This window comes from Miniopterus schreibersii (assembly GCF_964146895.1).
Source record: "Miniopterus schreibersii genome assembly, chromosome: 6".
Taxonomy (NCBI): Eukaryota; Metazoa; Chordata; class Mammalia; order Chiroptera; family Miniopteridae; genus Miniopterus; species Miniopterus schreibersii.
The window spans coordinates 34,015,461-34,303,818 of NC_138107.1; the positions used below are offsets into that span (position 1 = coordinate 34,015,461).

The window sequence follows — 288,358 nt, forward strand, 5'->3', positions numbered from 1 at the left end:
GTCTGTGCCCATGGATTATGCAAACATGAATATAAATTGTTTGGTTAATCTCTCCCCACCCGCCCTTCCTCCCCTGCCTTTCCTCTGAGATTTGTCAGTCTGTCCCATGGCAAGTTCCAGCCAAGAATATATTTTAATATATAAATATATATGATCAAGAGTTGGTGGAGTAAAGCTACTAGAATATGATAGAAGGAACAACTTAGCAGAAACAGAACCCTTAAAAGATAAAGTAGTGTAGTGCTGTATATTTAGAAGAGATACAGATAACAAGGTTGGCTCTAGAGATTCCTTTGAGGACAAAAAGAGGGAGAGGAGATTATTTTGGAGGCATACTACAGGCTGCCTAGCCAAGTGAATGTAAATGTGTAGTTTATCAGTAAGACAACACACAGGCAACACCTGACTGCATTGGGAAATGTAATCTACTAAGAATGTGCTGAAAGACTCCAGTAGGACTTTCTGGTACCTTTGTTATTTTTGTCAGGAAAAAGAAAAAGGGTTATAAAAACTGCTCTTCCGAACTTAAATTTAATCACAGAAAGAATTGGTTGATCAAGTCAAAGAAATGTGTACCTTGGAGGGAATTAGTCCTACCATCTTAATTCTGATAAGCCAGATCAAGGGAATGGTAGGATACCCTAAACTACTATTAAGGAAATCAGAGTGCAACACACTCAGGAAAATACCGTAGACCTATGGCCTGAAACAGAAAGAAAAAAGGTTAAAAACATACAGGTCTTCACTATCTTTATTGGAAGTAACAGTTAAGTTGCCCTTATTGCAAATGCTTACAATGAAAAGCATATTATGCAAAGCAATGATTTTTATCTAGAAATATGCATCAACATCACCTGGGATGCTCTTCAGGAAACACATACCTCATGTCTTAACCCCAGTGGTGCCATGTATTTTCAAATATTTCCTCAAGTAATTCTGGTTTGCATCTTCTTTGTCAAGCCACTTATCTGAAAGGATCAATATATGTCCCTGACAGCTTTTAAGTTGCCAGTCCCAGAGGTCATAAAGCTTGTCTGCATTTTTTTCTTTCAAGTGCTTTAGACACCACTTTACTCTCATCCCCCCAAATTCTCATTAAGAACTTGATAGAAGGGATTATTATGTTGCTGTTACTAAGCCTTGATAAATTATGAAGAAAATTATTAAGGTACTCAAAGGTTAGAGACTAGCAGATAAATCTTGTTTTTCAAAAGGAATAAAGATTCTGCAAATCATAAAACACATCAACTCTTGATAAGATTCTAAAGTGAATTATTAAATGGTGTGTGAACTCTTAATGGTCACTAGGAGTTACGGAACCACTACAGTCAAGGTTGTTTTATGTTTTTAATAGAATTCTGGTCTAGTCAATCTAGAATGCAGCCGGACTAGCAATTCTCTAAGTGCTTGATAACTCTAGTTTTGAGGGATATTTATAAGTTCTTTGGTCAAATAAGTTGGTAAAATATTTAAACCAAGTTAAGCAGGTTTTTTGGAGCTTTTAGTATGCTGATGTGCAGAATGATTTAACAAGAGGAAATTACAGAACACAGCATGATAGATAATAGAATTTGGCCGTATCTTCCTCTTCTGGACTGATTCTCTAAACTGCTATATAAATGCTCCACGTCAGAAGACAGAAATAACTTTTTGGGGTGTGTTTGTGAACTGAACTTAAAAGATGCTTTTGAAACCTTTCTGAGGTTGGTTATTTATTTACATTTTATTTCACTAATAGTTGGGTATGTGATTTGGAAACCTGAAAGTAAATGACTAGTGTCCTGGGAAAATGAAGTTTTATAGAGGCATTTTTCTATAACCATTGTAATGAAAATATTACCAGTCTAGTTCTTGTATATAAGTGGATTCTTCTAGAAAAAAGTCAAGATTTGAAGATACCGATCTTTTGTCGCTAAATCACCTAAACAAACAAATAGAAATTGTGCAAAAATATGAATATGAATTGAAGGATTATCTAGAGGCTTTTTTCCCATTTTAACTGCTAGCTTACACCTCTCCATACTTCCATGCCCTCACCCTTTAGAATTAAACTGCAGCAGACGAACTTTATACCTAGAAGCTTTTTTCTTCTTAAGAAATTTGCAAAACAGCACTTTATTAATTGAATATACTTTCAAACTATATATATTTTTAATCCTCACCCAAGGATATGTTTTTATTGATTTTTAGAGAAAGGGGGGGGAGAGAGAGAGATGTCAATTGGTTGTCTCCTGTACTCGCTCCGACCAGGGATCGAACTTACAACCTAGGTATGTGCCACCACAGAGTCAAACCCACAACCTTTTGGTGACAGGAAGATACTCCAAACCACCGAGTACCCTGGCCAGGGATACTTTCAATATTTTTATTCCCTCAAATAACTGAAAGCAAGTGAAACTAAATTTATCATAATTAGCTACATACATGTTGACAGGAAAGATTTTGATCCAAAGCACATTAGCTGAAAAGAAATTGATCCTTAAATATTGAATAAATGTTTTGAGTACCCACTTTGTACTAGGTGCTGGAAATTTAAAACAGTGAAGCAGAACTTCTTATTAACCGATGTCATCCCAATAAATTTAATAAATAAAATAGTCAAACATACCATTTTCTCTCCTCATGGTGCTTCCTTATAGTGTAATGGGAAAGATATCCATTAATCAGCCTCACAAATTAATAATTTAAAATAACTGCCATGTAGGAAAAGCATAACATGTATTCAGAAAATGTAGCCTAATCTGGGAAGGCTGGGGAAGTCTTCCCTGAAAATGTGACACTTAAACTGTTGGTATTGAGAAACTCAGCAAAGTCTGAAAGGGCAAGAGAAGAATTGTGTTTGTAGTGTGTGCAAGGGCTCTGCGGGAGGGAGATGTGTGACTTTTCCTAAATGATAATGGTTTCACTTATTAAGTATGTACTGTATGCCATACACTGTTGTAAGCTTTTTCTTAACTTTTTATTTTTTATATATTTATTTTTAAATATATCTTTATTGATTTCAGAGAGAGGAAAGGAGAGAGAGAGAGAAACATCAATGATGAGAGAGTCATTGATCGGCTGCCTCCTGCACGCCCCTGACTGGGGATCGAGCCTGCAACCAGGAATTGAACCCCAATTGCCTGGATCCTATGTTGGTGCTCAACCGCTGAGCCATGCCAGCCAGGCTGTTGTAAGCTTTTTGAATATATGAATTCATTTCTTATATGACAATATGAGATATCTGTTATTACAGAATTTACAGAGGGACAAACTGAAGTCCAAAGAAATAGTTTCTCCAGCAAGGCTGGGCGCTGAACACACCACCTTACCGTAGAAGCTAGGTTAACCTGGCTAGATAAAAGAAGATGGAAATAAGATGTACATATTTTTTTAGAGATGCAGTGTGGGTGAATCTTGATGACTATGGGAAATGGTTGTATGGGTTCTTATAGTATGTTTAAACATTTTCATAATTAAAAATTAAGGCCTGTGTAACTGGAGCTCAGAGTAAGATGGGAAGGTAAGCTGGGCCTCATCATGCAGGGCCTGGAAGCCATGTTCAAGATTTTGGTCATTACCCTAAAAGTCAAGTGACCTGACGCATTTCAAACAGGAATAACATGACCGACTGAATGCTATAAAGACTGCAACTGCAGTAATGGAAGCACTACAGGGGGGCAAGAATGAGTGCAGGCCTTTGCTATGGTAATTTAATTAGGAATTACCATAGGGTAAAAGATACAATTATGCCTGTCATTATAGGATGTTAAAAAAAATGACAATTTGGATATTTCATATGAGATGTTCCTTTTAAAAACATGCAGCAGCAGAAAAGAATGTTCCTTTGCCTCAGAACTTCCTTTTTTTATTTAATGAACAAGTTATTGTCAAAGATACTTAAAGTAAGTAATATATAGCTGAAAATTGGACAAGAAATGATTAACTGAAGATATTGACAGTTGATTTTTAAAACAATTATGAAGCATGTGCGTTTACCAAAGGAAAAGCATTACATTTTTTAAAAAACATAATAAAGTATAAAATAGGCTGAAATATCAACATTCCATCACAGAAAAAGTGTTTTATCAATGTAAAGTTAAACCAGTTATACTAGATCATTTGTTGCCTGAGATTCCCAAACACGTCTTAGGGAAACTGCCCAAAACAGCTGTAGCATAGCTAGTGCTCTCCATCCCAGTCTCCTCTGTCACAGCTAATTGGGTTTAGGATTGACAACTGACCTCACAGAAAGTTAGTTTGTAGTGATAGGACCTAGAAGTTTTTAAAAAAAGAAAGCTAGTCAGATCTGATCATTGGGAATTTATATTGAAAGTAAGAAATACTTGAAAATTGGATGTAGGCGAGAAAGGAGAGGACAGTCTTAAAATGACAGTCTACTAAGTTACCTTATTTCTAAGATAAACTTTATAAATATATTTTAACCTCTGAATTAAGGCTATACCTTACCCAGTAAATTTGCATCAGATCACCTGAGAGGCTTGATAAAACACTACTGGGCCCCATCCCCAATTTCTAATTCAAGATTGTCTTCAGTGGGCCCCGCAAATGGGCATTTCTAAACAAGTTCCCAGGCAGATCACACTTTTGAGAACCACCAATGTATTTCACCTTAGGAGCATTTTTGGCCAGGTGTGTGAGAACCTTTTGATGCAGATAAGAGAAAGCACCAAGCATTAAAGAATCGTGGATCCGGTGAAGTACTGCATTAAATTCTTTTAGCGTATCCAATATTTGTAATTATAATTAAGCATGTAAATAACTCAGGCATGTAAACACACCACACAACTTTGCTTTTTTTTTTTTTTTTAACTTATAGTCTGGCTTTATCTTTATAACCTATTTTAACAACTTTGTATGTATTCTTTGATATCTCCCCTCATACTCATATGATCTTTATAGTAATATATGTTTAAGATGTATTGTTTTTCTTATAAAAACTGGGATAATATAAACATTTTTCAGATTCTTTTGTCTCAGCAATACCTTGTGAAAAATCAATTCAAGCCATCAGGTATGATGGACCACAATTTATTTAGCCATTCCCTCACTCTGTCCTGATTTGCTTGGTTATGCTATAGTAACAATTCCAAAATCTCAGTGGTTTACCCTCCCAAAAAAGTTTTGGTTTTTTTGTGTGGTCATGCTACGTGTCCAAAAGAGGAAAGCAGGGAAGCCCTGCTGCAGTTACTCCGCTATCCAGACTGATCCAGCTCTAGGTTGATACAAGAAGTTCATGGCCACTAGACAGAGGGAAGGGCACCTGGTGAGCAGCACATTGACTCAACTTCAACCCAGAAGGGGCTCATCACTTCCGTTCACACTGCGCTGGCCTGACCTAGGCACACAGCACTCCTGATTGCAAAAGGAACAAAGGAAAGTTCACTCATTGTGCTTTCGGGGGAGAAATATTTTTCAGCAACATAAGTGACTACCACGCTACTAATAGGCGTTCACTTTGTTTCCAGTTTTTTGTAAACACGAGCACGTAATATATTTCTCTGTTTTGATTTCTTTATATGGTGGTAGTTTTATTGCTTTGGAATAGATTCCCAGGTGGTGCTGGATCAAAGATCCTATATATTTTAAATTATTACAGATGTTATCACCTTGTTTTCCAAAAGGATATATTTCTTCCACCATTTTTTTTAATACAAAATTTTCTACATCCCCAGCAGCAATAGGTATTATAGCTCTTTTAAATTTTGTAAGTCTTGTGCATGTCAGGTTCTTTTCATTATTACTTTGATTTGCATTTCCCTTATCTCTGATTTAAATTTATCTTTGGTTTAAATTTCATGACAGATGTACCTACCATTTGTCCATTTTTTCATTGAATTGGTAGTTGTCTTTTTCCCCCTTCTATTAATATTCAAGCCTTCTGCATGTTACATTATCATCTAACTATCTTTTCATAATCCAGTATTTGTAGGCATTGTTTATAGTATATTTTCCGTACCAAAATTCTTATTTTTATGTATTTTCTGAGTTTTCAATCAGTTAAGAGTCTTCTTCTTGACTCATGATAGTAGTCACATACTTGCAAGATTTTTTTAAATTTTATTTTTTAATTACAGTTTACATTCAGTATTATTTTGTATTAATTTCATGTGTACAGCATAGTGGTTAGACAATCGTACTTTACAAAGTGCAGTATTTTTTTAAGTTTATTCAAACTGGAACTTACTTCTGTGTATGACAAAAGATATGGATGTTATATACTTAATTTTCTTCAAGAGAGTCATTTGTGTCAGCATCATTTATTAAAAATACTTTTTGGCCCTCGCTGGTTTGGCTCAGTGGTTGGAGCGTCAGCCTGCGGACTGAAGGGTCCTGGGTTCGATTGTGGCCAAGGGCACGGACCTCGGTTGCAGGCTCCATCCCCAGCCCCGGTCGGGGCACGTGCTGGAGGCAGCCAGTTGGTGTGTTTCTTCCACATGGATGGTTCTCTCCCTTCCACTCTCTCTGAAAAGCCATGGAAAAGATATCCTTGGATGAGGATTTTAAAAAAATACTTTTTGGCATTAAAATAATTTCATCTTTTTCATAAATTATGTTACTAATAGTTATTTCTGAAATTTCAATTTTTTTCTTTAATTGGTTCATTTTGCCTGATAGCTATAAGACATAGTGAAAGCTGTACCCAAAGGAAGTTTATAGATGTAGACACTTTCATTATTAAACCCAAAGATAAAAAATAAAGCAACTAAAACCTTGTGTTAAGAAATTAGGAACAGCACAATAAAATACATTTTTAAAAACTAGGAAGAAGTTAAGGATGACGGAAATTAATGAACTAGAGCTTACTCCTCACACTGCCATACCCTGTCCAAAAACAAAACAACCCACAAGATTGTTTGTTTTTTAAGATAAATTAGATAAACACTTGTGCCTGATCAAGGAGAAAAGACAATGAGAAAAAATAAAAAGGAGAAAGGAGACACATCTGATACAGAAAGGCTTTAAAAATTGACTAACAGTCAACTATTCCACACCATAAAAATGGGTGAAAACCTCTCCCAGTTCTTTTAGGAGGCCAGCATACTTTTAATAAATTCTAGTAAAGATGGTGTCAAAAAGGAAAACTAACGGATTATGTAACATGTTTCTGGACTGACAAAAATCTAAAAATATTGGCAGTTACAATCCAGTAATAGCAAATAAGTTATACCCTATGACCAAGTTCAAGGTTATTCAGTATCAAAAAATATAGTAGTTATGACATCAAAGATTAAAGGCAATTTATATAACAAAAAAATTCAGTTCTTCATAACAATTTTCAAATGAGAATAGAGGAAGCTGTTAAAAAATAATATTGACTATAACTTCCTAGTAACATACTAAACGGTGAAACACTTAAAACCAATTAAATTAATATCAAGCACTAAACAGTCTCTCATATTATTCAACATTCAGATGTAATAATACAAGAAAATCACTGGTAAAATTTGGAAAATAAGAGGTAAATGATATGGTTTTTGTTGAGTAGGTGATGAAATAACTAGAGAAGTTAGGAAGCCTGTTTTAAAGGAAGAAAAAAAATTGGTACATTGCCTGGATAAATACACAGTGAGCGTCTAGAAAAGAAATTGGTGGTGGGGTGTGGTGGGGGGGGGATTATTCCAAGAATGACCAGGAACTATAAAGTACTTAGGAATAAATTTAATAACAAAAGCACATGACCTGAAAAAGAAAACGACACTATTTCATTGATTAGACCTGCTGGAATGGAGAGACAATCCCATTCTTGATGGGAAGGTTTAATACAGTAAAAACCTCAATTCCTTCCTAATATATCACTGTAATTGAATTTTATATAATTCCAGTAGTGTTACTGTTTTAGATTTTAAAATCTCAAAGCTTATATAAAAGAAAAATGCCTGAGTTGAGTCGGAAAAAGAGATAATCAGAATGTCTGACAAAGCCACTGTAAATAATACAGAATCTGGAGAGGAAGACAGAATGAGGTATGTTAAAAAAAACACAAAAACAGACTGAGGCAGAGGAGACAGGTAAGACCACGTGCCAGAGACCCCAGCAACACAAAGGGTGAGAAGGATTTAGCAAATACTGAAGGAGGCCAGAAATCCAGTTGTCACCACCCCTCTGCCTGCTGTTCATTTAGGTTGTGACTTTGGAGTAAATTAATTGCTGCTTGTCATTTCAGCAGTATTTGAAGTACTAATGAGCATGTTATAATAACCGTCCATTTGTTTTTAATCCTTAAACCGTTAGACACTTGGCTGTAAATAGGATAACCACAAGACTCCTGGGGAGAAACTGTTCATGATTTCCTCAAGTTGCCAAGGAACCTAAAAGCCCTGGGCAAGTCAAGGTTCATGGGCTGGAGACTCCGTCCTTTCTGGGAGAGAGCATGGATGTCAGGCTTTTCCTGTCTGTCAGGGTTTTTGACAATGACGTCACTGATACATATATTTTAGGCTTGCCCCCATGTAAAAACCCACTTGTCTGTACAGCCCCTCCCTCGCTACCTTTCCCTCTCTGCCTCCCCCTACTTCGCACCCCCGCTATGTCTCTCACACACAGAACTGAACGTTTCAGGAATATGTCACACTTATTTGAAAATCATAAATTTTGGAAATTTGGGGGGATATATATTGAGGCAGATTATTTTCTAATTCTGTTTATTATAATCGTTATGGGCATGATGAAAATAGTATGATCAATACATTTCTCTAAAAAAATTGGTTTTAAATATCCAAAAGCAAAATTAAAACTTTTGATTTTACCCAAAACTGACTTTAGACACTTTTATGAATTTGTATGACCTAATTAACATAGACTGGTTATCTTCACATTATTAATCGATATGCAAATATAGTACTTATTTCACTTCAGAAATACATATTATTTCTTTGGAAAGACACAGGTTTTCTCACAGCAATTTTTAAAAACGGACTTTCCTATTCAAGAATCATGACATTCATTTTAATCTGACTCCTCTAAGAGAAAGTAAAAATTCAGAAAACTAAAAAAATACTGAAAGTCTCAACTAGAGCATTTTTTAACATAAGCTTCTTTTTGAAGTATAATTTACTTAAATAAAAAGTACACAGAACATGAATTGAATGTATATAACTCAATGAATTATTGCCAAGTGAACCCACCTGTGTGACACTGCTCAGGTTAAAAAATAGAACATTAATTATCAGCATCTCAGAAGCTTTTCACATGCCTCTTCTTTACCTTCCAACCCTTTTTAATATATCGTTTTGAACAAGTACAGTAGAATAGATTATTTAGATTATTAGATTACTGTTCAGCAAACATTCACTACCTACACATCCATAAAAGACTATTCATCCTGCCCCCTTGAGGCTAGGCTTGGTCACCTGACTTTTTTTGATTAATGGAATGTGGGCAGAACTAGCAATGTGCTAATTCTGAGCCTAGGCTTGAAGGGCTATAGCATGTTTCTGATCTCTGGCACCAAAAGAACATACCCCAGGTAGTAACTGGGCCTTTATCTTGAACCCCAGAATGAGACATACAGACCAGACCTGAATTTACCAGTAGCCTGAATTTACCAGTAGAGTTACCCCCAGAGACCTATAGTTGCCAGGGAGAAAAATAAATGCTTTATGTTTATGTCATTGAGATTTTATTGGCTACACAGCAAAGGCTAGCTAACATAATAATCATTTGGTAAATCTCAATAAAGCCTAAGGGAATGAACTCAGGATATTACTCTGTGAATACATTCAGACTTACGGTTATTAACTGTAGGATAATATTTAACTCTGCCACACATTTAGACACTTCCTGGTCAGTGGTTACTTGATACCCCTTTGACCTGTTTAACATACTACTATTTTTAAGGGAGGAAAATCAACCACTACCGATCTTTACATTTATTTAACAACCATTTTTCTGGAGAATATTGTGTATCACTGATTTGTTTAAATAGTGCCCCCAACATCCAGTCTTTTCCTGTTTTAAAATATTATATTTTTGTATTATATAGTATCAACTTTGAATATTTCATTCATAATCTTGAGATGAAACTGAAGGATAACTGGTGAAAATAAAAATATTGTGAAAATTCATATTAGAAAATGAGGTAGATCTTTATAAATATTGAATTACCTGTGGAATACTGATTTAAATTTAAACTTATATTCCATGGAGAATTGGGCAAATCCCCTTCTCTCCTATAACAACGCTCTAAAATGTTCAAAAGATATTCAGTTCTAAAGGACCTCCACTGTCAGGAACATGGACCTGGCAAAGCTCAAATGCATTCAGCTCAGTTCCATTCCACAAATGTTTCCTGAGTGCATGTGTTTTATGTGCCAGCTGACTCTGGGTGTCCAGAGATAGTTAAGAGCTCAGCGAGCTCCCAGACATGTAAATAAAATGTTCAACAAAAGAGGGAATGTGCTAACATATAGATCTGCACAGGATATTTCAGTAGACGTTAAATCCAATCTGAGGGTTGAATTATATTTGTGATATTAATATCTAAATATGGGTAAACTAATCACTAAAAATAATTAACTTTAATTTGTTATTAATTTGGGATTTATTTGTAAAAATATAATTTTGCAGATTTCAAACACCATTAATTTTTTTCTTGTATTTTCGGGACTATTTATGCAGGCTGTGACCTTTCTGAATTGTTACAGAATTTTTTATGCAAATTATCTATTTATAACAGATATATTTATATGTTATAAATATGTTATGGTTTTCTTTCTTGAAGTTAATCCAAGTTTGTTTTTCCATTTTCTCAAAGCTTCTTTAAATTTTATTTTATATTTGATTTTAAAAATTAAGTGATATCTATAAATTCAACTGATCATTTATTCATAATATGTAACAAAAATAGTCAACAACTTTCCTTATATTTCTAGAAGTAGTAGAGCTATAGCAGAAAGGCTTCTAGACTAGGAAACATTTTTAGAAGTTATGTTTTATATAAGTTACTATGAGTTTTTTAATATTAAAATTTCATCAAAACTGCATATAAAAAGAAATTCTATAATTGACTTCTTGTATTAATCTCTGTTTAAAACAAAGCTAATTTCAAATGTTTTATCGTTGGTTTTATTTTTAAAGATTTATTTTTTTCTTGCTCAAATATATTTACAAACTCTTCCAGCATGGGACAAGTTCAAGATTGTATGTGAATGTATTCTTTCTAAAGCATTTGTTTACATTATTTGTACATGGGGTTGATAATATGCTGTTTATAAACCTTGTTTTAGTTTGCAAAATGCTTTCATTTTTGCATTATCTTAGTCCTTTCTCTAAGGAGGAGGTATTATTATCATTGCTATTTTATTGATGAGTAAATTGAGTCTCAGCAAGATTAAGTGACTTATACAGGTCACAGGCCTGGACGGTCAGGCCTGGAACCTGGTTTCTCCTCACACTATTCACTTCATACTACATAAGTTTTAATACAATTCTGCACCTTCAGAATGGCCTTCACTCATTTGCTTTCTTTTAATATCTACAATTTGACCCATTTATGTCTGAGAAAAGTAGTCAGCTTTCTCTGCCTTTCTTCAAATTACTTCACTCAGGCTGAAGATCACAAGATATGGCAAATTACACACAAGATTATTTTAAAGACATTTGACAGTTTAAAGTATTTAAAGTGATCTTTGGTTACACTTTTGCTGTTGTTTCAATTTTAATTATAATGACAATTCAGGAAAAATTAGCTGGGAGTTTAAACAAGAGAAACTATAGGTACAGAAATTTCTGGAAGCTAGAATGATGAGATGTGTAGTGATCTGGTTAAGAATTGTTTTTAAAAAATATCATTGATAAATGATATTTCAGTTTTAATTTGAGTCCTTTATATTGAAAATATTTTAAATAGATATTAGCTTACTTTCTAGAGTAAATTCAGGAATGATGTTTAAAACATCACTCAATCATTTTACAGAAATAATTTATGATTTTACAGTGATTACATGACACAGTTGTTTTTTTTTTTTAAATAAAGTATGGGAGATGCAGACGGTGGTGGTGGTGTATGAGGATGAACTAATATAATACACTAAGGAAAAAATCATGACTCTCTCTTTAGGGACCTGCTTATTTTCCTGTCACTTATTTCCCTATAAATTCCAGATGGTTACCATTAGTGTAAACTTGTGAATAACTGAGGCAATGATCAAAACTTCTTTTAGAAGATGTAAACGTAAGTATTCACTTATTTATTCACTAAATAAACACTTGAGCACCTACTCATTCCTCTTTTGTAAGATGAGAATAATGATAGAACTTTTCTGTGTCAGCTGGTGTTCTTGGTTGAAGATAACAGGAACAAACTCTGGCTAAATTATCCAGAAAAAGAATGAATGGGCAGAATATCCATGTAGCTCACAGAATCACTGAGGATGGTGGTGAACTAGGTGTGTAAGACGTGCAGGGCCATCGTTTAGAATATCGCTGCTGGCATTGGCACAAGCAGACCCTGGTAGCTACAATTATCCACACCACTGTAAATTATCTGTATCTGTATCACTATCTCTATCTCTGCATCTTTGTATCAATTTGTCCAGATTCCAAGTTTCAGGTGAGAGCATCCAATTGACTTAATTAACCCCTAGTTGCCAGATAGCGGGGAGAAGGACTTTGCCCAAACTCACTTACCAAAGTGTAAGGTGGGCCCTGCTCCCACCAAGATTCAAAATTAAGAATTCTCCACAAATGGGATGGGAGTTCAGAAGCTAGAGAAGCAAAAAGCAAATGCTCAGCACCTTACCTCAAAGGGCTGTGAAGATTTAATGGGATGATATATGGAAAGTGCTTAGCACAGTGCTGGCACATAGTAAGCATTCAATAAATTTCAGCCTCATTAATTCAATGAGACAATGTGCTAATCTCTAGGGATAAAAAATAACAGGGCAGAACTTTAAAAGCTCAGTATTTTAGAGAGTTGTTACTGAGCAAACAAATATAAATACATAATTATAAAATCACTTAAGTGCTGCAATATAGGTATGAAGTGGGTGCTCTAGAAAGTAGGGAAAAGAAAAACCAATTCTGCCAGAGTCAGGACAGAGAAAATAGACTGAGTTTTGAAGACTGACAGGAGTACCGTGAAGGGCTTGTTATGTTTGAATTCCTATGACACCAGTAGGTTCAGAATTGTGAAGGATTCTGTACATCATATAAATGAGTTTTTTCTTTTTCTTTAAATATATCTTTATTGATTTCAGAGAGAGGAAGGGAGAGGGAGAGAGAGAGTTGAAACATCAATGATGGGAGAGTCATTGATCCTCTTGCACGGTTGGCCTGAGGATCGAGCCCGAAACCTGGGCCTGAGGCCTGACAGGGAATCGAACCATGATCTCCTGGATCCTAGGTCGACGTTCAACGGCTGAGCCATGCCCGGCCGGGCATAAGTGAGTTTTAATGGATCTGAAAGTCACCAGGATTTGGTATAGGGGATGACGTACTTAGATTTGGAGGGAGGAGTAGCACTCTAGGAGTGGTGAAAGAATGGACTAGAATGAGCAGAGGCAACGTCAGGAGCTGGAGCTCAGACAGCCCTGGCCGGTTTGGCTCGGTTGTTGGGGCCTCAGCCCTCAGACTGAAGGGTCCCGGGTTCTATTCCAGCCAAGGGCATGGACCTCAGTTGCGGCTCGATCTCTGGTCCAGGTAGGGCGCATGTGGGAGGCAACCAATAGATGTATCTCTCTCACATCAATGTTTCTCTCTGTCTGTCTTTGTCTCTCTCTCCCTTCCACTCTCTCTGAAAAGCAATGGGAAAAATATCCTTGGGTGATGATTAAAAAAAAAAAAGAGGGAGTTCAGATAAAAAGATGGCCTAAGGGAAGACAGAACCATCAGTTCAGAAATAATTTATGACATAGAATAAACTGAATTTAGTGACTCCAGAATTAGGAGTGAAGAAGGGAAGGAGTGCTGGGTGACTTAAAAGCCACAACTTCTTGAGACTAGTGACTGGCAATACCATAATCATAATAGGGCCTATTGGCAAGGGGATCATTTGAGGCAGTTGGAAGGGAAAAGCGAATGAGTTTCTTTGGGTTGTTCAGCCCACCTTACTTTAGGAGCTGGTAACACAGATGCAGTTGAAGCTGTTAAAGTGGGTCTCAGCCTGAGAGAGTGTAGAGACTCTTTAAAATGCCTATGGCCCTGCCAGGCGTGGCTCAGCGGTTGAACGCTGACCTAGGATCCAGACCGATCAGGGTTCAATTCCTGGTCAGGGCACATGCGGGCTCGATCCCCAGTCGGGGGCATGCAGGAGACAGCCGATCAATGACTCTCACCATTGATGTTTCTATCTCTCTCTCCCCCTCTCCTTTCCTCTCTCTGAAATCAATAAAGATATATTTTTAAAAATAAATAAATTTTAAAAAATAAAATGCCTATGATACAGATTTCTATAAAAATGAAGGAACAAAATCACAAAATTTTGCATATGGTTTCAGAGGGGGTATAGCACATGGATACTCCGAGAAGAGTCTTACAAATATTTAAGGGTGACAATAAATTAGAAAAACCTACAAATGTAAATGTGGAATAAATTGTTAAGATGCGATTTGGCAGCAAATACGACACAGTTCTATCCACCATGCTTAACAACAGCATCTACAATTTCCCCAAATTGTCGATTCCCTTGCTGTTTGTTCACCCATCTGTCCCATTTATTCAATAATAATAGTAATAGGCTGTTTAATGAGTACCTACCATGTGAACACCATCATGCTTAGCACCGGGGACACGAAGACGGACAAGCCCCCTACCCTGCCCTCCAGGACCTCACAGTCTAGCTGGAGGATACGAGGAAGCTAGAGCAGCAATAATGAAACGCGTGTTGGAACAGACGTGCAGTGGGTGCTGAGAGAGAGATGGGGAAGGGCGCCAGGCCGCACCTAAGTTTTGGAATAAGGGAGTCAGGGAAAACTTCTTGGAGGAGCAAAAAAGGCTTTGTTCTGAAGGACTAATTAGATTTACCCTGGCAGCACTCCGATGTAATAATAGTAATGCGGCCTGTTCTGGACACGTCAGCACTTCAGAATGGCTTGAACGTAAAGCACAAGAAATGGAGAAGGGCAGTGGGTAGAAATGAGAGAGGAGTCAAAATAAGCAAGGCTAAGGAAGTGGTTCACAATGCAAGTAATTTCAAAGGCAGGCAGGTCACACTGCGTGAAGAGGCCTGGTTAGGACAGCTGTGTGGGGCTTCGGACAGTGACGGAGCGGGAACCGTCACAGGACATTCACATTTAATTGTATTTTAAGAGATCCCTGCTCTGCCAGCTAAACAGAAGCAGCGGGAGGGGCGTGTAAGACATCTTAAGGAGTCTGAACTTTATACTAAGGTCGTGGAGTGCTACTGTAGGAGTTTAAAAGGAGGAATGCACAGTCAGGCTTTTATTTTATAAAACAAACCTGGTGGTGTTGTAGAGACTGGATTAGAAGTGGACCAGATTGCAGCCTGGAAAACTCAGATTTGGTTAGACAGCGAGAACAGGATGCGAAGCCTGAAATATGGTGGCCTGAAGCTAGACAATGGTAGTGGCTATAAAGAGGAACTGGATACACTAGAGAAGTAAGGACCCAGAAGCAAAGGGACTCAGCAGTGGCTCAGAAGCGTGGGACAAAGGCGAGAAAGAAGAAAAAATCTCAGTCATTACAATAAAATGTACAGGCTTCTATTGGCTTGTCAGAGCGTTTACTCTTACATTCAGAATGAAGCCGAAGAGCTGAGACTGTCCTCTCTTTATTCTTTGCGCTCCCCCCAAATTGTTTTAAAAATCTAATTTTATACACTTGAGATTTACCTCCTGGCAATCTGAAATTAGATTTCCGAGATTGCTGTAAATCATTTCCCTTCTTCGCTTCTCTTTTTCTTACTTCCCTATTTGGTTAATGTTTTATGGTTTTGGCTGTATGCTATCATAACTTCACTTTTTCATCAAAAGAACTGGAACATCTGAATACCTGAAACTTGTCACTTATCAGAGTCTTGTAGACTTCCTGAAGTTTTCTAGCTGCTACTCGGAAATGTTGCAGGAAAAAGTGGAATTCTCCACGTAGGTAACGCTAGCTTTTTCCAGCGGAGACCTTTAGCATTACAGTAAATTACCGCTTTATTTTCTTAAAAGAAGCTTCTTTCCGTCGTAAGGGCAATGCACCTTTTCATCATAGCCTTCGATTCTGCACAGCTACTTCATATTTAATTTTATAATATGACTCACAGGTATGTCATTTACAGAAACAATAAAATGCAAACGACAGAGGAGATCGGGGCTTTAATAAGCAAACGGGGGGGCGGGAGACATTTTCATCTCAGACCCCCTGCTCCCCAAAGCAGGAGCCCAAGTCTGTGGCGCAGGAAGGGTACTCCCCTCGCGGGGCAGCCCACCCCCGCCCCGGGCTGCAGCCGCGTCTGTGCGGTTCTCGCCTCCGGGACGGTACCGCGTCGCCTCGCGCGCCCCCCGGAGCCAGTCGGGGTCCCCGCCCCCTCGGGGGACAGCGTTCGCCCTCCGCGAACCGACAGCGCCCGTGGCCGGACCGCACAGCCACCGCCCCAGCCCGGAGAGGGCCCGCTCTGCAGCGCTGGACACAGCCGCGGCCGCGAAGGGCCGCGCGCGGGAGGACCGGGCTCCGGCTAGGCCAGCGGCGCCCTCCCCGCGCGGCGCCCACCCCGCGCGCAGAGCTCTGCGCCCCGGAGCCGGGCCAGCGCAGGGGCGGGGCGGGCGGGCGGGGCGGCCCCGGCGCCGAGCGCCCCCTCCCGGATCGCCGCCCCGCGCCCCGCCAGCCCGGCCGGCCCGCCCCGGCCCGCGGCGCCCCCGCCCCCTCGGGCGCTCCGTAGCCGTGACGTGCGCGCGGCGGGGCCGGGGACTCGGTGGGGCGCCGGCCGGCGGGCGGAGACGGACCCGGGATCTGTCCGAGCAGGAAGCGAGCCGCAGCCCGGTCGCCGCCTCCGCCCCGAGCCCGCGCCCGTCCGCGTCGTCGGCCGCGTCCGTCGCCGCAGCGCCTCGCACCCGCCCTGCAGCCTGCGCGGCCACAGGTAGCCCGGCCGGCGCGCACCTGCCTTCGTGCCCGCACAGGTGAGTGTCCCGGGGCCCCTCCGCGGGCTCCAGCCCCGGGCCCCGCTTTCCCCGGTGCCGGCTCGAGGCCTCCCTCGGGTCGCCCGGGACGCCCAGGCTGGTTTCCCCGCCCGCGGACCCGCATAGGTGGAGCAGGTGGCGGGGGGGCCGGGCAGCGGCGGGCGCCGGGGCGCGGGGCCGCCTCGTTCCCACGGGACGGTGCGTGTCCTCTCCCGGGTTTGTCATCGCCCAGATGCCGGTGTGTCCGCTGGGCCCCCGGGTGGCAGCGGGTCGCTCAGGTGGCCCACCCCGGCTTCGACACTCCGTGGCAGCTTTCTCTTTCGTAAACAAGCCTGAAATTCAGGGCAGGAATAGGGTCGTTTGTTCGTCCTGGGATGTGAGCATCTACTAATAGTTGAATCACGTAGGAGCCCCGGCTGGGACGGTCTGAATCTGTATTTTAGGTGGAGCAGGACTTCGAGTATGATAATTTGTATATGTTACTTAACACTAGCTTTTCGTTTTTGTTAATTGACAAAAACTCCTTAACGCAATTAAAATGCTCAGTTCTGGGATTTTTGAAGTAGGAAATCATTTGATAGAGTTACTTCCAGGACATCTGGGTCAGGAATATTTCCATTTAGTTTCAGAAACGTTACATTTTACCTGGCACAAAGTTTGTTTCAATTAGAATCTACAGGTATTAGTGAGGAACTGGAAACACTGCCCCAGCTTGAAAGACTGCTGTACATGCTAAATTAAAGTTTCATTTGCTGTTACGCTCTGGTGGTGTAGATGCAGTATATCTAAATACAGTCAGGGTTTGAGAGTTTTAAAAATTAATACTCTTAAGATTTAGCTGACACTATGCACACCATAAAATGTGAATCTTGAACTTGTGCTAGCAGTGGTCATGGTACAAAGGTTGGCAGCAAAATGGCATTTCTGTACAAATTAACTAAACTTCATAGATGTCTTGGGTTGTGGTTTCCCAATTGGAAATTGTTTAGTGAAAAAATTACCTTGGTGTCTTTTATCATTCACTTTAGAAACACCGCAAATTGAGCTATAGCCAGAGCTCGAAACAATGCAACTGTTCAAAATAACTCATTGACTTTTAAATATCCAGTTCATTTTGAGTATTTCAGTGGCACAGGAATTACATGCACAGTGGTAAACAGAAGTCATTTTAGTCCTATGCAAATTTGCCCGTTGCATTTGTATGTTGTGTGTGACATGCCATTTTTTGTTCTTCCAGCTTTTTGTGCTACATTTTTGTTTGCAAAAACTAATTTTAAAAGGGCGTTACAAAAGTGAATGACTTTAAGAAAAGATGGTCATGATTAAAAACTCTAAATATATAATATATACAACTGTATATAACAAATATATTTTTCATTATTGTGTACAAATATGAGTAAGTAAAATGTAATAAACTATTGCAGTATTTAATGTAAATTAATACAAGGTATTAAAAACAGAGATCATAAATCATAACCCATGGGGCTTATCTGAAATGGATTTTTTCCCTCTGTTTATGTTTATGTGATCAAGTTTTAAAATAACAGTGGCCAGGAAATCTGAGAGAGGCGAAGGCTCTTTTCTCATCCTGTTGTGACTTTGCCTGGAGACTGTGGTGGATCATGTAGCCCATTGTTTAGATAACTGGGCTGTCGCTGGGTTCTAAAATACAACTTTCTTCAGAAAGTTTTAAAACTTTTGACCATGGAAGCACCCGAAACATTTTTTAAAAAATTAACCAATTTTTATTATCTGTTGATAATTGAAGCTCCATCTTTGATATGTAAAATGTTAGTTTAAAAAGGATTTTCAACCTTTGTGAATTTTTCATTTCTATATATTAAAACGTTTTAAGTAAGTGATTCAAAAAAGTATTACAACTTTAATAAATTTCATACAATTTAATTGTGATCCAAGCCTTAATGAAACACTTCATAATTTGTGAACTGGCCCTTTAGTGGTGTAAGACTGTCGCTCATTTTATTGGGCATCTGCCATAGTCAGAACACTAACTGAGGGACTTGACCTACAAAATAATCCAAGGTTGGTGGTCTTGTACTTTTACACAAGGAAATTTCGGTTTACTTCTAAATATTAAATATTTGCCCAAGGTCATGAAACACCAGAAGGACAAAGGCTGGATTCACACCCAAGCCTTCTGACCTTGAAACCCCCGTCCTTTCCAACAGACCAGGTTGCTTTGATCTCAGTGCATTTGGTAGACTGTTCAAATAAATCTGCAGAACTGATACTGTGTAAAAGAATGTAGCTTGAGGTTTGAAGAAGGCACACAGGAGTGAGGATGAGATAGGCCAGGAATGTGGTTCTGGAACTAATTTTGAATTATGCATTTGCTTAATTCTTAAGATGACAGCCCTGAACAGTGATATGATGTTGCTTTATCATTTCTGGTGTAAATTCCAGAATATTATACATAGAGTGCACTATTAATTTTGATGGCTTTATAGGAACTAGAATTAGGCTGTAATGTAACGCTGGTTTTCATTGTAGCTAAAATGAATAGTATAATGTTACTGGTTAGGAGAGAACTTAAAATTTTTCCTTAAATTAGACAGATTGCTGCCTGTAAATGCAGTAGCTGTCTTTTAAATGTTACATAACTCTCTAATCCTAGGGGGGAAAAAGACTTGTTTTCAGATTATGATTAAATTGTCACCTGTACTATTTGGACAGTTTTTTTTTGTATGGCCCATGTTTATTTCAGGAATGTCCCTTCAGCTATCATAGACATAAAGACCAGAAATGAGCACACGCAGCCCATCTTTTGGACTCCTCACAAAGTAGGAGTCACTTCAGCAGCAGAATGTAGTTGTATAAATGATAGGAAGAAAAATGATAGGAAGGCTGAGTTGGGTGGCTACTTTTACAGGTGTTTCATTATTTGGTTTGAACTAGTAAGAATTTTGCATCTTAAGGATATTCAGTTGTATCTCAATGTTGCAGGGATATTCAACTGTAAATAGAAAACCACCATCCAAGGGCTTAATATAAATTATTAAAGGGGGATCTGTAGGACACCTGTGTGCGCGCAAGTATGTGCCCGTGTGTAGATAGTCAAGAACTAACTAAAGTTAAATAAGCTTAAATTTTATTTTTGAGGCATTGTAGAGTGTTCCGAGGAACCAGAATGTTTTGCATTTAAAAGCGGTTATGCTTTTATTTGACAAATATAGTGGACTGTTAATAATCTTAACATATAAGTACTAGACTATCTATGGTTTTCAAAACTAAACTTTTTCTTATTGAGTATTATAAGAATGACATAATGGTTTGAAAAGTTACCACAAGTCCACCAAAAGTCCTCCCTCTGAGCACTGTAGCATAGAAGTAAACCCGGAAGAACAAATGTGGCGTCTTTAGAAATCTTATGCTCGTGTTAAAGAGAGGGGTGTCCTTTCCTATGCAGTGAAACCAAAATACTGAAGCACATTCCTTGGGTGATATTTGCATAGGTTCATATTCACATTCACACTGAATAAAGTACGCAAAGGAAGGCGATGTTCCTGACAAAACCACAGGCATCTTTTAGGTGTGTGATGTCATTTAGTATTTTATTTGAAAGTAACCTGTTGCTTAAACTTTACAAGGTGAGGGTAAAGTATTGCATATAGCAGAATCTAAAATTTCTATTAGAGGTGGATGAGCATCTTTTTCAATCACTATTTATTGAGGGCCTACAGTGTTTGCAGTATGACTAGAGGTGGGAACTGGATCTTCCCTGTACCGGCAGATCTTTGGATCTAGGAAATAGAGTGGCAGAGACATAAAAAGAAAGATAGTAGAAACATTCATTTAAAATCTGAAGATGTTTATGTCAAAGGTTAACATACCTTTGTATGGTGCTTTATTGTTTTGGAATTTATTTTGTGTATATTTGGAACTTAAATCAGCTTGATGAAGTAGATGTGGTAAACTTATTCCTGTAGTGCAGATGAGTAAATGGAGACCAAAGTTAAGTACCTGTTCAGGGACACATATGTGGCTGCTTAAAAGCATATCTGGGAATGGAACTTCTATCTGTATATTCCCATAGTAAATCCCTCCTCCCGCAGTTCTCCATCTCCAAGATGTTAGTTAGGGTTAGTCTCTTAGCAGTGCTTATTTCATTTTATGGCTTGAATTCGTATGGTTCAGGAAATTCTGATAAGTTAGGGTCACTAAAATACTCATTGTTAAATAGTTGGGGTTTTTTTAAATGTCAGGTAGAAGATGAGTGTGCTGTATTATAGAACCACTTCAATGTTTTTAATAGAGTAATGGAACCAAGGTTGGTCATTAACTTTTCTAGTTGAAAAGTTTTTAAAGAAAAGTCAACAGTTAAAAAGAAAGAAGAAGAATATTCTGGGGGAATTTTGAAAATAACATACAAGTTATTGGCACATTGGTATTCATCTGATGATTATATTTGTTTTTATAAAGACTCACTAATGAACTAAGGTGTGTCTGTGTTGGTACTTTTATACCTTCATTCATTTAACAAATATTTGAGTATCTACCGTGAGCCAGGCATTGTTCAAAGTGCTGATGATACAGTGATAAATTAAGACCAATTCCCTGTACTGAGTGACATTTTATTGTTGTTTTGAATTGAGTTAATTATAGACTCTATACTAGTATGTAATCAACAGTGCTGACTCTGAAGATGGGAAATAGATAGTTGTCAAAGTGGTACAGTTTCAGGGCTACTAAAAGACTCATTTGCTCCAAAATATTCTACTTCTGGTCTTCAGTTCACTGTGTTACTACACCCTGTTACCAGTCTACTCCTGAAAATAAGAGTATGTTCTATCTTTTCTCATAGCTGCAGGACACAGAGCCGAGAGAAAATAAATGAGACCTTGTACTGATACGTTGAATTTTATGAGAGGTGGTTGGCAAAGTATAATTTTAATAGCAGCTCTTGTTTGTTGAGCTCTTGCTCAGGTCCTATGTCAGACAAGCACTTTAACTCATTAGCTCAGTTAATCACTATGTCATTTCAGTGCATTTAGCATGATGACCCTCATTTTACAGATTAGTAGACTGAAGCCCAGAGATGTTAAATTTGCTCAAGCGCAATACTTGGAGCTGGAATTTGGATCCCTTATAGTACTTAGCACGTAGTAGGTACTCATGTGGAAAGAGTGCTGGTATCTATACAGACTTTCGCCGCTCTACCACTATGTGGTGGCACACCATGTAGGTGGAACACCTTGGTGAGTGAGGGATGGGTGGGGAGAGTCTGGAGAGCTTGTTGGGTGAGTGGTTGGAGTTGAGAGGAGGGAGGGGACAGGGAGGGTTATTGTTTGCCTAGCTGCTTGGCCCTCAGGCTTAATCCTTAAATGCATGAGTGCTTGGTTGTCCAGCTCCTGGGTGAGAGGACAGTCGGACTTAGGTGATCCTGGTTTTGCCACTCATTACCTTTGGTCAGATTATAGTTTCTCTGGGCTTCAGTTTTCTTATTTGTAAAATGGAGGCAACAAGATTACCTACCCGGTGTTCTTGTGAGGACTGAATTAGATAATATTACATGTGGAGCACATATCACGCTGGCATTTAGTTAGTGTGCATTATTATTGTTACTGTGGTTTGTTTTTGCCATGTTTAATGTGGAATGTTAATTCAAAAGAAAAAAAGCAATATATTGCAAATTTGGGTGGAATCTTGAAGTAGTTCTAAAATTTAGGTGTGCATCAGAAATACCTGGGGAGCTAGTAAAAACACATATCAGGGAGGTGTGGGCGGGGCTTGGGTATTAGCATTTTAATAAGCTTTTCGGTCTGTTTACTTGCACACCAAGATTTGAGAACTACTGGTTTAAACCTGTGCTGAGAGAGGGCTTCAACAATAACAACCACAACAACAAAATTGCTGGGATTAACCAGGTAGATAGGAGTGAAATATCAGTTACCAGAATCCCTTCATTGATTTTTTTCTTTCTTTTGAGCTTGTTTGAGGCTTATTGCATTTATCTTGAGAGGACAATGGAGTGTTAAATTACACACCTGAATTTAATTGTAATGAATATTTCAGCTTATTAACCAGCTTCCCGTGGAAGTAAGCTAGTTATATTTAATTTTTAAATGATTATACAGATAGCAATAATATATAAATAATGTTCATATAGGTCTTAATACCTTTTTAAACTTTTAAATTGGATTTCTTTAGACAATGAACTGTTTTTGAATAACCAGACTTGGGGTTGTTAGCTGCATCACACAAAGTCCCCGCAAGAAAAGAAATTTCATCCTTGGTGGTGCAAATGAAGAGATTGTAGAGGTTAGGGAACAAACAAGGGATGGGGGAAGCACCCAGGGAATAGCAGCAGCAAGAAGCCCTTAATTCTCCAGAGATTACCAGGGCAGAGAACTGGCATTGTGGAGGAGGGCCCAGGGGAGCCATGGCTTTCAGGCAGCAGGCAGGCAGCAGGCAGGCGGGGAGGGAGGGGAAGCTCTCTGACCTCTCTTCCCTCTTTAGGTCTCTGCCAGGGTCTTCCATGTCTAGGACCCCGTTGGGGAGCCTGGGTCATGATCTGTGCAGGCTCAACCTCCCCTGGGCAGGAGCAGGGCAGAGAAGGGATTTTGGGGTGCTGTGGAGCAAGTGGAAAATAACTAGGACGTTGATTAGAACCTTTGGGAATTTGTAGTATTTCCTTGGTGCTTTTAAAAGAGCTTTTAGCATTGTGATACAGCAGAAAAACTCTTGAGATAGTTTATTCATTTTCTCATTTAATTGAAGAATTATTTTAGGAACTTTTGGTGATCTGTATTCCCCAATGAGAAACATACTTTAGGTTTGTTAACACAATTTGTTTTTCTTAATATATTGTTAGGCCTTAATGAGGTTTTCTGAACTTTTCTTCACTGGGTAGTCTTGGTTTGATAGAATAACTGATTTTCATTAAAAAATCTTTTAATGACTGTGTTTCAAAAATTCTGGCTAGAATAATCCTTTGCCTTCTGGAATTTATGCTTCTATTCACTTGGACTCTTGATAGCAAAAAAAAAAAACAAACCCCAGAACACAGGCATGGTGTACTAAATAAGACTTTTATGAAACAGTTGTTCCCAGTCCCACATCTTTTCAAAGACATGTTAAATTTTTGTATAGATCTGTTGCAATTTGCTGTTATTCAGCTGTCTTTTGCTAATGCTAATTTTACCTAGTTAACCTGAATTTTGGTTCAAAGTCTAAATCCATAAATCCATGCCCTTTATTTTAGACAGATTCCTGAGGATTACTAAAGGAAAGAGAAGGTATGAAGGTTCCTAGTATATGAGTGGTTAGGTTATGGTTTGTCTTTTCTTCTCTCGAGGGTTCCAGGCAAGAAGTACAACGTTTTGCTCAGATTAAGCAGCAGCTAGACAGGGCCTTGTTCACAGCTTCCAGAAAAGGAAGAACCATATTGTTTGGGGCTGAGCAAATTAATCACATAACAAACACCAAGCTATGAGACTTTAACAGACAAATAAAGGATGCTTCTAGATGTAAATGTAATTGGGTCATTTTTTTTTTTTTTTGAACAAATACGTTTTTCATCTTGTCTTTAGAAGAGTATGGTGGGGGAAAAAAACCAGGTTTGGAGTGAGCCAATGCTTTGTATTGTTTTGGGTAGCAAAATTATGCTCAGAGACTGATTTTGTCCTTGCAGCAATTTGTTTAACGCAGGTTCACTGAATTTCATAAGCTAACAGCATACAGGATAATGTCACTTAAAAAAATTATAGTTAACATAGAATAATATGTTAATAAAGTAAATGATAGGTTAGTACATGGTTGTTCCAGGCAAGGGGAGATGAAAGGAATAAAGTCCAACTTTAGGTGAGGTGTCCCTTTTTACGTGAGGCGGCACTCAGGAGAGAGGGCTTGGCCAGTGGAGCTGACACCCAGCTGCCCTGGTTGCTGGGGCGCGTTGCTAGGGAACCGTGCTCCCCTGTGGATGAGCAGCTCGGTCTTCCCTGGGCTGCTTCTCGGCTTTCACCGCCGTCTAGGAGGAACTGCCTCCCCCAGACAGGAGCTAATGCCCCAGTGGTCTTCAGAGGGCTCTTAATGTCAGCAACGGGTTGCCTTGCCCAGACTCAGACCATCCCAATAGTCCTCACAAATTCTCACCATGGTCTAAGTGTCCCCTTGCCATGGCTGCTTCCCCAGTGGGGCCCCTCGACGGCAACAGATGAGATAGATGATGGCAACTCTATCAAAACAACTTCTAGAAACAGCTTTTTTTGGTCTCGTCATAAACAAGTGCATTAAAACAACGATTGAAGTCATGAGCAAGTGAATTTGAATTCATGTCCAACTAATACATAACAACCAAATAGCACCTGTGCTTGGAATTCAGACATTTAGATATGTGCTATGTAAGTGGGGGGTTTTGTTTTTTTTTAAAGGAGAGATTTCAAACTTTTGTGGTATCTTCTAAAAACATATTGTTCATTCTGATTCGACGCTGATAGAACTCGTATCCCGCAGGAGAGAGTGGAGGCTGTTGGTTTTTCCATGTTATGCTCTTTGAATTCCCTGATTGGAGGATTGAGTTACTCCAGAGAGAACTTTTCTCTGGTTTCTTGTTGTTCTTTTTCTAAAATTAGATGAAATAGCTGTGTTTTGGTTTGTGGGCATGATTTGCTGTCTGCTGTCCTTTCGGCGTCTTGGGGAAGAACAAAGTGTATGCGTATGTGTGTGCTTTGAAGGGGAGCGGACTCGCCTCTGCCTTTCCCGCCTGCCTCGTGGACCTCACGGCGAGAAGAGCGAGGTGACTGAAGTAGCCGTTGTGCTCGTGCGTGAGCTTTCAGACAACACTGTGGCTGTGCCTGCCGTGGAGATAGTGGAGACAGCGGATGAGTGTGAGGTGTAAAACTAGTCATCATGTGCTCAGTGGCTAACTGGGGACTTGTATATTAGTTTGAGAAGGATTTTTCTAACGGGTGTGGTGGGGAGGGGGGAGGAGGAGGGGTGTTGAATGCGTTTGAATATATGACCAGATATCACTACAGATGTTGTAGAAACCAGAAAATTTTTTTTATTTCACTTAGAATTTTGTATTTCATAGAAATATATTTTGCTGATAAGTTTGCCTTTTGGAAGGGGAGGTACAGCACAGATTAGGAATATATAAACCACTTGTTTAATTTGGTGACTCAGTGTGTTACTAGCAAAAATGGAGAGAGCCTGATGGCTACGTGCAGAATGTTTGTGTCGGGAAACGGCCTATTATTTATTAAAGGTGTGCTTCTGGAACTAAAATGAGATGAAACCCTGGAGTCTTTCAGTGCCTAATCAAGCATGATGACGTCATGACACTCATGCAGCTATTGCCCGTTTTCAAGTCTAAGGTAGATCCCTCCTCTGGGGCACCCCCTTTTCTCCTCACACTCCGATTTCTGCTCTCCGCAGTTCCCCAGCTTCCCCTGCCAGTTGATGAGAGAAGGGAGACCTCTGGCATGCAGAGCCTAAACCATTCCTTATGGTTTTCAAACCCCGTAACAACTACCCACTTTAATTCATACTTCATAGATTTGCTTTAAACAAATGTATTTTTGTAAAGGTTTGTGTAAATTAAATAAAGAATTAAATTGTAACTTTGTATTTTCCTGGGAAAACTTCACATTTTTTTAAAGAATCCCAATAGTGATTCCTTTTGCAAAGGGAAGACTCTTTTTGTAAAACAAATGATTGTTTTCTAAATTACACTAATAATATGGCTATCGTACATATTACCTTTACATAAACATAGGTCTGGCTGTGTACACATTTCATATAATATTCCTAAATTAAGTTTGAGTTTATATTTTGATTGATATTATTAATAAAAAGGGATTGGATAATAGGTATTTTTCTTAAAGAAATGCTTTTTTGTTGGATTTGCACTAAAATGTACTTTAGTAACCTTATCTATACTAAGAATAATTTTTTAAGTGATAGATTGGGGTCTGATATATAGCACAACAGTAAATTGTTTTTGTCACAAAATTTATTAGGTAAATTAATGCCAGTGTTCCATTTAAATGCTTAAATCAGTGTTTTACACTATTCTGAAATAAATCCTCTGAAAATAACACAAATTTTAGAGATATAGTTTTATTAAAAATTGTTATAGTTGGAAGCAGACAAACTATTGTTTGGAAAACATACTTTCATGTAGCCCTGGGTAAAATATTTATTTCTTCTACCTAATATCATGCTAATGAGGCCATGAATGCAGCTTCATTGTAATCTGTGTTCTGTCCCTAAACATTAAACGGAGACTACTCTGTAACCTCTTAATTAATAGATCCAGGAGCCTCCTTTAGATCATTATTATTTTCCAACCTCTTCAGCTACTGACCAACTAATTCTCCTTGATCTCTCTCCTCTTAGCTTCTGTGGTCATGCACTCTCTCAGGTGTCTGACTTTTCCTTCCTTATTTTTATTGCTTCATTTTCTCTGCCTATGCCTTTGCTGTTCATGTCTCATAAAATCCTGTACTTTGCACTTTGCTCTTTGCTCTACTCACTGTCCATATTTTTGATAATTATTACCAACCCTGTGGTTCCAGCTCTTATTTGTATGCATATTTTCTACAAAATTTCTTTCTATATCATCTTGACCGGCATTTCTAAACTGATACTCTACAGCAATGATTTTCAACCTATATGCCGCAAAAAATTTTAAAACATGCAATACCTATTTGGTTAGGGGCACTGACTTCTTTTCCCTTAGATTGTCATAAAAAAATGACAACAGCCACTACAATAGCTGTTCAATGTGAAGGAATCAAGATGATATCTATTTTCTGTTGTGAGATTGGCAAAGATATATTTTTTGTTATGCTGCAGAATTTTAGTAATTAGTTTATGTGTGCCACGAGATGAAAAAGGTTGAAAATCTGCTCTACATATGAGTGGATAAAAAGGCTGTGGTACATTTACACCGTGGAATAGTATGCAGCTGTAAAAAAGAAGGATCTTTTACCCTTTGGGACAGCATGGATGGAACTGGAGAGTATTATGCTAAGCGAAATAAGCCAGTCAGAGAAAGATAAGCACCACATGATCTCACTCATATGTGGAATATAATAAACAGAATAAACTGATGAACAAAACAGACCCAGAGACATAGAAGCATGGAACAGAATCAGGGATCTCAGAGGGAAGGTGGGGGTGGGGGAGTGGGTGGGGAGAGCTTAATCAAAGAACTTATATGCTTATATGCATAACCCGTGGACACAGACATTGGTATGGGGAAGGCCTGGGGGTGGGGTGGATGCGAGGTGGAGGGGATCAGTGCGGGGAAAGAGGGACATCTGTAATACTTTCAACAATAAAGATAAATAAAAAATACAAAAGAAAATCTGCTCTACAAATATCTTAAAATTGCATATATTCCCATCACATCCACCTCCATTTAGAAACTTTTCTTCTGTTTCCCTTATGATACTCTCATTACTGTCGTTTTTCATGCTCAGAACTTTCACTCATTGTTTTCCCTCTTCACTTGGCATGTTTGTCAGTTGTCAAACCTTCTTTTGCTTCTGGGAGGTCATCCTTCACTTTCTACCCTCTCTGACCAAAGCAGGCCTTGTTACTTTTCCTTCCATACACATTTCCCTGTAGTTGACCCCTTTCCTCAGTGTACAGTCTGTCCTGTGCATTGCCATTAGGGTTATATTTCAAAGTAGAAATCTGATTGTAATATTCTCTAGCTCAGTAAGAATCCACATTGGCCCTTCATTAATACATTCAGGAGCCCAGACATTTATTGTTGGATTTGAAACCCTTTGTGTCCTAATCTCTCTGCCCACTTTTCCACCTCAGCCCTTGCTCTCTTTTGCATTGTACTATATATTCCAGCTCTGCTGACCGACCTATTCCTCAAACGTGTCCCCATTCTCTCATCTCTGTGGTTTTACTCAGACAGACCTTTGTCTGAAATACACTTTCTTTTAGTCAGTCTTACCCATCTTTCAGTACCTGCTTGAATAAATCTTTGAAAGAAGCTTTTCCAAATTTACTGTTTGGAGTTACACTTCTATTATAATATTTATCACAGGTTATGTGATGTGTATCTTCTTTCATTTTCCCCTACTCTCACTAGATTGTGAATAGGACTAGAGAGTGTGAACTGCCTAGCAAAAGATTTCATAAGGTTTTATGTAGATCAGCAGATCTCAGGTCTTAGGACTCCTTTGCACTCTTAATTATTGTGGACACCATAAAAATTTTATGTATTTGGTTTTATTTATCAGTATTTACTGTGTTAAAATTTAAAAATTATTTAATTCATTTTAAAACAACAATAATTAGCCCTAGCTGGTTTTGCTCAGTGGTTAGAGTGTCAGCCCTCAGACTGAAGGGTCCTGGGTTTGACTCCAGCCAAGGGCGCGTACCTCGGTTGCAGGCTTGATCCCAGGCTCTGGCTGGGGCATGTGCGGGAGGCAACCAATTAATGTGTCTTTCTCACATTGATCTCTCTCTCTCTCTCTCCCCCCACTTTCTGCTCTCTGAAAAGCAATGGAAAAAAATCCTTGTGTGAGGATTAAAAAATAAGTAAAATAAAACAACAATAATTAATAAATGCATGTTAACAGAAATGACATATTTTATGAAAAATAACTATTTTCAAAAACAAAAGTTAGTGAAAAGAGTGGAACTGTCTGACATCTTTATAAAGCTCTTTACTGTCTCAATAGAAGATAGTTGGATTGTCATATCTGCTTATGTGTTCAATTTGTTGCATTTGAAGAAAATTTGGCCTCATACAAGTAGATCGTTGGGAAAGGAAGTATTAATTTAACCTTTTCAGATAATTCAGTATATTCTTCTTTGATCCTTTACCAAAACTCAGCAGGTGGTAATTTCTTAATGTTCCAAAGCAGAATCTTTAAACCTATCGGTGAACTTTTTGTACTCTGTTACATTACAGTCCATTGGTCTACTTAGCACTTTGGATCTTTTACCCATGAATTATTTTATAACATGATGTATTGGTCATTTGGAACATAATATTTCACTGAGTTATGCAGATTTTCTAAATTTATTTAATATCAAAATCATATTTTGCCCTGCCCAGTGTGACTCAGTTGGTTGAGCAACATCCCATGCACTGAGAGGTAACTGGTTTGATTCCTGGGGCTGGGGCACATGCTCCGGTGCGGGCTCAGTCCCTAGTGGGGGACGTGCAGGAGGCAGCCCATAGATATTTCTCTCATCTATGTTTCTCTCTCCCTCTTCCTTCCTTCCTCTCTAAAAAAAAAAAAAAATCAATAAAAACATATTCTGAAAGAACACCATATTTTGATCTCCTCAGAAAGTCTTTTAAGTATTTAAGCTCAAGCAGCCTGAGCTATTATACTCAGATCAGATACAAGTTTTCCCAGATTCTGCTTTTCACTTGAATTTTATCATTGTCAACAAATACTTGTTAGTTGCTTTCCTTGAAGTGACATGCTTCACTCAAAAACAAAACAAATCAACAAATAAAACCTGTCTGCCAGAAACCAGAGTTTAAATAATTAAGGTTAGTCATTCTTTCCAGTGAAAATGGTGTTTCATGTAAAAAAAAGGTCAGTCAGTTCCTCAAGGTTAGAACTCAAACATTCACACAAATATTTTCCCTGAGTCAACCATCATACTTTGTACTTTATGCACAATTTCTGTTTTGTCATATACTATATTAAAAAGATGCATATTTGCCTGGCCTGTGTGGCTCAGTGGATGAGTGTCAGCCCATGAACCTGAAGGTCACGGTTCGATTCCCTGTCAGGGTTGCAGGCTTAATTCCCAGTAGGGGGCGTGCAGGAGGCAGCCAGTTGATTCTGTCTCATCATTGATGTTTCTATCTCTCTCTCTCTCCTTCTCTTTGAAATCAATAAAAGCATTAAAAAAAAAAAGATGTATATTTCAGGGTGAAGATCTAATAAAATCAGTACATTTTACTCCTTTAACAAAGGTATTCTTAAGTGAGACTGCATTCTTTTTACTGTTGCTACAGCGACCACTGGTATGTATGGCTTGGTGCCACTGCCTTGATTCTAGGTAAACTGGTAGTAGATTCACCCGTTATTGGTTCTGCATTATTAGAGCAAATGCAACCACAGTGAGAAAGGCAAATGTGTGAGTATTATTATGAAAATAGTTTTGACCTTGTCTACTCTCTGAAAAGGTCTCAGGGATCTCCAGGGGGTCCATTGACCATATTTGGAAAACTGCTGGTCTAGATGACTTGAGTTGACTTGAGTTGTGAATGTGTTCATGTTTCCTGTAGACCAGATATGTAGAAGCCTAGAAAGTCTGAGTTAGACATTACCCCAGAGTTAATGTTGTTCCAATTCTTTATTAAGAAGTTGAGGAAACAGGTTTAGAGAGGTTAAGAGACTTGGTAAAGGTCATTCAGCTAAATTAGTGGCAGAACTGAAAAGATAATTCATGTGGCTTGATTAATTCAGAGTTCATTTTTTCTATCAGTATTGTGCAGTTAAAAAATTTAGAGGTCATTTCAGACACATTTTATATAACGCTGTGACTAGAAAAATAAGCATTTCTTTTTAAGGAATAACATAGATACTGTCAAGTAGAATTCCTTAGGGGATAGATTTTTTAACTCTATGACCCAGAACTCTAGGACCAGCTTTTTCATCTGTTTTTTTTTTAAAGGTCACACATATTTATTACTAAACCTACCTACTAGTGCAGAAAACTTTTAATAAAGAGAAAAATCATTCTTCCAATAATTCCCCAATTAAACATTCCCTACTATTTAGATAGTAGTGATCTTTTCAGTGATGTGGTAAGTTGTAAGCAATCTGGACACAGCATAAATACCTGTGCCATCTCATGTGCAATTCCTTATAGACCCAGCCTGGTTCTTCTCCCATGTCTCCTCTACTTGATTTTATTACCAGTTTTCATCTGAATCCACTGGGGAATGGGTAGATTCTGCTTTTGTTTCTTGGCCAGGAACCTCTTGATCATGAAAGTCTAGTGAGAAGAAATGGCAAAGAGGAGTGAACTGCGAGCTTTCCTGTATTTTTCTCACCTCCTTTCTTCATCTGGTTGAATATGGAATTGCTGAGAGCAGTTGGCAGGTTAAGTGAGAAATTGAGATAATTCAGCAATTCATGGGTGATCATTGCTAAAAAAAAAAAACAACCCCTCAAAATATACCTGATAAAATCAGTATCATCAGTTTGACATTTAAGAGAACAGCATGGTATATATAAAAGTGAATAATAATTGAGCATCTTTTAGAGAGTATTTTGTTTAAAAATCATTTTATTATGGAAAGTTTTCAGCATATTCAGAAAAGAAGAGAAGAATGTATGAACCACTATGTACACATCACCCAAGATTCAATAGTTAGCAACTTCGGGCAAATCTTATTTGACCTTTTTTTTTTTTTTTTTAAACATATCTTTATTGATTTCAGAGAGAGGAAAGGAGGGGGAGAGAGAGAGATAGAAATGTCAATGATGAGTCATTGATCGGCTGCCTAACCCCCAACCCAGGCATGTGCCTTGACCGGGAATCGAACCCCCATCTCCTGGATCCTAGGTCGATGCTCAACTGCTGAGCCACGCCCGGCCGGGTTGACCTTTTTCTTTATCAATAATTATCCCCCCCGGATTATTTTGAATGAAATCCTAGATACCATATAATTTTGTCACCTATAAACATTTCAGTTTGTAGGAGAGAGAGTTTCTTAAAAGCTGTAATTAGGCATATATGGTAAAGTCAGGACTTGATATCTAAAATAAACTTGGAATAACCTCTCAGTCGTCTTTTCTAGCCTAACCAAAACAAACACACCAATGGAAGCCTTCTGGCCCTGCCAGACGCCTTGTCCTTTCGCCTTGTTTCTTTCCCTTACTCTAAACTTCTTGAAAAAGAAGCCCCTGTTTGCTGTTTCTGCTTTATCTCCCTTCAAACTTTTCACTGCAGTATCGTTTCTGCCTCAACTACTCTTCTGAAACTGTTGCCAGTTGACCAGTGCCCTTCCCATTTTCAAATCTGTTGGCCTCTATTCAGTTGTCAGCAGCCTCTCCTGAGCCATTTGATGATGTCGACAACCCCTTCTTGCTGAGACTTCTTTCTCCTTTGGCACAGTGCCCTTCCCCAGGGTACTCTCTCTATAGTTTCCCCCAGTGTTTTTCATTCTTCCTTTCACATGCTTTAATAAATGAAACTTTCAGATACTGAGGAAACTAACATGTGACCAAAATGTTTTGAAATTTTAGTTTTTGTATAGTAATTATGAAAGCCTTCAGTGTCTCCTGGAGGGGTTAAATAGAGCATAGTCTATGGCGGAGACGTAAGAATTACTGAAAATCATTAAAATAGTCTACTCGTTACTCATTACAGAATTTTGAAGTAGAAGTTAATTCTGTTGAATCTAGGTTTTTGTTTCCTGGCAGACCATATTTAAACCACTCAAAACAGGTCATTCACTGTTTTATCTTTATCATAAAGTGCTCCTGAGATGAAGTTTCTGCATAGTATTATAAAATACAGTAAAACCTCATTATAACGGACTAATTAGGGTGAGGAGGTGTCCATGAAAGCTGAAAGTCTGTTACATAATAAAGTAGGTTTTCCGAATGCGCATGTTAAGAAATTGACAAATTAGTTAGAGTACCTGTTTTTATTGGGGGCAGTGAGATCACCACCAGGTGTTAGATCAGTGGGGTCAGACTGGACCTGGATTGAGCAACCTCCATACTTGAGTCTAACTAGGAAAGAATTCAGAGCCAAGATTCATACTATAAGAGAACATTTATTTGGAGCATCACAGAGGTAGAAGAAAGTAATTCTTAGAAGAAATGGGCTTAGGAAACAACTTCTAGAGGTAAAGGAGGGGCCCTTGGAGCTTAGAAGTGAGGAAGGTAAAGGTGACTGGGGGCTGGGGAGTGGGGGGAAGGGAAAGCCCTTCCCTTCTGGGAGGGAGAGTGGGCTGGGTCCTCAGACAGGATTTTAAGATTTTAGAGGAGGTTCCAGGGATAGAATCTCAATAGAATATTCAGCAGTTTTCTGGGTGTGTCTTTTCAGGGTTGTGGTCTACACTGATTGATTGGTCGGTGGCAGGGCGAGGATCATTATCAGCTGGTCCTGAGGTCAGCGGTGGCTGAGGCTTTTCTTCTAGTTTTGCTTCTTTTCTGGGCCTGGAGCTGAAATTCAACTGAGGTCTAGATGTTATCTCTAGGGAGGAAAGGTCAGGGGGCCCAAACAGAGAGGAAAGGCTAACCTGGGGACAAGGTCCCATGCTACAGTTGTCCTTTGCTGGTCCCTCAGGGCTTTCCTCCCTGGAGACCTTCTGTACCTGGCCCATTGTCCTTGCTCTTCTCATGTCTGTCTAACTGCCTACCACATTGTTACTTATGTAGACAGTTTTGTGTAATTAAAATTAAGTATGTATGAGAAGTTTAATTTCAAAGAAAAGTTTCCTATATGTATTACTGTAATTTTAAATTTATACTGAATAGATCTAGTAAATGCGTGCCAGTCACCTTGAGGAAACAAATACACAGAGCTGGAGAGAGGCTTAGTGCAGGTTGGAACATCTGCTGGCACATGTTAAAACTGCTGCAGAAAGTCACTCGAGACAACCAGTTAACTGCATGTGATGTGGTTGATCACATGCTAATCATTTGCAGACATTGTTTATGAGCAGTGACTCTTGGATATAAATATGTAGATTATAGATGTATATATTTATGTCCGTGAAATTACTACAGTGTTTGTTTCCAGCATATGGCCTATTCGCTAAAATTTGTTAAAAATTGCAGTGAATTAATAACCAAAAAAACAGTTAATTTAATTATAAGCAAATCTTGGTTAAAAGCATTTTAAAATTAGCAGAGTGTTGATTTTCACATATGACATACGAACCGGAAATTTTGTGTTAAATCCCAAGTGGGTTCAGTTGAGGTCGGCAAAATCGAGGGTTTGCTGTAACCTCTTTTTGTCTCTTGTTCTTCATGAAGAGCCTTCCTGTCTAACCTAAAATGCTCTATCTTTACATTTTGACAGATGGTTTATCTCCTCTGGAGATGTAGCCCATTCGATCATTGGTGCATACCCCTACATAAACACATTTTTAATCCTTACCATTCACGTAATTGAAGACTGAAATTATGTCTTTTAATCTAAATAGCCTAAATTAGGTAAATTTTTTTCATTATCCAATCAGAAAATTCTCTGTTGTATCTGCTATTTTAGGTTTTAGTATAAAGGAAACATTTTACATTAGGAACCATTGTTTTACTAATGTTGCTGATAAAGAGAAGGTAGTGGTAAGGAAATTACTAAAACCAGTACAGAGACATCAGGGTGGAAACTGGAGGTGGTAAAGGAGGTTAGATTTTGGATATATTTTTTCCCCTTAACTTTACTGAGATGTAATTTGTGTATAATAAAATATACCCAATAAAAGTTCAGGTTTGGATGAAATTACAGAAGTGTTTACAGTTGAAGAGAGAGAGTATTGAGGGACTTTATACCTTATTACCCCCCACCAATCATGTACACATTAGGCCATCACACTTTTTTTTTACCAGATGAAGGTGATATTGGGGCCTTTATTGCAGTGCTAATGTTTGGAGACAGTATTACGAACAGTGGTAGTGATCTTGTTATTTTAGTAAATATACTAATTATTAAAGCAAATTGTTCAACTACCCTGCTCAAAGATTTGGATTTTAAATATGTTTAAGTGACTTTCAGAACACTTAAATTTATTCTGTAAATTAGGAAGGTGACTATAAGTTTATCTGTGTGTTTTTTAAATTAAATTTTTTGGTTAATAACATATAAGTTTCAAGTTTAGCTGTGTATTTTTGATAGTCACTTAAAAACAGACTAATTGTTATAATTATGACATAGAATCTGTAAGCCATGAATTAATACAATTGGTGCAAACACTATGCTAGTGGTAGTGGTGAATAGTAAGAATGAAACAGTCTCTATAACAACTTGGAGTTTCATATTCTGGGAGGGAAGGATGTTTACATATGAAGGATATTGGAAACGTGATTGAATTTGCCCAAGTTTTATACAAAATTATGCTTATTCCTTTAATTATAATAAGTAGTAAAAGGAATTGGAATGTTTGGCTTAATACTACACTTCACAGTAGAACCACTGTGGAGAAACTAGGGTTCAGAATAAAGAGCCTCATTTTTGGAGAAAATTTTAGGGAACTGGAATTGATTATATTGAAAAGAAGAAAACTAATGAGATGATTCAGACATGTTTTCAAATACAGAAAAGAGAGTGATAATATATCAACCAGAATTCTTTAGGGGGAAGAGAGGGAAGCTTCATCATCAGCTACATTCTGAGGAATTTAGAGCAGTTTGTTCATTCATTCATTCGTTTAAAGCATTTGCCTGCCTACTATGTGGAAGCACTGTGCCACGTTCCAGAGACGCACCTGTGATAGTGTAGGCACAGCCCTGTCATCATTAAGCTTATGTTCTAGTAGGAAGACAGACATCAAGCAGCTGTTCATCATTGGGCGGCACGTCAAAGGAGATGTTCTTGGAGCACGTTATAGGGGAAAGATGTCAGAAAGAACAGTGTAAAGTGGTGGTAAGACATTAGGATGGTTATAGAATACCTTGTGACCAGTCAGTCTTTTAAAAATGCCCCCACCCTCAAAATTAACACATTTGTTCATTTTGGAAATTCCACATAATCAAAATAAAGTGACTAAGAATCTTTATTTATTTATTTACTTATTTATTTTTTAAATCCTCACCCAAGGATATGTTTATCGATTATTTTAGAGAGAAGGGGGGAGAGAGAGAGAGAGAGACAGAGACAGAGACAGACAAACATCAGTGTGAGAGAGAAATGTTGATTGGTTGCCCCTCAAACACGCCCTGACCGGGGATCAAACCCACAACCTAGGTATGTGCCCTGACCAGGGATAGAACCTGCAGCCTTTTGGTGCACTGGACAACACATCACCTGAGTCATAGCGGTCAGGCCAGTAATCTTTGATATTTCTATCATGTGAAGATAATCACTAATGTTGGTATTTTGGTGAATATTTTAGTATTTTTTGTCTGTGTATATTCTTTTTTTTGCCAATACTTTACAAAAGTGAAATTATAGTAAAATAACTCCTCTCTCTCTTTTTGGAAGGCCTTAAAAATTAAATGCATTTTTATTTCTAGAAGGTGCTTTGGGAAATTTCATTTATACATCTGTAGTTTATGATTGTTGGGTTCTCTGTTGCTGTGTATAAAGAAAAGTAATTATCTTTAGACAGTACCATAACACGTTTGTTATAGTCCCCACTTAATAACTGCTTAATGACTTATGTAGAGGAATGTCCATTTATAATCCAAAACAAATATGTGCTGTATATAACAGTCAATATAAATGTTTTTGTTTTTTAATTTTTATATAATTAAATGGGTATGAATTATGTATTTGTTTTTCCAAGAATATTATTTAAAAGCATGGTAGTTCAATATTTTTACACCCAGTAGTATTAATGAATTATACCCCTATACAAATGTAAATAATTGATAGACTTCCCTCCCATAATCCGATAGTTTGAATAAACTTATCTTTTATTTTTGACATAGTCTTTTTGTATATTCATGTCTTTCTGCTACATGTTGATATCCTTCTACATTCCATTGGATCTTTTTATTTTGTCACTTCTTGAGAATAAATGTAATTTAGGGTGTTATATGACTGTTGATTCTTTAAATATTGAAATATACTGAAGCAATGTAGGTGTTTTGACTTCTATGTTTAAAAAATGACTTTAAAAAATATATATATATCTTTGTTGATTTCAGAGAGAGAGAGAAACATCATTGATGAGAGAGTCATCATTGATCGGCTGCCTCCTGCACGCCCCCAACTGGGGATCGAGCCCACAACCCGGGCATGTGCCCTGACCGGGAATCGAACCGTGATCTCCTGGGTCCTAGGTTGATGCTTAACCGCCGAGCCACTCCCGGCCAGGCAAAAATGACTTCTTAAGTGACTTAGAATTTCATGGTATGTTTCTTAGAGATTTTGTGCAGTGATTAAAATTAAAAAAACCCTGAGTTTCTCCTTACCTTTTAATCCCATCACTTCCCAAATTTGTAAGGTCATTTTTTAAAATATGGGTGGTTTAGATGGGGGATTATTTTATGGTAATGTGTGCAAGATTATACTTTGATATTATCATTTGTGCATTGTAAATAGGTGCTTTTTTATAGTATTGAATTATGTCCCAGTAGGACCAATGTGCTTTCTCTAGTACATATGATCCTCCTAGGACTTGGAATTTGCCGTTGCTGGGTTGCCAGTGGTAAGGTTAGAGTCTCTACAGTAACTGGGCTGAGCAAATTCTTGTATGACTATTAGCAGACGTGGAAGAACGTGCAGGTCACCTCTGGGTCGGGAACAGGTACAGAAAGTAATGCTGCCTTGGATCCTGGCATGGGGGGCCCCCTCGCCCTTGTCCTTGGACTTTGAATAAGACACGTTGGCAACTGTCCAGATTGGAAATAAACCTTCTCAAGTTCCAGGCCTACCTTGGCGCGTCTGAGGGCAGTGTATGGGGATAGCAGCAGTCCGGGTGGACGCCTGGCTTTGCCAAAGATCAGTCTCCTGTCTTGAGAGCCCTGCTGCTTATCGTGGACAGACTGGGAGCAGATTGCCAAATACAGGTCAGGAAGTGTATATGACCTGTAAAGGAATCCTCTCCTTTTTTAATTAGGCTCTTCAGGGCCTGAGCCTTATTCCGATGCTGTTTGTTTAATGTTATTTTGTTACTGGTTAACAATTTTTATGTCTAGTCAGTTTAGTAATACATTTGTTTGAGGGAATATGGTCTGTATAGAGTTGACTCATGCACTCTTAGTAACAGTAATTAGTAACATTTACAAGGTAGACTGAATACAAGGTAGTTTGGGATGTAGAACACATTGGTGTTTTGTGTACCTGGAATGTGTAGCATATTACTGCTTTAAGGTTTCATTCTACTCATCTTTTCATACTCCTTTCAAAGTGCACCTCCTTTGTCCTGTTCCTTGTACTTCACTGACCCCCCACCTCCACAGTCCCTATGCCTGTGAATACATTGTGTTAGCATTTTAAGTGTTGCTCTGCAGCAGTTTACTGGTCTTTCTCCTTCTGTAGGTTGTAAACACTCTGGTTTTATTCTTGCGTACGTAGTTCAGGGCCAGGTACTTTGCCCTGTTATAATAGATGATCAGTAAATGTTCAGTGAGTAATTTCATTGCAAATTCACATCACAAATATGAATATATTGTCTACTTCTTTTAAAAATTTTCTCGAATTTTAAGTTCTAGGTCATCTCATCCACCTAAAATTTCTTTGAGGTGATTAGATTGGTATTTGTCAAGGGCTTAATGAGCCCGAGCACCAAGAATAGTGCTAAAAAATATCCCCAAACTAGTGATGATGGTAAGAGTTTTTTTACAGAAGAGGAAACTATAGCTGAAAGGATGTCTCTTAAGAACCCCTTCTTTAATGATTTGGGAGGGGGTAGTACAGGACGCTTGACTGAGACAAGATCATTTCCACATATGAAAAAAATTTAACCTTGGCTTCTTGTAACTATTAGAGTTAGAGCAATCACTTTGAGAATTCACAAAGCTAAATTTAGTAATTTGGGCACATTCCCATTTTTTGACTTACATCCTGAGGTTTTGTTTACTATTTTTTTTCTGGCCTTAGGGTAGAATAAGTCTGACTGAGTATAAAGATGGTTACACTTGAAAACACATATACACTTGTAGGACCAATTTGAATCTTCATAGAATTTATTTTACTTTTAGATGAAAGTTACTTTAAAGATAACACTTTTTTTAAAAAAATAAAAGCAGTAGCTATCCTTCAGAAAGTTTAAAAAATATGAAATGTGGAAAGGAGAAAAGTTATTTATAATGCCACCACTTAAAAAATAATAAGTATTACTATTTTAGTACCATTTATATAATATAGAAGCTTTATTATGTATAAAATTTTTATAAAAATGTTTATATAAAATTTAAAAACTTAATTTATTAGTTAATTCTTATTATCAAATCAGATAAATAGTATGCTCTTCTTCAAAGTTTTTTTTAATTAACTGTAATTTATCTGGAATTTATTTTGGATTATGGTTGGAAAGTTGTTTTAAAATTGTAATATTTAGTCATTTTTCCTTTGCTGCTACTGAGAAAGAAATGCGATATTTTGAATTGTTATCAGCGAAATTTTAAAAAATTCCTCATATTCTTTATTAAAGCCCCATAAATTTTTTTGAACAATATCTTTTATGTTGTATTCATTTTAAATAATCAACTAATAAGTGAATGCATTCTTTTGCCAACAACAAATCAAAACAATACAGATATAGTTTGTATTCCCCTAGACCACAACCTGGTTGTTGATCACCTAGAAACTAAGCACTGTTTTCATTTTGGTATGTATACTTCTGCATCTTTTACTTTTATTTAAAGTTTTAGGCTTTTAGAAATATGTAGTTTTATATGTGCTTTTTGACATAAAAGAGAACTGTACAAGATGTTTGCAACTTTATTTTTCATGTAACAACAGGCCTTAGGTGTCCATGCTGAAAGGTAAAGTTCCATCTCACTGTTTTTAATTGCATGACTGTTTGCAGTCCAGATATTGCATAATTTATTAAACTATTTTCTTTATTGGTAGGCATTCAGATTGTTTGCAGTTTTTCTAATGGTGGTACAATAGATATCCTGGGTGTATACCAAGAAGTGCTGGTTCAGAGAGTTGACTAGTTTATAGTCTCACTAACAGAACCACTTGATGTTACTATTTTATCACTGTGATGGGTGAAAAACGCATCTCATTGTTTAATTACATAATATATATATTATATTATCTTTCCTAAGGAGAAATAATAGAATTTAATGATGAAATTGGATAAAATATGGTGTTCTGGCATAATTTTATACAGAGACATGGCTGGCTGCTTGAAACATAGAGTTCGTGTTTAAAAGGTAAAAAGTTTTTACCTTTTATGTAAAGAAACACTTAATTTTTTCCTCCAGTTCATTGTAGTTAGTTTTTATTTGACTTGAGCTATAGTGCAGGGAAAAAGTATTCATTACTTTTCAGTTTCTAGAATCAAATGTTTTAAAGTCTAAGACCTTGGCAAACATTTCCAAACTCGACAAAACACAGTTTGTTTAATAAACTGTGGAACTAAGGCACCATATTATGTTCTGATTTAGAGGAATGGAGAAATAAGAATACATTTTAAAATGGTCTGGAAAATAGGCTAGTAATGGATTAATTAGAATTTAAATATATAATTAATGGTGTTGTTTTTGCACTGTTATATTTGTATATTCACCTGTGACTTTTGGTTAATAGCGACATGATCTACATGATAAACAGACAGAAACAAATAGGACTATGGTGTTAAAAGGAAAATGCCCGTAGAGACTTCTGGTCAAGATAGTGGAGTCAGGGGAACACTGTGCTCATCGTCTCCCACAACCACATCAGAATTACAGCTGAATTACAGAATAACCAGCCTTGAGAACCCCCTGAAGACTAGGTGAACAGAACTAAGAATATGAAGAAGGAGCCAGGTCGGGACTGATACCGTCCACGTGGAAGGGGAGGAGGGAGAGGGAATGACTCTCCCCCAGCTCTCGGGAGGATCGGATGGGTGTCTCGCCCTCTGCTCTGCGGGGCTTTGCGGCTTTGCTCCTTCCGCAGAGCAGCCTTCTCTCTGCAGTTCTGTTTGTGACTGGTCTCGCTCTCACTATGTTTATATGAATCTGTGGTTTTGAATGATGACCAAAAAAAAAGAAATGACCATAAAACACCCAGCTAAGTTTTAATTCATAAAGTTTCCTTTTATGAGTGATCCTTGTTGTAATGTATCAGTTTTCCTTTAGGAACTACATGTGTTCATGAACACTTTTGAGTAATGGCAAAAACCATTTTTGTTAAAATAGGACACTTTAAATATGTGTATTAAAATTCTACTTAAGCATATTCTGAACTTTTTTGTCCTTTACAGAGACAAGGTAAGGTATGTGCTGGATTTGACAATCTGTAGAGACGAACTACTAAGGTGCACACCTGCTTCCTCGGCAACTTGAGTCTTCGCGCCGGGCACCGCGTTCTTTGTGCAGGCTCAGCCTAACGTACAGCCTCGGTTAGCCGTTTCGCTTGAAGAGGGCATTTACTCTGCCTCTGTTTAATCAACAAGATTTAATAATTCCCATCACTGCATTAAGTGATGGCAGTGTATGGATAAGCAGGATATGATTCTTACCCTTAAACTCGAAGGAAAGATTAAAATTTAACAGCAAAAATATAAAACAAAGCCGAGAGTTACTAATGCTATAGAAAGTTAAAAGCAGGTGCCGAGGAAAGAGCATCTAATTCTGAAAAGGGTTATGGTGGAAGGCTTCAGGGAGGTTAGACTTGCTTAATTTTTGAAGTAGTGAGTAGAAATGCAGTATGTGAAGAACGGGAGAGACCTGGCCGGAGGAGTGCAGGTGGCGGGTGTGGAATGGCGACTGTTCAGTGGCTTGGGGCGCGTGCTCCGGGCAGACGGTACCCTGGGAGGAATCAGCCTGTTCGTCTAGTGAGAGGGATACCGAGCGCCTTCATCTCCAAAATGGAGTGGACGTGTTGATCTGTGCTGGGTGATAACTCAGCTTTCCAGGTTTTCAAGATTGCATGTGTTTCCTCTAGTGTCACTTGGAGAAACTGTTTCTATTCAAGATAAGATAAGACAAAGGGATGGGGGGAGTGGGGTGTCACCTAAACCGCGCAAGGACAGATGAGGAGCTGTGCTGGAGTTCAGAGCGAAACTAATTATTCTGAGTAACCTTACTCCAAATATTAAAGCGAGGTGAGTCCTGTAAAGTTAGGCAGGATGATAGAGGTAACTTTGGAATGGGTGTCACAGTTCTTTGACTTAGCGAATTTTCATAAATACATTTCCTTTGCATTTTGAGTCTGAATTTGCCCTGGGCATTGTCTTGGAAGTTAGTGATAGGTTGAAATGCAGTTAATATCCATTAATTACCTTAATTCATATCAGTTTCAAATAGCCTTATATTGTTGTGGATTTATCTTGGTGCCTGTCCCTTCTTTTACCCTTATATTTAAGACTGTGATGGTATCTTCTTATTGCTGCTGCTTACACAGAATCTTATGTTTTATCTTTTCTCTATAGCTGGTTAAAAAAAAAGAGAAAGAGACTTATGATTAGTCATTGAGTAGGGTGATTTTTACAAATCTCCTCTTATTTTCTCTTTGCCTGCATTTATTTAGTTAACCGTGCTATGTGGGTTATTGTTTTCTTAATCAGCTGTGGCTCTGGTTGTTACACTTTGCATCCTTGCTCTGATATCCCATCCCTGGATTCATGTTTCCTCTCTCTTATTTCCCTTTTCCCTTTTAAGGCTGTTTTCCATCTGTCCTTGTTTTCTTGCCCCGTATCTATTAGTTTTGTGCTTACTATCTCTTAGGCTGAAAACAGATTCCCTGTTTGTCTGACCAAGTATTCTCGCTTTCTTCACGAATCTCTCTGAAATCTACTTGCTGCAAATATAGCTTTTGACAAAAGAGCAAGCGATAGTCTTTGATATCCCCAGATAGTTTTTTAGTCTCTCTTTCTGCAAAGTGCCTATAGTTTTCTCCCCAGAGTTTTATTTTTCTTTGTCTTTTGGGAAAGAGCTTACTGGTATATGGTCTTTGTTTTGATTTCAAGTGAGAATTATTGCACGGATTACATGATTGAGTTCACTGAACTGGTAACCCAACTTGTGAAATTAGGACTCTGAAATGGCCTTGTTAAATGAGGCTTTCAGCGTTCCTCCCTTTGTCTCTTCCTGTGTGTTGGTGACAGCTCACAGGGTGGAGCTCTTTATTTTAATACTGAATATTTTACTGAGGAGGTAGTTTCTGTCTCTAAGAGGGCATTTGATATCTCTTGTTATTGTTTTAAACATCCTACTTTCCTCAGTAATACACATACCATAGTATGTGACACAATTAGACAAGGCCTTGGGCTGTGTCAAGAAGTCAGTAAAATTGATCATTTTGACAATAGATGGCATTTTTATGACCATTTTTATTGTGTTTTAGTGTTTGCCAGAAGTTTTGAAAGAGTTGGAAATTACCTTCTATATTGAAACACAGTTATTTGCACTTAACATATATTTGTGAATCTTCTAAGTGGGGGAGAGCAAAAAGGCGGGCTTAGTTTTAGGGAGACTTGGGAAGAGGTTTGAATCTAGTGTTTGTTATCAGTTTACCTTCAGTGGGATCATGGTGGGAAGAACATTTTGCATGAGTGGATTGAGAGATCCTGAATGGGGGTGACTTTATTTGAGGGGCTGCGGGGTTAGGAGACTAGTTTGAAATAAATAGGTTTGGGCATAAAGAATGGAGGTGAAATTAGAAGCCAGAATTAGGAGTGCAGTAGTAGAATCAGGCTGGGGAAAACCAACAGACCGTAGGACTTGGCAGTGAGGAACAGAGCAGAGTGGAAGGGAGAGGGTGGTGCAGAGGAATGAGTACTGGCCTGCTTGAGGTGGAAAACAATTGTAGTTTGAACAGGTTATAGACAAACTGAAAGCTATTTGTTGATTAACTTGTTGATCCTTGGAACTGTGAGAGGAGGCACAAGTGTAATCCCGGAAGGAGTCATTTTGTAATTCATTGCTTGTTAGTATTCAACACATGCTTTTTTTCTCCAACTATGGATTTGTCATATGTATAACATTTTTCATTAAGTAAATGTAAATTTTCATTTATTCACCTAGTCATTTAGTCAATGACTATTTTATTGCCAGGCTCCTACAGCTCAGGAAAAGGGAGAGAGAAACGTAAAAGACCAGTCTCTTCTATTGTGGGGTAAACAGAGGAATTGGTTCATATATGGTTTTCCCCAACAAGTTAATCTTTTGAAGCACAGGGTAGTAGCCTTCCTCATATTAAGGGAGACAGTCCCAGCAACATATACGCCATAAGAAAAGCTGAAAATTCTGCTAAAAATGCCTTCTTTGAGGGAAAGTAGTGTAGTGTAGTAATTAAGAATACAAATTCTTAATTTGTCACATTTATGCATCTTTTTCTTTGTGGTTAATTTTGCCCCCTGTTTTAAGTTCTTCCCTATTCTGAGGTTATGAAGATCTACTGGATAAGCTTCTAGAAGCTTTATTGTTTGCCTTTCGAATTGATCCCAGGGGATCAATGAGGAAAATGGAGGGGGGACGTATAATACTTTCAACAATAAAGATAAAAAATTTAACCCCTCGCCCCATTGTGTAATTTTTGGCCACGATGTGAGCTGTAGGTCTCATATTTAATTTTCTTCCCAATGTATACCTAGTTTCCTGGTAGCATGTATTGAAAAAATAGTCTTTCCTTTGCATCTCTTTCATTCTAGTTGCTACTTTGGTTGTAAAACAAGTGTATTAATATATGTATGACTCATTGTTCTGTTTCATTGGTCTGTTTGTCTATTCAGGTGCCATTGCCACACTTGTTTTATTATTGTAGCTTTATAGTAAGTTTTATTTTCCCATCTTCTTCGAGATTGTCTTGGCTGTTCTTGGCTTTTTAGAGTCAGTTTGTCAAGTTCTGGGAAAAAACATCTTTTGTAATTTTAATTGAGATTGCACTGAGCCTAGAGATTGCTTTGGGGAGAATTGTCTTCTCATCTAAGATCATAGTGTATTTCCTTAGGTCTTTATTAATTTCCCTTAATGATGTTTTATAATTTCATAGTTTTCTCTGTAGTAGTCTTACATTACATATTTTTTTTCTTAACAGCTTTATTTCCTTAAGTGGAAGCAAATTTGTATTTTTCTATTCACAATGGTTACACACAGTCTCATGCATGATGTCATTCAAGTCCACTCAGCAGTAAAAAGGGTCTATTGAAATATGTAACAACCTGGCTGGACCTCAAGGGCTGAGTGAAAAGCTGGAACAGCGAGCGCTAACCTTAAACCAAAGGCTCTTTACAGAGTCAACCATCTTTTCTGGGAAATACGTCTCTGTACTTGCTCTTGTTACTACACTGAGACGTCTGTGCACCAGAATGTGGAAAATATAAACGTTCTCACCTTGTCACCCTCCATCTCCCATCCACTGAAAGTGGTATTACAGATTAATTGGTGACTCTGAAAAGAGCTTTTGTAGTCTCAGGTAGTCTTAATCCTTACATCTTTTGAGGGACAGCCTTTTTGGGCTTGGCAGATTTTGGCTTGGCTGCCTTGGGCTTAGGTGCTTTGGCCTTGGCCTTTTTTTTTTCTCTTGGGTTTGGCTGCTTTCACCTTTCTCGGGCTCTTGGTCTCTTTTTTGGTCCCTGTAGCCACCACTGGCTTCTTTGCTTTCTTCTTGGCACTCTTCTTGGGAGTAGCTTACCCCATGGCCTTGGATTTCTTGGCTACTCTTAGCACCTTCTTGGCTTTGGCCGCGCCCGCCTTCTTGGGCTTTGGCTTGGCTTCCCCAGAGGCTGCCTTCTTGCTGAGCTTGAAGGAGCTTGAGGCACCATTGCCCTAGGTCTGTACCAGGGTGCCCTTGCCCATCAGGCTCTTGAGGCCCAACCTGATGCGGCTGTTGCTCTTGTCCATGTCATAGACCTCAGCTGCCAGCACCTTGAGCGCAACCAGCTCCACACTGCTGTGCTCCTTGGAGGCGGCCACGGCCTTGCGCCCTGGTAATGAGCTTAGACGCTGGAGGCCCAGACACCTTGCGCTCGGCAGCACCCATGGACTTGAGGGCCTCCTTCACAGGTGTTTTCTTTGCAGCAGGTGAAATTTCTGACATGATTGTTGGTTGTGATACCTGGCAGTAAAACAATAAGTCCAAATATTTTAAAAAGCTTATACTTTGCTCTAATGTCAGATTTTCAGAAGCGTTACAGGAACAATACTATATAAAAATTCCTGCCTACTCTCACCCAGATTCCTTAAATGAATACCTTCACCACATCTTCATCTCCCTTCTTCTCTTTCTAAATATAAACACACCTGCTGCTTAGAATTTGAGTGTTTAAGTTGCATACTTACACCTCCCCCTTTATTCCTAAACACTTCCCATGTGTGTATCCTAATAACAAAATCATCATCCCACATGACCACGGGTAACACTTGCCAATAGTATAATTTAAAATCTGTAGACCTTGTTCAGAAATCACGAATTTTCCCAAATACATCATAGGAAAAGTAAACCCACATCATGTGTTGCATTCAGTTGTCATGTCGCTTTTGGTGCCTGTCACCTGGAACAGCTCCTCGTCTTCCTTTGTGCTTCATGACCTTGAAGTTTTTGATTAATTCAAGCTAGTTATGTTGTTTGTATAAACCTCTCTATTTGGGTTTGTTTGCTATTTCCTCATGCTGAGATTTAGATTATACATTTTGGTAGGAGTACCACAGGAGTGGTATGATGTGTTACGAAGAGTTTTGATTGTTTGGTTAAGGTGATGTCTACCTCCTTATATATAAAGTTACCATTTTCTGCTTTGTAATTAGTATCTTTGTTGAATTTTATCAAACTTTTGCGCTGTTCATGTTGAGTTCTAATGATTAATTTTTTAAGAGTCAAATTTATGAAGGTATAATTTACATAAAATAAACTTCACTTTTTTAGGAGAATAGTTCCATTTTCCCCCAGAAGTTCCCTCATTCCCTTTAGTAGTCAATTTCATTATTTCCTCTTCAGCTTTTGACCACCCCTTATCTGATTTCTGTCATTTCTGTCATTTTTAGGTTAGTTTTGCATATTCTAGCATTTCATATCAATGGAATCTTACACTGTATATTACTGTTATTTTATGTCTTCCACTTAGCATAATGCTTTTGAGATTTATCCATGTTGTTGTGGCTCTTAGTTCAGTCCTACTTATTGCTGAGTAGTTTTTTCATTGTACAGATATTTTTCTGTTCATCTGTTGATGGATATTGGAATTGTTTCCACTGTGGGGCAATTACAAAAAAAGCTGCTATAAACATTCAGATATGTCTTTGTGTGAATGTTCCTTTTGGGTAAATAAGTAGGAGTAGGATTTTAGGTAGTATGGTAAGCAATAAATGAGAGTTTCAGTTCTGTATCCTTGCTTACATTTGGTATTGCCAGTTTTAAAAATTTTAGCCTCGCCCTGGCCAGTGTGACTCATTTGGTTGGAGTATTGTCCTGGACACCGAAAGGTTGCAGGTTTGATTCCTGGTCAGGGCTTATACCCAGGTTTCAGGTTTGATCCCTGGTTGGGTGTGTGTGGGAGGCAACTGATCGATGTTTCCCTCTCACATGGATGCTTTTCTCTCTTTACCTTTCTCTCTCTCTAAAAAATGAAAATAAAGAATATATCCTTGGGCAAGGGTTAACAAAAAATTAGCCTTTCTAGTGGATGTGTTGTAGCATTTCACTGTGGTTTGTTCCCCCCCCCCCCCCCGAAATACAGAATTTTTTTTTAGAAGCTCTTTAAAGTAGGAAAAAACCTTGTCAAAAAAGACCAGGAAAATGGATTCCCAATGAAATGGAATTTTAGGGCAACAAAAGTCTAAAAGGCCACAAAAGAGAAATAGCACCACTGTTATTTGAACAATGTCTAGTTACTTGCGTTTTTGGCATTGATAAACTGAATCTGGGTTTTCCTCTGAATTCCACACAGAGCATTCACTACATAACAATTTATAAAATACATGCTTTCTACACTCATTTGAGGACAAACTACCACCAGAAACAAATCAATACAAATACATCAGGGGCCAAACGAAGGATCTGAATAGGCTGTGGGCAAAGCAAATGAGAGAGTGTTAAGGAATGAAATATTTTAAATATTATTAATTAATTCAGACATGCTACTGTCTTTTCTGCAAAAGAAAATTAACATTTAGTAACACACTAACAAATTTTATCTCCAGTGAGATTAGTGAACTGGCAAAGTATTCCGATAACAGTGGAGGGCTGTGGACAGCAGGTACCCAGAACACTCAGCCTTGCAGATCCCAAGGTAGCGATGGCCTTCACTGATCACTCCCTTTGTCAGAGGTCCAAAAAGAACTTGTGGCATGATCATCTGCCTGCTGAACTTCCACTCTAAGCAGCAAGCTTTAAGGAGCCAAAGAGGAGTCCTCAGTGGGCAACAGAAGCAGAGAAACATGTTAAATGTAAACTAAAAGACAGTAAAGTAGCACACAACCCCCAGTCAAATCCCAGAGATGTGGGCATGTTAGATTTAAAAATTGAACACACCTCGTTTCCCTCAAAAGTAGTTGTTAGATTTAAAAACCGAACACCTCGTTTCCCACAGAAAACACAATACGTAGAAATTTCAGGGTATTGGAAAAATCATCAGAGAAGTGCTCCGTGAAAATCAAGCTATTCAACAGAAACATCTCAGGGCTGAAACACACCCTCTGTTCATTCAGGCAACCATGCCTCTTGCTTCTTAGCCGAAATGCCGTTGGTCAAGGGCACCAAAAGGCTTTATAGAGCAACTTGTTAAATTTTCCATCTGTGAAGATTCAAGCAGCCCCTTAAGGCCTGAAAACAGCAGGTCCAAAGATTCCAAGGTCTGGTCCTTCCATCCCAGACACAAGGGCAACACACAAACTCTCCTCTCGTGTTATATTTTATATTTTGAAATATGAAATTGTATTTTAAATACTCTTAAGGCATTTATTAAGATTTCACATTAGCATATCACATTAAAACAGCTTTTTCAGCAGTTTTACCAGCGTCCGTATGGTGAGCCTGAGGTCAGCCTCTTTGTTCATTGGGTGAACCAACTGGATCCTAATACTGCTCTGCTACAAGGTAAAAGCTCCTAACTCAAAAGTACTTGAAAAGGAGCGAACCTTCTGCAAAGTGCACATTAAAGAAGAGGTACTTTTTGCTTATAAAAAGAAAACAGTGAGTCCTCTAAGAATGATAAAAGGGAGTGTTTTACAGTTAAGCACATGATTTGCGGTGAAGAACTCGGGTGTTGCTCTGCTGGTCCAGGCTGTTACTCTTCTTGTTCCCCCTGTTGGCCCCTTCATCAGGTATCACAAAGCCTTCATCTGTGGCATAGAGAATGTCTGCAGTCCTCGGCAGCTCAGGGTTGTTTTCTCCCTTGTTCTCCTGACAAACCAATTCAATGTTCCTTAGCCTTCCAAAGTAGGAATCTCTTCCTTTCTCCAAGTCCTCGATGGTGAGTTGCAGTACCTTGGCCTGCTGTAGCAGTTCAGCTGCTTTGTCATCCTGATGCCCACACCAGGATTCTTTTGCACCCCACCCAGACAGCCTCAGGGGTTGCAGTAGTTCTGTGTGTTGCAATGGGCCTGCACTGCTCGAGATAGAAGGTTTCTTCAGTTTGTTCAGAGCTGGAACAACAAGGGAGGGAGCTGCTGCAGTTTCTTGACCTTGTCTGGCAGCTACAGGGTGACAGTCTTTTCCAACATATTTTGCATCAAAAAATCTTGAACCACTGAACAAGTTCAAAATTGTCCTGAAACTTTCCTTTTGCTAATTTGTCCACAGGAATTATTCTGTCAACGCCCATCCTCTTAAAATAACCTGCTTGTAGTATTTTGAAGTTACGGATGTATTCATTTTCTAGCTTAGCCTGGAATTTCACTTTCTTCAAGGCAATGGAGCCAGGCAGGGAATAGCATGTCCATAAACTGACAATAGTTAGCCCCTGAGTACAACTGTTCCATCTTAGTTGGATTCAAGTGCAGTGACTCATTGATTCAGGCCAGCATGTCATGTCAACTTAGGTTATCGCTGATGGCTGATGTTGAATATACATTAACTGCCATCTTCAGCTCTTGGCTGAATCATGTCCACCGGCTGTGCTTGGCTCCGTGTCTTCATTTCGTTCAAACTGCCCCCCACCCCCCAGTGCCATGAACTCACCCCTCTCCTTACACACTGACATAAAAAAATAGTCATTGTGGTTTTAATGGGCATTTCTCTAATGGTTATACTGTTCAACACCTTTCCCTGTGCATTTTTGTCATCCATAATAATTTTGAGTATCTTTTTAATTTATTGATTTTTTTTGAATATTAAAACAAAGTTGCCTCTCTGGAATAAACCGGATATGGTTGTGATAGAGTATACTTTTAATTTATTACTGGATTTGGTTTGCTAATATTTTGTTCAAGGTTTTTGTATCTATATTCATTAATTTTATTATCAAGGTTATGCTGCCTTCAGGACGAGTTGTGGAATTCTTTGCACGAGGGCTGTGTAAGATGTATTATACTAGCCCTACCTGGTTTGGCTCAGTGGTCAGAGCGTCAGCCAGCCGACCGAAGGGTCCCGGGTTTGATTCCAGCCAAGGGCACCTACCTCCGTTGCAGGCTCGGCCCCAGTCGGGGTACGAGCAGGAGGCAACCACTTGATGTGTCTCTCACATTGATGTTTCCCTCTCTCTCACTCTCCCTTCTACTCTATGAAAAGCAATGGAAAAAATATCCTCGGGTTAGGATTGAAAAAAAAAAAAGGTGATATAACTGATGAACTGAGGGAAGATGCTGAGAGATTTGTAGACTCACTTTGCTGTGTAGATGATTAGTTTTACGTCACAAATCTCAAAGTATGTTACACTTTTCAAATTTGTGCCAGGCTCTTCAATCCATTACCAGGTTTCATTGACTCTAAATTTTACTCTGGTAATCATCAATTCTAAGACAATTATTTTATCCCAGTCTTAAAGAAAGGGGATGCCAGTTTGTGCAGTAACTGTTAGGAGCATTGCTCTAATTTTATACTCAAGTAAGGTGATGCTCAAGGTGAAGCAACAAAGGCTTCTACCTTATATGGAGCAAGGAATGTTGGATGTTCATGCTGGATGCAGAAAAAGAAGCACTTGGTCCTAATTGTGAACATTTGTTGGATACTGGAGTGCTCCAGAGAATTTCAGAAGGTTAGTTTGTGTCTTACAGACAGTAGTAAAGCCTTTGACTGGGTCATGATAAGCTTTGGGTTGCTCTGCGAGAAGTGGAAGTGCTTCAGCACTTGCTTGTCCTGATGCATAACCTGTATTGTGAACAGGAAGTCACTGTCAGGACAGAATATAGAGGGAGGGAATGGTTCCCTGTAGGCCAGGGTGTCAGACAAGGGTGCATTTTATCTATGTGTTTAATTTGTATGCTGAACATATTATATGAAAAGCTGAGCTAGACTCAGAGGAAGGAGGAGTGGAAATTGGTGGAAGAAATATCAATAATTTAAGATAGGCAGATGATACCATTTTACTGGCAGAAAGTAGCAACGATTTGAAATGACTTCTGATGAAAGTGAAAGGAGAAAGTGCCAAAGCAGGACTGCATCTGAACGTCAAGAAGACAAAAATCATAACTATGGAAGAAATACTTAAATCTAGAGAATGGAAACATTGAAATTGTTAAAGATTTTGCTTACCGGAGTTCAGACATCAATTCAGATGGAAACTGTAGCCAGGAAATCAAGAGAAAATTGGCTTGGAAGGGCAGCAGTGGAAGAATTAGGAAGGGTCATTGAGGGCAAAGATGTGTCATTAGAGACCAAGGCTAAGATCATCCACACCTTAGTATTCCCAACTACTATGTATGGATGTGAAAGTTGGACAGTGAAGTAGGCCGACAGGAAAACAATGGATTCATTTGAAATATGGTGCTGGAGGAGAGCTCTGTGGATACTCTGGACCACTAGAAAGATGAACAAGTGGGTCCTTGAGAAAATAAAGCCTGAAATAATGCAAAACATTGCTGGAGGCAAAAATGACAAAACTGAAGTCGTCCTACTGAAGGCATATTATGAGAAAGCAGGTTTTTTTTTTTTTTTTGGAAAAGATGATAATTTTGGTAAAAATAGAAGGCAACAGGAAAAGAGGAAGACCAAATATGAGATGGATTGATTCCATAAAAGAAGCCACAGGCATGAGTCACAGGAACTGAGCAGGGCTGTTGAAGACAGGACCTTGTGGACCTCACTCGTTCATAGAGTTGCCAGGAATTAGAGCTGGCTCAGTGGCACATAACACACACATTTCTGAAAAACTCAAAAAACAAAAAACACCCCACATCCAATTAAGTAATGACACACTATTGATTTACATGTTAGCATATGAAAAAAAGTGCATATTAGAATTGTTGAGATATATGGTAGTATTTCATTTAATCCCCACAACAACAGTTTTAAGTGGGCGTTGCCTCCTTATACATCACTAGTATATGTCCTGGTTTTTTGGAGTAGCTCTTATTGAATAATCACACCTGTGGTTGTTGACTTCTCAAATGCTGAATTACACAATACTATCTATCATTTAGTTAATTACTCTTTATTATTAAACATTTCGCTTCTTTTTCTGTTTGTATTTTCCTGTTTTTCCTCTCTTTCTTTACCTTCTTTCTCCTTTTTTGTAAGTACCGCTTCAGAGAATATCTTTATAGGTAAAATTCTGATTATTTTCTTAAGTATAGATGCCTAGAAATAAGGATACTAGATGAAAAACTCTAAACATTTTTAAGACTCTTGTTATATGCATATAGCTAGTTGCTTTTCAAAACTGTAGTTACCAGTTTACATTTTTCATAACAGTGCTTAGAGAGAGATGTTCCACTGTAACTTCTTTAGTGTTTGTTATTACAATAAATTTTTTTCCAATTCTGTAGGCAAAAATGGCATCTCATTTTAATTTGCATTTTTCTGGACTACAAAATTGAAGACTTGGTCACATTAATTTTATAGGAGCTTATCATTGCTGTATAAATTTCAGGCATTATTTTTGTGGTTATGAGTAAATTATAAATTAAATACAGATATAATTATACAGCTGTCAGGACATTTTTAATTACTAGGTTTATTTTTCTCCTGCAGTAGCATAGTAGCTGTATTTTTTATTATAAAAAATAATTGATGCAATTGGAAAATTTTGGAGTGTTAAATTGCTTATTTTGATCTGTGGCTCAGTTGTAGAGGTTTCCTAGGTGAGATTTCACGTTTTTTAAAGAATGAATGAATTCAATATGTAACATGTTTATGATCCTGTTAAAGCTGGGATAAAATTATAGTTGCTCTGAAGCCTGATTAAGTATCCGAAAACTATTAAAATTATAATAGTATGTGCTATACTAAGTGGTAAAAAAAAAATTGGGGACTTAGTGATAAAACAAAGATTCTGCTAAAATCCTTTCCTCTTGAGTTTATTCCATTAGTAAAGGGTACTTCATCAAGGAGGCTGATTTTTCAGCTGATTTAAGAATGAAAAATATTATTTCCACTCTGATCTTTTATAAGGGTCTCTTTGAATACTTGTAAAGCAGAAGCATATGGGTCGAATATTTTTAAAAAGCCACACTAACTTCTAAATGGCTTTCAGCAATACATATTGCAGTGCATACTTGAATCTCTTTTGGGGAACAAAAAATTGGATGATATGTAATATATATTAAAGTAGAGTTGTCCTGTGGCTTGATATTTCTACTAGTAGGCTCTGGTAGAAGAGTTGGCAAGTTTAAATGAGAGCAAATGGATAGACAAAGGAGAGCCTTGTCCTAGTGGTCTGTATTATGTGACTAAGGATGAGTCACTTAACTTTTTCTAGCCTTTGTTTTGTATTTGGAAATGAGCACAACAACCTGGGTTCCTGATTGTTTACGTTGTAAAAACAGTCAAATTCTGATATTCTTTGGAAGAGTTGGCACACCTATCACTGTTGTTATTTGGTTCTAAATTTTGGCTTAAGATTTATTTCAGGGCTTGATCCAATCCAGCACATTTTAAATGATTTTACTCTTTTGATATTAATGGGGTATCCTGGATGATGATGTAGGTTATCAATATTTTGTTAACAAAATAAGATATTAGATTAGTCTCTAGAAGACAAGTTGGACGGTATAATTATTTTTCACAAAGTTAAAGGAGGAGAATTTGTGCTACAGAGATTAAGATCTCTGACATGCATTTTTGTCATTATTCCAAAAAATAACAACAATGTTTTTCTGTCAAGCTTGTTTAGAGTGGTAGAGCTATGAAGTTTCCTGGCTATTTCTGCATCTGTTTTTATTCAGCTTTAGACTCTTCAGTTAGAATGTGTTTGAGAATATTGAAATAAAGTAAAAATACTACTGTTGTAGGCCTTTTGTGGGATTGCTGTGATGTGGCGTATACAGTAAGCGAAGCATGATGAACCGTAGCCCTGGTTCTGCAAGCTTTGGGGACTTATTTCCCTTTATTATGCCTTTTTTATTTATTATATACATTTGAGTATTTCTGTTAACATTTCTGTGAAACACATTTTCTTTTCATAATGATTTTAAAATTTCAAAGATTTTAAGTGATTTTACTAAAAACTCTTAAGTAGTCCTGGCGGGGTGGCTCCGTGGGTTGGACGGTCATCCTGTACACGGGAAGGGGGCAGCTTTGCCCCCGGTGGGGGCACATATGGAGATTGTGCGTCCAATTCCCGGTTGGGGCGCAAACGGGAGGCAACAGATTGATGTTTCTCTCTCTCTCCCCCTTCCTCTCTCTCTAAAATAAATAAAAACATATCTTCAGGTGAAAATTAAAAAAAAAACTTAATAACTGTGTTAATAAAGTATTGGGGCTTTTCAAAAAGCAATGACTAAAATTTCAAATGTGAAATTGTCAGATGAATAAACTTTGTCAAACATTCCCAATGCAGTGATGAAAAACACAGAGTCAGTTATTCTATAAAAATGTTTTCCCCTGTTAAACATGGGTTTCTTGTTTGCATACATTTATCTGTTCTTTCTCTCCTGGTACTTCATTAAAATGGTAGCACAAGAATTAAAAAAAAAAAGGTATAAATTTATAAGAGCGAAGAGATTAGGAGGAGGCAATAGGAGATGAGGGATTTCAGCAAATTTGGATAGAGGAATATTGTCTGACTTGGGTAAGCGGAGGAAGGACTCTAAGTTCTTGCAAAAAGGAGATCAGAGGCTAAGGGTTTGGAGGTTTCAGTTACTACAGAAGGTGAGGGTAAGACTCAGGGAGAAAGAGAGTGGGGTTGGTTGAAGGCTGTGTGTGAAGAGGTTAGGTCTCTAGTCCCTAACTGTCTTGCCAGAGACACAGAAGCCTTGTTCTCTGGAAAACGGAACTACTAGAGAAAGATGAACAAACAGTAACGGTGGGAACATTTGTACCAACGAGTTGAGTTCCGCCCAGAGACCGTAGGATGGAGTTTAGCACTGCCCAGGTACTGTGGGATGGAGTTTAGCACTGCCCAGGTACCGTGGGATGGAGTTTAGCACTGCCCAGTGACCGTGGGATGGAGTTGAGTTCTGCCCAGTGACCGTGGGATGGAGTTGAGTTCTGCCCAGTGCCCGTGGGATGGAGTTGAGTTCTGCCCAGTGACCGTGGGATGGAGTTGAGTTCTGCCCAGTGCCCGTGGGATGGAGTTGAGTTCTGCCCAGTGACCATGGGATGGAGTTGAGTTCTGCCCAGTGACCGTGGGATGGAGTTGAGTTCTGCCCAGTGACCATGGGATGGAGTTGAGTTCTGCCCAGTGACCGTGGGATGGAGTTGAGTTCTGCCCAGTGACCGTGGGATGGAGTTGAGTTCTGCCCAGTGACCGTGGGATGGAGTTGAGTTCTGCCCAGTGACCGTGGGATGGAGTTGAGTTCTGCCCAGTGACTGTAGGATAACATTTACCAGGTGATGGTCTTGATCTACTTAAACAGAGATTCTAGTCAGCTTTTTAGTGCCTTCTAAATGTGAATAGAAAACTAGATGTGTTGAGGAAAGCCCTTCCGTGAAAGACAGGAACAGAAGCAAAGTAGGAAAAAAGCAACAAGAAAGAAGCAAAGACAGTAGAGGGAAATTAAAAATGTGATTATAGAAATAAAAAATGTCAATAGAAGGGTAAGAAAGTCAAGTGGGACATTTCCAAGAAGGTAGAATAAAGACATATTTGGGCATGAAAAGACTCCAATGTATGCCCAGGGAGCAGTGAAGGGAAGTCCGGGAAGGACAGCTGGGCAGCAGGCCTGGAGAGCAACCACGCGAGGGTGGCGAGGGTGGGGGAGGCAGTTTGGAGAAGGGTAGAGGGGCCCTGTGGTTGGTTATATAAGCCTTTTTTAATGGTATAGTTGGCTTAAAAAACCCTGTTCTTTTATCACTTTAATAAAAAATTTAACATAAAGTGTGTTTTCATGAAACACTATCAGTATTGAATGGAATTTGTGAGAAGATTTATGTACTTGATACTACTTTAATATTAAAACCTAAACTGAAAGAAAAAGGCAGGCTCAAACCGGGAGTGTGAAGTAATTCTTTCCTCATGAAGACTGCCCAGTAGTTCTAACGGATTCTATTCTAGGATGGTAGTTCTTGTGAATTGAGACTAAAATGTAGCTGAGTTGAATTTTAATTGTTGAATAATCGCAGTGTAGTTAAGTCCAGAAGATGTGTGAGATTATAAAAAAAGTAACTGAGTTCTTGAACTACTCTGACAAAGTTTTTGAATTCAATTGATCTTAATAACTAGGGACTTTATAAATAAAGTTGATACTATAAAAACTCAAGATTGGATTTTGGTGTAGGTTGAAAGCAGCAGCTTTAAAGGAAACCATTCATAGCTATGTTGGTGGTTAGGAATAAAGGCAAAGTGCCCATAGTGCATAGAAGAGAGGGTTTTCATTGTGAGATCTACTTAAAAAAACAAAAGCCTGCTTACTTTGAACTCTGTTTAGGAAAGCTGAAGCCTTTTAATCCTATAAATAGCATTCCTTTTCGATGTCCTGCTTTCAGAGCTGGGAAGGTATATGAAGCTTTGGATCATATAATCACTATTTTATATTTAGAGTGATTATTTTTGTTTGTGAAAAGTTAATTATTTGGTTAACTTTTTAAGTGCCTTGACAAAATTATTGTGGTCATAAAATGCTTTTCATGAGAGATCATAGTAACACATAAATTGTGTTTGTCTCAAGTCTTACTGTGAAAAATCAAAAGTCCAGGCAGGTTTTCTACTCAAGAGAACTCTTCATATAGTGTTTGATTTATTTGATTGCTTATAAATCTACTTTTTACTGAAATCTAAAAAAAAAAAAAAATCTAACTCACCTAAGCTTTGGTGAGTTTTACCAAACAGTTGTGTTTGGTAAAACTATGTTTTCATCCATGTTTCGAGAATTTATGTAACTGTTTCCTTTATTTTATTTATTCAGCATATTTGTGTGAAACACTAAGTTGGATGGCAAGCAGTGAATACCTGTATCTGATTTGATCCAGACAACAGTCTTTTTTGTTAGCCTAACAGATTGTAACAATCAGAAAAACACAGTTGCTGAACAGTAACCTTAAAATACAATTGCCATACTGAATTTACTAGTTACTAGACTTATGAGACAAAGTTTCATGAAACTATTGGCCAATTAACAATATTTATACATAAAGGATTTCATTTCTCAGTATTAATTGTTCTTTTAATTATGTTTGCAACATCCAGTAAGTTATTAAACCTGTTCAGTTTGTTTGTTGGTTCATGCATTCACTCATTATTTGCTGCTATCCCATTCTGTCATTCTCTCTGATGCTGCCCTGATTTTGATGTTTCCCCCTCCCCCGCCTCAATTGGATTCCTGCGTACAGTCTCTTCTACCAGAACACAGTGATCTTTCTAATACGCATATCTAATCAGATGACTCTCCATTGCTTGTAGAATAAAGAATTAGTGTTAAAGCCCTTTATACTTTGGTATGGATCTGCCATTCCAGCTTCCCCTTCATGATGCTTCTTTTTTCTTCTCCTCCTCAATACACCCTTCAATTTCAGCTTCATATTTCTGAATTTCTGCTTTTGGTATTTCATTTGTCTAGAGTAACCCTCCCTAATTCTCTACTTGTTGAAATCCTTGGAACTTCAGGTTCCAGCTTATATTGCTGTCTCTCTAAAGTGTCAGTGTCCCTGGATTGACTTCAGTTAGGCAGACAGAGTAATCCTGTCTTTTTAAAAAAAATTTAAATGATTTTTTATTTTTCAATTATGGTTGGTATACAATATTATATTAGTTTCAGGTGTACACCCCAGTGATTAGACATTATATAACTTACTGAGTGATCATCCTGATAAACCTAGTATCGATCTTCCCTGACCGCATGCACCAAAAGGTCACCGGTTTGATTCTTGGTCAGGGCACATACCCAGTTTATGGGTTTGATCCCCAGTTGGGGTGCATATGGGAGGCATCCAGTCTGTTTCTCACATTGATCTTTTTCTCTCTCCTTTCCCCCCTCTCTCAAAATCAACAAAAACATATTTAAAAAAAGAAGTATAGTACCCATTTAACACTATACGTACTTATTAGAATATTACTGACTATGTTCCCTAGGCTGTTCTTTATGTCCCCGTGACTATTCTGTAACAACCAATTTGTACTTCTTAATTCCTTCACCTTTTTTACCTATTCCCCCAACTCCCTCCCATCTGGCAACCATCAAAATGTTCTCTGTATCTATGAGTCTTTTTCTGTTCTGCTTCTTCATTTATTTTGTTTGGTTTTTAGATTCATTTGTTGATAGATATATATTTATTGCCATTTTATTGTTCATATTTTTGATCTTTTTTTTCTTCTTGTTCTTCTTAAAGAAAACCCTTTAACATTTCATGTAATACTGGTGTGGTGGTGGTGATCTACTTTAGCTTTTCCTTGTCTGGGAAGCTCCTTATTTGTCCTTGGATTTTAAATGATAGCTTTTCTGGGTAGAGTAATCTTGGTTGTAGGGCCTTGCTTTTCATCACTTTGAATATTTCTTGCCAGTCCCTTTTGGTCTGCAGAGTTACTGTTGAGAAATCAGCTGACAGTCTTATGGGAGCTCCCTTGTAGGTAACTAATGGCTTTTCTTTTGCTACTTTTAAGGTTCTCTCTTTGTCTTTAACCTTTGACATTTTAATTATGATGTGTCTTGGTTTGGGCCTCTTTGGGTTCATCTCTTTTTGAGACTTTGCGCTTCCTGGACTTGTGTGTCTATCTCCGTCACCAGGTTAGGGAAGTTTTCTCTAATTATTTTTTCAAATAGGTTTTCAATTTCTTGGTCTCTCTCTTCTTCTCCTGGCACCCCCAACTAACAGGTAAGGTTTGTGTAGCTTGGGGTTTGAATCTTCTCAAGGAGTTAATATAGTTCTTATGTCTTGATATTTGCCTGGTTTTTGGGATTTATGTTAGTGTTCTCAGATTGGGGAAAAGATGAGGAAAGAGAAGGTAGTGTAGACTAGCTTTACCCACTTTTCAGTGTTTAGGAGCAGCAGCACAGCACTGGTTTTCTGACCACCTCCCCCCCCAGGCATTAGGGTACCTGGGATATTATCCCTTTAGTTATTCTATCCCCACCTCTAAGTAATTAGTTTGTATTCTTTTTAAAAAAAATTTTTTTATAGCTTTATTTTAGACAGACCTTTATGAACAAATGACATACTTCTTTGTAATGAAAAAGGAAAGAAAACAGGTTTTCCTTTTAGGAAACTGAAGAGCACAAAATAAGACTGTTCCATTGTATATAATCACTATAAAGTCAGGCACTCTGACAGGGTTAGGCAAGATTCCTGGTGAGAGGTGAAGCACTTTCATGTGTAGATTGCTGCTCATTGAAATTTTGAAGGTAGGTATTATAAAAGTCTTTAAATAACTTACTCATCACTTTATATTCCTGGCTCCAGCACAGCAGCCTATATTTTCTATTTCTCCCTGGTCTTTGTTCATATACACATTGAAAGTAACTTAAAAACAAGAACCCAAGGAGCCATACTCCATATATTATCTGAACGTTAAAAGGAAAACTCAAAAGTAGACAGAATATATAAAAATGTATTATTACTTCTGCTACAAATAAAAACACAAAAAAAACCTTAATAGATATTTTTATAAAACTACAGCTATTGAACTACAGGCTTTCTTTCTTTTACCACTTCTGAAATTTATTTAAATTAGTTGCATAAATAGACACCAATATCTTAATCTTTATTACTTGTGATCATTTTTTCAAGTATTTAGACTATTCTGGAAGGCTTCACTAGTTGACATAGAGTGGTGGTAGAAAGTTTAAAAATGCAACACACAGAGCCTGAAACTTGACATTGGTCACTAAAACAAAAATTGAATTCCTAAGTCCAAGCAATCAAAAGATGTTTATTTTTTATAGAGAGATCTGTAAAAAAATTTTTTTTGAAAGAGTTTTACTTTAATAGAGAAAACTTTCAGTGAGGAGTACCTAATCAGGCATCTAACATTTTTCATTCTTTCTGGAAACAGATCCAGGTTCTTTTGGATAAAGTACAAAAGAACACATAGCTGTAACATAGTTGTAGTTGACTAGAACGCTCTGTATACTTTATATTTAAAAACATTTTGTGGTGGAACGGGTCATTGGGGAGAAAAAGGGACATCTAATATTTTAAACAAAAATAAAATTAAAAAATAAATAAATAAATAAAAACATTTTGCATTTTTTCCAGTGAAATGAAATTCATATGGTGTCCCAAATTATTTAATGATGGTACAATTTAAAATATTAGTCAACCTCTAATTCATTAGAATTCTTTTAATGGCAATGGGAGATAACTTTGGGGAATTTTTAGGATCTTATTTCTATATGTGCTTTTATTTTAATTAAAAATATGCTTTTGTTTTTTGTGTAAGATGAGAAATAAGTGGGTTTTTTTTTCTGGTACCATGCCTAACACATGATAGGAATTCAGTAAATGTTTGTAGAATGCATTTGTAATCATGCTACTTGATGAATCACAGCCCCCAAGACTCCACGTTCCCCAAGCATGCTTCCCATATATATGGGACATTATGTACTGAAGAGATTACATTTTGTAGGAAGACATATATTTAAAAAAAATTTTTTATTGAATTTATTGGCGTGACATTGGTTAATAAAATTATATAGATTTCAAGTGTACAATTCTATAATATGTCATCTGTATATAGTATTGTGTGTTCACTACCCAAAGTCAAGTCTCCTTCCATCACCATTTACCCGCCCTTTACCCTCTTCAACTTTCACCTACCCCCTTTCTCTATGGTAGTCACTATACTGTAGTCTGTGTCTATGAGTTTTATTTTGCTTAATCCCTTCACCTATTTTACCCAGACCTCCAACCTCCCTCTCCTCTGACAGCTGTCAGCCTGTTCTCTGTGTCTATGAGTCTATTTCTATTTTGTTAGTTTATTTTCATTAAATTCTACATATAAGTGAATCATATAGTATTTTTCTTTCTCTTACTGGCTTATTTCACTAACATAATACTCTCTAGATCCATCTATGCTGTCACAAAAGGTAAAAGTTCCTTCTTTTTTACTGCCAAGTAGTATTCCATTGTGTAAATGTACCACAGTGCTTTTATCTACTCATCTACTGACGGGCACTTTGATTGCTTCCAAATCTTGGCTGTTGTAAATAATGCTGCAGTGAACATAGGGGTGCACATATTCTTTCGAATTAGAGTTTTGGGTTTCTTCGCTGGGACATGAGGCAGTTCCATTTTTAATTTTTTGAGGTAATGCCGTACTGCTTTCCACCAAAGCTGCACCATCTGCATTCCCACCAACAGTGCACTAGGATTCCCTTTTCCCCACATCCTCACCAACACTTGTTGTTTGCTGATTTTGTTGATAATAGCCCTTCTGACATGTGTGAGGTGATATTTCATTGTGGTTTTAATTTGCATTTCTCTGATGATTAGTAATATTGAGCATCTTTTTACATGTCCTTTGGCCGTCTGTATGTCCTTTTTGGAGAAGTGTCTGTTCAGGTCCTTTGCCCATTTTTTAAATGTATTGTTTGTTTTTTTGGTGTTGGGTTGTATTCTTCATAAATTTTGGATATTAACCCCTTATCAGATGTATCATTGGCGAATATGTTCTCCCATTCAGTGGGTTGTCTTTTCATTTTGTTGATGGTTTGGAAGACATATTTTTAGAGTACTTACAGAGTTTCCTCATACTATTGCTACATCAAGTAGTTCTTAATATTTATAATCGCAAGGTAGATTTAGTTCTTCCAGTTATAAAAGTGAGAAGAAATTAAATTAAATCACTCAGTGTTTTCTGTAGGAGCTATTTCAGAATGGATTTGTCAGAGACTTAACATTTTATTTTATTTTTTCCACTGCCATTTATCCCCTCTATGCCCTCTTCCACTTCCAGAAACTTAACATTTTAGTGTTCTAATGTTTGCCTGTCTTACTGATGGTTGGTAAAGAAAAATTGTTCCTGAAGTCCATAAGTGTGTTTTAGTTTGTTTTTCTAAACCTTGTGAAATTACTGTTACCATAGGGGTTGGAAAATGTTATTAAATAATATATGGTTGACTCTGAGGTTTACACACATCAATCCTAGGTTACCTGGTTCAGAATTAATTTTGTGAAAAAGATTTGTTGATTCTATTACACTTGCTTTACAAAAAATACTCAAGTGGCTAGAGGAGTCAAGAACAATATTTACTCTATGACCTTCATTAAAACTTAAAAACAAAATTATGCCCTGTTGAAAAATTGCTTCCTGAAAGCTTTTCTAGTTATTAAAAACATTCTGTTTTTACATCTCAGTAAGTAATGAGCTTATCTTTGTCAAATAATGCTTCATATTCCCACTTCCCATGAAGTGGATTCCGTTTGCCTTATATTGAGTCACATGAGACACGTCATCAGCCCTTACTTTAACCCAAGAAAATTCAGAGCTATGTTCCGTAACAAAATCAAGAGGAGCCAGGACCTGGGTGCTGCTGAAAAGTATCCTTGTACTAAGGTTCCCATCTGAAGGGCTTTCAGGTGAAAGTGGATCTCCATTTATTTTCATTAAAAAAATCTGATGGATAGTGTTTACTTGCTGTGATAGAGCTGGAGTATGCTAACTAAAGTGTCAGGTTTCTCTGCTTTTTGTTGCAATAACACTAGCTCTTTTATAGTTGGCAGGACTATAAAATTAATTTGTCAATTTAATAAATACCTGTTTTGTGCCAGCCTCTGTTCTGGACTTCTAGATCCATAGCAGTAAATAAAACAAAGTCCCTGGATTGAAGACACTTATATTCTAAATAAGTAAAATATATAAGGATGTCAGTGTGAAGTACTGTAGGAAAAACAAATTAGGGAAGGGTGTTAGGGTGTGCTTGTTTTGGGTGGATGGATGGGGGATAATTTGTGAAGGGTCTTGTGGGCCACTGTAGGAGTTAGGCTTTTATGTGAATGAGATGGGAAGCATTTGGAGAGTGTTGAACAGAGATGTGATATGACTTAAGTTATAAGAAATCAAATAGACTCCTGTACTGAGAACTGACTGTGTAGGTGAGGGAGGAAGAGGGAGAACCAGTCAAAAACTACTGTATTGATTCTGGAGAGAGATGATGTGGAATTGGTTGCACTGGTGAGATCTAGTAAGATTCTGGATATAACTGAAGATAGAGCAACAGAATTTGCTGAAGGATTTCATATAGCATGTGAGAGAAAGAGGAAGGTTGAGGATTACTTCAGAGTTATTGATGTGCAGTATTAAGGATGAAGTTCTAGTTTATGCTTACTTGTAATTGAGCCATTAACGAATTTAAATCCAAATTAAGACGTTATAAGCAAGAAATAAACATTTTTATGTTTATAAAAGAAGTAGTAAGAGAGTTTTCATGAAGCGTTTACTTTGAAACTAACTTTATTTCTAATGCCATTAAAAAAATAGGTTAGGACAACATAGTATTATACAAGCAGGCCTTTTCATGCAAGGGCTCACCCCACGGAGCAGGATTCACTTTAGCAGGGCTCTGGTGCCTGCCAACTTCACCCTTTGGGTGTGTTTGATGAGCTGAATTGAACTTCATACCACCAGCTGTGAGAAGAAAATTCAGTTCATCTTCTGTTCCTGTTTTGAAAAGTGATACTGTCAGCAAATTACTCCAAATATATACAATCTGAATTATGAGAAATGATTATATGATTTTGTTACATTTTCAGAGAAGAAATCATAAACTGTATTTCTTTGATATGTTTTTGTATGATACATGTGTGCACATATATGCACACACAATCCAAGTTAGTAGAGTTTAAAAAACTTAGTGTTACAAATTACATGAGAACTTAATTGAATATTCTAGATTTTATTGGCTCATTAGTGAAAGAATGATAGAGATTAGAATGGAACAATACCTTCTACCCTTTCTTTTTAATTCATATGTCTCATATATGCTTCCTAATCATAGCATTTAAGATTTTTTCCCCCCTCACTTTAATGAGTTGAGCTCTTACCTCAGGAGAACTCTGTGGCCTGATTCGCCTTTGAGGTCATCTCTTTAAAATGACCTTGCTGATTGTAGATGAAAATCTTCAGCATCTATTTTGGGACATATTAGGAGAGTTAAAATGCCAGAGATGCCAGAGATGCCACAGATGTATTTAAAAGATTAAGGATTGTTCAGACTGCCTATCACCTTGATTAATTATAGTGTACCATCTAGATTGTGGTTCTGCTCACATGCATATATTTTAATCTCTGAAAAGTCTGAGTAACAGTGGCCCAAGGCCTCAATTTATGCTGCAGAGTGTTGCAACTTAAGCAGAGTGAGGCCATTTTACAAAAGCAGGATCCTTCTGGAGAAAAGGCCTTTTGGTTTGAAGACCAGCTTGGTTTCTTGAAATTTGAGTTATTTTCATTAACAACTTATTGGGAGACCAGCATTGATTGTTGGTGGAGAAGATGAATTAAAGTCTACAGTCTTTTACAAACTTCTTTTTTGAAAGACCAACTAACTTAATGAGTAACTTTTAAATCTAGCACTAATTACAAAGCTAGGTAAGTTCTGGAGTTAGTCATTGGACAATAAATAAGATTAGTCACAGTATATGGAAAATTTAAATTACCTGGAATAATACCTTGCTATTCTGTTTTTTTAGCATCTGTAAAAGAAATTATTTTTATTTTTTAAAAAATATATCTTTGTTAATTTCAGGCAGAGGAAGGGAGAGGAGAGAAAGAGAAATATCAATGATGAGAGCCATTGATCGGCTGCCTCCTGCACGCCCCCTACTGGGGATTGAGCCTGCGTCCCAGTGTATGCCCTGACTGGGAGTCGAACCTCAATCTCCTGGATCATAGATCAGTGCTCGACTGCTGAGCCACATTGGCTGGGCTGTAAAAGAAATTTTGAGCTTCTGAAGTACACTAGTATCTTTAGACTCTAAAGAATAGAGAGCTTTCTCTAGAATGGTCTACATTTTGGCCAGGTTATCTTAGTATAGATTGTCTACATATATTATTTGAATTATGTCTAAATTCATATCTGCCTTTTTTTAAAAATTTTTAAAAAATTTTTTTAAAATTTATTTTTCATATCTGCTTTTGTGGTAATAGTTTGTGGAGGAGTTTATATCTGAAATACAGTTTATTATTTCTTCTCTGAAAATGCAACAAAATCATATGACCAATTCTCACAATTCAGATTGTATATATTTGGAGTAATTTGCTGATAGATAGTATCACTTTTCAAATAATCTTATAAAATATTTTTAATATTTAATAACTGTATAATAAACTTAATAAAATATAGGCTTTTAGTTTTACCCTCCTTTTTGTTAGCAAATTAATCTTAACTATACCAGTTAAGTTGAAGATATCCTATTTCTAAGGCTATTTCTAAGAGTTAAGTAGTAATGACCTAGCTTTAAACATCAGTCAATACATTGAGCTTTCTAAGGTTATATTTGAAACTATAATACTATAACCTTTGTAAAAAATGGTCAGTCATCAGGACCATGGCTGTGATCAACTGGACCTATAACTATTGAAATCAGAAAGAGTGTCATAGCTGGCCTAGACATTTTTCTTTTTTGATGTCTTGTACTGAAAAACATTAGAACTCTTTATTTTCTCATCAGTATCTAAACCTAAAGCAGTGGCTGGCATATAGTAGGTGCTTAGTAAATATTCATTGAAAAATGAGTGAATATCAAAATTATTTCTTAATTAAATTGAGATAGTCAGTTTTTAGATCTTATTATCTTGAGATGTTTTCTTATTTTCTTTCTTTGTCGTGAGTTTGAACTTAGTGATAGGTATTGTCTCCCTATTGTTTTTTGGTTCTTTTAAAATATATCTTTATTGATTTCAGAGAGAAGAAGGGAGAGGGAGAGAGAGATAGAAACATCAATGATGAGAGAGTGGTCACTGATTAGCTGCCTCCTGCACCCTCCCACTAGGGATTGAACCCGCAACCCAGGCATGTGCCCTGACTGGGAATCGAACAGTGATCTCCTGGATCCTAGGTCGACGCGCAACTGCTGAGCCATGCCCAGCTGGGCTCCCTATTGTTAATGAATGTTTATTGTTGATATAACCAAGATATTCACAATAAAGTTTAATACTAATTTTTTTAAAAAATTGATTTGAGAGAGAGAGAGAGAGGAACATCGGTTTGTTATTCCACTTATTTATCATTCTTTGGTTGATTCTTGTATGTGCCCTGACTGGGGATTAAACCCCCAACCTTGGCATATTGGGACGATGTTTAAGTAACCGAGCTATCTGGCTAGGGCCAATACTAATGTTTGATGAATGCATAGTACAATAATATAGCAATTCAATAATTCTTAATTATATCATACTTTGTACAACTGTAGCTGAACTAGGTTAACTTGGAAATATTTTCTAGAAAGGCATTTTATAAAGGTAACTTAGTGATTAACGGAAATCCTGCTGGAATGTTTTAGAGAATGTTGGTGCACAAATAAGTTTTTTTGGAACTGAAATGCCGAGTGAAAGATTGTACTAGGTACACACAAAACAGACCAGCAATGGCCAACTGTCACCTGGTGCCCAGTTTTCTTACAGTGTCTGGACACCAGAGAAGTAATAGCCTTCAGGACACACTGATACAGATGAGAGAAAGTTGCCAGTTTAAAGCTTGTGTGCCAATGGTGCACATAACATTCTTTTGATCAGCAAGGCTAGGGCCTGGCCAGATGAAAGAGTAGTCCTTTTAGAAGGCAAATTTGATACACTTGCACCACTCCCTTACCCCCAACTAGAATTTAAGATCCTGGAGGGCAGGGATTTTTGCCAATTTTGTTTACTGCTCTATTCCAAGTGAGTGTTTTCCTATTCTAAAGATCCATGAGGCCAGACCGTGTCTCTTTTTGCCCACTATTATTTCCCTAGCACCTAGCAGTATGTGGTCCATAGTAGGTGGCTAATTAAATAAGCTAACAGAATGAATGACTGTGAAAGGCAGTCTTAAGGGTTCTTCTTTGTTGCTTTTTCATATCCTTGTTGGTACCTTATTCTAGCTCTTTCAGACCAGCTGTAAATTACTTTTAGCTAGTGCTCAATTTCTAATGCCCTAGCTAATAAAATATAAGGCATTATAATGATCATAGCTACAATTTTTAAAGGGTAATCTTTGAAGGTAATAGTAATATAACAGGTGATAGCTCTTATTTTGTGGTGTGGGTCTACTCATGGCACATGGTCATTACTGGGATCATCCTCGGAGTTGCAGAGAAAAAAGAATATGGTGTGTATGTATCTGTCACTCTAGCTTCCTGAAGAGCCTCTTGGTGATATGCCTCTTACCTTTCAACAAGAATAAATGAAAGGTTAGCAGAGTACCTCTGAAAGGCTACAGATTGCCTTTTATAGATTACTTAATGCTTCTGTAGATTACTTTAGGGCTTACTGTAAAAATGCCAGTTGTCAAATAAGTACTAAAAATGATAATTTTCAGTTGATCATAGGGTATTGTAGAGCATTCACTCTCTTTTCCAGAATAACTTTTAAGGAATTTCAAATTTGCTTAACTGATTCCAGTGCCTCTTACAGTTTGTGTGGTTTTTTTTTACTTTGTATTTCTGCAGTGCATAGGTAGTCAGCCTTTAATGTGTGTAAGTACAGTAGCGCTGGGAATTGAGACTGTCTTAAAAATTCCCTTTACAATATCTTTTTCAGTACTCTTTATATGGAAACATGATTATAGTAAGTGTGAATCTTAGGGTAAGATAAGTTCAGATAAGAATCTAGGCCAGGTTCACCTGGTCCCAGGGCAGTAGATGTCTTTGGTGACAGCACTCAATGTGGCTGTCTCTGGGGTCAGACTGTTCCAGTTTGGACTGGTAGTTTGCCTAAATATAGAATTCTAAGCTGGAAATCATTTTCCTCCAGAATTTAAAAGGCGTTATGTTGATTTCCTGCTTTTAGGGTTGCTGAAGACATTTTGCTTCATGACCCTTTGGATATGACCTGTGTTTCTGTCCTGTGTTTGCTTTTTTTTTTCCCTCTCTCATTTCTTCTCTTTATTTCTGGTGTTCTGAAATGGTGTCTCTTTATGTTTCTTTTTTTCAGTTATTGTGTTGAGTTAATGGGTATTTTTGGCTAGATTCTAGAAAATCATGCCATTCAGTGCAGGTGAATTTTCTTCGGGCATTTCAAAGCTTTCTCTTCTTTTTAAAGGGTAGAAGATGGGATGTCTGCTCTTTCTGGTATTTTGATGCTGAAACTTTTTACTTGTCTCATTTTCATATCTTTTTTCTTCTACTTTTTCTAGCCCCCCTCCCTAGTTTTTACCTCTTTTTTCTTGACTTTCTGAAAAATTACCTCAACTTTATTTTCTATACTTTCTAGTGAGTATTTCATTTCTGCTATTATGTTGTTAAAGGAAATTTAGTCGGACATTTGTTAAAATGACCAGGAAGGCTTTATTCAGGACTACTGCAGTAGGAGTGTATGGGTGTTTTAGTCTGCTTGGCCTGCCATAACCAAATAGCAAACACTGGGTGGCTTAAACAGCAGAAATGTATTTACTCACAGACCTAAGGGCTGGAAGTAGAGATCAGGGTGCCAGCATGGTTGGGTGCTGGTGAGGACTCTCTGGTTTTCAGATGGCCACCACCTTGCTGTAAGCTCACATGGCCTTTCTTTAGTGTGCGTATGTGTGTCAGTGTGGGGCGGGGGGGGGGGGGAGAAAAGGGTGAAGGGGGAGAGAGAGAGATCTGCTTTTTGTACGGCCACCAGTCCTATTGGATTAGGATTTCACCTTTATTACATCATTTAACCTCAGTTACCTCCTAAAAGCCCTGTCTCCCTATAACATCACATTGGGGGTTAGGGCTTCAACATGTGAATTTCGGGGGGGAGGTGTGTTACAATTCAACCCATAGCAAACACATATATTCAATCTGTAACAGGGTTATTACAGTGGTGAAAGACCATGTTCAAATTCAAATACAGCAAAGACAGCTGGGGGATTTATGGCCAGTGAGAGAGTTAGGTGGGTCAGTGGATACAAAATAATGAAGAGGAAACAGCAAGGGTAGAGCATTCTTGCCGAATGCAGATCAGAGGTAGGGGGTGAAGAACTTGATCAGATAGCAAGGCTAGGGGGGTTTCTCTACACTGGCTAGTCCAGCCCAGCAAGGAGAGGGCAGGCATGGAAGGCCCAGCAGAGGCCTAATCAGGAACGTTCAGAGGAGCCTAACTAAAGTCGGTCAAGGAAAGAGTTTTTGTTAGCCTGTGGCAATTTTTGGATGCGTGCCCTTAGTTGTTTCTGGTGTTTCTCACTCCAGAGACCCTCTGTTTTCTCCATAGAATAACCTCTAGGCATCTCTTGGGGTGGTGTGGGACTGGGAGTCATTTGCCCAGCAATGTGGAGTGTGTGTGTGGTTGGTGTTAGGAAATCTCTTAAACTGCTTTCACTTAGTCTTTCTTATGTTAGATTCCCTCTTTTCACCTGTGGTTCTATAAGTATCTTTGTACTGTAGTTCTTGTGTCTTTTGAGATTCAGTGGTATAATTTGGGTGGTTTTTTATCTTTCCCCATTCCTGGGGATTCCACTCTCTTGGGTTTGTTGTCATTTGCCATTCAACCATTTGCTTTCCAACTTTCAAAATGTTGTTTTCTCTTTGGCTCTCCCCATCCCTGTGGACTGATGTCTTTTAAAGGAATTTCTTTACTGTAGACTTAGGGTTTGAAGAAGAATATTAGATGTGTGCCTTTAAATCAGTTATCTTAACTGGGAAGCTGCAAGCAAATGGTTCATAACAGGAAAGCAATTTGAATAGTTTAAGGGAATTTGCCTTTTTTCTTTTGGACTTTGGGGGCTTTGCTTGCTGTGATCCCCCCCTGCAGATACTTAATTATTCCTAAATGATCCTTCATGACTATTCTGTAATTTCCCTTTATATTTAGAACTATCACAAGACCATGTTTTTGAACTTTACTGGTGGCTTCAAACAAGAGATGGGAGAATATAAGGGGAAGAGGTGTGACTAGCATCTATTGGGTGTCATTAAAACGGTGATCTCAATTTTATGTCACTTAATCCTCATAGCAATTCTGTAAGGTAAGTGATATTATCACACATGGGTAAGGATAAAGATAATGATCAGAGAGATTAAGTAACTTGCTTAAGAGCTTGTCAGACAGTGGTGGAGCTTAGTTTCAAGCCTAAGTTTTAAGACCTTTCAACTCTTTCTAGTCTACCGTCTCCTTTTACTCTTCCCCAACTGTGAACAGTTTATTCATGCACTCAGTGCATATTGAGTTGCCTGCTGTGTTCTGGGCCTTGGGACATTGAGAGGACTGGCCTGATGGTACGGGACTGACATGATGAGATTTACCTTTCAATAGGATTTCTGGTCCTCTGTGCAGATTGGTAAGAGTAGCAGTAGGCAGTGAAGTTAATTACAGAAGTCCTGGTAAAGGACTTGGTTTTGACTAGGATCTCTGAGAGGCTACGGAGAAGTGGGTGGATTTAAGATACGTATTGGAGACAAAGCCAACAATATTTGGTGGTGGTGGTGGGGGGTGCATTTGGAAGGAGCTAGAAGAATTGAGGATGATTCCAGGTTTGATTTGAACTGAGTGTTGTTGATGCCTTTACTGATATGAGAAAGAGCAGGGTGGGGTGGTGAACAGAGTAATAATATAATAATAACAATGTTATATCTATTAGTTATATCCACTAGGAGGTGACCAGTAGGCAAGTAAAAATCTGGGAACTTGGTGGTGTTCTGGGTTGGAGAAAAAAAATTGGGCATTAGTCACATATATATGATATTTAAAGCCACAGAACTAGATATGATTTCCAGGGAAAGTGTGTAGTGTTGTAATGTAAGTCTGAAGCAGTGTTACTGATTCACTTCTATAGAGAATCCTCATTTAATTTTTTCACTCAGAATTACACTTAAACCTAATAGCATTTGCTGCATGGGGAAAGCAAATCCCAATGTGTAACCATGGCATGGAAGACACTAACCAACAAGCTAATTGAAAAAGTAGATCAGAATTCACAATATGCAAAAACTGGAAACAATCCAAATGTCCATCAACAGGACAACAAGTAACCAGTTGTGGTATAGTCATTCAGTAGGCTGGTATACACACCAACGTGGTTGAATATTAGAAACATTCTTTTGAATGAAGAAAGCAAAACACAAAAGCATATATCCTATATGACTTAATTTATATAATGTTTAAAAAAAGGCAAAAACTAATTTATGATGGTAGAAACCAAACCAGTAGATATATGAATTTCCTAGAGAACTAATAAAGAACACAGAATCCAAGGCTCGTGGAAGTAGGAGATGTCTGGGGAATAGGGATTGACCAGAAGAAGCACGAGGGAACTTTCTGGGGTGGTGGAAATGTTCTGTATGTTGATTGGGTGTTTGTTAAATGGGTATATCCATTTGTCAAGACTCATCAACTTTTGTATACACAGGATTTGTATATTTTACGTATATAAGATCAACGTCAGTGAAAAAATAAGTGACCAACAGAAACAGTATGCTGAGTGGTTTGTGAAGATGTGTATAGGGGCACTTGGGTGAGGCATCTCTGTAGTCTCAGATTGTCACAGAAAGCTTCCAGAGGAAGTAATCTCTCTCATTTCTCGTATTTATCCCTTCAGGTCTAAAAATGACTTGTTCAATTCTTAGCTGACTCCACACAATAACATTTCTTCCTAGGATGACGGTTTAATTTTTTGTGCAATGCAGAATCCTTTAGGTAGTAGACGGGAGTGCCGTTACAAATCACACTGGCACGAGAGGTAGGGCCCAGGCCGCTGCTCTGAGTGCGGCCCGGTGGCGCCGTGGCAGCTGGAGGAAGGCAGTGGCGAGGCAGGTGCCGCCTGCGGGCAGGGCGGCCTCCGCTTGCTGCTCCCTGAAGGTGGGCAGAGGGGAGGCGGGCGCGGCAACACGGGGTGGACATCGCCTGCGGGAGGGGGAGACGTGTGTCTATAAATTGCAGCTTGCGTGCTCATTTTAAAAGAAGATATGTTGTTTGATTTTCATTTGCAGACTTACTCCTGTCGCTTTCCTTGTTCCCTCGCAACAGGACCAGCGGGAGCGCCCTCAGACATGGAGGATGGCAAGCCCGTGTGGGCGCCGCACCCCACCGACGGGTTTCAGATGGGCAGCATCGTGGATATCGGCCCCGACAGCCTAACAATTGAGCCCGTGGGCCAGAAAGGCAAGGTGAGTGTCCAGGCCCATTGCAGGGTTTGATCTCGCTTTATTGAGGTGTGTTCCTTAGCAATGAAGAGGATATTCCTAGCGCAGTATATAAGGTAAAACAGTTTTCTGGTAAGTGACTCTCAGTTTTCTGTTGAGTTATGTGATTAAAGCAGAAGTACATACCCTAGGGAAAAAATGGTGCTCTACGATCAAATCAGACAAATTGAGTGAGCCCTTTGGGTATCACATTTTAAAGGAAAAAAGCATGATAAAATATAACATTCTTCTTCTTTATACATATTACTAAGGTCACTATATGATGTATGCAACATGCTACAAAGCAAAGATATGAAAAGTGAATGGAATTATGTTACCAAATTTTGCTTTTTGTTTTAGTTCCCAGATAATTCTTTTAAGCTTTTTATTAAATTTAGTAACGTGGGATTGGAGTAAATTTATTTCTAATAAGTAAAGATACTTAAACCTTAAACATACCAGTCTATTACTATTTTTGCTATAATGATAGATTTTAAAACATGAAAACATACTTTAATTTTGTTTACATGCTATCTGTTTCCTTTTATGTTTAGACATAGACCAGACAGTATTACAGAATGGGGGTTTGGGGAAAAAGTGACCTGGGGTCTCTTTCAGTCTTTTAGGGTCTCTGTGGAAGATCTTCATAATTTTCAGTTTAATTAATATTCCTGTTAAATAGGTCTTCTGACTGAATTAAATTTGTCTATGTCATTTCTGTTTACTTTGGACTCTGTGAATGTTCATGATAATTTATATTCTGCTGATACAGGGTTAAACTAGTGCCTTATGACTGCCATCCTTCTGGGAACCTTAGAAAAACAAGGTGGATCCCTCATGAGTCTTTTCACAGAGAAAACGATTCTGTTACTGTAAACAACCCGAGAACCTAAACGCATAATATATAATTTGGCCAGTTAGAGGAGGCCAGTTCAAGATACCCTCAGGGAAGCAAAGACAAAGCATTTCTAAGTTTTCTCTCTTATTAACAAGCACCTATTTGTACTTACAGTGCAGTACATATTAAAAAAGTGAGAGTTAAAAATTAGCTCATTTATTTTTATTTATTTGAACTTGTAGGGGAGGAAAAATTTCCTCCATTAATTTGGGTCTCTGACTGGGCCTAAAAATTAAACTAACATAACACAGATTTACCGTAGAAAAGCAGACAATTTTTATTAAATTTTCACTTTCACATTGGAGCCTTCAAAGAGAATGAAGAACTAAAGAAGTGCCCACAGTGGAAAGATTTTATACCTTTTAGACAATGAAACAATTTGTGAAGACTTGATGAGGTAGAGGGGCTTGGGATAGGGACAGTAAATCGGGGAGAAGTGCTTAGGAAGGTAACAGTATGACAAGGTTGGTTTGTACATATTTCTCTTGACCTCAGTTCCTTTCTCTGGTGATAAGAATGTCTGCCTTCCTTCTGGTGTAGGGAGGGCGCCTTTCACATGGGAGTTACATGTCCTGCTTTCAGGAATAAAAAGGAGGGTCAGAGTGCCCTTCTTGCGCCTGCTATTTCTCACGTGCCTTTAACTCAAAAGAATCAATATGCCAAAGTAGCATATTTTGGGGTGACAGAAATTTAGTGAGCCTTTTATTATCCTTCAGTCTTTTTCCCTTCATTTTTGTTTAATGTATTTTAAAAGGACAGTAGATCAGAAGGCCAAAATGAAATGAAAAGTATACATGCTAGGTATATTCTGTCAATCCATAGGTGACAACAGTTTAGTTCAAGCATAGAAGAAATTTGATTTATGGGTATATGCTTTTTCACATTTTCAATATTTTAGGTGCTTCCAACTGTGCCTTATGAAAATTAATCGGGTACACACAGAGAACCAGTAAAAATACTTAAAATGTAAATTGTAAAGCCATAAAAACTGTGGATCTGTAGATATTCTATAAACCAAAGTTGAAGCTTCTTTTCACAAGCATTTTTTGAAGGTTAACAAATTCCTGTAATTACTTTTAATCTTAATTTTCCCCCTACTTTCTGATTGGGTTCTTAATAAATTGTAAAGTATATAATTATAACCATATGGTTAAAAAGACCCGTAAGAGGAACAGTCTTTCACCTAGATAATTCCTGTTCTGGAGATCATAAACTTTTAAATAGTAAGGAATTAAGTCCATAAAGTGATGGACAAGTCAAGTAGATCTGTTTGCTGATACAATGCAAGCATAGAAGAGGGAATGATTTAATTTTAGTGGGAAACATGTCTTTGATGATAGCTATGGCTTTTAAAGATTTTCGATTGTGACCCATAGTAAGAGATTTTACATTGCATTAGGTATGTGTAGTGTGTGTGCATATTTATAAGAAATAGATTTTACATGTCGACAAGTATGTGTTATTGTGTGTGCCTGTGTGTATTCATGTATGAAATTGATTTGGTCAAATGAAACATCCTTACTGCATGTGGTACGTTCTCATATTTTCTAATGCCTTTTATTCTGTTAAAAACGCTGTCTTGCACCGCTAAATTGATTTTATGTTCCATATTTGCAGCAGACTGGCCTTCACGCTAGAACCCTAGATATGTGGCATTTAGGAGTTGCTATTTTCTTTTCCCTGTCTACTTCGCTAGCCTTACCTTTTGTCAACCAACAGTTGCCCCCTCATGCTCTTGCCATATCCTTAGCCTTGTGTCTTTTTTCTCTTGCCACGCGTTTATCAAGCCCCACATGAAGCAGGCGATGGTGGGTATTTTTTGTTGTTGGTCACAGGGCTCTTTTTGCCTGGAATGACACTCTCCATAGCCCTTTGCTTAGCAACTACTTATTTCTCAAGGCTCTGATTGAGGTCGCCTCCTTTATGGAAGTCTTCCACAGATACCGAATGCCCTCTCCTCCTCCGTGCAGTGAATTTGCCGTTGGTCACCCCTTCCCTCGGGGAGTGCCGTAAATGCGTAGCCTCCTGTGATACTTTATTGGAGATGCTTGTTTACATTTATCTGTCCCTCCCCGCTAGACTGTAATCTTCTCAAGTGCAGGGGCGATTTTATTTGTTCCTTTTGTCACTGGAGCTTGATGTTCTCTGATGTGTGGTAGATGTTTATTGCTGGTGATCATTGTGTGCTTTGTTACATGATCTGCTCTTGGTTGGAGAGGAAGCCTTCTCCCTCTGAGAGAAAACAATTGCCTTGTGCAGACTTTCTTTCACATTGAGTAGGTGGGAAAGGGGAGAAGGTGGGTCTGGTGCGGGTTTAGAGATAAGGAAGGGGGGCTAGAAACTATCCTCTGGGGCTCATTGCTGGCCTTGCAGCCCGTCTCTTAACTTCCCGATTCTGAGAACTCTGTGTCCTTCACTTCTCCCCCATTTTCTGAACTCCTGGAGCTGCTTTTATTTCACATGGCTCCTGACAGGGTAGAACCAGCCCCTGGAGTCTGGGGAGGCCTTGCCCCCATTGCCACAGCTGTGTAGTTTCAATATTGTCATCTATTGTCTAAACCTTTCCACATTTGTAACATTAAGAACATGTGTACTGGGATCCAAATTATTAACTTCCAGAGTATTTGGGGCATAACATTTTTCTAATTAGGATATGACTGAGTTGAGCTGGTACCAGCAGCCTGGATTTACTTTGTAAGCTACAGCAGTAGCCTTGTCTTATCCTCGTGTGTGTGTACACATATATGTATACATATATAAACCTACAAATATAAAATAAAATAATTGAACAATTTTTTCCTTAGTTTTATTTGATATCAATGGAAACTTCACCTACAAGAGTAATTGTAATTGCTTGAGAAGTATAAATTTATAGATTACTGTTAGAATGGCATGGATAAAATGTAATTCTCTTTATGTGTCATTTGACATCATTTCTTTTCTCTTACAAGATAATATCTTAATTCTTGAATTTCTACCATAACATTTAAGTGATATAACAAATACAAACTATTCATGCACACCTATAATTTTATGGACCAAATAGTTCTGGATATTCTTTATATTTGTAGCACATACTACAAGAATTTGTGTCTAATATGTTTTACTCACATAATGGCATTAATTAAATAATAGTCTGTTCTGTTGGTATATCTGATTGATTGGGTGTTACTTTTTCCTTTTTAAAATCAAAATTGCTATAGTATATACAAACATTAAAGTTTTTATTTTTTAAGAAGTTGTTAATAGCATACCTATTTTTTAAGAAGTTGTTAATAGCATACCCATATAAGTTTAATATTGATATGCTTTATGTTTTGTTCTACTCTAGATATTAGAGCATAGGACTTTTTATTGATTTCCATTATTGATTTCATGGCCATGGTAATAGTAGATAAAGTTTGTGAGTAAAGTTGTTATTGTGTTTTTGGGTTAGTGACTTGTTGAATAGCAGGATCTTGTATTATATTTTAATGAAGAGCATATTGTTGCCATTGTTACGATGTATGCAACCAATTAGCTTCTTTATTTTTCTTACTATTTATAAACGTCTAGTTTAATGAACTCTTGTTTTGTTTGTTAGACATTTTTGGCTCTCATAAACCAAGTGTTTCCTGCAGAAGAGGACAGTAAAAAAGATGTGGAAGATAACTGTAAGTATCAAGTTAAAAATAGTTCTCAGCACAGAAAAGGAAACGGTTCCTCTGAAATAATAAATTAGTGTTTATATTACTAGGTACATGATACTGGTTCAGAAGAAATGTAGCCTTTTGGCATGAAGATTCGTGTGACTGGAGGAGTTTAAAAGCCCTAAATTTATTATTGTCTCACATTTGCACTTTGGTGAAAGAGCCTCTCAAATGTCTTTCTACTGTTATGTCAGTTGTGTAAATGTAGGGAATGGTAATAACTTACCTTGAAGTCTGAACTAAAGATCTCTTGTTAATGGTCTTGAAAGTTATTTTGAACCTCATCTAGAATCAGATGGTATTTATAGTAGTATATGTGGTTCATTAATTTGGAGGTTGAGTTAAGAGGACCCATTTAATGTTATTGTTTGAAGGAAACAAACATTTAAAAAAATTCTGTGTAATAAGTACTAATTGAAAACTTGATTCCAGAACATTATATTAAAATGAAACATTTTTTGACTTACAGCTATCTTAGTATGTGTGCTGGAAAACACTTTATTCAGTGAACAAGCCATGCTAATTCTTGCATTTTCAAGATTAAGTAGTAATCGTATTTCATTTTTCATTTGACAATATTTAAGAGTCATGTCCATTTGTTACGGATTTCACTAAAGGTATATGGCATTAAACATTCTCCATTTAAAGAATAAAGATAAGAGAAAGGAATCTATTTTGTCCATGTTGGTTTTCTTTGGAGTTCACAAATGGGCATTGTGGAGTAGAGGAATGGGAGAGCTGAGGACTCAAGGGGGAGCCTGAGCTCAGATTCTGACTATGCTAGTAGGAAACTCTGTGCCTGTGGGCAATTTATCTCTCCTCTTTCAGCTTCTCATCTGTAAAATGGGAGTAATGTGTATATTGCATGTCAGGAGATGATATGTTTAAAATTTTTGGCACAGTTCTTAGCCTGTAATAGTCTCTCACTAAGTGGTAGCTGTTACTATTAGGTGTAAGAGATTGAGAAAAAAATGTGAACCTCCCTCCTGTTCATATTTTTATTGTCACTGGCAGGTATTTCACCCATTAGATATTTATTTAATTAACAGATAACCTGAGAAGGCTGGTGGTGAGTGTGGAAGGAGGTAAAGAAATGAGAGCGAGCAGTCACATGTCAGTAGGTTCTGTGATTATCTCTTCCAGCGGAGCTGTGTTGTGGGATTAGGATTTCTTACTTAAGGAAGCAGAGCGAATATCCCACAAGCAGGTAGTTCAGAGGAAGGTGAGAGATCTGGGAGTGGTTCAGCGCTGTGTTTTTGAATAAGAAAAGGCAATATGTAGGCCAGGCTCCTGGGGGACAGGGTGAAAAAGGAGCAGGGATATGGAAAGGCAGATGACCAAAAAACCATCCTACATACACCTCTGTTGCCTACCTTCTCCAAATCTTTTTTTCAAGTATTTTTATTTTTTAATTGTTGACACTATTATGGATGTCCCCCATTTTCCCCTCCTGTGCGACCTCCACCCTGTGCTCCCCACCCCGCTTCACCACACTGTTGTTTGTGTCCACGGGCTACGCATGTATGTTCTTTGGCTAATCTCTTCACCTTCTTTTATCCAGTCACCCCCACCCCCTCCTCTCTGACATTTGTCAGCCTATTCCATGTATCCACACCTATGGTTTTATTTTGTTTGTCAGTTTATTTTTTTCATTAGATTCCACATATTAATGAGATCATGTGGTATATTTCTTTCTCTGACTGGCTTATTTTGCTTGGCATAATAATCTCCCGGTCCATCCATGCTGTTGCAAAGGGTAAGAATACCTTCTTTTTTATAGCTGCATAGTATTCTGTTGTATAAATGTACCAAGCTTTTTAATCTACTCTTCTGCTGATGGGCACTTGGGCTGTTTCCAGATTTTTGGCTATTGTAAATAACGCTGCTATGAACATAAGGGTGCATATATTCTTTCTGATTGGCGTTTTGGGATTCTTAGGATATATTCCCAGAAGTGGGATCCCTGGGTCCATATCTTTTCTCAGTTCAAAGGAAAGCTATCAGTAAAAGTGATAGGAGGCTCCACCCACTTCTTACTCTGTTTTATTCTGCCTTAAGTGGCATTGGAAAACAGTGAGCCCTGTGCCTTTGGCAAGTGAATTGGCTGCACTGTATGAGTGTAGAGACATGGACAGTCTTTGCGATAGGTGTAGCAAGAGGCTCCTGTTTGACAGAATTGGTTAGGTGTTGAATTGTACATTAGGCATAATTCAGTGTAGGCGTGTATACAACTTCAATGAGGAGTCAAGCAAACAAGCAAGTGAATCAGGCAGGGTTCTGTTCTCAAAGATCTGGTTTAGTGGCCAAAACCAGATACACAAAATTATAACCACAATTAATTTTGGTACTCTGTGGTCAACACCATAAAGTAAGTACAAAGAAGAAAGTAATTTTAGTGGTCGTGGTAGTGGTAAGAATGGGTAAATACTTGTGAGATAATCTTTGAACTGACCTTAATGGATTGGTAGATTTTTGACGCATAGAGATGTAGAGGTGGAGTCGAATGTGTGAATGATATTTGGGTTTAATAAGTAGTTTAGTCTGCCTGTAAGTTAGACCATATTGAAGCAGGTTGTGGAAAATTATTTGAAAAGGTCAGCTGAATGCAGCTTTAATACAGGCCTTGAATATCAGACTTGAATATGGACTTTGGTAGATGATGGAGAGCCACTGGTGTTTTTTGAGGAGGAGAAAGATTTAATTAGGATACTAGTTTAATTAGATTAATGTGGTGAGCAGTCTGGATTAGGCGGGAGAGAGGCTGAGACAGTAGATAATTAAGAGCTTGCTATGGTTACAAAAGAGGTAATGTGACCTAGACTGGGATTGGGGTGGTGGAAATGGAAAGAAAGGGGAGATATTTCAGAGATTTAGGTTATGCTAATTTTGAGTGCCTATCATGAATCTGGTACTGTGCTACCTACGCACTTTATTACATGGTATAAAGAATAGGAGACTGGTTTAGGGCAAGGAGGGAGAGGAAAGATGATTCTAAGTATTGACTGAGGTTTGTAGTCTGGTGGTGCTAATCATAGAGACACAGTGGTTGGGAAGAAGAGTGGTTTTGTCTGCTCTGCATGTGGTAGAAATTTAGAAATGCAGTTCAGAGGATCGGAGGGCTGGGAGAGTAGATTAGACTGGGAGGATATGTCAGAGCATGTGCGTGTGTGTGTGCATGTGTGTGTGTACATATGTATGTATAATCTGACATATTAGTAGAACAAACATCAGAAAAACAATATTTCTACCCTGATTCTGCTATTAACTAGCTGCATATCCCAGGATAAGACATATACATACTTTCAATCTGTGGTTGGGAATTCAAGTATACAGAGTGCTGACTTAAGTTATATCTGGATTTTCAATCGCAAGAACCCCTAATCCCAAGTTGTTCAAGGGTCAAGTGTACAATTTCTCCAGGGCTCTTACTTCATCATATTGGTTGTGAGGCATGGGCTGAATGATCTAATGGTCCCTTCCCATTCTAAAATTTTATCTTCTCTGTTTTTTTTTCTGTAAAATTCTAAGTGTCAGATTAAATTAGCGCCATCACTGTTGAGTCACAAGTGTATTAAAATCAGTGCTATCTACAGTTATACCTTCTTTCCACTTGAATTGTACTCAGCTTTTTAACCAGCCTTCATTAATGTGTACTCGCCGGGTACTCACTAGATGTACTCACCTGTTTGGAAATTTATTGTTTATAAATATCCCTATAACACATATGTAAACTGGATATATTTTTTTATTTTTTATTGATTTTAGAGAGAGGAAGTGGGGGAGAGAGAGAGACATCAATGTGAGAGAGAAACATTGATTGGTTGCCTCCCATACTCGCCCCAACTGGGATTGAACCCACAACCTGGGTATGTGCCCTGACTGGGAATGGAACCTGCCATCCTTTTGGTGTATGGGATGACACTCCAACCCACTTAGCCACACTGGCCTGGGCTAAACTGGATGTATTTTAAATTGGCCTTTTGGGTTTACATGTATCAGGATTTGGAAAGGATGGAATTAAATCTAACAGGTGAATTTTAACGTGGATCAAAGTGATTTAGATTAAGATAGTGTTTTTCTTATTTTTCACCTATCTAATGATTTGCACATTTTATGTCTCAGGTTCATTGATGTATTTAAATGAAGCCACACTTCTCCATAATATCAAAGTTCGATACAGTAAAGACAGAATTTATGTAAGTATTTTATCTATGATTTAAATTTTTGTTGGGATAATTATTTTACATCCTATAATGTAAAATAATTTTGTCAAGCTTGGAATTTTCTACAGGAAATCATATTTGATGTGAACTTGTTGAATAGAATATGAGCTCCTTGAGGAGTAGGGTTTTTTTTCTAACTTACTGCTGTAACTCCAGGATTTAGAATATGCATGATACATAGTAGGCACTTGGCAGATATTGTGGAATAAAATAATGAATTCAGAGCAGCATCTTATATCTTTCAGACTTAAAAATGTTCAATTTTTATTTTAACAAACACGAATTATTTTGGGTTTTGATTTCTTATTTTTGATTTATGTCTGTAGATCTGTTTAATTAATTCACTTTCCACATTGTTCTACAAAGAATTTAAGGCATCCGATAAGAAATATATTGAAATTAAAAACTTGGCTGCCAAAAAATGTAAATTACAATAAAGGCAGTGCCTGAGGAAATAATCAAGAACACTGAAATGCCAACTATACAGCTTAAATAGTTGTAATATTTAATTAAATCCCAAAGAGAGACCTTACCTTAAAAATCCATAATATTAAAAAATGAAAAAAAACAAACAAAAAAAACCCAACAAAATTAAAAATGAAAGAAAGCTTTTAATATAAATAGATTTGCACCAAATCATTCAGTTGAATGTTTTAATTATAAAAACTAGTATGTTTTAATTATAATTACTCATTAGGCACATTAGAGGTTTTATTCTACTATGACCTAGTTGTAGATTCCTTTGTGGGCTGGGGATAAATTACCCACTGTAGTTCTCCTGTTATAAAGATGGGACTCTTCATTATTTTTGAACGAAGAAAACACATGGCTTCTTTGACACCTCCTAGATCAAATGACAGTCTTAATCTTTTATAACACTATCAATTTGCTTAATTGTACTTACTTAATTCTGACTAAATTACCTTTAGTCTTTGCCATCTGTCCAAGTAGTGACAGCTGGGAAATAGAAATAATCTAGTCTTTTCCAAAAGAGTTTACTTGTACTTGCCATCTCTTGGTTCTACACAGCACAGTTTTGAATCTTCACTTTATTTTTTTCAACAGCAGCTAAATAATGAGTATACTTAGGTTGATACATGTCAATTCTTGATTAGAAATATATTTAGAAGCAAATTTCAGTCAATCAGCAGACTACTGTTGAGCATCTGATGTGTGCTAAATGCTGTTTTAGGTATGAAAATAATACAGATTTTAACATTTGTTAAAGCAGTTTAACTTGTAATAAGTCAATAAAAGTTGACTTGATATAACCAGGAAACATCATCTTTCAAGTAGAATTGGCCAGTTTTTTCTTGTCTTGTATTACGTGGTGGTGGTGGACCAGTCTTACTTATTTGAGCAAATTTTGATTGAAATCTTTTTTTGAAGTTAGATTTTTTTATACCTTTACAGAATCATCATACTTCTTAAAAATTGAGGTACTTTATTTTTATTTGGGATGTTTATACAAAAACTTAATACCCAGGGGATTCTACTTGTTATTTTAATGTTTCCTGTGTTGCAGTGGTACTATTTGTGCTGACTGTGACCATTAATAATTGAAGGTTCACATTCAGTTTTAATTGTATTTAAAATTTGGTTGTCTTTTTTTCACATTGAGTCTAGTTGACTTATAAGCCTTTGCTAAATTGCATGGTTGATAAAAAAAATTATCTGTATGTGAAATCTAAGTTTTTGTTTCTCATGTATAATATCCATATCACTTTGGAGAATTTTAGGGCTATTCCTAGCGTTTTTGACCCTCTGTTCCTAAGATATGTATGCAGTTGTGCAAATGACCTCTGTTAGATAGTGGCTGTTTGGCCTTATCAGCTCCTGTTTGAAGAACCAGTATTTCTAAAGTTAACCAAAGCCAAGATTGGTATCTTTTCCCCCTAGCCAATTATGCCTTTTAGTTATAAAGCCATTAAAAATTAGCAATATATAAATATAGTTTTTATTACTATAATATATGTAAGAGAAGGAAGCAATTTGGAATAAGAGTTTAAATTTGATATTTTTATATTTCTCATCAACCAGAGTTATCATCATTCTCTCTTACGCTTGAGTGTAATAATAGCTAACTCACTTTAACATTTTTGTTGGTTACTAAAATCTCTGTTACTTTCCTTTTGTCTACCATAGAATGAAAATTATTTGGAATTTCTTATTTGTTACCCCTCTCCAGGAAACATCTTTGGGAGCATTCACTGAATCTGAAATTAGTAGTCTGAGAGTTCAGGGTTTCCGCATCATTTCCCTTCCACATCTAGAAGGAGAAAAGAGAAAAATATGGTCCTGTGTGTCCTAGTTTGACCAGTAAACCACAACTAATTGCTAAACCACAACTCTCTCTCTACCCGCAAGGAATTTTATAAATCCTGTTGGTGCATTCTTTTGGTCTTTTAAAGCCACAGTTAAATTCCAAATTCAAAAGCAAGTTTAAGTTGTTCATTAAATATTTAGCCTAGAAGTATTCTTGATAATGGTTAGCATATGTTGTTTTGCAAATTCTGGGACCAAGCAGTCACCACAGAGCTAAATAAATTCTTGCCATTCGGTGATGGGAATAGGCCTAGAGGATCCTATGAGCTAAATTAAACTCTTCAGTAATAGGGCAAATAAAATAGTCTACAAAAAAAACTGACCACACTCAGGCTGTAGGAATAGAACTGGGAGAGTAGATTTCATAAATAGAGTTAACAGAAGAAGGTTGATTGAGCTAGAGGCTTAGAGACTCAGCTCTCTGTCTGTGATGACTTGTTGGTCATACCAAGAACCTGGAGAGCACATGGGAGGAGAATGTTTCCTATGAGGCAAAAGGAAGTTAAGAGAAATAATCCTGATTTTGGATGTGCTGAGTTTGAGATGAGTATGGGATGAGAAGATGTATTTATTAAGCATTAGAGAAATAGAGGTCCAGTAGAGATCAGGGAGTATTTAGGGGTAGAAATGCAGATTTGGGAGTCCTTGTTATATAGAGAATTGAAGGTATTTATTTGATGTATTTTCTTTCCTCTATTAGCCTTGTTTAGTTTTAAATGAAAATAGTAATTGGAAAATTTTGCTTTTATGCTTTTCCTATTTAGACGTATGTCGCCAACATTCTGATTGCAGTGAACCCATACTTTGACATACCTAAAATATATTCTTCAGAAACAATAAAGTCGTATCAGGGAAAATCTCTTGGGACAAAGCCACCTCATGTATTTGCAATTGGTAAGTCATTTAATTGCATCTTAATTTTTATATTTTCTTACATTGTATAAATTTACTCTGTTTTTAATGGATTAATAGAAGATATCATGAATTGAATATGTATTTTGGCGAGGCTGTATGCATTTTGAATGTATCACCATTGTTGGGAGCATATATTTTACACAGGGTGGGGATGAATACTTTTACAGCCAAATCATGGGGCAGTTGTATATCATTATCTTTGTTAAATGCCAGTGTCCTCTTAAGTGTGTCCACCCAGTTAAAAATAGGATATAATAAAAGCTGACCTCATGGTTCTTTTTGACTTCTCAGCATGATCAGTTTTAGTTTAAAAGTGTCCTCCTTTATAGTTTTGAGGCCTAAGCCTTCTGCTGTTCCCCAGGTCACTTGTGAGCATGTTACTTGGGCTGGATATGAGCTGTAAGAGCCGATGTCTTCCAGGCCTTATTTTGCATCAGGGCTTTTAAAGGCCTGAAAATGGCGTATGTTCCATATCTCGGGGGAATCTGTGGGAAGACAGCAGTATCTGTCCTTGCCATTCTCAGGTTCTTTCTCGTCTTAAAGCACTCTAGCTCTGAGGAACAGAGAGATGAAGTTATTTGACCCATAGCTGGTAACTGCAAGTACAGAGATGTTAGCTAACCGCTTGGATCCAGACGTAATGAGCAGTTAGTTAACTGATGACATGTTTTGGTTCTGATTCTTAGTGCAGCTGTTTCTCTTTGAGCTTTCACTTCATGCCTGTGTTTTGGCCTAACCATGAACTTCCAGATCTGCCTGATTTGTGTTTACTGTGTACTGGTAGGTAGATTGAATATGTCAGCCAAGTCCATCCAGTGCAACGGCAAATTGACTTTTGATTTTAAGATACTCTAATGGGCATTGGTATGTTCTCTATCAGCTATCAGAATGGTATAAAATCCTTAGAACCTGAATGTGAGCGAGTTCCTCACTGGAGAGAAGTTACATGTTTAAAATGTAAATAAACTGGCTTTTATTTTTAGTTGTTTACTGCTAAAAAAGAATTTACAATGACTCCACAAAAGTAGATGAAACAGATTGCTGAAAAATTGGTCAGAAGGATGAGTATACTCTTGCGTGTAAAAGCCATTTGTAAAAGCTTCCTTGGTAAAGGTAACACATTGTCTGAGGCGAGAAATATTTGTCTTATAGGGCTGAATTGGTTAGGACCTAATTTTTAATTAAAATTGTTTTAATTTGAGAACACTTTAACAGAATTAAATCATGCTCAACTTATCTGAGTAGTCTTAAAATTTAAGACATTTTATAGCATAAATTGTTGGAGTATAATGAAGATAGTTAAAAATTATATATATGTGTGTATATATGAACAGTTGCAAATCTGAACAAATTAGTTAATTTTGCCTGTTTTTGAAATGCTGATAAATTCTACAAGATATTTAAATTTAGTAGTATTACAGAAAAAACATTTATTTTGCAATTATTTTGCAATTATATATTTTTTCTCCAGAAGAAATTTTTTTGCCAGAATTTTTTTTCAGAGTTCTTAATTGATAGCTCATTACTTCTTGCTTTTCTCTGAGGACTTCATTAGTTGTTCATATTGAACATTTTTTATCTCTGTAGATCTTCTCTAGTACTGGGAAGAAGTGAGCCACAGCTCATAATATGGAGACATTCTATTACAAACATAAGTTGTTTATTTGACTTTCACGTTACTTAGCTGTCATGATCATAGTCACTAGATCATTCAAAGTAAATACTTTAGAGATGTTTTGAATACTTTTGAATGATTTTACTTAAAAATTTTAATTGTAAACACATAATTTCTTTAGGAACAAGTTCTCTTTGATAGTAAATGAATTTTCTGTCATCTAGTAAATTTGTGTTTAATACATTGTTCATCATTAATGTGTTATTTTGACCCCAGCTGATAAGGCTTTTCGAGACATGAAGGTGCTCAAGATGAGTCAGTCTATCATAGTATCTGGAGAATCAGGAGCTGGCAAAACGGAAAATACAAAATTTGTTCTAAGGTGAGGAATATTTATGCTAACCTGGAATAATTTGAACAGGTTGATATTTTTTATTGTGTTAAAAATATGTAACAAAATTTACCATCTTAATCATTTTTAAGTGTGAAGTTCAGTAGGTTCAATATATTCACCTATTTTTCAGCCAATCTCAGAACTTTTCATCTTGCATCACTGAAACTCCATACCCATTCAACAATTCCCCATTTCCTCTACCTTAGCCCTTGGCAACCACCCTTCTATTTTCTGCTTCTATGATTGTGACTACCCTAGATACCTCTCATATAAGTGAATCATACAGTGTTTGTCTTTCTGGGACTGGCCCATTTCACTTGGCATAATGTCCTCAGGGTTCATTTATGTCGTAGCATATGTCAGAACTTCCTTCCTTAGTAAAGCTGAATAATACTCCATTGTATGTATATATCACATTTTGTTTACCCAGTCATTTGTCAGTGGGCACTTGGATTGCTTCCACCTCTTGCCTATTGTGAATAGTGCTATGATGAGTTTGTTTTACATATCTTTTAGAGATTGATTTGAATGGGTTGATTTTGAATACTTTTGCATGTTTTATGACATAATTTAAAATGGACTGTGTCCCTTTTAAAAAATAGACGCCTTATGTGGAAGCTACGCTTTAGACTGAAAACTATTTCTGACCTTATTGTCTTGAGGATACTGGAGGAGGTCAGTGCTGGTTAGGCAAAGGGAAATCTGTGAATATTTCTTTAAAATCCAGCCTTTACATTCTGTTCTTAATAGTCCCCTGCTAGTACGGTTGAAACCCTTTTCTACATTAAGCTTATGACAATTGACCTTACTTCTACCTCCCTACAACCCCTCTCCCAGTGTATCCCCTGTGCTGCCATCAAATAAAACCCAACACTTTGTTTAAAATCATAACATTTTAAATACAGAAGGAACATTAGTACTTATCATAGTTTAACTCTTTCAGTTTACATACTCAGGGATGTTAAATCTAGTGTTGAAGCTACTGCTAGGACCAGCAAGTCCATTCTAAATTCTCACCAGTGTTGTTCTCACTGTATTATAGTTCTTAGTCGATTGCTGCATGGTGCATCCCTTTTGCAAATTTTGCTATTTTTTTAAAGCAAATGTATATGCTATTTAGAGTTATTTGTATGAAACCACATGGAGTTTGTTATTGCCTGTTATGCATATGCAATTCTGGTTAAATGAATCCTTCCTAATACTCTCAGAATTCTAAGTGGTTCAGTTTCTTTCTCTCTTGTATGTAGTAGTCATATAGTAAGTCTGTGGTTAATATACACCTTTGAAAGTGAACAAGTAATTAAGAAACTGTAAACTTACATTGTAAATCAGAGGTTCTTCTGAAATGTGCCAGGCAAGTAGTTGTTCCATCAGGTTTTATCTTGCACTGTAACAACATGAAGAGTGGTAACTTCCTACTTGTTCAGCAGCAGGTTACTGTATTTTATCTAGCCATAAAGATTGAATTAATAGGGTATCACAAAAGCCTTTGGAATCTGATGCAGAAATGAATATTCCTGTGGGAAATGTATGGCATATTTAAAAACAAATAGTTGGTTAAAGTCAGAATGTTCCCCAAAAAAGTTTTTAAAAAATAATGCTGATTTAGATGTTAAAGGCAATCCAGATAGAATTTTAAATGTTTAAAGAGTTATAACAGAAGAGTTGCATTTAAATATAAATTTGTAATTTTTAGATAACCAGTTGCAACGATGATCCAGGTTTAAATTTTACATGTATTAAACAATGTTAAAATTACAATGTGTGCAATATTATTGTCATCTTAATTTTTATATCCTGTATTTTAAACAGATATCTGACTGAATCCTATGGAACAGGCCAAGATATTGATGATAGAATTGTTGAAGGTATTGTTAATTTTAAAACTTCTTACTTTATGTTGTTAAGATATATACGAGAATCCTCTCTAAGTGGTTTGGAATGCTCTCCCCAGAGAGGCCTAAAAGACTCTCCTTTCTACAGATCTTTGCTCAGATTTCATGTTCTCATTTACTTACTATCTGTTGTCCCCTCCACCAATGTAAGTGCTAAGATGGCAGGAATTTTATATATTCCAAACCTCTGGAATGTGCCTGATGCATAGCCTATCAGTGATCCATAAATATCAGTGGGTGAATGAAAGAAATACAGGAAGCATCTGCTGGATTGAATGAAAGAAATACAGGAAGCTCTTTGGCCTCCTGGTTTTACTTTGTTTTATGTAAAAAAGGAGAGAGCAAGAGGGTTATTTGGAATTGAGGTGCTTTTTTTTTGAAAATCAGTTTAACAGAAGAGTACAACTGGAGGGCAAGAATCTGTAAATTGATTAATGTTTCTGGATATAAATAATGTTTTAATTTTACTTATAATTCTCGCTGTGGTATTGTACACACCAACTATGAGGACCTCATAAATAATGCTATATTCACTATAAAGTGCCTACTTAAGTGAGAGAATCACCCTTTAAAATTAAATAAATAAATTATTGGTTAATTCAATAAAATACTAGTTAGTATTCTGATTTGTTTACTTGAGGTGTAAACTTGCTTGAGAATTGAATGTAAGACTGGACTGGTTCTTCCGTGATGTATTGTACAACATGTAATGTTCTAGAGTTGAGAAAAGTTGGAGAGTATTATTCCAAATGTTTCTACAGCCCTTTACTAGAGGATAGTAGATATTAACTGGCAGAACACAGAAATCTTTTGATGCCATCTTAATTGAAGTTTGGAATGAGTGTATCATTAATAGCATTAACAATTTTCTGATGGAGAGGCCCTTATCCTATTTTTGGATGTTTTATTAATATAGCAAGTCTTTCAGTAAAAACTGGTAATGGAGTCTGTAAAGGAATCGGTGAGACCTATATTTAAGTCTCTCTTTTGCCAAGTGGCCAGTCATATGGCTTTCCACAAGTCAGTTCACCTTGTTGAGCATCAGTATTTTTGCCCATCCGAAAGGTGAGGTATACATGCTAACATTTCTTTTAGTCTTGCATACTTTCTTATTTTGGCAAGTGAAAAAACTGGGGAGTGATCTTTAAGAGGGTTTAGAGACTAGTTAAGCTTTCTCCTATGGATAGAATAAGAGAAATGGACTTCAAAGGATTTCATAAAAAATATTCTAGCAGTAGACATTGTGAAGCAATTTATGAGGTGGTTGATGGAAAATATGTGACTAAGATTGATACTTGTCTGGTATGTTTATAGTTGAGACTCTGGTGAGTACAGTAATAGATTCTAGGAACCTTTTTGCAGTCATGTGATGTGTCTGGTTATAAAATAAAAACAAATTTTACCTTTGTTCATTGGGATTTGAAAACTGTTGTTCTGAGAACCTTTTGTAGGTAATTCTATAAACTAGTTTTGTTAATTTTGTTGGATGTGAATGTAAAAATGTTAAATCTGGAGGTTTTATTAATAAATATTTTAGACAAGTAAGTCAACTAATAATTTGTTGCCTGTATTTTGTCACAAGAGGTTTGTTGTTTTCTATATTATAATCACTACTCTAGTAGGGTTAGATGTACTTGTGAAAATCTTAACATTTTTAGGGAATAATTTTAAAAGTTGAGTTAAAAATTTTGTAACCTAGTGAATTTTAAAAATTTAGTCTTTCCTTTAACATTACATTTTAAAGTATATTTTGAGTAATTTTCCCATCTCTTACATGTTAGTAAGGCCTGAACATACATGCATAACTCATGGACACAGACAATAGTTCTGTGAAGGCCTTGGGGGGTTGAGTGCTGGAGTGATGTGGAGGGAGTCAATGGGGGGGAAAAGGGGGACATCTCTAATACTTTCAACAAGAAAGATAAAGTTTTAAAAAAGGCCTGAACATAGTATAGTCAGTAAATATTTGTGGGATTTGGCATTGCATGTGAATTTTCATGTTAATATTTCTGAGAACATTTTTGGTTATATTTTTTTATAAATTTCCTTCATGCTAATTTTTGATGGAATATTTTCATTTCTATTTTAATAGCTAACCCTCTCTTAGAAGCCTTTGGAAATGCAAAGACTGTTCGAAACAATAATAGCAGTCGATTTGGGAAATTTGTGGAAATACATTTCAATGAAAAGGTGAGAATAAGTTTGGGGATGATATGTTTGGAGAGTGTTTTTGAAAAAATACAAGGATCTTGATAGAATTGGTGCTGTACTTGAACTTGTGGTAAATTTGTTTAAGTTTCTCTCTGTTACTTTAGAGAGCTGGGAGAATATATATGTTCACTATGACCTCTATAAACACTTTAAGCTTACATTTAGTTATCTGTGTTTCCCCTTTATTTGATAAATATTATAACCTTTTTGATAGACAAATGTTTATTAGAAAAAAAAAATACTTTAACATTTGTTGGTCATACTTTAAGACTTGAAATGAAAAAACGTATTTTCTCTCTTTTGTTTTTTAGAGCTCAGTGGTTGGAGGATTTGTTTCACATTATCTTCTAGAGAAATCTAGGATCTGTGTTCAAGGCAAAGAGGAAAGGAATTATCATATCTTTTATAGGTTGTGTGCTGGTGCTTCTGAAGATATTAGGGAAAAACTTCACTTGAGCTCCCCAGATAATTTTCGGGTAGGTTGGATGAAAAAATTTCATACGAGATTTGCAAATTGAATTGCCTTTGACTATAAACCTTGCTTTAGTAGATTTTGATAGTTTTATGTGACTTACTTTAAATTTCGTGTAATGTGACAGAATGACTTCTGTACTAAGTAGATCTCTGTTGAGTCTTACTGCTGCCTTTATCACCATATGAGGAATTATGTAATGGATAAGTAAAAGGGTAGATGTTAAATCCCTATCAATTTAAGCTCATTAAGAAATTTATACTAGTTCTGTAATGCTGGCTTTACAGTTACCTATGACTTTTTTAAAAAAAGAAAAGTTTGACCACTGAATTAATAAAGGATCCATGATTATCTGCCTCAGTTCAGTTCAACAACAAATATTTATTGCTTGCCTAGTGGGTGCCAGACATTGTGCCAGGGTTATAAAGATAAATGAGACACAGTTCCTGCTTCTGAGCAACTTAGGATCTGGAGAGAGAGACACACACACACACACACACACACACACACACACACACACTCACACTCACACACTCTCTCTCTCTCTCTCTCTCTCTCTCTCTCTCTCTCTCTCTCTCTCTGACTGATGTATTGAATGCATAGGATACTGTGGCTTGGAATGCTGGGGATTTTGGAAAAGCTTACTGGAGCAACTGATGCTTGATCGGAATCCTGCAGGATTTTCAAGCGTTAACTAGAGAAGGAAAGATGCAAAGGGTATTCCTGGTAGATACAAAAAGATGAACAGAGAAAAGTAAGAAACAGTAGGGCAGGAAATGATAGGAGGTGAGGCTTGAGAGTTTGGACTGACTTCTCTTGTTAATAAGAAGCTATTGAAGGGCTGTAAGTAGAAAATTGGGTATCAGATCTATACTTACCTTTGGCTTTAATATGGAGATGGCTTTAATGGGGTAGAGGATGGGATGGATTGAAATTGCAGCCATGGGTAAATTAGTTGGGAACCTGTGGCTATATATTGAAGTAACTAAAGAGTTGCTCAGTGCCTGAATTTGGTTTATTGATGGCAGGGTTACAGAGTAGGGGATTTGCAAAATATTAGGAGGTAATATTGATAGGACCTGGAGACTGAGTATGGTAGGGAGATGGAAGAGTCTGGAATAATTTTTAAAAATTTGACTAGGAAAATTGGGTGGATGTAAATACCATATTGGGGCCAGGCGGAAGATTTAGCATATAGGATGAGTTCGGTTTTGGAACCTGTGGATCATCTGAGCAGAGATGTTCAGAAGACAGTTATGTATAACAATCTGAAGATCAGTGTCAGTGCTGGAGTGACAAGTTTGGGAGGTGTCGGTACTCTGGGGGTAGTTAAAACTATGACAGTGAGGAGATGAGATTGTCCAGAGAGAGCGTGTGATGTAGAAAAGCAGAGGGTGAGAGGGTTAAGAGTTGCTGAAGAAGGGAAGCACAAGTGGGGCTGTGAGGGAAGTACAGGGAAAATCGTGACTGTCAAGAACTGAAGCCCGTTGAGTTTCAAGAAGTGGTGGCCAGGGCTAGTTAGCATAATTTACAAATTCTGAGCTAGAAAGTAGTGTCCCTGTGAGGGCTATAATGGGAGTCATGGGATGGGGCTTAGGAAGGTGGCTTGTATACATTTTTCCAGGTAATTTTGATAGTCCCCTTTGGGCAGGAGTCCTTCATTTGAGAATCATGACACATATATGCAATTATTGTTCTCTCTGTGTGTTTGTTTTTGCAACCCAGCTTCTCTTAATTACTTCAATTAGTTTCTTTTAATGTGTACTTGGAAATTTAAAAACTTTATTGTTTTAAAATGCTTTTTATAACTGCATCTATTTATATACTTCTGAAATGTCCAACCTTTTCTAGAACTCACCAGATTAAATGGAATTTGCAGTTAGTTGCAAATTAATCATCATAAAAGTAGAAGAGGCATATCTGCACAATGATTTTTAGAAAAGGGCTATAAATAACTGTGGATTATATGAAATGTAATGATGATGTGGGTTTGTCCTCAGTGAGTTAATGAGAAAGTGATGTGACTACTCTTGTCTTAATCCTGTGTTTCTGCGTGGAGCTAGGAACATAGTTTTCGCGTGTCTCAGAACGCACTGCCTTTCCTGGCTCAGTGGTAGGCATCCTAAGAGGGCAGCTGCTGACATTCTTTATCAGGTCAGAGAGTTTGCTGCGTCTGTAGTGTGACCTGGGAGCCATGGCTTCCTCTTTGACAAGGGAGTCTTTTTGGCTAAGGAGACTGGAGGAACAGCATTGCCTTTCTCCCAGATACATCTGCGATCTTGGATATTCCACTCATGCGTGCACACACGCCTCTGTACTCCTCCCCCCAGTGATTATACCTTAAAGTGATTTGAAAGTGTGTTGGTAATTTCATGAGGTTTTTCTGTAGTTTACAGAAATGATAGATAAGGTTATAAAGACAAAGGAGAACCCTAGAGTAGGGTGAGCACTTCCAATAAACACATGTATTTTGGAAAATTAAAGGTTTAAGATTCTTACGTTATTCAAAAATTTCAAATATTTTTGCGTGTTTTGTGGAATAATTTTTTTTTAAATATATCTTTATTGACTTCAGAGAGAGGAAAGGAGAGGGAGAGAGAGAGAGAAACATCAATGATGAGAGAGTCATTGATCGAGCCCGCAACCCAGGCATGTGCCCTGACCGGGAATCGAACCCCTATTGCCTGGATCCCAGGTCGACGCTCAACCGCCGAGCCACGCCCGGCCGGGCAGGAAGAATATTTTATAGCCCTGCAAAGATCTTTGAACATAAATAAAGCTTGTGTAGAATGAGAATAGATGGCAAGAATAGTTACAACTTCCTATTTACAGAAAAGTTGGAAGAAACAAGTATTTTTCCTAGGTTGTAATAAGTCCATCTGTCCAAAAGCCAAGTAATTGATAAAACAGTTGGGGTAGGAGATAAAACTCTTGCTAGCAGAGAAACATTTGTTGGGCTCTATATGTTTAAGCTAAATAGTAGAGCTCTTTTTTTGAAATAGTTAATTGAAAAAGCTTACCAGTATTGTTCCGCCTCCCTTCTTTTATTTTTCTCCCAAAGATTCTAGAATAGAAAGAAAAACTCATTACAAACCATTTTCTGGTTTTAAACAATTTTAATTTCATTATAACAAAAGGGGAAAAATAGGTGCATTGATCATCTAAAATATTAATTTATTCCAAAATTATTCAAAATTTACCGTAATATTTTTCTTGGTAGCTATATAGTGTGGTGTGTTTAATCTCGGGATCCATGCCATGATGCGTGGAATCACAGTGACCTGATTTAAGAGAAGCAGAGTTTTTAATTTGCTGTCCTGTTCCCTGTGTACTTCCTTCCGGCCTCCTCCCCACCACTCCCCTAAAAGTGGGTAATAGATTCTCTTTAAGGCCAATATATTATTTCCTTCTCCACTGCTTCCCTTGTTCTATGTTGTGAAAGCACTTAGCTTTTAAAAGGCTTCTAGGCAACAAAATAAATCCTTGGAATAAAAGCTGAAATTGTTATTTGAATATGAAGGTTCACATGACAAGTATTGTAATTTATGTATAGTCAGTGTTAACCGTCAGTAAATATAAAAGGCATGCTTTAAAGAACTGATTCTAAAAATCAAAACTTAAGAAGTTCAAGGGTAACATTTGTTAATTATTTATAATTTAAAATATTGAAATATTAAACCACACTGTGTGGGTCCTTATTTGACACTCTTTACATTTTTAGTAAGAAGGTGATTTTCCTATTATCTGTACTAGGTATAAAGATGTTTGACACTGAGAATATTTAAAATTGCTGTCCTGTAAATCAATATGGTATTGATTTTTTTCGTTAATTGTATAGTTTAATCTACTTTGAAGAATTGGGATTTTCAACATCCCTGGTTTGATTAGTAGGAGTAAAATGCTTATATAGAACTGATTTTAATTGAGAGATTAAATGATACTCAGGTTATGTTTAGAAATTCTTTATGGTTAGCACTACTTGATAAGTTGTGTTGTCTTCTGTAGTATTTTCCTGAGGATCATATTTGTTAATTATACTTTACATTTCTTTGTCCTAGTATTTAAACCGAGGCTGTACTAGATACTTTGCTAACAAAGAAACTGACAAACAGATTTTGCAGAACCGAAAAAGTCCTGAGGTATAGTAGACTACTTTTTAAAATTAAAATCTTTAATACAAAAAAAATGTGCTGGAAGTTATGTTTTTTATTTTGCAGCCCAAATAAAATTTCTTACTTTTAGACTTGTACTTTTAAAAACTAAATACTCATCCAAGCCTCTGTAGAGTGTACATAGTACTTTATGCCTGTGTTGGTATCTACAGAAGCTATAGGTTTTGGTTCTTCTTGGTTAGGCCTCAGTACACTGCTCTCTTCTTGTTCTTTTTTCCATCATGAGGGTGTTGAATTGCCTAAGAATTATCCTTTGCTAATATTTCTGAAACTTATTCTCATATTACCCACTTGGGATTAAGTATAAAATATGTCCTCTATAATTGCCTACTCCAAGGCATAAATAGGCTTTGTAGTAGACACTAAGTAGAATAAGCATTATTGTAAATTGATGCTTATATATTATTGTCTTTAAAACATATATTTATAATATATTATGAAAAGTTTTGTATATAGGTCTTACTAAATTATTACATTTCTAAGAGTAATTATTTATAACTATACTATTAAGTATTATTTTAAAAACATTATCCTTAATCTAAAAATCTACAACTGTTATAAATTTTAATATGCATTAAGTAATAAGTGGTATTAAGTTGTATATACTCAAGGAGCTTAAATTGTAAAATATACAAAGTCAGTATTAATTATTGGGACTAGTCATATTGTCTTTATCAATTTTATTAAGATTTTATATTGAGCACTTAATTGAACAAGTTTGAGAGTCAGAGGCTTTTGATTCCTTTCAAAATGAGTGAGCTGAATTATGTCTTTATTATATTCACAGAAAAGAACAGAAAGTAAATGAAAATTCCCATTATTTTGAATTTTAAGCAGTTAATCTTTGACATTCAATTTATCATTTTAGATCCAGATGTCTGAATGATAAATTGAAAACTTTAGTTTGTTACATGCATGGTTGAAACTTTAAGAAGTAACAGTAATGTTTATTATGATATCTTTGTCACCATAATCTATATTTTCATAAGACATCATCAAAATATAGAAATTGTATTCTTTCCATTAAGATAATGGGGACATTTCCTTTGGCATGGAATAATCTGAGTAGAGAGGAAAGAAAACTGGATTTTACTCTTTAAAGAGTAACATGTACTCTTGGTACTCACCTATGAGGAAATGTACTCTTTCTGATGTTAGTGTCAGCAAACTTTGTTAGGAACCTTATTTATGCTATTGAGTTTATATATGAAGATATATAAGTGAACAATGGATTAATATGTTTAAATCACTTTTTATGTCTTCTTTATCAGGAGGATGAGGTGACCATTTTGACTAATTAGAATCCTTTACCTAGTTCTATTTGAGTGCCTCTAAGCTGTGTGTAATTTTTAGGAGAATGCAGTATTTTTAGTCTTCCATAACAGAAATATATTCATTAACATTTGATAAAAGCAGTTTTTAAGTGAAGTAACCATTCAATTGCAAGACTAAAAATTCGGCATGATGTATGTTTTCTGTTTACTTTGGCTGCACGTGATTGTTTCCTTTGCTGCTTTTAAGAATAAAATTAAATTTCTTTATCTAGACATTTTCCAGAAATGTCACACAAATGTAATTAAACATTTTAAAGAAATTTGTGGAAAGACAATCACAACTTTAGCTGGGAAGCAGTTGGCAACTGGGAGGAAAAGAAACATCTCCTGGAGGCGCCTTTAATGGCCAGTTAATTCTCATGCTGTGTTACCTAGCATATAATTTTATTTATTCATTCTCAAGTTCTGGAAAATTCCTAGTCCTACCTTTCTCTGTCCAGTAACTTTTATTTTTCTCCTTTTAGTTTTTGCAGGCCTGACCTTTTCCTTCCTTTTTCTGAGTTTGCTATAGGTTCTAACAAATGAGTACTTTAGATGTATGCTCTTTTAGGAGAGAAATCAAATTTTCTCTTCATTTTTTCTGAAATGTTTTCAGTCATTGCATAAATCCTTAGAGTAAGCATAATATTTACTAATACATTTTACCTCATATATACTTATACGAAAAGGTTTAAAAAGTAATTCTCAGGCCATGAAAACTGTTATTAGCCTGTTCACTATTTACTGCTGTCAAATAGTGCAGTTCATGGCAGAGTTAACCTAAAGGGATATAATATAAGTGTCAGATTTAAAATTTGTTTACAATTTTTTTTGCCTCTGTTCATGTTGATTGATTTCAACCACTGGTATTCAATTATTTTTTAGTCAATTTTTATTTTTATCTAATGCCCTAGCATTATGTTTTTGAGTTAATATTGTAATTTAATTGGAAAACATTCCATTTTTGACTGAAATTTTTATTGAAATAATTATAGATTAACATGCAGTTGAAAGAAATTACACAGAGAGATTCTGTGTACACTTTGCCTAGCCATTCAGTTTTTGAATGTGTTAGAATATTAAAGTGTTTCCATCGACACATTTTATTTTTGCATGTTATATAGTGCATCAGTAGACCTTGTGTAGTTTTTTATTTTTAGTATACTTAAATGATATAAAGTGCAGTTAATTGATGTTTTCTTATTTTATAGTATCTTAAGGCAGGCTCCTTGAAAGATCCTCTGTTAGATGACCACGGAGATTTTATTAGAATGTGCACAGCCATGAAAAAGATTGGTTTGGATGATGAAGAAAAGCTAGATCTGTTCCGGGTAGTAGCTGGTGTCCTGCACCTTGGAAATATTGATTTTGAGGAAGCTGGAAGCTCTTCAGGTATCTTTGTGTTGTTTTGTTTTGTTTTGTTTTAAGGAGGAGTAAATTAGAGCTTTTGCCATTTCTTTGTCATGTGTAAATTGAACCCGTGTGCTTCAGGTTGGTTGATCTCGTGAAATTTCTAGAATATACTATTACATGGTGGGTCATGCAAAGGATGCTGCATTATTAGTCACTATGAGCTCTGTTTTGAAGAAACTAGTGATACTGATGAGGAATAAACTCATTTTATGAAGGACAAGTAACTGACTGCCAGGGTCATATTTAGTTAAATTTTTCAACTGATGTTATACTTTCCCAGTAAATGAACAGAATAATTCTCTACCATCTGTTAAGGTATTTTGACATTTTTTAGGTTCATTGATTTAAACTTGGATCAGTTAATTAGGGCAATTGAATACACAAAAGCCCATATACTTTATTACTGGAAAATTAAAATAGGTTGAGCTTCATGCAGATTGAAAAGAGCATTTACATGCATGCTTGATAGTAACTTTTCAACTCTAGTGGTATAGTGTTACATGAAGAGTAAGAATTTTTACATACTCTTAAGCTTGTTCCGTGAATACAGGGGTTGGAAAACTATGGCCCATGACTAAATCTGACCAGCTGCTTGTTTTTGTAAATACAATGTTGGAGCACAGCCACACCCATTCACTATGTCTTGTCTATTTCAGCTTTTGTGCTATAGTGACAGAGTTGAGTAGTTGTGACAGAGAGACTGTATGGCCAGCAAAGCCTAAAATCCGACACTTTAGAGAAAAAGATTGTTGACTCCTACATAAATACATTATTTAAAAATATTACACTGAGTTAAAAAAAAATTGAAAGCACCATTTCATATAGTACTCAATAACATGGGCTTTGGTGTCAGATCCCAGAAGCTCTCTGAGCCTTGCTTTTTTCATTTGTAAAATAATGAAAAAATAATCCAGGTGAAGTGATTTTAAAGTGTAGTATATAGCAATAATGTGCATATAGGGAAGGCGCACAAGAGTAAGGAAAAAGAACATTTAAAAATGTGTCTGTTGTGTGCCAGATCCTTATATACTGTATTTCATCATAATCATAATCTAAACTTGATAAAAATAATGATGTGGGAGATATTATCTCTGTTTTACACAAGTGCAACTTCCGCATAAGTTAAATAAAATGGTTATTAATGAAATTGTAGATGTGAGAGCCAAGTTCTACCCATGTTTAAAGAACTCAGGTAATTGTCCCTCAGTGCCCCTAGTCACTGACCTTCCCAGGTGTGGTGATCTGTGAGTGACCAGATTGAAACAGACGGTCTTAATGACTTTTAGATTTAATGTCCTGTGATGCTGTGAAGTCAGTAACATCAGATGCAACGCAGCGCAGCGTTGAATAGACGCGCTCCTGAGCCAGGCGGCCACCGGGTGCCAGCTGCCCGGGTGACCTTGGGCCAGCAGCTTAACTTCTCCCTGGCTCAGTTCCTTACTGTGTACCGGACAACAACCCCACCTCATGCTGTAAAGACGAATGAAGGAGTTAAATATTTGTAAAATGATGTGAAGACTTATGTCTGGCACATAGTAATCACACTCCAAGTATTTTTAATGAAAAGGAAAATAAAAAGACAGATTACTGCCAGTTTGAAATGAAAAAAAAAAAGAAAACTAAAACCAGGTATGTCCTTAGTGTGCATTAAAATTTTTTATTAGTTTTTTGGAGGGATTTAACAATTTATTTTGAAAATGTAATTAACGTTAAAACACATTTCATTTCCTCTGTGTCATTGTTATACCAAGGGAGCATGTGGGAGTTCTGAGTGACAGGAAAGTTTAGAGTATTTCATGTACGCTTAGGAAGAGTTTAGGCGTGGCGAGGAGCGTTTTGCCGCCTCCTGTCGCCGTCCTGAGGCAGAGCCTGCAGGAGGTGCAGGGGACCCTAAGCAACCTATCGAGCTGGCGGGCCGCACCCGACCTCCCGGCCGGTGGTACACGCTCCCACTATCCTTTAGTTTCCTCCTCAGACTTATTTTCTGTGAAGGGAAAATGAGCAGAAAGCAGAGGAGATTGGAACGAGGCAGTAAATCAGTAGAATTAATAAAAAAGATTACTTATGTTTTAATAGCTGAGATTCGATTGTACGACCTGTCCTTCCCATGACCCTTCCTGTAGACCCAAATGGTTTCTTTTAATTAGAATTGATTTTTCCCCCACTAGAGAGCTCAGTTTTGGCATTTCCCCACAATCTGAAAAAGCTCTGAATATTTTTGTAATTATTTTATTAGAAAATTTATTCTCCAACAGATTTTAAGAAGACACTATTACTGAAAAGTTTTTGCATGATGGAAATGCAAAAAAAAAACCTGTTGGGACTTTCTATGCTTTTTAAATTCATGTAACAAAATTATATGTTATTATAACAAAATTTTTTAAATGTTCAGAGAAGTTCTTCTTTGGAAGGGGAGTAACATGAAAACCTTACATTATTTTACAGTATTTTGCCCTTTAAAACTTTAAAAATAAATGTTTTCTTATGTTAGCGTTACATAATTCCTGGAAATAAGTAAGAAACTTCGCAAAATAGTAAAAGAAAAGTATTTAAATAAATTAATGAATTACTGGTGGTCATTTTTTCAGGGTTATATAATTTTAGATAATGCTGATGTGTGTAGAAACTAAAAATTAGTAGTAAGCTTATTTTTAGAGTTAGAGATTTGATAAATTTAAGTATTATTTTTCCCCTTTTATAACATCTTTATTGAAATATAATTCATACCAAACAATTTACCCATGTAAAGTATACAGTTCAATGGTTTTTAGTATAGTCAGTGTTGTGCAACCATAAGCACAATCAGTTTTAGAATATTTTAACCACAGAAAGAAACAAAGAAACCCCATACCCTTTAGCAACGACACCCTTGCCCTCCACATTTCTCTCAAATCCCACAGCCTTAGGCAACCATTATTTTTTCTGTATCTCTAAATTTGCCTATTACCACATTTCATTTCAATTGAGTCATACAATGTGGTCTTTTATGACTATTTTTGTGTCTGCATTTCTTTCTATTGCTGAGTAATATTCCATTGTATGGATAGACCAGATTTTGTTTATCCATTCATCATTTGATGAACATTTGGGTTGTTTCCACCTTAGGCTATCATGAATAATGCTGCTATAAACATCTGTGTACAAGTTTTTGTGTGGACATGTTTCTATTTCTTTTGGGTATATGCCTAGGACTAGAATTGTTGTGTCATATGGAAACTCTGTGATTAACTTTTTGAGGAGCTGTCAGACTGTTTTTCACAGTAGTTGTACCATTTACATTTTCATCAACAGCGTATGACGGTTCCTGTTTCTCCACATACTCACCAACACTGCCTGTCTGTCAGAGGATAGCCAGCCTAGTGTGTGTGAAGTGTTTACCTCATAGTGGCCTTTGCTTGCATTGTCCTGATGGCTCATGATGTTGAGCAACTTTTCATGCCTTTATTGGACATTTTAATATTTTTTGGAGAAATGTCTATTCATATCTTTAGCCCATTTATTAATTGAGTTGTCCTTTTATTAAGTTGTGTTTTCTTAATATATTCTAGATATAAATTTCTTAACAGATATATAATTTGCAAGTATTTTCTCATTCTGTGGGTTGTCTTTTCAATTCTTGTGTAGTGTTTTTTGAAACACAAGTTTTTTTAGATGAAGTTCAATTTATCTTTTTTTAAAAAAATATATCTTTATTGATTTCAGAGAGAGGAAGGGGGAGAGAGAGCTAGAAATATCAATGATGAGAGAGTTGTCATTGATTGGCTGCCTCCTGCACACTCCCAACTGGGGATCAAGGCCGCAACCCTGCATGTGCCTTGACCGGGAATTGAACAGAGATCTCCTGGATCCTAGGTCAGTGCTCAACCACTGAGCCACGCCTGGCCGGGCTATTTTTTTTTCTTTTGTTGCTTGTGCTTTGTTTCTGTATCTAAAAAACCCTTACCTACCTACTGCAAGATCATGAAGGTTTTTATTTGTGTATTCTTCTAAGGATTTAATAGTTTTAGGTTACATTTAGGTCTTTGACTCATTTCGAGTTAATTTTTGCAAGTGGATATCCAGTTTTTCCAGTGCCATTTGTTGAAAAAACAATTCTTTCCCCAGTGAATTGTCTGGACAGCCCTTTATTCATATAAGATCCCATGGTCTGTTTCTCCTTGAGACCTGTCTATTTAATAGCTAATGAACATGTTATGATAAAATTCTCATGATTCTCATATGTAGTTTTCAGATTAGTCTTGAAATAAGTAATTTAGAAACATATTAAACCTTAAAAATATTGGTAAATATTTATCATTTTTAATATTAGTAGTAATAATAAAGATAATAGTTAACCTTTTTATAGTGATTTCTGTGTACCAGGCACTATTCTTTATAAAATCTTATTAGAGAAGTACAGTTATTATCCTTATTATATGGATGAAGAAACTGAGCACAGAGAGAATACGTAACTTGTTCAGGGTCACACGGCTGGTAAGTTTTAGAGCCATATCAACCCAGAATCTAAATCACTCTAATATACTGTCTTCCTATATAATACTTTTTAAAACAGCCTCCATAAATAGAAGACTTAGTTATAATATACAGGTGATAGCAGTTGCCTCTCCACCGTCTTCCTCTGTCCCCAAGCAACATGAGCTCCTGGATGCCCTCCGCGTGTGTACCTGCACACACTGACTTACTAAAGGGCTTTACAACATTTGCCACTAAAATTATTCCTTGAAGTTTTCTGGAGTCATATGAATTTGAATGATAAGGCACTGCATTTCTGCAGAGATTTAATATATTAACAAGGATTATAATTCACCATTAGTATTTTGTGCTTGCAGGGTCATAAATGAGCCTTGTCTATTCCGTAGATTTATATAAGTGAAGTATACTTCAGAGAAGTGGATCTTGAAAATCTGGTTTATGTACTGCTTATTAATTTCAAAATAAAATATATTTTCATTAGGTGGTTGTAATCTGAAAAATAAATCTACTCAGTCTTTGGAATATTGTGCTGAATTACTGGGTTTGGATCAAGATGACCTTCGTGTAAGTCTAACTACGAGAGTCATGCTAACAACAGCAGGGGGCACCAAAGGAACAGTTATAAAGTAAGTTCCTTAACTCATTGCTCTGTAAAAATCCTGCCTTGGGGTTTGTCAAGGAAAAAAAAATTTTTGAGAACACTTGAGATTTAAAGTTCATCTTTATGTATGATTCATTCGTTTCATTATAATGTTCTAAAACATGTGCTTGATAGATAAAAATTCTGTGCCTCTCACCTCAGTAATCCATCATAAAAATTAACCCTGACTTTCATAGCTCTTAAAGTTGTTCCTTACAGATATACTGAATGGCCCACATTGGGAATTTATAAGGTGAGAGAGGTTTACTTTTGTACAACTATGAAAACACAGGGTGGGGCTAAAGTAGGTTTACAGTTGTAAGTATGGGAAACAGAGTTTATTCTTGTATTATTAGTTATTGTATTATTTTCCATACAAACAAATGTAAACCTATTCTGGCCCCACCCTGTATGAACTGATTATGTTAATATTTGTTTTAGGTCACAGGCCATTTTTTCCCCAATTTTTCAAAACTATATATTTTGAGATATAATTTACTCTTTTGAAGTGTGCAATGTAGTGATTTTTAGTATATTTACAAGGTTGTACAATCATCACCATTATCTGGTTTCAGAAGGCAACTGATCATTTTACTTTAAAAGTGATTTTTCTTGCAAATGGGTATACTAAAATTTCTATTAAGTAGAACTTGCTTCAATAAAACACTCAGCAAATGGAGTTCCCCCTTACCTAGGATCCTTCATCTAGAGGAAATTACAAATGACAGGAAAATAGAGGCTAGTCAAGATTTTAAAAATCAGTAACCAGTAACTTCTAGGTTGTATTTGGGCCTGTGTACACTTTTAGCTCCATATCCTATGCCTCAGGTATTTTTGTTTTCAGTACTGTAAAATAAAATGGATATTCAGTAATTATTCTGAAGCATGTAAGATCTTCATTTGTGGAGAAATAGTCAGATTCTCTATCCCTTGTTATATAAGGGAAGCAGTGAGTTCTAGCAACATATTTCAGAAAAATTTTCAAGAAATTAAAATAAAGATTAAAAATAAAACTTTTTGCCACTCAGAAAGTTATACTTTTGGAAATACTAGCAGGTGTGCTTATTAAGCCTGTTTCATTGCCAAGCTAATTACAAATTATTCTTACTCTAAAGAAAACCTCAGCGAGGAGGTTGCATAGTAGCGCCCTGTAGTTACCTTGGTTCCTTAGAGATATTTCTGAGGCCCAAGGGAAGGCTGGTGAAAGCACACGTAGGTGGTCCTCAGATGTTATTTCCTCCATTTCCCCTTTGTTCTGAAGCAGTTCTTTTATGTGTTTTATGCATGGAGTGTTCACGTAATATTCACTTTACAAAAAGGTTTCAGTGTAGGAAACATTAAGTTGGAAAACCACTGTTTAGGAGGGACTCAAGTGTCACTCATACCTGAATGACTCTTCAGGCTACTTCCAAATTTGACATTTTTTTGTGGTGCTTCGTGGTTCCCATACTTACTTTTATGATAACATTCAGCACAGTGTTTGGAAATTCTTTTTTATGGCAGTCTCTCTTCATCAGACTATAATTTTCTTGATGATGAGGGCTGTGTGTCTGTACCTGCAACATCTGATACTGTTATACCATGTAGTTATATTAAATCATAGATTTGGACATTTGAGATTTTAAGATGTAAACATTTTTTCCTAAGCAACGTTAAACAGGTTACTGAACTTTTAAAGTTATCCCAAATTAAACACAATTTCTTTTACATTTAAAGGAAGTCAAAAGGAAGATTATTCCTCTGAATAATTTTTACATAGTCAGCATGGACAGTGAAGTGTAAATTAAGATTAAAAAGAATTTTGAGCCTGAAGTTCCTTTACTCAATGATAGACTTTTAAAAGTCTGGTTGTAGGTAGTAACTCCTTTAGTTCCTCTCTGTACTTAGCCCCATTTGTCTGTGTCCGCAGATGACCTTTTGTAGCTTCTCTGTTTTGTTCTTCACACTGAATACATTTAGATATACTCTAACCTTGGGTATCTGGCATTATTTTCATAGTACATGAAGAATTTTCATTGATGCAGTCTTCTTTTATAGGGTACCCCTGAAAGTGGAGCAAGCAAACAATGCCCGCGATGCCTTGGCAAAGACCGTCTATAGCCATCTATTTGATCACGTGGTGAACAGAGTAAATCAGTGTTTTCCTTTTGAAACGTCCTCGTATTTTATTGGAGTCCTAGACATCGCTGGGTTTGGTAAGTATGGTTTCATCTGTGAGTCTGTAGTTAGTTGTTTGATTTTTTTTCTTTCAGTTTTTTCACTCATTAAAAAAAACACACCCAAAAATCTCTCCCCCTTATAATACCTTTCACTTGGTGTATTTTCAGTTATATGGCCTTAGCTACATTTCATTTCACAATATGATTCAAATAGGAAGCAGATGCTTAAAAAAAAAAGAAAAGCTCATGGGTTTTGGTCACACTAATGCTAAAATTAAAACCTGCTGATTGAAACCACTATACAGTAAGTCCTAATTTAATGTCATCAGTAGGTCCTTGGAAACTGGGACTTTAAGCAAAAAGATGTATAATGAAACCAAATTTACCATAGACTAATCGATATGAACAACAGTTAAGTTCCTAGGCATGTTTCTGGTCACAAAAACATCACCAAACTTCTAAATAAAGACCAAAACACTTCTAATATTAAACTTTGAAATAAATGTGAGCTATGCATACATTTAAAAGATGAGTAGAGATTAATCAAAGAACTTATATGTTTATAAGCATAACCCATGGACGTAGACATTGGTCTGGGGAAGGCCTGGGGGTGGGGTGGATGTGGGGTGGAGGGGATCAATGGGGGTAAAGGGGACATCTGTAATATTGTCAACAATAAAGATTAAAAAAAAAAAAGATGAATAGAAACAAGTAATTCTCTAAGTCATTTATTCTACTTCAGGAACTCGAGTGGCCAGAGCCTATCCTGGCAGCTCAGGGCACAAGGAGGGAACCCCCCTCCCCGGACAGGACACGCTTCCATCACGGCACACTCACACCTACACCCACACTCATACTGGGACAATTTAGACAGGCCAGTTAGCCTAAAGTGCACAGCATTGGGATGTAAGAGGAAACCAGAGTACCCAGAGAAAACCCATGCAGACATGGGGAAGATGTCTGCATCTCTTCACAGATATTAGCCCTGGCTGGGAATTAATTTTTCGCATCAGTGTTATAACAAAATAATGTTATTCGAGGAACTGCTATAGTTAGGAGATATCTCTATATTCTTACAAGAATGCAACTGAGTAAAGGTAAAGTTTTGAGTGCTACTAATAAAGAGAATTAAGTCATTAAAACCATTAACTGCAAAGTAGAGCTGGATACAGGTTGACCTAGCATATAGGCTAAACTCATTACTATGCGTAAAAATTCATCATTAATGTTAATTGACAACAGATAGCTACTTCCAGTTAGTTTCCACTAATTGAATAATATATCAGGATAAATATTTGAGAACAACTGTGGAGCTGTGCAACCAGAAATGAGTCAGCAGCTTCCGAATGCTACTTTGTTCTGAATGACTGTGTTGTAAACATCTGAGTAAATCTGACCATTTTTATATTGAGCTTTATCAGTGTGGACGTTCCTTCTGGCTGTGTGTGAGTGATATTTTCCTCCTTTGTAGTTTGTTTACCTGTGCCAAGGGAAGGTCTGAATGTTTACATATTGAGAGGGGCAGAGTTTTGTTTTAATGTGATACTTATTTTAAAATGTATAAGAAATCATTACCTTTTGTTCAAAGGTAGAGAAACACTTATCACTGACTTAAGATTTCACAGTCTTCTGACATTTGTTTCCTGTTCTGTTACCAGTTTTAGTGTAGCACACATAATATACAGAATCATAACATTTTAGAGCTGCAGGGATCTTAGAGGTAATATAATACAATCCCTTAATTTTAGAAATGAGTTAGTACCCATAACTTTTTATAACTGTAATTTTACAGGTTACACAGAAAAAATCTGAAACACTTGTATTTTAAGTCATTTTCTTTAATTAATTCATTAATTAAATTTAATTAATGAATTAATTACTTTAACACCTGTGCTTAAATTATGTTAAAAGTTATGTTACATTTTATATCTTACTATATGACATTTATCTCATCTGACAGATAAACACCTTTTTGTCATGTAAAGTATTTTTAATACTTAATTTTAATGACTAATAAAATTTAAGTCTTGAAACAGCATTTGGAGAGTATAGAACAATTATATGTATTTCTAACCTAATTGTAAATTAAGCATTGATAGAATAAAATTGTATCCTAAGATATATTTACTAATATGAAGTTGATATGATGGTGACTCTTGATTCTGGTTTTATGTTTCAGAGTACTTTGAACATAACAGTTTTGAACAATTTTGCATCAACTATTGCAATGAAAAACTTCAACAATTTTTCAATGAAAGGATTCTGAAGGAGGTAATTACCTTTACAGTTTAAATTTATCAACTACATTAAGCTGTTTTAGATGTCAAGGAACAGAGACATGCTGAAGTTTACCCTGATTGATGGGGTATAATGTTAGTAGGCCCAGGGAATCAGAGATGCCCAGCATCGGGCCCAGTGGCTTAGCATTGCTCAGGCACATCAGAGGTATTATTGGTACAGTTCAAGCTTAGGGACCCAATAAAAACTCTAATAGGCACCTCTTCAGAAGGGAACATCTGTTGCTTCTTGCTAGTGACTTTTACTAGACTTGAAATTCTGCTTGTTTCTTTTTCTGTTTCTGTTGTCTTTTCTCTTGCCACTGCCACTCAACTTTCTACTCTTGTCCCTGACCGTGGCGTCTCCCACCCTTCCTCTGTGTCACCTTTTCTGCCCATCTTGCTACCTGCTTGCCCTCTGTGTGTGGAGAATCAGGAGAGTCAGTGGGCCGCTGGCTGAAGTGCCCCTGCACAGGGCTTTCCTTGCCATGCCCTGTGCCCTGCCAGTCACCGTGAGCGGTGTGCTTTCAGCCCGGCGCCATCTCTGGGCCCGTAAGGAGCTTCCTTGTAGTAACTAACTGTGGGCGTAGCTGACACAGTCCCAAGTCTAGGAAAGTTCCTTTGTAATTGTTCAGTGTACAGAGCAAGGATAGGTGGCTTTGGGTCAGTTGATTTGTGGTAAGGCTCAACACTTTCCCCTTGTATTTGAGCTCTCCATTGTTTTCCTACCAGCCCCCTTGACTTTCCTTCCTCTGAGCCATTTGAGGTATGTTTTACTCAATAGAGGTAGTAGAGGTAAAGACAACTTAGAAACAATCTAGTCCAGCCCCTTATTTTACAGGTGAAGTGAATTCACAGAGCAGTCCAGTGTTTTCTGCAGGTTGAGCCTGCCTTCCCGCTGCTGGCCCACAGCACTGTATTCTGTCTTATCAGCACTGCTGTTTTCTAAGTTCTGTTCTCTGCTGTATCTGGACTGGAAATGTGAAATATTTTCTTTTCTATTCCCATTCCACTCCTCTTTTCCACATTTTTATTACGTTTTTGTCTTTATGGGTTTCCTAGCACATTCCAGCTTTTATACCTTGACTCATATACTATAGTTAAACCAATTCAGGCATAAATACACCAGTTAAACAAGTACTTATCAGTTAAGATAGTTTCTCTGAAAATATTTTATGTTCTTTTATTACTATGTGAAGTCTTACCTGTATGCTTCTCACTTAACAGATCCTAGTTCTTTCTTTTCACGCTTCTTCATTTACTGGTATGTATGGTGCTTTGTGCTGTGATGGCAGAACTGAGTGCTTGTTACAGAGACAATGTGGCCCTCAGCTGAATATATATACTATCTGGCCCTTAACGGAAAGAATGTGTGCCACCCTCTGGTTTTTTCTTCTGATAGATTTGACTTTAAAATCCCTAAAAGTGTTTCAAAGCGCTGGTCTTCCCTTGGCTTTGAATACCTATACACAGACCTCTGTATTTGCGCATAGCTGCTCTCCATTTTTCAAGAAAAAGTGTGTTTATCTGCAGGAGGGAGCATTTGCACATATGTATGTAAATCATATGTTTTGTTGGCCATGTAATTTTTTATTTCACATTGCTTTAGGGGCAAGGATTTTGCTTCCCTGATGTTTTGTAAAACTCCCCGGCCCCCAAACTAGTCTGTATGAACATTTGTACTCTGGCTAATCAAGTAAATGTTATAATCAGAAATGGTACAAAACAGTGAATCCACATGGTATTTTCATATCCATGATCATGATTGTTTCATTTTAGGAACAAGAACTCTATCAAAAGGAAGGTTTAGGTGTTAATGAAGTGCATTATGTGGATAATCAGGACTGTATTGGTATGTATTTTCTTCACTCCACTTTTGGGAAATCTGGGAAGATATAGTGAATGCTTTTACTAGTAATTTTTCTGTGCTCTGTGAGTGATATTACTGGTTATGAGAACTTATTGAAACTGGCATTTGAGAGAGGTTTTACTTCTCTAGCATTGCTAGGAAGTTATTTTTCCTACCAAGCATCAAATTCAGATATGCTGAAAGTTTTCCTAAAATTCTTTTATTTACTGTGATGATATTTTACATTCTTTTTCATTGTTGAAAAATTTCAGTTACAGTTGACATTCAGTGTTATATTAGTTTCAGGTGGATTATTTTCTTTCTCAGACATCTAATTGCTTAAGCAGTAAGTGGATTTGTTATCTCACACAAGGAGGTTTGCAGTGTGACTAGGCTCCAGGTAGGGTTTGCCAGGGTTTGGCTCTGCGGTTATGCAGATCTCGTTTCTGTTTTCTGTGCATTGGCAGTGTCCTCTGACTGGCTGCAAGTGGGCTTCACGAGTTCCATGAGTCACAGATAACACTGTGCAGCATGCGAATAGGGTCTTTGTTGTTCATGTCTGTATTTATTTCTGTGTCACTGTCCAGCTGGTGTTCAGTCTTTTCTCTCCCACCCCATCTCTAAAATGAACTGTTGGGTAAACCTCGTTTATGACTTTAATTTAGAGTTTATAACGTGGTTTCGGTTGACCTGTAAACCCACTTAGAGCACCCTGGCTGCTGTAAGGTTTGTGTAACCATGTTTTTTAATTTGCTAAGTTTAACAGAAGGGCAGAGACTTATTAGTTGAGCTTTCTTCCACGCCTATGCCGTCTCTGACGTTGACAATGGCCAGAGCCGCTTTTCCAGGGATAAGCCCAGGGTGATAGGCAGAACCAGGGCGCTAATCCAGCTCCAGCTGCCTGAAGCTGGCCGAAGCGGCCTGGAGGACTCTATGCTGACCTCTTCATGGATGTTCTCTTTATATCCTCATGATAATACTAAAATCTCCTCCCAGGGGCGGAGCTTTTCTGTCCATTTTTGAACATGGGGTGTATGCCCCCAAAAGCTTACTTTTCTGACCAATGCAGTTAGAATCGTGATTTTTCTTCATCTGTCCTATAGCTTTAAGGTCTGTCCCATTGAACAGTTCTTATAAACTGTATTTAAGCAGCTTACATTTTACAGTTATTTGGGACAAGCAGGAAATTCAAACAACATGAATGAAAGGAGCATAAAAATGTGCAGTTACTGACGTTTTGCTGGAAACTATTTGGATAAGTATCTGTTAGCAGTTTTAAAAAGCTATGCATGCAAAAGCTTCTATAGTTTTTACTTTATTTTGAACATGTAGATGTCCCTGGAAGAGGAAGTCTTTCTGGCTCCTTAGCATCTTCTCACTTGCAAACGGAGTGGTTGTATTAGTCACGTTCTTTAAGGAGTTGTTTTTCTAAAAACTATATTAAATATATGATGTTACTTTCTAACAAATTGACAGATTTGAAGTAAAATTTACCTGCTCTCTATAGTTTCTGAGAGAATACTTCTAGAATCATCTGTTACATGGTTCCAGACCAGTCCTTGTAATTTGTGATTAGTAAATTGTTCATTCACATCTTTAAAATGTTCTTAACCTCACCATCTTTTAATTTTAAAAAATAGATTTAATTGAAGCAAAATTAGTGGGAATATTGGATATTTTGGATGAAGAAAATCGCCTTCCACAGCCAAGTGATCAACACTTTACATCCGCAGTTCACCAGAAGCACAAGGATCATTTCCGACTCACTGTGAGTTGGCCATTCGGGAATTTAGACTCTGATGAAGAGGAGCCTGTAGAAAGATATGCTAGAGATTAGATTAGATTAGAATCATAGGTTATGTAGGGATTAGAGAAACAACTATAATTTATCCAGCACGGCACCTTCTACAGATGGACATTTAATTTATTTATACATATACAATATATGTGTGTGTGTGTGTATTTGAAGATATTGATCTATCTCATCAACGCCCTTTTAGCTGGACAGAAAATGCATTTCACCCGTCTAAAATGTACAGTAAGATTTACCTGCTGTTTTTATGTTCTCCCTTTTGAGCTAAGTGGCCATCAGTTGCTTTGTTTCGTATCATGTGACCTGCTCATGTTCCAGGGGTCAGCACCTGAGACCCAAGCAACTACTTGTCTGCACATTTGTGAGATCAGCAGTAAAGTGCGTGGCTCACAGTCGGACTGGCGGAAGCAATTCGTATTAGTGATTAGCCAATTCATTCCAATGCTCTTTCCTAGGGAGTTTAAATTGGAAAATATACTCAGAGAGGGACATAAAAGCTGAAGCAATAGAAGAATTAGCTGAAGGGAAAAAGAGACACAGAGAGCAAGAGAAATAGATGAGAAATACAGTTCTAAAAGGGCCGGAAAACCTGGTTCCCTGAACTGCTGTTGGGTCATAGACCTGTGTGTGAATCCTTGAGGCAAAAAACAGTAGGGCCGTTCTCCACAAGGGTGGACTGTGTGGCTGTTGGTGTTTCCTGTGTTCACCTAATTCTGCATTCATCTTTACACTCAACTATAGTCACCTGAGATAATGCAAGCACAATTCTTTGTGCCCAGAAAGAGCTGACTGGCTCTTTTTTCTTTCCTTAGAGATTATAAACAAATATTTGCTAGATTTCACTGGTACTTTAAGGTTTACTAGGTATTTAAAAAGCAGCATAATTGTGTTAAGTGTGAAAATTTCTTTTAGAAATTTAAGTATTTTACATCCCACATGTTTTCTAAAGAGAATTGCATAATATATTTTTGATCATTTAATGAACTGATATATGTATAATTTTTTTAGATTCCCAGAAAATCTAAGCTGGCAGTTCACAGAAACATCAGAGATGACGAAGGCTTCATCATCAGGCATTTCGCAGGGGCAGTATGCTATGAAACAGTGAGTATACCTTCTACCAGGAGAAAACCATTTGATGTTGCAGCTGCTTTGTACAGTATGGTGACCTGTAGCCACATCTTGCTATTTGACTTTAAATTAAAAAATAAAATTTATTTCCTCAGTATATTGGCTCTACTTGGTGTGTTCAGTGTGCACATTGGCTGGTGGTGACTGAATTGTATAATACAGATACAGAACATTTCTATCATTCCAGAGAGTGCTGTTGGATGGTGCTGTGTTAGTTAAGGGATATTATCACAAGATGGATTGAATCATTTCTATTTGCTTTGTTTTTCAGACCCAGTTTGTGGAAAAAAATAACGATGCTTTACATATGTCTCTTGAATCCTTAATATGTGAATCCAGAGATAAGTTTATACGGGAATTATTTGAATCATCCACAAATAACAACAAAGACACTAAACAAAAAGCAGGAAAACTTAGCTTCATCAGTGTGGGAAACAAGTTTAAGGTATTTATATTAAATATGTTACTTGAAAAATTTTTTTACTGCATTTGAAATAAAATATATTGTTTTATGCTCTTCAGTGGATAATGTCGGCACTGTCAGAAATCCCATGAAGTTCAAGAGCAGACCCTGCATTGTTGATATTTTTGGCAAAAAAACCCATAAAATAAGTGTAGTAATTGAACATACTGAAATTCTTGTAATTTTATGAATGTCTTCTTTCTTGGTGCTTAACATATCTGATTGCTTCTCCTAATGTTCTTGCTTCTGCTTACTGTCTGGTTGACCATCCAACCTTCTCTCTCCCATGTGTTTTCTGTTTCCTTCCTCGTTCAGCAGTGTGGTTTTAGCTGGAGTAGTCCAGCTCGGGATGGCTAGAGAGCGCTAGTTGAGTTGGGAGGAAAGCAGGCACAGCCAGGGGCTTCAGGTAAATGATCACCTTCATGGACTCTTATTTATAGAGTGGCTGCCGTGTTAAAAAGAGGCTGTCTCAAGTTAACGGTTCAGTTTGTAATTCATTTTCAGTGTGTTTTCTCTCACAGTGCATTGTGGGTGTGCATATTATGCTAAAATTTGACTAAAGCTTTTAAAAGCTGTAAAAGATAAGCGCTCTGTGTGGCAAACCTTTCAAATTGCTTAACATTGGAGAACATTTCATTTGCTTTATTAGTTTTGGATCAGGAATTTATTCTTTTGAGGTCCGACAAGGAATTATCACATGACGTGTCTTAGAAATGGAACACTACTATGCTAATTGGTTCTAATTGTTGAATGTTTAGTGTAGAAAAAGATAATTTAAAAGTTTAATGACTAAAAGATTATAACACATAGAACAAAGAAATAGAATTAAGTTCTCACATAAATTTCCATAAAGTATTGTTATGTTTGCAAGAAAACTACATATGCTTTTCATTATGTGTACCTTAAATATTAAAAAATGATGTAATTAGAAATAATATTTAAGTATCAGAATACTGTGATACTAACAGTATCCTCCTGAAATCCCTGGTGGATTAAATGGGCTGTAGATAACTAACTTGATAAAGTCATGTTTATAAAGCTAGATTTTTTTTTTTTAAGCTGAAACATAACTGTAGGAGAAAGCTTATAATACATTTTCAGGTAACTGAATAAAAATTTTTAAACTTTGTTATAAGTTCTATTCATTAATTATGAGTTTCTAAATTATCTTGAGCAATATTTTTTCTCTTATTTGGGTATTCTTAAATTCCTGAATAGATATATAACATTAATTTAATAAAGTGAATATCATTCATTAAGTGTTTTCCTACTGTAGTAGTAGGAATATAGTAGTATTGCTGGTAAGAACATACCTGAAATTTTATACAATATAAATAAAAACAAAAACATTCTTAAAGTTCTTTAGATTAAAGTATTCTTTTATGTTGAGACTTGAAATGCCTTAAAATTGCTTATATGCAGTAAGATATTTTGTGCATTAAATTGCTGAAAGCTGTAACTGAGTGACATTATTAATAAAATTTAAAATGTTTTTATGAGATGCTTTGAAATGAAATATTAATAGTACTCTTAATTTTAAATATAATAGAATAGTTCTTTAATTAAATTCAAGGTATGTGAGGCAATGAAAAACAAAACAGGCTAGCATTTGCAGTAACATTACAGTTCTCCAATGTTGCTGAGAACCAGACGTTTTCTACTGAAAAGTGACATTTTCAGGTTATTTAAACATAACCCTTTAACAGTTAGTGTTTTAGTAAAAGTAATCATTTTGATGGAAATCTTATTCTGTCATTATATACATGGATATTTGTATGCTTTAAAATAAAAAATAAAAATAAAGCATGAGTTATATAAGACTGTTTACCCTTGTGCCCTATGGTCCTTGACTGCTGTTCTTTGATATTTGACATTTTCCCCCCTTTTCTCAGATGCAGTTAGTTAATTTTTGCTGTTTCTACTCTTCTCACTTACTCTATTTCCATTGTTTTTGAGAAGACTGTGCTTAGTCTATGGATTAAGAAGAATGGACTTTGTGACAATTGTTTTCGTTCCCAATTAGTGGCTCTTATACTTACTTGCCTTTCAGTCGTGTGATGGTCCAGAATGATTCTGTCTTAAGCCTATGCTGTCTGAAGTATACTGTAGTGTTACTGGTAAGAGAATGAACTTTGGTGTTAGGCCCCACGTTGGAATCTTGGCTTTGCCATGACTAGCTAATGTTTTCACCTGTAGAGTGAGGCTTAATGCTGTATTCTTAATTAGAATTGCTGTGCAGATTAAACATGATAATGCCCATGAAAAGCTTTGAGCAGTGCTTGACTCATAGAAAGCATTCAGTGAAGTATACTTGTTGTTATTATTAAATATAGCTGTGATTGATCCAGTATGTTAAGAAATATTATCTTAATTTATCTTTCATGAGCAGTATAGTAAACATCTTAGTATAAAATCAATATAAGAATTGATATAATCAGTTTACTTTGCAGAGTAGTAAAGCAAATATACGAATTAAATTAGTACTGAATGAGAGTAAATTGTAACACTTAATATTATTAAAGACAGGAAAGCATAGTAACTTGTAGTGCTCATTGTTGATTAGTTTTGGAGAAAACTATCCAAGCTTTTAAAAATAATTGAGATGTGAAATGCTTTAAAATAGTAAGGAGGGTTTCTATAGCTAGGCAGGATCATTTAGAAGTGTTACATAAAACAATCTAAATACATACCATTAGCATATATTTTAAACACGCCTTCATTCTTAATGGAGTGTGACATAAACTACACCACCTTGCCTCATACTGACACTGCTCTGCTGATCCCTGAGTGCGTCCCTAGCATTTTCATTCACTTTCTTTATTGCCTGTACACTTTCCTCGCCCACCCCACCTGCACGTGCACATGTATGATTTTTAGTATTGCTAATTTTCAGTCTTCTAATTATACAAGTTCTGTATAAGTAAAATAAGTTATTGTCCTTGGCATTATACTAGCCATGCATTTTGCATGTTACTGTCAAAGAGCTTGTGTACCAGCAGCTGTTAAATTATGATGTGCTATATATCTGTGTTATTGCATGTTACTTTATTCTTATGTCGAAGAGCTAATATTAACTTGTGACAATGTGTGTTATTGCTTTTTGGGGAAAAAAAGTGTTTTGTTTCTTTTACAGACACAGTTAAATTTGCTTCTGGATAAACTTCGAAGTACTGTGAGTACACTTAAAAAAACGGTTTTTAAATGGTCGTCTTAAACTATTATTAATATTTACTCAAATCAGCACAGTAAATCTGGAATAATTAGAAATTCATTTTAAACCAAATTCCCTCATTAAAAAGAATGTTTTTTAAAATAGTTGTCATTTTGGTTAAGTGTATTCTGAATAAAGGTTAAATATGTATGTAAAGTCAAATTATTTTATAAATATATAGAATTCTCTGGATGTTGTTAAGATCATCCTGTAGTTTGAGAAAAGTGAAAATAATTCGTTACTATGGAGAAGGAAAGTGTATTTTTTTAGGGTTACAGATAATATATTGTTTAAATATATTAAAATATTTCACAGTGAAGACTTTTTTGCAATAACAATTTTTTGGCACTCAAAAATGTTGTATTTTTCTAATATTATTAGTGCATAATGCAGAAATTTATTCTAAGCTTTAAGTTATAAAAGTATGCTAAGTTTTCAGTTCCTTACTGATTACTTTTATTTAAAAAATTTAGTTATTTTTTTAAATTAAAAATTTTTAAATTGATTTTATTGGGGTGACATTGGTTAATAAGATCATATAGGTCTCAAGTGTACATTTCTATGATACATGGTGTATCAAATTTCGTCTCAACTTTAGTGGTCAGGTATTTTCATATTTTTATAATCTGTATCAGTATCAGGAGCCTAAGCTGAAATACAATTTAATATGTCCAGTGTTTTCAAATATTTTACAATTATCTTGATTTTTAAGTATAGTAAGATTTTTATCTGATATTTACTTTAATAAAACAATTTGATGTCATTGTGTGCCCACCACCCAAAGTCAAATCATCTTCTGTCACCATATATTTGGCCTCCTTTACCCTTCACTACCCTCTCTCCCCCCTTCCCTCTGGTGACCAGTGCACTGTCGTCTGTGTCCATGAGTTTCAGTTTTATATCCTGCATATTAATGAAATCATATGATTCTTAGCGTTTGCTTAGCATAGTATTCCCAAGATCCATCCATGTTTTCCCAAATGCCAATATTTCTTCTTTTCTTATGGCTGAGTAGTATTCCGTTGTATATGTATCACATCTTCTTTACCCAAATATTTATTTTTATGAAAGTAGAGTTGGCATACAATATTATATTAGTTTTAGGAGTAAAACGTAGTGATTTAACGTATATATACCTTAGTGAATATTTTAAAAGAAGTTCATATATTAATGATAACAGACCCTGAAAGTTGCTGGTATTCATAGAAATAGAAAAATGAGAATGCTGTATGTATTGTCTTACAAAGTACCTTTATTCTCCTAGGGAGCAAGCTTTATTCGTTGTATAAAACCTAATTTAAAGATGACAAGCCATGACTTTGAAGGTGCTCAAATTTTGTCTCAACTTCAATGTTCAGGTATTTTTATATTTTTATACTCTATATCAGTGTGTGTCAGGAGTCTAAGGTCAAAAACAATTTAATATTTCCAGTGTTTTCAAATATCTTATAATTATATTGATTTTTAAATGTAGTAAGATTTTTATCTTATATTTCCTTTAATTATAAGAAAAGTATGGCTGCCCAGTTATTTGAGCAATATTGGGATATAGTTTATTACGAAATAAAACAATTTGACATCATTAAAGTAAAATTTATAAAAATTCTACAAACCTATAGCTCTCCCTCAAGTGGGTTGCTTTTCTATGGCCTTTTCAGCCCAGCAGTTCATTTCTCGTTCCCCGCCTAAAGGGGTCAGGAGTGTTTTTGTTTCCCACGCCACCGCTTGTAAAACAACAACAGCAGCAACAAAAAGCAACACATTGTCCTTGGCTTCTGTGCAATTTTTATGCATTTGGTTAAACTATGACTTCCTCTCACCTGCCACATTCTAACTTTGCTCGATCACAGAAGCCTTAGGTACCAGGCTCACTGCTTTTCCTTTACTCCGTGCCCATCCTCTATCCCCACGTGAACTCCTCATTCCCGAGGCATCAGCCCTCGTCTTTTAATCCATCCCAGGATTGTGACACTTCCTTAAACTCTTTTGCCTCTCTGACTCCTTAGTTTCTCCCCTCAGAGGTGGCTAAGGTCATTTAAGCTTCCGCGCCCCTCGTTTAAACGGCTCTTTCCACAGGCCTGCACCTGATTTTGTATTCTTTTGTAATTTGTAATTATGTATGTACCTTTTTCTTAAACTGCCTTCTCCAGTAGTAAAAACTTCAGGCCCCCAGTCTGGATCTACCTTTGACCCCTCTCACAAAACTTTAGCTGTTGATGAATCTAATTCTGCCCTTTCTCCTCATGTGCATAGATAAGGTAGGCATGACAGATGGGCACCATTATAAATTCATGATCACTAACCTTTAAAGGGCTCTCAGACCCACTCTGCCAGGTGTCCCCGGTCAGCATATTTTGTTTCTCCATGGAAACTAGTCAGACCCATCCTGCTTTCCTCAAATCTCTGATCCTCTGCTAACGGACAGCCTTACCCCTTAACAAAAAAGCCCCTCAAAGCTTTACCTGTCTGCTACCAGACACTTCTACCTCCTGCATTGCCCTCCCTCCCGCTAAGAAGGTGAGAAGTGCCCCTCTTCCTAGTTGGACTGTAGCTCTTTGGAATCCATCCCTTCCTACCTTTTCCTGAATCTTCAATATTGATTATATATAGTGAACCATTTCCTTTGGGCTGGATCTCTCCATTACCATTTAAATGTGCTAAAACTTTGTCTTAATTCGCTCCTACCCACATTCCCTTCCAATGTAAAGTTGATCATTCACAAGTTATTTTTTGACTTCTGTACAGTGATTAGCAATAACACGTGTCTGTTTATGAATTTAGGTATGGTGTCTGTTTTGGACTTGATGCAGGGCGGTTTCCCATCACGGGCCTCTTTTCACGAACTCTACAACATGTATAAAAAGTACATGCCAGACAAACTTGCGAGATTAGATCCAAGACTATTTTGTAAGGTACGGATACCACCTGAGTTGAAATTTCTTAGCTATAGACGACGTCTTTCTTACTAATTACCAGTTGTCATTCAACTTTTTAACTTTTCTTTTCCAGGCTCTTTTTAAAGCTTTGGGCTTAAATGAAGTCGACTACAAGTTTGGGTTAACAAAAGTATTTTTTAGGCCTGGCAAGGTAAATACCTTTTTATTTTAAATTTGAACATGATGACTATGAATAGTTGGGGGCCAGGGAATGTTGCTGAGTGTTTAGGATTTGAGTTATCCTTGACTGATGTGACCACAGACAGCATGCGCATAGTAGGATGTTTACAGCGTAATACTCCGCACAGGTTTTACAGTTCTTTTCAGCTTTGGAAACATTGGAATCTCGGAGCATTGTTCCATTGGAATTTTTGTTTAAGTAAGAGTTAGCAAGAAAACACTTTGATTTTAAACAAGTTGAAAGCTTTTCAAAACATATTGATTCAGTCTTAATTAAAAATTACACAGTACTTTTGAATCTTCTTTGTGTGGAGAAAAAGTTCTATTAGAGTCTCATAGATGTGCAAGGTATAAGAGATTGGACTGGAGTTCCTGCTGACTTCCCTCAAACACGAGAATCAGGGAGCGTATAAATACTTTTGTATGTAACACAATTTTCTTAGGCTAGCCCATAGTTTTAGTATTTATAGGTTCTTGTACTAGGTTACAAGACTAAGTTAAGAATATTTCATAAGTAAATATAATTCCTAAGTGCTGTTCACAATGTGTTTAAATTTCAACATTTCTAACTTTAATATTATTTGAATTGCATCCTCATGATTTTAAACACGCTTGTTATTATATAATATTCAACCATACTTATTTGACTTAGCAAAATCATTAATTAATATCCCTAGTGACTTGAAGGCTAAACTGATCATACTAAATCAGATTTCATATTTTTGGGCATAAGATAAAATCTGTGTAATACATTAGCAATGCATGTACTTTTCTGTGACTATTTTTACCACAGAACGCATACCATTTTCTGTAAAAGAAAAAAAAATGAAAAGAAAACGGATGTATAACTATTTATAGTTGGCTTAGCTGTAATCATACATTTCTCATAAATTCAACATTTACCTTACTCCAGGGCTATAGTAATACTTTAGAATTAATAGCCTGATAGAGAAAGCACTTGGTCTTGTTTGTGTCCCAAAAAATTAGTCAGAGACAATGTTAAAAGCACAAGGCATATGTTCACACATCTTTAGTCTCATCATGTTACCTTTAATCTTGATTATGAGAAGCCATTAAATTAATAGGTGTGACATCCTCAGTGCATTATAGTGGGATACAGTGATTTTCATCCAGTGTGCTGCAATAATTTTTAAAACATGCAATACTAATCCAAGTTAGATTTTGGATTTGAGTTCTAGTTATTTTGTGTCTCTGTGTGTTTTAGCCCATTTACCTTTTGATACTGATACTAAATTATTTTGTTTCCTAGTTTGCAGAATTTGATCAGATTATGAAGTCTGACCCTGACCATTTAGCAGAGTTGGTTAAGAGAGTCAATCACTGGCTTATCTGCAGTCGCTGGAAGAAAGTTCAGTGGTGCTCACTCTCAGTCATCAAATGTAGGTGTTTTCTTTCCCACCAAGATTTGTCAATATTTTGGAAGTGAGTTGGTTTGTGGGGCGTTATAAAGTTGTCTCAGCAGTGAGTGCCAGACATCAGGGATCGCATCGCTCACTCGCCTTGTTTCCCTGGTTCCTCAAGTGATACCTCGTGTGTGGTGTGTGATAAATTAGTGTTTGTGGACTTTCTTGTTTTGAGTGTATGTGGTACTTCTTTATTTGAGTGTCTTATAGGAGAATGAATTTCATCGTGTCCTGAACAAAACAGAACTCACTTCTTGAATCTTTTCTCCCTCCCGCCCCCTCCTCACCTTTCCCACACCATCCCCCAATCTCTCAGACTTAAGCCAGAACTCTTTCCACCTGGGTGGCATCAGCAGTACAGCACACCAAACATTTCCAGATTTTAATGGCTCCTCCTCTCTTGTCCCTGAAGACTTGCCAGTCAACAGAGCCTGTTGATTCCTCCTCCAAATACTGTATGTTCTTCCCCCTTTACTGCCAGTGCCTTAGTGGAGCCCCAGCTCCATTCGCATAGTAGCCTCCAAGTTGGTTTTCCTGGGTCCCCAGAGTTCTCTCTCTAAACTAAAGCCTTCTATTGCGACTCTCTTTAACGAGAGCCAAGTCTGCAGTTTTAGGATGTCTTTCAAGATCACATAAAGTGGGGCTCCAGCTTTCCTTTCAGCCTCTTCTGCCTCTGCCCCCTCAGTCTCTGTTCTCTGACACACTGTACTGTTTCTGGCCAGCACATACAGACTACGTACCTCTGGCCCAAAACAAGGGTGAAAGGCAGGAGATTTGGGGGTTACCTCAGGGCCTATGGAAACCTCAAATTGTAGGGAACTATTGTTGGTAACTTGATTAAATTTATAATTTCCCTTCCCTGCATACTCACCAGAGTACCTGGAACAGTGCTAGATATGTGAAAAAGATGCAGTAAGTTGATCAGTATTAATAGGAAAATAAAATTCCTTTGACCTAATGAAAAGGAACCATGCAAACAAAGATGATTATTGAGGTCGTTTGTTAGACAGTTATGAATATAGATAAAAAGAAAGCTATAATAAAAAAAGATGACAGAAGCTCTTTTTCTCATCATTTTCCAAGTAAAATATAAACGTATTTGTCACTGTAGTTCAGTGCATTCAGCTTTGTGCGTTGCATCTTGATGGACAACACGTTGTATTAAAATTACTTGTACCGCACCATTTGCTCATGGACTGTGCTGTGCCTTGGGGAAGTCAGCAACCAGTCAGGATCTTTGCAGGATGTTAGAGACGCTCTAAAAAAATGTTCCAAGGTCAGAACAGTCTAGGACTTTCTGGGTAGCTGAAGTTAAATATTAAATAAGCTTCTTTACGGTAGGATTCTCAAAGGCTTCACTCAGTACATTCGTTATAAATCTCCAGAAGTAGCATATAGCTTTTCCTAAATGCATTTAACAGGTGAATTCTTATTTTCAGGACACACCTGTTAAGATTTCATAGAGCAGTATTGCCTAGGACAGTTTGGGAAGCAGTAGTGTAGCATAATAAGGAAATAATACATTTAAAATGTAAATCTAGTTGTATACATGGTGGACTTTTAAGAAGTATATGGAATTAAAGAAATGTTAAACTTTTCTGATTTTGATGTCTGGTATAATACGCTCGTTAAGAGATCATGTGTCCTGAGAACTGCTTTGTGAAAGTGAGCGGTTTTTAAAACTATCGTATGTCTGATTTAAACTGAATAATTTTATATCATTATATTTTTCTCTTACACATAGTGAAAAACAAAATAAAATATCGCGCTGAAGCCTGCATTAAAATGCAAAAGACTATTCGCATGTGGCTTTGCAAAAGGAGACACAAACCTCGGTAAGATGAGTAGTGTCCAAAGAATCCCACAAACCCCAGTTACCCAAATATAAAATGGCTATGATGTCATACTGAAGGGCAGTTTGGAAACTCAGAGTTTTCTCTTTTCTCATGTTCTTTGTAAAAAGATATATTATTCTGTTATCTGTTATTTATTTGAAATTAGATATTTAATGACTTCATTGCTAGCCTCATTTTACAAAAGGATTTGGAGGAGCTCACAAAAATGTAGACACTATTAAAAGGTTGAAATAAATGGTTGAAAGAGGCTCTTTTATTCTGATTATTTTAGTGACTTGAATTTCTTGACAAATGCCACTGACATTGTTTTTAAAAAATCTCATTAATGTTTTGACTGTAATTTCTGGATTATCTGTAGGAATTGTCTCATTGTACATTTAATCTTTATTATATGCTTCTTTTATTATTAATTAATACTCTTTAAACTTGGAGGTCTGAATAACTGTTAATCTTTAACACCTTTTAAGGATAACTCTTTTTAAGTTCTTCTTTAATTTGAATTCTCACATTTTTCAGTGTAACTATAGAAGGCTAAAATCCTGTTGACAGGCTTCGGTGTCATACATACCCGTATATGGCTATTTCTTTTTTCACCCTCAACAAGTTATCTAAAAAAGAGAATACTGAATCCTATGAAAACAGGAGAAAATATCCTGTTTAACAATATGTTTAGCATGTTATTAAAATGAGAAATCAACCTGTAGCATTAAATGGTGACATTAAACTGATGAAGCATTATCTTTACAGCATTGATGGCCTGGTTAAGGTCGGCACTCTGAAGAAACGGCTTGATAAGTTTAATGAAGTAGTAAATGCCCTGAAGGATGGAAAGCCGGAGGTCAATAAACAGGTCAAGGACCTTGAGATTTCTATTGATGCTTTAATGGCCAAAATCAAGGTATGTAATGTTAATCCGAACGACTTCGACTTTTAGAAATAATTTAATATATTTTGATATTGGTGTTGAAATTGTATAGGAAAATGCCCTTATTTTGTAAGGATACAAAGAGTTACAAATGTTGAGCCCCAGTGATGACAAGGGATGCTCTTTATATTACTCCCCCTAACGGTTCGAAAATTTTCATAGCAAAAATTTAAAAAGAACACAGTTAGGTGCTTCCCTTTGTTGCTAGGAAAGATCCGCCCCCCCCCCCCCCCCCGCGCCTCCCAAATAGTAACTAAAATACTATGTATTGTTTATTGTTACTAAAATTCTATTGTATTTAGTTACTATTTACTATTTTAAATAGTAGCTAAATGCTCTTTTGGTAAACTTTTGCACAATCATTACTGAGAGGATTAATGCAAGTTATTTTGTTCTGTGTTTTTCTACTTTCAGAAACTAATTTTTAAATTATAAAAGTAATGTAATGTTAAAAATTTGGAGGACATCACCAAGAAACCCTTACCAAACTAACACATTTAACTGTTTTACTGTTGTGTATTTCCCTTCCTGTCTTACTTTATATGCACATAGTTTTGCATAGTTTTTATCCTAATGTACATTTAGTTTGCTGTCCCCCTCATTATGCCACATGCCATGTTCCTATAATTGTGTTACCTTCATACAGGCTCTATCATAAATTGCTTAACTGTTATGAAAATAGCATTTAATTCCCCCCAAAATTTGTTGGGAAAAAAAGGGTACATTTTTTTTTATTGATTTTTATTTATTTGATTACCAGTGGGATTGGAATTTTTTTCTATATGCTTGTAGTTATATTCCATCTGTTTCTTCATATCTTTTCATATTTTAGGGTCTTACTGTTTTCTCATTGACTTCAATGAGTCTGCAATGGTGTGGGATAGAATACCTTAAAGCGAGGCTTTTGTATTTCCTGCAGATATTTCATGTAGACAGTGGTCAGTCTCAGAGGCAGAATGGGGAAAGAAGATCAGGAGAAGAATGAAAACGCTTTGGATGAGCTTAACCTAATTTTCACAAATCTGTGAAGAGCCGTCCCTGCTCATGTGGTGCTCATCAATCAAAATCAGCCAAGCCACATTTTCTGGAGGCTCACTTAGGAAAATCATCCAACAATTGTGGATGTATTTAATAATTTCTTAAATATTCCTTAGGTACTATTTGAACCTAAACTCTGGCAAAATTAGTCATTCCTTAAAAAACAATTTTTAACTACAGTATATTATTTTGTCCATCATACCCCTTTAGATACTTGATTAATAGGAAGTAGATTTAGATATTTGTGTGCAAAGATAACTTTTAAATGCGCAAATAGTATACTAAAGGTAATGGGCTCATTGCTTGCCAACTTTTCCAGTCTTTGCTCTGCATGTACACGTTGGTTTTTGTTTTTTATTGTAAGGGCACCTAGCATTAAATTTACCATCTTCACCATTTTAAAATGTGCCGTTCGGTAGCATTCAGTGTATTCGCGTTGTTGCGCAACAGGAGAGAGAGCCTTTCAAGAATGTGTTTGTTACTCTTTTGAAGTCCACTCTGATGACCAGGGAGCAGATCCAGAGGGAGTACGATGCGCTGGTCAGAAGCTCGGAGGAGCTGCTCAGTGCTCTACAGAAGAAGAAGCAGCAGGAGGAGGAAGCCGAACGGCTGAGGCGTATTCAAGAAGAAATGGAAAAGGAGAGGAAAAGGCGCGAGGAAGACGAGCAGCGTCGGAGGAAGGAGGAGGAGGAAAGGCGGATGTAAGGCCCCGTGCTGTTGGTTTGAATGAGATGCTAGCAGAAGAGGGACTTCTCGGTGCTGGTTGATACATAGTCTTATTTTGAAAAGTCCGTGTTTATTTTAAAATACTGCAGTCACGTGCTGCTTTACGATGGGGTCCGTTCTGAGAAGTGTGTCGTTAGGTGATTCCATGTTGTGTGAACGTCGTGGAGTGAGCTGACGCAGACCTGGACGCATGAGCCCCACCGCCCGGCCTGGGTGGCCGAACGCTGTTGTGTGTGCCGTTCGTTGCTGACCAGGATGTTGTTATGCAGCTCGCATGACTGTGATTTTAGAATAAGTTTGGAAATGGACAAAAACCCATTTTTTAATAATTACATAAAGTGATTTTGACCATAACCTGAATTTGGTTAGATTCTTACACCTGAGGATTTCTTAACTTCTTTTTAAAGGAGTAACTTGTGTGTATTGTTTTTTTTGTTTTTTTAAAAAAATATATCTTTATTGATTTCAGAGAGAGGAAAGGAGAGGGAGGGAGAGATAGAAACATCAATGATGAGAAAGTCATTGATCAAGCCCACAACTGGGGCATGTGCCCTGACCGGGAATCGAACCCAATCGCCTGGATCCCAGGTCCATGTTCAACTGCTGAGCCATGCCCGGCCGGACACTTGTGTATTGTTTAATAAGCTAGAAAAAAGGCACTTCTGCTCTTCTGCAGTTTTAAAAATGGTAGCATTTTGAAAGATTTGTATAGTTGGGTAGACAGAAGCAATACAAGAGCTGTTGAGTTGGAGGAGTCGAGGGAAGCACCTGTAATCGGGACCTTGCAGCTAGGCTGTATAACCAAGTTAATCTAGAGATGTTCAAGGTTATGCAACGTAGTAATTATATTTGTTTTGTTTCAGAAGAACTATTGTCAGTAGAGTTAGATTAAAAAAAAAAAAGTTGATAATGTATATGGTCAGGAGGTTAATGTGAGTCCCCATTCTGTAATCTTCTTTGGTTAATAGTTTAAAGTACCTTCTGAAGGATTCCATATTTTCTATTAAATTTTTGATGCGTTTTCCATTTTTTGTTAGGAAACTTGAGATGGAAGCAAAGAGAAAACAAGAGGAAGAAGAGAGAAAAAAAAGGGAGGATGATGAAAAGCGTATTCAGGTGTGTACCAATTAGACAATTGAACCTGAATGTCTATCAAAATAGAATCTACAAAATTATCACACGAAAGAAGTGGGAGCAAGCTCTTGACTTGCTGGATAAGCTGTCATTGGTTTATCCCTGAGATGCAAAGCAGTTTCTGAAATGGTTATGGGAAGGGACTTCGGAGTTAGGGAAGTGAGTTCCAGTCCAGCCTCTGCCACTGACAGAAATTATGACATCGCACAAGTCACAGCGAGTGACTGTGGGCCACAGTTTTCTCTGTGTGGAGTGTGGGTAAATAATAGTTGTGAGCATCAAACTAGTTAGCACATGTTAAAGCATTTTGAACATCTCTCAGTTCAATAAGTACTAGTTTTTTATTATCATTATACCTAGGGGAAAGCCAGATGAACATTTACTTAAAACATAATTTTAGAATATACTCCTCCAATTAAACTATAAAACATTATTTTATAACTTTGTAGATACTAGTAGTAATAGGTTAGGATCAGATTCTCTCCTCACCTCCATTTTTAAAAAGTCCATGTCTGAGAATAATTGATCATGTATTTGAGTTTCTTGGCTTTATTAATTTATTTTTAGTACAACCAACACTTTAAATTCCTCACATCTGCTCGTCTGGTGTTGGTGTTAACGTGATACCTGGGATACTCGTGATGTTTGGGACACTCATAATTATAGAATGGTGGAACTATGGGTTCTCTACCTTTCTTGGATTTGGAAAGAGCAAGTATAAATCATAATATAGAAGAGAATAGAGACTGAAGAGATTCTGGTTAAACAAGATATATTCCTTAGTAAAGAACTTGTCTGGAACAATTTTAAGTAGTAACAGGAATGATTGAGGGAACATGTGGGGACACCATGGTGAAATGGTTTTCCGTCTGTGGCAGGCCGAAGTGGAGGAGCAGTTGGCCCGACAGAGGGAGGAAGAGTCCCAGCAGCAGGCGGTTCTGGAGCAGGAGCGCCGGGACCGGGAGCTGGCCCTGAGGATCGCCCAGAGTGAAGCGGAGCTCATCAGTGACGAGGCCCAGGCGGACCTGGCGCTCCGGAGGTACAGGGCCGCTGGGTGGGGTGTAGCGCGCTCTCCACTGTCTTTACCTCTGTGCCTTCATTTCAGCCTGAAGGGAGTAGGAGAAAACCATATTCCTTAGGTCCTGATACATTTTAAGTAAATAATTTAAAACTTATTTGTGTCCATTCTTATACTCAAGGGAATGACACAAATTCATTTTAATAATAATTAAACTGTTGAAACAAAGCTGATATTTCAGTTCATGAGTATTTTAAGAAAGCATCTCAACTTTTTACTCTGAAATTGCCGAAGAGTATTGTATCTTTATACATCTAATTTATCATAGACGTTTAATTTCTAAATATCTGTCATTAAATACTGGAATAGAAATCAGTCAATATATCATAATCCAGTTGAATATATATTAGGTTGGGATTTATTATTTTCCTAATTCAAATTAAAAAAACAATAACATATCCTAACATTTGAAAAGAGGAGAAATTTTACGCGCACACACCCTATGTTGCAGAATAAATAGATTTCCAAGAAGGAATGTTAATCACATTGAAATATTTTGGCTCCTCAGGTTTCCGAATTATCTCTAAATACTATATTTTATTGGCATGTGGAAGAATATGGAAGTCCTTATTGAAAGTTTCAGGAAGGTTTTAATATAATAGGTTTATTTTAAATTTAGAGTGTGGAAACATTAGTTATTTTGATAATTTGTAAAAACAGAGCAAAACTAGTTTGAGGAGTTCCTTTATATGTAGGTATATATTGTGAGGCACATTCATATATGTAAATATGCTTTTCAGAATGTTAGAGCACTGTTTATAACAAAATATAATTAAAATACAACCAGTAGATGTTGCTATTCCTTGTGAAAGGAAAAACTTGGTTTATATTATCAGGTAGTGCTTAGATTTTATTTAGCTGAAAACAAGATAGGGAAGGAATAGGGTATGTTAAGTTGCCTTCACACTTTTTCTAGTAAGTGATTATATTAGGGAGTTCTGGGGCCTGAATTGTATATGAAAGTATATTATATTTAAATAAACTGAATAGACCTATCAAACATAGGTATTATAATAATTTTTAAGCTGTTGGGTTTAAGGCCAATACTTGGGCTCTTTATTAACATTTCACTGTAATTAAAATATTGCCACCCATTTATGGCTTTTGTACCTGCAGACTTAGCTTAGCTGCTGTTTGTTCCTCCCACCTGTGTTATGTTTGCATGGCCAGGAGTCTGTGTATAACTGACTAGTGGGCTGGCCAGGCTCCTAAACAAAACAAGCCCTTACAGCTGCCATCCCTGATGTGTGAGGACATACTGTAGTGGTCAGAGCTGGCTTTAGTGTGGTCAAAAATCATTTCTAAAGGACTCATTAATGAAGTCGTTATTGGTATTCATGGTCAAGCTTTATCTGTGAGCTTTTGAAACATTCAGCCGTATCCACTGTCCTTCCATGTTCTTTGTGTAAGATACTGGTTCATATGTGGACTGCTTCCCATCTTCAGAAAGATGCACTTCTTCCAAAGCCAGTGGTCTCAGAGAAAGAGTGGACCATTTAGGACCTTTGATATAAATGACAAGTTACCTGTGATTTAAGTTAAGCAGAATTAGCTAGGTAATGGGACCACTACTAAGTAATTAGGAGCTCTTCAACCAGTTATAACTGATTGGAAGGAGGAAGAGTTCGTGTTAGTTCTCCAGTGGGACAGGCCTAGAGATGCTGTCCCCTCCTCTGGAATGCCCACTGAAGTCCTGTCTGTAAGCCCCTCTTCCAGGAAGTTTTCACTGACCACTGACCCCTAGGTCCTGTGAGTACCTCCTCCTCTGAACTTCCTGGTTATTGTATACTCTGTACTAGAAGCATTAGCAACTTGTTATGGATGATATTCCATACAGATTTCTCATGTTTGGTAATTTTATCTTACTCCAGGGGCTAAAGGAATGTTTTTGAATGCTTATTTTACCTTTGTTAGTATTGAATTCTTTCTAACAATTTATGAGTAAGAACTCTCTAACCCTGTTCTTAATATATATCATGAAAATGTTGTTCTTGGGTTTTATGATGTATTAAAAAATACATGTGGAGGGATTCTGCTGTAATAAACAATTTCAAGTTACTTTTCCAGCTCGGGTACCCATCCAGTACCTTCTAAGTAAGAATTGTTTTTCACATATGTAGTATGTTTTAAAATTTGATCTCAATCAGTTACACATATGATTCTTGAGGCAAAGTTATGATTTCACATGACAGGCATACTTTGAAGATATTGAGGGTTTGCTTCCAAATCACTGCAATAAAGCGAATCATAATATTTGTACTGGTGGAGGATCTTGCCTTCAATTTGTAGAAAACAGAGATTAAAGATGGTGGTGGAAACTGAGTGGAAACTACACTGACACTCTCTTAGAACCAAACTGGAATTACAACTAAAATATAGAAAAACATCCTGAATAATCAACTGCAACAGAAGATGAGCTGGAGATCACCCTCATAACCAAAGAGGAAAAGTGGATACCACATAGAGACTGGTAGGAAGTGTGGAGGTGCGAGAGGGCTGGCTGGACCCCCACAGGCAGCAGCTAAAGGTCTGGAGGGATATCTAAGCTTGGGGGGTTCCTATAGAGGACTCTGGGGGCATAAATCCCTGGCTGGGCTTCCCAGCCAAGAACATCAGAACTGAGAAAAGGGACCGTATAACATCTGGCTGTGAAAAACAGCTGGGTTTCTGTATGCCAGGGAGAAAAGGCTGGAAATGCAGGTACCCTCTTAAAGAGCCAACACACAAAGTTTCGTGTGTAGCCACTCACCTGGGGCTCCAGCAGAGGGAGAGCAGTGTGGACTGGAACTGTATGAGGAGAATCTAGGGTTGTGGGCTCTGTAGGTAGAGCTCAGAGGGCACCTCTCTGGATTCCTGTGCTGAGTCATTCTCCCATACAGCAGAGGACATCTTCCTCAGCAGACATTTACCTTCTAAACAGCTTTTGTTGAAGGGGAAGCAATTGCCCCACCCTGCTAGAAAACCTCTCACCCTACCCCAAGGAGTTTCTACAGCCTGAGGCTCCTTAAGAGATTGATAACAATCAGCCACCCCACACCATAGAGTTTCTACAGCTTAAGGCTCATTAAGAGACTAAGATCAACCAGCCTACAGGCAGAGGCAGACCTTAGAGTGCTTTGAGTCTTTGCCTGATTTGCTTCTAGATCCGAGCCTTGGAAAAGCAGACTTTGGTATGCATCTTGGTCCTGTCCAAACTCACCCAGCCCCAACAGAGGGGACTTCAACGGAGGGTTGTTGATAGCTCCAAACAGAGTACTCAAGCCCAGTTACAAACAGTATCTGACATTGGCCTGCACCAGAGACCTTCCAAAAAAGACAGTCCTACCTAATACATAGAAACAAACCCAAGTAGGCAGCCAAATTGGGGACACCAAAAAAACCAAACAAGCCCCAAATGAAAGAACAAGAGAAGTCTCCAGAAAAAGCTAAATGAAATGAAGATAAGCAATCTATCAGATATAGAGTTCAGAATACTGATTGTAAGGATGCTCAACAGCATGAAAAAAAGATATGGAAACTATGAAGGAAATTAAGAATGACATAGCAGAAATAAAGATACATTAGAAGGAATAAACAGCAGATTAGAGGAAGCTGAGGATTGCATCAGCAAATTAGAAGACAGGGTAGAAAAAACACTCAATTAGAGATCCAAAAAGAAAAAAACAATTAAAAAACAGGAGGACAGTCTAAGGGAGCTGTGGGACAACCAGAAACAATATTTTCATCATAGGAGTGCCAGAACACGTAGAAAGTAAGCGAGGGTTAGAGAGCCTGTTTGAAGAAATAGTGGCAGAAAATTTTCCTAACCTGGTGAAGGAAAAAGTCACACAAGTTCAAGAGGCACAGAGAGTCCCAAGCAAGAAGAGCCCAAAGAGGCCCACCCCCAGACACATCATCATTAAAATGCCAGAAATTCAAGACAAAGAGAATCTTAAAGGCAGCAAGAGAAAAGCAATCTGTTACCTACAAAGGCACTCCCATAAGGTTGTCAGCTGACTTCTCGTCGGAAACTCTACGGGCCAGGAGGGAATGGCATGAAGTATTCAAGGTAATGCAAAACAAGGATCTGAAACCAAGTCTACTCTATCCAGCAAAGCTATCATTCAAAATAGATGGTGAAATGAAGAGCTTCCCAGACAAAAAAGGCTAAAGGAGTTTATCACCACCAAACCAGCATTGCAGGAAATGTTAAAGGGACTGCTGTAATAATAAGAAGAAATAGAGAAACATAGGCAAAAAGAATAAAAATAGCAGTAAATAAGGACCTATCAATAATAACCTTAAGGACTTTAAGGGAGAGATCAACAGCAATACAGTAATAGTTGTGGACTTTAACACCCCACTGACTTCACTGGCTAGATCTTCTAGACAAAAAGTCAACAAAACAGTGACTCTAAATGGCACACTAGATCACATGGATTTAATTGATATTTATAGAACATTTCATCCCCAAACTGCAGAATATACATTCTTCTCAAGTGTACCTGAGCCATTCTCAAAGATAGACCACATGTTAGGACACAAAACCAGTCTCTACAAGTTCAAAATGATTGAAAGCCTCTCACGTCACAGTGGCATGAAATTAGAAATCAACTACCATAAAAACACTCAAAAACATTCAAACACATGGAGACTAAATAGCATGTTATGAAACAATGAATGGGTTACCAATAAGATCAAGAAAGAAATAAAAGACTTCCTGGAAACAAATGAAAATGAACACACAACAACCCAAAACCTATGGGGCACAGCTAAAGCAGTCCTGAGAGGGAAGTTCATAGCACTACAGGCCTACCTCAAAAAGCAAGAAAAATTTTTAGTAAACTATCTAACCTTACAACTGAAAGAATTAGGAAGCTCCCCTGTGAAGCCGCCCTGACCAGGGCTTTTGTTTGCTGGGAGTTTTTTTTTATTGCTGCTTTGATTTCATCAGTTATTCACCTCTTCAGGTTTTCTGATTCTTCCTGATTCAGTTTTATGTAATTTCTAATAAACAAAATAGATCCAGAGACATAGAAGCATTGAACAGACTGACGAATCTCAGTGGGAAGGCGGAGGTAGGGGAGTGGATGAGGAGAGATTAATCAGAGAATTTATATGCCTAGATGCATAACGCATGGACATAAACAATAGTGTGGTGAAGGCCTGGCGGGGGCAGATGTGGAGTGGAGGGGATCAATGGGGAAAAAAGAAGGACATCTGTAATATTTTCAACAATAAAGATAAATGTAAAAAAACAAAATAAAACAAAAAACCAATTTGTAAAAAACACATTTGTGAAGCTCAATACAACAAGGTATGCCTGTACCTGAAATTATAAATCTATGTCCAGATTTAGTTAAAAACAAACAAGCAAACATCACCATGTATGAGTTTTGTAATATATTTGCATCCTAATTTTCATTGAATGCCTTTAATTTATTCTCTTATAATCATTTCTAATGAAGATTTTAAAACACTAAAATTCTGAATGATCTCACACGTAGATGAAGTAAAGATTATGCAGTTTTTTAAATCAGTAAGGTCACTGAAACATTAATTTGGCACAATCCAGATTTTCACACTTCAGAATTGGTTATGATATTAACTAAAATGTATTCTTTCCACAGAATTGATGGAGCAAGACCCAAAATGACACCGTATGTCATTTCACTTTTTAAAACTTGACTTAGTCATATAACCTCCTTTTTATTAGGTTGTGGATACTTTTAGGAGAAATAGTTTCCTCGTTGAAGTGAATTTTACATTATTTTCTTTTATTAAAAAGAATGAGATAGCTCTGGCCAGTGTGGCTCAGTGGTTAGAGTGTCGGGCCTTGCACTGCAAGGTCTTGGGTTCAATTCCTGGTCAAGAGCATGTGGCTGGGTTGCAGGTTCTATCCTGGCCCCATCAGGGTGCGTGTGGGAGGGAACCAATCAATGTGCCTCTCTCACATCGATGTTTTTCTCTCCCTCTCTCTCTTCCTCACCCCCCCTCCTTTCTTTCCTCTCTCTTTACAAATCAATGGAAAAAATATCCTCAGGTGAGGATTAACAACAACAGCAACAACAACAAAAAACCAAGAAAAAAAAGAATGAGATTACTTTTTTTTTGCCAGGGGAAAATGTTTAATGCTCTTGTTTGGTGCTCAGTCACAGAAATTTATGATACGGTTTTCCTCTTTGTATTTTCTAATTGTTTAAACACCCATTTTGTTTTATATGTTTTTAATTATTCATTACTTAATGTCTTCATAGAAACAGATGTGGAGATATAGGTCAGAATAAATAAAATATTTAAAGTATTTGAGTCCTAGCGGATAGCTTAGTTTTCAGTATATATGATAGTTTATTTTGCTAATATCTAAAATATCTCATAATCTGAAGTTACATATATAATGCCAATTTTGGTGCTAATGTATCTTTTTGTTATGAAAATCTCTTCAAAGAGAGAGAATATAAGTAACATTTGGGATATACATATAAAATACATTTTGCCTATATTTTATATATACTATGTATATATAAAATTTTGGAATATATATAAAATCTGAACTTTAACAGCTTTATACCCCAACTCTGACATTTATAGTGATGGTTCTCAGACACCAATACCAATAACAAATGTTTTATAAATGATGCAACGTACATAAATAGTTCTCCAGATGATACATGTAAAGGAGAAGTAAAAGCACAGTAATTTTTAATAAAACAATATTTGTTTTAATAGGAAAGTACTTGGTTACAACTATAGAAAAACATAATCAGATACTCAGATGCTTGTATTTATACAAAGAATCACCATGAATGCAACTGTTTGAAGTGCAAATTTATATAAGGACGTTCCATCAGTCAGTAAATGCCATGCAATTGTGAACAATCCTTTGTAAGTTCTGAACAGAGTTAAGTATAGTCTCCTCTCAATTATACAATAGATGCATTCTTACAAAAATTATCTGAATACTATAACCAGGCAAAAAGGGCTTCTTTTACATGTAAAACTTTGTTTACATGTAAAACTATTTACGTCTATGTGCGTTTCACCTCAGTACATCTGGTGGATGTGTTCAAGTCACATGAGGCATAGGGCAGCTCTTCCTGGTAGAGGACATTTGGCATCCCTGACCCCTTACCCCATCAAATGCCAACATTTTTGTTAACCACAATGCACCAAAATTTTTGAAAATGTTAGAGTGGATGCTCTCATCCCCCATTAAAAAAACTTCTTTATAGTTAGCATTTGAGCTTGAATTAAGCCCTGCAACCTATGTCTAAGGTGAATTTGTGAGTATTTGCATACAGTTTGGGAAAATCAGAAGGGAAAGAGTCTATTTGGTGTGGCTCCTAGAGCAGTAGCATAGCGTCAGGTGAGATATTAAACAGTACTGATTGCGAGGTGTTGGGGCAGACAGAGAAATTGCTAGATGATCGACGACCAAGTAGTGAACCAGCTCCAACTCCCTTGAAACCTGCTGTGGGAAAAGAAATGGAGGGAGGTTTAGGAGAAAGAGATGGTAAAAACAGAGATACTCTCGGATAGTGATAGGAACCTTGAGGTAGGCAATAATATAATTAAAAATAGTTACCAGCTCATGCTGAGTTTGAAAGTCAGAAAATTCTGACTGGCCTAAAGATTGATACATTGCTCAATAGGTAATTTATTTAGATTATATTTGTGTTTTTTACTTTGTGTTTGTTGTCCTTGATCATCAGTGTTGAAAGCTTACTTTTTCTCTGGCTGCTCGCTTGGCTAGATGCCTGTGAGTACCTGAGCTTAGCCAGTGTTCATTACAAGGAGAGAGAGTCATGCAGGAGTCCCCAGGTTCCATATAATCGGAGCAGGCTGGGCGGGCATCCAGGAAACTGTGCCGTGAGGCAACCTACCCATCTTCTTTTGTTTTGATTTTTAGGGGTTTGTAGGATTTTGAGGTTTACCACAATGTGATGAATAGAATGAGGGAGAAGCTTACTAATTATAAAGGAAGACAGCAGAGGAGAGGAAAATAAAATAATGAAGTTAACAAAGATTTAAACAAATATTGAGAAAGTTACACTCTTTGGGGTAATAAAAGATATATAAGTTTTGCCTTTGGGAAATGTTTGTCCCTGAAAAGCCAGAATACTTCTGATCTTTATATTTAACAAGTACTTGATGCATTTGATTTTTTTTTAAGAAAATATACTTTGATTAAGAATTTTTGAACCTTGAATATATCAGAATTATTTAAACTCTGGCAATGTAAAATAGACCAGCTTGGTTTGCCACCATTATGTCTTTTCTAATTAATGTCTTCTAAGGAATCCAGTGCAAAATTTTTTGTATAGAATCTATATCCTGCCAAATTTCCTGTATGCATTTAGACCATGCTGATTTTATTCTGTACATAAAAAAGAAAATATCACAGTAGCATGGCTCCCATGAGATTTTATCTGAAATTTCTTACTGCAAAAATAGAAAAGTCCAAATAACTTTAACTGAATTGAAACAAAAATTTTGCTGTATTTTATGTATGTTAAAAAGTATATTGCAGCCCGGCCGGGCGTGGCTCAGCGGTTGAGCGTTGACCTAGCATCCAGGCGATCAGGGTTCGATTCCTGGTCAGGGCACATGCTGGGGTAGTGGGCTCAATCCCCAGTTGGGGGCGTGCAGGAGACGGCCGATCAGTGACTCTCTCATCATTGATGTTTCTATCTATCTCTCTCCCTCTCCTTTCCTCTCTCTGAAATCAATAAAGATATATTAAAAAAAAAAAAGTATATTGCAGACTTTTCCAAAGTAAAATAATGGTGAATCGTTCATAATTCAATAATCCTATTTAAAAGTATATTTAAATATAAAATTTTAATTATACTTCTAGATATTTTAAGTAATTTATATATAATTGTCTTTTATATAACTATGTTGTATTATTTTTTTTATAGGGAACAAATGGTGAAAGAAATGTCAGAAATCTTGAGTAGGTTAGTGCAGTTCAATTTGGGGGAATAAGTGTCACCTCAAAATCATATTTTTAAATCACTCATCAATATTTGGACCAGAACTTGTTATATGAATAACGTACTCTTTCCATGTAAATTTCCTGTACAAGAAGTGTCACTTCACTCTCACATAGAAAGAAATAAAAGTGAGTGTTCCTGTCGATCAGTGTGTCTCAATGGTGATACTACTGACATGTTGGATGGGACTTTTTATTGTTGGTGGTTTTTTTTTGCTTATCAGCTTATCACTGGCCCCCACCAGCTGAGTCTCTTAGGGGAACCCTTCCTGTCATTGTGATGAAATGAGTATTTTGAAACTCCCCCTAGGGGTGGTGCTGCCCCCTGGCTGGGAACCACTGTGCCTAGTTAAAGGGGGAGAAGTAAAGGAAGAGTTTGGCTCCTGAGGGCTTCTGTACTGTAGTACCCGGTTTAAAAACCACAGATGTAAAAATTGAGCCACCAAAGGCTATAAACTTCTCAGCAGGATCTGGTCCATTACCTTTATAAGTGGATATGAATCAATAACATTTTAACTGTTAATTTTGAACTTACAGAATTAATTGAAAGTGTAAAGTTAATATATTTTTTAAAATCAGAAGTCAATTTTACTACTACCTTACTGTATCGTTTACATGATTGTCTTTATAAGTCTAAAATAATCAGTAAAGCACAGCTTTATTTGACTGTTTTAATAACTCCAGAGGTGAGGTGGGGGTACTTAAATGCATTTTATTCATCTACTTCTTAGGATGCCAAATATGATTTTAAACAGGTGTGTTTTTGTTTGAGGTAATATGACTGAAAAGTTAGTAATACCAAAACCACATTTTAAGAAATAATAACTTGAATTCATTGTTATTTTTTAAAGTATCAAAACACACCTTATGTATATATATTTCATATATTTTCTGACAGTCTATAAAACTGTATATTATGTAAATTCACTTTTTCTTTCAAAAGAAAATAAAGCAACAATGAAAAACCTATAATCATTTTCAGCTGCTCTCTTGGAAAAAACTCTTAGAAGAGCTAGTAAGAAAAGAAAATTTTTTGTTAGTTTATTGAATGGTGGTTTAACACCATAAAAACGGGGAAAAAAAGAATACATATTTGAATAAATGTTAAGGCATAATTTATGGTTAAGGGTAATAGACCTTGCTGACACACAGTTGGCTCTCTTTGAGCAAAGCGATTAAGAAGAAAAAGCTACAGGAAAAATGCCAGTTGCACAGCTTATGAAAAGTATGGATTCGTCAATAAACCTAAAACAGATTTTTAACCACAAAGCAGGAAGGACTCAATGGCCACACAGTGTTCTTCAGCAAGGCTTATATGCATTCAACAGTTTTTAAGTACGTGGTCTGAAGTATGTTGTTTTTCATTCTCTAAAATGAAAGCATAAATAGGCCTTTTAAGGAGCCAAAAGAACCTTATTTATTTCAGGGTTAAGGTTACTACAGAAGAAATAATGTCCTTTATTTCAGGAAGAAGGATACATATTCTCCAACATCGCTTGTCAGTGTCAGTCTCATTAAGTGTCTGTGCCTTGACTGTCGAGGTGGCTGTTACCTTTCAGAATGTGAGATGATGGGGAAAATAGCTAATTTTGCTATTGAACCTCGATGGTTCCTCTTTAAGGGGACGTTTTTGCAGGAGTGGGTAATAAGACGAAATTCCTTGTTTGATACCTGCCAAGCAATATTTTAGTTCTCTAATATTTTGTTCTTTAATAGTTGTGTCATCTTCTTTTCACCTCTTAAAATAGGATGTGTTTAAATTCTTCCTTTGTGCTTAAAAGTCCACTTGCAGCTAATTCTGAGTGTCTCTCCCCTGTGGCTAGTGTAAGTTGCTGAAAAATAATGTTCATTATTACAGAAAGCAAATGGTTCCCATATTTTCTGAATAATTATTTAAAATGATGTATATAGAAACAAGTCTTAAGCCCTGAGTAGCACTACTATGGAAAAGTTGAATTTATCCCATTTTATTTTAAATTTATTATTTATTATTTTTATATTTTACACGTATTTAAAAATTTTTAAATGTGTGTCCTCTCTTCCCACTCAACTGTTCCTATTACACAGAGCAAGCTGTAACACTTGTGCCCTTTGAAATCTCTGTTATCAGCTTCATGACCTAAAACCCCTTTCTTTAATTTACTAGTAGTCATATTATTGCTCACTAAATATGAGGGTGTGGTTTTATCTGCTTATAGAACTTTTCTAAGTGTTCTTTAACAGTGAAGCTAAGAAGTCATAGGGGTTTCCAGAACCCAGCAGCTTCTGAGCCTGCCTTTAATGACTGATGCAGTGGGTTGCAGTTCAGACAGTTACCTGTGGACTCTCAACACCCAGGTGCCCGGGGAGATTCTGAGCCAGTAAGTGGCTGGGGCTTGGCCACACGGAGCTTCCAGTAGTCTGCAGGTGATGGGACTGTGTGGCCTGATGGCTCATAAACAAATCTTTAATGTGCCTCCGATGACGTTGTTCAAGTATGTTGAGGATTTCATTTCTGATTTTGAGGAATACATATAAACGTATTTTTTAACTTTAGATGTTCATATATCCATCAGAACATTTAAACTGCAGCCTGGGGGAAACCTATGGCACTAGGATTTGGAATCAGAAGTTCTGATTGAAAACCTAATATGGCTATTAAATGGCACACTGGAAAATTTTAATTTACCTGGGCATTCTATAGTGTATCATTATTCACTTCATCCATCAAAGATACAAAATTATTATGTTTTTCTAGTAGTTATTTCCAGCCCTTAAACTTATGCTCACTTTCTTGCTTCTTTAGTCAACATTTCATTCGTGTTTCTAGTTTAAATATGCCAAAATTTGTAATAATTACAGAGGCCCTGCCGTACAAGCCACCAAGGCAGCTGCTGGTACCAAGAAACATGATCTTAGTAAATGGAAATACGCAGAACTCCGTGATACCATCAATACTTCTTGCGGTAAGTGTATGGAGAGGAGGAAAAATTCGAAGGCCCGTGCCCAACAGGTAATAAATACCCAGCTTGGGGTGGAATTTTAAAAATTTGCATATGAATTAGTATAAGCCATTCTCTTTGTTACTGTTACCTTGAAATGATGACCTAATTTACTCACAAAGCTAAAAGAAAGACTGAAATAAATATTTCATTTTGCCTGTCTCTTGCCTAGGTCAGAGAAGAAAAGCTTAGAGAAATTATGGTTTGGGCTATATTAATGACCGACCCTTCTAATGCTGTTTATAATCATTAAATACTTATCAGAATCCTTTGGTCTATGAATGCAAAGGAAAAGATGGTAGTGCAGTCCTTTTTTCCAACAGAACAGAGCAAAATACTATATCCAGAGGATCCCACGCTGCTGTGTTCTTGGTTAAATCATAGTATTTGAATTCGTGACGCTAGGACTAGGAACTAAAGTGTCATAATTGTACAGAACTTCTCACTGTGTTCTTTCCCACCTCACTGAGTTTATCTGCGTAATTACAAACATAAAATGTGTTGCATATAAATCTAGCTTGCATTTGAACACACTCACTCTTTATTCTTTTGTCGTGACCTGTGACCTTGGACAAGTGACTTAACCTCTGTGACTTAAGTTCATCTATAAAAGACCTATTTGGTCCAAGGTTCTTATGTGGAGCAAATTATATGAAATAGTAATGATGCATAATAAAGTATTCTGGAAATATAAAAGATAAATATCACCATAAAAATCCTTATCTTTATCAATAATTAGCTTATTTTTGATTTTGTACTATTTAAAACGAAAACTTTGTATTATATATATATATATATATTCTCTCTCTCTCTCTATATATATATATACATATATATATATATATATATATATATGTTTATGCCACAGAATAATTATGTTCAACAACTAAATTAGGATGTTCTTTTTCCCCCCTTTTCTCTTTCTGTGTAATCGATAGATATTGAGCTCCTGGCAGCTTGCAGAGAAGAATTTCATAGGAGACTAAAAGTGTATCATGCTTGGAAATCCAAGAACAAGAAGAGAAATACTGAAACAGAGCAACGTGCTCCAAAGTCGGTTACTGATTATGGTAAAAACAAATCTGTACTTTTGAATGTTCCAAACTATGTATCTATGTGTATGTATATATATATAAATACATGTAACTAACTATATATAAGACATTTGGGTAAAGTGTCCAATATAAATCTTTTCTTACTGTAGAACTGTGATACACTGAGCATAACAACCATGATGGCTTATCTTTCATGGCATTATTTCTATTAAAAACATATTTAAAGTCTTATTGGTTAAGAAGTATTGAATTTACTTCTTATACATTCTAGAGGTAAGAATAACCTTGTCTGTACTGAAGAGGTTGTGCAGTAATGTTGTAAATATGTATTTTTTCCACATAAATGTATATACACATACACATACATAAAGATTATGTGTGGAAATGTAAGACTTACTATGAAAAAAAATGTTTACTGCAAACATTATTTTAAAATACTGTGAAAACACAAGTGAGAAATAATACCTTGTTTTGTTCTACAGTTTTGCTAAGACTAGGATTTGATTTTTTTTGACTGAGATCCTAAATGAATTTTGTTACTTTGTTATGCAAAAGGAAGGCTCTGTTCTTGACATTGGAAAGGAGAGCAGGATAGACATAGCCTAGTGAATGAAGTATGCGTTAGCTTTAACATGAACTGAGAATACCTTTAATATGTGAGTAGTGATTTCAGTCTTAAAAGCAATAATTGGAATTTCATTTGTTCAGCTTGCTACCTTTAAACTGACACAATTTATTAGCCTAATTCTGGTTGACATCACAGTGACAGCACATCTAACGTCTTTTTATTTTCTAAAGGGGTACATTCCTAGCCCTGGATAGTCTAATTTGGCAATGCATGACCCGGCTAGACTTAGAAATGAGTTCTCAGTTTCATTTTGCCTCCTTCACCTTCCTAGCAAAGAAAAGCAGTGTTTGATTAAAGTCATTTAAATGGTGGAATCTTAATGTTTCCAAGCTGTTGCAAAAATAGACTGAGTGAGGGAAATGTATTAAGAGAGACGTTAGTGCTGGTGATTGCTAGTGTCATCAGTTGGAACATGACGCCCTGGAGGGGCAGTGAGACATCACCGGGAACTAGGAGATGGCGAGTGGAGCACCCTCTCAACATTGACCTTCTGGCGACCACCAGTGTGTTCTCCAGTTCAAAAATTTGTCTCTGGGAATTGAAGAGGACAGGATGATCCCATCACCTGTTCACTGTCCGTACTGGGTTTCCAACCACAGCTACCTTGGTTTTGTAAAAATCACAATGGGCTATTCTTTTTAGCTCTGATGTTCTAATCATGACCATTATGTTTTATTTCCAAATTATACATCTGAATGATTACATTTCTTAAAACAAAAAGGAATTAATGTTGCATCCACATTCTGAATGCATATACAAATATTTCTTGTATTTTCAAACCAAACTTTGATACCTTCTTCCTCCAACAAAGGAACAGATAATACATGGCCTACCTGCTGGTGCTTACACTGTGTTCATTCATGTATATATACTATTTTGGAAGAACGAAAGAGTAGACAAAAGGGCCTATCCAGGTACAAATTGAGGAATTTTATATGAACACACTATATATATAGCCTTCAAAGAATTTGATTTGATTCTCAGGATAAAATGTAACTTCTGCTCTGAGAAGTGCTTTCTTATTCCTCCGTCTTTTTCTCTCATGTAAAACTCATTCTGACACTGGAGCTACAGGTAAAAGGAAAGGTGAGGACCCCCAAGGACATAACGAGATCAGTTGACTAAATGCTCTACTTGGGCGGCTTACTAACGGGGCAGCTCGTCACCCTTTAAAAAGAACTGCCCTGCAGTTCAGTATTTGGAAGGATTTGACTTCATTAATTTGAGGACGTAAAATGATGGCAACCTATGATTAACAAAACTATAACTTGATGTTACTGCCTTTAAGAGGAATCCGTTGACTCTTTGGATCCTCAGCCTCCTCCTGGATGAGCAGGCTCTCGTTACGTTTACCCACAGAAAGAGATTCTCAGAAATAATTTTTGGTACAGTAGAGAATTACCCAGTAAAAATGTGTAATATTTAGTTGCTTAAAACAGTGACTTTGGAGAGTAGTTCTATTTCATAGTTCCTAAAATAAAAATGGCATGTGTTTAACATTTAGGCGGCTTGGAGAAATTAAAGCTTACTGGGTATAATGTAGCGTTGGCAGTGCTTTTCCCCTAATGCATTTTTTCTATAAAAATCCTGGTAATGCCTTAAAGTTACTATCATGTCCATTATGAAGTGATTGGCTTTTTGTCTGGATATTGCTGTGTCCCAAAATCACGAGTGAAGTACAGTTTTAAACTTTGTGTGTCCATCAAGCAGAATTTTCTAAAACATAATCAAAATAGTGTTTAAAAAAGTAAGAAAGGAGCTTCTACCTGTAGGTAATTCTGAGAGTACTCGTCTGTGGATAGGATATTTACCTCAATTGATGGAAGGCTTTGTAAATTAGAAGAATGCTCGCTTAACAGTGTTGGCAATTTTTATCTTTTCTTCAACATAAAATATTTGTTCACAGATTTTGCACCATTTTTGAACAATTCACGTAAGTCAATGGGTGTTAACTCATGAGCTAACTGGAAGATGGGTTAAAAATACTTTATAAAGTACTAACTTCTATTAAACATTGTTTTGCTACAATTTTTTAAGTGGAATTATACTGTGTTACAACTTAATTTGAGATCATGCTTTCATTTGGGTCAGTCCAAAGTATAATTAATGACAAAACTTAATCTGTTGTTTTATCAAATTACTTCCTTTTAAAAAATAGCATTTTAAATGATGAACATACACAATGCTTATTGTAGCAAAACACTTAATAAGCAGCTGATCTTTTAGAATAAAGACTAACTTTAGGTGCTGGTTTCAAACTCTGTGGTGGGATAAGCATTTCTGTCCAGGGATTTGAGTTTTGCATGATAATACAAGTCCAGGTTTAATAGGGTACCACTTCACAGGAAGAGGAGATGATTCTCTTATTTTTGTAGTTTCCTATGATGCTGGTGTTTTTTATAATTTAAAAGATTTGAGTCATCTTAATGTACAGTCAGTTTTCTTTTAGAATCAGTTTCAACAATAATTTGGACATATAGCAGGTCTGTGAATAACTTTGTTTCATTCAATGTCATTTCATAATAACACTGAAAAAAAACCTATAGGAATTTAACTCTTGTTATCAATTACCCTACGGTAAAGCAGGTTATATTATATGTTATTTAACTTAAAGTCGGTGAACCTATTGAAGACATTAAGTGAGGACTTACTGTAATGCCATATTTATTTGCCAACTGGTTGGACCTGATTTTTTAAAAAAATATTTTTATTGAGGGAGAGGGAGAGAGAGAGAAACATCGATGAGAGAGAAGCATTGATTGGCTGCCTCCTGCACACCCCCTGATGGGGTTCAAGCCACAACCCGGGCATGTGCCCTGACCTAGAATCAAACCAACAACCTCTTGGTACATGGGTGGATGCTCAACCACTGAGCAACACTGGCCAGGCTGGACCTGATTTTTTTAAAGAGCTTTTAGTAATTTGTAGGGCTATATTTGAAACTTATTTCACACATTAGAAGATAACATTAGTGGTTGTGAAATAGTTATTTAGAAGATTAGTTTCAAGCTTTTAACATCTGTATCTTTGTACTTTTCCTGATGGATGTTGTTTCCAGTTTCCCTAATACAGTTTCAGTTTTCACATTAGTAGAAAGAGCTATCAAGGAATTTATGTTTGGTTTCTTAATTTTACCCAATATATTGTTATAGGAGACTGTAATTTTAAAGAAAAAAGTAGGTGAATTTAATGGGTGGCAATCAGTATTATAATAAGTTTCCTATCAACTGGACAGTGAATTCTAATTCACGGCTTAAGATGAAGGATTTTTTTACCTGTTTAAAACATCTTCACTTGAGTTAATGTATTTTCTACAAAGTAGGTGATTTTTAAAACTTAAAATGGAAACACTGAACTGTAAGTAGTTTTGGGGGAACAGGAACAAAAGAAGAAATAAGCTCATCTCTGTTACCTGCTAAAGGTGGTGTGGCTTTTTTGTGTCACTAACAAAACCGGGCCTGTCTCCTCCTTTCTGAGGCATGTATAGCCTTGCTAACTGCTTTTTGCTTTCTCTGGTTTGCACAGAAACAAATGCAACCACTATAAAGCTTTGGCTATTGGTGTAAAAAGTAGAATAAGAGTATTTTAATACATCCTTTCGGTATTTGGAGATTCTTACAAAAGCCATATGGCTGCTCTTGACTTATAATTTTTCACTGACATATTTAGCTTTTCAGTGAGATTCTTAATTGAGCTGCAGTACATGGTTGGGTCCACTTTGAAAGTTGTGAGTATAAAGCATATTAAACAGACTTACCAAATTGTGTTGCTGAAAATGTAAAGTCATTGCCCCAAAGAAATGTTTATGTTTGTAGATCAAATAAAAACCTAATTGTTTAGTAATGAAAATTGAGCAAGGGAAGAAAGTTTAATATGAGGGTAAGACCCAGGACTATCAGAAAAGCAAGAATATTTTCCTATTGGCTAAGAGGACCAAATATTATACACTTTTCACTTATTTCTGGCTCTTATTCCAAGAGAAACCTGTTTTCAAAGTACACATCTGAGGGAAAGTTCGTGCTTACAATTACAGGCGTTTTTTGTCTTTGTCGTTGTCATGAAGTTGTTTAAATAGTGTTAGTAAAATATCTGTATTATCTTGGCCATTTTAAAACCCAAGATTAGCAAAAGAGGACACTTTTGTCTTCTCCTTTTTTGAGGAACTTGTGATTAAACTGACATCTATCTGTAATCCTTCAGATTTGCGACATTCCTGTTTGTTTTATCATAATTAGTCCTGTGAAAAGTTAAAAAGCTATTCTTCAGCCTTCATTTGACCTCTTCTGAGGAAAACTATAAATCTAGTATATAGTACCGGTTTGCTTTCCTGCCGGGTGAGTTATTTTAGGTTACTGATTATTTTAGGGGTTGGTGGTGGTGATTGCGGCTGCTGCCGACCTGTGTGCAGGCGAGTGTGTGTGTGTGGAGTGTGTGAGTGTGTGTGTGGTGTGTGCGCGCGCGCGCGCAATGCAAAGGAACTTTAGGGAAAGAAAATACTTAAGAAATTACACAGTGAATTGTATTCATTTATAGGCAATTGTCATTTACCTTTTGTCCTAAATTTACTAGTAGGAACCCCTCTCCTCCCTTGTAAAAGCCGCGCTGCGCGTTGGGATCCCAGCGGCGGCGCGGCGTGGCCCGGGCGGGCGTGACTAACCCCCGTCTGTGCGCAGCTCAGCAGAACCCGGCGGCGCAGCTCCCGGCGCGGCAGCAGGAGGCGGAGATGAGCCGGCAGCAGCGCTTCTTCCGCATCCCGTTCATCCGGCCGGCCGACCAGTACAAGGACCCGCAGAACAAGAAGAAGGGCTGGTGGTACGCGCACTTCGACGGGCCCTGGATCGCCCGGCAGATGGAGCTGCACCCCGACAAGCCGCCCATCCTGCTCGTGGCCGGTGTGTACGCCCGCAGGAGAGAGGCATTTACAGACGGAGCGAAGCAGCCTAATGCATAGTGCAGCAATTCATTAAATTTCAGGGCTGCGGGGCGGAGTTTTGCAGTGAAATCACATTTCAGTTAATTGAGGATTAATTGATTTATGATGTGAACTTGCTTGGGCGATGTCCACGTAGAGCACATAGAAATTTGTCTGGGTCCGGAGAGCCTTTTCTTTGGTATTTCATTATATCGGTCGGTTTGTAATGGTTTAAAGAAATGGAGCGTTTTTATCAGCCCTGATCATTTGTTTGATCAGCCGTAGTGTTTATATGTTTTGAAAGGGTCTTTGGTGGAGGACAGATTTGTTTCTGGTGAGTTTACTAAGCAGATTTCAATCTTAGGGGAAGAAAATGAAGTTTTAAAAGTTTCCAGATCTGTGAGAACCGACAGCTATTTCAGGAATAAAGTTTGCAATAAATGGTTCTGCAAGAGCCACGGTAATCCTCTGCCGTCTCACCCGTGCAGGTAAGGATGACATGGAGATGTGCGAGCTGAACCTTGAGGAGACAGGCCTGACTCGGAAGCGTGGTGCTGAGATTTTGCCAAGACAGTTCGAAGAAATCTGGGAACGCTGCGGAGGAATCCAGTACCTGCAGAGTGCAATTGAGAGCAGACAGGCTAGGCCCACGTACGCCACGGCCATGCTGCAGAATCTGCTAAAGTAGACGTTGCCCTCTCACCGGGCAGCTGGGAGCCCCTGCTGCGGTGCTAGGGAGCGAGTGTGCCCAGGGATTTAACCATTCCACGATCATGTTAGAATTACCTATACCAAGTGAACAGATTTTATTAATCATGGCTTTTAGTTAATTTAAGGTTAATTATGGTAGTGATTTGGGGACCTGAAAATTATTTTCCTATATCCAGCTGTAACTGTTAAACCTCTTGTTACTCTAATACTTGTTACACTTGGACAGATTCTGATACGTCTCATTCTTTATGGACTACCTTAAGTCCATCATAATTGTTTTCTAGGAAAAGAAATTTGAAAATAATTCAAAATACTCGATTTTTAAGGATGGCACTGTACAATATAACTGGAATAATGAAGCAGCTTAAATTTTCTTACAAAAATGACACTTAAAATGATCAAGGCACTGATGTTTTGATCGGAAAAGCTCTCTACTTTCTTCACTCACTTTTGCAGAAATTCATGGAAATTCCCATCAAAGGTGGGCATTTTTAGTTCCCCCCACCCCTTTTGCAGTGTGTCTTGGTTTGAGTAAAGCCATTTGCCTGAAGTTCTAGCATCTAGAAAGAGCCTTAATGTAATTGATGTACTTAGAAGTGAAGAAGGTACTCATAGCATTCTGCACAGATTTGTTTTCCTTTCTTACTACATTGTGGTGTTATAAGAATATTTTTCTTATATTCTATAGACAGTAAAGGAAACTCAGATCATTTAAATGCTTAAAAGTTTTGGGATAACTTTTGTTTCATTTAGAAAAGGAAACAGGTTTTAGGTGGCACCATGGCTTAACTATACTGAATTCAAATATTCCTCCAACTTCATCTCAATTATGATTTTTATATCAAAATCTTGTCCAAGTTGTCTCATATGATTTAAGCTAGTGTCCTGCTGCAAAACATCCTTGTTTTAAAGAAAATTTCGTAGTGTCTTTTTTGGCCTTTGGATTTTGGTAATTGTAGAGCTGTTTTATAAGCTTTGTAATTCAAAAGCCCTCAAACTTAGTAATTGCTTGTTTCATAATAATTTGAAAAAAAAGTTTTCCTTGTGTGCTGTTAGTTTTGATCAAATGTCAGCAGTTTCTAGCCTAATATTTATGACTTTCATGTTAGGAGTTTGGAGACAAAAGTACATCAAGGAGTTATGTTGACATAATCCTAAAGAGTCTTGTTTGTATTTTAGAATAAAATTAGAAAATAAAATTATTCTCTGTATTCTTCTTTTCAATTCTAAAAGACACTACGCTTTGAACTGAATTTTCAGTGATTTTTTTTTTTTTTTGCCCCTAGAAAGAGCACCTCAGTTAGGAAAACATTTCTCAGTTGGTTGGATTAGTGCCTGTGAGCCACATACTGTTTTCAGAATTGCTTCTCTCATAACGTTTTTGTAGAGAAATGTTTATTTATTATGATACTGTGCAAATGGTTGTCTCCTGGTAAAGGAATTACATGGTCCTGTCTGTGCTACTGAGAACGTGAAAATGATTATCTTTTGAAGGGTGTGTTACTCCGTGGACTCACCCATTTGCGCCATTTGGTCCCTGTGATTGGAGACAGAAAGGTCTGGTTACTGAACATAAATGACCTGCTCCCTCTTTTCTCATCACTCACCTTTAATTGGTGCTTTTGTTTGTATCGGAGAGTGAACGATAAGCTTTGTTTCTTAACTAATACCAAATAAAGTCCTTGAAGAAAATTTAGTAACCAAATATATTTTTAAGGACTTGTCCCTTTTGTACTATCTTCAGAAACAGTTTATGTATCTCCTAGATTCATATAGGCACCAGATGGAAGACTAATCAGCCGTGCAATTATTATAATGAGAGGACTTAACATTTTGAAGAATTTGTAAGAAATATATCACAGCAAAGCACTATTACAAGTCTGTCACTTTAATAGCTAGTAAAATTATCGTTAGTCTTAAGCCATTTTGTTGCTAATTATGTCACACAGCTGTCCTAGAACTTATCCATTTAAAATAGTCTCCTGAGTTAACTTTGGCTACCAGGAGAACTGCCCTAATTCAGATAGACTGACAGTAACCTACATACGCATGTGCACATACACACAGAAGCCCCTTTGCTGGGGAAATTTAGGACCCCATCAACTTTTAAGGGAAAGTCAGAAATTGTGTTCTAAAAGATGTTGATGCAGCTGCTTTACAATGTTCATAAAGTCACAGGTGTAGGTGGAAATTAGGAATCAAAAGTGCATTTCTATTTTAATCAGTCATTTTTGAGATTGAAAATGAGAAGTTTAAGCCAGCATACTGTATATTAAGAACCAATCTTCTCTTAATGCTTGTCTCACTCAATACCAGCTCCTTCCTTAGCGAATGCTTTGTAACGGGAGACATACATAAAATATTAAAAATGAAGACACAAAATATTTTCACATTCAATTCAATTATAATGCAATTCCTAATCCCACTAACACATTTGAGATATGTATTATGGTATAAGCTGTGGGTATGCACTGAAAGAAATTTTCCTAAAACACATATGGTGTCAAGAAACTGAGTTTTAGTTGTAAAGTTGAGTAGGTGGCACCTTCTCAAACAGTTATGTGTGGAAGAAATAATGCATCTAGGAGCACAAGCCCACACAAAAGGCCTTCAACTGTAACTTGAATTCCGCTCTCTATAATGACTTCATATAGGTCATTCTTCCCAGTAGCCTAGTGAAGCCTTTTGTTTTGCAAGCAGCCAAGCTGTGATCAGCTCAAGTGGAAAATAGGTGGTATTTGCAGAAGCTTGGATAGAGAATAAAAACTTCCAGGCAAGAAGAAGAATCGGGATTTATTGTTTATAGAATGTTATTAATTGGATTATTTAAAATATATTTTCATTCACAGGTTATTAACTGCGGTTCTCAGGGGATCCAAATGTGTAGATCTTTGGTTTCATTACCTGACGTAATTTAAGAGTACTTGGATCAGTAGAATAAATATTTATTGAATGCATTAATCAGTTAATACAGTATTAGTAGTAGACCCACCTCCTTTTACAGAAGAGGTAACAGAGATCCAGCGAGGTCAAGTAATTTAGTTCTAGACATGGAAGGGATATAAATGCCTTTGCTTCAGTCGTGTGGGGAAAAAAGTGAAAACAGGCAAACACTTCGAGTGGCCCCCTCTGTCATTCTGCATCTTCAGAGGCAGACAGGTTTTCTCTATCACTACCAGCAGTGAGAAGTATTGAGCGTTTTTATTCGTCACAGGGAGCAGAGAGCAGAGGATATCTAAAAATGAGAACAGCCCTAGCCGGTTTGGCTCAGTGGTTAGAGCGTCGGCCTGTGGACTGAAGGGTCCTGGGTTCGATTGCGGCCAAGGGCACGTAACTCGATTGCAGGCTCCATCCCGGGCCCAGGTTGGGGGCGTGCGGGAGGCAACGTATCGATGTGTCTCTCTCACATCAATGTTTCTCTCTCTCTCTCTCTCTCTCTCTCTCTCTCAAAAGCAATGGAAAAAATATCCTTGAATGAGGTTTAAAAAAAAAATTAAAAACGAGACTAAGGACAAGTTAGGGGGACAGTTGTCACAAAAAGGAAAGAGAAGAGCAGTGGTGGAGAGAAAGAAGGGTGTGCCTCTGAAGACTGCACCCCCAGGTTGAAAAACGGATACTGAAAAACACGTTAGGCGACAAAGCACTTCTAGATCTTTGCTGAGTTTTAGAATGAATTGTGTATAAGAGCAGAACCTATGGCTGTTAAGACCTGGATCAAGGTGGAGCTGGTGCATGAGTCCCTAGCTATGGAAATGGCACTGCCACCCTGAAGAAGGCCCGCGAAGAGCGGGCACCCCGAGCGCAAGCCTCGCGGAGGCGGCAGGCGGAGGAGGTGCCCTCAGAGGCAGAGCCTCCTTGCCAGGACCAGGTCTTTGAATAGAATTCAGTTCAGTTCAAGTCAATGTATCCTTCCCTCCCCTTCACTGACCTCACATGCGAAGTAATTTGTCATACTTTTACTTGTCCTCTGCAAGAAGTTTTTCAGGAGATAATCAGAAAAATACACATCAAAAAGAATCTTTAATCCTAATTTGTACCTTTGCAGAATCTCACCTTTGAACCTCAAACAGGTTTATTGGCCTTTTTTTTTCACTTTTGAAAATTCATCTAATTGTAACTGTTACCTAATTTTTCTTCATTTCCTTAAAAATGTATACCTGATACTTCCCTAAAATAACTGATGTACTGGAAATGAAAATAATAAAGTGCTTTCTACATAGAACTTCCTCTTGCATCTTGTGCTTTTAATATCGTTACAGGTGTAATACATTTTAAAAAGTTGTTGTAAGTGTTGCGCTCGTTGCCCCATGTCTCAGGTGGACTAAGTTCGAGAAGCCTGGGACTCTGCACCTTCATCCAGTCACACGAGCTGGAAACCCTGCGCTGGGTGCTGTAGGAAGAGGCAGGGGACTCAGGCAATTGAAACGCCCTTGAGCTTTGGCCCAAACTCCTACGGGTTTTCCATCCAGGGAACAAGCAGGTACATGAGCCACAACCCCTCAGTTACCTAGATGAGAGAAAAGCTAAATCTTGGCTGCCTTTCCCCAGGCCCTTACCAGTCTCTGAGATAACACAGGATGTAAACACTGGGGACCCAAAGAGGAGCCCCTGGAATCCAGCTGGTCTGTGGGCTACTTCAGACTCTCAGCTGGAACTTCCACGACGCAGGTGCGTCCTCTGAGGGTGCAGAGGCGGGCTGGCTGACCCGCAGCTCTTCTCCGGCTGGCTGGAAAAGACTGGCCTAAAAAGTCCGTGATCCAAGGAGCAAGAGGCAGTTGCTTCAAAAAGGACCTTCCGCACAGAAAGTGTTTACCTGTTTCTTTTTCTTCATCACAAACGGCCTTCTCTGCAGTCGTTAGAATGACTGAAATGTAGAGAGTGGAGGGCCCATCATGGGAGAGAAGAGTATTAGATTTTCATTTTCTCTTGTGATGCAATTTTTTTCATAAGCTTTTGGTCGACCTGTTATGTGTCTTTCTAACAAGCATGTTTCCTCTGGGGAGTTCCAGGGACATGGAAGTGAGCAGGTACATCGCCTGCCACCATTCTTTGCTGCGTGGCACTTTATAGCAATATCACAATGTGAAGTCCTTGAGAGAGATCATAGCGCCTCACTTGGGGGGGGGGGCATTGGAGTGGGAATAGGAAGAAATCATGCATTTGTGAGACCAACACGAGTGGGTTTTCAAGGATTTGTAACCAGGGGCACATAGCACTTCCCCGATGATTGTAGTATAGGGAAACATTTTGCTTTTATTTTTGAAGTTTTACTGCTAAAATGTTGCTGTCAATGTTTAATAATTTTGCTATCTTTTGGCCACATTAAAATCAATCTTAACACATCATTCATTGTAATCCATAAAGCAAATCCAGGGAATATCTACTAAAACACAGACCCATTTTATTATCAATCGAACATATGGTGCTTATATTTTATTGAAATTAAGGTTTTGCAGCAAATGTATTTGATAGTGGAACATTTGAAAGAGATACAGAAGAATTTATTTTTCATTAAACAGCATGTTAAAAACTGGCTGAACTGGATCCCCTTGCTGCCAGTCTACCTGAGCACACACCGGAGGTGGCAGAATGGAGTTAGTAGATCGTCGGAAGACATAGTTCATCTGCGGTGGAAACAGAATCGGCTGTGTCGGAAAGTACCACCTTACTCCTCCCCAGTATAGTGTGCTCCTTTAAAATAGCTTTATGCAGCAACAAGAAAAGATTTTCTATGGTGTGTATATCTGAACCCCAGGTACTTTTTCTTTTCAAGAAATCAGAAATTACTGGCAACAAAACAACCTACCATGTAAGCAGTAGTTTCTTACAAAACTAATGTGCCTAAGAGCTGAAGGTGTGTGTGTGTTACAGACATTGAAGTACGGAGCATATCTACTCTTACAGTGTGTACCCACCTACTATATACATCCATGCACTTAGAGACCTGCCTCTCCTGGCACAAGTAGTCAACTTTTAGGTACATTCTAACATATGAAGAGCTTTGCTTCCCAATATATTATTCAACACCCCCCCCCCCCCCAAAAAACTGGTGACACCGATAAATGATCTGTGAGCAACACTTTAAGGGCAGCTGGGAGCAAACCTGGTTTCCTCTTCCCTTCGCTGTCACCCTGGAATAGTCACAATGTTTCACCGATTGTGTTTTGGGTTTTGATAAATACGCATTCTTTTCTTCAGAATGGACCAGTATCAGTGCGTGATTCTTCTCTATTTGAAACGTGGCGTGTCCTGGTTCTCCGTGTCGACTGTGTGTCTGGCTTCTGATGACCCGTGAAACGCTGCCTGCCAGTGTTTTCGGAATTTTGACAAAGTGGATACAATTTTCCTTGAGCCAGCGCGCCCTCTCTCTCCAGATGGTTTCAGTGATATCATGTACATTTTCAGTTTTTAATTTCCTTCCCAGTCTTGATGGTTAAATTCTTCATATCCTACAGTCAGCAACTCAGAATTTTTTTTCCTGGTTACCTGGAAGAAAAATCATTTTAAGAGATTAAGAAATACCATCCAAGGTCAAATCAGTGATTCATCCCAAAGTTAATTTTACTGATGGAGAGAGAATATGCTTGCCATTTACCATATCTTTTTTGAAAGGTTGAAGATGCCCCCCCAAATATTCCTGACTTTTTAACCTACTAGAAATATATTCCATCTCTTAAGCTGATTTAGATTCTCAGGGGTAGCAAATAGTTTGTGAGTTAAGGTCACCACATTCCCTTCCAACCGCAGCATATATTATTATCCCATGTTGCAGCTTCATAGAATTTTGGTTCTTAATTCTACCTGCACTTCAGGATTTAGTGGGCGTTTGCTTCATCCTGGCCACCTTGTTACTATCAGATCCTGTGTCCCATTGTCGTTTACGGCTTAAGCCTGAACTTTTTCTGGCTTTCCAACTTTCTCTGTTTCAGGAAGTCAGAATGGTTCACGTTATTCCCGTGTGCACTTGGGAAGTGGTATGATGATAGCATTTGGTGTGACTGCCTCAGTATCCCTCTTGACTGTATATTGACCAGAATAACTTGTTTCAAGTGCAAGCTTTGGCGTGTTTCCATCTAACCCTATAGACTTCAGGTAGAGTGCACACTGGTTGATGATCACTCCTTATTAACCACCAAAGACTAGGAATAATTTTTGAAACTATGTGATTTCAGGCTAAAAATTACCCAAGGTATTTTCCCAAAAGTCATTTTGGAAAAACTCGGTGTAGGCTATATTTAACCTGGTTATAGAATTATTTCCCTTTGTAAAATATAAATTTTTAGTAAAATAAGTTGATGAATGGATGAGTAGTTTAAAAGAGGTACTTAGGACACTGGAAAGAACATTTATCGGAGGGTGAATTTTTAGGAATTTTTTTAAGTTACTCATCCACAAATCATTTCTTCTATATATTTTTCTACGTAGCTGATTATTTGCCTTAGCTGATTATTTGAAATAAAAAGACATTTTACAAAAATATAAATAAAATGATTCAGCTCCAGGAATATAAATTATGAAAATTTCAAGCATGTTGACATGCATTAATAAATCACTTGTATATTTTTATAAGAAAAGGTTAAGAAATTATACTTGGATTTTTTCTGTTACTCTATTGTTTTGTCTACACATTTCAGTTAATGCCAATCTCTGTGTCTACCCTTCTTGCACCAGGAAATGCCTTTTCTCCCCTGAAAATACTAAATTAGGAAGTCTGGCAAATAAAGGAAAAGTACTTTTACTTATCTCTATTTAAAACAAGAGTCAGGCTCAGAAATGTTTTAATTTCCTTCAAAGTTCAGTAATTAAAATCAACATTAAAACTATGACTTTACCTTGTTATTTTGTTGAGGTTGGAACTTTTTATCACTAGTTTTGTGTGCTTGATTTTTAGAATGACCTGATGACCTATAAAAAGAAAGCAAAAACACAATATTCTCTTTCCTGGGCTTATCAACATTAACAGCAACTACGACTTCCTACTATTTTTGTTCGAAAGTGATTATGATGAGTGAAAACGGGTTAACATATTTTGCCAGTGCCTTTGTTGGAGTTGGAGGAAGTATGCTTTCCCCACCCCGCTGAGCTTTGCCATCCAGTTGGCTTGTTGTTTCTTAGGCAGTGGTCTCAGGACTGAAGAAAAGCTCATGGGAAAGATGAACGATAAGTTCATCTTGCAAAAAATGGGGTTATTTTTCAAGTCAATTCTGAATTGTGGTTACTGAAAAACAACTCTGTAATAACACTTTGTTCTTGCAATTCTAAAATGTATTTTAAAATTTGATGCATATAGCTCCAGACTTCTCTATATACATGTTATATCATTACTGAGGACAGTGTGTACACATTTGGCACCTTACTTTTTTACTCTCTGCATTATGAAATGGGTATAATATTTGGAGGATACTTTCTGACATATGTTCCCTTATCGGTAAACTGTTTTCTGTCCTCCAACATTCTGCCCATAATAGCCGCAGGGAAAGGGGGGAGGTGGGCACCACTGCAGGAAGGAGGGACACTCTTATCTTGGCCCCAGTGCCTGATGGAAGAAGGCAGGCGAGAGGAGGGGGGCTTAGTTCCCCGAGGTTGAGTAACAAGGTCCTTGTTCCTCCTACCACCAGCCAAGGCAGCATTTTTGGTTCAGCGTGTCCTGGTTGGGCGATTTGGAGGCTTTGAGACAACCAGGGGACAGGCAGATGCCGGGGTCAGAACTGAGAGATCCCAGGTGAGGAGACTGGGAACAGAAACTTTCCAAAGGACCGGGTGAGGCAAAGGGTGCCCCCCCCCAATGCATACAGACACCACACCACCAAGAAGAGGAGGGGAGGGGAGGGGACGGGAGGGGAGGGGAGGGGAGGGGATGGGAGGGGACGGGAGGGGAGGGGAGGGGAGGGCAGGGGAGGGGATCTTTGAGCCTGACTATGTATTTCAAGAAAACTGAGTTGCCTAAAGTGATTGCTTAAACTGTTAATCAGAAGAAGTTTTAAAAATTGGATTGGACTGTATTAAACTTCACTCCTCCCTCCCCTCTAACCCAGTGATGAAGGGGCTCAAAACAGAGTGAGGAGCAGCTACTAGAGAGAAAATGGGCCCTTCCCCCTCATGCCTGAGGTGCAGCATGTGAGTAACCTGTGATCTTACTGTAGTTCAAACCCGTGCTTTCATGGTGCTGAGACCTCTTCATAAGTGTCACTTTGTACCATTGCTTACTTAATCTGGCCCCTACATTTGGAAAAGATTCTCGTTATTATAAATAATATCACGAAGAACACACTAGACCTATTAAAGGGCAAAGTGAAAATGTTTAGATCTGAAGAGGAAAAGTCATAAATAATTCTCAGATCTAGATTTGCATTTTCTGTGTAAGATGATAATTGCAATTAATAAAAGTAAAATTCATCAAGCCGGAAAAGAGTCCTTTGAAAATCGAAGTGTTGTTTCTTCTTAAGGGAATTTTGCCGAGTAAGTTCCTAGAACAACTGAACCTATGTATAGAATATCTAAAAGGGAGGGAAATGAAAAACGTGTGGCGTGTACTTGTAAACATTGACTGGGGAGAAAGAATAGGAGGGAAAGTAAAGGGGCCAGTGTAACAGAAGACAATGACTTGGCAGTAGAATGGCAGAGAATTGAACCAACTGAAAGTGCTCGCTGTGCGCCCACGGGCTCATCTCCATAACGCACTTGCCCTCAATTTAATTTTCCCATTTGCTCTTCACTCTCAGGTAGAAGAACAGAAATGTGGCCAAGCTGACAATCCTTTAGAGGGTGCTGTTTTCAGAGTCACAGCACATAGTGTCCTCAACTGATTGGCTTCTGAGTTGCGGTTTAAGTACCAAGTAGGGAATCTCGGTTTTCCTTACAGGGCTGCCTTTTGTTGATAATTATCAAACGGTTCCGGTGATGCTAGCAGCTGAGCGTTTACCCTGAGGAGCACCGAATTTACTCCTTACCTGACTCATGCATTTATTCCTATTATCCCCATTATATAGATGAGAAATCTGAGGCATAAACGGGGGGGGGGAAATGTTGCTCAAGTTCACCAGTTAGGGGTAGAGCTTGAATTTGAACTTGGGTATAACTTTAGAGCCTCTAATCTTAATCAGTGTCTTTGTCTATGGTCGATTAGGTCTTAATTTGTCATGTGGTCCTCCCATAAGTAAAATGTCAGTCACCTAAATGATGGTGTCTGTGAGGAACAGAAATAACTGCTGGGAGGGGGCGGGTGATGGGGATCCAGGAGGCACCCCGTCCGCTGTGCCCAGGTTCCTGCTCATTGAGTCCTGAAGCAGCTCTTGGGCGATGGGTTTATCCTCATGCTGAGGATTTTCTTTTCTCCCCCAGAGAAACTGAGTATCTTTCTCTCCTTCCTCCCGGTCTTCCTTCCTCCCTTCCTTCTTATCTGCTGCTCAGCCTCCGACATGGTGACTAACACATGGATGCTCAGAAATCTTTGCTGAATTGAGCTGATGTAAGGGAGCATGTCATTGCTGTGTGTTTGGGTCCTGGAAGTTCACATTATCTGTCCCCAGAGGCAGGCACAGGTGGGGGAGCAGAGCCCCCCAAACCTAAGAGCTGTTCACTTCTAGTCGGCCTGTGCCTCTGTTGATCTCCCTTGTGACAACCTAGCATTAAAGTGATATTTCTTAAGAAAGAGGGATGTTTATTTTATTTTTTTTGTTTCTTGATCTTTATTACCATTACTGACCAGTCCATACTTTCCCTACTGATTTGGAATGCTTATTAAAATAAATTCCCTAATGTTAAATTCCTTAATATATAAGGATCTATTTAGGACTTATGTTTGTTCTATTCATCTGTTGTTTATCTTAGTGTTCTAAATATTATTTTATGTATTGCTGTCCTACAGAACAGCCTCCCTATCATTGTACTTTAAGATTTTCTCCTGAACATTTTCATTTCCAGAGGAACTTCAGGACCGGAATGACAAATTCCATAAAGAATCCAGTTGGGATTTTAATTGGGATTAACTTGGAGAAAATTGATAGCATTATCATAATCCTCGCTTGCCTGAAGGGACACTCTGTGCGTTATGTTCTCTGTGAAGATGCTTTACACGCATAATTTCATACACTCCTTGCAGTAACCCAGCAGGTGGGTTTTATTAGTCTCTATCCAAGGAAGAAATTGAGGTTTAGAGAAGTTAAGTAAGTTCTCCAAGGTCACTTGATTAGTAAATTGCTAAACCAAAATTTTAATTGCACTTTGACTTCCAAATATTGCTTCTTAACCACTATTGTATAGTTGTCTTTAAAGTGTTAATACTTTAAAGGAACAGGGTATGTTTCATCAAACAAAAGGCTAAATCTCTGGTTTCTTGTTGATTCACTGTGGAAGCAGATTGCCACAAGTCCCCTGGGTGGGAAATTAAGGACTGTGGTCACTAGAATGAGTCAGAGAACAGTAGAAAAACCAGGATGGTCTAGTAAAGACATAGTCTGAGGTGATTAATACTGAGGAAAGGTTGGTGTGGGTGAGTGGAAGCTCACAGGGGGAAGGGTGGGACAGGTGCCCACAGAAGTCTTTGGAGGGCAGAGTCCACAGTGAAGATCTTATCTGGGTGTCACAGGACCTGGAGAGAATTAGGAACATTGTGCTCCCTGTTTGTTCATAAGGCTACCCCCATCCAAAAGTCTGGTAAATAGAAGGCCAAGTATATCTCACCTTCTATTTCTCCTTCTAAAGGCCTTCTTTTAACCTTCTGTCAGAAATGAAGGATTGATTAAACATATCATAGCACATCTGTAGAATGGACTACCCTGTAACCATTAAATATGATGCTACAGAAAATATTTAGTGACATGGAGGAATGTCCTATGTGAAAAAGCTCACTACAAAGCAAGCAGCCAGGCTGATTCCATTTTATTTAGAAAATTCTATTTGAACATTCTGCATACACACGCACACCAAGAGATAATAGCAGTCAATGTGACTCTTATCTTTTTTCTTATAATTTTCTATATTTTCCAGTTTTCTTATGATGAAAGCTATTGTATTTGCAAATAGGGCCAAGGCCAAGTCTCTCTCTCTCTCTCTCTCTCTCTCTCTCTCTCTCTCTCTCACACACACACACACACACACACACACACACACCCCAGTTAAGGGAGTGGACCGTGTGGTATTCTCTCTTAAAGCTGACACAGATTCTTTTTTCTTCCCTTACTGGTCTTAATGAAATATTGTAGGAAGGCTTGAGCAGTGGTCTCCAACTGTGGTTTTTGGACCAGCGCTATCAGCCTTTCCTGTGCCCTACCCAGACCTGCTGAATCACAGAGCCTGGCAGAGCCCAGCCATGCGTGTTTTAGCAAGTCTTCACCAGGAGATTCTGATGCACATGACGTTTGAGAACCATAGGTTTAAGGGACCATATGAATTCATTCTAATGATAGGTTTCTCAGAATTATGAATAACAAATTCCTGTGTCTGTAAAGTTGGTGTGCTCGACCTACCTGCACGGAGCTCCCTTTCCTTGGATGACCTCACATTTCTCTCCAGGGGCACAGAGGCCCAGGTCCCCCTGGTGGTCCAGGGGCCCCTGGCTCTCATACCCCCATCTGCAGCGACACTCTGCTTCCTCGGTCCACTCATTCTGTACACACTGGGCAAATTCTCCACAGGCCAGGAATGTGCAGGGATCTGCTTGGTCAGCTGTAGGAGATGAGGTAGATAAGAGTAAATGCATGGAGGCCTGAGCAGGGGAACTGGCAGAAGTCAAAGGCAAAAGGCCAGATATATTTGCTCTCATCCCATTTTGAAGTGGGTTGTGCAGTAGTGATAACAGACTGGAGTGAAAAGAGAACCACATGTTTCTGTATTTTTGACAAATGAGTTTATAGACACAGATGATGACATATTTAGCTTCAAGTATAATTACCCACAAACTTTGCTGTGCGTCAGCATCACCTAGAGGTCTTGTTAAAATGCAGATTCCAGGCCCTACCCTCAGAGTTTCTGATGCAAGAGGTTTGGAATGGAGCCTGAGAACCTGTATTTCTAAGGAGATCCCAGCGATGCTGACGCATGCGACCTGGAGGGCACGTTTTGATAACTGCTGCATAGAGAACTGATTTTTTATTTGTTGGTTATTTTTTAAGGTATTTTCTGCAGAGATGAGCTATAAATGTGTATATTTAAGATCAGATGTAACTTATAAAGTAGTAGTCATTTATGAGGACAATTTTGAGAACTCAGGATAATTTCCTAATTTAAAAAATATATTTCTCTTAGTCCCTCCCTGATCCCTAGGGCCCTAATGTTAGAGATACTTTCTTTTGGATTAATTGTTTTTCTCTATTAAAATTCAAATAGATTTTCCAGTCTGTTCTCTTTCACTCTATTCTTAACTCTTTAGGATTGTCTCAAATTCTTTATAAAGTAGATTGTAAATCAAGAGAATCTCAGGATATTTAGCTCTGGAAGGCCTGTGGGTCCTGCCAGCCTTTTTGTGTGTCTCTGTAAAGCTGGGCGTTCTGAGCTCTCAGGCAGAGAAGCAAATGGCCTGAGTCCCCACATGCTGATGGCAGAGCCAGAATCGGACTCTGTCCCTGAGACCATTGTGCTTTCTACCCTGAGAGGCTTACACTGGCCATTTATCCCTCAGATTTTTCTTTCAATAAACACATATTATGTGCAAGGAAGGAACTAAGGGACAGGCAACTGTGTATAAAACCGTTTATCCAGGAAGCCTAGAGGAAGGTACAGAATCCTTCTATCCAAAGAGCCCAGTACCTTGTCTAGCATAAGAGCCCTAAATATGAGCTCTAAGCATAAGCCAGAGAAGAGATCACCATGGAGGGGATAGTTTGAACTGAGTGCCTGTATTTAAAGTGGGTTGTATTTATATATGCCAAGACTACAAAAGGCATTCCAACTGGACCCAGCAGCGTAAGCAGAGGCACAGAAGTGAGAAAGCAACAGGCAACAGACGTGGAGGAGATGGAGCAGGGGAAGCCCACTTTGGAAGGAGCAGAAACCCATGGACAGACAGAAGGGAACTAAGGCTGGAAAGGTTAGAGCCAAACTCTGGTAGGAATTTGGACTTTACAGGCAAGTGGGAGCCTGCAGTGGATTTGGGGAGAGGGAGGGGTATGATCAGTATTGTGTTTTAGAAGACATGTAAATAGAACTTACAATTTTCAAAATCAGGATAATTTCAGTCATTTTCTGGTCCAGTATGTCCCAAGTAGGAACATTTGCTGAACTAGAATTCAGCAGGACTAAATAACTTTTATACTAAAAAGAGGTTTGGTGGCTAAATGAGTTGTGTGGTTTTTTTTTTTAAATGCAGGGTGAAATAAATAAGTTTCTCTCTCTTTCCCCTTTTCTCTTTCTCCCTCTCTCTCTCCAACCTCACCCCCTTCTCTTTTTTGCTTTTAAACACTCTTGGGGTCATTAATAAGCTAATATCTATTGTGAATCTTCCATTGGAGAACATAGCTGCTTTGCCAAATTTACTGACCACAGAAGTTCTGCAAATGGGTCTTCGGGGTCATCTTGTGGGGTGAGAATTTCAAAGAACCTCTGTGTTCACTGTTTGGTCCAGTGCCTCCTTGCGGTGGAAGGAGCAAGAGAGATGAGTGAGACCAGCCCAAGCTGAGGGCAAGGGCAGGCCCTGGAGAGCACAGTTTTGGGTTTCCCAGCAAGGCAGGCCTGTTAAAAGTCTATGTGAAGTTGTACTTCTCTGCAGGTCGAGGGTCCCTTATGGACAACCGGCCTGGCTAAGGTGAACTGGTTTTCCCTGCCTCACAGTTCCTGATGCTCGCCATGTTAGGGGATCCCTGTCACTGTTTGGAAAAAACTCAAATTTACCCTGATAACCCAGGTGATCCACACCCAGGGCCTGGGTTAATAAACAGCTGCCAGCAACTCTACCCTCAGTACTTTGGTCTTGAAAACAGAAGCCAGGAGGGAACAGTCAGAGTTGTGTTTCCCTCTCTGCAGAGGGGAAATATAGTGTATTTACATGGAAGGCTGATGGAATGCACAGATTCTGCCCTGCTGAGGACTCATAGGAATGAGTTACCCGTTACAAAAAAGGTTTCTGTTTCATCATAATTTCCTTCAGCCCAGCCAAGCATGCTCTATGCACCAGTAAAGCTGAACTAAACACAGTAAGGTAAAGCTGGAGGAGTGACATATCCAAATTCGGGGGCCTAGAGTCAGGTATAGTTTATCGATTACTTGCTTCTCCCATGTTATTTACTCAGGACCAGTCTACAGGCAAGACATAGGAGGCTTAAAATCACTGAGCTGGGCGGGGCTGGCATGGCTCAGTGGTGGCGCATCGACCGGGAGATCTTGGTATGATTTGGGAGATCGAGGTTGGATCCCTGGTCTTGGGTTTCAGGCTCGATCCCCAGCAGGGGGAGTGCAGGAGTCAGCCAATCAATGACTCTCATCATGGATGTTTCTATCTCTCACTCCCTCTCTCTCCCTCTCTCCAAAATCAATAAAAATATATTAAAAAAACAAAAAACACTAGGCTGAGTTTTTGTTTGCTGTGTACCCTTCCTAAGAATTAAAAGAAGATCCATTTATTCAACAAGTATCAATTTGGCCCTTCAAAGTCTTCAGCACTGAGAATTTCAGGCAAACTAATTGCTTTAGATTTTTATTTTACCCATATATAAGATTTTATATCTTCAAGTCCCTCAACTCCTACCCCATCCCCTTGTGGACTGTGTGAAGAGTTCCAGGGAAGGAAAGAACCCCAAGGGGGAGCTGTTGGACCATAGCCTATAAAAGTGTGAACTGCCTAATTGCAGTTCATTAGAATCATAACAGAAGAGGTGACATACAACAATTTGTGAAGCAACTCATACAGCTTCCACTTTCGAAAAATATTTCCCCTAGGTATGTTAATAAGTGATACCTCTAACTTTGGGCTTTAGGCAAAGACTGAGACCTGGATGTGAGCTGATTCTGGGGAGGAAGCACCATGAAAAAGAAGAGAGTGACTTTACAATGAATGAAAATTTAACCAGTAGAAATTTCTTAAGAAAGCTTCCACTGTGTTATCATTTTCTTTCTTTGTCATATCCCAAAGCCATTCTCTTCGGAATGATGGACACATTAATGTGTAGGCCATACAACTATTTGCTTCTTTCTTAACACATCCCCAGGAATTTGCACACAAAAAATTTAGTCTCAACTTCCCACTCTTTGCTCTTGATTTAGTCAATATTAATAATGTAAACATTATGTAGCAACAACCAAAAATGGGCTGTTCTGAACATGGTCCATATCCTGGAAAGAGGAGGGACAGGGAGATGTGAGATCAACAGTCTATTAGGAAGACAATGATTAAATGCGGTTTTCTAGAAAAATATTTCAAGTCATAATCAAATTGTGTGTCGTTTGAGGAGGTGATTGGTATCCTCATGATTGGTGTATGGACTAATCTATAATTACCTTAGCTTCCTGGATTTGCTTAAATCCCCTTTCTATAGATTATTTATTGGTGGGCACTATGGAAAGGGCTCTCTGTGAGCCTGTACCATCCCCACCAAATACCTAGTATGGTTAGGGGAACCCTCTGGGTTTACTGTAATTGCTTGCTGACAAAATCACTTATTTTTCTGTCCTTAACCCACGTGGGTAGCTCTTTTGCAGATCAAATTTGACAATCTCTCTGTAGCCCAGAGCAACTGGCCTGAGAAAGTCCAGTGGTTCAGTAGCTGTTCATTTCCAAGTGGTGGGAAAAATTCAGGTCCATCCTGTATCCAGAGGTCCTGGTTCAGCCTTTAACTTCCCATGTAGATTCTGACTATAGTCAGAGCATTGATGCCATTCTATTTCAGGCCTTGTCCCTGATGTGGCCCCAGGGATCAACATCCTGAACCTTCACCAGGAGCTTCAGAAAGAGCACCATGACAATTATTTATATAGTAGTCCCCACCTTTCCAAGGGGAATATCTTCCAAGACCCCCAGTGGATGCCTGAAACCACAGATAGTACTGAACCCTATATATACTATGTTTTCCCCTATATATACTTATGATAAAGTTTAATTTATAAATTAGGCACAGGGAGAGATTAACAGCAATAACTAATAGAATAATTATAACAATATACTTTAATAAAAGTTATGTGAATGTAGTCTCTCTCTGATAACCAATATGATAACCAACACAACTACTAAGTGGCTAAAGGGCATGGATACACTGGACAAAGGGATGATTCACGCCCCAGGAGGAGTGGAGTGGGACAGCTCAAGGTTTCATCATGCTACTCAGAAAGGTGTGAAATTAAAACTTATGAATTTTTTATTTCTGAAATTTCCCACTTAATATTTTCAGACCACAGTTGACTGTGGGTAACTGACACTGCAGAAAGAGAAACTATGGATAAGGAGAGACTACTGTAGAAACAGAGAGCTTGCATTTATTGAAGGTCATTTTGTGTTTGGTATTGCACTTGACACTTTAAACAAGTCTTCAATAATATTCACAATAACCCTCCAAAGTAGATATCGCTGAAAATTAAAGCCTATTGTAGCTGGAAAGTATAACTCAAGATTAACATCTGTATGTCCGTTCACAGTGTTTGGCTTTTGACATCATTCTAGTGGCTTTAAAATAACAGGGTTTCCAGGAGAAAATTCAGGGTTCCACGGGGCTCATAGGAGATGAGGGACAGTGAGTTGGAGGCCCGGCCACTGCCAGCATCTCCACTCTCATCAGTTTACATATCAGACTCCCACAAATGCTTTCCTTTGAAACAGTCTCTCCCAACTAAACAAAACCTCACAACCATCGTCTGCCACCACTTTCCTGAGGCAGAATGTTTCCTTGTAGAAAGTATAGTCTGACACTACAGTGGCTCCACATTGTTTCTGTTGTTCAAATGCGACATAGATGAACAGGGCTGGAAGGAAGAGAACTGCATGTGGGGCTTGGAAATATTTGTATCTTTCTGAGATTTCCAGTGTAAGTACATTTTCTGTATCAGTTTCTACCTTGGATTTGCTTATATAGTGTCTTCTGTATGTATTTCACAGGTCTTTAAGAGCATTCCCAACTGGCTGACTGAGGAAGGATGTATATCTCTCAGTTCTCCATGTGATAAAAAGACAAACATTCAAGTGAATGTGCCCTGCCTGCAGGGAACATGTTGAGGCATTTTGCATTAAAGTTTAAAAGATGGAGTTTCCTCAAAAAATTAAAAATGGAACTGCCATTTGACCCAGTGATCCCAATTCTAGGAATATATCCTAAAAAACCTAAAACACCGATTAGAAAGAATCTATGCGCCCCTATGTTCATAGCAGTGCAATTTACAATAGCTAAGATCTGGAAACAGCCCAAGTGCCCATCAGTAGATGAGTTGATAAAAAAGCTGGGGCACATTTACACCATGGAGTTCTATGCAGCTGTAAAAGAGAAGGAAATCTTACCCTTTGGGACAGCATGGAGGGAACTAGAGAGTATTATGCTAAGTGAAATAAGCCAGTCAGAGAAAGACAAGTACCACATGATCTCACTCATATGTGGACTCTAAAGAACAAAATAAACTGATGAACAAAATAGATAGAGACCTAAAACCATGGAGCAGTCTGATGAATTTCAGAGGGAAGGCGGGGATGGGGAGTGTGGAAGGGAAGAGATTAATCAAAGAACTTATATGTATATATGCATAACCTACGGACACAGACAATAGTGTGGAGAAGGCCTGGGGGGTGTGTGTGTGGATGCTAGGTGGAGGGGATCAATGGGGGGACGGATACATCTGTAATACCTTCAACAATAATGATAAATTAAAAAAAAAAAAGATTATGGTCGTGGTCATCAAGAAGTTCACAAGTTCGAGGAGATCATAGGTCCCTGATGGCCTAAGACTGTCTATTTCAAATCTCCTGTTTCTGGTTCCAAGTGCACTCATGCTTGTCAGGCCTGAAAGTAGGCCTCCAGGCTCCCAAGTCTGCAGTTGACCAACTTCAGTCCATTAGTCCCCCCGCCCCCTTCACTTGCCCTACACCCTTGAGTCTGTGTGTTGATTGCTTTTCTGCCCTTTTCTCATTCTTTACCATCACTTTGTCCTTTATTCTTTCATCATCTCCTTCTCGACACCTAAACGCGGGCCAGGAAGTGAAGCACCTCTTTTGACTGGGTCCCGTCCTAGGGCAGGTTTCAGCCCAGTTTGCAGCTCGGGCTTCACCTGGACTCCCTGGGCTGCGGGTCTACTGGGTCCTGGCCGGAGATTTCTTTCTTTTGAATGTAATGAAACCTAGTGTTCACTAGATGGCGGCCAATAGCAATAGACGTAGGAATAGATTCAGGGGACAAAATTTTAATTTTTTTTTTAAATCCTCACCGGAGGATATTTTTTCCATTACTTTCCAGAGAGCGTGGAAGGAAGGAGAGAGAGAGAGACAGAGAGAGAGAAACATCGATGTGTCTCACATCGCTTGGTCGCCTCCCGCACCCACCAGGGCCAGGGACCAAGCCTGCAACCGAGGTACGTGCCCTTGACCGGAATCGAACCCAGGACCCTTCCGTCTGCAGGTGGACGCCCCAGCCACTGCGCCAGGCCGGCGAGGGCGGGGATGAAGTTTTAAGCGTCTAAACTGATGTGTCTCCTTAACCGCACTGTGCAGTGCGCACGGGCAGGGAAGCGCGGTCGGGAAGGAGCTCGTGCAGACGCAGGAGCAGTTCTCGGGCCGCTGACGGGGCCGGTGTCACTGCGCGGTTGTGTGGATACCTACAAACACCTTGCTCTTGGTGGCTGGAGAACAATGTCCCCTCTCAGTCACTACTTCTATCTGCCGAAGTGCGGTATTTTGGGTGCACTAGTTTTAGGGCCTGAGCATCCCAGGGTCAGCTGGTGGAGGGAGGGAGAACTTTGACAGGGGCTGTGGGAGGTGGCCCTGCAGCTGGGTCGCAGCCTCAACTTGTGTACGGGGTTTGTGGTAAGGGGTTGGAGGAGGGGCTCAAGCGGTGTCTCATGGAAGCTCCACAGGATGGTTCTGGTGGGGCTTGAGGACACAGGTTGAAAGTCTGGAGAGTGGAGAAAGGTATCTGGAAGTACAACCAGTACTGGGGTCCCCTGATGGGCAGGGCAGAGAGGGGTAAGCCAGGAGCCAGGGCCAGAGGCATAGGAGATGGGGTGGGGGACAGGAGAGGGCAGGGGCTGGGGAGCGTCTCCTGGAAGGAGAATTCCCGCGACGGCCTCAGCTGGGAAGGGACACTCCTAGTGGAGCCAACTGTACTTATAAAGGGCACATCTGGAAGTATGGGACTTTTGTTTCTGAGAATGAAGGTGTGTGTGTGTGTGTGTGTGTGTTTGGCATTCTAAGAATATTTCAGAATACTATAGGAAATGACACTTGGTGAAATGTAGAACCTAACAATTCATTTAGGATTAAACTGAAGTGTGTTGTCCATTTCTGAGTGTTGCTGACCGGTCATGAGATAACTCATGTTGCACTTAAATTAATTTAAGTAATTTTAAGGTCTGAAAGCAGTGTAGAGTTTTAAAAGAGTGGAATAGTATCCAGCTGCACGGGCAAGTTCTGGCTTGAAATAGCCGGTCAGCAAGTTAAGATTAAAAATAGTGTCAATTGTAGCTGTTATTTTTATTGTCATTATTGTGATGAGTGACATTTACCACTTTTTGAGAGCTGGTGACTGAAATGGGAGTCTTACAAATGATGCAACTTTCCAGAGAAAATGATTGTTTACCCACATTCTGGCTGGAAGCCTCGTAGATGCCAGACTGCAATTAGTTTCAATGTTTACCATTCACCAGCCTTGAAGTCTGCCCATTTTTGAGGAGGCTTCTTAGGAACTCAAGGAGAGAATAAGTTAGAATAAGTGGTTTTGCGTACTTGAAACCTTCAGCCTGCACAGCCAACTGGAATAAAAGCCCTACATGCTTCTGAAGAATTTTCATAGCAGCCTCGAGGGAAGACGGCTCTAGTTGCCAGGGAGGCCCGCAGAATGCTGAGCAAGCTGTGATTTATTTGTTTTTCCAGTTGATAAATCACAGATAGTTCTAACATTGGCTTATACTTTTCATATCACAGATTTATTTATTCAGACAGTTTTCAAAAAGGCAAATAGCAAACCACACGCGGTAATAACAATGTGTCCCTTTCCCTACACGTCCGAACCTCTGCAGGCGTTATTTGGCTTAACTGGCCGCCGCCTCATTTAGAGGGCACACCCAGGAACTCAGATGCTGATCTAAATGTGGAACGGTACTCACCTAGAAATCTCAGGAGAATATTCAAAACCTCTCTTCTTCTCTTTAGTCCAGAACGAGTAATGGAATACTGTTTTCCCCTCCCAGTATTATTGCCACAAACTACTATTCCACCCTGACATTAGGCCAAAAGGAAGAAAATGAGAAACACTTGATTGGATTTTGATTCAAATTTGCAAATGGAACAGAATAATTGGTCTGTCTGGGGACTGCCTGTAAATATAATAAAATTGGACCATAGAAAAGAAATGCTAAGTCCTCTGACCAAAGCTGTTGTAATATTCCCCTGAGCTTGACTAAGCTTTACACAGGCTTCTTCCTGACTTCCTTCTTCCTGGCTTCCCTTCTCTTACAGCAGTTAGTTAGTTTAGAAACTCTGTAATTGTAAATTCATTCTCTGCCCCTTTGAGAAGTAAATCTCTTTTAAGCTTCTTGACAGTATTCCCCAGGACCCTCTTTCTCCAGGACCTGGGAGCCATTCCTTTGAAATGTAATCATCAAAGAAAATAGTACCTCCCCCAAAGTTGTAAGACAGGAGGTGGACAGGGCACGTTGACTTTCTCATTTCCCTTTTCATCGCAACCTCACTGAAGTCCTTGCCTGTGCCCTTGCCACTCCACTAGGTTTCTTTTGCAAGGTGTTCTAACGACCTCTGACTGTCAACTTAAATGACCTCTGTCCACTGCTCACTCACAGCTGCAGAAATTGCTGGCCTGTCTTTCTGCAGCATCATCTTCTCCTGGCTGTCTTCACCAACAATCCTATTTCCCCTCTAGGTGCTGGCCAGTGTCTCCTGAGCTCCGTTCCCAGTTCTCTTCTCCTCCTGCCTTACACATTGCCCTGAGCCATTTTTTACTATTCTCTGGTTTCAACTTGTGTAGGTGAAATGTGTCCTTTCAGCCTTGGCCTCGTCCCTGGCCTCCAGACACCTACCTTATAGACCAGAGGTCAACTGACCTAATGTCCATTTCCTTAAAACTGGTCCCCCCCCCAAAAAAAAAACATTTCTTGGAGTATTTTATATCCTCAAGAGAGCTTATTAATTTTTGCATTTAAAAAGTTAAAAAAATGAATTTATCTATATACCCTTTATAACTATGTATTTTTTCTAAGAATTTTCCAAATTTGTAGTATTTTATGAATGATAAACTGTGTGTTTTTATTTTATAATCTTGAGACTACTTTAAAAGCTGTTTAGTATTAAGCTTGAAAACTTTTTGAGTTTTACAAAATTTTATTAAAGTTCAACTTTAAAGGAAAAATAGGACACCTAAGTGATGCAAATAGATTGAACAGGGGCTCTTAGACAACCTGTCTTTAATATGTTTTTATTGATTTCAGAGAGAGAAAAGGGAGAGGGAGAGAGAGAGAGATATAGAGACATCAATGATGAGAGTCATTGATCAGCTGCTTCCTGCACACCCCCTGCTGGGGATTGAGCCTGAAACCTGGGCATGTGCCCTGACCGGGAATCGAACTGTGACCTCCTGGTTCATGGGTCAATGCTCAACCACTAAGCCACACTGGCCAAGTGACAGCCTGACTTTAAATGAGCTGGCTCAGCATGGCTCTCCTTTCCTTCTAGGTTGAGCTCCCTTATCTCCCTACTTTGTATCCAAAGCTGCCATCACAGTGGAATAACTGAAGTAAACTGCCACTCCCAGAAATGTCTGCATTTTCCTCCCACCCGTTCTGGAATAGCTTCTCTCCACCCTTCTCTGCCTGGGCCCACCATCATCATATACCAAGGTATCACGCACTCAATATTGCCATCTGTCTAGGAAGCCTGCCATGACATCCCCTTGCCTCTGTAGAATTAATTGCTCTGTCTCCTGTGCTTCATAACATTTCTGTTCATATCCTGATTATAGCATTTAGCAGACTCTACTATAGATTTTGTTTATGTGCCTTTTTCTTTTGGTAGACATTTAGTTCCTTGAGGACAGAGATGGGCTCAATTCACCTTTGGATCCCGGTGCCTATAATAGTGTCTGACTGTTGGCAGATAATCCTTAAGTGCTTACTGACTATATGAATGAACAGAGACCCAAATTGTGATTATTAATTACTTGTCTAGCTTTTCTATAGCAGCAAAGATAAGGGCCCCCGGGACTAACAGGCTGAGAAATCTTTGATGGTTTAAGAAAAGATTTCCAACCTTTGGAAATAAGGAGAAAAGCTGACCACATGACCTTCAATGTCACTTTAGAGCAACAACAGTCTGCTTAGTAGACAGGGGTCACCTGTGGGCCAACCCAGCCAGCTGTCTGCTCTTCTACAGCCCGCAAGCTAAGTACGGTTTTTAGGTTTCTCAGTGTTTATATAAACACCTTCATAATATCTTTGATTTTTACCTTTTGGTTCATAAAGCCTAAAATATTTACTATCCAGCTCCTTAAGAAATACTTTGCTGAGCCCTACCCTAGAAGGCAATAACTTTGTTTCACTAATAATTTACTATTGATTATGGCATGTTACAATTCTATAAAGTTAGAAGTTATAGTCTAGAAAATGGATAATATACAATGATTGTATTTTCTGTTTTGTATTTAGCTCAACAACCTTTTTCTTTTGTTCACTGGCTATATAAAATTCCTGTTTCCATACCACCTTTAAATCAGATTTTTCACCCTAATATACTAATTCCCTTATCAATTAGTTAAATAAACTTTAACATATGCTAGCTATTTGTATGACAATCATTTTTTTCATATTTTGGGGACTATTCTTTGACAAGGATTTGGGGACTAAGAGGTAGTACTTAGGGACAGGTGGCTGCTAGGCTGGGGGACAGCGGCTGTGAGGTAGGAGACCCTCCAGTGTTGTGTAGCCTTAGTTCTAATCTCCCTTTTCTCCCAAGAAGAAAAAGGCCAAGAAGCTAGACACCCAGAAACTCAGTTTTGCTGTATTTGGCCATTCTGGTTGGAAAAAGGTGAAAATGATAAGAAAGGACGCCCTTTCCTTTCTCCAGGGATAGGTGCTCGCGATTGTCTCCCACTCGCAAAGCGAGGTGTTCATTCCTGACATAGTCTTTCCAGCAGCTGCTCCTTCTCTCTAAAGATTTCCCCTCTTCATTCTTTTTCAAGGAGAGTTTTCTCAGCAGATTGGACTAAGGCCAATGCGCTCAAGCGAATACTGGCAAGCCGAACCTGGGTCAGGGAGGTTTCTTGTATTTGCTAAAAAATGACCTTCTGATATTGTCTGGGGTTTCGATTATCAGTGCCACTCAGAGCTCTTTTACTACGTGCTGGGGGATGGGCATGGCCATGCGTCAGCCCAAGTCTTAGATGCTAGAAAAGACCATGCCAACAATGGAGTCAGGGGCTGTGTAAACTAGAATTGAGTCCTTGCTCTCCGGGAACCTGAAGTAATTATCTTCATTCAGCGTCCAGAGACCTGAGAGGCAGCAAGATAAGTTGGTTGCACTGGTTGGCTGTACTAGGAGGACATTTTAATCAGCTTGACTGTCAATCACCATGACAGCTTACACTCAAATATCCCACCAAAAGGCGAACATCTGGATCACTCAGTCACACTGAAACATTAGGAGCAAAAGAGCTGTCATGTTCTAGGAATTTTTTTAAAAAAGGAAAAAAAAACTATTGAAAATTACCTGCATATTTTTTCTTAATTTGTTTTAAAATCTAGACACCCATTTCTTCTATAATCAAAATACTAACTTTGTGCAAATTTCCCCAAACTAAAATTGTATAGGAGAACTGATGCTAGAAACACTTTACAGGTTTTTTTTTAGAACAACATTTTAAAATTCAGGTTCAAGAAGTTTCATAAGATGTAGATTCATAGATGTGAGAAATTAATTAGCTCTGCTCAGAAGCAATGGTTGTGAGCGTTTTGGGTTTTTGGTCTGTCTCTGCCTGGACTGGAACAGGCTGTAAACAGGAAGCAGGAGCTGTGAATAATGTGAAAATGTGGGTGGAGGGTGTTTGAGTCTGTGTCTGAGTGGGTCCCTGACCATGGCTCACTCTTGGGTGACCACCTTCCCTCCTCAGCAGCCAGCACCCTCCAATGGGAGCTTGTGCAGCTGCCACTGACACCTGTGTGGCTGGTGTCCTGCCTCTTTAGTTCTGGTATTGACAAAGATTGTCTACTTGGTCCAGGTCTACTCAGCCTCCCCTGAAATTTTCCACTCAGCCTCAACTTTTGGACTTTGGTGTTCATCTCCTCATTGTTCAATGTTAGCCAGAGTCCTGCTAAGTTGGTTTAGCTGGACATCCCGTCCTCCATGTGTGATCACCCTCGATACCTAATCAGGTTCCTCATCTCCCACCGTCCCCCAGGTAATGTTCGATCACCTTGGCCTGCCTTCCTCAAGAATCCTTTTAAGTCATTTTAGCCAGAATTCCCACATACAACTGATGCTTCTTGGTAATTTTCTATCCACTGACCCCCACCCTGCTACCTGCCTATAAATTCCCACTCGCTGTATTTAGAATTGAGCCCACTCACTCTCCCCCAACCCCAAGAGCCCATTGCAGCATCCCTTCACCCTCCAAGATGGTCTTTAACATGTATCATTGAATGACTGTTTCTTTAACAGCGCTGGTTGTCTTTGTGGCTGTGGCAGAATGCTCAGTCCTCACCACCTCCAACCACCACAGGCCATCTCACTGCCTGAGACCAGCCCAGAGGGACTAGAGGTCTCTGTATATTAATTTCTACCACTGCATTCTCTCTTCTGTTCAGGCACCAGGCCTCAATGAAATGGAATTTAAAGGAAAGCTCAGTTTTCTTCATTATAGGCTCACTCAGTGATTCTCAGACTCATAAAAATTTGCAACTAAGTGTGGCATATTAGAAAGTGCTCATTAGGAAGTCTTTTAGAATGAACAAGGCATAGCTTTGACCCCAGCATCGTTCTAAGGTGTTCCTCGTTGGCCACATTGGAAGATTCTTTGGGCAGGGACGGACTTTCATGCATTAATGTGATATATGATAGTGGATGACTGTTTGTTGTTTTGTATTAAACATATAAATGGTGGTCAAGGTGGAATCATTAAGCACTTGTTGGTTATAAGTGGGTGAATCTACCCTTTGCCTTTAGTGAAATAGCTAAACCAGAATCCCCAGCTGTGAGTTAGGAAGCTCCCTCTAAACCTTGCCTGTTCCTCCCTGCTTGCTCATTACACCCCACTTCCCCATCCCCCATGTCGATTGGAAGAAACACTTTTGGGGCCACATTGGCACAGTGGCTTATCACTCTAGATAAGAACCCTTATCAATATTGGATTAATCTATTTTGATTTATATAAAAAATTAATAAAGTTCATTGTTTATTTTTAACTTATAAAATCCACATTGGACTTTCTAATTCTGCTATCCTCAAGCCCTTTGGTTCGGGCATTACTGACCCACTACAGTCATTTCTTGGCAGACCTCTTCCAGTCATTCATTCATTAATTCATTCTATGAATTTTCAACATATTAAGAATTCAGCCCGGCCGGGCTTGGCTCAGTGGTTGAGTGTCGACCTAGGATCCAGGTGATCAGGGTTCGATTCCCGGTCAGAGCACATGCCCGGGTTGAGAGCTCGATCAATGACTCTCTCATCATTGATATTTCTCTCTCTCTCCCTCTCCTTTCCTCTCTCTGAAATCAATAAAGATATATTAAAAAAAAAAAAATTCAGATTTTTCTCACTCTCCAAGTATCTGGTAAGAAATAGAGTAAGGTAATTTCTCAGGTTGTCTAGCACACTCTGGCTTTCCCCTATTGTCTCACCACTAAAAGATAAACTGGGCACACTACCCCACAGTCTACAGGGGAGCCTTGGGGCATTTCTTGGGTAGCTCAGCATGAATTTGGCTCCAGCAGGGACTGGAGCTGATGTTAGCACCATCTTGTTTCTACTGCTATTGGCTTCTTAGAGGAAAGCTCCATAGCTGAATTCACACAAAAAATCAGTGAAAATAATTCCAGTTCCAACCTCCACACAAATACCTTGTCAGGGTACTTGTTACTGCTCTCATTGGTACCCTACGCAGGTCACAAAGTGTTAGTCAAGTTAATAATGATGATGTTGCAACACTAACTAAACATTTATTAGTCAACTATAATTATTGCCTGTTATGTTAAGTATTGTAAATAGAGTCCCTTCCAAATCAGCAGGTTCTGCAATCACGGATTCAAACAAACTTGAATAGAAAATATTTCTTAAAAAAAGTTATGTTGTTGCTGACGTCTACATAGGCTTACAATGGTTGTGTCTGTACTGAACATGTACAGATTTTTCTCTGGTCATTATACCCTAAGTAATATAGCATAACAACTATTTACATGCATTTACATTGTGTTGGGCATTAAAAGTAATCTAGAGATGATTTAAAGTATTTGGAGTATGTGCAAGGTTATATGCAAACACTGTGCCAACCCTTTTATATAAGGGACTTGAGCATCTTTGGATTGTGATATCCTTGAGGGTCCTGGAAGCAATCGCCCCATGGAGAATGAGGGACAACTCTATTATTTTAGTTAAATCCTCACACCTGTTACTGTTTCCATTTTCCAGTTGTGGGAATGGATCGCTATTGTTAGCACACAGGAGTCACATTCAGGACTAGAGCCCTTCATGGGCAATGCCATGCTATGCTTTTTTCCAACATCACCAGGGTCCCTTACCCGTCCCTGAAAATGCACTACCAACCTCCTGGCCTCTTTCTAAGGCACTACTAGGTGGGCCTACATTGAGAAGCCTGTCCCCACAGCAGCACCCCGAGTCCTCCCCTGCTTCAAGTTAGCTCCTCAGGTTTACTTTCTCGTGTTGTTGGGTGAGTCTCTAAGCAAACTGAGCTCCCCGAGGGAGGGAATTGGGCCCTCACCTCCTTCATGCTTTGCAAGTTCTCCCTATACAAGTCCCTGTTGTCATTTTCAATTGACTGAGGAAATTGGTCTCCTGATCTTAACTGGCAAGGACCCCTGGTTCCTGCTTAGTTGTGAGGAAGTAACTTTCCAGAGGGAGAGGCAGTATTTTACTAGCGTTTAGGGGTTTTTTGATTTCTTAGGGGAGCCCGAGGGCTTACTCAGCCACCCAGCTCAGAGGTAAACATTCCCAGGCTCAGTGCCTAAGGGCACTCTGTCATTTTAATGAACCTATTTACCAGGTAGGAGGCAATTTTCTTAAAGTTGCACAAAGTTCTGTTCAGTCAAAGATAAGTGTCTCCCAACTGAGCTTTTTTGTTTGGATTTTGCCCAAGGCCTTTCCCTCAGCCTTCATTGTTAGTCCACAGAAAGCCAGAGAGGGTGTTTGAGATTCACTTTACTAATTCATGGCCTATCAAGAAGCTTTGTTTTCAACCGACTGGCAGGTGCATTGGCAGTCGATTTGGAGCCTTGGCCGGTGCACTCCAGGGGATTAACAAAACCAAACCAAATAAAGCAAAAAAACCAAACAACAACAACAAAAACTTCCCTCAATTGTTTAAAAAATAAGATTTTGAAACTAATGGTGGAAATAGTTCCCAGTGTGGGCACAGCTGGTTACAATGGTAATGACACTAGCTTTCCTACGGGAGCAAATGTGTGCTTTCTGTGGTGTAGCTTTGGGCCGAGCCCCCATGTCTTTTGAGAGTTTTCTTCATATCTTCTTTGTTTTAATCTGCAATGGAAGCTGGTCTAGGGTACACAAACGGGAAGGGACTTTACTGTCTTCTTTCTTTCATGATGGGTGAAATTGCTGTTTCCCAAGTTTGAATTTTGGTCTAATGATTCTTTTCCCCCTCAGGAGGAGTCTCAGTTTCATCCTGAGTTGTGTTAGGAAGAGGTGATTCCCATAGTTAACTGTGACTGGCAGGTTTCTTAGGTAGGAAGCCCCAGGTTGTTACAGTTCACTGAGAAGGTGCTTTTGACTTTTAGCAGAATGTAAATTAGCTTGGTTGTAGGTTGTATTAAAAAAAATCTCTTAAGCACTGCAAAAGTTTTTCTCTGAGGGGAAATTAAAGCTCAGATTGTGAAGCAGGAGGTGCACTTGTTCGTTGCTTTGTGGTGTAGGAAAACTTTACCTTGCATGTCTTAGGACCCTACCTTTCAAATAAGGCAATCCATAGCTTCCAAAAGGTTATTTTGTCAAGTGTAATTTTAATTTGATTTTTGCGACCTCAAAGTTGAGCTGCAAGCTTAATCAAACAAACATAATCCCTAAAAGCGCGCATATTTCTGAATTGAATTCTTTTACCTGGTTCAATGTTGAGAGAGTAGCTGTCTATTTCCAGATGGAGCTGTTGGGCTGCAGCAGAACAGAAATCCTCCAGGACCCGGTGCACGGCCTTGGTGAGGTTGTATGGCACCGACTTAGCAAACCTCATCTTGCTATTCACAATCACACTCCCATTTCTGAAGTTAAGTATTTCAAGTTGCTTAAATCCTGTAAGATTAGATCGCAGATATGGAACCAGCTGCAAAATAAACGATGGTTGGTTTACTCTTAAGTGTGTTCTAAGAGCTCAGCCGCTGCTAATTCCATTTATACTCACTTTTCATTATCTGAGGCATAAATTTCCATTTATTTGTTTATTTTTGTGTGCTTGGATTTAATGTGAGACCAGAACACCACCACTTAGTGATCTATTTGCAGTGATTATGTCCCATATTTTCACCTTTCTCTCTGTGTATTGAGATGGATGGGCAGTAGTTTTGTTCATAATGAATTGTGAGAACAGAGGATTTTAAAAATCCAGGCAAATGCTATCAGCAAAGCAGGGATGCCAGGTTGTTTTTCATTTTTGTTTTTAAATCCAAGTAAATAAAAACATGTTCCAAAATGAGCTCAGAAGCAAACTTCCCTACGCCTGTGTAAATGGGACATCTATTTGGAAGCAACCAACTTGAACTGACCCATTGAAATAAGCAACAGCTTAAACACCGCTTCTGTTTATGCAGAGTACGTTTCACTGTCAACACAAGCTCGCTGCAGTGGAAACAGCAGGAACTGGCAGCCAGGCCTGGAACTGTTCCTAACGAGCTGCGTGACCTTCAGTGAGACACTTAGCCACTGTGTTGTACCTCAGCATCCTTATCTGAACTGTGAGGGAGAAGAAAAGGTGGTTCCCTAAGGACCTTTCCCAACTTATAATGTAATAATATCAAAAGTATGCCCCAGGGCACTGTGCTTCAGGCTCCCGCATCTGCCTCCTGTGGGCCATAGCCATCCTTGAGATCTCTTTTCAGAAATGTTTGAAACTCGGTCAAGTTTGCCTTGCTCCTGGCCCTGTACATGAGCCACTCACTCATGCACTGACACCTATGAGTCCGGGGAGCACACAGGTGCAAGCTGCAACCTCCCAGGCTTGGCCCAGACCAGCTTTTATTTCTTCCCTTTCTCCACCCTACCAGAATTTTGACTCTGACCCTGACCCACGTTCCTGTACATCCCCCTTGCCCTCACAGTCATCGTGAAAATAAAAAAATAAAATACAGTTTTACACAGAGCTTAAAACTTCATTTTCCCATCTACACTCCCATGATTTTGCCTACCTACTTTGAACTCGTTCTGTGTGTCTTAGCATTGCTTTGGATTCAGGTGGGAATTCCCTGTCTTCACCTACTGTGCAATGACTAGCTGCTTCTTTCTCCAAAATCCATTCTCCTCTTTTTCATGAAAAAGATGCTGCCTAGCTAGAGACCACATTTCCCGGTCTCCCTTGCCAGCAAGGTGTGACCAATGGAATATGAATGGAAGAGATGTGGGCAACTTTGGTATCATTTGCTTAGGAATTCTTTGCCCTGGGCTTTCTCTCTCTCCCCTTCTCACAAGTGGAAGCAGGGTAGTGACCCAGCTTTGTGTGAATGAGGAAACACCCCCAATTGGGGTTGGCAGAGTTACAAGACATAAGGAATATAGGTTCCTGGGTGATACTGTTGAGTGGAGCTGTCCCACCCAAGTGAAAGAGAAATGAACTTGTATCTTATTTAAGTGACTATATTCTTGATCTCTTCATTATGGCAGCTTAGCAGGTACCCAAATTAATATACCAGGGTTAGGTCCACTGGGACTCCATTCCTTGAGATTGTCCCAATTATCTACTCACCTCATTGTGAGTGGTGGTGGGGGAGGGGGGAAAATTGCACAAAGTCTTCCTTTAAAGTTCATTTGAAGAATTAGTTTTATGTAGTTTTAATTTATATAATAACTTATATGAAGCTTACAAATATTTATCCTGTTATTTTCAGAAATTCTGTACTCTGTGATATGCACTGTGTACTTGGCTTTAATTGGCATTTGTGCAGAGGTATCACATGGCTCAGCATTTCTTACTGTACAGGCATTTCTTATCGCGCACATAGAAACAAAACAAATGTGGGTTTGGAAGGTGTTTTATAATCAAAGATATATGCCATCATGATAATCTTCTCATTGGCTTTGTTAGGAATCAGGAATGATAAGCCATTTAATCATTTTTCAGTTTTAAAAAAACTTAAGGGGAACTAAAAAAGAGTCATCTGTGCTGGACCTTTCGAGCTTTGAGCCCTTTGGTGGCTCAAAACAGTGACATTATAACTTAGGAAAAATCTGCTCATACTGCTTTTAAATCTCAAGTTCAGAACTTGAGTGGTTATGTATTATTCTTGGGAAAACTAAATTAGGAAGAACTATAATGAAAAGATCTTAAGTATAAATTTGTTCCCAGGAGGCTGAGTGGCAGTGCCTGCTCATATGTTCACCAGAGAACTCACTTGCCTGTTGGATCTGAATCAATCTCAACACTCTAGCTAAATGCCTTCAGCAGCACTCTCTTCTAACCTGCATTGCTCAAGACAGCCAGTGATTATATTATAAAGTAACAACAGAAAAAAAGAAGAGACACACAGAGGGTTGTAAGTAGTGCCCACTCACCAACTGTGTGAATCTTTGCTCCAGAGCTTGGTACTCCAGAGAGCTCTTGTTGAACAGGTCGTTGGAGAAGGGCATGTTAGCGACACGCAGACTGAAGAACACCACCAGCTCTCCGCCCTTGGCAGCTATGGTCATAGAGCTAGTGGTGATATACTGTAAAGCTGGAAGAGGAGTGGCATTCTTCAAGAAACGGTCTGGCATGGAAACATATCCACTGAATCCTGGTACCTCAGAGGAGGCAGGAGTGTTAGATAGATCCATTTCATTTAAGCCTTGGACTATATCTTGGTTGCCTGGACTCAACCTGTTATCTTCTGAAGATGCGGGCAAATGTGAAATTTCCAAAGCCGGTTGCCTGATGGCAGAATAATCATCAGTGGGGATGGTTAGTCCTGGGATTAGCAGTGTCTGGTCAATGGATGTTATGTCTGTGGCACTTTGATCAGTCAGAGAGAAGATGCTTGATGCAGTAAAGAAAGGTAGAGTTTCTGATAGGGTAGTAGAGGCCATAGCAGGTGGAGACAAAGAGCTGTCCATGTTGAAGGCTCCTGATATCAAGTCATTACATCCAAGCATTCCCCCAAAGAATAGAAAGAAAGAAAAATATCCATAGTTAAACTTAAAACAAACAAACATTTACATTGATTATTTTAATGTCATAATTTGAAAAATAAGAAATTGGTACAGAAAGGGCAGGCAATCCTGTGTTTAAACCTAGAGAGACAGAGGGTAGGTCCTGAATCCATTTTCTTCAGGCCTTCTTTTTTTAAAAAAATATATCTTTATTGATTTCAGAGAGAGGAAAGAAGAGGGAGAGAGAGAGACAGAAACATCAATGATGAGAGAGTCATTGATCGGCTGCTCCCCGCACGTCCCCAACTAGGGATGGAGCCCGCAACCCGGGCATGTGCCCTGATCAGGAATCGAACCCCGATCACCTGGATCTTTCTTTCTTTTTTTTTTTTTTGGCCCAATACATCTTTATGTATGAGACTAAAAGATTTCCAATTACCTAGAGTTCCTGGAATTACACTCAGCCAGAGACAGCACATCTAGGAACCAAGTGGTAAAAGCTGACTAGGTCACCAGGTGGTGCCAAACCACAGATGGCATTGAATAGATTTGGATCCCACATCCGCACCTGGAATTCCATCAACTAGCTGTGCAGTTTTGGCCCAGAAATTTTATTTACCTTCCAATCATGCAAACCTGTATTTTCTTCAGTTGTACTTTTTTGGGATTCCAGTTATCATATTTTGGTAGTTTTAGCAATTAAAATTTAAATTATGCTTTTCAAAAATTGTATAATCTGACTGAATAGCTTGCTAATTTGCAAAATGATATTGAGAGAATAAAGGTGTGGGTTACACATATAATTTGAACTTTATATTCACCATACAACTTGCTAAATGTTTTATAATATTTAAAGATTTTGTCACTTTTCCAGGATTTGTACCTTGATATTTTCTACCACCATTTTGCATTGTTTTCTTAGGTAAGTACACATTGAACTACTGAAGTCTACTCTCATTTTTGTGTTAAATTAAAATCAATAAGTGTTTATGAAAAGTGGTTAAAGGAAACTATCAGATAAAAAGATTGGTGAGTTATTAAAGTATTCCAATAAACCTAAATCTAGAGCCGCTGACAATATTTAAGGCATTAGAAAGATCAAAACAGGGAGCTTTCTGTGATTACTTCAGTAGTTTTGGCAAATATGTGGGAGAGCTGTACTGAAATCTAAGTGCTAAACATGATGAATGAACTGTCTGGATGCAGATATAATCTTTGGACTCTCAGTCAGCTAATTTACTAGAGTGCAATCACCCAAACTGAAATTCCAAGTGATAAACAACTCCAAGAGGTGGACTCATATTAGTTTTGCTAGTTTCTTAAAATGAAACCTGCCTGCTGATGAATTGTACACACATTTCAGAGAAGCACCCTCTTTTCTTGCACCTGGGAAGGGCGCTTAGGTGTGCCTACACATAATTCAGTCAACTGTCAGAAATGATGTTTCCTAACATCCAAGATCTCTCTGGATATACAATGTAGTTTTATTTAAACCTCCAGTGTCATGAGCTGAATGTTTGTATCCTTCCCCCAAACTCATATGATGAAACCCTAATCTCCAGTGTGATAGTATTTGGAAGTGAAGTCTTTGGGAGGTAATTAGGTCATGAGGGTGGAGCCCTCATTAATGGGATTAGTGCCTCTGTAAGAACAGTCGTAAGAGAGATCATCTCTTTCTGTCTCTCTGTCTCTCTCTCTGCCATGTGAGGATACAGCAAGAAGGCATCAGTCTGAAAACCAGAAAGAAGGCTCTAACCAGGAACCAAATCAGCCAGCAAGTTGATCTTGAACTTCCCAGCCTTCAGAACTGTGAGAAGTAAATTTCTATAGAAGCCACCAAGTCTATTGTATTTTGTTATGGCAGCCGGAGCTGACTAAGGCATCTATGGTAGGATCTAGGATGAGTAAAATGAAAGGCTTCAGGTGTTATCAATGATTGGGGTTGACCTCTTTGTGTCATGGGAAATTCATGTGCATTGGTGTTCCTGTGATGTGATCTCTGTGCACCTCCAGATGATAAGCACAGTGACAGATGTCTTTGTTCTGCTTCTGGGCCAGCATCTCATTACTCATACCTTTCTCACTATATAGACTTTAGTCAGATTAAACGAGGTCCTTATATTGTCATGAACCAATAAAAATGAATTGGCAATAAGAACAAAGAAAACTAAACAAATGAAAAAAATTGAAGAAAACATTAACTCCAGGAAAACAAAAAGGAAACAGTTAGAGCAAATAGGTCAACTGTGATCTATAATGTAAACACTGAATATTGATTTAACAATAGTTATCACCATATTGAGAGGGGATAGTATTATAAGAAATTTTAATTCTTATTTAAAATAATAAAAAGTCAGTAAATAATATAGAAGACTGACACAAACAATAGTGTGGTGAAGGCCTGAAGTGGGGGGTGGAAGGGGTCAAAGGGGAAAAAAGAGGACATTTGTAATATTTTCAACAATAAAGATAAATTAAAAATAAATAAATAAAAGAAAAATAATAATATGGAAGACTGATGACTCAAAAGATATATATTATTTAAAAATATGGGAAGGGCAAGTACCAGAAGAACTAGCTAATGGGGTCAAAAGGGACTACTTTTGGTAAGTGGGGCTACACAGTAAGGAGGTATGAGATCACAAAATGCTGTATTTGTCAGAACACTTTAATATAATTTGACTTTCAAAAAAATTAAACTTTTTATTTTGACACAATTGTATATTCATATGTAGTTCTGAGAAATAATAGAGAGGGGCATCAATGAAAATGGCAGAATAAGCAACTCCAAAAGTCAAGTTATCCTTCTTATTTGAAAGTTACAGGTAGTAAGTAGCTCTGGAGTAATAAGAAATATATACAGAGTGGGGCAAATATAGGTTTACAGTTGTTTGTATGGAAAATAATACAGTAATAAATAAATAATAATGTAAGAATAAACTGTTTCCTATACTCACAACTGTAAACCTACAGTTGCCCCGCCCTGTATTTGGTCGTTGGCTTCAGCTCCTAAATTTCTGACCCTTGGGCAGTAACTGGGAAACTATGAGGCCAAACCCATTCCAGGGAGAAACTGGGAGCTGTGCATTTTTTTTTTTTTTTAAATATATCTTTATTGATTTCACAGGGAGGAAAGGAGAGGGAGAGAGAGAGAGATAGAAACATCAATGGTGAGAGAGTCATTGATTGGCTGCCTCCTGCACACCCTCGACTGGGGATCAAGTCCGAAACCCGGGCATGTGCCCTGACCGGGAATCGAACCCTGATCGCCTGGATCCTAGGTCGACGCTCAACCGCTGAGCCAAGCCCCGCCGGGCGAGCTGTGCGTTTTTGCCTGCTCCCTCTGTGCCGGGCCTGGGGCATGGCCGTGGGAAGTGCCTGTATGTCCATTTGTAACCGCTTCTGTGTTTTCTGTGGTTCCAGAGGACTTGTGAATGCTGAGCCCTATTGGTTCTCAGAGCTGGGCGATTTGGAGCTAGTCCCTTAGGTGGTGGCATAGAAGTTGGGAACCCCCAATTTACAGTTGATTGATCATAAGTACAAGTGACAGCCTGGGACTTGCGACCGACAACTGAAGTGAGAGAGACAGTCTTGTAGAACTGAGCTCTTTACCTGTGAGGTCTGTGCCAACTCCAGGTAGTTAGTGTCATAACTGAATTGTAGGACACCCAGTTGGTGTCTAAAGAATTGGAAAATTGGTTGCTGTGGAAAAAACACAACCCCCTCCCCCCCAAATCCAACTCTACACATCTGATATCAGAAGTGCTGTGAATAGAGAAAGAGTTTCCCTTTTAGTAGCCAAGCCCTCAGGAGCTTTGGCACCCGTGAGCGGTTATTGAAACAATTATCTGATGATAGATTCCAGCTGACTGGAAGCTAAATCAAAACAGAGGCCTCCGGAATGTACAAGCTGTGGCAGAGGGTTTGAGAGTGAGCCCTAAATCGATTTAAAGGTGGAAATCTGTCCAAGAATCTGAAGAGGTTATGGTTGCAGATCCAATTTCAAATTTATAAACCTTGACAATGGTAAAACACTCACCTAATTACCAAAACTTGGGGTGTGGGAGAGTGAAGACGGTTGAATTATGAGTTTCTGATAGTTTTACCTTCCATAGCAGTACATCAAAAATGCTGCCTAATGTTGGTACATACGGTGTAAATGACAATGCCTCCCCATTAAACTTTAATGTAATCTTTCTTAGTAGCCTTTAGGGATCTTTTAAGAAGGAATATCTCGTGAAGTGAGGAAATATTTATCTGAAAATCAGCAATTTCTTGAGTGCCATTACAGTTTCTTTTTCAACTGTTAAAAACCAAGTGAAACTTCATGTAATCCATTTTTTAGAATGGCATTACAGAAAATGTCTGTGTTTATAAAAGTGCTTCTATTCTCCATCCTTTAACATTTTAAGTAATGAGCATATATTATTAAAAAATAATGATAATTACTATTAAAAAAAGACAATTATTTAGTCACTTAACATAAATATATATTTTTTGATGGGGGCATAAAATCTGAGGTTGCTGAAATCTCAAATGTTACCTCTTCTGCTCCATGAAATACATAAATACACATTACACAAATTTACATTCAGATAAATATACATTTAAAAGTTTTCTCATAGATGTCATTTTTAGATTTTTGTAAACTTCAGATAAAAAATAGCTCCTTGGATGTCTGGAATAAATGGACAATTTCAAATGTATTGACATATTAAGTAAAGATCTTAAGCAGAACCATCACAGAAGCAAAAATATCTTCTACCAAATCTTTATTAGTAGTAGTAACATTAAAATAACACCTGGATTAAACTGAAACTGGTAAGAAACTTACTTCCTAAACCCTGGAGGACTTCATTGTGCTTTCTTACTATTTTAGTTGGATATTTCAATGAGGTTATAGCCTCAAAAATCTAGCCTTAGAATTTTGAGAGGCTAGATTGAGGATGAGATGGAAAAAAACTAATTTATTTGGCACCTGTTATGATTTTAGGTGCTGTACAAGGGATATTAAAAAAAAAAATTCCATTTACTTTAAGTCATTTTATAAGCTTCTAACTGATTATACATTCTGCACTTTCTACTTGCTGTAAAGTATCTATTTAATTATGTCTTCTTAAGTGAATGAAGTGGGTCACTGAGAGAGGCAGCCCAAGGCTACAAAGATGAGTGTCCTCTTGACCAGGGACCATCTGTACAATGAAATATGCATGTCTATGGATTCTAACATGAGGCATTTGTCTGCTCAAATCACCAATCAAAGGCACATTTTTTTTCAGTCTGGTATATTACAATTTTTCTTCACTAAACAAAAGTGAAGAAATCTATGAAATCTTATTAGACTTAAACCCTGCCTCATATAATACAGAAACTGCATCACCTTGATTACTTTCTCTTCATTGTGAGTTACATCATCTCTAAAAACTTTCAATTTAAAATAGCCCTATATAAGGAAATTGTGAGTATGCATTTGGAAAAAGCCCATCTATGTCTTTCTCTGGTCTGTTGATGTCCTTAATAAAATTTGTCATTCCCTTCTCTAAGAAATGAACAAATGAAGTAATTGTGGCATGAATTTCACATGCAGTGATGCTGTACCTTTTAATAGCATAGCCATAGTTCAATTCTGAATTGCTTCTGAGTTATTTATTCCAAGATTATTGAAAAGGTTGCGTTTTCCCAACTTTGATTTGCAAAGTGAAATAATAAATATATAATTATTCTCTCTATTAATAACTTCATATGTACCTAAGAAAATTATAAATATTTTTGTTTCTGATTGTTTATTACTAGCATATGGAATACAATAGATGGGCATGTTGATATTGCAACCTGAAATCTTGCTAAACTTATTTGATCTTTTTTTTTAAGGTTGCTTGTGATTTTCTACATAGACAATTATGTCATTTTCAAATAAGTGTAGTTTTATTTCTTCCTTTATAATTTGCATGCTTTTTCTTATTCTGACTTATGATTAGGACTTCCAGTCTGATGTGGATAGAAGTGGTGAGAGTGGACATCCTTGACTTTTTTTTTTTGGACATATTTGTTAAAAATTTCAGGGAGAAAGCTTCTCTTTTTTACCATTACATATGATGTTAGCTATAGGTTTTCTGTGCATACCCTTTATCAGGATGAGGAAGTTCCCAGTTAGTTCTGGTTTGCTGAATTTTTTTATTGTGAATGGATGTTGAATTTTCTCCAATGCTTTTTGTACATCAATGTGGTTTTTCTTCTTTAGACAGTTAACATAGTGGATTATATTGGTTGATTTTCTAATATCGAACCAGCTTTGCATTCTTAGGAGAACCCATGTTGGTGAAAAAAGATTAAGATTACATAAAATGTGAATTTGGGATTGCGGAAGGCACACAAAACATTACATAGTATGGTAGCATCTGACATAGTCATCGATGATCCTTACTTCCTGTTATTCATACCCCTGTATAGTCCCCTCCTACATTGCATGGGACTGTTTTCCATAGAATGCTATGGAACAGATGATGTATGATTTGAGACTAGGTCATAAAACTACTACTTCTTCCACCACACTCTCTTGAACCAATTGTTCTGGAGGGAATCAGTAGCCATGTTGTGAGGACACTCAAGCAGCCATGTGGAGAGGCTCCTATGAGGAATAACTGAAGCCTTTTTGTAGCCAATTTGCCAGATATGTAAGTCAAGCATTTTAAAGAATGAACAGAGACTTTGTTTGTATGCAAAGTTGTTTATCTACCAGTAAATAAAAGAAATGCAGTATGGATAAGAATTTTAGAGGAATGTCGGAGCACTTTGTGTAGAGTGCTCGGCACATGCCCAGTGAGGACTCATGTTCGGTCTGTAAATGAGAAGTTGGCAATTGGTCAGTTAGAGGTGGTCGGTCAGTGGTTTCTGTCAAGCTCTGAGAGCCGGCAGAGAAGATGTATTTTAAGACAGGGGTTGCCATGTCCCAACCATATCTAGAATAAAATAAGTTCTGTTCAGAGTTTTCAATACATCTCTGATGTCTTGCGAAAGTTAATGTGGTATGGTTTGTGCTGGGAAAATATTGTGAAAGAATGTGAACTGTGTTTAAAGACAACTGGGTGTCTTTTCAAGGGTATACTGAGCATCAGCCAGCAGAACTTTGGGGATTATCTAATTTTAGAAAGTTCTGTAGTTTTAATTATCTTTGGGCTATTTTATAACCCCATAAGCTATAGAAAATTAACGGTAAATAATTCTAGTCCACAGAGATGTTAGCAAATTTTGTCTCATGCAGATGCCATTGATTCCCCTCCTGTGAAAGACACAATTCAAAACATTGTATTTTACTGCTGGGTGGATTTTGACCAGTTTTGCAGCAATTTGTGAATTTGTGCCTGCATTCCCAATCGCCTGTATCAGGGGTTGGCAAACTTTTTCTGAAAGGGCCAAATAGTAAATGTTTTAGGCTGTATATGCCATGTGACAGTTTCTATTGCAACTACTTAACTGTGCAGTTATAGCTTTAAAGCAGTCATAGGTATGGCTAAAGTCCCATAAAACTTTATTAATGGGAGATGAAATTGAATTTTATATAGTTTTCACATGTCACAAAATACTATATACTTTTTCCAACCACTTAGAAATGTAAAAACCATACTTCACTTGCAGGCCATAGAGAAACAAGCAGTAGGCTGGATTTGGCCCACGGACTATAGTTTGTTGACTGCTGGCTTATATTTTGTTTATTTTAGCATCCTCTTTTAACCCAGTGTAATATCTTACAGATTCCCTGCTTAACTAATGAGTTAAATAAAATCTTCAAGGTGTGTTCATTTTATATTTGAATGAGAACCAAGATTTTACCCTTTTAAAAAAAATATTCTTTAACATGTACCAAAGGCAGTTAATAAAGTTCAATTTAGATATTTGGAGAACACGAATCCAAAAGCTGAGAGATTCTCTGCCCTGAGTGAATATTAGAATCCTGAGAAGCCTACAGAACTCTATCAATATCAGGGCTCTTCTGCAGAGAAATTGAAATAGACATTTAGACCCTCAGGAGAGGGCCCTGCATTTGTATGTTTGAAAGCTTCTCCGGTGATTCTAATGTGCAGTCAGGATTGAGAACCAGTTTGTTTGAAGACATGGTATATAAAAAAATGTTCTGGTATACCAAAGACAAGTTGCTACTTTAAGATATACAACATAGAGTAAACAATGAATAGAATGCCTGCATATTAATAATGTTGCGTGATATTGTTTTAGTTTAAAGTATAAGAAAGATCCAACTATCTGAGATTATAAATTGACTTAATCAATCTCTTAAAGTTTTTCTAACTGTTTGGAAATTGGCAAATTAAGATTATTGCCAAAGACTTAAGCATAAGTTCTATTTATTAAATTGTTACTTCATTCCATAAGAAATTCAAGGTGGACTAAAGACCTAACAGTACTAGTAAGAACCTGTAAAGTGTATGATTTCCACTCTATCGCATAGTGTTCTTAGTTGTTTTGATGGGAAGACTTTTTTAAGCAGGAACTCTTAACACTCCAAATCTCAAAGTTTTGAGTGACCTTATGGTGCACTCACTAATTGTGATGACTTAACTAAAAAATACTTAGCTAAAAAATACCAAGCAATTTTATTCCTATCTGAAATTTTATACCTTGCAAAGTAGTCCCACATTTTATCCAAAGTGATCCTGAGGTTTTGATAAGTATTATAAAAGGTAATTATATTGCATACACATTTGTAATTTATTTCCCATCCATAATCCAAGCTTTTCCCACTATTTGATTCAACATCAGTTACTTAAATACTCAATAAACACTTTGCTTTTTGTCTTGGCTCTCTCTCCTCTGTGTCCTGTGTTGCTGTGTCTGCCCTCCCCTCCCCTATGCTGCCACATTCACACACAGTGCAGCTCATCTGCTGCACCAGGTAGCCTCTAACCTCGGCATCCAAGGTCATGCATTCTCGTGCTTTCTCCATCCTTCCTTTTAATGAGTCCCAGTACACACTCTTATTGCTGGCGTATTTTGTTACTGCTTTCTTTCCCTACGCTCTTTTAAAAAATGTTATATACATATGTCTATTAACAGCCCTTTGAGAAAGGCAAGGTAGGTGCTGTACCCCATCTACAAATAAAGAATATGCAGCTAAGAAAACTTAAAAGTCCTTCTCAAAATTAACTTATGACAGGCTCAGTACTAAAACTCAATTTTCTTAACATATCCATTTTATTTCCACAAAAAAAGCCAAATGTCGTTCATGTTTCCCTCTTTGCCGGTGCTTCATGAATTCATTCATGTATGCATGCTTAAATTAATTCAATAAAATTACCAAATATCTACCATCTGCCAGGAGCTTGTAAGGCACTGGGGCAATAGTAATGAACAAGATAAACACATTCCCTGGTGTTTATAGTAGCTGAAAATACTGCAGTTGCTCCAATCTATTGAGCACCTTCTGTGTGTGTTATCATACCTAAAGGTCATATCCAAATTATGAGGTGCTATCACTTCCACTGTGCAGGTAAAGAAACTGAGCCATAGAAAAATTAATATAACTCTTAATATAGTGTCAGCGATGAGGTACTTAATAAGACTGTATACTTAATGCGGCAATACACCTATGGTCTTAAAGAACAGCAGGTAACTTAGCAAGGTGCTGGATCTGACGTGTTGTAAGGAGCTGGAAGGAAAGAGGTGAGGGGGGCCATCCTGTAAGGGGTGCTGATGAACCCCGGGACTCACATGCTGCCTACAGCTCAGAACCGTGAGCCTGCTAATCAGGGCCACACGGGTTTACTAAGGTGTGACACAAAACAAAAGGGTCGGCTTTTTACTTTTCAATAATGAATCTCCAAACCACAAAGTCCAATTCTGCAGGGATATAACTGTCCTCAAGTGCTGTTTCCGCTAGGGAGGGTCCAGGAGCTGGCATGTGAGCCATGCCCCTTGTTACAGTGAAAACACAGACTGCAGAAATTTTGAGTTAAGGGAAACGACATCAAGTACATTTGAATAGCTGTGAGTTTGTTTCTATTCCTCATGAAACCTCACTGTGAAAGGGCAACTGCATTTACTAGCAACAAACTTTTTCTCAGGAGAGCAGCTCACCCTGTCTAAACCCCAGGTCCTGAGGAGGCCGGTCCTGAAATTAATGAACCAAATGTAAATGGAAAGAAAGAGTCAAGGTACTTGTAAGAAGAGCAAGCAGCTCGCGCCCACTGTGAGGTGGAGCTGAGTCCGCACCGCCTTGCGGGCTGGCTGCTCAGGCTGCAAGGCGAAGACTGGGTCCCGCAGACCAGGCCTCGTGTTTCAGGCAGGACAGTTTCAGACACAGTCACACACTTCTGGAAATGGTGACTTTTAAAAAAGATGTACCACAAAATGAGCAAATTCGAAAGAGAAATCGGGTTCATGAATACTAGAAAGAGAAAAAATACATTAGCAAAGTATAAAAGGTCTACTCATCCTGATTTAATATTATACAGCAAACCTTGTGAAACATTTTCGCAGAAAATTTTAAATATGAGTAGCAAGGTTATCAGGAAGGGAAAATACACAGGGTGGGGCAAAAGTAGATTTACAGTTGTGAGTACGTGAAACACAGAGTTTATTCTTGTATTATTATTTATTAATTATTGGATTATTTTCCACACGAACAACTGTAGGCCGACTTTTGCCCCGCCCTGTATGCAAAGGCACAAAAGTAGAAGAGAGCAAGACACCTGTAAGATAGGGAGTGAAATCAATCACTTGGACGGTGGCTGGATGGGAGTGGCATGAGAGGAAAGAGTCTCGGGTGACTTACAGGTTTCCAGCTTGGGGGGCACTTTCATTGATGGTGGTTGTCTTCATTTATGACAGGGAATATGGGGGGGAGAAGCCTCAGTGTTTTTCATATATAATCTGGAAAATGGAGAGAATAGCTATCTTGTGCATTTTATGGCATGGTATAGAAATAATTATATAAAAAGGCATGAAAGAACTTTGAAAATGTTAAAGCCCAAATGGAAGTTATAGTTGCATTGATTGCTGTGGAGCAGTGGTTTCCTCAGTGTTCCTGAGGCCCCCCAGCAGCATTAGAATCCCCTGGGGGGTTGTTAGAAATGCAAGCTTGCCCCACCCCAGACCCAGAGAATCAGAAACTCTGGGGGGCGGGCCCAGCAGTCTGTGCTTTAACAAGCTCTCCAGGGATTCAGATTCCAGGAGAATCTAACACTTGTAGAGGATAGCTTCTCCAGTTTGTTATGGGAAAGTATACAGTGACTGAAGCACAGACATGCAGCCGAGCCTAGATCTATGCCTGAAGAAGATATGAAACATGTTCTTCTGCCCTCAATCCTTGTAGTTCCTACTTTACCCACAGGTGCCTCTTTATTATATTTTGCTGGTAAAAACTTGGTCAGGAAGAGCTATGAACATTTATGTTTAATACTAAAATCTGTTGAAGTCCATGAAAGGGAGCTCTTCTTTAAAATTAATTTAGTTAAGGGAGAGGAAATTCAACTTTAGGCAGTAGCTTTGAACTCTGAAGAGTAAGAAATCCCTAATGTGGTCACACTGAAGTTCCTTTTGAAACGCTCTTCCATTTGACATTTAAAGTGCTTTTTATATCAATGGATGCAATTTTGGGGAAAAATATGACATTTTCTGCTGTATATCTATAGAACTTGTTAAAAAAGCAAATAGTTGTTAAAACACATGTTTGAATTTCCAGGATGTTGTCAATTCCAGCTGGTTAACATTTTGCTTTGCTTTCTTTTTAATGGACTATAACCCCCATCCCCCACAGGAAGAGAACCAGTAAGATGGTTTTTAGTGGTTCTTGTCAAGTTATGGTTGCAAAAGATACTTGTATTTCAGCCACTTAAAAAGCAATCACTTAAAAAGCAATCACTTCTTGCCTCAATGCATGCTGAAAGTTGGTTCTGAAAATACATATTTTGAGGATATCCCTAGAGTACATAATATTCTATCAGCTATCGGAGGAAAAATGCAAGAGTCTTGTTCTAAATTCCTGTTTTTAAAAGATAGTTTAGAAGCATGAACTTTTGGGGGATACATTAATAGTGCCAGTTGGAAATATTTCAAACTCACATTTCTAAGCACTACTCATCCCCAAGTGATTTGCAAAAAGCACCTGAACTGCCTTTAGTGCAATAGATGCCTGGTTAATTTCAAGCTTTTGGTATTGACAATTGTACCAAAAACATAATATTTCATCTGCTTTAATTTTACACAAGATTTTGAAGAATTTGCAAGATTTATTAAGATTAATGAACTATATTTGAATAAATCATAGCCTAATCATATGTTAACATTAAAAAATTCAACTTCATAGGACATTGTAGGTGGTGGTGGGGGTAAGATGTGTAGTATCCTGCAAAGACTGAAAGCATAGGGAATGTGAACATTAAGAAGAAAGTCAGAATAATCCAGGCAAGAGTTTATTATTTACTATCTGAATAAAGAAAATGTATTCAAATTCTCCTTACCTGCCATGAAGAATGCCCGAATCATTGCTATCATTTTGAGCAAATCATCTCTTTCATTTTTAATTTAACATTTTAACCATGGTGAGGAGATAAAGTGTTACACTGATGAGGTTCACATTTTGCATCTATGACCCTACATCAGCCATGGCACTTTATTATTTTCACTGCCACCAAAAAAGGGCTTGGAACATCCCACTGCCACCAAAAAAAAAAAAAAAAAAAAAGCAAAAAAAAAAAAAGCTGAGAACACCCCCATATTTAAAACCCACGACATTATCATTAGCATCTATCCATATTCTATTAACCATCCCTCCATCCACTTATTGGTCTATAGAGCAAGGATCTTCATCTCATGGCACATATAAACTAATTACTAAAATTCTACAGCACACCAAAAAATATACTACTTTTTTTGTTGATCTGACAAAAAAAGTATAATTTTGATTCATTCACACCAGACAGCGATTGTTGTGTTGGCTGTGGTCATTTTTTTCTTTTATTTGACAATCTAAGGGAAAAGAGGTCAGTGTCCCTGACTAAATAGTCAGGTATTGCATGTTTTAAAAACTATTTTGGCATACTGGTTGAAAATTGCTGATCTAGAGAGTGTCCCTGGGGCAGAGAAAAACAAGATCATGGTAAGAGTTAGTATAAAAAGATAGAAAGATTGCTTCTATTCCAGGGCAGCTAAAATGGATAATTGTATCAAGAAGATGTCACCACTAAATGGACCTCTCCCAGGAGATTATGCTGTGTACTACTTTATTGAAACTGATAGATTTTGGTACATAAGGAGATTTTTCCTCAGAAAACAAAGCAATTCTGTAGCAACTTTAAAAGTACTGAATACATAGGGAGAGAGCCTCTTGTTTTTAATTAAGTGCAAACAATAAAGGGATAATTTTGAAGTGCAATGACCTGTGTGTTGTGGCTCTCACAAAACTGGAAATGAAGTGATTGCATAGTGAGAGCCCTTGGTTCATGCTGGCTGAGCAATGTTTCATGATGTTACTACAGCTATAATATTGCTACTTGCTGATGGGACCCCTTATGAAATGGGCTCTGAGCTGACCTGGGCTTGGTTTCCCTCAGGCAGTCCTTGCCCTTCCTTCGGCTCCTTTCAGGGAAGTAGGGGCGAGGTGCTCACTCCTGTAGGTTGCATTGCAAAGGCCTCTCTCTGCACTATCTGGTTTCTGGCTAGGTTTGGCCAACCTGAGCACTGGTGGGCAAGGGTAAAAAAAGTGGGGCCTATCTCTCCTCCTCCCTGTGTGCCTCAAGTCTCTGTTCTGGAAACAGTTCTCTCTCCTCTGTGTCTCCAGTTCCCTCTGGATCGGCGCTCCAGGCCCCCAGCTTTCCTCGGGGGAGCTGCCCCCTGGATTCCGGTAATATCTTCTCCTCCTTTTGTCTCTCTAGGCTAGGGGTGGTAGCAGCACATGCTCTTCCTAATCTCAGGGACTTTTCTTTCCTGCTTGGCTTGTAGGCCCCTCCTCCACCTGAGTAACATTCCTTGCATTAAATTCTCTTTCATGTAAATATTAGTTTGAACCATTAAAAACTGCTCATGTTCAACTGGTTGACAGATAAAAATGGCAACCTAATGCCTGAAGTGTTTTCTTGTTTTTTCTGGTTAGATTCTGACTGCTATGGGTCAACTAAGGAAGGAAACCTTTCCACCAAAAAGGGACATTAAAATGCTGGCCCTGGCAGAGGGGATGCAGTGGGCAGAGGGCCCAGGGGCCCAGGATGCAGCTGGGATGGGCAAGGAGACAGGGAGCCGCAGAATCACCAGGCCAACCCAGGCAAGGTGCACGGCAGCCAGCATTTTCCAGGTTGGGCCAGATCAGAGACTGTAATCTTAAATAGACTGGCTGAGTCATTGGTGAAGCGAAAATAGAAAGCTGACTCCAGAAACCTACTGAAAAGGAATTATATTTCAATAAACACATGGAAAAATTAATACATTTCTCATCCAAAATAATGCTTGAGTGATGTACAACAAATCCTCTCGTCATCCTTGTAAATACCCTGTCTATAGTGTTTATGTTGTTGTTTGGACTGTTTCATCTCTACTCTGTTGTCAGGCACCAGCTGCTGGACAAAGCTTCAAGAGCAGTTCCACTTATAGAACGTGGTTTTAGGGGGACTTAGCTCTGTTTGTGCCGAACCTACTGGATCCTGAGGCAAAAGCAAAAATGTGTGCCCCTGTGTACATGTAACAAAATATCCTTCCGTATTGTGAGCCAAATAAAAAAGTTAATAGAAGCATTATGGTAAAAAATCATGATTATATGTTCAATCTGTTTGCACCATGTCAACCCTCATAAGTCTGTCTGAAGAGGGATGGTAGGGCCATGCAGACCAGAGCTGTGGGCAGACTGGACATGAGTGTTCCTGACATACAAGGCAAGGCTGTACAACAAACAACAGCTTATCTCTACTTAAATTTTTAAGAAATTGGTGATGTTTTTCCTTTCTTACAATTGATGGTGTTATTTTTTTTATTAAATTTATTGTAATAACATTAGTTAATAACATTATATAAATTTCAAGTGTACAACTTTATAGTATGTCATCTGTATACTCTATTGTGTGCTCACCACCCAAAGTCGAGTATCCTTGCATTACCATACAATTTGGCCCCTAAAGTTCTTTTTATCTTAATTTTGAATTTTTAGAGAGAGAGGAGGGGAGAGGATAGAGAGATAGAAACATCCATGAGAAAGAAACATCATCGATCGGCTGCCTCCTGCACGCCCCCTCCTGGGGGTCAAGTCTGCAACCCTGGGCATGTGCCCTGACCAGGGAATCAAACTGTGACCTCTTGGTTCCTAGGTCAACACTCAACCACTGAGCCACAGTGGCCATACTGACCCCTAAAGTTTTGATATTTTGTTCATTATGAGGTTTTTTTTGCACTAATTTTCATTTTTTTAAATCTTGCATTTAAATATGACCTTGATTACTGAGTGTTTTAGCTCCCCCTCAAATTTTGTGCCTCACTCACTGTGCTCTGAACCTGGCCCTGCTTGGGTGCTACATGTTACAGATCCACAGAGGGTGCATGGAGATTGGGTGATGAAGAAAGAGAACGGACCAGGCAAACTTGTGCAGGAATTCATGAAAGGAGGGGTCTCCAGAGTTGAGAAAAAATATCCCAGTGTAGACTAGAGGTCTTAAAAATTAGTATAATGAAGTCTGAGGAAAAACACTAGTTGCACCAAATCCTGGGCAAATTGGCTTTGAATTGGTGGTGAGGTCACTGCAAACACAGGACTAGATAGGAATCTGCATAAAGATACTTTATTGAGATTATGGGTTTGCCACGCAAATTTGAAATAGGGAAAATGGCTTCAGAGTAGAAGAGAATAACACTTGTAATGCCACTTGTCCTTTTCAAGCAAAGTAGGTATCAATATTGAGGGCTGAAAGTTACCATTGTGGGGATATTGCTACAAACTGCGTAACATGTCAAACTGGATCTCTTTACCAGCCTGGGTTTCATAAGAGGAAGCAGAAAATGTTAGCAATGAGGAATGAAAATGAGACTTCCCTGGGGAGCAACCGATGAGTTTGCGTGTGAAGGCTGCAAACTTAAAAACAAAACAAACAAAACAAGCCTGCAAACCAACAAAACCTCCGATGGTTTTCATGAAAACAGGAAAGTTTCATATCTTTTGTATATGATGAAGCTCGGATTAAATTGCTCCAGGAATGAGACTTTTAACATAGAATTAAATGTCAGAAAAATTTTTTCAAGATCATTTTTGCTTTTTTCTTTTATCCAAGAATTCAGGGCACTCATGGATGATGCCTGCCAAGCAGCGGGTTCGATTTCCCATAATGAATATTAAGGCAGCTAGTGCCTAGGTACTGCAACACTCGTTTCCTGGTTTTCTTTGGTTGTGCTTAGCTTCCTCTTTAAGAAGAAAAAGGCTCATTGAGAGAGGCGTTAAGTGAAAGGCTCCACTGGGATGAAAAGCAGGCCCTCAGCAAGGGCCTCCCGCAAGCCTTACCCTCTGTCATCCCCAGGAAGATGGGAGGGTCTCCTTTCTGACCGTCAGCCCGACACTGAAATCTTGCTTAAGCATTCTGTCTCACGTCTGTGGGCATGAAAAACACCCTGGCCCGTAGAGCAATGTGAGAATCATAACGTTTACAAGAGAGTTAGCAACCTATAGGTACACAGCACAGGAGCAGCGTGGTTTTGTCCAACTTAAAAGGTGAATTTGTTTCCTTGAGTTAGTTGTGCTTTTCTCCTTTCCCCGAGCTAGTAGGTGCTGTTTCTTAACCCTGGTCCTTCCTCAAACGTTAATCTGTTTAGTGGGCTTTCCCAGGAAAATGCTGAAGTTGCAGCCCCAGCTTCCCTTTCGGGAGGCCCCTGCGTTTCCAGCATTGATGGTTCACCTTTCTTGTCTGGCACCTCCCACTGCTGTTTTATTCCCAAGGTCCTGATCATTGCTCAGTTTCGGTTTTGTTGTCATCCAGATCGCATGATTAAAACAACTATTTACCACAACCAAAAGGTCCTTTTAGCTATTTCAGTTGTAGTCTTTCCATCTCATTTTCCTTCTCCTGGCCTTCCTCCCCCTCTCCGCTGCCTAGTTCTCCCAGCTATAATATTTCTTGCTCTGTTTCTCGAATATTGTAAAGCATCAAGTCTGACGACCTCTACTTAAATTAATCATATAAACAATGCTTTAAAAAAAGTGGTGCACATAATTTGCTTAGTACCCTTGAGTCACTCTGGCTTTCAAAGTTGAAGAAATTTACTGAAAGATCATTCAGGAATGTCACATATATACAACTGAAAAACCTGACTAAAATTATTGCATAGTCTTGCATAAAGACCCAAATCAGTGCTAATTTGTCATCCTGCAGAATGAAAACCTGGATTGAGAATCTAAAGAGATATATTTTTAAAAAGTTTAAATAGATGCTCATTCAAAACAAACCAAAAAACAAGTAGATAAATACTAATAGCCATTATCATTTACCTCTCTGCAAATGTTTTAAACATTTCTATAAATGAAGTTTCGTAAATGATGACTTTGGATGATATTTAGTAAGTATTTTATTAAATTTCTGTGGATTAGCAGTTGTCTCAACATCCCAAATAGCATGAAGCTAATACCCATGCAACGGCAAGGATTTTACTTAACCTGACAATACAGAAAGCTTGCCTAACAGGGGAGAGTTGTTATTTTTCTATCTCATTCATTGCCAAGCAAGAAAAATAGAAGTAAAAGAAACTGAAAATTCTCTTATCACTTGGTTTAGTCAATGGTTAAAAGATGTTAAATTCTCTCTAAGATTAATAAGGATGAAGATCCCATTTTTCTGACATTTACATTTTTTAAGGTCTGATGGATGATGTAACTGGTCACTTTGAGCAGAAGTGCATGACAATTACAGAAACTTGCTCAGTTGCTTGTGTAGACTCCCCTTCTATAAACTGACCACTACATGAAACTTGTAATTTACTGATGCCATCAGAAATGCAGTTTCACCTTCTCAAAACTTAAAAACTAAAGGAAATTAGTCATGGAATTTCCATCCATGTCCCCCAATCCATTTATAAACACTTTTGCTATTCCTTAGTATTGCTAAGATGTCACTTTCTCTCGATGCAAGAGTTGTTTCTTTGATTAAAATGCTGATTATATTGTAAAACTACAATTCTCCACAACAGGACCCAAGCTGACATTCTTTCCCCACAGTCTCAGAGGTGACTCTGTCTGCTCCTGGTTACTCTCTGGCCTCAAAACATTTTCACGACCATTGCCAAATGGCAAATACGGGGCAGGAACATTTGTCTTCCCATCCAGATTCTGATGTTAGCTTGTGTGGGTCAAGATAAGGGTAAGTGAGGCAGAAATTCTTGTAGCTATGAACACTTGAAAAGTGATATGCAGTGGGAACAGGTGACTGGAATGGGTGAGATGCCACTTCGATCAGTTAGCTTATGTTACCCCTGTGCTTCTCTCCTCATGGCTTTCTTCTGGGCAACTTTCTCTCTGGTCTCATTCCATTTCCCACACCCTCTTCTACCATGGGTTACTTCCAATTCTACAAATGCTGACTACCTATTGTTACTAATGACAAACACATGTTACTCTGTGATTAAGGGCATTCCGTCAGGCGACCATGCTTTCTCTTTGTACCAGATGAATTGTTGAGCTATGACCTGATTCTGTCTGTTCTAGTCCTGCCTTTGCATTCTTTCTCTGCTGACCTAATGTATGAAGCACACTCTGTTTTTTACCTTCTCTGCTCAGCTCATTCAAGACATGCTGTGATGGTTAAGTTTATGTGTCAGGGAGGCTGGGGCACAGCACCCAGATATTTGATCAAACATTATTCTAGATGTTTCAGTGAAGGTATTTTTAAGATGAGTTTAACATTTAAATCAGTAGACTTTGTGTAAAGCAGATTAACTGCCATTATGTGGGTGGGACTCATCTAATCAACTGAAGTTCTTAATTAAAATAAAATACTTCCCCAGAGGAAATGAAAGTTCTGGCAGCAAACTTCTTTCCCGAGTTTCTAGCCTGCTGGCCTACTCACAGATTTTGGACTTGCCAGACTCCACAATTGCATGAACCAATTTCTTAAATCCTCTCCCCCTCTCTCTCTCTCTCTTCACACACATACACCCCCCCCCCCCCATATTGGTTCTGTTTTCCTGGAGAACCCCGACTAATACATATACTGTGCATTTAACTTACCTCTATATAAAACTCAACTCACTTCTATTTAAAGTTCTAACCATTTAAGTGGGCCCTTCCCAAATATATATAAAAAACTCCTATTCTCTGACATGGAGTGATTTTTCAATGAGAGAGAAAGGAGAGAGGGATGGGGAGGGAGAGGGAGAGAGAATGTTGCTCATTGTGTTCCATTAGGTTTTAAAATCCAGGGTGGAAGAAATTTGGTGTCTCATGTGTAACATAGATGACTTGGAGGAGTTCAGCCTTCTGGTGGTCCAGACTTTCTGACCCACCCTTCTCCTCCGTTCACTGTTAGCCAAAGTAGTCTCTGGTTTATTTTATTTTATTATTATTTTTTATTTTTTAATCTGCACCCAAGGATATGTTTTATTGATTTTTTAGAGAGAGAGAAACATCCATGTGAGAGAGAAACATCGACTGGTTGCCAACCAGGGTCAGGGATTCAACTGCAACCCAGGTACCTGCCCTGACTGGGAATTGAACACAAGACCTTCCAGTGCACAGGACGATTCTCTAACCCACTGAGCCACACCAGCGGGAAGGGGCTGCATTTTTTACCGCAATGTATTTCCTTCCATATTTTCCCTATGCAGTGTCACCTTAATCTCTTTCTTCCTTTTGTCTTATGTTTTTTTTCTGAACACTTTCTCATTTTTTCACATGTAATAACTGACTGATGCTTTTAAGCTAAGATTTCTGTTAAAATTGTCATAATGGCTTAATTTTGAAATGCATTTAAGGGTTTATTTATGCAGAGACATTCTCCTTGTCATTAAAGCTGTTTTCCACAAAGGGAAGATCCAGGGACTACAGCTCAACAGGTTTATGTTAATTGTTCAGTTCCACTCAGTGTGAAAGGAAACAGAACTGAGAGGAGAGGCGTTCAGATAATGCCTGTGGGGACTGCAGGTCTCCGTAGTACTGAGAACACTTCTCGCTGAGCCTGGCGCTGCTGAGGTGCTGATATTTCAGTTACTGGGAGTAAGATACAAATTCAACTCCTGCAGTCTGTTAGCGGCCACTCCAAGAAATGAGAAGTGATAGAATGCAGATGCTAAACCAAAAGTAAAAAATAAGATAGATGCCAAAAACCTGAGATTAAAAACCCAAACCAAACAAAAACCACTCGGTTGTTGGAATGGTAACTCTAAATTGGGGTGTGTAGGAGGGTCAAGTGTTCATAAGTGCTACTAGCTCTGTAGATTTAAAGTAATCTTGGGAATAGTTTCCTAAAGCAGGTCATAAAGAGAAATTCTGGCCCAGCCAGTGTGGCTCAGCGGTTGAGCATTGACCTTTGATCCAGGAGATCACTGTTTGATTCCGGGGCAGGGCACATGCCCATGTTGTGGGCTCGATCCCCAGCAGGGGGTGTGCAGGAGGTAGTCGATCAATGACTCATCTTTGATGTTTTTCTCTCTCTCTCCCTCTCCCTTCTTCTCTCTGAAATCAATAATAAAAAATATATATATATATTTTAAAAAAGAGAAATCCTGAGTCCTCATGAATCATTATATTTACATATTTATGTGGCAGTTTCCTGTATTTATGGTCTTCTCTGTAAAATACTGGACAGATAAAAAAACAAGCATTGCTAATAATCGCTACTTAACCTTTCTAGTTACGGAAACATGAGCCAACAAAAATGGATGGAACTATTACAAGTGACCATGTCAAGGACCTGAGAACCAGCGAAGGTTGGCATTTCCTAAGCTGTGTTTACTAGTCTCATGATCATAAAGTGGTGATAGGAAGGCAATATTTGGACAGCTGAGAGGCATGGCCAACACCAGCTCACTGGCCTAATGCTGACACTGCAGACACACGTATTAGCACTTCCCACGGAGAAGCCTGTAACAGATATTGCTCATTAATCAGGCCAGACTCTCTGGATGAATAATTCTTCATAATGGTTTTACCTCTTAAATACTACTCAAACAAATCCACCTCTGTCAATCTCTCTTCTGTCGTCTAAATCCAAGATGTCATTGCTTTCAGACTCTTCTAATTGATCACCTCTATTTGCCCACCTCTAGTTAATTCTCCACGATGCAATCAGAAGATCTATTTAAACTGGAATTTGATGTGCTCTTCCTTTGCTTAAAACTGTTTAATGATTTTTAACAGGGCTTGTAAAGCTCTGTTTCTAGAGCTTCACTGTTTTCTAATTCTCTCTAATTCCTTGTACTCTGCTACACTGGCTCTCTTCACTTTCCTTCAGTATGCGAGCTTCAGCCACTCTCTTCTGCCCAAAACTCTTCATCATCCTTCCCCAGTTTTAATTTTTACCTTCAGATCTCAGTTTGAATATTACTTTCTTAGGAGAATCAATTGCCTTTATAGAATTGATAATAAAGTGTACAAATATTTTTTTATTTGTAAATTGTGTGCTACATATCCTCTGCATCAGCAAAATTTTATAATAAACTTCTGTATGCATATATATCCCACTATTTTTTTAAATTTTTTTTTTTTTGAGATTGGTTCTTAGACATTTACCAGCACACTGCTGATAAGCTCCAGTGCTCACAGGGCTAATTGGCTGAATTGGCTCCTTTCCTTCCCTGCTTCAGTTCCCCATTGCTTTACTGAGTTTCCTGGGATCACCTCTGAAGCAAACTCCTTATAATCAAATCCTACTCTCAGGGTTGTTTGGGGGAAGACTCAGACCATAACGGTCATAAAATGTATCTGCTTCATCCACTGTTTTATCCCCTGTACCTAATAAGCACAACATAAATAATTGTTGAATGAATTAAATTAGAGCACAGCATCCCAGAGATCCACTACTACTTAAGTGAACCAGTTGAAATCTTTTTTACTTTGGTTAACTGGCACATTAAGAGTTTGCTTGGATCTGTGGCCTCCAGTGCCCCTGAAATTCACCTGTGATGGACCAGACTTCCCTCTAAAGATGTGCAGAGAAGCTATGTGGAGCCCCTGGGGAAGCAATGTGCCACACGAGGTAAAAGCAGAGAACGACCTTACGTGAAGTGGAAGGAGGAAAGAGCTCCCTTGAGAAAGGAGGAAAGCTGAAGAAATGGTGGCATTAAGGTGAGATGCTGCCAGCAGTTACTAAAAACATAGTATCATCTAAATATGTATGTGTGTTCATGTAAAGGACTGTGAGCCTGGGAGGAAGGGAAAGATAAAATTTCTAATAACAACTGCTTCTTCCTGCTTTTGCTTTTGCAGAAGTGGCAGAATTTATCGTAGAAACACATGGTCACTGCTCAGTAAAATGTTGAAAGGAGATTAAACATAAAAAGTTAGATCATGCCCAGCCAGGGTAGCTCAGTGGTTGAGTGTCACCCATGAACCAAGAGTTCACCGGTTGAATTCCCGGTCAGGGCACATGCCCAGGTTGCAGGTTCGATGCCCAGTGGGGGACGTGTGGTGGGAGGCAGCTGATCAATGTTTCTCTCTTATTGATGTTTCTGTCTCTCTATCCCTCTCCACTCCCCTCTCTCTAAAAAAATAAATTAAAAACCCCCATATTTTAAAAATTAGATCATACCTTCGAGAGGGAATGGGGAAGAGCCTGGAGTTTTGAGAGACTGAGGGTTTACCAGCAGGTGCAGCAGGGAGGTGGAGGAATGGCAGTTCAACACGGAGCAATATGTCAGAACACAGATTTTCTTGGGAATTGCCAAAATATGGGGCAGGGCACTGAATTTCCCAACCTTAAAGTTTGAAGGGCAGTACTATTTCATTTGATACCTAAGTTAAACCTAGAATTACCAAATTTGAGAGTTGGAAGGACTTCAATCCACTTTTCACCTTTCTCTCAGCATTGTAAAGGTTGTGTCTAGGGATGGAGTGTAATTTCCAGTCTTTGCTGAATGGCCGTCTCTTCCTGCCTTTAGATGACCTTTTCCTCATGGACTGCTCGGAACAATTTTTATAAGATTCATATTCTTGTTAGGAAACTTACTGTTTGGTCCTTGAACTGGGACTTACACCATGGGCTCTCCTGAGTCTCCAGCTTGCTGACTGCAGATCTTGGGACATCTCAGCCTCCCTAACCACATGAGCCAATTCCTTATATTGATTTCTCTTTATATATGCATAAAATCTCCTATTGGTCCTGTTTCTCTGGAGAACCCAGACTAACACAGGGAAATCAAAGACAAAACAGTTCTGCCTAAAGTTTCCTTCTTCACCACTTAAAATGTTGCAATTTATTAAGGCTGACATTTTAAATGGAATGTCTAGCAAGTGAAAAAGTCTGCAATTTGGAAGAACACTAAAGAGCTTCTCTTTTGATAGATGAGATGATTGTTCTAATGAGCAAAAAGAAAAATGTATTGCTGCCTACACACACCTAAAACAAATCAAACCAAACCTAACTACAAAAAAAATTTCTACCCTAACGATTTCATACTATTTTTGAACAAACTGGATGCATGTTATATGAAGGACAGAATGTTGCTTTTCTCCCATATGTTTTTGACTCTCATTTATATGAAATGGGAGTAATTTTCACAGATAACTGGCTGTGCAAGAAAGAATGGCTTGGGATAAACTGCCCTGAAATATTAATGGTAGAAGACCTCAGAATTCTATACAAGATACCAATTCATTTAGTGTTCCAGAGGCATATGTATAAGTCCTTTATCTCAGGGAATTAACTTCTACATTAAACTGCTTAAGCCGAGAGACTTCTATGAGTACTTCGCTGAGATTCTAATGGCTTGGTGGGTGTTTGGTGACATTTACCTTAAACATTTTCTGGGCTAAAATTATCTCAGGGATTCCATGGAGCAGAACTTTGGAGTCCTAGTTGTCCTTCACCTGTGCATTGGTGAGACTCAGAACTGTTTTTATGAGGGAGGGAAGTTCAGTCTTATCTAGAGTGCTCTTCCCCCTCCTGTTTCCATGTATATAAGTGGAATGCCTTTTTATCAAGAATTTTTCCTGGTTAGGATCCTCATTTTTCATTACGATGTGTCATTTCTATCCCCAGTTGGGCTGATTATGAAAGCATATGGATCTGCCTTTAATTGGCAACAGATTATTTGCACTTTAAGCTCATGCCAGCAAATATAGTGCTTCTTGGTCAATACTAATAAAAAACTCGGTTATGAGATATAATATTTATTTATAGAGCATTGACTGAAGGTTATGCGGCATATTCATTCCTCTAGATACTCTAAAATCAATCCTTGAATTAAGGCAGACTGCCAGAACCCAGCCCCTCAGAGAGCTGCTGTAAATTGGGCTCTGGCATTCACTACACACCTCCAGTGAGGGCCTTAAAGGATATACCTGACAATGATTTATACAGTGGGGAGGTCGACACAGACAGGACATGGTTCACCGTCACCTACTCTCTCCTCCTTATGAGGACTCAGAGGAGAAATTCTTTGTCCTAAGAAATTGCTGTGTTGAAAGTATGCACACTCTAAATTACAAGCCTGGTGTTATCTTCATTGCACAGTCTGCTAAGAAGCTCAGAGCCAAATTCATGAACCACCTAAAACAATTTGAAAGAGCTTTATGATGTTTACTTTGTACACAAGTTTCCATACATAGTCATCTGATTTCTAAAGACATACTGATTAGCCATTTTAAAGTAAACTATTCAGTAAACGTAAATCAGTAAATTCACAATGTTGTGCAGCTACCACCTCTATCTAGATCGTTCCAACACTTTTTCATTACTCTAAGTCATCTGACTTATTTTTGTTTTATTGTTTCTTCCTTTTTCTTTCAAGTCTTTAAAATTAAACCTTGTTGTATTTTATGCATGTCTGTAAATCATAACAATTTTTTTAATGAGGTAGGATTTTAATAAACAAATTAAAAAAAACACACCCTGAGACAAGCCCCAGGGCAGGAGGTTGAGGAGCCGGAGTCGGGAGTAGGAGAAGCGAGAAGTCATCGGTGAGACCCCGATGAAAGAGGTTCAGGAAGGGAGTGGCTAATGAGAGTCACACACCAGAAGCACAAGTAAAATGAAGATGGAAACAAGGTTGCTCAATCCATCAACTAGGAAGCCATTTGTGAAAGCTGTCCCTGTAATCTGCGATTAGAGGTGAAACCTTGTGGTGATCAGGAGGTGGGATAGTCAAGACCCAGACGGCTGGGCTATTAAAGAAAAAGACAGCATAAGGAAATAGAGAAAGAAGAGGCTGGGTTTGAGGGCAAAGCAAGTTTGAGGGAATATATATGTTTTAATGACAAAGCTACTTAAGTCAAACAGTGTAGTAGGTGGAGGAAACTTGAATGATGGTCCTGGTTTTGCAGCCAGCTGTAGTGTGACCTTGAGCCAGGACTTCACATCTCTAGGCTTGGTTTTGTTATCTGTGAAACACAGTAGCTTACCTAGATTACATCTATGTTATATTCATGAAAGGAAAGGATGTATAAATAAAATGAGAACAGTAAAGCAATTCTGAAAATATAATACTTTCGTGATAGATATACTATTATTTTTATTAATCTACCTGAAATGTTGATCTTATAATAATAAAGTTTAATGATATCACATTGTTATGATATCCAGTGAGCATTTAATATCAGTTATTTCACCAAAAGATTAGTTTTGTTTTATCCAACTAACTTTAAAATGATTACAAAGTCAAAATAGTGGTTGATGTGAATTGTGGTTGATTAAAATTGGCCATAAATTCTTTGATACCTCTCCCATCAAGAGATAAGTTCTGTGTTCCCTCCTCTTGAATTAAGTTGCGCTTCATGACTGCCTCGCCATTAGAATATGAGGAAGTGACACTGTTTCTTGGCCCTTAAGAGAGTGGCAGCTTCCACTGTCTGTCTCTTGCAATACTGACTCTCTGCATCAGCTGTTATGCTGTGAGGAAGCCCAAGCAACCCCTTGGAGAGGCCTATATAGAGAAGAAATGAGCCCAGGCAGCGTGGCTCAGCGGTTGAGCATCGACCTATGATCTAGGAGATCGCTGTTTGATTCCCAGTCAGGGCACGTGCTTGGGTTTCGGGCTTGATCCCCAGTAGGGGGCATGCAGGAGGCAGCTGATCAATGACTCTCTCTCATCATTGATGTTTCTTTCCCTCTCTCCCTCTCCCTTCCTCTCTCTGAAATCAATAAAGACATATTTAAAGAAAAAAAAAAAAAAAAAAGATACCCCAGCCATCAGCTCTGGTTGAGCACTGATTTGCCAGCCATGTAAGTGAACCATTTTGGAAAAAGATCTTTAAGACCAGTTGAGATACTCCAGTTTATAGAGTCCCTGCCCAAATTTCAGATTAATTGGAAAAATAAATTATTGTTGTTTTAAGTCACTAACTGCAGGGTTGGTTTGTAATAAATGCTGGTTAACATTTATTCACTGGTAATCATGTAAACCAAATATGATCTGTATAGATGGTTCTGCTATCGTGCTATGTATGCATTTGTGAAAAACCTAGTATTCCATAAAATTCCATACTAATTGTGCACTGGGTTTATGAGGAAGATAGGATTGAGGTGGACCACTCAAAACCTGTAGAATTTTATAAAGAGGAACCCTAACTAAAACAGTAACAATCCTATTAAAAATGTCAGCTGTAACACATCTCCACTGGCATTTGCACTTAGAATCACGATGTATCCTATTCACTTGTATCCTGGGCTTCATTTCATGTCTCTTGAAGACACTTTTACTTACGGTTTCACCAGAGTATATTAAGTGGAAAGTGTAGGGGTTCTTGAAGCCACTAAATCAGCTACTTCTTGCACTAAATAGACTCTTCTTCAGAATTTTCAGGGTGGGTTTTTGTTTTTTTTTTGGTAAGGTCTTCATATATTAACGATTTCTCTTTAATTGTGACAACGTTTTGTCCTATTGCCTCAAAAATGAACATTTTTGGAAATTCAAAAGTGAACCAAGTTCAGTGTTTACTGACACTCTTATTGATCAGTTACATATGACCTAATTAGTGCTAAAGAAACACACATAGCAGAACAGACAGTATCAATGGTCAGCCTGTATGTGGCAAATAGGAACCCATATACTGATTGTGAAGGCCCGGTCCCCTGTTGCCATAGTCCCTCGTTGTGGACTTGGGCTTATGACCTACCTTGTCCTGACAGACTCTCAGTTTTGAAGCCCAGTAGAGATGGCTATTCTATGAGGGCAGAGGTTGGAGCTGCTTTGGTTTGAGCTTCTTTCACCAGGTCCACCAGGAAAAGCCTGTTAGTGCTCTCTGTGATCCTGCGGACTAGAGCTGAGGGAAGGACACCAAGGGTGTCCTCCTCTTCAGAAGAGAGTGGTTCAATGGACTGCTTTCCTGTTGGCAATGCTGGTGTGAGGAAACCTTCTCCTGGGTCAAGGATGACTGTATCATTGGTCTTTGAGGTAGTGTCATAAATTGATTTCTCAAAGAGGATGTTGTCTAACATAGACTTTGTGGGAAGGAAAAACTCACCAGGTAGACTGTGTCTTTCTCCATCCACTGTTTCAAGCCTGGGTTGACCAAGAGGAAGTTCTGGACTCAAAGTAGCATCCTGAAGAATGAATTTAGAAAGACAGACGTGGAGAAGGGATAATTTTCTGTATATGAAAAAGGCTATAATCTATATATATATTTTTCATTTAAATTTAAACAAATAATTTTAATTGACTTGAATCTACTATGGATTCTGATATAGGTTCTGATAAGAGAAATATGTCCTGAACAGGATGCATGCATTAAATACGGTGGTGAAATACAATCTATTGACTTCTTGGCTAATTGAGTCTGCCTGTGCAGGGTTAACTCATAACTGAAATACTCTGAATTATGTCAATCATGTTTGAATTTATGAATTCTTTATTTAAAGAGGTAATAAAGCACAGTCAGCATTTCCATTTATGAATACCCCAGTAACAACTTTTGGCATAAATTAAATGAACATAGCTTTAAATGAAACATAAAAACTATTACTGAATTTATTTTTACTTTCTAAGACATTAATTTGTACTTATGACACCCCCATAAATAAATATATAGATAAGACCTTAAGACTTAATAACAAACTTACGAATTATGTTTATCTTTATTTCTGGAAGTCAAAGTTAAATAACATATTCTGCTTTAAATATTATTTTCAGTTCATGAACATGTGTTTATTTTATCAAAAACAGAACAAATCTTGACTCTAATTAAAACAAAGATCTGAAATTGAAGTAAACTTTAAATTTTAGGATATTTGAAATGCAAGTTGTTTTATATTTCATGAATACATATACTGAAAGTGGGTAATCAAGTACTGCCTGTAAAAAGCAGTAATTAGTACTACAGAAGAGAGTTTTCTCTGTTTAGTCTTTAAGTTGATTTTTTTTTTTTTTAGTGGAAGGTTTTTGAGGCTTTGCTTCTATTTGAAAAACAAAAAGACAACAAACTCACCTTTGTGATATCAGCAAGGAGTGTAGGCAGCACTGACTGGGTGTTGGAATCAGAGCCAGGCAATGAACCAACAATTTCTATGGATGAAAAATCACAAGGTTTAAGTGATTCTTTATTTTCCCATTTTCCTTTTGTGTTTGGGCATTAAACAGTTAGGGTTCAAAATGTGGCACTAATCAGTTCTTAAGGAATGGCACAACAAATCATTAAGAAGTCCATGTCACAAGCTAAGGGCCATTGATTGATCTGAATGATAAATTAAAGGATGGATGCGAGGGATGTATCTTGCATGTTTACATGATGAGAGCAGTCATTAAGGTGGATTTTTAGAGTGTTTAGTTTTATTGTACAGATTTGGACTAAGCAGATAGGCTGATTGGCTAGGCCAATGAAGATGAAAACATAACTGAACTGACAAAGAAAGAAATGGCTCGAATAAAATACTGGAACCAAGAACCATTTGCAGAGTTCTAGTTTCAACCCAAAGCCTGATTATAAGAATATCTCAGAGGGTTCAACAAAGAAACAAACCCAGAGTACCAGGTGGTCTCTGAGATGAGTTTGAAGTTCACCTTTTCTTGTCTACTAGATTTTCTTGTCCTGCATATAAGAGAGAACTGGCAGAGAACGCCAGCTTCATGCTATGTCATACTAAAATGGCATTTTTGTTGTCCACCTATTAAGCCAGGAATACCCGGCCTACTGAGGAATTGAGTTCTAGGTTCCTGGGTCCCTCTCGGCACCCACTGAAGATTTTGGTTGTGCCTGATTATCCCGTTGACTTCTTTAGATCCATTCTCCTCTCCCCACTACTCTCCGCCCTGGGAGGTTGTCTTATATGGACCATATCAGTGATTGCTTGCCCTCTGTCTTTGGGATGGCTTAGCTCATTAGGGAACCCTTCAGGCTTAGAGGTTGTAATGGAACCTTGCTGCTTCTAGCCCCAGGGAACTATCTTATTCCTTTGGATATTAGGGACACCTTTTTAAATAATCCCTTTATCAAACTCTTCTCAAATGATCCTAATTTGAATGTGTCATCTGTTTCCTTTTGGGACCTGACCAATTTGTTAGTTAAGGGAATCTGGGTTTTGCTAGGGGAACAGAACTGTCCAGGGGTCCTTCTTTCTCCCTAGGCTCTACTGGATGACTGTGGTTGAGCTGGATTTAATTGAAATTCATGGCTTCTCCTAGAGCTATTCTTGGTGTGAAGTGGTCACAAATGGAACACAGGTTGAAGTGATGGAAGACAGAAACAATACCCTACACATGCCTGTCACAGAAACGATTGACTCTACAAGGCTCAATAATAATGACAGTGACCACAAGACATTCACAACTCCTAGCCTCTCTGTCAGAATGAAGATAAACCCAGAACTATGAAATTACCAACTGACCATCAGAGAACTGAATTGTCCCCACGTGCAAGGATCTGTCTTCCTGTAGTGCTCTGCTGATCAGCTTTTTGAGGTCCAAAGCTGTGAGGTAGGTTTCTGGTGGCTTGTCCTCCTTCATCATTCCATGAAGGACTCCTTCACTTTCAATTTTGTTGGAATCAAAAGACAGCAGGTCACTTGCAGGAGTTTTTGCTTCTGCACTGTCTCTCTTAAAGATGGTTGCAAATTGCACGTCTACGGAACTTGAACTGTAGAGGACATATCACACCCAAGGTCATTGTTATATATGCCTTGGAAAGAGAGTTATGTTGCTACAAAGCTTCAGGACAGTTTCAACCTCTTTCCTATGGGCTCTTAAAGAATATCCCACTTCAAAAGTAATTTCAATGTTTATCAAAAATTTGAAATGTGGAAAAGAATTGATGTATATTTTAGTTCTAAAATAGAATGTCAGGGTGGGAGTTCAGTCCAGGGGACAACTAACTGAATCAAGTGACTATAGATTTTTACTTTAGGTCTTTATGAAAAAGTGCTAATTGTCAAGAGTTATTGACCAGTGTTTTTGATGGTCTTATAAGTAAAGTCATGCAGTGCTTATCAGCAAGAAGGATGAATTATCCTTTTCTTTTACAAATAGCTTTCTTTATAAGGGTCTACGAAATAGTAATATAGGATATAGGATATAGGATATAGGATATAGGATATAGTGGGACAATCAGATGTTCATGTTGTAACCAATTCAAAGCTTCAGTTCTTAAGGGTATTTCTCTTCTATTTTTTTTCAAGAAGTATTTTTAAATTAAAAAATAAAACCTTAAATTAAACATCATCTTTTCCCCAAGCTGCTTTAAAAATAACATCTTAGAAGGAAGGTGTGAGAAAGGAGAAAGGGAAGTGGCATATGATTAACTATATTCATTATCATATTTATTATCATATATATTGACTCAATGCCTTTTTGCATGTAAAAATAAAATAGAATTCTCTGTAGCTCTGTCCTCTAGGATCAGGTTTTTACCTTCTAGTTCATGCCATCAAATTCACACAGAGGGATGCAAAAATGTTTTAAAGGCCAAGGGAACTGATAATGTGTATCGTTGGCAGTTCTTTGGGCCTCACATCAGTCAGAGTCTATAGTTTATTATTTCACTAGTCAATTGTAGGAGCCAAAGCTGGATTCTTATTACTGAGCTTTCTAAGGTATAGTGGGCCCTTTCCCAATTCGAACTGACCTTGAAACCAAGGAGCACATTAGTTTCTCTGCTTTAACCCAGACAGGTTGGTCGCATGTGTGAGTATGCATTCAGGCAGACAACTTCTCATCCTAAATGACATTTTTGTGAAGCATGCCTGCATCACAGATATGTGCCTTTATGTTTTTCTAATTAGATTCTGGGTTTTATAGATACTCTTCTGCAGATCAGGTCATTGTTTACCTGCTTATCTCATGGAGTGATTTTGACTTGAGAGTTTCCCCCCCCACTACTGAATAATGGCTCAGTTACTCCCATTTAAATAAGAAACCACTGAAAAGTCATTGAGGCCTTAGCCTGTTTGGCTCAGTAGTTAGAGAATTGGCCCACAGTCTGAAGGGTCCCGGGTTAGATTCCGGCCAAGGGCACGTTCCTTAGTTGCAGGCTGTATCCCCAGCCCTGGTCAGGGCACGTGTGGGAGGCAACCAGTCGATGTTTCTCTCTCCTCTCCCCCTTCCACTAGCTCTGAAAAGCAATGGAAAAAACAACCTCTGGTGAAGATTTAAAAAAAAAAAGTCATTATCCCAGACTTTATATGTAAAAATTATTTGTAAAAAATGAGAATATAAATTTATGGGGGATATATACTATATTTAAAAACATTAAAAGTCCAAATTACCGATCTCTTTCTTTCTTTGGTCTTCATTTCATCGCATACAATGGTAACATGTAAGGAAGAAAGAATTTTTATGATATTTATGGAGACACTCAATGTATCACTTAATATTACATCTCCCCCCCTTCTCCCCCCAAATATCTCCATTGTCTTCCATATTTGCCCAGAGCTGTGAAGGAAACACATATACTGTTATCAGAATTTGTATGGAGAATTTGAGAACCACATAAATCTCAAAGTAAACATCATTATTTGATGTTTCTGATTAGGATTTGAGCTTTAGTTCAAATATTATTTGTACCTTTAATCTTTAAACTCTTTGAGTTCCTCATAGTCCTCCTAAAGAGACTGCAAATATATCCCATACATCTTACATTTTGGGTGGTGCTGGGGCCAGGAAGCTTTTTAAACATATTTTATAAATGAATTTCTCACCCTGTGAATAGCATTAAATGATTAGTTTAATTCTGAAGGTAATTTATCTGAGGCTGGACCCTGGAACTGTTGTTTTGTTGACTGATTGTTCTTTTCTGAATTGCTGTAATCAGTAAGCCTTGAGGAAATGGTGCAATTCACTATGGAACTGGCTGCGAGAAAAACCAACACCTGTTAACTGAGTGGGTGGTCTGCATCAGGCAGTTCACATGCGTCCTCATTTAATGTCTTCAACAACACAATCAGTCCCCATTTCACAGAGGAGAGAACTGGCAGAGAGATGGAAAGTTGTCAGTTGAAAAGTGGCAGAGCCAGGACTCACACCCTCATCTGCCTGACCGATAGCCTGGGCTCATTTCTCCACACCACCACCTGCTCATGCCTGAATAAAAGGTCATTTAGTCACCAAACTGAGAAATACATTTTGGACTCCTTTGAGTATATAAATTTTTTATATTAATTACAATATATTACATTATAATTTTATTAATTATATATTTATTAATTATATTAATTTAATTTAAAAGCTATATTCAGTTTTTTTTTCATTGCAAATGAGAGTTGCCAACAAATACACTACATGCGCGATGGTGTTTCATGTTGCTTTCATCTGATTCTCTTCCCTCGATGTAACAGGACTGAATGGACTCTGCTACAACTTTCTTTCTGTGAACACAAGAGACAATCTATGCACTACCTCACTGGGATGCTCTGAGAGGAGGGCCTTCTTCTGTACTATCTAGACATTTGTCCAGGGCTGGCCTCCTGCTTGCTTTCAGCGGTAGTTTGTAATCCATGATGCTCCGGAGAGAGGCCAGTCTTCCTGGGTCAAGACCCTGCTCATTTTTAAAAATTGCTTTATTGAAGCATAATTGTCATGAAGCAAACTTCACATGTTTGAGGTGTACAATTGAATAAGTTTGACACTACTATACACCAGTGCAACAATTGTAGCAATTGAGATAGTAAGCACATTTCATCACCCAAGGGCTTACTCCTACCCTTGTAATCCTTCCCTCCAGTCCTTCTCTGCCCCCCCTTCCCCCAGCAACTATTGATCTGTTTTCTGTCACTATAGATTAGTTTGCATTTTTAGAGTTAAATATAAGTGGAATCATAATGAACTCCCTTTTGACTGGCATCTTTCACTTAATTATTTTGAGGCAAATCCATGTTGCGTATTCCAATAGTTCCTTTGCTGAGTAGTAGTCTATGGTATGAATATGCCACAATTTGTTTGTTTATTACTCTGTTGATGGACATTTGGGTTGTTTCCAGGTCTTGGCTGTTACAAACAAAGCTGCGATGGACATTTGTGTACAAGTTTTTGAAGGAGTATACCCTCCAACTAGGTTGAATGATTGTTAATAAGTCCCCACGTTTGCTTTAAGAGATAAAACAATTTTGAAAGTAAATCTTTTACTGTTCATCCTTATAACTGTGTTAATAATAGATGTCTTAACTACTTCCCAGTTGTGTTGAGAAAATCAAATGAGATCACTGATATAAAAGTACTTGTTAAATTGTAGATCAGGTTTTATACAAATGAACTGAAATAAAGACAGTATCAGTAGACACATAGGATTTTAGGTCTTCTGTGGGGATCTGGCTCCATGAGAAAGCAATTTCCTCCATAATGAGTTTACTTTACAATATTCTGAGTATTGTTATTAATGATTAAAAGTTTGTGATACTCAGCATATCATTTATTGTATTTGGGCCAAACTTTTTTTGGGGAAGACTAAACCCTTATTACATAATAGAAGTCATTGGGAAAATGTGATCAAATTTATTTTATAAGCATCTTTGGCAGAAAGAAGAATAAATTCTTGCAGAGATAAACACATGGGAAAGATGCAGCTTCAAGGGATATATCTTTAAATTTTTTACCTTGAAAAATTTAATCCACCTAACATTTTGAATTTCCTCTGAAATAGATGTTATTATTAGTTTTCCATTTATTTGAAAGGAGGAAATAATGAGCACTTGAACATTCACAAAAAACACATTCCTATAATTTCCTCCAGCTTTAAATTAAAAATTTGTTCTTTAACTGCAGTGGTTTATCCAGAAGACCTTGCTATCTATGCAGAATATCCTTCTATAACCTGATGTTTTTCTCTAATCCATCCGATTTCACATGGAATACTGTGGGCCAGCATCATGAAATAAAGAAAAGAGAGTCTGCTTTGGTAAATAGGAAGGGTTTCATCTTTTTTATAACTTTAACTTTTCAATGTTTCCTTCCTCTGGAATTATACAAATCAGAGGGGCCTGATAGCTTCGAAAGATAAACTGGCGGAGCTCCCCCAGGAAGTACTCTTTGCGAGTGTGCAGAGCCCGGGCTCTGTGCACCTTTTTGCTTTAGGACAATAGACAGTGAGGGAACCAGGAAGGACGTGGGTGACTCCTACTCTCCCCACTTTACAAAACCCCCCAAGGCGTGGAATCTCGCTCTGTCATACCAGGGCTGATGTTTACCTTGTGGAACATTAAGAAAAAAAGAAAACACCTTATGAACCCATTTGTAGATGCTTTGAATAATGAGAACTTGAAAGATGCAAAAATTCCTGCCAAAAATTAAGAACCCACATTAGAATGTTGAGATGCTGATGGATATAGACCTGCCAAGGGAACACAATCATGTGGCGCTATTTGATTATTTCATTTCTTTCATTTGAAATTTTCAGTTAATCATTTTTGCATGGTAATATATTACTATGGTTCAGACATTGCCAAGGACAGCAGATGAGCTCTCTGAGACAGCAGTGTTTCTGACTCCGGAGGGAGGGAGGAATACAGCTCCTGTGTTACCCCTTAAAAAATCACCTGGGGTCATGTTCTAATTAGACAATTCCTTTATCTGAAATGTATTCACCTTTTGGGATTTGGCAGGGCTAAACAATTGGGGGAAGAGGGACTTTATAATGCTCATGACATCACTTTTAAAAGAAGATAGGAAGAAAGTAATTTAAAAAATGAGAAGACTCTGATTCTCTTACTTACCTAAATCCTAACACATGAATTTCTTTGAATCCTGGAAGTTTCTTAAATACATTTTGCAACTGTAGAGAGAGAAAAAAATTATGAGATACTCTTTGGGTGTACTGGGCAGTCTTATCTAATGGAAAGAGCCTAAATACTTTTGATGAGTTAGGAGAAAAAATAAAAATGGAAAATTGATGCAACGACTGAGGCCAGATTTATTTTTAGTTATTTCTGAAACACAGAGGGAAGTATTTTGCTATTTATTTTAAAGCTGGAAAGCTGTAATTGGGTAGTTCTGATTTGCTTTAATAGTTACTTTACATAAAATATGAAATAACTTTAAGGTGGTATTTGGGAGAATTTTTTTTGGCTACAGTATTTCTATTTATAAACTCAGAGTAGCTATAATATTTTCTGAATTGAATTATATGATTTGGAAATATCTATAGCATTAAAGGAATTATTAAAGTCCAAATGGCTGCTGTATCTAAATAAAATATGTTCAAAGCAGATTCTAATGTAATAGGTTACATGGGCTCTTAGATTTATGTGAACTTTACAATAAATTTTCTTACTAAATTTGCCCTTGTTAATGAGGCATGGTATCAGAATATTTCACAATTGTTATGCTCAATTGCTTCCCAACCCACTGCAGTCTGCTTCGGCCCCTGGGTCCCCAGGAGGGAGGGTTCTCTCCAGGCCATTGTCTCCGGGCGCCCTGCAAACATGAAGCATTTTCATTTCTTTCCCCAGGGTTTCCCTGCCTTTTCTCCTCTCCTTCCATCTCTGACCACTCGCTTTCTTTATCCTACTCCCGCCTGCCCTCACTCTCCACCTCAGCGGGAAGGCTCTGCCAGCTTGTGTCAGCCTCTGCACCCCCCCCCCCACTCTCCCATTTACTCAGCAAGCTCGGCTACAGGCTCTGGGCTAGGCTCAGGACACACGGCCTGCCGGCGGACAGGGCTGCCGTCCACCGGCCATCCACCTTACCTGCGTGAGGCCTGGGAGGGAAGCAAAACCAAGAGGAAGAGAGCACTTAGCAGGGAGCACGGCAAGGGAAGCAGGTGAAAGTGAGGGAGGCTGAAGAGGTGAGCAGGGCCCTGTTCTCCCTCCCTGCACCCACTTCCCTCTGCCTCTCCTGGAGGATCTCGTTTTCTCCCCTGGCTTCCCTGATCACCTGAGTCACAGCCTTGAGTTCTCCACACGGGTATCCCAACATTTGCCACTGATCACATACACCCAAACCAGAGTCACTCTCCTCCCCCGAATCTGCCTTTCCTCCTGGGCTCTCTCTCAGCCAGGGTTATAAACACCCTTCCCCTTGGGCCCGAGAGCACAGCGTCCCAGACGCCTTCCCTCTGTGCCCCTCACGCCCAGTGGCCACGCCGGCTCGTTTGAGTCCTGCATGCCTTTGTTTCCGTCACATTCTTCCTGTTCCCGTGGCCAGCATACCCTCCCCATCTCCCTTCCTGTAGTGCTGAAATGGTTTTCTGGGTTTGTGGAGGGAAAGGAAGAGAACTGTTTTATTGGATGAGTTGGGGGGGGAGAATGGGGAGATGTCTCCTTGACTACAATATTTTTCCGAGTTAATCATTCCTTATGGGCTGCTCTTCACCGAAAGCCCCTTGATGGGCTGCACTGCCCATTAAGGTCCAGTACTGTAGAGTGGCATTTAAGGCCCTCCACAGTCTACCCCCTCCACTCTCCAAGGACCTTGCCATTTGCACTTCCTGCCGTTTACACCCTTGGCTAACACTGTATCCCCTAGTCACCTGAAAGCAGCCACTGCCTCTCCCCGAACACAGCATGCCAAGGACTCGAGCAGCAATGCATGTACTTCTTCCAGACGTCTATATATTTTTTCTTTTTAGTCCAAGATGCAACTTCTACCTCTGCTCATTGACTATCCAAACTCCACCCCCCTGCCCATTTTTTAAAGCTGATTCAAACATCTGCTCTACTGAAAAGTATTTGTGGGGCCCCAAAGTCAGGTTCAATGATTTCTTCTCCCTACCACCCTACAACTTATCACTGTATGTTCCATAAAACAGTCTGTGAGGTGCATGTTGTCTCCCTCACAGAGATTGTGCTCCTTGGGCTCAGGGATCACATTTTATTTGTTTATCTTTATCTTCCTCCTTCCTAGTACCTAGCAGATTGTTATCCACATAGTAGGAGCTCAGCACATTTTGTTTAATCACGCTGAGTGCATCTTTTCTGTAAGCTCATCAACATGCCCCGGCATGGTCACTGTATCTAAAGTCACTGCCAACTCCACATTACCTATGCCAAGGACAGAGCAGCGATGCACAGATAATCCCCAAATCTCTTACAGTTTGGGAGTGTATCATGGATTTTTTTTTTTTTCTTCTCAGCAGACTGATTTATCTTCTAAATTATATTTTCTTGCACCAATTTTAAAATTGTTTTTGTTCCCTGAGTGTATAGTAACCACAGTGAAAAAGATAACTCAGCTTTTGGGTGGTAATGAGATAGATATATAAGCTTGAGTTTAAATATTGGTTTTGCTACTTTCTAGTTGTATGACCTTGAGTTTATTACTTAATTTCTCTGCATCTTGGTCTCCTTAACCAAAATGAGGTAATGACACCTATATCATAAGGTTGCTGTAAGGAATAGCTAATAAGCACTTGACACCCAGTGAGCAGAGAGGTAGTGATATTGTTTTATTTACTATTCTCTCTCTCTCCTACTGGATTACTAACCCCATTTTCTTTCATTTTCTCAGTGGCCACACAGCATGGAGCTTGACAGGGACAGAGCAAACCTTTAGTCAGTTGTTTTAGAAAGACTCAGTGTGGGGGAGGACAGGATGAGGGTCCCCATAGGGGTCAGCAGCAGGGGTCCTGGGGAATAAGTTTCTGTGCCTCCCCTCCTATCCCACCATGAGCTAGCTAGGCGATTAGGTTCTGCAGAGCTGGGGTCTTCATTATGGGGCAGGTGAGAAAGAGCTGTGTCCCTGTTTTAGGTCAGCTGTAGTCTCCTGTGACAAATAGCTTTGGGGCCACAAGGCATTTGTCATGCCATTCCAGTTACAGCACCTAAAACTGAACATTTAATAATGAGCTACAGTTTCTGGAGCAGAAGATCCAGACCCTGGCTCGCCTCTCTTTCTTGTCCAGGATACCAGAGATGCTGTTATATATGTGAAAACGATCAATCAAGTACAGGACTGCTCCCACAGAGGCCCGCAGCTATTAGCACAGGCAGTGGGGTGCGTCGCTGGGGAGAGCTGTCCTCCCGTCCAGGAGTGCTCCAGGTAGGGGCTCCAGCGGAGGGGATTTATTGCTTGTGCCTATGTCCTCTTTATGAACCTGTCTGTGATGGATTAAGAATCAGCTTTGCTTAGGAGGGTGCAGAGGGCATCTAGGGAGGAGATGACAAAGGCCTTCAGTTAATTCTGCTAAATAATCTTCTGGGAACCTTCCAATCATGGAGCACTAACCACTAAATTGCTAATTAAGTGTCCAGTTAACCTTATTAATAACACTAAATGCACAGGGGCCTCCCTGATTCTGCTGGAATGTACGTTAAAGGGGCCATAAAAAGGCAGCTATGTTGAGTTGTCCTGAATGTTTGCACAGAGAAAGCATTCAGACAACAACTAAGCATTCCTTTTGACATCTGTATGAAATTGCTCATTAAGTTTATTGTGGAAATTAAATTACTGCAAAGCACTGGCCATTAATTCCCAATTAGGTCCAAATGACTATGCAAGCGTAGGGCTGTGGTGGAGCTGGTTGGCTTCGAGGTGTCTGGACTGACTACTCAAGAGCCCAGGAGGGGAACAGATGCTCGAGGCAGAGGGGGTCCATCTTAGAGAAGCCAGACACCATGCAATGGAACCAGCAGGCCTGATGTGATAGGTCTCTGCAACAAGACCAAGCCAGACATACTCTTCTTTGACTAATAAATATTTCAGAGGCCAGAAGGGGCATGTTTATTTGATAATGATACAAAATCCTTTCCCCATAAATATGTGTATTTGGGAAAAATAGGAATTTTGGCATAGTGGCTAAGAGCAGGAGTTCTGGTGCCAGGCTTCCCGGGTTTGAATCTTGGCTGTGCCAGTCAATATGTGTGACTTTGTTGGGCATATTAGTTGATCTCCTCATACCTCAGTACCTTCATTTGTAAAAAATAGAAGTAATATTACTTAACTTATAGGACTATGTGAAAATGAAATGAGCCAATACATATAAAACATTAAGAACAGTACAGTGGTATTATTCCTCTACATAGTGTTTTAGACTTGGAAGGGGACTTTGAGGTATTTTTAATTTATAAATGAGGAATCTAAGGTCAGAGAAGTGATTCCCAAATTATTATGGTGATTTCTTGGCAGAAACAAGACTACAACTAAGATTTTTTTAAAAATTATAATTTAATTGTGTTATTCTACATCAGGTAGTTTTAGGAGCTTAGAATATTAACAACAGGTGAGTGAAGATAGTCTATGGCCAATTATCCAATTTTGACGATACCCTGTGCTAAGGATTTGCTGAAGAGAATATTTGAAAGAACAAAGAGAAAATATAACAGACTATTTAAAAAATGCATTCTATCTAATAACCCATGTCTAAGTACTTTTCTGGTTCATAAATACCCCATGCTGATGCCTTCTCTTTGAAGTCTGTGGAAATGATTGTCTACATTTTACTGACTATGCTGATGCAGAGAGAGGTTGGATGTTAAAATGGTTTTCTCTTACCTCTTCTCCAGTTCAGAGGAGGTAAGCACTGAACTCTCCAAGTATGAGAGGTCGGAGCTGTTTGTTCCCTGGCCTTGCTGAGTAAGATGCTTGGGCTGTCCGTAAATGCAGTTCCGAACTATGCAACCTCAGGGGTGCTTCTATTTTCAGTTGCAGTTCTACAAACGAGTACTGAGTAGCAACTGCATCCCAAGCTCTGAATTAGGAGGTGAGGCTACAGAGATGAAAGAAACAGTTCCTGCCCTCAAGATGCCCTCAAGAGGAAGCTCATAGCCTGGTGGTAGTGAGGTTGGTGGGTGGGCAAGGAGGGAGAAATGGAGACAACAAAGGCTATAGACATGTAAACAATCTCAAGACAGAATAATAGTGTTATGACAACTGTGGGCACCAGGCGCTAGCCCAGAGGTGAGGCACTGAATCCAGAATGGGTAGAAATAATTTTTGAAGACCTTTGTAAAATAAATCTCAGGGAAGGGTATTCCAGATGGAGGAGGCATGACCTATAAAGACGAACCATGAGAAAAGACTTGCAAGCAGTTTGTCTTGTTGGAAAGTGGAGTGCAAAGGAGGGGAATGGTAAGGAAGTGGTGTTACGATGAAGCTGGAAGAAAGGCAGGGTCTTATCATGGCATATAGATGACACACTTGGCATATAGTTTGGATTTATTCTGCAGGGAATGAAGAGCCTTTTAATTCAGTCAGGGACAGGCAGATAGGATAATGGTCTGAGATGGAAGAGACATCTGGGGACAGCTCCTTAGTTTGGTGCTGGATAATATGAACAACATAGCTGCCTTCCGTGTATCATCCATGAAAAATGTCATGGGTTTAAACTGCATCAGATTGCAAAACTGGAAGTATTATGTAAGACAAAGTACTATGGATTAGAAATTCATATTTCACCCCAGCATATTCCCTAGCTTGTGCCCATATGGACATTTTAGACGTATAGAATATCTACTTAGTGGCTTTCGGCTAAATGAGATTTAAAACTTATTACTATATGAAGAAAATCTAAATGTAAATGACTTTTAAGATGGAAAAGCTGTAATGGAAAACTTTCCTGGAGTTCCACTTTTCCTAACATTTTGGGACCCATTGCAGTTTTTGATTTTTTTTTTTAATGGTTAAAAATGAATGCCTGGTCACAAGAAGTTGGAACTATTAGATAAAAGGGTTTAGTATTTCCAATTGGCTCCAAGATTCTGAGTCTAGATGTGGGCTATGGTTGTATGGGGTGTGTTCACTCACCTGAAGTTGATACTTTGCTGCTAGCTTCTGGTAATATGGGGACTGGGCGTCAGCAAGCTCTTCCCTGAACTGCTCGTTTGCCAGAGAGATGCTCAGCTCCACCTTCTGCTCCAGTGGGCCCTCAGATGCCTCAGAGAATTCTATTTCTCTTTCCTAAGTTAAAAAGGTCTTCTATTAATATAAACCACAAGCAAAAGGCAATATTATATGGTATATATTGATTTTATCTCAAGAATTGGATTATGAAGGCTCTAGTGTTTTCCAAATAAAAGTCCTATTAACTAGAAGTGGCCTATGAATTTCACTGAGAGGCAAAGCACCAAAGCTCCAATGAATTAACTACTTAGAATCTCTGAGAACACTGTCACTTAATGACTGTGCTCTTCCTGAAAGCATTTATACACACACACACACACACACACACACACACACACACACATGCATAATTTACATCTATTGCTGGAACATTACGAAGATTGTGCCACATACTTATGTAACTTTATAAATACTCTTTGATGAGGATTGAATTGGACAAAATAACCTATGGATGCTGAGCTATTATTTAATATACTCCTTTTTAGGAAAGAGCCTAGATGGCTTAATAAGACTATTTGTGCTTAAATTTCATATTGAAACTAGTTAGAAAGCACTGTCAAGTCAAGAGATGGTGTGAAATTTCTCTTAGAGGAAAGGGCATACTTGGGCCACTTTTGGAAACGTGGCTGAGAATAGCAGTGCTGATCTGAGGATGTGGATTTGGCCTTTGATCACAAAGGGCCAGGGATTGTCTTTTTTGTCCTTTGGTTCCCAGGGCACAGAGTAAAACTGGAGCTGTGTTTCAGACTTGGGGTTGGACTGATTTTTCAACCTTGAGTACTCACATGATCCTGAGGTTGGCACAGCTTTCTCAAAAGAATAAACAATATGTCTGTGGAAAGTTAATTGTCTCTGGTAATATATTGTCTCTTATAGTGATATTAGAGTTGTGGAAGATGAGAGGTGAGAACGACCAATGGAAAATGCCATGAGAGGCAAAACTCATTTGGGGTGGTGGTCGATGTAATTTCTCTTCATTTCTTATCACAAACACCCTCTTCCTTGGGCAGTGAACAGTAGAACAGCCTCTTACTTTAATAGGACACACGGAGGATGTGGATTTACACTTACCAGGCTACTGATGTTTGTTTAATGGAAGGTTTTCATCTGTCCATCCATTCATCCATCCATCCACCCACCCATTCATTCATTCATTCATTCATTCATTCATTCATTCATTCACTTACTTCAAGTGATACACAGTGAGCATCTGTGTGGGCATAGCACAGTGCTAGGATCTAGGGACGCTGAAAGAAATTATGGCATATGGTATTATCCTCTAGAAGCTTACCATTTCATTAGGCAGATTTAAAGTTCGCAAGAGACATTTAAATAAATTCTTTAGATGAGTTAGTGAGAATAACTTACCCTCAACCACTGGATTAATTTTTTATGCCTCTCACCCGGCACCCTCAGTGACTCCCTAACTACCTGTGGGATAAAACCCAAACTCTTTCTCTTGACATTCAAGACTCTCCACTGTTTGATGCCAGTCTGCTTGAACAGCTTTGGCCTGTCTCACTTCTCCCTGCCATGACCAGCACACAGCTCTATTTGCTGTTGCTGAGGCACCACATTGCTGTGCTAGTCTCCTGACTGAAGACCCTCCTCCCTGTTCCCCACACCCCTCCAGCAACACACACACACACACACACACACACACACACCCTTTTTACTTCATATACACATCCTTTTTTACTTTTTACCTATATCTCATGGTCCATTAAAAAAAATATCTCCTCTGACAATCTAGGGTAGAAAGCTTTGCCTCTCCTCTGGCCTCCTGTAACAGTGAATAACATCTAAATTACTCATTTGGTACCTATGATATATTCACCTAGAGTCTTCTTTTTATATGCTAATCTTGTCGCCCACATATAATCTCCTTGAATCCTGCATGATTCTCACACTTCTTGGACTCTCCCAAATAAATAAACATGAGGCCATTTACGTGCAAAACTCTCAGTAAATATACATGACTCAGGGTTATGTTCTTTGCAACCTGAACCTGCCTATCATTTGTCCCAGTCCATACATCTGCCATCTTCAATCATGGAACTTAGACTATTTTTGTTGTACTGATTTGCATTGTAAATTTCTTAAAGGTAGGGACTGTGTCTTGTTCATCTAAGATCTTGTAGTGAATTTTAGTTAAATGTTTGCTGAATGAAAGAATAAGCAATAGATGCAGTTGGTAAAAAGGATGTTAAGAGGAGGATGTGGTGAGTATGAAATAAAATAGTCAGGAGATATTTACTGCAGAATGAGGGACTTATATTAAATTTTGAAGAAGATGGGATACAGGTAATGTGAGAAAAAAGAAGACAAATGGCAGTTGTCTTAGAAATTTTATAGTGAATGTGTTTAATCTCAATAATTTTTTCAATAGCACTTTTCACTGTTGATGGAACAGTATTTTTGAGAAAAATAAAATCTTTTCATTCTTTGTTCCTAACCATAGTCCCACCAAATCTGCGGTCATCTGGCCTAAAGGCCAGGGAGAGAGTGGCCGGCAGGGTTCTCCACCCTGAGTTTTCAGGTGGAGCTGGTGAGACTGAACTTCCTGTCCTCGCCATCTGGAAGGAGAAAGGGCTAGAGAAGGCTCGCAAGCCACAGGGAAGGGTAGATCTGGTTGCAGCGTCAGGGAAGGAAGAGAGGACCTGCTACCCACCCACCTCGCGCTGCCGCAACTCCACCACTCTCAGGTAGGGAAGCTCTTTCCTGCTTCGGCCCCGAGCATCGGGCTCAAAGCTTTTTGGAGGGTTAAAGAGGTCCCCCCTTTTTTGATAACCCACAGTAAATTCTGTAACAATTCTCTCATCCTGCATGCCTTTGCACTCAGAGAGGCTGCCAGTGCTCCTCTTTACCTGCAAACACTTTTATTTTTCCCCATATGACATGCATGATTTCTATCATTTTGATATTTATCTGACCTAGTCATGCTGGACACGACTGAGAACAAAACTTCTAGCCTTGTTGTCAGCATGAGGTTACACTTCAGTGGAGAAAGAACCTGACTGGTTGATAGATGCATTCAATCATTCATTCATTCATTCATTCATTCATTCATTCATTCATTCTAAAGCTTGGTGAGCACCTGTGTATATAATGCTCTGTTAGGTACCGGGGAAAAGAGCCCCGACCTTCCTGGAGTTATAATTCAGTTGTGCCTTGCACTTCCTCCCACCTTATCCCTAGTTTTCAATCTGTTTTACCTCTCAGCCCCTAGGAAGAAGTGAGAGTACTGAATAGACCCGAGTCACTGACTCTTCATTACAGTGATAAAAATGCAGCACTAATAATATTGAACAGGCAGTCCATCTATTCTCTTGTTCTACTTTACCAATAAAACAAAAAAGCTATGCCAGGAACTGGATTGACTCTCAGAAGTACTTACTCTTGTAGGCATCTTGGTGTCATTGAGGAGTGTGTTCTCAGGAGTGAGAGGTAAGGGCCTGAGTGAGACATCAGCAATGTCTGTGGAAATTTAAAAAAATAATAGGCACAAAAATGAGACTACAGGAGTTTACATTAGAACAAGGTCAAAATCTCACACACTTTTTCTGTCATTCTGGGATGTAAAGATGTTAGATGCATTCTGAGCTCATTTTTATTTTAAGAGCACATAAATATGTTCTTAAGCAAAATATACCTAATACTGTTGCTCCCAAATGAATTCTTCATTCTTCCTTTTAAAACTCATGTTTCTTACAATAAATGGTTTTGCCTAATGAGATCTGGTTAATCTTTCTTTTGATGACTGTATAAAGGATGCATAGACAGTTATTTTTCCTGAATTTGAAAATATTGGTAATGATTGCCTCCAAGTTGTAGGATAATGCACAATTTGTTTTTACTTTTATTCTGTTCTAGATTTTCCAAGTTTTATACAATAAATTTAAATTATTTTATAAGGTTAGGAATAGAAGTTAGTTTTGAGAAAAGTACGTTATCAAGTTTGTAAACTTCAATTAAGGATTGCTTTTTAAATAACGTGCTTTCCATTAAGTCTCAGAAGCAGATGAAATGAGATCTAAGCTTACCTGTTGAAAACACAGGGATTTCACCAGGCTTTCCTAATATCTCCTCTGTGGATATTTCATCTTTTCTATTAGCAAAATAGAAAAGAAAAAAGTGAAAAGGAGCTCTACGACAATAGGGGAGATGCATTTAAATTCACCTATATTAAATAAACCTAAAATTTAGAGAAAAAGTATACTCTAAAACTGGATTACCTATTTTTTCATTTCAGAAGTAATCTTCTAATATATTTTCATTGAAGAAAAAATTTAAACAACCCCCCAAAACAATTATGTTTGACTCCAGGGTTTTTCATAAGCATGTTGGCTTTTTGTGTTCCTGGGAACTTTTCCCTAGTAGCAAAGATGACTTGGGTGCCTGATGTTTTATAGTCCCTTGTGCTTTAACTGTGCCTTTGACATCAAAGATAATTGATGACCTGACCCATGACCGAATACTCTTGCTAAAATCTCAGACCCTCAAACCTGCAAATCCAGAGAGTCATTAAGTTTATCCAATAAAGTAACTTGTGGTTACAGTAATGGGAGAGGGAGAGATTTCTGGATGATGCAGGTGTATTAAATCTCTATTCTGAACATAACCATTGCTTGCAGTGGTAACCAGCAGGAAATTGTGGGTAGCTTCACAGTGCCATGGAGTGGCAATGTGGAATATATTCTAACGGCAGATCCAAGGTTATGGTTATACAGTTATCTGCATATAACGTTGGCCCATTCTAGCAAGCTTTATTTAGAAATGAATAGTAGTAGTGAGAGCTTTTGAAGCTCATTATAAGATTTGTTACTATAAACTATTAGGTCTCAAAGGTTTGTGTCTGTGTTTGTATAATATAGTCATGGTAGGCTAATATATTTGATCCAATTTTCTGTGGCTCATGATGATGGAAGATCAAAGGGAATGGCTAGGTGCTCTGTTGTAGATTCATATAATTGGCCATAGCCAACGGGACGTATTTCTACCACATTCGATTCTGCCAAAGTGCTAATAAGAGTAATGTACAGAATATATCAATTAGCCTGGCATGGGCTCTAACCAATCAGAATGGATATCAGTTGTAAACATGGATGACTATATTGGTTCACACAGGCTAAATTAAATTCAGACTTTGTAGTGGAATTTGGAATTAGCTATTCTCATTTGCTTTTGCTGGTATTATTCTATGTGTTTAATAGTTTTTATGGAGGTAATAGTAAACTGTTGTTATATCAACATTTTAGCATTTGTAAATTTAAACAATTTCTTTTTTTATTTTATAGATCTTTGTATATAGTAAGGTGTCCTTCTTCCTGTTATAATTTTGATATCCTTGCTTTACCTTGTTGTAAAAAAGGAAATAACCAAGAAGAGTAGTTATTAAGATGCTGGCTATTGCATTAACTACAAGTGGACAGTGCTCTGTGTAGGTGTGATTCTGCCACCACACTGACAATCTGGACCATCACGAGGAGCTACAGTCTGGGAAGCTAGGCTGCTGGGTTCTTCCACTGGCTTTTACTTGAAAGTCATCTGAAACTGGCAGATTGATGGGCTAGTCAAGTGAGAAATTTTTCTGTTTTGTCTTCTTGGAAAGGTTTGAAGTAAAAGAGTTTCTTCCTTTCCTTTTCTTTTTTTTCTTTTTTAAAAAACAACAACTTGGCAACCTTGGACAATGTAAAATGCTTGTGTCTTGTTCCTTCTTTCTCCCTGCAATGCTGGCAGGCACAGCAGTAGATGGAATGATTCTATTTCTTTCTCTTTCTGGCTCGAATAATTGTTTCCTGTAATTTTTAATGTTTTTCTCTCAAGCCTTGGTACATTCTGTTGAATTCTTTCCTTAGGAATGGCCTCTGCTTTCTTTTGCATTTTCTTTTTGTAAAATGTAGGAGTCAGCAAGTATTATCCTATATTTAAATCAGAGGAGCCAATATCTCCGGGTCTTGTCAACAAAGTTAATACTCTGTCTAGTACTAATATTTTCCTAAGTCACCTTCTTTCTTCTGGCAGTAACTTTGAAAATTCATAAAAGTGTAGCAAAATAGACACATTGAGGACTCATATATTATAAATCCATGAGGACTTTGCTCAGTTCTGTAGCAGTTGGTAGGGAAATATAAACCGGTTCCTGCCCTGGAGGTGTTTACACTCTCACAGGGAAGCAGGGTAAAGCAAGGAGATGTTAAATAACAATGCAAGTGACAAATAGAACACATAATTCAAAGCAGGGAGACATTACCGCAGACTCAAATAGGCGGTGAAGACATCATGGGGAGGAGAGTAGGATTTGGAAGGATGGAGTGGGGAAGGAGTGTTCTTCCAGCCAAGATATAAAGGCTTGGTATGAGGCTTGGTATGTCTGGTACGAGGAGGGTGTGGTCTGCGTGCCCTGAGGAAGGGCATGGTGGCAGCAGTGGGATCATGGGTAATGAAAGGAAAACTGGAAAGGCCAGGGGCTGAAGGGCCTTGATAGAACTGCCTCAGGGAAGGTGCTGGCAGCAGACAGCGGGCTCCCTCAAAATCTGAGCAGTTTAGTGGAGGGATTACTTACTAAGTTGTGGGAAGAGTCTAAGAGCAACCACACGTGAGGGTGCAGAAGCCCAGGGCTGGTAACAGCGGGTGCTAAAAGCACACTGGCCAGGAGGGGTGAAAGGATGGAGCAGTTACCACAAGCCAGAGGCAGCGAAGGCTCTGAGGGGAGGGCTGCCTGACAGGAACCGCTGACGAGCTGACGCTGAAGGACACCGGTAGCCCTCAAAGACTGCAGGTTGGTGGTGAGGGAAGGTGAGAGATTTGCTCAGGTGACAGAGGCCATTCTCTTCCCTCCTTCTGATATTCTGCTCCCCACTGGCTGGCCCCTCCCAGAAGTCAGAGGGCATGAAATGCCAGGACTCAGTCCCTGTCAGACTTCTGCAGAGTGGGCGAGGAAGTGCAGGGAGGGGATGCTTAGAGGGGCAAAAAGATGTGAGAATCTTCTGAATGACGTTGAATAGGGCTCCATGTAAGAAAAGGAACATTTCAGACATATTAATCCTGCAGCAGTTATGAAAGGTAAGGTGGGGAAGAAGTTGCAGCCAGCAATATCTATTAGGGAGATCAGATTGGACATTTTCCACAGTGTAAATCAATAAGGTCCTGGGCCAGACTGTTGGCAAAGGGGATAGAAATAAAGGGGCAAATGTGAAAAGCATTATAGAGAATTGTCAGTAATTTGTACAGCCAAGTTTGTGTCTCTCTTTGTAGTATTATCTTCAGATTTAGGCTTCTAAATGTTAAAAATGTATGTGATTGGTGAGGTTACAATTTGGCAATGACATCTCTCTTTAACCACTTTATCTAATGTACTTTTCCTTTCCTTTTTTTTTACATTTTGATTTTCTTATTTGATATTTATTTCTTATTGAGGATATAGCTCATGCTTCAGTAATTTACAGAATGCCAAGCAAGAATTCAAAATTCAAGTTGCTTGTTGATTGCATTAAATATTTTCCTGATATAACCAATAATTTATCATAAATTCCAAAAATCATACTATTTTAATTGCTCTCTACCTTATAAGTGAAAATACGCATTAGATACTTATCACATACTTTTATCTGATAACAGTGCAAACATGTATGCCAATCTATAAGGTTTAACCACTTCCCTTTTATATATTCATTTATGTTTAGCACAGTAGAAGTATAAATTGTCTGTCGTGTCAGAATAACCTACGCAGACCTCAGTGGCTGACATAACATCATAAAGGTACAATAGCTGAGTCTCACTCCATTATGTTAGCTTTCAAAAGTCAAGAGCACACAGCACTCTATTTTGGGTACTTACCTCTCAGGGAAGTTACTCTGTTTTATTCTCTGCAGAAATAGAAAAGTAATTTTACCAAGAGATAATGTCAACTGAAGAGCTAAAGTCTATTTTCATTCCCTTTTCCCTTTAACTTCACTTCAACCCTCATGTACAATGTTATTTTGCAAGATTAGATTCCTGTTGGCCTTATCAGATATTTCCAAGCATTTCTTCCATCAATCCATTTGTTGTGGAAACTAGGTCAGAACGGGGCAGGGGCTAGAGGTCTGGGAGCTGTTTGGACAGTGCTCCAAACATAGTGCTCAGGCTCACCTGCTGAAGAAGATCCAGGTGCTCCTGGGAGTTGCTGAAATTTTTCCCGATGTCAAAGAGGCAGAAAGTCTCCTGCTGGCAGATTCTGACCCAGTCCTGGTATTCCCCTGTGTCAGGGATGCGATCCAGAAAGATCCGATACGCTTCCCACACTGCTTCCTGACACACTGCAATGCAGGCCGTTAGGAGCAGAAGATCCCCTTCTCCCGACCCAAGCACAGTCTTACAACGTGGGAAGCTCTTTCATGGTTTGTGCCGACACACTAACTTATAGGCCATAGAAATGAATTCATTTAACAACTACTTATTGAGCACCTATATGTGCTATGGAGAAAAATAAAGAAGATAGGGAATGAGTGTGTGTGTGTTGTGTGTGTGAAGACTGCAATTTAAAATAGGGTGGTTGAAGAAAGCCTCAATATAAAGGTGACTTTTGAGCAGTCAGGGGAAAGGCCCTAAGGTTAGAGGATGCTGCGGGCATGGAAGGGACAGCAAGGAGGCCAGTGCTGCCAGAGCAAGGCTGAGAGTAACAGAGGATGAAGGACAGAAAGATGTGGAGAGGGGACCGCAGGTAGTGTCGGGGCTTGTAGACTAGTAGTCTTCAAACCGAGCGTAGGTACTGGCTGTCTCTGAAGACTTTCCAAGGGATAAACAGGCACACAGTTTAAATACAATCCATTTCTAGGTCTTAACTTCTATCATGCTCTCCTAATATTGGTCTGCCTCAGGGCACACCTTCCCTTTGGTCACCATCTTCTCCCATCCATCCATGCCTATCTTACTGTGGCACAGTGACCCTAGGCGGCCACACAAAGGGATGACACAGTAGCCCTGAGGATACACAAGCAAGTGAATTTAAGGTGGATTTTTGCAATTAGGATGGTTTCTGCTTCTTTGCTTTTAACACATTAGGAATCCTAATGGAGCCGACAGCTGATAGATCATTAAAAATAATGATGACAGCTCATGATGTGATTGTTAGCATAAAATGCCATGGGAACTTAAAAAATAAGGATGTTTCGGTAACAAAACTCCCTCTGTTCCCATCTACTTATTTATGCAACAAGTTTTCTCAGCATTTAAGTGAAAGTAGGTAAGAGAACAGGGATAAAGTTGGTGCTGAATCCTGTCTTATTGTAGCGATACGTAATATGCATAATAAATAACCGCACACGGGCTAGTAGAGCAACGCCACCAAAACAGCCCTGTCTGTTCAGAGGCAGAGAAGCTACTGCGGCTAAAGCTCGAGTCCTTCACTTAAAGCGGACTCTTCCAGAGCCTTGTTTCTAATTTTGTATTTATGAACATTAGTACCCACAAAACCTGTATCTGGTCTTATATCTATCTGTTGATAATGACTTACTTAAATTTTTTGTCAAATTTATATCTACTTGTTTTAATAAACTATATATTAAAAGTAATTATAAATGTAACTGAATCCAGAAGAAATTTCTTTGTACACATAAAGTAACAAGAGAGAAATAGAAAGTATAATTTCTATTTATGCACATATTTTTGTTACTGAGATGTATTTCAGAGCAACCAGTCACCGATTTCAAGCTTCAAATAAATTTCATTAAGATGAGACCCTGAAGTGGGAATGGAAATGTGGGTGTGTGGAGAAAAAGGAACCATGTGATGTTTCCTCCTGTTATGAAGAGCTCCTTCGTGTATTTGTTTAGAGCATTTGATGGGAAGTCTTGAGTGGCTGCGGTAGATTCTGCTGGATACGTATGGATGCTCTAATTACTGTTTTATTTTCAATATCGATATTTACAACTCACCAAAAGGTACATCTTATCCAAGTGCTTAAACTTAAGATAAAAATAAAAACGTTAGATGTCAACTGAAGAGCATGCAATGGTGTGCATAGTTTAAAAATTATTTTAGGGGACTAAGTGACAAAAGAAAGGTAGAAGACTTCTGTTATAAGCAATGATAATATGCTGATTTTTTTTGGTTTTTGTTTTTTAACTCTAGAGGAATAGGGGGCAATTGGAAGCTTTGGGGCAGAAGTTGACATCACTTGATTTTCTAGAGAAACTGAGTGCTGTGCCGAGAAAGTGGTTGAGGGGAAGAAAGAGGCGAGAGCAGACCAGTTTAGAGCCTCTTACTACTGTGCTTCATTCTCCCTCGCTCCTCACTTATTCTATGTCTGGGTTTCTCTTACCTTTCTGTTTTAAGAGGCAAAGAGAATTCCAGGCCAACAGAATCTCAGGTCATTTATCAGCAGCAACCTGACCAGGACCCACAAAGCTGGGAGTGGGTGTAGTCCCCACCACTGCAAAGGAGGGGTGAGTTTCCCACATTTGGGGAAGTCACAGGGGTCAGCACACCTGGAGACCAATATAATAATCTCTCACTGGAGAACCCATGTTTGTGAGCATGATCTCTCTCCTGCCAGGCAAGGATCAGAGAGTTTTAATGCCTTTCCTGATACCAATCATCATGAAGTCTTCTGATCTTCATCTCCAGTCAAGAGTCTACATGCCATGCCAGAGGGAACCAACATTTGTTCAAGCTCTGAGTTGTGGGTCTAGTCCAAACAAACCAGTCACTCTTGCCATCCTTCTCGCCTACATGCTCTACACTCTGTTGGGTGATATTATATTGCCCTTCCATCTTTCCCCATGGACCTGCTAGTTTAGTTTAAAAACCCATTTAAGTGTCAGATACACAGCAATACATAAAACAAACTAGCGCTGCCTTTGAGGGCTAGGTGTTGGTGACTTTCACTAACATCAGCCATGAGTGAAGCATCTGGAAGGACATATTGTGACAATCCTTCTGTTTACAGTTCAATGCATTCTCACCTGTGTTTCCTTTGGTCTCAGATTATCTTCCTGTTATTCTAGTCTAATGGAAGGCTTTGTTTTGTCTGCCCTTTATTTTTCCACCCCAGGGACGTGAAAAGCCCCCATTCCCATTAAAAGCTACTTTTCACGAAGGCTCTGAGAGAACTTTTCCCCCAACTCACAAATGCCTGAAGCTGCTTGAAGAATTACCTCCCTGGGGCATTGTAGTTTATAGGGATCAAAACGTTAGGATGAAACAGGAGCTAGTAGCTTTTCTTTAGACTCTTTTTGAGGGGCAGGTTTTTTATTTTGCAGTTTTTTTTTGTTTTTTTTTTTTTGGTGACTTCTCTGATGTCATTTTCTTGGCCTCCTGAAGCATAACACAAACCAGGAAGCATAGAATTCTTCTGGGATTGGGAGAACAGGAGCACCATCCCATGACTCACCTGGAAAGTCCCTTGTCCTTACCAAGAGAGAATCAAAAGAACCCTTGAGCCCAGCCAGCATGGCTCAGTGGTTGAGCATTTACCCATGAACCTGGAGGTCACGGGTTTGATTTCTGGTCAGGGCACATGCCCAGGTTGTGGGCTCAATCCCCAGTAGGGGGCATTCAGGAGGTAGCCAATCGATGATGTTTCTCTTTCATAGATGTTTCTATTCTCTCTCTCTCCCTCTCTCTTCCTCTCTCTCTAATAAAGAAAAAAAAAAAAAAAAAAAAGAACACTTGAGGCCTCAAAGGATCTTGAGGCTGGGAGGAGTTTACAAACTTTGGAAAATTGGATTTTTCTACTCCCGTGATTTAGCTGTTCTGCACCATCCTTCTCTGAATCTATGGGGAAGGATTGCTACAGGGATTTGGGAGAAATCCAGAGCCTTGCCTCCTAGTCTTTCCGCAGTGGCTGGCCACTGCCTGGAATCTAACCGTGGAGCCTCAGCCTTTCTGCTGAATGTCATGCCCTAGGCTGTTTGGAGATGTAGGAAGAACCCAGGGAATACACATCATGAGGCCAGATATACTCCTGGATAGTTCTTTATATTTGGAAGGATTAAGTTAGACCGATGGTTTGTGAAAATGCCCACCACAGGGGTGGGCACACATTAGGTGGAGAGGTAGCACATTGAGGTGGGAGTTAGGATGTTGAGTTCTAACTGTTCTGCCACCAACGGTGGCCCTGATTGAGCATGCCAACTCACTTTTCTTATCTGTACAATGGGGGTGTTAGCTAGAAGATCTTCAGACCAGCACTTCTAGAAGGTGAAAGTGAAAATGGATTACCTATGGATGTTATTTAAATGCAGATTCTGAAAGTAGGTCTGGAGCTGGATCTAAGAATCTGCATTTCTAACAAGTTACCTGGTTGGTGATGGTGATGCTGCTGGGTTGTGGACAACATTGGAGTAGCAAGAACTAGGACTCCCTCCATTTTTACCTTTTTCTAAGTCACACATCAGTGTGATCTCTCTTTTGATATTGGGGTTGGGAGAAAGGGAAAGAGAAGGAGAGAAATAAAGGAAGTAAGGAAGGGAGAGAGAGGGAGACATGGGGGCAAATGGTTTCAAGGGAGATAATCACAAAAGAGGTAGTTTACCTGGGTGGGAGCACAGGGCTCCCCCATGGGACACTAGCAGAAACAAACTTGCCTCTTCTGTGCCTGTTCTTTGGGATGAGCATGTTTACGATTCTAACACGAAGCTCAGAACATTTTCTCTAAGCATTGGGAAAAGAAATAGCTCAATATTCCATTTCATTTGAGGAATGCAGGAGCTTTCTTCCCTATATGTGAAGGATGTCAACAGATCATTTTGTAAGAGCAGCTACAAAAACAATAAGTGGGTTACTCTGTCAAAGAAACACTGCTTTGTAGCTGGGTCTTATTTCCAGTTTATGAACTGAATTCGTTAGACTTAAGAACCCATGTTGATGAATAGTAAAATTTCATATCACCCAGGGGCAGCCATAAAGATAATGGACTGCCATTGCCGTGGGGAGAAAAACAGCAGTTTGATTCATCCAGGAAAGCAAGAATGAAAGAGGCAAACCTAATAAAAAATAAAGAGCTAATAATAAAATTCAGAGCTAAAAATCTGGTTGCAGCAATAAACAGTCTTTTCTACAAATACCTGTGATGAATCCTATTTGTGAATGTCATAAAGAATTAGAAGTTAAGTGAAATAGTTAGCAATAGTCGTGTTCATATTCAGTGTGATGACTATACCATATGTTTATACTTCCATCCATGAACAAATAAAATGGAATTTACTCCTGTCATTATTGGATCAAAGTGTAGGCACATTCAAAATGAATAATTTACACACGTCACTGTCTTTTCTTTGCATTCCCAATGGCCTCTTTGCCTTCTGTGCTCATCAACAACATTTAATGAGAACCAGCCATGCAGAGGTGCTGTGCTTGGATCTCAGAATATTCAGATGGTGCACTTGATTTTCGGTAGTTAGAGTCCTTCTTCTGACTATGATCCAGTCACTACTTGTCACTTCTCTGTGGGTGTGGCTTCTTTCAGAAAGCAAATATCTCTTTGCTTCTACATAAAGTGAGGCATATGAGGAACATAAGACTTGCTATTTTTGATACTGTTAGTTAATTATGCCTCCAAAACCCAGTAAGAACTCTCCGTATTAGTGCAACCCTTGCACATATTACAAGTGTAAATACTCAAGGACTTTTGGGGATGTTAGTATCCTGAAATGCTTTTCAGTCGTTTGATGGGCAACACATCACAGGCTAGAACTGAGCCAGCCCGCTCTAGCCAGTGGGATTGAAACAGATCAGGATGACTGCTTTCTGGAATGGAAGCAAACATCTAGTATGATGCAGGTGGAGATCAGTAAACCACCTCAACTTTCACATCTAAGATGAACTGAGTGTAGGCTGAGTGCATTATTTGGAGCTACCTGGGGAAGTAAATAGAAGCTACTAATGATTCCCTCCCCCCTTTAATGAAGAAGCCATGGACATTTTTTCACCTATGGTAAGTGAATGACAAGGACAGCCATTGACAGTTGTGGTATAACTGAACTCCATAATAACTCCCAGGAATTCTGTAAGAATCCTGTGATGCTGTTTTGGGGTAAAAACTGCACTCTAACTCCACTGGAAACCACAGTAATTATGTTGTAAATCCATTAACACCCCTGCACTGTACTTTGGTAATTCCTGTTAATCTGTGACTCCTCTGCATTTGGATGTGCCTCCAGGTTTCCAAGCTCTGGGAGTTTTTGCTGAACCAGCAATAAACCACTTATACTTATCAAGGAAGGAGAAAGATCTGGATTGTAATGTTGCTTTTGAACAATAAAATCTTAAGCCATAAGTCAACTTGTTCAGGTTCCTGACGTTGCAATCATCCTGTGCTTCTTACTTCATAATAGCAACTTTAAAATTCAGTACTGGGCTTTGGCAAAATAAAAGAGGTATATCTCAGGTGCCAAGGCTTTCCTGGTTACTTGTTAAATGCCCTAATGGTTCTGTATTGCACAGGACATTATTATTATTATAAAGAGTAAGAGCTGATACCCATCACTGTTGTGAATGTTTATTATTCATTACTCTCTGATTAGTTGGCTCATTTTTATAACTCTTGTGACTAAATGAGAGACTGGAAGTTTGGGGATGAGTATGATCTATAGGAGATTAAAAGGAAGGGATGAAAAGAACCAAAGGCTAAACAGGTTTCATTTCTTTCCTTACCTCGCAATCTATAATAAGCTTGAAGACTGGTTGAAATCTGTTTCGTGGATTCCTGTGGACAGACTTTAACCCCAGCTGGGATAAATGCTGATCTTTTTGTTCGGTGTTTTGTCAAATCAAACATTCGTCTCATGGTTGGCGTTTTGGACATTTTTGCAGTACCTTCAGCTGTTTCAGTTCTTTGGGCGTTGTCTATGTCTTTAGTTTCAGAATGGTATGTTTTAATGGAGAGATCTGTAAAAGAAAGATTGATTTCCTAGTGAATTGATACATTTATGTGATATATGTGAAATGTGATCGATCAATGAATGGAATAAACTAAAAATTATAACCCTCTGGTTTATGAAAGTTCTACTTTGGTGCAACTACCAAATGTAATATTCCAATGACAAGGCACTTTCAGAAATAAGGGACTAGTATGAGCTGATCAAGTATTAAAAAAAAAAAAAATCCAACATCTCAAATCATCCTGCCTTTAGGAGCTGCCAAATATTGAAACCATTTCCCACACATCTCTCTAAAAATCACTCCCCACTTAGCACTCAAGCCTCCCAAGAGATGCTTCTTTTGATAGACATTATAATTCAAGTGGGGAATGATATAACATTGTGGGACCCAGAGGTGTACTCTCGATGATGAAGAGGGGTGCTTCTAAAAACCTAGGGGGGAAATGCAACAAAACAGCCTTCCTGACTAGTAGTGTCAGTCCTAGGATTTCCATATGGGTGGAGCTCAGGGGCTGTCAATCTGGCTGAAAGTGTGTAAGGGCCAGAACATGTCTGAGAGTTGCCTTTACAGAGCAAGCTTGTTATTTTATGCAGGGTGGTGAGGGGAAAGATGAAGAAGCTCTCAAAGAGAGGAGGCTGGCAGAAAACTTAGCTCCCCAACCCATTTCTTCCTGCCGCTCTGCTGTGTCTATTAGGGTTAAGTCTAGATTTCATTTTAAACCCTCTAGACTAATAACTTACATTCAGTGAGCACTTATTTGTCTTTTGAAATTTTTCATATGTATTATCTCATATCATTCTCACAAAAGCTCTATTATATAGATAAAACAGATATTATGTTTTTCAGTTTACTGCACAGGGTACTGAGAGCTAGAGGTATTAGGGCATGTTAACAGTGTGGGCAAATCTCTACTCCTCTTTTCCCACTTGATCTCTGTGCTTTTACCCATTACAGCATTTCAGAGGAATTCTTGATGAACAGTTGAAACCACTCTGGCTCCTTGGGACTATCTGCATGTGACTTCCAGAGATTTATATTACAATTTTACTACAGAAGGCTCTCGAACACTATCTTTTGAAATGTGGTACAGACAAAGAGATCAAGCAGAAATCCAAGCAGGGTAGCTGGGCAATAATGCAAATCTTGCTGCAAAGAATAAACATTCCTCTTTCATTCTGGGGGTTGACAGAGTCCCTGGTGGGACACATATTCTCTGTCACTTTGAGGGGTCTCAGGGTACTTCGTCTGTCTCGGGCAGTGATAAATTCTTAAGAATCTCCAGAATAGAAGGGATCTGAGAGTTTCATTTGCTCACCCAGCTGCACATCACACCAATAAACCATGTTCTGAGTGGAACATGGGCATCAGCAACTTGTGAAAGTCCCCAGGTGACTCCAGTGTGCAGACAGGTTTGGGGACCACAGTTTTGTGAACCTGTAAGAGTACTTTCAGCAGAAGAGTCAAGATAATTCACCTCAAACTAGCTTAAACAATAAGGATGATATTATCTCATACAAAGGAAATCGGAAGGTAGGGAAGGCCTGGTGAAAACAAGCTCTGGCTCTGCCTTGCTGCCACTCCTTCCTCTTTGCTTAGTTCCTTCATGTGGTGACTTTATCAATAAGCTGGCTTACACCAAGTTAAACACGCTTGCCCTTGTTCATGTTGAAAAATAGCCTTTCCCTAAAGTATGGCTAATTTATGCCACGTGTCTGGACCAATACCGCTTGCGAAGAAATAGGTAGTGCTGTTGGCTTGAGTTGAAGATCACACGGTAGGGGACTGGGATTATCCTCATTGGCTCTAACTGTGGAGTGGGATCAGTTTTCCCTAAGTCAGCTTGGCTGCATGGCAAAGCAGAAAGTGCCCATTCAACATCAGGGCAAAGTGCAAGAAGGGGAATAGGAGCTGAGTATATAGCCATTAGTGGCCGCTGCGATTGGCGAAATGGAAATTTTGGATTAGGAATGTTAATTTTTAATAACCCTTCTTAACAGTTATCAATTACAGTGTGGTAAGTTGTAGTAAAGCTTCTGTACTTATATTTCAATCACCATTAAGCACTGAAGAAAAAATGTGCATCTTTGGATAATTTGAGACCTACTTGGCACGGTAAGCACAGATCACAGGGAATAGTGCTCCTCACACACCCTGCACTTCTCCACTTTCTCCTCAGTGCCTGACTGCAATGCGGGGAGTCCTGCTATTAGACTGGTCCTGCTCTTACCTCCATACTCTTCAGTCCTTTGGAGTTGGCTCCACTTTTACTTTTTTATGTTAGGCTCTGGTAGATGTCTCTGAATAACTTGCATTTATTCCATCCTGGCTCTGGGAACAATGCCCCTGAACTTTTCCCTCTGGTTCTTAACTCTTTGCTTATGTCAAGGCTTGCTCGCATAGATCCTGTTTGATCTGGATCTTTGGACTTTATCCTATCAGGGTGAGAATATAAGGGGGGTGAGAAGGTCAAGTTTCTCAGCATTCCCATGAGCTCTGACTTGCTCCCTTTCCCCTAGGAGGTTTCTTTTCCACATGTGAACATGTCCACACAGCTGGTGGTCAACAACTAGTGTGAATTAAGGTGACATGAGACTCTGTTTGCTTGGGAGATCCTGGTTTATTGCCGTTATACTTTTATTCTCAAATGCGTCCTTGTTTGAAAAGTAACTTATATAAGCACACAGTTTTTAATGTCTCCCTACTGGAAGAAACCCAAGGCGAATATTGGAGAAGTGGCTGCCTCCTTCCTCTAGGAAGCACCTTGTTCCATTTTTTTATTTGTATTTAGATAATTCTTTCCTTTTAGCTGAAAGTTACCTTCCAGTGGCTTCCACACATTAGTCCTATTTCTGCCCCCTGGGATAGCAAAGACTTAGCTACAGATACCTCCAGAGACAGTTCTGTATGTTTTCCTTGTATCTGCTCCCTTCCTCTGGTTTCTTGTACCACATGAGCATCAGATACCTTAGCCTGCGGTGTTTCTCTAGATTACATAAACCAACCTCAGGGGGGTCCTTGTAATAATATTATCACCTGAGAGGGATCAGAATATTTTGCCTGTGTCCCTACCCCAAGTCATTGCTCACGAAGATATGGGGGCAAGATCTCTGAGAACAGGGACTTGTGGTTACTTGGATCCAAGGATATGTACAGGACAAGCCACAATGACAAAGTCTGTGTTTTCCCCAAGGATTTCAGGTAAAATAAAGCAATTTTTATTTATTTATTTATTTATTTATTTATTTATTTATTTATTTATTTATTATTTATTATTATTTATTTTATTTATTTATTTTTAAAAATATATCTTTATTGATTTTAGAGAGAGGAAAGGAGAAGGAGAGAGAGAGATAGAAACATCAATGATGAGAGTGTCATTGATCGGCTGCAGCCCGCAACCCAGGCATGTGCCCTGACCGGGAATCGAACCCTGATCGCCTGGATCCTAGGTCGATGCTTAACCGCTGAGCCACGCCCAGCCGGGCAAGGAATTTTTTTTTTAAAGAATTACAATATGGAATGTTAAAGATTTCAATGAGGTAAAAAGAGCTGTTATTTATTGGAGCTAATGAAAGCACTCGTGGGTAAAGCAATTAGATGTATTAGATGCTGTCCTCCAGGGCTGGGTGAATTATAACCTCTATATTGAACTGAACGCTGATTTTTTGGATGCGTTTTCATGAGTTGATATTTTTAGTTTATGTAAGTATTTTGGGGAAAAATAGGTAAAAGTTTAATGAGAATAAATTGGTAGTTGAACGACGTGCTATTAAGAGGGAGCATATTTAACAGAAGATTGGAAAAATTTTTTGAGGCAGAAATATTTTTCTAAGATGATGACAAAACATGAGTCTCGCCTGCATGAGGATGTGTTGGCCGCCATCAACTGTCTCTGGGTGAAGTTCAAAGTTAGCAAGAGAAGTTCAAAGTTAGAAAGAGAAGAAAAGAGCAAAGTGATTTCAGAAAAAACAAAACAAAAAAACCCTCTACTTTTTCTAGAGTTCAAGCATATTGGAAACTTTAAAATAGATTATAAATTTGGACAAAAATAAATGCGATTGTACTATATTAAGATTAATCACCAGGAAAACAATCCTTAAGACAGTAGTTTTGGGAAATAGTACTATCATTGAATGAGGAAAGGACAAAAATGGAAATTAATACATTTGACTACTCAGAGCTTCTAAATACAGGTGAACAGCTAATATTCATGGTGCTTACTTTCCAAATTTAACTTAAATATGTTCATTATTTGGGAAACACAAATGTAGTAGCAACGCAAATCATAGGTCCTTCAACGGTTGACAGTGTTTCAGTGGTTTCAGCGGTTCCATGGGCGCGGGCCCCGGGACCCACCAGCCGCGCGCCCCGACCGCCCGCCTCCCTGGGCCCGAGCTCCCCCGCCCGTGGCTGCGGGATCGCGGCGCCGCCCGCAGGCTCCCTGCGCCGTGGACGGGCCGCTGCGTGCGCAGCTCTCGGGGACGGGCGCGGGGCGAGCGCCCGGGAGGGCTCCTCCCTCTGGGACTCCGGGCGCTCACCTCCGGGGGCGCTGTGCCGCCTAATGCCCCGCGTCCCGCCATCGCCCCTCCGCGCACAGGCGGACGGCGCGGCCCTGCGGTGCTTCCCCGCGGCGCTCCCCCGGAGCTTGTCCGCTCCTCCGCGCGGAGGGCTCCTCTCTGCCTTCTTTGTAGGGCGCCTCCCTTTCCTCGGAGGGCAGCTCCCAAGCTCCCCCTCCCTCCCTCCTCAGCTTTCTCAGCCCCACGCGCAGGAGTCACTCACTGACCCTACGCGCCCACCCGCTCCCCCAGCGGCTCGTCTCCCCAGCGCGCTTCCTGAGCCGCCGCGCCCCTCGGTGCGCGCTGTTCCAGGCGCAGTGGGCCATATCGTGGCGACTTAGATGAGCAAATGGCACGCAACTTGCGGTGCAGTGTTTGCACAGTAACTTGTCCTAAATACAGGAGTTTCCCCCGTTAGGCTGTAAATATCTCTGTATTTGCAAACACCACTTTTATTTTTATTTATTTTTTAAATATATCTTTATTGATTTCAGAGAGAGGAAAAGAGATGGAGAGAGAGAGAGAGAAACATCAATGATGAGAAAGTCATTGACCCGCTGCCTCCTGCAGGCCCATGACTGGGGATGGAGCCCGCAACCCCGGCATGTGCCCTGACAGGGAACAGAACCCCGATGCTTGGATCCTAGGTCAGGCTCAACTGCTGAGACACGCCCAGCCAGGCTGCAAACAGCACTTTTAGACTGCAAATACCTCAGTACTGTAACCCTGTCCTCTCTCAAGCCACCTTGGTGCTTGCCTAGCGCAATGTTTTGTACATGATAGCTATGCAATACATATTCATTAAGCGAATTAATGAAAAAGTCCTGTGGAAATAGTAATGGGTCTTTTACAACATATAAATTAGATTCATTTTAAAAAACCATTAGACCATGAAAAATAGCTTCATATGTCCTATCCACCTGTATTATTGCAACTACCCTTTGAAATTTCTACTCCCTTCTACAGTGTCTAATATCAGAGGCTTTGGACACAGCCATCCTATTAAAGATAATATCCTAGGTGAAAAGACAAAAAACTCCTTTGTGAATGAAAATCAAAAGAAGAAAAAGGACCCGGCTGGAGTGGCTCAGTGGTTGAGCATCGACCTATGATGGAGGAAGTAGAGGTTCGATTCCAGGTCAGGGCACAAGCGTGGGTTTGGGGCTCGATCCCCAGTAGGGGGCGTGAAGGAGGCAGCGGATCAATGACTCTCTCATCATTGATGTTTCTATTTCTCTCTCCCTCTCCCTTTCTCTCTTGGAAATCAATAAAAACGTATTTAAAAAAATTTTTAAAAAAGAACAGAAAGGAGATGGTTTAGGCATAAAGTATATTTTAGTGAAGTCAGCATCCCCCAAATCTTTCAATTCGTTCAAGAGTAAATAAATAATAAATGGAACCAATTTAAGATATGGGCATCAATGAGAGAGAATATTAATATTGCCTGGCTTTTTAGGGTGACAAGCCCTCAACTTCCTGGCCCCTCAGTTATTGTACTTGATAGGCAAAACCATAACCATGGTTAAATCCAACCCTCTGCCTACTCCACACCTGCACCCTTGTAGCTGAACGTGGCTGGAGAAAAAACAAGCAATAAGATGCACTTTAAATTTATGATCCTTAAATTATATTACACTACATTTCCCTGGTTCATTGATTTTCAAATTCTCTTGGAGAACTGCACACAACCTTTCTCAGATTTCCTGCATTTCTTGCCAATTCTCACTCTCAGCTGATGACCTTGCTTCACATTTTATTGAGAACAAGAGGAGCCAGAAGACAACTTTATGAATTTCCAGCACTGCATCTGCTCACTGGCTGCATCTGTGCTCAAATGCTCTGCTTTCCCTCCTGTGACCACTTGATGAGCGGTCAGTTCTTCTATGTAAGGCCAATTCCTTATGCACTGGGTCCGGCCTTTTTCACCTCTCAAGGACATTCTTCTAGAAACTCTCCTTTCCTTCGCCTGCACCGTAATTTTCCCTCTTTCTGCTGGATTATGCCTATCAGCCTACAAACATGCTATTATTTTTTCCCTTCTATTTAAAAGATTCTCTCTTGATACCACATCCCCTCCAGCTACTGACCCATTTTTCTATTCACCCAGCAAAACTTTTGGAAAGATCTGTCTTTATCTCCTTTCCTAAAACAAAGCAAGCTCCTATATGTGTGAAGATTCCTCTGCTACCACAGGCAAAGTGACCAACATTCCCTCCCTTCATTTTCTCCTCTCTTTTCTTTCATCCTTTTTAATTTTGATGTTTGCAATGTGCTCATAGAACCTTGCGTATTCAGCATGCTAATATGACACTTCACCAGAAGGTGTCGCTATCTAACACATAATACACTGAAGCTAGCCTTTGGAAAATATAACTCCAATAATCACTTCTTTGAGTTTGGAATTGTACATGTTGAGTATTGACATTTATTGATGGGGGTGGTGGTGAGGGTGGTGATTTTGCAGCAAAACACACCATTTGAGGAAGGGTTGAGACTCAGCATGGTGGGATGGACTCCCATTGGGCTGGGAGGTACTCATGAAAGGCCTGGCAGATGGGAAATATTTAGGTGGGCAGGAAGGAGTACAACATGTCCATAGACAGGTCAACTTGCAGCAGGCTAAGGAAAGTGGTTGACACTGAAGGTATAAATTGGGGTTTAAATTAAATTTCCTTAGCCACTCTATCCTAGAGCTGACCCAGATCCTGCAACCTAGTATGGCTATGACAAGTCTGGAAATTTCCAGATATGTAGAAAAGGCAATTAATGAAACAGCTGGTTCAAATACTGAATTCAAACTTTACTTTATCCTAAGAAAAAGTTCAATCCGGCCAAGGGTGGAGTAGCAGCTCTGAAATACTGACCTTTTGACCCCTCATTTATTGTTTTAAGGTTAGATTGACTAAGCATTGCCTAAGCATGTCTACTAGCTAATGTGAAGGCTAGCTAGCCCTTCAGTCAAAAGTATCTTTTCCACTTTAGGTTCTAGGCTGGTGGTCATGTCACCTTGATATTGACCAATATCCTGGAAATCGTTACAGGTCACACTATCTTCCTGTCATATCATTAAAGACTATGTTTATCCTTCCTGCACCAAGGTTTGCCTCCAGCCATAGGCTGCTTGCAAAGTTCCCATTTCAGGGCTCAGCCTTGCCCATGAATTAATTTCTTTCTTGATGGTGTGTTAAAGTGGATTCTTACTAACCTGTTTGGACCATTCCTCACCAAACTCTTTCTTCTAGAGGAGTATTTTCCAGTCATCTGACTTTGCAGGCTTACAGCATAGGATTACTGTATACATATAGTGACAATTACAGACAACAGGAAATAGGAAATGGGCTTTCAGGGAAGCACTGTCATGAAAGCAGCAGCCACTGGTATAAGCACTTAGCGAACCCATTATTTTTTTCTCAAGGGAAAAGGTGGTAATGTCTTAATGAACAAATTAAGAGTAGAGACAAAGTTACTGGAATTCCTACAGAACAGAAATCTCCATTTGAAGAACAGAACTCCAAAGAGAGAAAGTGGATAACATTTCAGGACCAAATCAATGAATGAAAGTTTTAAAAAATGATAATTTAATCTTGCATAAACTTCCCAACCTTACCAAAAAAGAGTGAGGGGTTGCGGCCTCTATGCAAATGCTTGGCTTGTTTGTGTTCTATTATTATATCTGGTCCACCCCCACATTAGTAGAAATGCTCAATTACACACCTGAAAATTTTTCTCCAAAGAACAAGGGCAACGAGATGTACATTGTGCTTAACATATCTGAACACGCCTCAAAAATTTTGCAGTTATACTGAATACTTTGTTTAATGCTGTTCCAGAAAATTGCATGGATTTTAAGCTCACTGTTTTTTGCAGGAACACAGCAGCATCCACATCTTGCTTTCCCACCTCTCTTCCTACATGCAGCTCCCAATAAACTTCCACAATGTCCACCCCAGTGAAAGTGTGCTGAAATAAATGATAGCAAAGAGGATTCTAGAAATTAAGGAGATTTCCAATGGTTTTCTTTAATGAAATATGAAGAGAACACTCTCTCACAGTGGCCAGCATACAGACTGATTATCAGTGATGCCTGGAGGAGATGCGGCACCATGGCCCTCTCTAAAGCTTTGAAACTTAGATGCTATTGCAGCTTTCCTTACCTCCCAAACTGGTATTTGTTTAGCAACATCACTCTCTGCTGAGGGTGAAAATCAGTATTCTCTCAAAGATTAGAGCAGTTGCATTATCTTTCTTCTCATTGCAAAAATCAGATTTAGCCATTACACTTGATATGTCAGAAAGGAAAGTACTAAAATCTTGGAAAACCATTACAAGAAATAAAAGTTGCTTACTCTTATTTTTTATTCTCTCTCTATATATATGTATTAAGTCCCCCTTCTACCTCACTGCACTATAAAAAAGAGGAAGAACCAGATTTATAGGTAAGATGCCAGGAAATTTTGCTCATGGCATATGCAGCTAGGTGAGTGGGTAGGAGCAACGCTGAAGTTGAAGGGAGAAGTAGGAAGGAGAAAGGGAGGTGTCTCCTCTCTGTCCAGAGGGGCTGGCCCTCTGAAAGGGTGGAGGGGTGAGCTCTCCATGACTGGTAAGTGTCAGGGAGTGGAGAGGCAGGAGGTTGGCAGGGCCTCATCTTTACCTGTACCCAGGACAGAAGTGTGTGCTGACTCCCATCCTGTTGGTGGGGAGAGAGAAGATGGCATATGGAGAAGGGGAAGGGTGTTCTCAAAGATGAATGGCTACTCTCTGTCCTGGGAAGTAAAAGAAACACAGCTGAGGTGTTTGTCATGGGGTGGCTTGAAGGTCTCCTACAAGGTCGTAATGCAGCCTCTTGACTAAACCGACTCACAGCCAAGAGCCAGTTCCAGAGGCGCTGTTCCTCCTGCAGTTCCAGAACCAAGCAATGCCCTTGACTCTCAAGTGCCCTCCAGGTGCGCAGTGCTGTGTCCGAGGTTGTGAGAAACCACAGGATCAACACTGTTGCTTTTTCCTAGCGTGCTAAGTTTGCTTGAGAATTTTAGCAGAAAAGTTGAAAATGTTAAGGATTGTAAATGCTTTTTACATGAATAGAGAAGCAAGATCAGCGAAATCCTTCCTCCCTCAAATAAGCCAGTCTTGAAAGTTGGAAGAGTAGGATATTTCCATAAGCTGTGATTCACTGTGAAGCATAGTACTTTGAGGGAAGAGATGGTGAATGGAGTTGGCTTAATGCTGAGGTCAGGTAGAAGAAAATAGGATGTGAAACAAAGTGAGAACAATTATGTTCAAGTTGCTGGCCAGCTTAGCTAAGGCTCGTTTTCAGGAGTTGACAGAGAAACCAGTGCTTTCTCCAGCAGCTGGATTTTTTAGCACCCCACAGATCATCTTAGTTGGGCAGCTAAGTTCTCTGCATACATGTAGGACCAAGCCTATTAAACCACTTTTTTAAAAAAATTCTCACCCAAGGATATTTTTCCGTTGCTTTTTAGAAAGAGTGGAGGCAGAGAGAGAGAGAGAGAGAGAGAGAAAGAAAAGAAATATCAATGTGAGAGAGACACATTGTGGTTGCCTCCCACCGGCACCCTGATCGGGACCAGGATTGAACCTGCAACCCAGATATGTGCACTTGGCCAGACTTGAACCCAGGACCCTTCAGTCTGTGTCCTCATGCTCTAACCACTGAGTCAAATCAACTAGGGCTAAGTCACTTTTAACCATCTCATCCTTACATTAATGTAAATTCTACTAACCTTTTTCATTGCTTCTGCTTCCCAATTTTTAACCCATCATGTGTAGTGTTTTGGCACCATCCCCACAGCTTTCAAAATGTGGAGCTTATGTGAATACATAAGGTGATGGATAAGAGATTCAGAATGGAATTCAGAAAGTAAATCTAAGGTATGTGGATGATGAATTGTACCTCACAAATGCATGGGATGTTGTAGTTTTCAGAGCATTTTTATGGCCTGGCTTGACACAAAGGTGGAATGATATGGGAACCAAAGGATTATGCTGGAACAGCATCAGGTCATTCACAAGCCAGAGGCAGATTCAGTCCGTGATCTGTTTGGAAGTCAGTGGGGAGACAAGTAGTAGGAATTCAGAAACTTACCAAGAGCCAATAAAAAATACCCCCAGACTCAGGAGAAGCTAACTTCAGAAGTTGGGGGTGCACTTAGGAAATGTCAGGGGACAAGAATGTGGATTTGCTTATGGGACACATTAATGATTTGTGCCACTTTCCTTCTGGTTCCAGCTGTGCTGGGTTGCCAGAACATGGGGTACCTTTCTCCCGCTAATTCTCAGGGGTGCTATATATTTGGGGAATATTTATCTTGTTAGAGTCTTACCATATCTGAAGTACTCATATCAGAATCAGCTTTAGTTTAGCCCAACATCTTTACTTTCTGAGTCTGCCCATGATTCTAATATTATAAATCATGCAATACACAGCTCTGTAGTTTTAGTGCTCTTATGTAAACTTGATTTTGGAATATGTTGGTAATTCTGAGTAAAGAGAATTACAGGTATAGCATTGGTGCAATATTGCTACAAAAGAATGATATTTTAACTAGTTAAGGAGAGCAGAATTGGAGCAGACTAATCAGAAACAGTTGCAAATCTCTGCCTGTTAAACTTTCTGATGCATAAGGACCTATCAAAGTTCAAGCAGAGGAAAAAGTTAAACTTCATTTTGAGTTCCTGTGGGGCTGAATTTATACAAGATAGCTGTGCTTTTCAAAGCTACTTCCTGAACTTGGGCAAATAGTCTCCATATATTTCAGATTTCTAGTGTAAAAAGGGTATAAAAGTAATTCTGACACCATGGTTTTGCATTAAAGTTGGCATGTTATATAGTTTTAAAAATTAAATGAGAAAATAGATGTCAAGAGTTTTGTGGAAGGCCTTGAACATTGGTAGCTGTTATTATGATCTGGTACCTTTTTTTAAAGTTATGTATCTTTTATTTTATTTTTTAATTCTCACCTGAGGATATATTTTTATTAACTTTAGAGAGAGAAGGAGGGAGAGAGAAAGAGAACCACAGATCAGTTGCCTCCTGTATGCTCCCCAACTGGGGATCGAACCCACTACCTAGGTATGTGCCCTGACCAGGAATTGAACCTCCAACCTTTTGGTGTACGGGACAACACTCCAACCAACTGAGCCACCCAACCAGGGCTGGTTTGGCACCTTTTTATTTATTCTGACTTTTAGGGCTAGAAATAAGATAAAAATAGCATTGCCTCATTTAGCAAATAAAATAGAAAACCCTTAGTTAAATTTGAATTTCTGATAAACAACTAATAATTTTTTTAGTATAAGTATGTCCTGTGCAATATTTGGGACACATTAAAAACAAATGAACAAAATGTTAAAAGACAAAGATTGTCAGATTGCATTAAAAAATCCCACTATATACTGTTTTGATAGACACATCTAAATGAAAAACTATAGAGAAGGTGACATTGAAAGAATGGGAAAAGTTATAATATGCAAATACTAAGCAAAGGAAAGTTGGTATAGCTATATTAATATCAAATAAAGTCAGAGCTCTGCTAGTAAATGTTTAATAACCAATTTTTTGGGATGCATGAGAAGGCCTTTTTTGCAGCACTTGCCAATTTCCATGTGTTAATACTCCTCCATGGCTGATTTCAAGCCACTAATGTGATATTATTGGGCACTGAGTTGGGAAGAAAGGTGCACAATTGAGCCCTGTAAGTTAGTATGGGTCAGTTCCAGTACACCAGTGGGTGAATTTCCTTCTTTGGCAGAAAGCAATACAAAGATGAAGACAGTCACATCATGATGATAAAAGTTTAAAAGTTACCAGAAATATGTGACAAGTTATAATTTTATGTACTTAGTAATAAAACTCAAAATATATAAAGCAAAAATTGACAGAACAATAAAGAAAGTAAACTCAACAATAACAGCAGGTAGATTTTAAGAGATCTTTCTTGGTAATTGATAGAAGCAGATAAAAATTAGTGAGGATATAGAATTTTGAAAACATAATTAAACTTGACCCAATGAATATATATAAAACATTATAAAATTAAAAAATATGTTTATATTAAATATAAATATATATTTTGTTTTCAAGCACAGGGAGAACCTATACAAATAATGACTATATACTGGACTATAATGCATGTACATTATGTTCTCAGACTAATAGGGAGGTAAGCTAAAAACCAGTTTTAAAAACCAACTGGAAAATCTCCATATGTTTGGAAATTTAAAAAACACACACTACCCTTAAATTAACCCATAAGTCAATGAAGAAATCATGTTGGATATTAGAAATACCTTTATCAAAAGATAAAAATACTGCATAATAAAACTTGTGGGATATAGCTAAATCAGTACTTGAAAGATAAATTTACCTTATTTAAAAGCCTATTTTAGGAAAAAAAGGCCAAGTATTAATGAGCTAAGCATCTCTCTCAAGAGGTTAGCAGAAGAAAAAGTAAATTAAAAAATACAAGAAAAATGAACATAAGAGCAGAGATTAATAAAATGTAAAAGAGAAGATAACATAAAAGAGAAGAAAGGGAAATGTAAAGGCCAAACATTTTTCCTTTGAAAATATTAATAACAAAAACAAAAACAAGATTGATCAAGTAAGGTTGAGAAGACACAATTAACTACTATCAGGGCTGAAAGAAGAGGCCATCATCTCAGTATATGTCCTACATATATGAAAAATGTAACAAGAGGGCGTCATGAGTAATATTTTGTCAATAAATTTGAAATTTTATGAAATTTATATGAATAAATTCTAGAAATGTAATATAACTTACCAAAACTAATATAAAAGATAGAAAACCTAATTATTATTATATCCTTTAAAAATTTTAAGTTAATAGTCAAATATCTTTCCATGAATATAATTCTCTAGACTCACCAACGAGTTCTATCAAACATTCAAGAAAAAGTGAATTGCATTTTTACACAAACTCTTACAAAACCTGACATGAAAAATATGAAAAAAAATATCATGCTTCAATCTCACTTATGAATTTGAAAGTAACAATTTGAAATAAAATGTTAGCAAATGGAATCCAGCAGGGTGTGAAAAAGGCCATGACCACATTGAATTCATATCAGGATTGTAGGGTTGGTTTAATATTGAAAATTGATTAAGGTAATTTATCACATTAATGAATTAAGACAGAAAAACCATTTGGTAATGTCAATAGATATAGAAGTATCCAATAAATTTTTATATTTATTCATAATTAAAACTCTTAGGAATAGAGAGTAATTTTCAAAAAAACTTGATATAGGGCATTTACAACAAAACAAACCAATCCAAATCTAATACAAGCATCATACTTAATGGCGAATTATGAAATCATTCCCTTCAAGATCAGTATCAAGTTAAGAATGCATGCAATTACCATTCCTCTTTAGCATTATACTAGATGACCTCTGAAGGGCAGTAAGAAAATATAAAGAAGTAAAAGATACAAAGACAGAAAAGAAAAAAACTCAAATTTTCTTTATTCATAAGTGACATAATTTTTAAGTAGAAAACGTCAAAGAATTGCTAGTAAATTTTCAGAATTAAGATTGTTCAGCAAAGCTATGGGATATAAATCCAATAACTTTTCTATATAGAAAGTGTAATAAGAATGCCATTTACCTGATCACAATTAATATAAAGGAGCTAGAGGTAAGATGCGATAGCCCTTTATTAAATTAATTATGCAACTTTATTCTAAGGAACTAATGAAAAGAAAGATATTCCATGTTCTTAGATAGAAAGACAACATTATCAATTCTCCTCAAATTGATCTATAGATTCAACACAATTTGAAGCAAGCCTCAATAAGGTGTTTTGTGGAATTTTGTGAACTAACCTTAGAATGTATTATGGAAGAGTGGAGGGTCAAGAATAGCTTAGTCACTCCTGTAGAAAGAGAACAAAGCCAGGGAAATATGGTTGTAGTAATTAAAGCAATGTAGCACCGGCTCAGGGAAAATAAAATGGACAAACTCATGTTCATGACAGAAAGAGTTCACAGAGCAGAGAAAAAAAGAGAAACTATCTAGTGAACAGTGCTAAAACAATTGATTATCCACATAAAACATTGTTTTTCTGCTTCACATAGACACACACACACAAACAATAAATCCTAGTGGCTTAAATATGGGTGGAGTTGGAAAAGAGTATAGGGGGGATACATGGTGATGGAAAAAAATTAAGAAAAAATTCAATACAATATAAAATCTACAGAAATGACAGTCTAAAATGAGTCCAAGGTTTATTAAAACCTAGTTATGTAATTACTGATGTCTTCTCAGTCTAAAATCTATAATCCCTACAGTCTGAAACTGGCCATGGTAGCACTATTTATTTGCATTATGGATATTGGCAAACACTATGGGTAAGGATTTTTATCCCCTGTAGGGATAATTGCTAAATATTTATCAGCGCCACATTTGATAGGATTTGGTAATAAATTAGGTATGAAGAAGAGGAAGATGTTTTAGATGATACCAAAATTCCTGACTTTAGAGATAAAAGGTTGACATCATGAAATGAGATAGAATTCAAGAAGCAGAGTGGTTTATGCCAGAAAGGGGGTGCTGATGATATTATAAAGAGTAAGATCGACACGGTCCCTGTCCTCATGAAGCATTTATCTTTTAATGGTGTGCATTAGAGCATTCTGTGTAGCTTTATCAAAATACATATTCCTGTAACCTATCTATGCCCTAATATAATCAGTGCTGTTTTATGTAAAACTGTTAAAAAATGAAACAATATAATGAAGGAAATGATTATGCAAATCATTCTGTGAGTCCTGTTAAATAATGAGACCACTCCCTTTGGATTAGAAATATATTTATGATATAACTTACTAAAGAAGGGGAGATTAAAACAAGTCCCCTGTTGGCCCATAATTTACTGACTCATATATCTTTACAGAAGGGCAATAAGATGTTTCTGAAACCTGCCTGCATAGTAGAACCACCTGGACAGATTTAAAAATTATCCTATCCCAGATACATTAAATCAGAATCTTTAATGAAGGATCTCCAGCATTGGTGTTTTTACCAGTGTCGAGAAATATTCCATTAAAGTCTTTATGCTGGGAAAATTCAGTGGAAAAGGAGACTGACAGAGGAAAGCCTTGGAGGAATTGGTTGTAAATGGAGGTAAAGTCATAGGTAAACAGCAACAACATTAGCAAAATATAAACTCTTTTTATTCTCTCTGAAACAATGAATGAGAAGAGTTTGAATAAAGATTCAGAGAAACTCTGAGGTGGAAAGAAGTGATGTCAAATTAAATCAAATGACTTCAGTCTTCTCAGTAGTCATCATAGTCATCTCAGGGGCTAGCATTTGTATAGCAGATACCTCACCAAGAGCTTCGCAAACATTATCTCACTTATCTCCATTACTGCCCGATGAGGCAGACACTGCTATTATCATTCCCATGCTACAGATGAGAAACCATAAGATGGAGATAGATATGAGACTGAGCAATTTGCCAAGGTCACATAACTGTTCTGTGACAGAACTGTTCTGTGCAGCTGTGTTCTGTCGCATGCAGTCCTACACAAACCCTAGCGTCTTCGCTCTTAACTGTGCTGTTATGTGAATGAGGGAGAATCGGGCTGCAGACTCGAGGAGAGAGGGAAGGTTTGGAAATCACAATGGGAGACTAAGTCAGGGAATCAGAGATGAGTATCACTGTGGAGGAGCTTGGAGGGCCCCATTAAGGTTATAGCACATGAATTTGTTTCACGGAAGCGCTCTGTTTAGTTGGAAATGACTATTACCACTTGGCAGCCCAGGAATGAGAGTGAAAAAAGTGATGGCCAAGCTTAGAGTGGAACAACCAAGCAAGTGGGGCAGAAAGTCGAGGAGTAAGTTTCTACTGTACTAACAAGAAGACGAGAGAGATTAGAGGGGACCCTAGGACCCAGGATAGTGTGCCGGACACTGAGATTTGGATGGGCTGAAGCACTGGAGAAACTAGGAGAGGCTGAGGGACTGGAGTGTTTTGATGAGACTACAAATCAGATTCTACGGAAGGAAGGAATGAAGAGAAATTATTAGAAAGGGGTGTTTCAGAGTTGCATATCTCAAGTCTAAAAGAACTGCTAACTTGGAGGTAAAATTTCAGTGTTTGATAGGAAGGTATTTTTGGTTCAGAAAAGGCTTTCCCACTGTGTCAAATCACACCCATTAGGCCAGGTACTGCCTTTAGATACATAACAATCTTAAATAAGTCACTTGCCACTAAACTTAGACTTTAATGGTGGGCATTTAAAATGACACACAGCTTTTTTGCAATGGGTTTGCTGCCAGAACACAGGTGTCGTGAAAACCACCACTAAATCAAACCCCAAATGGGAAAGGAAAAGACTCACATCAACATATTCATCATTGGACACGTAGATTCCAGCAAGTCTACCACTAGTGGCCATCTGATCTACAAATGTGGTGGGATTGACAAAAGAACCATTGAAAAATTTGAGAAGGGGGCAGCTGAGATGGGGAAGGGCTCCTTCAAATATGCCTGGGTCTTGGATAAACTGAAAGCTGAATGTGAGTGTGGTATCACCATTGATATCTCCCTGTGGAAATTCGAGACCAGCAAGTATTATGCAGCCACCACTGATGCCCTAGGACACAGAGACTTCATAAAAAACATGATTACAGGCACATCTCAGGCTGACTGTGCTGTCCTGATTCTTGCTGCTGGTGTTGGTGAATTTGAAGCAGGTAACTCCAAGAATGGGCAGACCCGTGAACATGCCCTTCTGGCTTACACATTGGGTGTGAAACAACTGATTGTTGGTGTTAACAAAATGGATTTCACTGAGCCACCTTACAACCAGAAGAGATATGAGGAAATTGTTAAAGAAGTCAGCACCTACATTAAGAAAATTATCTACAACCCTGACGCAGTAGCATTTGTGCAAATTTCTGGTTGGAATGGTGACAACATGCTGGATCCAAGTGCTAATATGCCTTGGTTCAAGGCATGGAAAGTCACCCATGAAGATGGCAATGCCAGTGGAACCACACTGCTTGAAGCTCTGGATTGCATCCTACCACCAACTCATCCAGCTGACAAGCCCCTGCGTCTGCCTCTCCAGGATGTCTACAAAATTGGTGGTATTGGTGCTGTCCCTGTGGGCCGAGTGGAGACTGGTGTTCTCAAGCCCAGCATGGTGGTCACCTTTGCTCCAGTCAATGTTACAACTGAAGTCTATTGAAATGCACCATGAAGCTTTGAGTGAAGCTCTTCCTGGGGACAATGTCAAGAATGTGTCTGTCAAAGATGTTCGTCGTGGCAATGTGGCTGATGACAGCAAAAATGACCCACCAATGGAAGCAGCTGGCTTCACGGCTCAGGTGGTTATCCTGAACCATCCAGGCCAGATCAGTGCTGGGTATGCACCTGTGCTGGACTGTCACACAGCTCACAGTGCTTGCAGGTTTGCTGAGCTGAAGGAGAAGATTGATCGTGGTTCTGGGGAAAACCTGGAAGATGGCCCAGAGTTTTTGAAATCTGGTGATGCTGCCATCGTTGATATGGTGCCTGGCAAGCCCATGTGTGTTGAGAGCTTCTCTGACTGTCCTCCTCTGGGCCGTTGTACTGTCCGTGGCATGAAACAGACCATTGCTGTTGGTGTCATCAAAGCAGTGGACAAGAAGGCAGCTGGAGCTGACAGAGTCACCAAGTCTGCCCAGAAAGCTCAGAAGGCTAAAGGAATATTATCCCCAATACCTGCCACCCCAGTCTTAATCAGTGGTGGAAGAATGATCTCAGAACTGTTTGTCTCAATTGGCCATTTAAGTTTAATAGTAGAAGACTGGTTAATGATTACAATGCATCATAAAACTCAGAAGGAAAGGAGAATGTTTTATGGACCATTTGTGTTTTTTGTGTGTGTGGCAGTTTTTAAGTTATTAGTTTTTAAAATCAGTACCTTTTAATGGAAACAAGTTGACCAAAAAAATCTGTCACAGAATTTTGAGACCCATTCAAACAAGTTTAATGAGAAAAAAATAAAATGACAATAAATAAACGACTCTACTTCTTTGAGGAGTTCAAATGTCACACTTCTTTCTTAATGAGTAATAGAACTCCTAAAATGGGTGCTTTAATTTTTATAGTAGAGCTGAATAATATGGGCAAATATCCTGAGATTAGTGATGCTTATAAATATTAGAAATGGCCCAGAACTAGCGATCATCTAGTGTTGTTAGCAGAGGAAATTTGGCTTTTGAATTGATAGTAAAAACCATGTTAATTACACTCATCATATGATATTGGACTGATTAATAGACTAAGTGGATATAGGATAAAACTTGATACAGCTTAAATCCCAGTTTTGGTTCTAACCTTCTCAACTCAAATGATTTTAGGAACATTACTTAGCATTATCTGCCTTAGGTTACTGAATAATGAGCACATTGTGCACCAATCTGTAAAATCTTAGGAGGTAAGATTAATTAAGATTTGCTTGAGCTTTTACAAGAAAAGTATCAATATGATTTCTATCTGCAAAGTATTTTTATCAGTTCTGAACTAACTACAGTGGGTTCATAATAGTGCCCTTGGGTTTCACAGTTGGGCTTAATTAAGTGTAACTTTTGTTTATTTGTAAATGCAGCAGGAACTTTAAGACAGACAAATTAGCCCTACACGTTATTTTCTGTATGAAGTTAAAGTATTTCTGAAGTGGAAATTTTCATTAATTTTGAGGTCTTGACTTTTCTCCACAAAATTCCCTTTGGTTTAGTTTCCTTGAACCCTTCTTCTCCTAGGGAAGCAATTGTGAAAATAGATGTTGTCTGAGGTGGGGGAGGGGACTAAAGATGGCTGAATGAAGAAAACCAAGTTGGAAGGAATTAAGGTGACTTTACAAGGGCACTCAGAAAGACAGTGCTTTCCCAAGAATGGCTGACTGTACATGGGATAATATTTATCCACTGAATACAACCGTATGCTTAGAAGCATTTGCCACTGTTCTGTAGCTCCTTCATATTCTTTCCCACATTTCCTGCGGCAAGAAGAGAGGTGCATCCGTGGCAGTACATTTTCAATAAATAAATATAGCAATGCATGTGTAGTTCACACTTGACAGTGCCATTTCCATATACAAATTCTCATTACCATGGCTATTCGAGTCAACCATGTCAACTCATTGAGGGATAAATTTTGCCATGTGGGTTGCCTTGGACCCAGAACAAAAAGTGCACCACCATCTGTTACTGAAATGGTTCCACCCGACTTGGTGCTCTTGATTTGGGAGGCTCAAATCCCAGTGACACTCTGTCCCTCTCAGTGGGCTCAGACCCAGTGATTGCTGAAGACTGTCTGCTTTGGAAGGTTAAAACTCACATTGTGGTCAGAGGCTTTCTCCTTCCTTTCAGCAATCTGTTTGGAGGTATCCCAAGGGTTGGTATAACCAGTTCCCTCCCCACAACTGCAGAAGTGTCTTCCCTACCCTGAAGCAAGAAGAGTGATATGGATTGAGACCTCAGACACCCTGGAGTTTGGTACTTCACAAAATAGGGATGAGCTCAGGACTTTTATATGGTCATTACCACATATATACTGAATTATAATATAAACCTAGAGATGACTGTGGAAAACAAACTTTGTTGCCTCAGATGGGTTATTTTATTTCATTTTTTAATATATCTTTATTGATTTCAGAGAGAGGAAAGAGGAGAGAGAGAGACAGACAGAAACATCAATGATGAGAAAGTCATTGATTGAGCCCGCAACCCGGGCATGTGCCCTGACCGGGAATCAAACCCCGATCACCTGGATCCTAGGTCGACGCTCAACCGCTGAGCCACGCCTGGCCGGGCGGGTTATTTTATTTTATTATTTTAAAAATATATATCTTTATTGATTTTAGAGAGAGGAAAGAAGAGGGAGAGAGATAGAAACATCAATGATGAGAGAGCCATTGATCGGCTGCCTCCTGCACTCACCCGACTGGAGATCGAGCCCGCAACCTGGGCATGTGCCCTGACGGGAATCGAACCCTGATCGCCTGGATCCTAGGTCGATGCTCAACCACTGAGTCATGCCAGGCCAGGCCAGATGGATTATTTTAAAACAACATAAAATCTGTGAAAATGATTGAGGCCCTAAAGGTATACAAAATCTGAGTTACCAGAGAGGATTAGTGTGCAAATATAGTTGATGTTTGAGGTGGCTGCATGCTCATGATTGACAGAAATGGCGAAGAAAGCAGTAGATCGTGTCATTGCTTCCTAATTAGCTCACATATATAACAGTCTAGTGTGATCAGTGAAGCAAGCATAGAGGGGCCACAAGGCAGCAATTGCTTCTTTATTTTTAAAGTAAGTATATAATCTAATAAATGGTTTGAAGAGTGCCACCAGTTTGTTCAATCCGATGCAAAGTGTTTTTAATTTACACAGCTTTGATTTTAAGGACACCTTCTCAGCTATAATTGAACAAAAATAACCTGCCTTGAACCTTTTGAATTACACTGTCCTGAGGCTGTAGCAGAAATTAAAAAAAATATATATATATATATTTACAGGAGCTGTAAAGTCAATGTGACTGTCACTGGGCAGCTATCTCAGGTATACAAATGAAGCCCTGTTCTCTGCTAATGGAGCCACAATGAGGGAAAATAACTTCCTGGGAAATTTTATGAAATGAGAACATATCCCAGTAGTAAAGGATTAGCAAGAAATGGAGTGTCTTCAAATGCAAATTTCCTGACATTTCACAACTACTAAAATAATTACCCTACCTTGGTGAACTAATAATAACTTAGTTAAAGGTTTCATTTAGTATAACCAAATGCAATGCAAAAGGCACATACTGCAATAAACACCATTTCCATTTTAGGGTTTGCTAAGGGTGGGTTTTCTCCCTTCTCTTTATCCCACACATCAACACGTGACAAGCCATTAGATGAAATTATTTATGTGAAATGGAAGGCAAGAGTATAAAGCAGTGCTGTGTACACCCAGTGCAACTGGTATCTCCACTGTGGATACCGAAGAGAGGAGCCTTGGTATCTCCATGAAGTAATTGTTCTTTGAAACAATTGAACTATATTTTGTTGCACTAAACAGTTTTATTTAATAAATGTTTTAAAATAAAAACCATTTCACTTTTTTGTATCAGTGGAAAAAATTACATTCAGAATCTAGAAAACTTAAAGGAAACCTTTTGAAATAAAGGCATGTCTTTGAATACCTTAGTATTCTGTATTGGGTACATGGTAAACACTCTGGGAATCAAACCGGGGGGGGGGGGGGGGGGGAGGTAAGATCACTTAAGGGCATAGGAAACCTTTTGAGAAGTAATTTGGCAATATGAATCAAGTACCATAAAACTGTTTATATTGCTCAGACCCAGTAATTTTACCTTAGTGAACTTATGTTAAGAATCTTAAATAGTGAGAGAGGCTTATGCACCCAGATGTACATTATAATGTTATTCATAATAACAAAATAATTAGAAACAACTATTTCTTTTTTGTTGAGTGTTAACTGAAAGGAAGATTATACGACCTATAAGATGATTCTCAATGTAGATATCAATGTAGATATCAAAACTAGATATCAATGTAGAACGTAAGCATACATAGAAAAAAGACTGGGGCATCATTTGAAGGTGCTAGCATACGCTGTGTTTGGATGGAAATACGATGGGTAATTTTTCACATCTTTTTGATTTTTCAAATAATCTATATTTTGTAAAAAAATATGTCTTTATTGATCTCAGCGAGAGGAAGGGAGAGGGAGAGAGAGGGAGAAACATCAATGATAAGTCATTGATTGGCTGCCTCCTGCACACCCCCGACTGGAGATCAAGCCTGCACCTGGGCATGTGCCCTGACCGGGAATCGAACCTCAATCTCCTGGATCCTAGGTCAACACTCAACAGCTGAGCCATGCTGGCCGGGCAATAATGTATAATTTTTTAAAAAACAAATTCTTGAATTTAAACACCCAATTGTTATGCTTAATGGCTAGCTGTATTAAGTTGAACTCTTCTTTCTTCTAAAGCTATTTTCTATGTAAATACACTCATGATGGTTTATTAGTCACAAATGGGAAACCAATTTGGCTGAAGTAAATAAACTCTAATTAATGTAGACCTCACTAATTGAAGATTAACAGAAATTCACAGATTTGAGATTCTTACAGCATAAAAAGCCTCAAACAAGTAACATGTTAGGATTTTTTATTTCGCAGTTATCATTCTTTGTTTCATAGAAATAGGTATATAACAAATTGTGTCTTTTGGGTGTGCTTATTTTATTTAACTTTCTATTATATAATTATGCAATTTGAAATTGATTGTAAGGGCTGATATGCAATATATGAAAATAGAAAAAAATAGTTAAATTAGTTAACATAATTAGTTAAACAAACAAAAATAACAAGGGAAAACCCAAACCTGATATGCCTGGTCAAGTTTGTGAAACAGACATTGGTTTGTATAGTATATTAAGTTCAGAATACACTGAAATACCACCATTTGTTTTTAATTAAAATGTTTTTAATAAATTAAACATTTATATGTAATTGACAATTGAAAGGGAAGGTAAGTAAACTTTCGCTTCTTCCACTATCATATATGAAGCAAAATATAAAGGGAATTATTATGTAATATTTTCCAGAAATATTTTTCTCCCTCTAAATGCAACCACTAAAAATTACATGTAAAATAACTGACATAATCAGTTATTTTTGTGACTTATAAATGCAACCAACTACTTATTGTACTTTTCTATGGACATTTTCAAACCAATGCTTCAATTAACATGTTAATTGTCCAAAGCCATGTCCTCCTTAAAGAAGAATTGAAAATTATTGATTTCAAATGTCTTTAAATGATCATGTTTTAAAAATTAGCCTGATTTTTTTTTTAAAGTGAAGCTTTCTTCAACAGTTTTTAAAAATACATTGTGTTTTTGTTTTTTAAATATGCCTGTTTTGTGGCTTGCTTTAATTTTAGATTCACTGGAAGATTTGCCATAAGAACATCTAATGCCTAGGTTTTATATGCATAAAACTTCAAAACAACCAAGTTTCTGAGTTGATTATAATCATTAACTCTGAAGATAAAGCATACTTTCTATTTTCTAAGGGAAAGCAACTCCTGATTTAACCATGAGAAGGTAAGAAATACACTTTTTGTCTGATCATAAATGAGAAAATATTGACTTTATTTTTTAGATTTTATTTGTCAATGTTAAGGAATTGTATGCATTCATCTCTCCTACTTCGTTAATATAAATTGCACTTAGGATTATGTAGTAAATATTTAATAGAGTAAAAATAATTTTGGACAATCAATCAATCAATCAATCAGTATTTATGTAGTGCCTATCATATACTAGCCCTCTGAGATACAGTGGTAACCTTGTTGATATTGAATGTTCACTTCTGTAAATAGATTTTACAGATAGCAATTTAAAAATAAACAAATGTAAACAACTTACCTTTGGTTCCTTGAACTTGAAGAAAAATCCAAATAACAAAAATAGCTCTTCTGGTTTCCAAATACATCCTGACTTTTGCGCATTGGTAAATCTAGTAACAATCATGGAGCAGCCCCAAATCTCATTTTAAAAAAATGACAGAGAAATATGGAAAATAATTAAATATTGATGCAAGCAGAGGGAGGATAACCTCCTTGGTTTACCTTTATGAGGTAGCTAATTTATGAAGAATGTGAAACAGTGTCTGTTTCTGGAATAATCTGCTTATCTCCCCTCAGGTGTAATCTCTGCTTAAGGGCCACCTGGAGGAACCTTTATCTCATTAACCTTCTGGAAGAGCATCTGTCTGCCTAGCCCCAGGACCCCAAATGCCATTATAAACAAGTGTCCACAGACAGAAGGAATGCTTTTTTCCTTAGTTATTCACCTGTTACAGTGACACAGAGAGCCGGGGGACATCCTGCCAAATGCAGAAGAAGGCTGACAGGGTCAAATGTTTTCCAAAATGACACCCACAAGGAACATCCATTGAGAGCTTAATTGCTACTCCTGGAAGTATATGGTTGTTCAATATGTGTTAGTCTCTAGAGACAGCAAGGACTCAGAAATGTACTGCTTTGTAAATTGCTTTCTTTCTGGCATTACATACAAATGACTTTTTTGGTCTATTTTAAGTCTGTTTTAAGTCTGTTTTAATATTTTTAATATTCATGCACAGAGTTAGAGTTCTACAAAGTTTGTGAAAAATATTGCAGCCATGCCTCCATTCAAAGGCAATCACTTTTTAAAAAACATTTATTTATTTTTATTTTTGAAAAAATTTAAAGATTTTTAATTTAATTTTAGAGTGAGAGGAAGGGAGAGGGAGAGAGAGAAACATCAATGTGAGCAAAGCAGGCTGCCTCCTGAGCACTCCCTACTGGGGACTGGGGCCACAACCTGGGCTTGTGCCCTGACCTTCAGCCTTCTGTTGAGTGGCCAAGGGTCAGTTACACAAATGAATAGAATGGGGAAGAGAACTTGAGCTCTATCTAATTATTAGATATTTCAATTTATCCTTCTATTTTTGACTCAGTCCTTCCATTAATTTACCACCATTTCCAGAAGTACCTGGCATATCTTTCTTTTAAAAAAGATGTAAATTGGGTTGTTTCTGAGCTTTCTCTACTTTCGGTTTAAGATTTGCTCCTCTTGGTCTGCTACCATCCATCCATATTTTAAAACTTTGCTTAAACCTACATGTCCAGCTTAATAAAATTATGAAGTGAAAACTAGTAATATATAGGTAAAAACAAAGAATATAAATAGCACCCCACCATGATCCCACTCACAAACACACACTTTTCTTTTCCATTAGATATAATTATTTTTTGAATGTCTACCATAATCATTTATTTGCTTTTTAAAATTCTTTTACTACTTACCTACACATCTGTAAGCACTGTAGTTTACTTTTGCCCATTCTACCACTATTTATTGGAAACATTATCATTTTCCCTGCTGTTCTGAAGCCCCATCTTTATCATGAAATCTGTGTATCTCATATACTCATGTTCTTCCAACCCTTTTGCTCCCTCCTGTTTTATTATATTGACTCATCTTTTATCTTGCTGTTTTCTCTTCAGCTGAATATAATGTACTTAATTTTTGTTATTGTTTTTTCAGTTCTGGGATTTTAATTTGGTTCTTCTTCAAGTCCACTTTATCATTTTTAAAAATAGTTTATACCTTTGTGCTAAAGTTTTAAATCTTGTCTTTTATCTCATTTAACATAGTAAGAGTATTTTAATAAAGTTCCAATTCCAAATTCTGGAGCTCTGGGGGTTGTTTCTATTGCTGTGCTTTTTCTGTTTTCTATTTGTTATTATCTTATCTCCTTGTATAAGTGGTTATTTTTTCTTATTTTATGCCAGACATTATATTTTAAGAGTTGTACTACAATAAGCAAGACAAAATGGTATTGGTAAAAGAATATACACAAATATTAATGGAACAGAATAAAGAACCCCCCAAGTAGGCCTACACAAATAGTCTATTGATTTTTGACAAAATTGCAGGAGCAATTCAATGGAGACAGGACTGTCTTTCAACACATAATAGCATACGACACCCCCCCAAAATAAACAAACAAAAGGGACCTAGAAACAGACATTACACCTTATAAAGAAATGAAAAATGAATCACACACCTAAATATAAAATGCATATAAAAATTCTAGAAGTGCATGGCCGATGTGGCTCAGTGGTTGAGCATCGACCTATGAACCAGGAGATCACTGGTGCGATTTCCGGTCAAGGCACATGCCCGGGTTGGGGACTTGGTCCCCGGTAGGGGGCGTGCAGGAGGCAGCCAATAAATGACTATGTCTCATCATTGATGTTTCTCTTTCTCTCTCTCCCTCTCCCTTTCTCTCTCTGAAATCAATAAAGACATATTAAAAAAATTCTAGAAGAAAATATAGAAGCAAATCCATTTGACCTTAGACTTGGTGATGAGATTTTAGATACAACATAAAAACATGATCCATGAAAGAAAAAAAAGATAACTTTGATTTTATTAAAATGAAAAACCTCTGCTTTGTTAAAGAGATTGTAAACAAAATTAAAAGATAAGCCTCACACTTGGAGAAAACATTTGCAAAATATATTTCCGTTAAAGGACTTGTATCCAAAATATACAAAGAAAAATTAAAACTCAACAATTAGAAAACCTACCAACTCAATTAAAAATGAGCCAAAAAGCTGAACAAGGGCCCTCTCTACAGCAGTTATACAGATGGTGAATAAGATATGAAAAGGCACTCAACATCAACATCATCACTATGAAATGCAAATTGAAACATCAATGAGATACCACTACAGACCTATTAGAATGACTAAAATTAGGAAAAAAATTGGCACTACCAATTGCTCGCAAAGATTCAGAGCAACAGAAACTCTCATTTATTAGTGATGGGAGTGCAAATTGGTACAGGTACTTTAGAAAACAGTTGGGCAGTTTTTAAAATAAAACTAAACATAGTGTTACCATATAATCCAGCAATCACTCCCAGCTGATTTGAAAAGGTATGTTCACACAAAAACCTGCAGTTGGGTTTTGATAGCAACCTTGTTCATAATTGCCAAAACCCAGAGGTGATCAAGATGTTCTTTAGTAGGTGAGTTAGTTAATAAAGGAACTGTGTATATGCGTATGATGGAATACTATTAGCAATAATAAAGCATGAGCTATCATGCCATGCAAAGACATGCATGAATCTTAAATGCACATTGCTAGGCTTAAAACAGCCAATCTGAAAAGGCTGCATACTGTATCATTTCATTTATATGACACTTTGGAAAAGGCAAACAGGTAAAACAGGTTAGTAGTTGCAGGCATTCTGGGGTGTGTGTGCTTTGAATAAATGAAACATAGGGGGTTAGGGCAATGAAACTATTTTGTATAATACTATAATGTATGACACTATAAAAATTTCAAAACCCATAGAACTTTACAGCAGAGGAGTGAAACTTGAGGCATGTAAGTTAAAAAAATATTCTTTAGGTTGCACCTAACTATGCTAATTGTGACAGTGCAGGCTGTGACAAAAGACTATAAAACAAATTCCCTGAAGGGAGTGGGGGAAAAGCTGACCCAAATAAATTTGGAAATGAAATCTGTGAGAGTGGAGGCAAAGGGAACTGCACATAAGCAGTGTACTCTAGTTGAAAAAATTGCTTTGGGGCTATGAGTTAACAATTCTGAAACAAGTATAACATGCACACTGGAACTGACCAGATAAACAAATGGATGACTGATGGGGAGCCAGGTTTCTCACTGTTGAAGTGAGAGGTTACAGACAAGCAAGGGAAAAAGGCAGAAATAATACATATGGTGATGGAGTAGAGACATTATTATAAACTCACATTTAGTTTAATATAGGTAGAGATGGATATATATGTATATATTAATATATAAATGGATATTAATTTATAAATTAATTGTATGTTATGTATAAGTTTGTGGATATGTGTATGTGTACTGGCTAGTATACACATTTTCTCTTCTCCATCAGCTAAGAGAGCCTAGAAGCAATGATATCCTAACAGCGATGAGCACACTTAGCACCCAGACCTTGGTTCTTATCATTCTTCAATAAAATAGAGCAGGACTCCCTGGAGAAATGGCTGATTCTAACACCGGGGCAGGACATAGTCAAGATGAACCTGAGTGTCTTGTAGTGCCAGAAACTAAGGATGCACTCAAAGAAAACAAAAAAGAAAGTTGAAAAACTCCACAATGGTGGGGGTATGTTAAAGGGACATAGAATCCAGCTGAAAGGGCTCCAAATGGCCCAAATGGAAGCAATTTGGGGAATTAAATAGTGTTTGGTTATAACACAAAATGTGACATAAATCCCCACAAGTCCATACTGATACAGGTAAATTATTGAATAAATAAATGGGAAAAAACAGACAAATATCCTGTGCAGAAAAATTCTAAGAAATTTATATAGATAATTCACTCTCCAGGAGAGGGAGCATAAGTGTGACCTGCAGACAGTGACTTCCTTCTAAAGAGCACAGTACAGAAAGGGAGAAAATAGTAACTTCACAATGGAGAATCTTGACAAATATAACCTTGATCAAGGTCAACATCAACAGTGAAGTCATGTTATTAGTATGCTCCCTTCATATGGTGTGATGAGAATGGCACTTTATTTATGTAGTCTTCTTCCAAAAAATCCCATAATCCCCAGTCCAATCATGAGAGAAACAGACAAATCCAAATTGAGGGACATTCTACAAAAATATCTGACCAGGACTCCTCAAAACCACCAAGGTCATCAAAAATAAGGTAAATCTGAGAAAATGTCAGAGCCAAGATTTACCTGAGGAGACGTTATGACTAAATGTAAGGTGTTGTCCTGGATGGGACCCTGGAACAGAAAAAGGGCATTAAGTGAAAACAACAACAACAGCAGCAACAAAAAACAACTGAGAACATCTGAATAGTGTATGGGCTTCAGTTAATGATAATATATCAATATTTGTTCATTAAATATAACAAATATACCATAATAATGGGGGGAACTGTGATGGGGTCTATGAGGCCTCTATCTTTACAAGTCTAAATCTATTCTAAAATAAAAAGTTTATTGTAAAATATATACTTATAGAAAGAACTTGAAGTCTAGGATATCTCCTTCCAGAGAGGATTTTCCTTTGCTTCTTCCAGGCACTGGGGATTACCAGCAAGCCAAGATCAGCTTAATAAAATTTCCAAGTTGAAGATTCAACAGCACAGATAAATCAAAGCTGGGCTGTACTTGGTGGAGACATGGTTCACTTTGTGTTCACCTTTGTTCCTAAAATGCAGCCCTTTGGAGTTTCCCAGGGCCTGGACTCCAACTTTTGTCCGTTTCCTACCAAGCAATTTTCAAAAGCACTATTCAGCCTCCGTATTTCTTACAGATCAGCAAATGCTCTGGGGCAAAAGTGGCCCCAAATATAGGCTCACCTGTCTTGATTCTGCCGTCTTGTAAATTTCCATTCTGATAATGTGTCACTATTTGTAAGCTCTCCATTTCCTTCGATCAGATGATTTTATATTTCATCCAGCTTTTCTACATTTCCTCAGCAGGAGGACTGTTCCAAATGACCTCTTCGCTTTATCTGCCGTAGAAATTCTCAAACTGTTGCTGCTGTCTCTTTTCTCATTCTGTTTATTGTTGTGGCTTCATACTTTAAAAATTCCTTTAATATCATTTCCTGGGGGTATCCAGAGGGTAATGGGTTTTCAGCACTCATCTTTAACTACAGCTTATTTTTGGTGATATCTAAAGAAAATGAGAATTCTCAAATTGGTGTAGAATCTTATTTAGAATAATATATCTGAAAATGAGAAGTAAACTAGGTGAAAGATGAATCTACTTTAAATAACCACATCCAGGAAAAATGATATGAGGGCTTAGAACACATACATACTTATATATACAGGGGTAGGCAAAAGTAGGTTTACAGTTGTGAGTACATGAAACAATTTATTTTTGTATTATAATTTATTAATTATTGTATTATTTTCCATATGAACAACTATAAACCCACTTTTGCCCATCCCTGTAAATATGTATTGAAATATTTCTAATATACATTCATATGGGCTGGAAAGCTGGTGGGTGCCAGCAAAATACGTTCTCTCGTTTTTTGCTGTATGTTCCTGTGTCACACTTTCTAATCCTGCTGTGAAACATCAGTGTTCTTTCTCTAGGAGGGAAAGCAACAATTTCAAGTTAAGAAAACCATTTCCACTTTATAGCCTTCTATTAATAAAACATGCTGCTTAAAGGAAAATGTGGCGTAAATTACTTTGTGTTCTTAAAAATATCTTATATCATCTATATGATTATAAAAGCATTGAATTTATATTAAAATGACAAATACATAAAAGTTTCTCTTGACAGCATTACCTTATTAACTTTTTCCATTTTTAATTAAAAATCTGGGTAACTAATGTTCATAATTGCCATTTAGGAAGCAAGCAAGAATGATAAACACTCAGTGTTTTTGAAACAATGCTTTCTGGGATCATTGGGTCTTTCTCTAAGTACTGTTGTGTTTAATTATAGGTCACTGTTAATTAATCCAGAAGTGCTCTTTAAGCCGGTTGACTGTCAACCATAATTATATATTCTTAAAGAGGTAAGCATTCTCCTTTCTTTTCTGGCAGAATTTCAGTGGTGCATTTTAAATGTACAAGGTAAGGGTAAAGGGCAGTAAGTATGTCTTTGCAGATGTACTCCATCTGAAATCAGTTGAAATTGTCAAAATGAATTAGTCAATATCATAAAAAATACTATTCTGTTTGTTAATCAATGGATATAATTTTTTTAGATCCTACTAAATGCCAAGCTCTCAAATAGATGCTTTGTATGCATAGATGACATCTTCCCAGCACCTCTGTAAGGTAGGTGCCATTTTTATTTATGGTTTAAAGTTGAGGAAATTGGGGCTCAGAGATGGTAAGTATATTTCCTCACTGTACAACTAGTAAAGGTGAAGCAGGGTTTTCAACCTACATCTCTGTAATTCCAAAGCCCAACTTTTCTTTACTGATCTTCATTGTGTTCCCTCTAGCATAGGGAAGACGGATGCTAAGAAAGTAACTGACACTCATCAGACAAATTAACAAATAATGGATTCTAGTCACCAATTTCTGTGTGTGTGTGTGTGTGGGGGGGGGGGTTCCCCTACATCAACAAGCAATTCTCAGATACCAGCTGGGTGTCTTAAAATTCAACTCAATTAGGACACTCTCTACCTGGAGCTAGCATCAGATTCTACAGGTTAAGGGCTCAGTCCTACACATCTCCCCTCCCCACCCCTCTTCAGACACGAATTGCAGCTGCAGGTTGTCACTTGGGCCTCTGACCGACTGGCTATAGATTCCAATGACCCCCCTCCTCATATCTGATTAATTTGCTAGAATAGCTAATAGAACAGAAACATTTTACTAGATTACCAGTTTTTTAGGAAAGGATGTAACTCGGGAACAGTGAAATGGAAGAGATGCATAAGGCAAGGTATACGGAAAGGGCTTAGAGCTTCCATGCCCTCTCCAGTCACCACTCTCCCCAAATCTCCATGTGCTTACCAATCTGGAAGCTCTCTAAACCTAGTCCTTCTAAATTTATACAATCAAATATAGACTTCATTACATGGGCATGACTGATTGAATCATTGCCCACTGGTGATTGAACTCAATCTCCTATCCCCAGGGGTCAAGGAGGTGGGACTGAAAGTTCCAACCCTTTAAACACAGGATCTGCTCCCCAGTCAACTACCCCCCATCCCTAAGTGGGGCCTGAAGTCACCTCATTAACATAACAAAAGATCTGTTTGCTATTCTCCTCAGTTAGGAAATTTCCAAGGGTTTTAGGAGCTCTGTGCCCTAAACGAGGACATGGACCAAATATATATTTCTTATTACAAATCACAATATCACAACATTAAAATAAAGAGAAGCTAATGCAAATGTGGAGCCACATCCAAATTTCATTGTTTGCATTGGTCTTTCTCTCCACATTGCATCTACTTATTTCAACATTGTGGGTTAGGAGGCTACATAAGAACAGGGACCATTTTTATCTCTGGAATCATGTGCACTTTTCTTTGGTAAATGGACTACTGTCCGATTAGTGTTCTAGGTTTCTTTTGCTCACACTGTTGGTTTGGTTCTGCATGCAAGCAGGCAAGGGGGATTCTTGAGGTATTTTCATCACCATCAAAATGAGTGACTAACCAAGAGTGGCTGAACTACTCTTAAAACCAGTTCTAGGAGGGGCAGGTAGGCAGTGCCATGAGTTTTAAATCTTTGATTGGGGGAGAATAAGTTCTACTACCTTTGATAAAAATCCAGTGTTCTCACCCTGGCCTGTGTGGCTCGGTGGTTTTATCATCGGCACCCCTCATAGAAGGGTCTCAGGTTTGATTCCCAATCAAGGGCATGTACTTGGGTTGCAGGTTCAATCCTCAGCCCTGGTCAGGACTTGAGGGAGGCAACCAGTTGATGTGGCTCTCTCACATCAATGTTTCTCTCTCTCTCTCTCCCTCTCTCTTCTTTTTCTTTCACTCTTTCTAAAAATCAATGGAAAAAATGTCCTTGAGTGAGGATTAACAAAAACAAAACAAAACAAAACAAACAAAAAAACCCAGTGTCTTCATCAGGACTTCTAGGTGTCTTGAATACATGCCTTTCTTGTTAATACAAAATTCATCCTGCGTCATTCAGAGAGTTTCCCCTGAATTATTCCCCATGTCATAGGAAGGAGGGATATAACACAGAAAGAAACACAAGGCTAATAACAATTCGAATGTAATCTAAGGTGGACTGCCATCTTCTGTATTTACCCTCTGGATAATCGTTTCATTTTGGCAGTCAGCTAAAGACTACAGAATTAAATAAAAGGGCTGCCTCCAGCAAATGAGTAGAGGGGCAGCAGATGGAACCTGACAAAAGCTGACTGCATAAGAGCAGGAATGAAAGGAGACAATGGCAAGGCCTTGGATGACAGTTTTAATGGGGATATAAATGATAGCAACCCAGGGAAGGAAGTTCTGTACCCTCATCTATCTTCATTATTTTCACAGAGACCTTTTTGGAGAATCCTGGTGTGGGAGAACTTGAGTGACCCAATTCTCTTGTGGAGACCAAGCAGGTCAGCCTTTCTCCAAGGGCTGTTAGCAAAGCACTCTTCCCTGGGTATCCTCCTTGACCTTCTCCAAGTCCTTGGTAATAAATATAGTAACACAGAAAAGACTGAACTAGCCCCTCCCTGGGAAAAATATAAGCTGAACACTAAAAAAGCAGATAACATTTTTAATCTTAAATGCATGCATTCAATTTGTTTTCACAGTCTGTGCAGCATTTATTTTATTTAGGATGTAATCAAATCTATATACACGCTAAAAACTGTAGAAAAGGTGAGTAAAAAGGCCACAGTCCATCTGGGGTGGGGCAAGAGGGTGGGCCAGGCCAGACTTGTATCTGGCACCCAGAGAATGGAGATTAGGCATTTTCCTGGCAGCAGCAACGACAGGGCCAAGCAGAGGGAGGCTTGTTGGGCATAAGGCAGGGAAGGCACTGGCTGGCAGGCTAAGCCTGCTCATATCCCACAAGGCAGGCAGAGACCAGTTTTGTGGCCAGCCTGTCCCCTCTAGGGTGGACTCAGCCTGGATTCTCTGTCCAAACTTTCACAGTGCTCTCCACAACCCCTGTGAAGAGCTGGTCCCAGGACATGGCCAGCTCAGTCACACTGCCCTGGTGATGCAGCAGGGGCTGCATGCAAATCATGTTGTTTATACTCCAGACCCTGAGGGACTGTAGGACATGCTAAAGACTTTGGTCTGGTCTGGCATTGAGATGACTGCCAGGGCACACATGGTGCCCACATGGCCCATCAGATTCTACACCTGCTACTTGGACTTGATGTCCCACAAGTGGATAAATTTCTCCTAGGTGCCCCAGACAATGTGATTTCTTATGGTGACAGAGTAGACCTGCCATTGATGTCTGCAGGACATGGATGCAGTAGAGGGTCCAAATGTCCCAGATCTTTATTGTTTGATAAGAACCACTGTGCAAGTAGCTTTGGGCAGCCACCAGGGCCTAAACCCAGTAGTTGAGGCCAATTATCTCCTTCTTCACCTTCAGCTCAGTGCCCATCATGTCCTGGACTTTGATGGACTTCAGGGAGCTGTTGAAGAGTATGCTGTGTGAAGAGACCAGTGGGCACTCCAGTTGTCTGGACCCAGATCATGTTCACTTTCTGCAGGTTCTGATGTCCCACATGCTGAGCCACAGTAGAGCTTTAACCCCTAGATGTAGAGTACCAGCACAATGCTGTTAAGACCCTCTAGCATCTTCAGCATTTGTAAGTGGTACAGGTGTCCCACACCTTTATGCACTTGTCAGAGGAACCGTTGAAAAACAGATCATCCATGAAGTAGATAACGGGACCCTGGTGACCCAGAAACTTTCCTTTGCACTTGAAGATCTTCTGAGGGTCATAGGATCCTAGGTTCCCCATGTTCAACTGTGTATCAATATGGGACAGCTTCCCATTCAATATGGATCCTTCCCTCTGGAATTCCATGAGGTTCTCACTAAGCTTGTTCTGGTTTTTGTCCAGGACTTCAGACTTGAGCTCAAGGCTCTTCTCCAGATGGTCAATCTTCCTGAGAGCTTGCCCAGCATGGAGCATAGAAAAGCAACCTTCTGGTCCTCCTGGGTCAGTGCCATATGCATCTTGAAGCTGTTAACTACCATGGGGACTCCTTCAGGCTGTCCAAGTGGCATGTCTCCAGGTACCTCTCATATGTGTCCTGGTTCCCAGTGAATTGAATGTGAACTCCACTTGGAATGGGACACTTGATGTGCTCTTACTCCTTGAGGTGGGCCTCCAGGTTCATCTTGAGGAACGGTGAGCAGCTGAGGTTGTTGGGTCACTGCAAGTTCAAGTAGCAGGCTTGTAGTCACAGCTATCCTCATGGTCCTTCTGGCTGCTGAGCTTGTTTGTGAAAGGGCATCTTTCAGAGTCTACCCCAAAGATGGTGGGCTTCACAACCTGCACCATCTGGATAGCCATGCCTGCAGAGGCTGAAGAGTTCCTGGATCTGCTCAGCCACTGCATTGTTGTTTACCACAGTTGTCAGCTTGGCTTTGTCAATGAAACACTTCTGTGACTTCATGGTGCATCTTCAAAAGAACGTGTGCTCACATGAGGTGATCACTGCAGCAGAGCTGGCAACAGCACTTCACAAGGGCTGCTCAGCAAACAAACCAGTGGCTTTGGCTCCTCTTTGTCCTCTGACATCTAGGAGGTAGAGCACAGGGACAGGCTGGACTAAGAGTGGGGAAGTGACCAGAGATGGCAGAGCGGTGCAGGGTGCTGATGGGGGAGCATGCTGTCCTCCTCATGGGGAGTAGGCAAGGGTGCTGGGGAATGGGGGCAACCTGCAGTGATATTTGTGCATGCTGATCCCATCAGCTTTTGTGATGGTGGTGACCACCCAAAAGGCAGGCCTAAGGTAATTTTCACTCCGGTCCCTGTGGTGATGCCTGGAATAAGAAAGTTGGCAGCTGCCTCTCCCCCTTAACTGGAGAACCAACTGTAGTAGGTGCTTTTGCCCAAGCTCATGCTCTAGGGAGACAGTAAGGCTACTTGGAAACATCCTCCTTCTGTGACCCACTTCATTGTGTCCTCTTGGCCACCACCAGAGTTCTCATAATGATTATTAGCACAAAGACAGGCTGCTAAGAGAATTAATAAGGTATGTTCAGTGTCAGCAAGTTTCATATATTTCTTTCTATATAAAGCCATGATAAATTTTGCACTTCATCAGTGACTTGAGTTTTATAGACACTAAACTCAGTTTAAATACTGCCATTGAAAGATTTTAGAGGTCTGAATTCTTCCAGTGCTCACTGCCTGAGCACGTAGACACATAGCAAGGAAGAGTGAATGATCAGCAGGGTCAATAGCTGCAAAGAGAATCAAGAGGATGAGTGCTGAGGAAGTGCTGTTGGATCTGGGATAGGGAGGAACCCATGACCTTTGGGAGAGCAAGTCAGTAGCATAATGGAGAAAGAAGTCAGCTTGCAGTGTATTACAGAGCAAATGGGTAGTGGAAAAGAGACAGAGAGCGAGACTTCTTTTTTATATAGTCTAGCAGTGAAAGATGAGAGAGAATTAGTTTGACAAGCTAGCTGGGTCAAAGCATTTTTTTTTTTAAAAAAAAGATTGTGTATAGGCAGGCATGGGAGATACTTGCATATGTAGCAGAGTTCAAGGTTGGGGGGGGTAGAGAGAGAGAGGGAGAAAGGGAAAGAGAGAGGCATCCTAGCATAAGACTCCCAGCAGCAGGTGCCCTGTCTGCCTACTAAGCACTTACTCTAAAAGGAAGTTTCCAGAATTGCCTCAGTTTTGTAGGACTCAAAAGAGTTTTAGAGCATGAAAAGAACTTGAAACGCACAGACACCTGCCCTGGAGTGGCTTGCAATCTAAAAGTAATACTCTGCACACAGAGATAATGAAATGGAGTTACCAGTTCAATATCTTTCAAAATGATACTAGTCAAAAGATGTCAGCCAAAACACTAAGCCTAATGACAGACATTGGATGACATTGTTCAGTTTATTCACATATTACCTGCATCAGGTAGATACTATTATTATTTTGCATATGAGGAAGCCTAGGCAAGCTACAGGCTAAGGAATTCTTAACTTCTGATAGCTAATCATGATTTAAGTCCAGTTTCTGATTACAAACTAAGATCCCAAGTGGAGTAACTATCAGTAGAAATATTGAGTGAAGCTTGTGACCTGAAACCTCAAATGAGAATTCAAGAATATCTGTATCTTACTTTATGTAAGATAATGTCTATATCTTACTTTAAAATATTTTGGCATAGGCACACGTGTGTACATGTTTTTGTATGTGTGTTTGCCTGTGTGAGTTTGAGTTGCCCTCTAGGTATGGCCAATTGCCAGGTCGAAATATATACTATAGGAAGAACTGAAATGATCAACATTTAACAGAAAAACCTACACTCTAGAGATATCTGCTACAGTCTTCAATAATCTTTGATTACAATTAAAGTACCAGATTTTAAAATATTAGCATAATGAAGGAGATTGGTATTCATTGGTGAAATTAGTGGCTTGTTAATTAGATAATGGATTTTGGAAATGGGCATTCATTAGTGAGATTAGTGATAGATAAAATTTGTGAATTAACTAAAAGATTCTAGAAAAACTCCTTGCCTTGCCATTAGTCTGGTAAGTTATCTTTCATCATTAGAATAAAATTGGAAGCTTGATCCCCAACAGCCCTGTGCCCAGCCATCTCTGGAGAATTCTGGTTGGCTTGCTGATGACCATTAAGTTTAACTGAATCTTGCCTCTAGAATGTTGTCATATCATCCCAAAGGAACCTTTCGTGCAAGGCATGATTGAAACACTAAAAAGGGATTCATTGGTTTTACAGAACAGGCTATGGTGACTATTTGGGTCCTATTCACTAATAAATGTCAACTTAATGGTCTGTATGTGTGGAGGATTTTTGTCTGATTCTTTCTTTTACTAAGACCTGGTAATAAGGTTGTAGGGGAGTAGCAAACTCACTCACTTTCCACTACCGGTGTCCTCTGCTATTTGCTAAAATTAACCTATTTGTGTTTAACCAAATGGCTTAGGTTAGTTAGAATTTATTTCTATGAATTTCCTGTAAAAATTCCCTTTCCCACTCTTAGAAAAACTATTCATCACCTTCTTAATTTTTTCTACCTTGATAATCTCCTCCCTAGCCTCCATGTATTTGCCCTCCAGTTTTGCTAAGAAAATAGCTATAGTTAGATTGGCAGTCCTTCAGCTCCCCTCATCTTCCATCATCAAATCCTCCAGCCTGCCTGATCTGCCCTTACCTTTTGTCTTTCTTCTTACTACAGAGGAGAGAGTGTGGCTTCCCCTGTGACTGGTGAGTATTTTTACTTAAGCTCAGTATCCTGTCTTGCTTTGCCAGTTAAGAACTTCATTCCTGTGGTGTACCCACTCTCTTTTGAATCAGTTACTGTCTTTCTGCTAGATTATTCACATCAGCATACAAAATACTCTAGCATCTTCTATCTTAGACAAACTTATGTTGATCCTTTTAAGCAACCACACTAATTCTCTGTCCCTTCACAGTAAAACTACTGCAAGTTGTCTATATTGATTGTTTTTACTTCCTCAACTTTCATTCTCTTTTTAAATTATGAAATAATTCAAACAGAGAATAGTTAGGGACTACTATAATACACCCTTATGAACATACACAGCCACTGTCCAGCTTTATAAAGTCTTCAAATTTTTCTATATTTGCTTTACCTGTTTAAGCGAATTTTATAGATACAATTAAAACCCTTCTCAAATGCATTTTCTTCCACCCCCAAAGGTAACCATTAACCTGAATTTGTTGTTTATCAGACCTATATATGTTTTGATATGTTTTTGCACAAGTATATACCCATAACTGATGTGTAGTATATTTTTTTTAAGTTTTCAAAAGTTATATAAGTAATATGTTATATATGTCATTTTACAAGTTACATCTTTGGTCAACATTATGCTCTTAAGATTTATTCATATTATTATATTAACTTATTCATTTAAATTCTATGTAGTATTTCATTGAATAACTACTGTATACTTCATTCTCTACCAGTAGATGTTATACCAATTTCCATCCCCATCAACACTAAATGAGAAGTTCTTATTTTTTCATATTCATGCCAACACTTGAATTGTCAGACTTTTTAATTTCTCCAAGCTGATGTGTTTGAACTGGTACCTCATTGTGATTTTAAATTGCATTTCCCTGACACCTAGTAAATCAGAGCATCTTTTCAGATGTTTATTGGTCATTGTGTTATTCTTTTTGAATTGCCTATTCATACTTTTTGCACATTTATGTTAGCATCCTGAGTGAATAGCCCACTATTTCCTGGATATTTATGTCACTGTATTGTTTCAATGGCTTATTTGTATAAATCCAAGTCAAGAGCGCATAATCTTATTTACGGTAGCTTTATAAGTACTGGTAGAGCATATCCTCTAGTGTATTCTTTAAAGTATTAATAGACATTTTTTTGTCTCTGTACTTTTATATGAATTTTAGGATCTTCAAGTCATGATCATGAAGTCCTGGGGAGATTTTCAGTTAAATTTGTTTGAATTTAAGGCAGTACATTAATTTTATAAAGGATATCCTGGTAGATAGCACTACCCATGAATTTCATTTCAAGATGTTAAAAAAGATGTTACTATTTGTAATAGAAAGAGGGTGTTGTATTGAGAACTGATTTATCCTCATGACAACCCAAAAATGCTATGTAGGTAACTATAGTTTTCTCCATTCTTAGATAAAAAAAAGGCACAGACTTGTTAGATAGCTATCTCAGGCACATAGCTGGTAAACCAAGGGGCCAGAATTTGGACCCAACATTCTACATCCCAGAGCCATACTCTTCACCATGATTTTTCTGATTTCCATGACAGGAAGCCTATAGAAACATCAGGGAAATGAGGGCAGAATGCTGAACAAGCCTTGAAAAGTAGGGAGTGTGTGATTATGAACATGCAGACCAGTGCAAGTCTCCATGCAGTGTGGTTTGTACCAGGACTGGTGAGGACGACTGAGTGGCCCGCTGGCTATCTCCATGGGTTTCAGGCAAAGGTGAGATGGCCTCTTTTTTTAAAAAAATATATCTTGATTGATTTCAGAGAGAGGAAGGGAGAGGGAGAGAGATAGAAGCATCAATGATGAGTCATTGATCAGCTGCCTCCTGCACGCCTTCTACTGGTGGTGGAGCCCAAAACCTGAGCATGTGCCCTGACTGGGAATTGAACTGCTATCTCCTGGATCATAGGTTGATGCTCAACCACTGAGCCATGCTGGCCCGGCAAGATGGCCTCTTGATGTGCATTCTGAGTAATAGAGGTAGAGCTGGGTGGACTGATACTGGCTAGTTCCCTAAAGGTTTCATGATCTCTCCATTCCCCCAGCAATAAAAGGATGGACAACCCACAGATAGTTTTGAACTGAAGCAGTGTTCCTCCTATGTGCCTAGTGGAATCTATGATATTACTCACTGGAACATTCAACATTTATTTAACATGTAGCATGACTCTTTGCTAGATAGGAGAAAGGTTAAAGAAAAACTTTGACCAAGTTCCCTCACACTTTCTTAAACATGCATTTAAAAATCAGACCAGCAAACAGCTTTGATTTTTTTTCTTTGTGAGTTTATCCACAGACTTTTTTCCATATGCTAATATCAATGTGCTGAATTTATTCATGGTTGGTTGGTAATTTTTCTTTGATTTAAAATGGATTGATTACTGAATCTGGAAAATCAAGGGATGTTTTTTATGTGTGAATACATATATTCTTAACAACTTTTTTTTTTTTTTTTTACAGTAGGTCAAAAATGTTTAACATGGCCTTCGATAGTGACGATCAGGAGCAATAGGTTAGAAAAATCTGCCTGTCTGGATTTATTTTGTGTGGACCTCAATTGCTCTGCTTAACTTTCCATTTTTCCAGGAGCTCCTTAAGGTGGTGATGAGCACCATTCTAATGAGCTGGAACCTTCTTCCTCAGCTACTGTTTTGACAGGTTGCATTGAGCCTGAAGAGAGACTGTTATTGAGGTTAAATAGAAGAGATGCAGCATCCAGAGAAATCTGTAGATTAGTATATTAAAATGTGTCTGCCTCTTCTGTTTTGAAATAACTGCTCATGGCAGTTCTTGGCCTATTTGTTGACAAATTGCTCCAGAATGACTTAGACAGAGGCAGTGACATGCACACTTTAATTGACTGCTTTTGCCCCCAAAACCTGATCAAAAACTTTTTATTGACTCATTACTGTGAGCCCGACATTGCTATAACTCTCCTCTTAATGCATTTGACCCCGTAGGCATATTATAAATCATAAAATACATAGATATGCTAAACAAAAACATTTTTATGTATCTGTAGGATTGAAAGGGAGGAAGAAAGAGTTAGGAGTGGATTTCAGATTGAGGCAGTGTGGTAAGGACAAGGGCATTCAGGCACTTTTGCCTTTTGCTTTTATAAAGAATACAAGCGTGCATTTCGATTACTTGTTTATAATATGTTTGGTCAGGTGCTGTGACTTGGCACCAGTCCCAGGGTTGTGAAGATTATTAACTTTTATGCATGAGTGATAGCCTAACATTTATCTTACTTTGAAATTGGAGGCCTTAAGACCCTTTAAAGCCTGTTCCCAACTTGTAGATGGCTTGTATTTCCTTAGTTATATTCTTCACTTAGTTATTTGGACTTGAAAATTAGTTCTTTATGATATGGTGTGATTATTTTCTCCTCAGAGTAGTCTAAAAGCACCGATGACATATACCAGGGGTAGAGGAACATTTTCTGTAAAAGGCCAGATAGTAAATAATTTAGGTACCGGTATTATAGTGTCCCTGTTGCAACTATTCATGCTGTAGTGTGAAAGCAGCCATAGACAGCACCTAAAGAGATGGGTGTGGCTGTGTGCTAATAAAATTTTATTTAGGGACACTGCAGTTGAAATTTCATATAATTTTCACTTGTCATGAAATATTCTTCTTTTATTTTTTCTAACTGTTTTAAATTGTAAAAAATATTTTTAGCTCACTGGACATACAAAAGCAGGCAGTGAGCCGTATTTAACCCTGGCAACAGTTTGTAGACTCCTGATATTCAGAGAACTGTGCTGTCCTTATACCACTAAAGAACATACCTGTATGTATGTTAAAAGACTTGGGAAACTTGAGGTTTCTGTAGGAAAAAGCATTTTATGTCTCATTGGGAACGTCAGAGACACATTGTTATAAAACTTTCTAAGCCAAATTGGCTGTGTACACTCAAGTTAGGTTTTTATTGGCCAGTGTGAGAACTAATGTTATTTTGATGTAGGAGAGGGGTATAGGTCTCTGCCAACCCCATCTCCACATCCAATAGTCAGGTTACAGGGAAAGCAAGTTTCACACCAGATTCTGTGTATCTGTAAACACCAATTAGCAAACAGCACCAATGCAGTTATGCACCCTGCCCTTGCAGTCTCAGTGTAGTCCCACCCTTAGGCACCTACTACCTTGCATGAAGCATATATTGGAGAAAGACAATGTTCTGTAGGCAAGATCCAGATAACCTAGGAATCAGTGACAGAATTCTCTGTTAATGGCAAAACCCAGGACATAAGAGAATGTCGCTTCAAAGGTAGAAGCTATGGGGTGACATATTTATACACGTAACTATGGAGGTACTCATGGTATTTCTAGCAAGTCTATATGTCTTGAATATCTCTTATTTAATCAATGAAAAGCCATTTTTAATATCTCTATATTAATTAACAAACCCTCTAGTGCTGATAGAAGATTAAAATCGTTAAAAATGCTTGTGGTAGCTGCCTCTGATTAGCGTCATTCAAATACTAACCAACCACCCATGGAGTGAGCCTGATTAGGGACCACCAAATACAAGTTAATATTTAGGTGTGAATTAAAACTAACATATCTATCTATCTATCTATCTATCTATCTATCTATCTATCTATCATCTATCTATCTATCTATCTATCTATCTATCATCTATCTATCTATCTATCTATCTATCTATCTATCATCTATCTATCTATCTATCTATCTATCTCTATCTATCTATCTATCTATCTATCTATCTATCTATCTATCTATCTATCATCTATCATCTATCTATCATCTATCTATCATCTATCTATCATCTATCTATCTATCTATCTATCTATCTATCTATCTATCTATCTATCTATCTATCTATCTATCTATCATCTATCTATCTATCTATCATCTATCATCTATCTATCTATTTATCTATCTATCATCTATCTATCTATCATCTATCTATCTATCTATATCTATCATCTATCTATTAATCTATCTATCTATCTATCTATCTATCTATCTATCTATCTATCTATCTATCATCTATCTATCATCATCATCTATCTATCATCTATCTATCATCTATCTATCATCGAGATATATCTATATGTTGATATCTATATCTAATCTAGCTATATCTATATCTATATATATCACAATTTCTATACTCAAGCATTTTAAAATACTTTACAGCTGATGTAATATTCTTCTAGGAGACAACTACTATAGCAAAATCAGTGATTCCTTTTCCCCTGCAGTCTATCCAGCACAAACTGAGAAGAGGGCTCTTAGGGTATATGGTTGGTTTAGTTTTCCATTGGAAGGGGCAAGGAGAAGATTGAGTGGGAGCAAGGACAGCAGTTTTAAGGAAGTGGAGATGGGAAATTTTTGAGGACAGGGGACTTCTGTAAGTAGAAGCCTATGGGGCTTCCTCATGTCTGGTGGCCCCGTTTTAGTCTAGAGCTCCAGTTCAAGCTGGTGGTGGAGGGTTCTCACTCACCTCCTCCCACAAAGACAATGAATCTTTTACCATGGAACAGCTTCCTCTGCAGAAAACCCCAAACTGGCTGAGTATCTGCTGTGCTCTGCGCTCTCCCTCACACCTTGCTTTGTTTTTGTTTTGTTTTCTTTCTTCCCTGGTGGGTGCCACCTTCGCTCTCGCTTGGCAGGCTCCAGAGGGCCAGTATCTTCCAGAGGGCAGCTTTTACACACATCTGGTGCCCCAGTTTTATGTCCAGTGCACCATTTTTTTGTGGCAGCCGCCAGGGGACACCTTTACATTGCTTGACTTTGTGGTTATAGGTAAAATGGACTGAGGTCCAGTCTCAGATAATTATAAACAATTTTCACCTACATGAATTTGAGGGTAATAGTCAGGAGTAGTGTGATATGTGGGACAATTCTTCACTGTGAAAGGCTGTGCCACAAATATTGCAAGACATCTAACCTCCTCATAAATGAGAAAATGAGGGACCCAGAGGTGAAGTAATTTACCCAAGGTCATATAACTAGTAAGTGCCAGAGCTGGGATTCAAACCCTGGCAATGAGGCTACAAAGTTTTTTCTCTTAACCACTGCATTTGATTAGTTTTCTTATGACGCATAATTCACTAGCACAAAGGAAGGAAAATCAAGCAGATTGGCAGAAAATATACAGGTAATAGATTTAAAGAGAAAATGGATATGCATTTTGTGCTTTTTAGGGACCAGGTAAGCTGAGTTGGTGGGTAGGTTGGGAAAAAAAGATTTAAAGTGCCCACTAGTCCCCTGGAGGAGCTCAATAAATATGTATTGAGTGAAGTACTTTCTAGAATTGGCTGCAGTCACCTTAGAGTAATGTTGGATAAAATTATGGAATAGTCTCAAAATTAACAAAGAAAGCAAGACAAAATTTGGGCATCTGTACTACACAAGAGACTATATACCAGGTGTTTTTGTGAAGTGTAGCACACCTAGACAGGAGGCCTTAATAAGATGATTTCCAAATGGGAATTGCTTGATTTGCCCACTTAGGACCACAGAATTTTTTAACTGCAGTCATTAATTAGGATACACTTGGTTCAGATATCCATCCTGTCAGTATCTGACCAGGGTTAGAAAGGGGGGTATTCTTTTTTAACAGAAAAATTTAAAGAAATTGACAGGATTCTCAGGATATAATGAACCATATACATCATACTAAAGAATTAGCTTAAATATGGAAATAGACATACTCCAATTCCTCCTGAACAGGAATTGGCAGAGCTGTTAAGTTAGGAACAGCTTAAGAAATCGTCTTTGTACTGATCAGAGAGTCCTCTTCATTTTATCCCATGATCCTCTGCAGTGTCCTTCACAAGCCAAGTCCCATGCCAGCCCTGTCTGAAGGACCATTTTCCTTTGCCTGCTTCTGTCTGCACCTGGCCAATGTTTCAAAGTTCAGACTTTAATCACAGATTTTTATTAACTGTTTCTATAGTTCTAGTGACTGCATAGATTGGTATAAAGGAGGAACTTCAGGAGGTTTACTTCCTTCATTTTCATTTTGTTTTCTATGCAATCTATTCCTAGGTCAGCAAACCTGCTTAATACCTTAGTCGGCATCATTTGCCGTTTGATATGGTACAAATAGAAGATGTTGACATTTGGCCATGTCATTGGGATTCCACTTCTAACTATAGAATAAGAAAAATGATATGAGTGATTATTCTCAATTCTACCAAGGATGGTATATTAACAAATAAAATTTTAGATGCAAGGGAGAGACATTAACTTATTACATAAAATAAATAATTTAAGAGGGTTATTGGATTTAATGACCTCATGCAACTTCTTGAGGAAAGCTTTACAAGCCTGCCCTTTACCAGCAATTTTCAGAGCTGCTCACTAAACAGTCATCTTGGATGATGCTTCATGGTTATTTTGAAATTGGTTTTAGAATTGCATCATTGGGTCCATTTGAACATTGGTTTATCTTTAGTCTCTTTATGGCTGACATGGACTTGTTCCTCAGCACCTGATTTGCCAAGTCAACTGCTTTTATGTCATTTTTTGGTAGCTTTCTGCTTCTGACTATTGGTTTAATTTTTTATTGTCAGTAACCCCTTTTGACATTTGAGGTTAATAATGAGTAGTGATGTTCATCTTTGACATGTGTCTGAACCCTTCTATTAACTATGTACTAAAACTTGTGGGGAACTCATGCCAGGTGTGGCTCTGACCTAGGACTGGTCTTGCCTAGAAAAGTCTTCTCAATACAGTCAAAGGCTATGGCTCTAAGTTACTTCCTATAAAAGAGGAATCTCTAGCTTGCTTTTAAAAAACATTTTTTCTTTCTAGTCTTTGTAAATGTTCACATTTACATGCACCTTATCATTCATTCTCACAAAATATTGGGAAGAGGGAAACTATCAACACCTTCTTAAACAAGATGAAACTAATCTCCATGGTTAAGAAGCTTTAAGTTGTTGTTTACAGACCTTCAGCTTTCCTATCTAATTTGTCATCATATCTTCTAAACTCTAACTTTAATTTTACCCATTTATTTCTATTCTCACTGTAACTAGTCTAGAATGGCATCTTATTAACTCTCACTTGGAGAACTTTAACAGCTTCCTAACTGGCTTTGCAGCTCTAGTCCCTTTGTCTTCCCATTTGTTCTACATCCTGTGGCCAGAGGTATTTTTCTCAAATACAAAATTCATCATGCCATTTTACTGTTCTATCCCCCCCCCCAGTGACAATAGAATAAAGTTTCAGGAATCTTAGTGTGTGATTCAAGACCTTCAACAGTCAGGTCCAAATCTTTTCCAGTCTTTCTTTCACATCAAGTCGTCAGGCATTTTTACACCACCACCAACCCACACTTTTACGGTTTCTAGCACAAGTCCTCTGACTCCCAAGCTCTGTATTTCCCTGTGGTTTTTCTTGTCTGGTAGGTCTTTCTTTCTTTTTCTTACATCTCTGTGTATGCAGACTACACCAGTCTATCAATACCTACTCAGTACTTTGAGAATTTGCAGACTCTTGTTGAGATAAGATGAGCAATCTATCCCCTGCTTTCATACCCCCTCAGTATTTATACTTTTCATGACATTTACCACCTTCACTGACCCTTCAGTGTAATCATTTCTTGAAGGAATTGCCTGTCCCTTCATTAGAATGCTAATAGAATCCTAACCCCTGTGGTTAAGAATGATGTCTTCTACTTTTAAATGTACTCTAGCACTTAAGACAGTTCTTTTACTATATCAGTTACAGAACAAAGATTGGTTGAGTTGAAAAAGCATCCTCTTAAAATGAGCATAGCCGGGCCAAGCGTGGCTCAGCAGTTGAGCATCTACTTAGGATCCAGGCGACTGGGGTTCGATTCCCTGTCAGGGCACATGCCTGGGTTTCGGGCTCGATCCCCAGTTGGGGGCGTGCAGGAGGCAGCCGATCAATGACTCATCATTGATGTTTCTATCTCTCTATCCCTCTCCTTTCCTCCCTCTGAAATCAATAAAGATATATTTTTTAAAAAATGAGCATATGCTTAGAAACCTTTAGAAAAAAGCACTTGTGCATTTATACCTCTGTTTAGTGGCTCTCAACTGGGAGTTCCTAAGAGTCTGTAAAGATGACAACTGTGGTCCTTGAGCTGCTTTCAGTATTTTAATAACCTCAACGGAAATCATACCTTTAACTGTACGGAGGCAGGGAGGCTAACTAAAAGATCAAGTTTCTTTATTTTTGTTTGTCATTATATTAATTCTATAATATTAGTATTAATCTCTAAGTCTAGGATTGCTTGGAAGCAAGTAACAGAATATACTCAAATTAACTTAAAGAAAAGGGGAAATTTAATATAATGATATAAGGGTATCTTGTACAAGCCCAAAGTAGGAAGTACTGCTAGGTCTCACAGAGGATTGAAACCTGAGAGAGGAAAATTACCAAAAATTAAGGCAGCTGTCTCAAGAGTTCTCCCATGGGGCCTCAGGCATCCCATCTCTGTTTCCTTGTTGGCATCAGTTTCTTCCTTCTGTCTGTAGACTGGGTACTTAGGCTCTGCTAGCATATGGCTGTTATAATGTCTATATTTATATTAAACCATTTCAATGAAGATAGATTTACCTACACACACATATATATACACATGCATATATGCATGCATATATTTGTATTCATACATCTATATATACATAGTTGATTTACACCTGAGGGGACATTAGTTAAATTTTGAAGTACATTCAGTAATTAGCATTTGAAAGAACTTAACCAGAAATCCACATTCCAAAGACAGTTGCTACAAATTTCAAACGTATTTATCTCAGCTTAACTCTAGACAGTTTTAAAATTAACACCAAGGGATTTAGAAATGACTTTGCATTAGTGAAATGTGTGATGTTCAAGATGGGGGATTGGGTAGAAATACTGCATATGAAACTCTTTTTTATATCAGAAGGTGTAAAATTACATTTTTGGAGGGTTATTTCTTGTCTTTAGGACTCAATTCAGCTCTGTTTCTGGGTTCTACCATCCAGTTGTGGTGAGAACTTTAGCTCAATCCTGATGCTGAAATATTATTGCCTGTGTCTTCAGTGAAAGGACCTAACAGTTATAAATGGCCAACTTATTTTTGGACCAGTTTGCCATGAAGATGTATCATCATTACTCCAAAACTGATCTCACCTCAGCCTTTAGGTCTACATAAGCATATAGGCCCTTAGAGTCCAGATGACTGGAATCTCTTGGTTCTATTTCTAGTTTCTCTGGAAAGAGAATTAATTGGCTCATTTTGGATAAGGTACCCTGGTCTGTTCAGTGATGGCCAAAGAAGTCTATGGTTTGTGCAGTAGTCAACAGTGCTAAAGAGCCTCTCACCAGGACCTATGGGTGTGCAGTCTCTGAAAAGAGGGGTCCAGGCTGGGCTGCAGGTGAAGGATAGGATTCATAGAAGGCAGTGTAAATCTTTTGAGACCTCGTGTCAATCAGATTCAAGTTATATATTACTTAATCCAAAAAACGATATAAAATTCTTAAAAATTCATCACATATTTTTAAGTAAGTTATATTTTGCAGACAATAGGGTTGATTAGTAAAATAATTAAGGATATTTTGATATGCAATACTTTTTCTTTTCTTTTCTTTTTTTGTTAATCCTTACCCTAGAGTATTTTTTTCCTTTGATTTTTTTTTTTTTTAGAGAGTGAAAGGGAGGGAAGAAGAGGGACAGAGAGAGAGAGAGAGAGAGAGAGAGAGAGAGGGAGAGAGAGAGAGAGAAAAATTAATGTGAGAGAGACACATTGATTGGTTGCCTCCTGCATGTGCCCCAACTGGGGCCTGGGATCAAACTTGCAACCCAGGTACATGCCCTTGACTGGAAATTGAACCCGAAACCCTTCAGTGCATGGGCAGATGCTTTAACCGCTAGGCCACACCAGCTAGGGGCAATAGTTTTCCTTTTAATATCTTTATTAATGAAGTGAATTTTCCAAAGGAGTAGGAACTGGTCCTTGGAAGAAGGAAGCACTTCTAAGGGAAGCACTTCTATGGGAAGCAAGTCCCTTGCTCTTGGGACTAGGGGCCCACGAGGAGTAGAAGGGAGAAAGATAAGAAAAAGAGCGAGCAGGACCACCTAGCTGACAAACTTAGACTATTTTCATATTTGTATTGAAGGCCAGCTCTGCCTGCTTACAATGCACACAGCAAACAATACCCAATTAAATTTTTTCTTCCAGGGAGAGTGATTATCACAAGGCCATGGAACAGAGCAAGTGTTTGTTGTGCAAAATTTGTTTTGACTAGACCAACAAGGCTGTTTCTATGGGCCATCTGCTGGGACATATAGTTCTGTTAGAATCCTCCTGTAATTTCCATCTATGAAAAAGGGGTTGCTAAGTAAATTAATAGAGTAAACAAGGGAAAATGTTATGCTGATTGAGAGTATGGCCTTCAGCTGAAATATTTGCATTCAGACAATGGAAGTACTAATTATAAATATGTTATCAATTAAAGAGCTTTCACAGTTTGCCTTCCTGTGACAGTGGTTTCTCTGCTTTGTCCTGGAATGCTTTGAAGCCCAGTTTCTTTAAGAAAAGTTTTCTTCCCTAAAATTTCCACTGAGTTAAATGGTCTTTTCCCCCTGTCCAATTATGATGAGTTACAGAGATTTTCTTATATCCAAGAGCTTTGAATCCAAATTGTCAGCAAACTTCTGAGAATCAATACGGTGGGGAGGGAAGGGAGAAGGGAGGCTAAGGTAGGAGGGGATGAAGGAAGGAACTCAGCAAAAGAGAGCTCAAAGTGGGGGAGATAGAAATGGAGAGAGGAGGGGAGAATTAGAAAAAAATAAGCAGAAAGTGGGATAAAGAGAAGCAAGGAAGAAACGATAGACCTAGAAGAAAGGGAGCAGTGGCAGTGCATGTGGGCTTGTTGAAAATGATTGCCTTATAATATTTATTAATCACATGGAGCTTAAGTGGAAATAGAATTAGCGGTGAACTCAGAAGGAAGGCAAAACTTTCAGACTTGGCTCCCCCGACACTCCTGTGGGAAGCATCAGCCTGGTACTGCAGGAGAGGCCCAGTATCTGCATAAGGGCTACCCTAGGCTTCCTCCTTCCCGGCTGAGTGGGTTAACTATCTCTCCTCACGCCTAGGGCTCCAGCACAGGCCTCTGCTAACCAGCCTTCCTGTGGGCAAGGGGATTAATACTGGCTGAATGACCTTGGACGAAGGACAGAGGGCACACATTTAGGAGCTGTCTCTCCTTATGCCATTCATTCCCTCATTCCCTCTGCTGCCTCTCTCGCTCTCCGTGTCTCTGTTTTTCTGTCTCTCTGTCTCTGTCTCTGTCTCTGTCTCTGTCTCTCTCTCACACACACACACACACTGGATTCAGAGATACAGAGTTGCCCTGGGAGAGGGATGTACTTGGCGGGAGCAGGGGTATCCTCATAGTTCTACACCCATTATGAAAAAATCTCTCAGATTCAAACAGGAACATTGCATACCTCAGTTTTGCCATTTCTGTGCACTTCTAGGTAGTTATAACATAAATACCAGACATTCTTTTCCTCTTAAAGGAATTGTGGTTTGAGAGTTAAAGGCAAATTTCATGTTACTTTTTTTTTCTTTTTCCAACCTGGTTCTGTCTGGGGTGAGTCCTCCCCCAAAGTTGAGGGCTAGGCAGAAGGCGAGTTCTCTTTGCCCACTGAGATTGGCTGTGAGCTTTCCAGGGAAATCTCTAGGCTTCAAGAGGCCATTCGGAAGCAGGAAATTAATGACAACCTCCTCTATTTTTCTTGACAATTCTGAGACCAGACTTTTTGGTGGGTTGGGGCAATATTAGTGGCTCCTTTAAATCCAATGTGCATTCTGCACTCATTGCATAGTACCTGGATTCTGGGACCTTATGATGCTTATTTTTTCGCCTCACTTTCCTGTCAAAGGTTTTTCTTGAAGCCGGTTTTATTATAATTTAAAAATACCATTTGTCTGTCTAAGAGTTTTTCCCTTCATTTTGGACAGGTTTATATCTGATTTCTTTCGCACGGCTCTGTTGAACTTCTCCAGATGCAGAGAGTAGCCACTGTACAACTTCTGTCCAGAGTCATCTTTTTTCACATTATTGCTGTACAGCTTATTGGTGGAGTTTGTCACTGTTAACCTTGGGCTTTTGTTGCAGCAATTAAGGTCCTTTATTGGTTTATACAGCATGGTACCAGCATAATAGAAATCACATCCTCATTTTGTGGTTTCACCCCTATATCTGCAGCACAGCTTTTGATCCCCCTACCCCCTTGCAGTACCTTAGAAAGATGTCCTTAGGTGCTTTATATTTTGCACCTGTATGTTTTTCTGCCTGTGATGTTCTTCTTTACTCTGTGTTACATGCCCTCCAGTGACCTCTGTACTATTGTGTTGGTTCTAACCAGCGCTCACAATGGCTTCAGATGCATTGTTTAATTGCCTTCTTCGCTATTAACATTTTTAGGTGTGACATTTTGGAAATGAAATACAGAAAAATGTGGCAGTTTTCTGGGTGTTCACTTTTATTCTGTTTAAAAAAGTTTTTTATTTTATTGTTGAAAGTATTACAGATCTCCCATTTTTGGTGGTTACATCTTGGAAATGAAACACAGAAAAATGTGGCAGATTTCTGGGTGTTCACTTTTATTATAATTTTCTTTAATTATTTCCTATAAAGACTTACCCTTGCCTTTTAAAAAAATGTACTTTGCCTTCTCCTAATAATTTCAATCATTCCTATATCCCTTATTCTCAGTGGTCCCATAATTTTCAACTCACATATAAAGTATATTTTGGAGATGTTTTTATGGGGTTTTTTAAAAGAGAAAAGTACATACTAAAACTTTTGTTTTGTCTTTTTGCTCTGCCCTTTCATTATTCTGATAGACCCATTTCTCTTCAT

The 288,358-nt window shown here is 38.4% G+C and overlaps 2 protein-coding genes and 4 pseudogenes across 11 annotated transcripts; 2 read left to right on the forward strand and 4 right to left on the reverse strand.

Moving 5' to 3' along the window:
• The first annotated feature begins 16,818 nt into the window (after window positions 1-16,818).
• On the forward strand, window positions 16,819-151,815 carry MYO6 (myosin VI). 6 transcript variants are annotated; one of them, XM_081140496.1, is made up of 36 exons: window positions 16,830-17,063; window positions 73,296-73,472; window positions 77,969-78,038; window positions 82,197-82,270; window positions 85,387-85,516; window positions 87,429-87,534; window positions 89,359-89,414; window positions 91,534-91,631; window positions 91,964-92,128; window positions 96,183-96,263; window positions 98,821-99,001; window positions 103,977-104,121; window positions 106,173-106,330; window positions 108,474-108,565; window positions 110,350-110,422; window positions 112,060-112,187; window positions 113,241-113,336; window positions 113,635-113,808; window positions 116,960-116,998; window positions 118,302-118,395; window positions 119,819-119,949; window positions 120,047-120,124; window positions 121,424-121,553; window positions 123,322-123,412; window positions 124,181-124,331; window positions 125,889-126,097; window positions 127,160-127,238; window positions 128,135-128,295; window positions 130,402-130,428; window positions 133,944-133,973; window positions 137,235-137,273; window positions 140,150-140,253; window positions 141,228-141,359; window positions 143,879-143,905; window positions 146,646-146,864; window positions 147,373-151,815. In XM_081140496.1, exons 2-36 carry the CDS (start codon window positions 73,356-73,358, stop codon window positions 147,570-147,572), a joined length of 3,885 nt encoding a protein of 1,294 aa, XP_080996622.1. In that variant the 5' UTR covers window positions 16,830-17,063; window positions 73,296-73,355; the 3' UTR covers window positions 147,573-151,815. The 6 variants fall into 6 exon arrangements, with proteins under 6 accessions (XP_080996623.1, XP_080996624.1, XP_080996625.1 ...); XM_081140497.1 differs by lacking the exons at window positions 130,402-130,428; window positions 133,944-133,973 and having other exon boundaries at window positions 16,819-17,063; window positions 73,333-73,472; XM_081140498.1 differs by lacking the exons at window positions 130,402-130,428; window positions 133,944-133,973; window positions 143,879-143,905 and having other exon boundaries at window positions 16,819-17,063; window positions 73,333-73,472.
• On the reverse strand, window positions 46,237-46,847 carry LOC308558721 (histone H1.5 pseudogene; annotated as a pseudogene). The gene has a single exon. The product of its transcript is annotated as a histone H1.5 pseudogene (transcript).
• Window positions 49,977-50,827, reverse strand: LOC308558722 (microtubule-associated protein RP/EB family member 1 pseudogene; annotated as a pseudogene). Its single transcript has one exon. The product of its transcript is annotated as a microtubule-associated protein RP/EB family member 1 pseudogene (transcript).
• A 2,188-nt stretch (window positions 151,816-154,003) lies between the features above and the next one.
• Window positions 154,004-260,521, reverse strand: IMPG1 (interphotoreceptor matrix proteoglycan 1; the record flags this gene model as incomplete). The annotated part of the gene is made up of 18 exons (XM_081140619.1): window positions 154,004-154,081; window positions 155,428-155,500; window positions 160,063-160,261; window positions 177,006-177,225; window positions 179,664-180,192; window positions 207,819-207,901; window positions 208,783-208,859; window positions 210,179-210,426; window positions 212,051-212,071; window positions 215,489-215,547; window positions 221,454-221,606; window positions 224,225-224,416; window positions 224,947-225,026; window positions 225,593-225,657; window positions 229,389-229,417; window positions 229,683-229,849; window positions 236,187-236,420; window positions 260,455-260,521. The coding sequence occupies 18 exons, from the start codon at window positions 260,519-260,521 to the stop codon at window positions 154,004-154,006; spliced, it is 2,574 nt and encodes an 857-aa protein (XP_080996745.1).
• Window positions 253,335-254,936, forward strand: LOC308558983 (elongation factor 1-alpha 1 pseudogene; annotated as a pseudogene). The gene has a single exon. The product of its transcript is annotated as an elongation factor 1-alpha 1 pseudogene (transcript).
• A 9,638-nt stretch (window positions 260,522-270,159) lies between the features above and the next one.
• On the reverse strand, window positions 270,160-271,807 carry LOC308558724 (E3 ubiquitin-protein ligase TRAF7 pseudogene; annotated as a pseudogene). The gene has a single exon. The product of its transcript is annotated as an E3 ubiquitin-protein ligase TRAF7 pseudogene (transcript).
• Window positions 271,808-288,358: the final 16,551 nt, after the last annotated feature.

Bases quoted from the DNA above. Each gene is read 5' to 3' on its own strand.
- MYO6 (XM_081140496.1), top strand. From the start codon at position 73,356: ATGGAGGATGGCAAGCCCGTGTGGGCGCCGCACCCCACCGACGGGTTT. The intron at 87,535-89,358 runs GTGAGGAATATT...TATTTTAAACAG, and splicing joins AATACAAAATTTGTTCTAAG to ATATCTGACTGAATCCTATG. The intron at 133,974-137,234 runs GTATGTCATTTC...TTTTTTTTATAG, and splicing joins GCAAGACCCAAAATGACACC to GGAACAAATGGTGAAAGAAA.